Source organism: Papio anubis, chromosome 15 (genome assembly GCF_008728515.1).
Source record: "Papio anubis isolate 15944 chromosome 15, Panubis1.0, whole genome shotgun sequence".
Classification (NCBI taxonomy): Eukaryota; Metazoa; Chordata; class Mammalia; order Primates; family Cercopithecidae; genus Papio; species Papio anubis.
In genome coordinates, this window is record NC_044990.1 from 67,208,566 (window position 1) to 67,496,923 (window position 288,358).

Sequence of the window (288,358 nt, forward strand, 5' to 3'; positions counted from 1 at the left end):
GTGTGTCTATTGAGGGAGAGAAGAGGTAGAAGGGAGAGTTGCGCATCCTAGAACAAGTATCTTGGGATAGTGATTTTGGAGTTTTTATAATTCAGTGAAATCCTTTAAAAATCTAATTTGAGATTATCTGTGAGTTTCTGCAAGACCCACTTTCTAAGATATGTAAATATAGGTTGAGGAGCCCCAGTGTTCATCTGTAAACTAACATGTAGATCCAAATACGATGGACATAATGCCAATAGTGTTGTCATTCTTGGTTAACAGGAAATACGGCTAGGTCTACCCTAGTCTATCCAGCAAGTTAATAGAATAGCCCTGTAGACACCACTGTCTAAAAGGCTTCTCTGAGTGCTACCTTCTAAATTAGAGTTAGCAAGCTATTTCAATACATTTTTTCAGCTTTATCAGTTTATTTTGCAACAACTACTCACATCAGCCAATGTAGCATGGTAAACAGCCTTAGGCTGAAAATAACCTAATAGTCTTGGCCAGGTTTGTCCCATGCGGATTCCTAATCTAAAGGATCATTGAAAATGTCCATACTTTTTAATCTTCAAGCCAACATTATAAATTTTCATGAGTTTCAATTGTTTGTCTAGTGATGATCAAATTATTTTAGAATGTAGAGAACAATAAAATCACATTTACAGAAAATAGAAAATAAACTAAGCTTTATTCTATAATGTTTCTTTCCTTGACATTAATGTGACGGCTAATGCCAGAAATGAGGTCTCTAATTTGGATGAACATTTTGGAGGCAAAGAAAAAGAAAATGTATGAGCAAAATTGGCCAGAGATCAAAATTAACACAAAATATCTGAAGTTGTATCATAAAATATATTAATTTTAAAAGATATAAAAGAAAAACTGCCCCACTAAGAAGTATATTAGGTAATTACTAGCATTCATGAGGGAAAAAGGAAATCAGTGACTAGTGATTCCAGTCTTCTAATTTAGTTCATCTGGTATTTGAATACATTTTCTTATTCAAGCTAAAAATTACAAGATTGAATAAATATTTTATTTAATTTATACCAATGCACCTCATATTAGGTTTGTTTATATACATTGCTGAAAACAAAATTCATCTTCACTTGCCTGGCATTGAATTTTTTTTTTTTTTTTTTTTTTTTTTTTTTTCTCTGTCACCTAGCCTAGAGTGCATCAACTCACTGCAACCTCCACCTCCTGGGTTCAAGGGACTCTCCTGCCTCAGCCTCCAGAGTAGCTGGGATTACAGGCATGTGCCACCATGCCCAGCTAGTTTTGTATTTTAGTAGAGACGGTGTTTCACCATGTTGGCCAGGCTGGTCTTGAACTCTTGACCTCAAGTGATCTGCCCGCCTTGGCCTCCCAAAGTGCTCAGAATACATCAGCCACCACACCTTGCCTGACTTTTCAAATTTGAAGATGTTTTTCTAAAACTAACTTGAGGTCCTGGTTTGCTTTTCATTATTGTCTAATATTAACCTCCTGAACAACTTGTTCAAGGTTTTAAAGGGTTGAATAATTAAGAAAGAATGTGTAGTGGTTTATGTTTATACCCATGTAGTAACCATGCTACGTTTGACAGTCTTTTGGATTTACAAAGAACTTGAAAGATTATGTAGTACAAATTGCTCCATATTTTAGAAATTTCTTGTATATAATACAAATTTAAGAAACAGCTATATAAGTTTTATTTTAATAATTTAGATATAGAAAGTTTATTCTTTGCCCTACTCTACGGGTTAGAGATGGGGAGAGAGAGAATGAGCAAGAGAATTCACCTTTTTAATGTCATATTTGTGTGAGTTTATATTATTTCATCTTATTTCCTAAGTCTATTCTTTGAAATAACATGCTAATTTTATTATTTTTACATAACTATTAATCATCTATCACTGATCTATTTATCTATACATGTATTTATTTGTTTATCTCACTTATTATCTTTCAAACCATAATCTTCATCTATTACAATTCCAGTGGCCAGAAAACTTTTACACAATGATTTCTTTTTCTAATCCTGTCTTGTATCTTTTTTATAAAATTTTATGTCTTTGGAAATGAGCACTATTTTTTCTTTTGTTAATGGTAGTGTTCTGTATTGCTGTGATTTAAATATGGTTGATTCTCACCAAAACTCATGATGAGGCTGGTTCCCCAAGGTGGTGGTGTTTGGGGCTGGGGTCTTTAACAGGTCATTATGTCATTTAGATAAGATGATTGGGTCATTAAAAGAAATTAGTGCCTTACTCATGGAAATGAGTTTTCACTCCTGTGAGACTGGATGAATTAGAGTGAGTTGTAAAGAAAGACTGCCCTTCATGTTTGGTCTCTTGGCATGGGCCCATTTCCCCTTCTCCTTTTCCACCATGCTATTACTTTCAATGGCAAAAAACTGCAATTACTTTTGCACCAACCTAATACAATGAACCATACAATTCTTGCCGGAAGCTGACCTGATGCAGCCACCTGATCTTGGGCTTCTCAGCTTTCAGAATGGTGCGTTAAATAATCTTCTTCCCTCTGGAATTTACCCAGTCTCAGGTATTATGTTATGACAATAGAAAAAGAAACTGTGACATTATAGTTTTTCTTTTAAAAAAGTATTATTTTTTAATTGACAGATACAATTGTATATATTTGTGTACAACACAATTTGAAGTATATCTACACTGTGAATAAATGAATCTAGCTAATTAACATATTACTTGATATCATTGTCAGTTTGGGGGTGAAAACACTTAACATCCACTCTTACTATTTTTAAAGAATACAATATACTGTTATTAACTATAGTCATTATGTTATAAAATATATTGCTTAAATTTATTTCTCCAATCTAACTCAAATTTTTTATCGTTTATCCAACATCACTCCCACATGTCCCCCCACACCAAATACCCCAGCAGTTGGTCCCCGCCATTCTGCTCTCTAGCTCTATTAAATCAAGTTTTTACATTCCACACATGAGTGAGAGCATGCAGTATTTGTCTTCTGTGCCTGGCTTATTTTACCTAATATACTGTCCTCTGGGTTCATCCATGATGTCATAAATGGCAGAACATCGTTCTTTTTTGTGACTGAATAGTATTTTATTATGTAAATATGCAACAGTTTCTTTATTAGTTCATCCATTGATTAACTAGGTTAACTAATTATCTTGGCTACTCTGAGTAATGCTGCAATAAACATGGAAGTGCAGACATCTCTTTGACATTACGATTTTTGTTGTCTTTGGATATATACCCAGTAGTGGGATTACTGGATTATACGGTGGTTTTACTATCAGTTTTTTGAGGAATTGTCATACTGTTTTCCATAATGGCTGTGCTAATTTACATTCTCATCAATGATGTATAAGGTTTCTCTTTTCTTCACATCTGTGATACCATGTGTTATCTTTGTCTTTTTGATAATAGCCATTCTAACAGGTGTGAGGTGGTATCTCAGTGTGGTTTTAATTTACATTTCCCTGATGTTTCATGAAATTCATGATTAGCATATATACATACATACCTGTTAGCTATTTATATGTCTTCTTTTGTTAAATGTCTATTCATATTCTTTGTTTACTTTTAAATCAGGTTTTTTCTTCCTCTTAAGCTGTTTGAATTATTCACATATTTTAGATATTAATTCCTCATCAGATGAATAGTGTGTAAATGCTTTCCCCCATTCTGCAAGTTGTACCTTCACTCTCGATTATTTTCTTTGCTGTGCAGAGCATTTTGGTTTGATAGAATGCCATTTGTCTCTTTTTTACATTTGATGCCTGTGCCTTTAATGTCATATCAAAAATTATTTCCATGACCAATTTTATGGAGCTTTTCCCCTAATGTTTTCCTCTAGCAGTTTTATAGTTTCATGTCTTGCATTCATTTTGAGTTTATTTTTGTATATGGTTTGAGATAAATGTCTGTTTTCATTCTTCTGCAGATGGATATTCCGTTTTCTTTGCATCATTTATTGAAGAGACAATCCTTTTCCATTGTATGTTATTTTAAAAAGTGTTGTATTAGTACATAACATTTCTATGTATTTATGGTGTACTTTTGAGTATTTGTTGTATGCGTAGAATGTGTAATGATCAAGTCAGGGTATTTGGGGTATCCATCGCCCTGAGTAGTTATTATTTCAATTTGTTAGGAATATTTCAAGTCCTCTCTACTAGTAATTTTGAAATACATGTTAACAAAAAAAGAAAAGGTGACTGAGGCAAGTGTCTCAATCAGTAGAGGTTTATTGAGCCAAAGTTTGAAAATGTGCCAGCAAAAAACATAAGTCACAGCAGCATCTGTGACCTGTGCTTTCCAAATAGGGTTTTGGGAACTCAGTATTTAAGGGGAGATATCACACAGGAGAGAAAAACATGAGGGGTATGAGGCAAATGATTACATTCTTGTGAGGCTCTAATTAGCACTTAGTAAATCTATTATTTATATCACATAAAGTAAAAATGTAAAAAGAGGAAGTAGAGGAAAGAGCCAATCATGCAGCCATCTAAGGATGAGCAGAAAAGTGATTTATCTTATCTTATCCTTGTTGTGTATCTGGGAAGATAATCCTGTTACTGGCATTGTCAGTGTGATATTTAAAATAACTTAGTGTTAGGAGTTAAACTTAGGTTGCAGACCAAAGATTACATCTGGCAGGTGCTTGTTTTGTAGGGTGATGTATATCCTGAAAGATTTAGGGTGTAACAAGGAATTTCCTTGTGAGCAATTTCCTTTTGTTTTTGTGGAAATCTTGCATATGTATAATGCTATGACACAGGGTTGCAAAATTACAGCTCTCTGATTGGGGAATAAGAATGGCAGTATTGCATGATTCAATTCACAGGCTTAAGTTTCCCCTTTGCATGAAAATTGTGGGGGGTCCCCATATTTCCTTTTCTTTTTTCACTTGTACAGTTTGTTGTTGTTAACTGTAGGTCACCATACTCCACAATCAAATATTGAAACTTGTACTTTCTCTCTAATGGTATGTTTGTTTACCTTAGCCTAATTCTCTTCAAATCCTGCACAGACACACCTTTCCTAGCCTCTCGTAATTATCATTCTATTCTCTCCTTCTATTAGATGAATTATTTTAGCTCCCACATATGAGTGAAAACCTATTTGTCTTTCTGTGCCTGGTATATTTCACTTAATGTAATGACGTATAGTTCCATCCATGCTGCTGCAAATGACAGCACTTCATTTTTTTTATAGCTAAGTAGTATCCCATTGTATATATATAGTATCCCATTGTCTATATATAGACACACATGTATATGTATAATATATACACAAACATATATGCACACATATATATACACACACACATATATGTATGCACACCACATTTTTTAGTCTATTCCTTAATTGATGGAAACTTAGGTGATCTCATATCTTTGCTGTTATGAATAGTGCTACAATAAACAAGCAAGTGCATGTATTCCTTTTTTGTACTGATTTTCTCTCCTTTGGATAAATACCTAATAGTGGGTATATTAGTCCATTTTCACACTGCTGATAAAGACATAACAGAGCTTGGGGAAAAAAAGAGATTTAATGGATTTATGGTTCCACATAGCTAGAGAAGCCTCACAATCATGATGGAAGGCAAGGAGGAGGAAGTCACATCTTACATGGATAAAAGCAGGCAGAGAGAGAGAGTTTGTGCAGGGAAACTCTCCTTTTTAAAACCATCATAGCTTGTGAGACTTATAAACTATCATGAGAATAGCACGGAATAAAATAGGCCCCCATGATTTAATTGCCTCCCACTGAGTCCCTCCCACAACAATGGGAATTCTAGGAGATACAATTCAAGATGAGATTTGGGTGGGGATATAGCCGAACCATACCATCCACCCCTGGCCCCTCCAAAATCTCATGTCCTCACATTTCAAAACCAATCATGCCTTCCCAACAGTCCCCCAAAGTCTTAACTCATTTCAACATTAACTTAAAAGTCCACAGTCCAATGTCTCATCTGAGACAAGGCAGGTCCCTTCCACCTATGAGCCTGTAAAATCATAAGTCATAAGCAAGTTAGTTACTTACTAGATACAATGGGAATACAGGCATTGGGTTAATACAGCCATTCCACATTGGAGAAATTGGCCAAAATAAAGGGGTTACAAGCCCCATGCCAGTCCAAAATCCAGCAGAAAGTCAAATCTTAAAACTCCAAAATTACCTCCTTTGACTCCATGTTTCACATCCAGGTCATGGTGATGTAAGAGGTGGGTTCCCACAGTCTTGGGCACCCCCACTCCTGTGGTTTTGCAGGGTACCATCTCCTTCCCAGCTGCTTTCACAAGCTGGCATTGTCTGTGGCTTTTCCAGGTGCAGGGTACAAGCTGGTAGTGGATGTACCATTCTGGGGTCTTCTCACAGCTCCACTAGGCAGTGCTCCAGTAGGGCTCTATGTGGGAGCACACATTTCTCTTCTTCACTGCCTTAGCAGAGGTTCTCCCTGAGAGCAAACTGCAGGTTCTCCCTGAGAGCAAACTGCAGGTTTTTCCTGCAGCAAACTCCTGCCTGGACATCCAGGCATTTCCATACATCCCCTGAAATCTAGGTGGAGGTTCCCAAACCGCAATTCTTGACTCCTATGCAACCACAGGCTCAACACCATGTGGAAGCTTCCAATGCTTGAGGCTTGCACCCTTTGAAGCCACAACCTGAGCTGTACCTTGGAGTCCTTTAGTCATGGTTGCAGCAGTTAGGACACAGGGCACCAAGTCCCTAGGCTGCACACAGCAGCGGGGCTGTGGACCCAGCCCAGGAAACCGTGTTTTCCCTCAAGGCCTCTGGGCCTGTGATGGGAGGGTCTGCCATGAAGACCTCTGACATGTCCTAGAGACATTTTTCTCATCGTGTTGGGGATTAACATTTGGGTTCTTGTTACTTATGCAAATTTCTGCAGCTGGATTGAATTTCTCCTCAGAAAATGGGATTTTCTTTTTTATCACACTGTCAGGCTACAAATTTTCCAAACTTCTATGCTCTGCTTTTGTTATAAAATTGAATGCCTTTAACATCATCCCAGTCACCTTTTGAAGCAGCTTTGTTGCTTAGAAATTTCTTCTGCCAGATGCCCTAAATTGTCTCTCTCAGGTTCAAAGTTCCACAAATCTGTAGCGTAGGGGCAAAATGCTGCTAGTCTCTTTGCTAAAACATAACAAGAGTCACCTTGGCTCCAGTTCCCAAGAAGTTTCTCATTTCCATTTGAGACCACCTCAGCCTGGATTTTATTGTCCATATCACTATTAGCATTTTGGGCAAAGCTATTCAACAAGTCTCTAGGAAGTTTCAAACTTTCCCACATTTCCCTGTCTTCTTCTGAACCCTCCAAAAAGTTCTAACCTCTGCCTGTTACCCAGTTCCAAATTCATTTCCACATTTTGGGGTAACTTTTCAGCAACACCCCACTCTACTGGTATCAATTCACTGTATTAGTCTCTTTTCATGCTGCTGATAAAGACATACCTGAGACTGAGAAGAAAGAGTTTTAATGGACTTACTGCTCGACATGGCTGGGGAAGCCTCACAATCATGGCAGAAGGCAGGGAGTAGCAAGTCACGTCTTAGATGGATGGCAACAGGCAAAGAGAGAGAGTTTGTGCAGGGAAACTCCTTTTTTAAAACTATCATATCTCGTGAGACTTATACACTATTAGGAAAATAGCACAGAAAAGACCATCCCCCATGATTCAATTATCTTTTACTAGGTCCCTCACATGACATGTGCAAACTGTGGGAGATATAATTCAAGGTAAGATTGTGATGGAGACACAGTCAAATCATATCTGTGGGTTTAGTAAATTTTATGATAGTTGCAATTTTTAGTTTTTTGAAAAATCTTCGTACTGTTTTCCATAATGGCTGTACTAATTTATATTCTTACCCACAGCGTGTAAGAGTTTTGTTTTCTCCACCTCCTTGCCAGTATTGTTATTGTTTGTCTTTTTCATAGTAGCCTTTTCATCTGGGGTAAAATGTTATCTCATTGTGCATTGCATTTCTCGTATAATTTATGATATTGAGCATTTTTTTTTCATATACTTGTTGGCTATTTGCATGTTCCTTTGAAAAATGTCTATATATGTCCTCTGCCCACTTTTTAGTGGGATTATTAGTGATTTTGCTGTTGAGTTGTTTGAGTTCCTTATACATTCTGGATACTAGCCTCTTGTCTATGTGAACAGTTTGTAAATATTTTCTTCCACTTAACAGGTTGTCTCTTCACTCTGTTGATTGTTTTCTTTGTTATGCAGAAGCTTTCTAGTTGAAGAGAATCTCATATTTCTATTTTTATTTTGCTTTGGCTTCTGGTGTCTTAATGATAAAAACTTTGCCTAGATCAATATCCTGTAATATTTCCCCCATTGTTTTCTTTCTAGTAGTTTTATAGTTTCAGGTCTTATGTTTAGGTATTTTAGTTAATTTTTGTATCTATATAGAGTGAGGGGTGTAGTTTTATTATTTGGCATACGAATATCCAGTTTTCCCACACCATTTATTATAAAGGGTTCATTTATTTATATAAGTTCTTAATGCCTTTGTCAAAAATCAGATTTTACAATTGGCTGTAAATAAGTGAATTTATTCATGGGTTCTCTATTCTGTTCCATTGCTCTGTATTTCTGTTCTTATACCAATAACAAGCCAGTTTGATTACTATAGCCTCTAATATATTTTGAAGTCAGGTAGTGTGATGTCACATCATTTTTCTTTTTGCTCAGGATAACTTTGGTTATTCAGTCTTCTTTATGGTGCCATATAAGTATTAGGAGTTTTTTTTTTTTCTATATCTGTGAAAAAATGACATCAGTATTTTGATAGGAATTGCACTGAATTTGTAGATTTGTTTGTGTAGTATGGTCATTTTCACAATATTAATACTTCAGATCTATGAGCATAAGATGCTTTTCCATTTGTTTTTGTTTTTTTTTTTCCTCTCCAATTGTGTGATCTTAAGATCCTTCCAGAGAATTAGTTGGCTAAAGATACATGAATTTATTTCTGGGCTTTCTATTCTATTTCATTAATCTATATTTTTCCTTTGTTTTTATGTCAGTTCCTTGCTCTTTTGGCTGCTGTACCTTTGTAGTATATTTAGGAGTCAGATAGTGTGATGCCTGCAGCTTTGTTTTTATTTTTATTATTTTTTCTCAAGATTGTTTTTGTCATTTGGAGTTTTGTGGTTCCATATGAGTTTTAGGATTTTTTTTCTAGTTTTGTGAAGACTGTTGTTGGTAACTTGGTAGCGATTACATTGCATCTGTAGATCATTCTGAGTAGTATAAACATTTTAATAATGTTAATTACTCCAACTCATGAACATAGGATATCTTTCCATTTATTTTTATCTTTAATTTTTAAAAAATATTTTATAATTTTTATTGCAGAGATATCTCACTAAATTTATTTCTAAGTATTTCAATTTTTGTTAATAATATAAATGAAATTATTTTCTTAATTTATATTTTAGATAGTGTGCTCTTAGTGCATAGAAACATTGCTGATTTTTGTAAGTTGATTTTGTGTCCTACAATTGTACTGAATTTGTTTATTAGGTGAGTACATTTTCAGCGGTATCTTTAGGATTTTTTTCATAAATATGATATTGCTGTCTGCAAACAGGAAAAATTTAACTTACTGTTTTCCAACCTGGATGCCTTCTACTTCTTTTTCTTGCCTAATTGCTCTTGCTAGGACTTCTAGTACTATGTTGAACAGAAGTGGCAAGAGTAATGTTCTCTCTTTTAAGTCAGAGCTAAACAAAGGGTACACAGGGACATAAAGATGGAAACAATAGATACCAGGAACTCCAAAAAGGTGGAGGGTGGAAAGCACATGAGGGTTGAAAAATTACCTATTGGTATAACATTTCCTGTTTGGATGTTGGATACACTAGAAGTTCAATCTCCACCAATACACTATATGTCCATATGTCCATGTAAAAGACCTGCACATGTACTGCCTGATTTTTTAAGTGACAAGAGTAGAATCAATGTCTTATCTGGATCTTAGAGAAAAAGCTTTTAACTTTTTCCAATTGAACATTATTTTAGCTGTGGGTTTGTCATGTATAGCCCTTATTGTGTTCAGTTTATCCCTTCTGTACCTAATTTATTCAGTTGTTTAATCATCAAAGAATGTTTAATTTTGCCAAATATTTTTTCTTCTTTTACTGAAATTATTATATGGTTTTGTCCTTCATTTTGTTAATGTGATGTATTACATTTATTGATTTATGTTAAACCATCCTTGTAACAATAGAATGAATCCACTTGATCATGATGAATGATACTTTTAGTGTGCTGTTGAACCCAGGTTGCTAGTATTTTCTTGAGAATTTTTGAATCTAGCTTCATCAAGGATATCATCAGGGATACTAGCCTGTAGTTCTCTTTTTTACTGTGTCCTTATCTTTCTTTAGTATCAAGATAATGCTGGCTCCATAAAATGTGTTTGGAAGAATTCCTACCTCTTTAATTTTCTGTAAGAATTTGGGGGAAATGCCATTAGTTCTCTTTAAAATGAGGTCAGGAGATCAAAACCATCCTGGCTAACACGGTGAAACCCTGTCTCTACTAAAAATACAAAAAATAAGCCGGGTGTGATGGCGGGCGCCTGTAATTCCAGCCACTCCCGAGGCTGAGGCAGGAGAATGGCGTGAACCTGGGAGGCGGAGCTTGCAGTGAGAAATGTCAGGTAGAACTCAGTAGTAAAGCCATCAGGTCCTGAGCTTTTCTTTCATGGAAAACATTTTATTCAATTTCATTACCATTTATTGCTCTGTTAATATTTTCTCTTTCTTCATAAGTAAATCACAGTAGGTTGTATGTGTCTAGTAATTTGTCCATTTCATCTAGGTTACCCAATTTGTTGGTATATAATTGTTCACAATGGTCTCTTATAATCCTTTGTATTTCTATTGTTTGAATTGTAATGTCTCCTTTTTCATATCTGGTTTTGAATGTTCTCTTTTTCTTAGTATTAACTAAAGTTTTGCCAATTTTGTTTATCTTTTGAAAACCAGCTTTCAGTTTTACTGATCTTTTCGCTTGTTTTTCTTGTCTCCATTTCACTTATTTCTGCTCTGATATTTATTATTTCTTTCCTTCTACTGAATTTGGAATTAATTTATTCTTGTTTTTCTAGTTCCATCATTTGAGTTCTTTATTTGAGATTTTTCTTGTCTTTTGATGTGGTTGTTTATTGTTATAAACGTTTCCCTTTGAACTGTTTTAGTATATCCCATAAGTTTTGGTATGTTTCCATTCTTGTTTGCTAAAAAAACTTCTAAATTTTCCTTCAATTTCCTCACTGACCTATTGGCTTTGAAACTAATAAATATGTGTCTCTGATAAAGTTTGTAGATCTTAAAAATGTATGTTTTTCTATTTTTATATTCATTTTTGAATGCCAAAACAAGAACACATTGCTATTATTAATGTGTTGATGATAATATACAATGTTTTTATTCAGTATCCTTATTTATATTCATAAAATCTCAGTAACTTACTGAATGAAAACATAGTTCTATGTATGTGTCAATTTTCAGGCAAAGGTTTCAAATGTTTAAATTCTGATTTAAAATTATTCTTGTAATCTTTATATTTATCTTTTATTTTGTGTATTTTTTATATGAAATTGGTCTTAATAAACGTAGAGTTTTATTTTTTGTATCCCTAAAAGAATTTAACTCAGTCCTCAGAAATAGGGCGTTAAATCATAAATCTGTCAAAAACATTCCATTCCTGCTAGACATTCTTGAATGTAAAAAATTCTTCAGGGACTATCTTCCAACATTCAACATATTACTGAAGGGTAGCCTTCTGCCAAATAGTAAAATGAAGTCACATATCTTGGCAAACTCTGAAAGGAGGAAGAACTTCAAGTATTTTAAACACATTTTATTATTTGAGGATATTTGACACTTGTCATTTTTGTGGTATTTCTTTTCATGTAGAAAAGAAGAAATTCATAGGTGTTGTACAGCTTTCTCAAGGTCAATGGAGTAACCTTGAGAAAGGTCACTCCATTATATATATATACACATATAAAATATATATATATATTTTTTTTCTATAGTAGAACCTCACATACTTGTTTCCAAGAATGAAACAAAACCAATCCGAAGTTTTGTTAGGTCCACTACCTGGCCCCACTTCCCAGAGCTTCTTAACTTTGTTGCTCTTAAATTTATTTAGCAATAACAATAATGCCAGTAAACAAAACTGGAGTAAAGAGAATTGAGCACATCTTGGAGTTAGTGGAATTAACTCCAGAAGGAATTACAACGTAGAGAATGAGTCAAAGCATTTGGGTTGAGATCAAATTTTAAACCTTTAACACTTAAGGCCGGGATAAGGCCTCTACAAAATGGTCTGGACCTGGAGAGTTATAAAACAATGTATGAGATGGTGCTATAATGAAGTCCAGACTATGGATTTGAAGATATAAGGAGACAAGTTTGGAAGAAAGCGTAATTCACAAATTATTCTCAGGCCAGAGAGATACAGGACTCAAAACATACAAATATATGTGTATGGAATGTGGAATAAATATTATTTAATGTGCAATTTTGAAAGGCTTATTTTATGGCTTGACTTTAATTTAAATATATAAAAAGCGGTTGTATTAAAGTAAAGTAAGAATGCCATTAATCTATTTTTGGACTTACATTTGTATTACTCTTTAGTTATGATGAAATTAGGTTAATAGACTTCGTTCTATTCCCTCTCAAGTGACATTTCAGTAATACTGTAAGATCAAATGAGTAAAACTATGAAAATGATGAATATTTATGTTTCAAGGTATTTTTTCCACGATTACATTTTTCAAAAATATAACTTTCCTCAAATGGAATATTATTGTCACTCACTAAAGTTCTTGTGCTCCAAATCCTTTACATATTGAATAATTACCCCTATCTGGTACTTTGACACATCAAGGAATCTTCAATGGCCTCAAGATACATTCTCAAGTTATTAAAAAATGATGTATTTTAGTTGCTGTAAACACTAAATAAATGGCAGAAAAAATATTTTTGTAAGAGTAAAATGCAGAGAAATAGATGCAAAGATAAAGAGCAACCTAAAAATGATGATGGTATTTGGTTTGATACTTTGTTAGTTATATGGTTAGTTTATTTGGTTAGTTTATATGTGATTGTTATCTCATATGGTCTCTTAAAAGTTTATTAGTACAAATACCATAAAATTATAAATAATTATAGAAAGTTATAACAGTAGAAGCAGACATGTCAGGTATGGAATGATTGTAATTGCTTGCAAAGTTTGTGTTTAAGGACTTACCCAGCATTGTGTTGAAGCCTACTCAGACCATCTCAGTATTCATCTTTTCCATACTCGATGTTCAATAATGTCAGGATGGCAGCTTGGAAGAGGCCATCATGTGAGGATTTACACTGCAAAAATTGACAAATTTTTAAAAATCAAGATTGTTTATATTTAAAAAAAACCTTTTTGAGTGTGGTTATTAAATATTTATTAGTATACCAATTAGATTACCTGTTGAGATTAATGTTACATAAACAATTTAACTTTTTTTAGAACTAGTTAAATATTATTTTACTTTTGCTACATTTGGTATATATAAAGAATATAGGCTGGGCACGGTGGTTCAAGCCTGTAATCCCAGCACTTTGGGAGGCCAAGACAGGCGGATCACGAGGTCAGGAGATCGAGACTATCCTGGCTAACACGGTGAAACCTCGTCTCTACTAAAAAATACATAAAACTAGCCGGGCGAGGTGGCGGGTGCCTGTAGTCCCAGCTACTCAGGAGGCTGAGGCAGGAAAATGGCGTAAACCTGGGAGGCAGAGCTTTCAGTGAGCTGAGATCCAGCCACTGCGCTCCAGCCTGGGAGACAGAGCAAGACTCCATCCCCCCCCAAAAAAAGTATGTAAAGCAGCTTTCAATTAAGCGTGTAAAGCTATGTATTAAGAGTCAGTATGACACTAACTTATCTAAAGAGTAGTGTTAATAACACAAAATTTTTAAAGTACTACTTAAAATTCCTGATGCCAAGGTAATTATATACTTTATGAAAACAAATGTAAACATGTGTGAGCTGGTTTCTTCATAAATGTCTTTGAGAAAAGTAAGTCATCAAACCTCTGCTGAGTAATTCTGACTTAAGTGTTATTTAATGAAAATGTTGTCTCTGGATGTGTTCATGTTTTTTATAAGATATTCTATCAGACTCACAGGTGAATAAAGTCTTTAATGGTTTAATCTGCAATGGTGAAAGAATAAAAAGTGGGCTGAATCTTGAAGGGAGGCAAATTTGGAAAACCAGTCGAAGTATGATTCAATCTACATTATGCGTATTTTCCTCTCAATATTTTGTCACATATTGTTGAAAGAGTTCTGATGATTTTGTTTTGACACTTGAAATAGTTCCTTCTTTCAATCTTTGCTGGTTTTATTATTAAAATAATTTCCATTTTTAATTGTAGAAGTAGCATGTTTAATATATCCTACTTAAAAATTGTATTTTACACTCAATGTAAACACACAGGTCTAATTAAATGAAACTTATCTATTCAGTAATATATAGGTAACATGGAACTATGGAGTGTATTGTTTATTTTAAATATAAAGAGCTAGTCTGTGTTTTATACTTTATGCAGGAATTTTAGATCTTTCTAAACATTTATTATTATCATTAATTTGTTGCTAGTATTATGCTTGTGTATATATAACTCTATCCCATACAAATTCTGTGTTGAATTAAAAATTAGTACAAATGATTTAAATAAATAATGCACGTAATATCTTAAGTAGTGTTAAATTTTACTCATATATAGTAAACATAGACTCTATCAGTAAAAATCACTAAGCATACATCATGAAAAATCAATTAAAATCCTCAGAGTGAAGCACAGTCTTCACTGGCTAGGAAGAGGGGTAGAAACATGCTGAAAAAGAAAGCAGAACAAGTGTAGTGACTCAGCTGATGTTCTCCACTGAAAGAAATGGGTTTTAAGCTCAATTAAATGAAAGATCCAAAACCTTAATATATCTCTTACAGTGCGACTAGGATGCATCCCAATAGCATGCCTTTTAAAACTGCGGAACTTAAATAAGATGAAAAATGCTTATTAAGCTTTTTAGGTAGAATTCTAGATTTCTGGCCGGGCGCGGTGGCTCACGCCTGTAATCCCAGCACTTTGGGAGGCCGAAGTGGTCAGTTCACGAGGTCAGGAGATCGAGACCATCCTGGCTAACGCAGTGAAACCCCATCTCTACTAAAAATACAAAAAATTAGCTGGGCGTGGTGGTGGGCGCCTGTAGTCCCAGCTACTCGGGAGGCTGAGGCAGGAGAATGGCTTGAACCCGGGAGGCGGAGCTTGCAGTGAGCAGAGATGGGGCCACTGCACTCCAGCCTGAGCGACAGAGCAAGACTCCGTCTCAAAAAATAAAATAAAATAAAATAAATAAGTAAATAAATAAATTTCTAGATTTCCCAAATCCCCTGTAAAGCCATTACGAAGTGTCTCTTAAAGTGAGAGCTGTTTTAGAATTAAGGAGATAGAGCTTTTGCCTAACTGCATTGCAGCAAAATTAGCGATACTGGGAAGACAATAGTTGTCCCAGCAATCATCAGCTGTTTTCTTGATTTTCCCAGAATTTGCGATCTACAGGGTCTTTTTCACATGTATTCATTATTGTTGCTTTCTAAATGCTACATTAACAATACATTTCTCTTAGATTCTGCAAGCTAGAGTTAGACAAACTTTTAAGAAACCAGATAAGAAAGGTGTAATGGAGAATTCCTCTGCAGAACTTCTGGCTAATTTCCCTCAACCTTTGCTTTCTTTTTCTGGCCTCACAGTCAGCCCGTCCCCTCCCAGTTCAGCCCTGTAAATTAGAAACACTTTTATCTGAAGTTGTCAGCTCAGTCCTTCAAAGATAACTTCCAAACTATTCAGCCTTATCTATAGGGAGGGGCAGGGAGTGGCCTGGAGCACTAATATGTTTTTCAAAGATCACTCAGAACATGGTGAGAGTATTAGCCTGTGACAAGAGGAAGCGAGTCTTGTCAAATTTGCTCCAATTAAATGGTACAGACTTCTCCCAGAACAGCTTCTTTCTGTTGGGAATACAGTAATGTTTGGTGACTTTATTCCTCAGGCCAATGCTGGATTTTTCAGACACGCCAGAAGAAAGAAGATTTAAAAGAAGATATTCATTCCTGTCGTGTCAGGATTCAGAAATTCGCTGCCAACACAAGTCAGTTTGTGCTTAAGCAGGCTTTCTTAGTAAATGATCCTAAGAAAAGAGAAAGCTAAAGCTTTTGCATTAGCCTCAAGAGAACCAGTCATTACACTGATCCAGTCATCTTCTTTGACTCAATAGACCTCTTGCCAGGAAAGGACTGCAGTTAAATTTATTTAAAATTGATTCATTTTACTCTATTGAATTTAAAATATTTAAATATGCACAGACTTTCTAACTTTAAAAACAGTTGTTCCTTGAATGTATTACACTTCCAGAGAACTAAGTGAATCTTCACTGACATAAACTGTATTTTAAGCATGTGACCATAACTTCCCATTTGCTCAGGACTGCTAGGTGAAGGAAAGCTAGTATTGATCAAGCTTTTAAAGCTCTTCTTTTAATTTAGGCAACTGGACTCAACACTACTTATCAACTGCAAATTGTATTCATCTTAAAATACAGCTGAGGTAAAATATAATCTATTTTCTTAACTGTATGTAGTGGTAGTAATAGAAGTTGCAACAAAATTTTACTCCTAATTATATAATTCGATACTGAATTTATAAAGTCAAGAATTTGTAAGAATCGATAGTTCAGATAAGAAATATCAGTTCCAATCATAGGCTGGAACATTAAGAAAAAAGTTGGAAACACTTTAATTCATAATAGAATGCTTATAGAATATATTTTAATCTAACCTTATAAAATACCTAAAAATATACTCACCGTTTTTAAAATATCAGTTTGTTATTTACCATGTTATAATCATGTCCATGAAAGGAGACAAAATCTGTATTATAAGAGATTTATGCTGAGCCAAATATGAGTGACCATGGCCCATGACACAGTCCTCAGGGGGTCCTGAGAACATGTGCCCAAGGTCATTGGGGTACAGCTTGGTTTTATATATTTTAGGGGGGCATGAGACATCAATCAAATACATTTAAGAAATACATTGTTTGATTCAGAAAGGTGGGACAACTCAAAGCGGGGGCTTCAAGGTTATTGGCAAATTTAAACATTTTCTGGTTGACAGTTGGTTGAGTTTATCTGAAGACCTGGGATCAATGGAAAGGAATGTTCAGGTTAAGATAAAGGATTGTGGAGACCAAGTTTCACTGTGCAGAGGAATCTCTCCGATAGCAGACTTCAGAGAGAGCAGGTTGTAAAATGTTTATCATCAGGCCTAAAAGGGTGCCTGACTCTTAGTTGATTATCTCCTGGATCTGGAAAGAAAGGAAGGAAAACAAAGGGGGCAAGGGGCTTCTCTGTAGGATGTGGATTTTTCCCACAAGAGACTTTGCAGGGCAATTTCAAGGTATGACAAGGGAATATATTTTGGGGTTAAATATTTCTTCCTTGTCTCGTAATGTTATGCAAGAGTCAGATGGAAAAGTGAGTCACAATATATACAGTCAAATAAAACCCATCTGATTATAATTTATGGCTTGTAGGGCATGACTCCCTAGACCCCTTAGGTAGGAATTTGTGCACGATAAAAAAATCAGAGCTTAGTCTTCACGTACATCTTATTATACTAAAAATTTTACTAAAAATTGAAGGTGCTTAAAACAACAATCATTTATTTGCTCCTATTTCTGAAATTTTGGTGGTGCTCATTAGGAATGGCTTCTCTCTGTTCTGTATGGACTGACACTGGGGCTAGAGTTTTTAAGATGGCTTCTTTACTCATATGTCTCTGCCTCAGTTGAAATGACTAGAATAGCTCAGAACTGGTTGGGCATCCTCACTCTCTCTCTCTTTCTCTCTTTTCTTTCTCTCTCTCTCTCTGCATGACCTCTCCATGTGACTACCTTTGGGTTTCTCACAGCATGGTGGTTTTGCAACTTCTTACATGCTGCCATGATTACCCCAGAACACAAAGTTGGACACTATTAAGCTGTCTTAATGTTTGGTTTTAGAAGTCCCAGAATGCCATTTCCTTTGAGTTCTATGGGTCATAATAATCACAGGGACAGCACATTTTCAAAAAGAGATGAAATAGACTTCATCTCTTAATTGGGGAATGTCAAGGTCACATTGCAATAGGGCATGTGGAATGGGAGTTATTGTTGTGCCATTTTGGGAAACATATTCTGCCAAACTCTTTCAAGTCAACTTCTATGGAACATGAGAATTCACCCTAGAATAGCTGAGTGCTAGGGAGACAAACGTGACTTACTGACAAAGCCTGCATTGTTGGAAAATTCAGAGCACAGCATGGGGTTTATCATTAAGATTTGTCTAATATATATATATATATGTGTGTGTATATATATATATATGTCTACACTTCTAGACTTTGGGAAATATCAAGAGATTTGAAGGTAAATCAGGTTCCACCAAATAAAAATACCCCCAATCATACCTGAAAGGTCAAAGATAAGACAGTCAATCTTGCTACACTTTCATGTTCTCCCTGCTCATTTGTAGGAATAAAGTTATTGGGGAATTTGCAGAAGCTTCCCAGTCCACAATCACTGGCTTTGACAATGCTGAGAGTCATTTCAGGTTACAGAGGCAGTGTCTTCCTAATCCTCAGATCATACTGAACGATACTATGAAATTGATGTTAGGAGTCCCAGTGATAGCCTCCTAATTCCAACTTCCTCATCAGGAACTTCCCCTGAAGGTTAATTTCTTGGAGGTTTAGTCTGGAATCTACTTCTTTAGCCCTTCTAATAAGTTATTACAGTCTAATCTTTCAGTAGTAAATTTCTTTCTGCTTAAAATAGCTGAAGTGGTTTCTCCATCCTGTAGCCCCATCCTGCCTGAGACAGCCCATCTGTGATAGATGTCACCAGGGGAAGGAAGTTCTAGTAACAGGAAGGGCACTACCATGCAAAAGCAGCACAGTACCCACTAGGGCAGCTATCCTCATGGAGTAGAAGAAAAATACTCAAGACAAACGACAGAAGCCTGTGTGGGTAACTGACCACATTTAACTCTTTAGGCTCCTATGAGATGGGTCAAAGAGATTTCCACAAACATCTGTTAGGAGATTACACTGTTAGGAGACTACACATCAGTTAAATAAAGGTGTTGCCTTTCTTGAATAAGCTCTCTTGAATCCCATCTGAGAAGCCGAGAAGTGGGTGGAGGCTGTGACATTTTGGCTTTGTTCTATATATATTTTTAAATACCATCTTTTTAAAGTGTTATTGACATGGTAAACTGCATATACATAAAGAATACACTTTGGTAAATTTTTGCGTAAGTATGCATACCGAAACCATCAGTAGGATCAAAATAATGAATATATCCAAGCTTCCCAACAGCTATCTCATGGTTCTTTGGAATTTCTTTCTCATGTCCATCTCTGTCTTACTCCCTTTCTTCTACTCTAGTACCAGTAACAACTGATCTGCTTTCTGTCATTATAGATTAGATTGACATTTCCAGAGGTTGAGATATTTAGAAACGTATAGTACCTGCTCTTTTTTTCTCTGCTGCTTTCACTTGGCATAATTATTTTGAAATTTATCCTGCTGTTGCATATATCCATAGTTTATTCACTTTTATTGGTAAGTAGTATTCTTTCACATGGATTTAATATACTTAGCTTTTTTATTCACTTGTTGACAGCCATTTGGGTAATTTCCAGTATAGGACTATTATATATAACACTGCCATGAATATTCATGTAAAATCTTTGTATGTATATTCATTTCTCTTGGGTAATTATGTTCCAGTGGAATGACTGGATCATATAGCAGATATCTGCATTTCCACTCACAGTCTATGGGTTTTACATCCCCAGTAAAATTTTTTACTTTTACAGATACAAAAAGTGAAACCTAACTAATACTAATTTGACATATTTTCCATTTACATGTCATACACATACATACTACAGCCACACATATATATGTTTTTATAATTAATACTACATAAAATTTTACATGGATTTTACTAAATTGGCATACAGTTTATTTATGTTTGCATGTCAACAAAGAGAAAATAATTATAATCTACTTTCAGGATTTTTCATTGCGTAATCTCATCAAGCATTGAAAGATAAAGTATGCTGTTTTATATATAGTTGATTTATAATTTGAGATTCAGATATTTAATACACATTTAAAAATGATGATAACCAATGGCTTAGTGTTTAATGATGTGTGAAAATAAGGACTACGATGTCACTATGTTCACCTTATTAACATACCTATTTAGGTCCTCTCAATAGAACATGGCTTCAATGATGGAAAACATAATTTACTGGGAGCAAAATGGGAAGATATTTGTAAATAAGGGAAAGGCTAGGAAACTATAATTTTTTGGTACTATTTGTTTTAAAATGTAAGACCTGGAGGTATATTTCACATCCTCAATAAAAGAATCTTTTCCTTTTGTTGTTTTGTTTTGAGATAGGGTCTCACTCTGTCACCCAGGCTGGAGTTCTACAGTGTGAACATGGCTTACTGCAACCTCTGCCTCCCGGGCTCAAATGATCCTCCTCCCACCTCAGCCTCCTGAATTATTTGGACTACAAGTGTATGCCACTACTCCTGACTAATTTTTATTTATTTATTTATTTATTTATTTATTTATTTATTTATTTATGGAGGCAAGGTCTCACTTTGTTGCCCAGGCTGCTCTTGAACTCCTGGACTCAAGCCATCCTCCCACTTGACTTCTCAAAGTGGTGGGATTACAGTCAGGAGCCACTGCACCTAACCCTGTTCCCTTTTTTAACTCTACATTTTCACTGGTTCTTTTCTTCTCTTTGTTAATATTTTAAATGATTTTACTATTTCTTCAGATTAAAAAATAAAACAAGATTTCACACATACCTTTGTCATTTTCTCAAATATCTGAAATTTTTCACAAAATTTGATACTGCCTTTAGAGTGTTACTGTATTTCATTTTTAGTCCTTTTAGTTGCTGTTGCCATGTGGTTTGATTTTTTAAAAATTAGAAAATGACAAGGAATCAAGAATGGAGTAAAGTTTTTTAAAAATGGTAGTGTTACTCTTTATATATAAAATAGCCACATTGATACTTTCAGTGGAAAGTGTTTATTCAAATGCATAATAGAAGCAAAAGTATTTTAAAAATTCGGTTTTGTGAGTTGGTACTTTAACTCTGATCATACAGAAAGTATTGTGGCTTTCAACATGATTTCTCATCCTGAATTTGCTTACTAAATTCAAATTGATAGCATAAGAGTACATTTACTTTATTGATTAGTTGCCCCGTTATGCTAAAAGAATACGCATTCTGCATGTTAGAATCATTCTATTAAGATCTCCTTATTAAACCCCTGCAGAATGTGCCTAAATGCACAGTAGACTTGAAAAATTTGCTGTTCTGTAATATGCAGCAGACAGAGACCCCAAAACCTCTTCCCTTATTGTGTTTACAGAAGTAAGAATCTCTGAGGATTTGATCTTCGTTTCTGAAGTTCAGTTCTCTCAATCATACAAATAACAAGAATGCCTCCATTTGTCTACGTTACAAAGATAATCAGAATCAAATCACATGAAATCATTGAAGTAAAAGTGCTAATTTAACTTCAAATTACTATAAAATATGTTACAATTTAAGGACATTATTGGGGTTTATGTATGGTTTTCTGCTTCAGAAAAAGCTGGGGGAAGACTTCAATTCAATTTTTATAATTGAATTATGTGTACAGAGAGATACAGAATGGCATCCTCAGTACATCTCTCTTATTAGCTCTTTATTATAGTTGTCAGTTTTATCTTGATATCCAGTAATAAATGCAGTTTTTAAAAGAAATGCAATAGGAAGAACTCTTGTTATTATCAACAATTAGCCTTAACCATTTGACTAGCATTGCACTTGCTATAACTCTGATTTGGGGCTTTCAGTAATGCCATCTAAACACAAATACTCTAAATGCAAACAATGTAGCTTTATAAGAAGAATATTTCATTTTATGACAAATGCAAAGAACAGGAATATGTTGAAGCTAAATTATCAGGAAGGTGACAAAAAGAAGTTTATGGCTGGAATACCTTAAACATTAAGGAAAAAACACTAGCATTCACCTTTCATTCAGATTATGAAATTGAATAGGTATTTATTTACATATGAATAATCAGAGATGTGTGAAGTACATAATCCTAATAGGTTAGACAAAACTTATTGTTTCTAATAAGATGATGAACTAAATATCCTGAAAACCCTGAAAAAAAAAAAACTTTCAAATACTGATAAAATGTATTTTCAAAAATTGTCTGAAAACACTCAGAAGAAAGTAAGACACAGTCAGTATTGAGAGAGAGAGAGAGAAATAGAGACAGGGAAGGAAGGAAGGGCGGAAGGGAGGAAGGAAGGAAGGAAGGAAGGAAGGAGTGAAGAATGTGTTTTTTTCTTATCTTTAAAACAAAGATAAGGCTTTTCTTACCTATAAAATAAACAGGCTTTAGTAAATAGTTAAAACAGGAATAGAAAAAAAGGCCCTGTGGCCACATTATCTGGAAAGCACAACCTGGGATGCTTTTTAAATCCAAGGCTTTTAAAGAGTTTCAACTTTAATGAAATGACAAACTAGGAAAAACATTCAAATCCAAAGTCCTTTTAAATAACATTTCTTAAAATAAGGAAATTAAGCCTGGACTTAAAATCTAAGGTGTGAAAGACAATGGGAAGTATAGGAATAAGTGTGGAAAATGTAAATATTAACTATGCAAACAATATTAATGATTAATTTAGTGGGAAATCGTGTAAGTCTACTATTGGATATCAATTACATTTAAAATTCAAATGGGCAACTGAAGTTGATGACTCCAAAAATCTTTGAAACATCTATAAGCAGTGTAAAAATATGAATAATTTTTATTCTTTTAAATAAGTATAGCATTGAAGGGCAATAAATAAAATAAAAGTTGAATATAATTTCTAAAGCTGTAATGCAGAAAAAGTATGTTTAAAAATTAACTGGAACAAAAAAGATTGAGAGAAAAATTCATAGAAAAAAATCAAATAAATAGAGGGTACATAATAAACTAAAAATATTTTCAATTATATTATTAGCATAGTATTTTAATAATCTAGTTTCAAAAGGCTCTACAGTTAAAAGACTGATATGGTTTAACTCTATGTCCCCACCCAACTCTAATCTCGATTTGTAATTCCCATAATCCCTACATATTGAGGGAGGGCACTGGTGGGAGGTGATTGGATCATGGGGTTGGTTTCCCCATCTGTTTTTGTGATAGTGAGTTCTCATGAGAGCTGATGGTTTTATAAGGAGCTCTTCTGTTTCCCTTTCTTTCTCTCTCTCTGTCTCTCTCTCTCTTTCTCTCACCTGCTGCCATTTAAGACGTGCCTGCTTCCCCTTCCACCATTATTGTAAGTTTCTTGAGGTCTCCCCAGCCATATGGAACAGTGAGTCAACTAAACTTCTTTTCTTTGTAAATTACCCAGTCTTGGGTGGTATTTCTTTATACCAGTGTGAAAACAAACTAATACAAAGACCAAACTTGAAAGAGTAAATATTTTTTAAATGACTATAAGTTATTTACATAAGATCAAATTACAAAATAAGTTTCATGCAAATATGAAACAAAGGAAACCTACATAGTCATATGAATGTGACTAAAAAATAAAATTAGACTATAAATTAATATTGCAAATAGTGTGTAACATGAACATTTTTTTTTAATCTACCAGGAATATACAAGGATGCTAAATTATTTTCACCTATTATAAATTGCATTATATAAAACAAAAATAGATTTTTATAAGTGTAATAATTATGTTTTCTTAATACTTCACTTAGTAGAACTTGAACATATTAGGAAATTATAGAAACTATGCTTATTACATCAGTGTATGGGAGAATCTCTTAAACAGATGGAACATATATGACAGAAATGAATGCTAATAAAATTTAAAATTAGACTTTCTGTAAAGCAAAATCACCACATACAAGTTAAATTACAAATCACATTTAACAAAAGGTTAAATAGTAAATTTTTAAAAATCACAAACTTATAAACAGTGCTCAACCTTGTATCACAAAATCTATTCAATAATTTCATTAATATCTTATCACTGTAAGAAAAGTTACAGGAATACAATAAGAGACAATGAACTATCATTCTCAAATTTTATGTTAATTTACTTAGAAATACAAAGAGAATCTAAAGAAAGGTATCAAGTAAGAGAGTTTAGCAATGATAGTAAATATTAGATTAGTGCAAATTCAATTCTTTTAAATTGGTAACAAAATGCCACCAGTAATTGCAACAAAAGTCCCAGGCACCTACAAATAAATCTAATAAAACATGCATGACTTTTAATATAAAAAAGTGTTTTTAATTGAATGATTAAAATAGAACTGAGTAAAAGTGGAGATACAGGTTCCTGGAGAAAAAGAAGCAATGTGATTAATTATTTGATAAATTCAGTTTTTTTCATCAGAAATCCCAAATAATTTATCTGTCTGTGTGCACTAGTGGGGTGTGTGTGGTGTGTTGTTCATATTTGCATGTGAGTGAGAAACAAGTGGAATGTAGATACATTAAGGAACAAAGGGTTTGCAGCTGCTGTTTTAATCCAGTTCTTCAGAAGCAGCCTGAAAAATAAGCATTCCTGTGCTAGTGTTTTCAACCAAAATGTGACAAGAAGAAACTCCCTACCAAGGTGAGAGGAATGTGGCAAGAACAAAAGGGAACTTAGCAAGGCTGTGATTTCAGATAAATCACCATAACGAACAGATCTGGTCTGGTTTCATAGGAAAGTTCTGGAGTAAACTAACTGCTCGCAATTGTTTCCTTTCAAGATAGTGACTCTGGTCTTTCATATATCTACGTGTCCACAGTCATTGTTTAGGGGCTGCTGCTGTTTTCCTGTTTATAGACCCTGACTTCCAGTAATATTAAGATGCTTGGAACCAAGAGCACACCACGGGTAAGGGAGTATACAAAATGGTTTTAAATAAATCTTAAGATTGTCCTACCCTATTTGCCAAATCAATTTTTTAAAAAGGAAAAGGTAGGCTGGGCGCGGTGGCTCACGCCTATAATCCTAGCACTTTGGGAGGCCGAGACGGGCAGATCACGAGGTCAGGAGATGGAGACCATTCTGGTTAACACGATGAAACCCCGTTTCTACTAAAAATACAAAAAAATTAGCCGGACGCGGTGGCGGGCGCCTGTAGTACCAGCTACACGGGAGGCTGAGGCAGGAGAATGGGGGTGAACCAGGAAGGTGGAGCTTGCAGTGAGTCGAGATCGCGCCACTGCACTCCAGCCTGGGCGACAGAGCGAGAGTCCATCTCAAAAAAAAAAAAAAAAAAAAAAGGAAAAGATGGAGGGCACTATTTTTTATTTTTATTTTTGCCTTTTATCAATAATTGTAAAAGTAGAACAAGTAATACCATCCAATATTTGTGCACGAAGAGAAAAATAGACCTGAGCATGAGAAGCAAATCAATGAATATCTGAAAATTTGATATATGAGAAAGACGGTTTTGCAAAATCAGTGGGAACACAGTAGAATTTCAATTAAAAGGTGTTGAAACAAATGTTTTCCATATAAATTAAAATCAAATTAGATTTATCTTTCATATTGTATGCATAAGTCAATTCCAATTTAGTTAAATCATGAAATAGAAAATATAATATATAATTATTTTAGAAGAAAATATAGGAGAATAGATTTTGAAGACCTGAAATTAGAAAAATATTTCTTAAAAAAGACCCTAAAAGCAAAACCTTATGAAATTTTGATTAATTAAACTACATGACTTATTTGTAGTCTTCTCAGCCTAAATATATAATTAAGTAGTAAAATGACAGGCCAGAAAAGTGAAGACATGCTTTGGAATATAATTAAAGAGATATTAATTTTAATGTATTTTAAAGCTCTCACAATAAGAAAAATAAACCAAAAAGAAAATTAGCAAATAATATAAATAGAAAATTTATAGGAAAGAAAATCAAATAGCTAATAATCATAAGAAATAATACTTTATTGGTAGAAAGAAGCTACATCTCAAAAAAATTTATTTTAAAAGGTAAACAATTTTGAACTCATCATTTTGACAGATAATACCAAGAATTGGTGAAGATATGAAAATGAAACAGGTATTCTTATATGTGCTGGCGAAAATTTAAATTGAACACTTTTCAAGCAATTTAAAATAGTAAAGTTGAAGATAAATATACCTATTACCGTGGACTGAATGATTGTGTCCCCTCCAAATCCATATGATGAAACCCTAATCCCCAATAAAATAGTATTGAGAGATGCAGTCTTTGTGCGAAAATGAGATTATGAGGGTTAAGCCCTCATGAATGGGATTACTGCCCTTATAAGAAGAAACTGTAGAGCTAGTTCACTCTCCTTCTACCACATGAGAATACAAAAAGTCAGCAGTCTGCAGCCCTGAAGAGGGCTCTCACCAGAACCCAATATGCTGTTATCATGATCTCTGATTTCCAGCCCCCCGAACTGTGAAAAATGAATTGATGTTAAATCTCTACCTATGGTGATTTGTTTAGCAGCCCAAGTGACAAAGACATCTATTCCAGTGGTACCACTTCTAGTAGTATAGTACCTTTGTAGTGTAGTACTTAGTACTGTGTCATAGTCACTAGGCATGTGTGACTATTTAAATTTATACTTGTATTTATTAAAATTAAATAAAGGTAAATATTCAGTGCTTCAGCCACAGGAGTACAGTTCAAGTACACAGTACTACACATGGCTGGTGTCTACTGTTTGGGAAGCAAAATATTGGAAGCAAATACTATCAACAAGTAAATAAATCATTAATTATGGCACATCTATAAAATGAAATATATAGCAGTGAAAGTAAATATCTCAAACTACATATATCAGCATGGATAAAGCATATAGTTATTGACTGAAATAGGTTAGTTGTATAATGTAAACATCATTTCCCAGAAGGTAAAATATAAATTAAATTTAAAACACATGATTAAAGTTATATGCAAAAATACTATGTAGTGTTTAAGTATATAATTATGTGAAGTAAATGTTTAAAGACATGCATGTAAATGAAAAATATCCAATTTAGGAGATTGGCTAGCTCTCGTGAAGGTAGGTGTTTGAGTGAGGAATGAGCTCGTTTAGGTGCACACAAGGATACTTAATCCATATACTTGTAACTTGCTTAACCTAAGTAATGGCATAGGGTGGTTGTTATATTGCTCTCTTCCTTTTTATATTTCGAAATTTTACAATAAATTATAATTTGTTAACCTCTTATTTTGTGCCTTCTATTTTTAGGTTACATTTAAGATCAAATAAATTTAGGTAAGATCTATATACAGTTTTCTAATACCTGTCTTCTAATTTCTATGTTTAACATCCTGAATTCAACTGTTCTGGTTTATGTTTTGCATTTTTAATTATTGGACAATATATATAAATTACTGTGGTTTTTTCTCTGACCTTAAATGCAGAAGTTACAGATACATCATTACACACATTTTGTTGTTGTTGTTGTTCTTGTTGTTGTTGTTGTTTTCTATCCAAAATCTATTATTATCCTCTCAGAGGTTAATTGTTTGCACATTTGATGAGCTTCTTCAAAGACTAATAAAATTCTTGCAAAACATAGTGTCAATAAAAGATCAATTTTTCATGGTAACACTGATTCGTAATTTAGTATTCTATAGTTACAGTAATTATGAGGCTAGACGAAAGTATATATAATCTAATTCTTGTGTCATAATATGTCTATTATTATGAGAAACTTTACTACTTTTTACTTACAAAGAACATTTACAACTATTAATAAAATAATTTATCAATGCATAAAGTTTTTAAAGTTACTTTCTTTAAAAATATTATAACTGCCTACAGATCTCTGACCTCTGACTTGAAAAGTAAATACAATTTTTCTTTAGCTTGTGCATGATCAGTCATGCAGTTATGAAAAAGTGCTTTCCAATGAGACACTATTCAATTTCTTATCATTTCTAATTTGATTTTAATGACAAGTAATCATCTTAAAAATAAGGATCAGAGCATCAATCAGCCCTTCTTTAACTCTCAATTTGACAGTGTAATCTACTGAGACATAAAGGAGTTCAGGGATACTATGAAAGGGAAAACAATTTCTGACATCATTCATTATTATATGCTCTATATTATATAATGGTATATACTGTTTACCAAGCTTCAGAAAAAAAGATTTTTTTTTATATTAAAGCTTCGACTTTTCTTGAGATGGGTTCTTACTATGTTGCCTAGTTTGGACTAAAATTCTTAGGCTCAAGAGATCCTCCTGACTCATCCTCCCTGGTGGCTGGGATTACAGATTGATACTGCACCCGATTTAAAACCTCCATTTCTTAAAGCAGTCTTACTAGCAAGTCATTATTATCCCCTTTTTACCAATGAGCATATCGGGCAATAATAACCTAATGTTTACCAACTGTTTATTTAATGTCAGATGTTGTTATAATTGCTTAAACATGTCAATCCCTACAATAATAGAAGAGGTAGAAGCTAACAGCATTCCGTTATTACAGATGAAGGTATGAGGCAGAGGTACATTAGGAAACTTGCCCAGGCTGAGGTGGGAGGACTGCTTGAACCCAGGAGCTCAAGACCAGCCTGGATAACACAGGGAAACCTCCTCTCTACAAAAAAATAAAAGTTAGCTGGGTGTGGTGGCACACACCTGCAGTCCCAGCTACTTGGGAGGCTGAAGCGAGAAGATTGCTTGAGCCCAGGAGGTTGAGGCTGCAGTGAGCCATGACTGTGCCACTGCACTCCAGCCTGGGAAACAGAGTGAGACTTTGTGTCACAAAAAAATTAAAATAATAGTAAATAAATATAAAATAAAAAGAAACATCAAGTAAGGGACTCCCTATTGAATCCCAAAGCACTCTGGCTTCAATACTTATTCTCTTAAACACAACGCTAAAGCTGCTTCTACATAAGAGAGCCACGGCTCAATTTCACGATTCCCCGTTGTCAAACCCATTCTCTACATGTTGCACTGTATAGTAGTCCTGATACTGACAGGAGACAGGGAAATACTGGGTAGAAGTGGGTGGTTTACCAGGAAACCACCCCACCAACGCTCCTCTCAAGCCTTAAGCCTGAAGACCCGCGGCCCTAAATGAGGACAGGCATTCCTGTTTTTACACCCAAAAAATTGCCTTTTGGCCCGCCACGCCCCCTATCCTGCACCCATATAAACCGCGAATCCCAGGCTCCAGAAGCCCACCAGGAAGCCCGCAGGTCAGCAGATGTACGGCAGAACGATGCGGCAGAGAACCAAAGAGGAGGGACAGCTAAACGCGGAGAGGAGTTCCGCCAGGCGGTTAGAGAGGAGCCGGGTCACTGTGTGGCCCGACCCTAGGGGTAGATCACCTTCCCACTTCATCCCCCGCTTCTGGCTCCCCATCCAGGCTGCTGAGAGACACTCCGCCACTCAGTAAAAGCTCCTATTCATCCTTCAAGCCCGTGTGTGACCCGATGTTTCCAGGACGCTGGGCAAGAGTTCCGAATACAGAAAGCGGACACACTGACTCTGTCCTTGAGAAAAGGCAGAGGGGCCACTGAGCTGATTAACACTCAAGCCATCTGCAGACAGCAAAGCTGAAAGAGCTTTGTAACACGGGGGTGGCAGGCACCGTGACCCCTAGACACTTCGGTGGGGCAGGAGCCCACAGCGCTCCTCCTGGCCTCCGCGCTTGCCCCTCTGCATGCTCCCCGTCCTGTTGGGGGTTTGAGCAGCATGGGAACCGAACTGGCCAGCCACACCCCTGTCACAAGTCCTGCGAGGAGAATCAAGCAACTCTCCCGTTTCAGTTTCAGTCCCTTGGTATTCACAGAAGATTGGTTTCAGAACCCACCCCCGCCACCTGCCACCCCCCACTTGGATGCCAAAATCCATCAAGTCCCTTACATAAAATGGTGTTAGTATTTGCAAATAATCTAAGCATATTTTCCCATTCAAAACATCTATTATGTATAACACTTAATACAATGTAAATGCTACGTCAGTAATTGTTACAATGTATTTTTCAAATTTGTGGTGTTTTATATATTTTTTCCCAATATTCTTGATCAGGGGTTGGTTGAATCTACAGCTACATAACATGCAAATAGGAAGGGCTGACTTTTTTTTGCCAACAATCTGCTTCCTGTAATGGTGATTAGATTGATTTTGACCAGTACTTCCACTAGAGAGTATGAACAGGATGATTTTTAAAATCTATTCAGATGTTTTGGGATGTCACCAAGGTAGCAGGAAATTACAGGGCATATATCAGGAGAGAAGAAAACCCAAAACATCCAAGGACTTTGGGCCCTTCAACTTTTGAGGTATGTGCAGAATCAAAACTACGGGGGCTGAGAGGTTGGAGAAAACTTTTGGCAGAAATTGGAATGAGAGAAGCTGGAGTCCATTACTTTCAATGAGTCACATAAAGGCAAAACGTGGAAATAAAGGGTAACTAAGAAAAACCAGCTGTGAATTATCTCAATTTCTTACTGGATTCATGTTATCATCTAGCTGCTCGATAGAAGGAACTAAATGTTCTCTTAAGTAGCAGAAGCATAAGAAAACACAGGATGTGATAAAAGTTCTAACATATGTGTAGTTCAAAACCCAGATAAATAGGAAAGAGATCGTAAGAGGGAAGAAATAGTTAAAATGTTAAGAACTGAGAATTTTCCAAAACTAACTAAAGACGTGAAGATGAGGATTGAAGAAGATATGAAGACCCCAAACAGGATAAATTCAAATAAAACTATACTTAGGCCCATCATATAAAAACTAGTCAAAGACAGTGAAAATTTTAAAAATCAGCCTGAGGGCTTATTAAAAAAAAAAAACAAAACAAAACACATGCCTCCTTCAGTGGATTCAAAATAATACTAATAGTTGACTTGGTAACAGAAGTAATGGAATCCAAAAGGTATTTATCTTTAAAATGTTAAAAGTTAGTAAGTGCTATCCTAAAAGTCTTTATCCAATTAAAACATCATTTAATGAAGAAGCCTACTTAAGTCATTTTCAGACAAAAATAGATAATTCTTTAAACAGCAGACTCATATAAAACTAAGTATTATAGAATGCTGTTGAGGCACAAAGAGTATTCTTCCATGTAAATATTTGATATTTGGAAAATGTGAAACCTTAAGGTAAGGCAGCAAGAACATCAGCCTAGATGCATTTGTAAATCTGTTATCCCTACTTTCTCTCAGCCTTTGTATGCTCAGCATGTAAGTACCAATTCAAAATAAATAGTTCTTACCCTATAGTCCATCTATAGTCCATCCAGTTATGACCCTAAAATACAGAAGAGAGATGAGAGAAGAAAACCTGCTTATGGGCAGAAATTTCATTAGTACTGTTGTCATGCCTCCTTTTTTTTTAGTTCCAGAAAGAAGAACGACTCTAAATATGAATATTTGGAGTCATTAGTTTGGATTGGATGGTTAGGTGGTTAGAAATAAAATGATTAGTAGATAGAGAGAGGTTTAGTGTAGAGGCAGAGAGTGGAATCTTTAGGAATATACATTAGTGTGAACATCTTTGAATACTGTATGAATACCAAACAGAAAGCAGCCACCATTACCAATGAAGTAGATAAGACAACTTGAAAAGTTGATGTCAATAAACCTTCATCAGAATTGGCACAATAAGTTCACAAGTCCATCACTCATATAATGCACTATACCTTGAGAAAATAAGCCATCCAATTGTTACCAAGTTGATTCATGGAAGGGCAGTGATTCTTCTCGACTAGTTTGTAAACATTATCCAAGTATGGTTGCCTTTTCATCGGAGCCTCATGTAGAAGCATTATGTGAGGTTACAGTATTTGATTCACCAAAGCAGGTTACTTGTATTAGAATGAAGACATACATTTTAGCAAAGCAGGTGATGCGGTGGGCACATGACAAAGGGGCTCAGTGATCAGATCACATACAACAATAACCAGAAAACACTGACCCAAAGCTATACAATAGCACGTGAAGGAGCAGCACAAAATGAGGTCAGAGGAGGGAAGAAAAGATGGATTTCAGAACAGATGATTAGCTTTAGAAATTAAGAGAGCTATTTCCTCCATTCTGACAGTGGAAAAAACAAAAATGTGTGAATGAAATTGCAGGTATTATAGGTTTGTTAGGTATGATTTTATTGTATGTTTGAATTTACATAAATATTTTAATGTATTAATATTATAAAGAGTTTTAGTACTCTGTAGTGTTCCATAGTGTATAACAATATGAAACTTTAAAATCTCTGAAAATATTAATAAATTAGTAGAGTTTAATCCCAATTTGTAAATTCATTTTGAGACTGTATGACTGCATTATTTGTAATTTTAGAATTGCAATAGAGATTTATTGCTCTATAACATTGAAAGCTTCTTGAGCAATTGATTAACACTTGCTTGTCTTTCAGTAGTTTTCTTTCAAAATAGGTGATAATGATTTTTTAAGGGCCCTCTAATTTATTCCCTAATTTATTCATCTTTGTTTAATAAAGCAAAGTTCCTACCTTAATGGAACTGAAATATCAGTGGGAGAGATAGACAAGCAGATAAAAAATTTTTAAAAGGTAAAAATATAAACAAATAAATATAGCAAAAGTATAATTTCAGGTAAAGTTAGCTAAGGAGGGATTGAGTGGTGGCTGTTTTGCCTACTTGCTAGAGTACCAAGTGAAAATATTTTATCAAATAACTTCACAGTGAATATCCCATATTTCTCATATACTTAAAATATATTTTCATAAGTTCAAGATTCTAATATAAAGTTAACTAAATAAATTTTCAAAACAGTTAAAATGAAAATAAAAATTCCTCGGCAAGTATCCAGCTATTTTATTTTCTTGGAAATATAGAGGACATTTTGGTAATCTTAGATATTCGTTGTACTTCTTCATTGTTCAAAAGTATATACAAATGTCATTTTTCTTGGTTAAATAGTGTCTCCCCAAAATTTATGTCCACATGGAACCTATGAACGAGACCTTATTTATAAATAGAATTTTAGCAGATGTAATCAAGTTAAGACAAGGTCATACTAGATGAGAGTAGGCTGTAAATTTGATATATATGGTACATTTACAGGAAGGAGGAAATTAAGACACAGATACAAAAAGACAAGATGATCATGTGAAGATGGCGGGATAAATTAGAGGGATCCAGTCACACCTGGATCGTCAAGGTTTGCTTTGCTCCTGCCTGCCAGTGACAGACCACAAAGGGAACCCAAAGAAAGTCTATTCCTGGGAAACTGGGGAGTCCTTTAACAGCCCACTCAAGGCTCAGTGACTCCTGGAGCTTTTGTTAAACCCTCCTTAGACTTCGAAGCAGTCTACATGCTTCCACCCAACCTTGTCTTTCTTTCTCCTTCACTTATGGTCAAACTTGTATCACTGTCCTTGGATCTCTCAGCCTTTTCCAGATACATCACCATTTTCTTTGAGGCAGGTATTTTCCCTAATAAAATCTTTGTACATTTGATACCATCGGGCATCTGCCCTTTAGAGATTCAGGGTTAACACAGTCGGACAATTTGATATTCCCAAGTGATATGGTTTGGTTCTGAGTCCCCACCCAAATCTCATCGTGAATTGTACTCCCTTAATTCTCACGTGTTGTGGAAGAGAGCTGGTGGGAGATTATTTGAATCATCAAGGCAGTTTCCCCCATACTGTTCTTGTGGTAGTGAATAAGTCTCATGAGATCTCATGATTTTATCAGAGGTTTCCACTTTAGCAGCTCCCTCATCTTCTCTTGCCGCTGCCACGTAAGAAGTGCCTTTCACCTCTGGAGGCCTCCCCAGCAATGTGAAACTTACGTAAGTCCAATTAAACCTCCTTTCCTTCCCAGTCTCAGGTATGTTTCTATCAGCAGTGTGAAAACGGACCAATATAGTAAATTGGTACCAGTAGAGTGGGGTACTGCTGAAAATATACCCGAAAATGTGGAAGCGACTTTGGAACTGGGTAACAGGCAGAGGTCTGGAACTGTTTCAAGGGCTCAGAAGAAGACAGGAAAATGTGGGAAAGTTTGGAACTTCCTAGAGACTTGCTGAATGACTTTGACCAGAAGCCTGATAGCTATATGGACGATAAGATCGAGGCCGAGGTGGTCTCATATGGAGATGAACTTTTTGGGAACTGGAGCAAAGGTAACTCTTGCTATATGTTAGCAAAGAAACTGGTGACATTTTGCCCCTGCCCTAGAGATCTGTGGAACTTTTAACTTGAGATAGATGATTTAGGGTATCTGGTGGAAGAAATGTATAAGCAACAAAGCATTCAAGAGGTGACTCGGCTGCTTTAAAGGCACTCAGTTTTATAAGTGAAGCAGAGTATAAAAGTTTGGAAAATTTGCAGCCTGATAATGTGGTAGAACAGGAAAACCCATTTTCTGAGGAGAATGTCAAGCCAGCTGCAGAAATTTGCAAAGTAATGAGCTGAATGTTAATCCCCAGGACAATGGGAAAAAATGTCTCCAGGATATGTCAGAGGTCTTCCCAGCAGCCCCTACCATCACAGGCCCAGAGGCCTAGGAGAAAATGGTTTCATCAGCCAGGACCAGGGCCCTGTGCTTTGTGCAGCCTAGAGACTTGGTGCCCTGTGCCCCAGCTGCTCCAGCTGCTCCAGCTATGGCTTACAGGGGCCAATGTAGAGCTTGGGCTGGGGCCTCAGGGGGTGCAAGTCCCAAACCTTGGCAGCTTCCACATGGTGTTGAGCCTGCCAGTGCCCTGGCCCTGCAGGAAACATTGCCTGAGCATCCAGGCATTTCCATATATCTTCTGAAATCTAAGTGTAGCTTTTCAGACTCCCAAACTTTCCAACTGCAATGTAGGCAGAGGTTCCCAAACTGTTGGGAAGGCATGATTGATTTTGAAATGTGAGTACATGAGATTTGGAGGGGCTGGGGCAGAATGATATGGTCTGGCTCAGTGTCCCCACCAAAATCTCATCTTAAATTGTACTCTCATAATTGCCATGTGTTGTGGGAGGGACCTGGTGGGAGATAATTTGAATCATCAGGGCAGTTTCCCATATACTGTTCTTGTGGTAATGAATAAATCTCACGAGATCTTATGGTATTATCAGGGAATTCTGCTTTTGCATCTTCCTCATTTTCTCTTGCTGCTGCTATGTGAGAAGCACCTTTTGCTTCCTGCCATGATTCTGGGGCCTCCAGCCATATGGAAATGTAAGTCCAATTAAACCTCTTTTCCTTCCCAGTCTCTTCCCTTTAGCAGTGGCATGAAAATGTACTAATACACAAAGATCTGATTTTGGTGGCAGCTGTGGCTCATCTGGAGTGGCTGCTGCCCTGATGCCAGAGGCTGTTGGGGAGGCACAGCCGGGGCTGGACACTCCATGGAGCTGGTGTGACCTGGGAGCAGGTATAAGCACTTCCCTCTTCCATATTTGAGGGGTGGGAGCCCTGCCCTCCTGGGTGCAGCTCTGCCTTCCTGGGTGCAGCTGCAGCCACCAAACTGGGGCATCTCTGCACTCTCAGGGGCCTGGGAAGGCCTCTGCCCCTGCAAGCTCTGAAGTGCCCACTTCCACCGCCTGGCCTCTCCCCACTCCTGATGTCTACTCTGATTTTGTAGCAAAGTTGTGGCCTTGCCCAGGTGCTGTCATGACTAGGCCAGGTATGCATACACTTGGGGAAGCACTAATTGTGGTATGCCAGCCCTCTGCCATGTTGGGTCCCTCTGGAATATGGGTGCCAACTAGCACAGGAGACAGGCTGAGGGGGTGCTAAAGGCAGCTCAGCATGGGCCTCCAGGCACCCCTTGGCATGAACACCCCGGGCACTGTGGGCATTGTAGATGGCAGGTTAATACAGGCAGGAGCCAGACAGGCTCCTAAACAGAAAGGGGCAGTCCCTAGTGAAACCCCACCTTCAGGCCAGGGATAACCTGAGGCCTGGGCCCCAGGCTGCCATTTCTGTGGACTGGAGTGAAAACTTACGGTACTTTTTCCAGGTCCACCCATGGTCGCTCACAGACCAATCAGCACCCACTTCCTCCCCTCTGAGGCTCATAAAAATCCCAGACTCAGCCAGACTCAGGCAGACAAACGGAGGAGCTGTTTGTGGAGAGGAGCTACCTACTGTGGGTCTCCTCTCTGCTGAGAGCTAAGCAGATGGGACAACCTGCCTGCAGAGAGGAGCTACCCACTGTGAGTCTCCTCTCTGCTGAGAGCTGGACAGTCACATGAATGACTTGCCTATGCATAGGAGCTACCCACTGTGGGTCTCTTCTGAGATGTTCTGTCACTCAATAAACACCTCTTCGCCTTACTCACCCTCCACATGTCCACATATCTCATTCTTCCTGGATTCAGGATAAGAACTCAGGATCCACCAAATGGCAGGACTGAAACATGTCTCTTGCTTGCCACGTTGCAGGTGACAAGAAGGGGAGAGGGGAGAAGGAAAGAAGAGCTGCAGCCCTTTTGGGAGCTTAGACCTAGGAACTCCCTGAGCCAGGACTGTGACTCATTCTTTGGGGCTCTTCAGTTCCTGGTGTCTCTAAGCTTTCAAGTACCACCAGGTTCCCCAGTACCAGCCATGAAAGTTGTTTGTGGTATGCCTGCTCCAGCCACAGCCTCACAGAGAGCCGGTACACAGTGCCAGTGCCTGGAGCTGCCTGCCTTGCCACAGCTGGCATGCCTGGCTGTGGGCAGTGGCCAGATCCCATGCTTACACTCTCACACACCTCATGCTCCTCCACATCTGGCTTGCCCTTGGAAGGCATGGGATCCAGGCTGGGAGCATGAGCCAAGGGCAGCCTTCCAGGCCAAGTGGGCAGAACAAGCCCAATAGTCCAAGGCAAAACTAGGGCAAAGGTGCCACCAATCACAGAGGTTTCAGGCCAGAAAAGTAACACCCCAAGGACCCAGTGACAGTTTCTGGGTTACTCTGCCTTGAACATTGTCATCTCTTGCTTTATTTGGGATGGGGGTTTGTCACTTCTACTGTTCTTGTGCATTCTTATGAGAAAACTTTCTGTTGGTGTAAGTCTGGAGCCTGAGAAAGGAATCAAGTCTTTAACATTATCAATTTGGAATTTGAAATTTCTTTGACCATGTAGTTTTCTTAAATATTTAGTAGGTATATGACTTAGTTGTTTTAGATTCATGCATCTAAATGTATCTGTGAAGGTTTTTTTTTTTCCAATCTCTCATAGAAATTTAATTTTTACTTTGGGAGGCTAAGGAAGAAGGATTGCTTGAGGCCCCATATCTATCAGTCAATCAATCAATCAATCAATCAATAGCTGAGCATGGTGGGCATACTTAGGTGGCTGAAGTGGAAACTGAAGTGGAAAGATTGCTTGATACCTGAAGGTCAAGGCTGTGATGAGCTGTGATGCACCACAGCACTCCAGCCTGGGTGACGGAGTGAGATCCTGTCTCAAAAACAAAACAAAACAAAACAGAATACAATTTTGAAAAACTCAATTTAAAGTGAATTGCTAGAAAAATGAAAAGAAAAACACAGAGTATTAAATACTGAGGCAATATTACAGAAGTTTCTTGTTTAAGTTTCATTTTAATTTCAGGGGTACAAGTGCAGGTTTGTTACACAGGTAAACTTGTGTCATGGGAGCTTGTGGTACAGATTATTTTATCACCCAGGTATTAAGTCTAGTACCCACTATTTATTTGTTCTGATCCTCTCCCTCATTCCACCCTCTACCCTCTGAAAGACCCCAGTGTGTGTTGTTCCCCTCTAAGTGTCCTTGTGCTCTCATCATTTAGCTCTCACTTATAAGCGAGAAATGTGGTATTTGGTTTTCTGTTTCTGAGTTAGTTTGCTGGTGATAACGACCTCCAGCTCTAACCACATCCCTGCAAAGGACATTATCTCATCCTTTTTTATAGCTGCATAGTATTTAATAGTGTATATGCACCACATTTTCTTTATCCAGTCTATCATTGATGGGCATTTAGGTTGATTTCATGACTTTGCTATTGTGAATAGTGCTGCAATGAACATACACGTGCATGTGTTATTATAATAGAATGATTGACATTCCTTTGAGTATATATCCAGTAATGGGATTGCTGAGTCAAATGGTATTTCTGGTTCTAGGTCTTTGAGGAATTGCCACACTGTCTTCCCCAATGGTTGAACTAATTTACACTTCCCCGAACAGTATATAAGTGTTCCTTTTTTTTCTCCACAACCTCGCCAGTACCTGTTACTTTTTAAAAAAATAATAGACATTCTGACTAGTGTGAGATGGTATGTCATTGTGGTTCTGATTTGCTTTTCTCTAATGTTCAGTCATGTTGAGCTTTTTTTCATATGATTATTGGCTGCATGCATTTCTTCCTTTGAGAAATGTCTGTTCATGTCATTTACCCACTTTTTGAATGGGGTTGTTTTTTCTTGATAATTTTATTAAGTTCCTTATAGATGCTCGATATTAGACCTTTGTCAGGTGCATAAGTTGCAATTTTTTTCTCCCATCCTATAGGTTGTCTGTTTACTCTGTTGATAGTTTCTTTTGCTGAGCAGAAGCACTTTAGTTTAATTAGATCCCATTTGTCAATTTTTGCTTTTGTTGCAATTGCTTTTGGCATCTTCATTATGAAATTTTTGTCTGTGCCTATGTCCTGAATGGTATTGCCTAGATTGTCATCTAGTCATTCTCATTCTGTATTTATTTACAAGCAAATTGATTAAAAACATTTTAGGAGGCCTCACCACTCTGTGAACCATATTTTCATGAGCCTGCTGTTTAGATCCATTCTAGGAAATTAAAAACTAGAGTCTGAGAAATGTTCTAGAAATGAGTTTTTGACTCTTGAAATTCCTGTTTCTCCAACTTTATTAATGTTTTTGTGCTGATTTTAATAAAGTTCTTTTAATTCAGGTATTTGAAAGTATACCCTTGACTACTAGGGAGGCAGGTGCCCCCACTGACCTTCTAGGAGCATCTGAATAATAAGTATGTTTGCTGTACTTTTCCTGTAAAGAGAGTAACATACCGAGACTCAGGAGAAACCCAGATGATCCATGATGCTGTTTTTCTCTTAATGTAATTTTTAAATTTTTCTTACTTCTGTGTATATGCTGGTACACTCATTATTGGATAAGAAAATTTGTCTAGTTTTAAATCATATAGAGTGTCGGATATCATATTTACAACACATTTTAATTGTATTCTGTGAAACAGTCTTTTTAGGAATAACTACGCTTCCTCTATTCTCTGTCTTTAAGTCCCTTACACATAGTGACAAACTAAATGCCCTGAGAAATACCAAATGTAATGTTTTCATTTATTTGTTTGTTTGCTTGCTTGTTTGCTTATTGATTACCAGCAACAGGGATTATTGCCACTCCATCAGTAAATAAGAAACAGGCACCAGGCCATACATTACATACTACTTCCCCAACAGCACAAGTGCTGACATCTCCTAGGCTTGGAACAGTGAGGTCCTCACTATCCTCCCTCTGCCCTTTTTTTCATTCAGCCTGAGCAAGAGGCCTTACTGTTCCCCTTAGCCTAAATCTAGGCCCATCATCTCTCTTTTCTTTGAACAACCGTCATTGTAAATTATTTCTCCTATCCTTTGTGATATAAATCTTTAAAAAGTCTTTTTGCTAGTTTTACAATCCAGGAAAGTCTTTCTCAAGGACAGACAGCCATTTCTTATATCTATAATCATCAAGAAAGAGAGTTCCCTTATTCCCTTATCTCTTATTTTCTGTGAAAGAATAAGAACTTAACTTCTGTGGCCACCTTGTTCCAAGTTATAAACCTACTGCCTGGTATGAAAGTATTAAAAAGTTTACTTTTCCTTTGGATAAAGGCCAATTAGCAAACACAGATGGCCTATGAGTCTCCCATCCAGCTCTTAAAACCCTCCAGCCTTTTATCTCAGCAGAGTTGAGTTCAGGCTAAATTCTGTCCTCAATTCCCCATTACGATCTCCTTGAATAAAATTTCCCTTGCCTGTTTAACTTTGTGCTGTGCATTTCTTTTTGCTTTGACAAATCCATTCCATTGTATGTTCACGGCAATACCATTACTTCCTGGTCTCAAAATCTTTATCAGTAACAAAGTAACACTGAAATCAAAGTGGCACAAATGGTGAGAAAGTATATTCTCACTTATCATAAAGCCCAGAATAGGAAGAATATTCAGGCTGATCCAACAGTTTAATGATGTCATCAAAGCACACAGGTATTTCTGGGTCTCAATGTGAAATCCACAGTGTTTTATCAGTTCTATAGGTTCTATAATCTCTTGGTTGTAGGATGGCTGCAAAAAAACAAATTAGGCTAAATGCTTTTTGAAAGAAAAAAGAGGGAGGAAGGAAAGAGAGAGATGGGGAAGATTGAGGTTTCCTCATATCTGACGTGGAAGTTGGGAGCAATTAGCATCATGACTTTCAGCTAATTTCTTATGATACTTTTCGCTAATATTTAGCCATATTTGATCATACTTGTGAATCAAACATTAGCAGCTACATTGCCACTATGTTAAGAGTATTAGGTAAAATGACTCAACATTCAACAATAATATCCACTATTATATACCCTTATAGTTCCTGAATTATAAACTTTAATTTAGTTCAATGTTTAAATTTAAGTAAATTGAAGTACAAAATTGTAACTTTTTAAAAACCAAAAGTTGTTACATGCCAATCTTTTCCCCTGATGTTTTCATATTTTATTGTGAAACAACGTATCTTAGGTAATTACAGAATTAGGAAACGACAAAACAGTGTTTCAAAGTGTTGATTTCCAGCTTTGATATTTTTACCCTTGCATATATATCTATATCTATATACACATATTTGAAAATTTTATCCTTCTACCAATAGAAATTACAATCCAGTAAAATTGTTAGTATGATATAGAATAAACTAATTCATACAACACACAAATATTTACACATTGATATACTTCACTTGCTAATTGATAATCGCTGTTCTTTCCACAATTTATACATTTGTCTATTCCTGTACAATAAAATGTTTTGCAAGATTATTGGAATTCATTCCATGTTTTTTTGTTTGTTTGTTTGTTTTTTTTTTTTTTTTTTTTTTTTTGAGACAGAGTCTCGCTCTGTTGCCCAGGCTGGAGTGCAGTGGCGCGATCTTGGCTCACTGCAAGCTCCTCCTCCCGGGTTCACGCCATTCTCCTGCCTCAGCCTCCTGAGTAGCTGGGACTACAGGTGCCCGCCACCACACCCGGCTAATTTTTTGTAGTTTTAGTAGAGATGGGGTTTCACTGTATTAGCCAGGATGGTCTCGGTCTCCTGACCTCGTGATCCACCTGCCTTGGCCTCCCAAAGTGCTGGGATTACAGGTGTGAGCCACCACGCCTAGCCGGAATTCATTCCATTTATAAAAGAAGTGGTTGAGACAACATTGCCTATTACTGCTATCCAACCCACCCTCTTGCCAACAATTTGAAAAGAAACCATTTTTTAAAATCCTACAAAACATTTGTTTAACTTTGCATTCATTTAGCTAAATGGAAGCCTAAAACTTTAGTATTTGTGTGATTTCATAATTTTATTTTTCATCCAATTTTTCATGTAGGTTATTTATCTGTAATGATTTGAATTATAGTTAATCTCATAAAATATTTTCTCTCATATGACTTTAATATTTGATATAATTTAATATTTTAAATTTTGTTTTTAATATAGGGAAATTTAAATGTCTAAATTTCTTAATTTTATCAGTGACATATTCTCTCACATTAAACATTTATAGATTGTGTACCTATTTGCATATAATATGTAATAAAATTGCCTCTCATCTTTACTAAAATAATCTGTATATATTATCATAATTAAAACCAAATTGATAATAAAAAAGAACTTCACACACTTTGTTCAGGATATTTTAGTCTATTTTTCTGAGTCATTTATTTTTATTTCAGAACTATACTGCCTACAATGTATTTTTATGTTTAGAAGTTCACACTTTTCAGCATATATTTTTCAAAATTATGTTATCTATTTTCAAATATGTATTATGCAATGGATGCTAATGTATTTTTTGTGTTTCAAAGGTAAAAGAATCAGCAAGATACTACAACTAGTTTTAAGTGCATTTAAAGAGATAAGTATTTATAGGCCATGTAATAAAGATATCTTAGAAAAGGAATATTAGCTAAATATTCTTTTATTTAACTACAAACTGCTTAAATAACAACAGTGCAATAAATGATGACCTTTGGGATTATCTTTCCTGCTGGACAGAAATTATCTACATATGTAACAGACAAATATCTACTATGTTAACTTATCTTTCTACAGAACAGTAAGATGGATCAGTACATACAAAATCAATTAAAGAGGCAAGCCCAGTACATTATTGCAAGGAAAATCATCAGTTTCTTTAGCCTGCTCCCAGGTTCTGATAATTGTCCTGACAATCAAACCATGTATGGTCATAAATAATCTCCAAAGATTACTTATAATCGCAAAAGGGCCGTTCTCATTAAGTTTGGCCTATTTATTTCTATAGATTCACCAAGCGTATTAATTATGATAGAGACTATTTTTAAATATATGCTATTGAGAAAACTAAGACTAGATAATTAACTTCTACTTGTAAATTTTCACACAGACTCTTGGATTGAACTTTTAAAAGATCTACAATTATCCTTTCTATTTTGACACAAAGAAAATAAGCTCAAGTCATTCCCTCCATCGAATTTTACCTTCAGTTTCTATAAATATGGGTGAATACCTTTCTTATTGAGGTTTCAAAAATTTGCTAAGGTCTTTGGCCTGCCTGTCCAGAGAGACAGGATCCCTTCCAAGTAGCCACCAACCCGGTTTCCTTGAGAGAGTTGTGTGGGCATTGATTTAACCTATCAAGTGTTTGTGTTCCGTAATAGTGTCCTTGTGAGAACAAATTGTACAAGAACCATACTCAAATATGAAACCTTATATACAAAAAGGAAAAAAGAAAAAAAAGAAGCCGATTTGTATTTACTCTTAGAAGCTGAGAAAAGACATGTACGAGTTAAGCAGCCCATGAGGAACACTTCTGCAGCACACAGTTTATTGCCTTTATCAGGTGAGTTCTCATGTATGACTTGGCAATAAGTTAACTAAACTGTTGAAGTATAATTTTTACAAAGGTAAAATTATGACTTTAATGCAAATATAAAATAGACATATGTCAAAGATTGTATTAATGTCATTAAATCTTTTTCTTTCCTCTTGCAATCTCATCTTTGAACACCCTCAATCTGATTTTTCTTCTGTTTAGAGATTTCAGCTACTTCTCATAGAAAGGGGAAGAAATATATATGTTTTAATACCTTTGTCTTGCAAAGGCAGCTTTCTCAGACATTGACTAGGTACAAATGGAGCCTCTCTTGTATCTGCTTCTAGACTGAAAGGGAAAATGTTTGCTTTGGCTCATCTTTTATATCATAATGCCATTCATTACAGTCTCCAATGAATAAAAGAACTTTATTGATTTCCATGCTAGTAATTTAGAAATCAAATATACATTACAAATGTGAGGATTAACCTAATTTTTTATTATAATTACATTTATGACTACTTTTCTGGAGATAATCAATTCTAACATTTTATATATATACACACAAAAAGCACATTCTTCTCATTATTAAGAATCTTGTTACTGTTTCTAAAAACATAATAGCACTGACATTATAATGCTAAGACACATTTGACTCCTTTCACCTGACTTCCATTTAATTTGTCACCATGTTTACAGTGAATAATTCTGCCTTAGCCATACACTGTAGGTGATACCGGCCCTAGTTAAGTTTTTTTCTGATACTTCAAACTAGTCCCTGGGCAATCACCGTTAAGCCAATTTAGAGGAAAATAACATTGCTGCAGTAATAGGAGAGTTATAAAATGTCTCAATTCTCCTTAAGTTTACCGTTAGTTAGTACATTGAACATTCTGTATGATAAAGAGAAAAATCTCACAGGACTTTGTGGCTAGAAATAACAAGATATGTGAAAATTCTCTGCCAAATAGTTCATGTCCTGCATCATTTTTCAATGAATTATCCTTTGAGGCTTCATTTTAGGTTGCATTCTTCGCATTAGTTTCATTCTTCATCCTTAGAGGGGGAAAAAAATGGAGCGACAGAGTGTTCTCTGAAAAATTGTATACCCACAGCATATCTCTTGAACATAGGAGCAGGAAAAAAAAAATAACTCAAGGATTTCATTTGAATAAAAATGATTTATCTACTGAGTGCTGAAGGACATGAATATATTATGGGTATCTTTTGCATCTGACTTTTATTGCTTTCTTAGCAAGCAGATGGCTTCATAGAATGCTTAAAAATCAATTCTAAAATAATATGATTATTTCAATGACAAATTTTCTTCTAAAATATATTGAACTGTATATGAAATTTTAGACCACTCTATATGTTCAAATTGATCCTAATGTTATAATTGCCTTTGCATCTGAAAAATTCACTCTATGGTTCCATAAACTTTCATATGTTAACATACTTTTACATTTATAATTAATTGCTTTTAATGTTAAATTAATATTAACTCTAGTCATGAAATAGACATGGGCAGAGGTTCAGGAATTAACTTTTGAAAATGAATTTTCTTTCATTAACAAAACCACCATATATAATTACATAGAAAAATTGAAGTATTACTTTATATACTGTTTTTATGCTTGAGAAATTTTGCTTTGCTGTCCTTGTTCACACGTATAATTTTTTTATGTATATTGTATACAGTTTTTTGTATTTAAAATAACCAAATAATTTTCACATGTATGGTGATAAGATTTTGTTTTAGGTTATTTGATGGGGACTATGACATTTAACATAACACTTTTAACTGCCCTTTGTTTTTAATGCATTTTAGTATCTTAAGTACTAAATATTACTGAGGCCAGAGCTTGTGCAACTTAATATTTTCAGATCAATTCAGAGGAAAACCACTCTATATTATGTAGGATAAAATAATGTAATAATTAGAGAATAGAAAAGGGCCAGGGTGCTTATTTACTCTAATTTGAATTCTCGGCCGAATGATTTAAGAAGAGCAGATATTACCCAGCCATCTTTATTTTCCTAATACTTAGCACAGTCTTTGCCATACAGAAATCAGATTATTTATGATGCAGTGGGTTTTGAGAAAACAACTTACTATTTTCTGAATTGTAACGGAAGGAATGTAAATTTATGTATCAGTGATACTATTTATCATTCAGCAAAATAATATAAAAATGTAATTAGAGATTCTAGACAGATGAGTATATGGGAAGTCAGTTAAGTGACACTTTGAAAGTTAAACAGCCCAGGTGTGGTGCCTCACGCCTGTAATCTCAGCACTTTGGGAGGCCGAGGTGAATGGATCACCTGAGGTCAGGAGTTGGAGACCAGCCTGGCCAACATAGTGAAAACCCATCTCTACTAAAAATACAAAAAATTAGTCCAATGTGGTGGTGTGTGCCTGTAATCTCAGCTACTCTGGAGGCTGAGGCAAGAGAATTGCTTAGCACCTGGGAGGCAGAGGTTGCAGTGAGCCAAGATCACGCCACTGGACTCCAGCCTGGGAGAGAGAGGGAGGCTCTGTCTCTAAAATAAATAAATGAATAAATGTTAAACAAAGGCCACCATGTTGGCTCACATCTGGAATCTCAGCAGTTTGGGAGGCAGAGGCAGGAGGATCACTTAAGTCCAGGAGTTTGAGTCCAGCCTGGGCAACATAATGGGACCTCAGTTTCTACCAAATATTTTTTTTAAATAAAAATTTGGAAGTTAAGCAAAAACATGGGAAGACTAAATAAAATTTGTCTCCCTTAGCATGGTCAAGAGATTCCTCTTGGATGCAGTTGTAGCTTCAGAAACTGCAAATATCCCCCCACATTTATCCTATATTCAGCAATATTTGCCTTGTGCTCCATGAAAGCAAGGGACACATATTTTGCTCACGATTGTCAGATTTCCTGCACTTTGTATTTTTTCATAATACCGTTTTTCATCATGTTTCCTTCAACATCTTTTTCCAGTTCTAATATATCACTTACCTAATCAAATTTATAAAATGTTTTACATTGTGTCTCACATCAAATGGATGGAATGTGATTATCTGAAGCATTAGTCATGTTTCTTCATTGTTTTTATAGTGCCTAGTCTTGTCTCACATCATTTAGGAAATACTCACTACTTTTATGATCAGTGGATAATGGACTGCATTTACAACTACAGTGTGCACTCTACTTGACCAGCAGCAGTCACCTGAGGTTTGAATTAAAAATCAATTTATGAGACAAAATGGGCTTCACCCAATACCAAGTTTCTTTAGCCCGAGGAATGAATAAACATGAGTCAAAGTCACGGCATGTATGGCAATAGTAAAGTAGAGATCACTGCACTCACAGGCACACATTACAACTTCACGGTTTCTCTGCACTGGGATTCTGGGTATTCACAAGTGATAAGACTGCGTGGGTTTAGATGTTTCCAGTTCAGAGAAACCCTCAGAATCTCTTCTGAGTGTTCTCTTGCTAATTAAAAAGCTTCCTCAAGGTTACATGCCTAATGCCCATTTTCTGGTGTAGCTGCATCTGATTATTCATTATTCAATAAATAACCTCAACAGGAAGTAGAGTTGTTTGCTCTGGTACATGGGAATATGGCCAGGATGTCATTTTTCTTGGATCTAGTGGTATAAACTTATACATTTCTTGATCTAGTGTTACAAAGAGAATTTTATTTAAGGTCAAAACTTCAGGCCTATGTCAACCTAGAGAAACAGCAACAGAATCTAAGAATAACCTTTTTTGTATAACTACTAAATTAATTTAAAAACTACTAACCATTATTATTTGAATGTGACTGTTTAAATCAACATCTTTGAGAGACAGTCTGTTTTCAAATTTACTTTTTAAATATACCCTGTTAACTCTTGCAGCCTATTTTTAAAAACCTCTGACGTTATATTAATCTCATAAGTAGATATTTTAAATGGACATTTACATTTTTTTATTTTACCAAATTTCACATTCTCATTCATAGATTGTCCAAGAAAAAAGTTATTGTTTAAGATGCTTAAGGATCTTCCTCAAGAAATCATATGATTTTTCCAAAAAGATCAACATTTAAAAACAGATAAATCTATTGTGCTCCAATCAAATTTATGGAAGGAAATTGTTATAAATAATATATTGATAGATATATCTTAAATCACTATAATTATAATTATTGTTATAATGTTAGACATTACCATAGATGAATGTTTGAACTATAAGAAACACATGTGTCTAACATCTTAGTCTTACTTATTTTTTAATAAGCATTAATTTAATGTCAATTTCAATAGCACAGAGGATGGTTTTGCTTAACTTCCATATCTTTCTAACAACCCTTAAAAAAACAGGTGTTAGAAACATTTATACCTACCTATGTTTTCATGTATTTCACATATGACAATTAACTTTTTAAAGTTATATATGTCTACAATAGTTTTCATGAATCAGGTAAACACATATATTTCAAAAGTTCAAACATTGATTATTAAAAGCCTAAGATTAAAGAGTATTAATTGGGAATCCATATGTATACAGTTTCTTAAATATATTCAGGTAAAGTATAATAAATAATGAAATATAAATCCATCTGATTCAATTAACTCAATTAACATAACCCAAGATGTAATTAACAATTTCACTGAATGGTATTTGTGTTTGCTTTAATGTTCATAAGACAGTCTTATAGCAGCACACTACAGAAAACATTTCATTTAAACAGTTTATGACGATTTTTTAAAAAGCCACCAGACCCTGTGGCTCACACCTACAATCCCAGCTATTTGGAAGTTTGAGGCAGGAGGATAGCTTGGTACTAGGAGTTCAAGACCAGCCTGGGCAACATAGCAAGATCCCATTTCTAAAAGAAATCTGAAAATACAGCCCAGAGTTGTAGCACATGCCTGTATTCCAGCTACTAGGGAGACTGAGGCAGGAGGAATCCTTGAGTCTAGGCTGAAGTATAGTGGCATGATCATAGCTCATAACAGTCTACGACTCCTGGACTCAAGTGATTCTCCTGCCTAAGCCTCCTAAGTAACTAAGACTGTTGGCACATGCCACCACATCCAGCTAATTTTTGAATTTTTTTTTGTAGAGACAAGGTGACATTGTTTGGCTGTGTCCCCACTCACATCTCAACTTGAATTGTATCTCCCAGAATTCCTACATCTTGTGGGAGGGACCCAGGGGGAAGTAACTGAATCATGGGGGATGCTCTTTCCCTTGCTATTCTTGTGATAGTGAATAAGTCTCACAAGATCTGATGGGTTTATCAGGGATTTCTGCTTATTCTTCTTCCTCATTTTCTCTTGCCGTCACCATGTAAGAAGTGCCTTTTGCCTCCCACCATGATTCTGAGGCCTCCCCAATCATGTGGAACTGTAGGTCCAATTAAACCTTTTTATTTTTTTTCTTTTTTTTCCCAGTCTCAGGTATGTCTTTATCAGTAGTGTGAAAACAGACTAATACACAGGGTCTCACTGTATTTCCTAGGCTGGTCTTAAGAGAATATGTGGCTCAGGTTCCCGAGACATGCACTACAGTATCTTGCTGTATTTCCTTCCTTACATATCGGATGATGCATTTAATGCTCCCTAGAACCAGTTCACTAAATAAAATTTTAAAAAAAGAATAGAGTTTCAAATATTTTTTGCGGTGGGTTCTCATGAACCAGAAGTATACAGCTGAAACATCACAGTCCCCTAAAGGGCTCCACCCTAGGATTGTAGGGAGGAAAAATTCTGCTAATAGGCAAAACATCAAGAAGTACATTTGGTTGTTGACTTTGCCTCAATAGAGATACAGCAAGAGGAACAGGTTGATGCTGATTCATGAACAATGTAATTGAATAGAACCAAATAGCTATGTAGGACAATAAAAAAGAACATGCTTAGAAGCTTATTCAAAAGGAAGTTGAGAAAGATAAATATAATGACATGGAGTGTAAGGATATTAGTATCTACTATGAGTGCTCATCACAGGCATCCATTATAGAGAATGATCCATTACAGAGAATTTGTTAGTGACTCCAGTTGTAGCTGCTATTCAAGCTGTGATCTCTCTATTGGAACAAATTAACAGAGCAAAGCACTGAATATTCAGCTACTGATGTGGAGAGCTGGAAAATACTTTGTGCCTTCTTTTTTCCCCTTTATATCAACAAGCAAAGACCACCAGAAGTAGGTACTTTCAAATGTCCAGAACAGCAGTTCACATGCAGTATCTTAAATCAAAGTCTGTCGATATTCTGACTGTCTTCCCTAATTATCACTCATGGGCCTTGATTTTCTCAACAGCCCATAGAACATCATGCCCATCCACTTTGCTGCTGGCATGCTAATTAGAACTGGTGATCTGGATGCAGCAAGTATCCTAGATGCCTTTGTGAGACTTACGCATTGACAGAGAAAAAAAACACACTCCTGACCAAAAAGAAAACAGTCTCTATTCTCCTTATTTCAGACGGATAGACTTCTATGTGAGAAATTTGTCACAATGTTGCTGAAACTGCTAGGTCAGCAAAAAAAAAATTAGATGGCTTCAAGATATGCAAAAGCTTCTGGCCCTGATTCTAATAGTTGTTGCTTTCATGGCAGAAGTCAGTTTTTCTTCTGGTCCTCAGTGGGTAGAACAGAGTCAGGACAATTTCGGTGACTCTAGGCTAATTTGAGGTGGTGCATGTTAGGCAGAAAAGGAATTAAATGCAACATTATCTTCAGCTGCAGAGTGGGTGATGCCTTACATACTCTAGCCCACAGGTGTCTCCTTTCTATTTCTCTTGGCCCTGCCTCCTGCAAGAGTTTCTTTCTTTCCCTGCCCTATAGATTTTTTCTAATGATTTTGCAACAGATGTGCTGTTCCATACCCTCGATTGAAACATCTAGACTGCTTTCTGTTTTTATTTTTGCTCTAAACGTGGTGAAAACAATAATAATTAAAATACCTAGCCATTAATGGTATGTAACTTTAGTTAAGACTTATTAACTAGTGACCACATATCCTTGCTGTTTTCCTGCTTTGCACATGCACCGACATGACATGAGAAGCAACTTGGAGTTAAGCTCATCTTCAGCTGCCCTGCCCAGCTTATCAGGAGATCCATGCCTCAATATTAATTCTTACAATTTTTATTTAGTAACTATGTAAAAAACCTGGGTCAGATTTAGTTGGAAATACAGATATGCTAAATCTGATGGGAAATTAATATCCCCCAAAAGAAAAGGCTTTGCTTTAAAAGGTTACTTGAATTTGCAATATGTATTCTTCAGTGCTATTAGTTTCTTAGCTTCGCAGACATTGTCTGTAACTGAGACTGGTGGTCAGATTTACAGTCTAATTTAATACTGATTCACAAATATTTACCCTTTTCAATTTTGTCATCTTTTCTTTAAGCATAATTTGATAACTTAAAACTAATCAGGATGAAATGAGTATTTAATCTAGAATTTGAGTAGCCCTTGAATTACAATAAGCAATAAACCAAACATATAGGTTTCCATTTATGAAAGCAAGGGGAACACAGATGGCATACACACTTAGTAAGAAGATACTAGAAACTGCTACTGTAAGCACAGCTACAACCTTTATTTATGTAAAACAGACTAAGAGGTAAAGGATCTATTACCCTTGATAATATGCTCTCTGTCTCTATATATGTGTGTGTGTGTGTGTGTGTGTGTATGTGTGTGTGTATATACAAATTAACAAATTAACAGAGCAAAGCACTGAATATTCAGCTACTGATGTGGAGAGTTGGAAAATACACACACACACACACACACACACACACATAATATATCTTCTTCTCACTAATTTTATTACACATTCCTACCTTTGAGATTCCAACATGTGACAAGAAAACAAGGTGGAAATATATTCCAGAAGAACAGATGTTATTGATTTAGAATCATTTATTTGAAAATGTTAAATGTCAAGTTTTTAAAGTTTTTAATTAAATCTTATTGCCATTTGATTTTATAAGCATACAAACCAGGTTAGGTCAAAATTCAGTCACCTTGCCTGGCTAGTTTTTGTATTTTTAATAGAGACGGGGTTTCACCATGTTGGCCAGACTGGTCTCGAACTCTTGATCTGTTCAGTAAAATTGCTTCTCCAACTCTGCACAGGCCCACCACACATTTTTACGGAACCAGAAAGTACTGCAGGTTGGGTGTGAGAGATTTCTGGATGACAATTAAATTGGTTTGCCCTTCGTCCTAGTTACAGTGTTGGATTAAATTCCCCAGTCTCACTTACTTGTCTGTGAGGCCATATGATTAGGGAAAAGGATGTGGATGGGAGTATTATATACCCTTTTGAGTCCTGCTCAGTTTTCCCTATAAACATTCCCTTCCACACAGCCAGGAGATAGAAGTATCTTATATCTCTGAATCACCCTCTTCCAAATAGGGAAAATCATTTTAGATTAAATTAATGAGGAAAAATGTTTTGCAATGTTAAGCCACTAAGAGATTTATTTTTATTGATTATATATTTTTATTGATATTTTTACTGATTATTGATATGTTTGGTAATATCACTCTAAACAATGAAAAGTATCAGACAACTCATATTTTACCCATTTTTAAAATTAATTTGAAGTGCAAAAGTATAGCAAATGCTTGGGAATTTTCAAGTTTACTGTTCTTTTTGTTGTTGTTTGTTTGTTTGTTTGTTTTTGAGACAGAGTCTGGTTCTGTCACCCAGCCTGGAGTGCAGCAGCATGATCTTGGCTCACTGCAGCCTCTGCCTCCTGGGTTCAAATGATTCTTCTACCTCAGCCTCCTGTGTAACTGGGACTACAGGTGCCCACCACCTTGCCTGGCTAGTTTGTGTATTTTTAATAGAGACGAGGTTTCACCATGCTGGCCAGTCTGGTCTCGAACTCTTGATCTCAGGTGATCTGCCCTCCTCAGCCTCCCAAAGTGCTGGGATTACAGGCATGAGTTACTGTGCCCAGCCAAAAAGTTTAATATTCTTAGTTTAAAAGTTTTGCAAGTGATTTGAACCTCATGATACAAAGTGACCTGTTATTACTTGGTCATGAATTTGTTATGGACCGTCAAAGATGCTACGTAAGCTAAAGCCAGTGATTTGGCTTTTTGCTCAGCCCAGCTGTGCAGCCTACATTCTGCAACTCAGAACTGTTATTTTTGTTCTCAACTGATTTTTCCCTATCCATTAACGCTCAAGAAATGACAAAAATCTCATTTTCTACATTCAATTTATGACCCAGAAGGAAAATTTCCAATACTTTTTCTTTTATTTTATTTTCCTTTTGTTTCTTTTTTAATAAAGCTGACATTGTGAACATATCTCTTATTGTTAAAACAACTTTCAATTTAAGGAAAACATTTTTTTCATATTAATAAAATAGCTCCAAAGGGACTTTATGGAATCAGTATGAATGTAAAAAGCTTACCATATATTTCTGAAAAATTTTACTGTATTTCCTATTTTATGTTTTGTTCATTTTTTAAAATGTTATGAATATATAGGTGTAATGTACTTCATAATATTGACAAGACTTAAATGACACTAAAAAAGTTATGTTTTAAGGAGTTTCTCAAAGAGATCATGCTTTAAAATTAATGTTGCACAAATGCTTTGATAAACCAGAATGCACAAAAGTCCTGAAAACATTATTCATGACAGGGCTATTCACATACATTTTGATTATTCTGTGTAGAAGCTGAAAGATACAAACAACATGTGTGATCTAATCTTGTAGCTTCTCAGAACAAAACAAAACCTTTGACCTTAGATTCTGAAGCATAATATTTATTATAAGATCTTAGAGTAAACTGAATTTTATTTTATTGAATATATCTTATAATTTAATATTTTGTGTTTTACACTAAAATATATCAGCATATGATAACTGTGGGGAAATAAAAGCTGATATGACTTCAAATAGAAAGAAGAGACCACTGGGAACAGTTTTTGTAGAGGTCATGCACCATTTATCTATTTGCTTTAACTCAGAAATTTCAAGGTGTATGTTGAACAGATGCTGGAGAACTCGATATTAAATAAAGTTCTCAGAAACCAGCTCCGTGTGAAGTGTTAAAAGAGTTTTGACTTTCAATACTGCTTAGAATTTCAGTTTATCTCAGAATGTTAAAAAGGCAATGTTGAATCAAAACTACAAAAGAATTTGATTAAACCTGAGGTGAGATTCCCAACAGGTGAAGCGATGCCCGCTAAGGAAAAAGTCATTGTAAGAAGTGCAGAACAGGGATCATGTATGGGTTAATGAGCAAGAGGCTGCCAGAGCAATCATTTTGACTCCATGATTTGAATTAAACAAAATTATTATGTTAATATGCTGATTGTTTAATCAAATCCAATTATTTATTGTTATGTTTTATTATCACAGTCATGTTTTCTTAGACCTGCTCCTGAATTATCAAAGGTACAACTGGTTCCAAAGGAGAACTGGTAAAGGATATAAAAATCATATTTGAAGGCTCAAGACAAAGGTGATATTTTAATTTACTTATTTTTATGGTTCAGATAAAATGAAATAATTTTTCTAACACAAAATTATTAAAGTCTTTTTAACAGGTGTGATCTCATGAAAAATTTAGCCAAATATTCATACCCACAAATCATGGATGGTCTCCTAAGCATGTTTAAACCAACTAAATTTGGTCTAAGAATCTTGCTTATTATTAGAAAAAAGTGCATGAGCCAGAAATCAATAGAAATTAATTTAAAGAAGAAAAGCTATAGCTTATGTAAAGTTATCCTGCTGAAAGTATACTATTCTTAATTTCAAATGCCATCGGAATTTTAGAAACTATGTGATATGGTCTGGCTCAGTGTTCCCACCCAAATCTCATCTTGAATTTTAATCCAAACTGTAATTCCCTCTTGTTGAAGGTGGGACCTCGTGGGAGGTGATTGTATTATGGGGACGGTTACCCCCATGCTGTTCTTGTGATAGTGAGTGAGTTCTCACATGATCTGTTGGTTTTATAATGGGCACTTCTCCCTTCGCTCTGCACTTTTCTCTTCTGTCACCTGGTGAAGAAGGACGTGTTTGCTTCCTCTTCGGTCATGATTGTAAGATTCTTGACGCCTCCCCAGCCACATGGAACTGTGAGTCAATTAAATCTCTTTCCTTTATAAATTACCCAGTCTCAGGTACTTCTTTACAGCCATTTGAAAATGGACTAATGTACTATATAAGAAGAGAAAATATAAGCTATGTATTTCTTTTCCAGAATGAGAAATATGTCCAAGTAAAGAAGAAACACAAGATGACTACTCTCATCTTTATAAAGACATGAGAAAATGATTTTGTAAACATTTTTACTGTAAGTCAATTAAGAAAGTCATTTTTAAAATGATATCAGGGAAGTCATTACACAGAAGATTATGATATGATGAAGTATCCCATTTCTTTTTTAAAAAAATATAAATATGAAATATTTTCATTATTTTAAAACAAACATTTCAATAACCCTGCTTAGGTTCATAAAGTTTTTGTATGCAATAATGCATTCATAAAGTTGTAAATGCATGCATACATGTGTTTTATGTCATGATCTAACTGTAACATTTAGCATATTCCGAGAAGCTCTGTCAATGATAAAAATGTTTGGGAGAATGAACCAAAGAATCAATCATGCTGTATTTAATGTGCCATTCTGGCAAATCCACTCATAACCCTTTACAGTAATTCTGATACAATCTATAAACAATGTAACATAATTTGTTTAAACAATAAACGAGTGGGGCCTTTTCTATGGAATGACTATTACTTAGAGTATATGATAGAAAAGCCTTCAAGCGTTAGCAGGAAATATTCTGGTTTTTCTTGTTTCTGTCCAGACAGAATTACTGTTAGTACTTTCTAACAGTTTTTCTGCCTTATTTTATTTAAGTTGGTTTTAAATACGTCTGAACTTAAGTGTTGAGTCAGATATTAAAGCAACGATATCCTCTGATAATTCTAAAACATATATAAACTGGTAACAGGTTTTAAAAGGATGTCAGAAAATATTTTTTCCAAGGTCAATCAGAAATTCAGAATGATAAATTTCTAGTTTAAGATAGATGACTTAATTTTTTGTTCTTTAAAAACTTTTCATTATGAAAAACTTCAAACATATTCAAAGGTAGAAAAATAATATGACTTTGATCCCTCTAGACTTAAGCATCAACAAAGGTCAATTTATTTTGTTTCCTTGTTCTATTACTATTTTGTGTCAAATACCAACTTAAAAAATTATTACCACTCTATTAGCATAGTTCTTTTATATTATCATATATTTTGTCAGTTTCCACGTTTAGATTTAGGATTCAAATAAAGTCCATTTCACTGTATTCGATTGTCTCTTAAGTTGTAGGTTGTCACTATATTTCTTTTTATTCCTTGCTACATTTGATAATAGAAGAAATAGTTTTAGGGATGCCATGTTTTTAGATGTCTCCCAGGGAGATAGATGTTCCTTCCCTCACACACACAACATTAGCAGGTAATAAGAATATTTTCAGAATACTTGTGAATCACTGTAGAAAAGATACATTATCACTGATAGAAAGGAGAGGAGAAAAGAGGTTGAGTACCACCAACTCTGCCTACAATTTTAAACATCTGAAAATAAACAGAAGAAAAAGAAAATAGCTCGCATCTACTACCTGATATCATTCAGATATCGTAACATGTCAGAAATATTTTATTGATTCTAAGTTCAATCATTTAGTACCAATGAACTAGGCAGTCATAAAAACACCATGGTTTGAGATACTTTCAAGATTTTTTCCCACTGCCACTAAATATATTCCTATCCATGCAAGATGCAAGATAGGGGAATATTCAGAACAATAAGGGGATATTTTTGAATTGTGTTTACAGTGCGGCATATATGGTTAATAATGGCAAAACTGCAAGACAGAGAATATCGTAAAGCCACATGCATTGCCAAGTTTTTAAAAATAATCTTTAATAATTTAACACTACATTTGTAAATTATTTTTGTTCTAAGTTTAATAGGGTTAATTAACCCAATATTAGTAAAGACATTCTGATTTTTGTCCTTTTAATTTTTTAAAATTTAAAACAAAATGGCAAATTAGAATGTTATAAAATATCAATAAACACCTGCAATGATTGAGGGATGGTTGGTTAACAAAAAATTTAACTTTTTATTCTTTAAAAACTTTTCATTATAAAAAATTTTACACACATTCACAATTAGAAGAAATAATATGACTTTGATTTATCTAGATCTAAGGTTCAACAAAAGTCAGTTTTATTTTATTTAGTTCCCCACCTTACTTTGTATCAAATACCAACTTAAACAATTCTTACCACTTGATTAGCATAGTTCCTTTATATTATAATATATCCAATCAGTTTTCCCATTTTTTGTTTTATAAAAAAATGTTAAGTTTATTCCAACTATGTAATAGCTGCTTTAATGTCTAGTATGATTACCCCTTTAGTATCTCTCTTTAGAAATGAACTTACTCAAATTTACAAAGCTAGTAAATGGCTGGATCAGCATTTTAAACAGTTCAGCTTCAAAGTTTATATACTAACAATAATATAATGAGTCCTTTTTGCATTATTTGTTTTACATTTTGATACATAAATATAATTAAAACATTAAAATATTAGTCACCTATAAGCCACATTCTTAGTTTCATACAGCTGTCTTCAAAAGGAGCCATGAACATCAGTCTGATTTATACTTCAAGTCATTTTAACTCGGTTATATACATATCTGCATGAATAATCTGTAATATTGTCTTTGTGTAGGTATATTTTCATTGTCATGAAATACGTGCTCTAGGCTGGGCACAGTGGCTCACGCCTGTAATCCCAGCACTTTGGGAGGCCAGGGCGGGTGGATTACAAGGTCAGGAGTTTGAGACCAGCCTTGCCAACATGGTGAAACCCTGTCTCTACTAAAAATACAAAAATTAGCCGGGTGTGGTGGTGGATGCCTGTAGTCCCAGCTACTCGGGAGGCTGAAGCGGGAGAATTGCTTGAACCCGGGAGGCGAAGGTTGCAGTGAGCCACAATCACACCACTGCACTTCAGCCTGGGAGACAAAGCTAGACTCTGTCCCAAAAAGAAAAATAAATAAAGAAAAAAGAAAAGAAAAAAAAAAGAAATATGTACTCTATTAATTACTTTGGAGTTTTTTTATTAATTTTTTTTAATCTAAATCTACTTAGATTTAAATCATTCTCTTTGACAAACAGTTTTCCAGCCATTGAGTCTAACAGAATAATTGATTGATTTCTATTTTTCTCTGTCGCATAGAATGCTGCAACATTTATCCTTTGACATAGTTCCTTGCACATATGTGGGAAACTTACTCATGGCTATGTATCTGTGAAATGGTGTTACAGAAATGCAGTATACACATACCTTTAATTAGGCACTAAAAGCTATTCTCATAAATGCCTTCACATTTAGATAAGCGGAATCCTATGATGACCCAAGAGAGTCATGCCTCCTGCTATCCAGGCTTTGTGTTATTTCCCTTTGCCTGGGTGTGATCACAACCTGAAACTTTCTTCTAACCTGCAGAGTATGGCAAATGTGCTAGAATATCACTGCCAAGATGTAAGGTTATTGGGCAAAGATGAAGGTATTTTGTAGATGTAATTAGGCACCCAAACACTTGACTTGAATTTAATCAAAAAGGAAATAATTGTATCTGGAACTGAGCTAAACATTAACTTCTGTAGATAATCAGGGATTCTGAAGGGTAGAGAATTGAACCAGCAGAGACTCTGTTCATTGCTAGCCTTGAGGTAGCAACTTACTGTATATTCTACAGTCACATACTCACACACATAAAATGTTGCCAATAACCTATCCCTAATTATGCATCCATTGGAAAATGCAGCCCAGCTACCATCTTGATTTCAGCCGTGTGAGACCCTGAGCAGAAGACTCAATTGAGTGTTGGTATGCTTGGACTCTAAAACCACTGAAACCATGAGACAATAAATGTGTGGTCTTAAGTCAGTAAGTTTGTGAAAATTGACCAAATAGTAATAGAAAATTCATACACTAACTTACATTTCCACTGCAGGGTATAAACTTGCACATTTTCTCACATTCTTACCAACAGTTGATTTTGTTAGATTATTTTAAATTTTTCCCAAGCTTACAAGTAACTAATTACATCTTATTGCTTTCATTAGCATTACCCTGATTACTAAGGAGATTGACAATGTTTTAAAAATATTCATTGGTCATTTGTATTTCCCATTTTGTGAACTTTTAAAAATACAAGTGATTTTATTCATTGAATATTTTGTCCTGTTCTTACTGACTTACTGAAATTGTAGTCTGAAAAGACATAACTTGCTATATATAATTCACATGTCATCCCACAGTTTGTCACTTTGTTCATTTTATTTGTTTATTTGGATGTGAATGTGTGTGTGCACGTCCATATGATGTTCTTGTACATTTGTATCTGATATATATGTGTGTGTTTGTTCTTTAAGAACGCTTTTCATTTCCACATCCCAAAGTCATAAAGATATTGTCATACATACATGTTTGCAAGAGCTTTGATGTATTCAACTTTTTTTTCTTCTTCTTCTTCTTCTTTTTTTTTTTTTTTTTTCCAGATGGAGTTTTGCTCTGTCTCCTAGTTTGGAGTGCAGTGGCACTACCTCAGCTCATTGCAATCTCCATCTCCCTGGTTTAAGCAATTCTTCCTGCCTCACCCTCCTGAGTAGCTGGGATTACAGGTGCCTGACACCAAGCCTGGTAAATTTTTGTATTTTTAGTAGAGAAAGGGTTTAACCATGTTGGCCAGGCTGGTCTCAAACTCCTGACCTCAGATGATCTGCCCACCTTGGCTTCCCAAAGTGCTGCGATTACAGGTGTGAGTCACCGCACTTGGCCAGTTTTTGGTATTTTTAAATATTTTATATTTTAAACCCTCTTGGGATTTATTTTTCTGTATAGCATATGTTATTCATGTTATATACAATAAAAACCCGATATTTCTTAATACCTACTTTTAAATTATCTAGATATTTATCTTTGTTTTGGAATATCACCTGGAATTTATACCAATATTTCAAATGTACTTATTTTTTGTTGGATTTTAACTTTCTCTTAAATATATACTATACTTTTCATCTTGTAGTTTTTGTTGTCATCAGTATTATATAAAGTCACATGAAATTAAACTACATAGACCTTACAAGTGAGTATTAGGTAAGAGGATAACACAACTATGTGAAAACAATAAGATTAAAACTTAAAACTTTTTTTTAATAACTAGATGTACTGATTCGGTAAGTATACATTTATCATGTGTAACAAGTGTAACATATTGAGGAGATGTAAAATAAGTGTTAATTACCATGAGAGGGCTTGTCATCTTCTGGATAAGTTAAAAGAAAAAAGCATAGGGGGACCATATGTAATGGAAGCTTGTGTTACAAAATAGTTACTACCTTACACTTTGGAAAGCACATCAGTTTGAACCCCTGGTACTAGTATGCTATTAACGAACATCTTTGGTAACTGAACATATATGTAAACATTTTTGGTAAAAAATTATTTGATGTTACATGCATAAACAAGTTTCTAGTTCACAGAAAAGACTTAAATGCTAACTATTTTATAGTATGGCATTTAAAAATACGACAATAAGATTTTTTTTAAAAAAAACTTCTTCTGTATTGTAATTATTTTGGTATCAACTGATGGAGGCATTCTTCCTATTGAGAATTCTATATCAACAGAGCCCAGAATTGCAAAGACAGGAGGTAAACATTCTTCAGAAGAACTATAGTTTAATAGCGAGAGATGCTACACGAAATTATTATGCCACGTGATTGTTAGTCCAGGAACGATTGTTTTATCATAAATATTAGAAACATCTCTTCAACATACAGCACTTCAACTTCACGGTAGGTTATTCTACCATACAGAAAGACCAAATGCTTCTGGGCCATGGGCTGTATGATGAAACCAATGTAATGCATGGGCATGAGAATACTGCTGCACATCTTTTGTTGTGAAATAATATTCCTTCAAGAAAAATGTTGGATTTGGGTACCATGGTGCTGGATAAGGCATGCTGGAAGCCTACAGAGGATGGTGTTAACAGATTCATTTAAGAAAGGAAGGGAAATCCATATCCAGAATATGGGCAAATTGCAGTGAGAGTAGATGATTTTCCTCTTGAGAAAAGGATCCAATGCAAAGGATATATTGCTATCAAGTGAGTGGCTTTTTCACCTGGAGGAAGGATAATATACCAGGGGCTCAGAAATGGTCTCAGTTTTGGCAAGTTTGTCTGTTAGAAATTATAGTCTTCACATCAGCCTTAAACAAATATCCACATTGTTTAACTCAGGCTTAGCCTCCATCCTTGGTGTCATGACAACTTTGTACATAGACAATTATGGAAGCAAGAAAGTAAAGAGAATGTATGGAATACATAGAACATATAACCTTGTCTGCCTGATTACTAAGACATGACCCTGCTGTTGCTATTATTCTGTAAACATAAAAACATAATACAAGTATCTTCGTCACTGCACCCCTTCTGAGAAGTTCATCCGCACATTTCTTTTATGAACCTCTTAGTCACAAATCTTCCACTCCCATTGTTTCCAAGATTCTGCTCATCTGGTCAAACTTTTGACCGCTGTTGCCCTTGTGATTCTGTGCTATTTCAGTTAAAACAAGAAAACCAGATGTAGTACTCAAAGTTCAACTTAAAGAGATGATTCCTTTCACCAGTGTGTCAGGAACACTTTCAATTAGAATGTTAATGCTACACCAAATGTTTTCATTGATGCCAGCAAATTTATCTGTAACCAAACTTTATTTTTTCTTCTTCCTCTTCAAACCACTGGTGTTGAGAAACTTCCTACAGGTCCATTGCTGTGGAATTAAGCAAAAGAGGTAATGTAGAAAGTTCAGGTGCAGTGGGAGATTGAGCCACATGCCTCTGTAATTTATTTTTATCAGAAAGACATATTCAAATGTGGTCATGTATATGCTATTTCTACTTAATGATCATTTATACTTGTGCATAACAAATTTTATAACATGTTGAATCAAATGGAAGCCAATTTATAAACATAAGTTTACTGATTCTATGATCAATATTTATTTTCTGCCAAATTCTGGTAATAAGACAGAAATTGTTTCACAAAAATGGAGAAAAAGAGTCTGGCCTTTCTCCAATACTCTGGAAGTTCCTTTAGTGATTCTCCATTTAAGGCATTACGGTAGATCTATACAGTATTCTGTTCGTCAAGGATACTGAGATATTTAGATCTGCTTGGCTATGAAAGAAAAATATCAGAATAGCTTTTATAGTAGCCTAAAATTGGTGCAGGGTCTTCTCTTGTTCTGAGCCCAACTTGAAACCACAACTTTGTGGTTAACTCATTAATGAGCCACAGAAACATACATATATAATTTTTATTCCCTCTAAAGTTAAAAAAAAAAAAGTTCCATTAAAAGGAGACCGAGGCAGGTGGATCACGAGGTCAGGAGTTCAAGACCAGCATAGCGAAACCCCGTCTCTACTAAAAATACAAAAATTAGTCGGGTGTGGTGGTGTGTGCCTGTAGTCCCAGCTAGTCGGGAGGCTGAGGCAGGAGAGTTGCTTGAACCCAGGAGGCAGAGGTTGCAGTGAGCCGAGATCGCACCACTGCACTCCAGCCTGGGTGACAGAGTGACACTCCATCTCAAAAAAAAACAACAACAAAAAAAAACGTATTCCACTTTTTCAGTCATAGTCAATACATGATGTAATCAACTGGCTTTGACTTTGAAGGGTCTGTTTTTTCCAAGTCAAGACCACTGAACATAAATTTTACTAAGATGAATAGCTTTGTTTCCTATTAACCGGGATATATGTAACACCAAGGCATCTCATAGACTTGCTACTTTTTTTTCTTATTCAGTCCAATCAGCATAATGTCATGAATTCAATTGACCACTGTGATTGTCTGTGGCTAGCAATTAATATCTTGATGAACTTGATCAGTGGTATTCAAAGTATGATCTGTGGTCTGGCACTGATTCAAAAACTGCATATTTATTGGACTACAATAAGAGAAGTACACATTGAATGTAAGCTTTCACTTATCTTGTTACAGACTGACATAAGTCCAGAGACTAGATGTCAGATAGCACTGGAGGAGATTATGGATAAGAATATGAGAGCTGGCATAGCCCTGAGGCAAGACCATAAAATTGTCCCGTTGTCCCAGTCAGATGATAGCAAACAACTCAAGGTGTTGCATGTAATTCAGTGTACAGGAGAAGAGGCATTTGTCAAATCAATAGCTGTAAACCAAGTGTCAGGTGAAAATTGCTGTAGGTGATATAGCATGCCTGGAGAAGCATTTGCTTCTGAGTAAGATTATTATCATCCACACATTATTGTTAAGATTCATTGACTTTTGCACAAGAAAAACAGTCCAGTTACATGAGGATGTGAATAAGAATCCTCATCTCTGTATCTTCCAAGTCTTAATTGTGGCACTAATTTTTGCATTTCCTCAAGATATGTGCTATTATCATATATTTTCATTATCCTGATAAGAGTAATTTATAGTATTTTTCATACTATAATAGCTGGGGTGAACATTTAATTTATTATGCATACCCAAATACTTTTCTGAGTGAAAGGGAATGCAGTTACTCTATTTGGACAAGAAGATGAGAACTGGGTTTGGCAAAAATGTAGAGTAAATATAAGTGTTTCTCAATCCATAGGTTCAGGAGCTAATGTTTGTTAGGATTCTAAAAGCCATAGATTATGCTTATTTCAATTATTCATCTAAGAATTTCCAAAATAATTATAGGGTGTCCTTACAAGCCCCTTATACCATTGTGAGATGAACTTGTACCAAAACTCCATTCATCTTCAGGTGACTATAGGCAGAGTATTGCTTTTGATCCTTGGAAAATAGCATTAAATCAAAATTACATCTATTAAGCCTCAAATATTTTGAATAGTATCCATTTCTAGCTTGTGTCGCCTTTGTAAATGACCTCAGTTCCTTTACGAATAGCACTGGAGACAAAATTATAGCATATATTTGTCAGTGATAAGGGTCTTTCTATGAAGAAATCTAGCTTTACATTGAATCAAGTGATTACAGAACTTTGAATTAACTAAGGTCCATAGTTTATTGCAAGGTTATTACTCTCCATGTGGCAATACAAATACAGTTTTATTAAACCTAAAGATAATTTTCTAAAATATATGGGAAATAATAACTTAGTACATTGACCCCATATTTTATTGCTAGTAATCTGTCATTCATTGATCACTGCAAAGAAGCTGTAGATCAAAGCATTTCAGTTACTATCTTATTCTTCCTTTCTATAACTGTATTTAAGCTTACTTTGTCTCTAATTGCTGAGTACTAATATCTTGGTTCTGCTGTTCTGGATGTAATCACACTCATGGAAATCACTTTATTCATTTTAGGGATGTCTTTCCCAACATAATTTATGGTCTACACACTCACCACAGCAGAGTTTATGAGGATAATGTTGCTTGTCTCATTAATGCAGCTTAAGCTTAAGTGAAGTGAGTATGCTTTTGACCTGCAAGAGCATATATCAAGCAGGTGGTTGTGCCAGCAGCACATGAAAAATATACCCCAGCATTTCTATTTCCCTAAACCTTTTGAGTTTTCTCCTCTCCATTACTCTGGGACATTTTTAGTATCTCAACCTAACTGAATCTAAGCTAACACAATTTAAGTTCAAGTTTCAATCAATGTTTTAAACTGTTAAGAGTCATTGCCAACTATGTAAGCTAGCTTTTAAAATCCACAATCATTTAAATAGACCCAGATAAATAAAGTCAACTCATTCTAACAATATAGTAAATTATTCTTGGACTAACATTTTGAGAGTCCATTTATATGATATTTACCCAGGTTTCTGCTTATATGAATTAAAAAACATTCTTCAATTATTTGCTGCATGCTTTTCTGAAATGTGAGGTTGTTCCCTGTACCACACTGGAATTGACACTATCAAATAGAAGATATGGAGGGGAGATCTTAAAAAATAATTATCCCTTCTTTTAAAAAAATCTTTAGTACATTTTTGCCATATTTTTATTTATGCATTTTTCTTGATTCTCTTTTCCTTTTTGTTTCAGATTGGGTATTTCTATTAAAATATCATCAAATTAGTTCCATATTTCTTCTGCCAGCTCAAATCTTGTGTTGAGCTCTTTTAGTGATTTTTTTCCCTATTTCTTCTATTGTAATTTAAAAACCATAATTTCTATTTGATGCTTTTAAAAATCTCTGCCTCTTTATTGATACTCTACACTAATCTATACTAGTTGATTATTGTTGTAATATAACTTGATTTTCTAAGCATTTTTTTAGCTCTATGAATATATTTATGGTAGCTATTTTGGAGTCTTTGTTAGCTAAGTTTAACATCTTAGACTTACAGAGGCAGTTTTACTGATTGCTTTTTATCACTCTGTATGGGTCACTTGCCTGTTTCTTTGCCTATCTTGTAATTTTGCTGTTGTTGTTGAAAACTGGACATTTTAGATAATATGTTGAAGCAATCCAGAATGATGATGGCACTGAAAGTTGTTGATGGTGCTGCTATTTGTCTGACTGTTAATTTTTCCAGTGACTTTCATGGACTAATTCAATAGAGTCTCTTTCCTGTAGTCTGTGGCCAGTGATGTAAATGCTTGTCTTTTTTTTTTTTTTTTTTTTTAATTGTTTTTACTTTAAAACTTGGCTTCCTAAGGGTCAATCCTGGAACAGCATAATTCAGTGATTGGCTGATGATTGGTCGGAAGTTGTGCTCAAGCCTGTTGAGCCAGTTAAGACTTCCATTCTTTGTAATGGCTGTATCTGTGGTTTGGGGAATACATTCCAGTTCAGGCACTTTACAGTCTGCCTGTCCTTTTACTTTCTGCTCATGCAAGGCCCCATGTTCAGTGACTTGGATCCCTTTCGTATTTCTCCTGAACTTGTGCGTGCTACTTTACACATGTGCTCAGAATTTTGAAGCAATATAGATCTCTCTTTGGGAGCTTATCAAGGCCCACTGTGTCTGTCTCATTATAGATTTCCCTGTTCTCTTTCTGGCTTGCCAAATGTATGGTTTAACATTTTTACCTAATGAGTATCACAACTTCAGGCACCTGGGATGTTAGTCTTTCCTCATATTTACACTAGGATCTCTTATTTTTGACAATTCCAATGGGCATGGTGATTTTCTCTTCTTCTCTTAATCAGGTCAGCCACTTGAACAGCAAAACTGCGGTAGTCATGGCCTGCACAGCTCTGGAATCACTACTCTGCCATGAAACTCAGTGGGAGGAAGGCAGCAGATTTTAGCTAAAGTGTCATGTAATCTCACTGTTCTGATTGAGGTTCAGTAATGTTCCTTACATTAAAATTAACGAATTCTTTGTATGCCTTTATTCAACTGTTCTGATTGAGGTTCAGTAGTGTTCCTTAAATTAATATTAGCAAATTCTTTGTATGCCTTTATTCAATTTCTAGAGTGATGGAGTGGTTGCTTTTGACAGTTTTCTCCAGTTTAATTTCGCTTTTCAGGGGGAGGATATGCTGACATTCTGGAAGTCACGCTCATTGAGTGAATGTTTAGTCTTACATACCATAGATTTCATTATGAGAAGTTTGATTTAGCTCTTTCATATATCTTCTATATTTTGATGAAATATTTTGGCATATGAGATATAGCTATGATAAGTGATTTGTCATCCTCATCTGTTAATTTAAGTTTGGAATCAGATTTAATTGATTCACATTTCTCCTATTATATGTTGTTTTTCCTACTTCTTTGCATTCTTGATTATTTGTTTGTTTGTTTTTGGATGCCAAACTTTGTGACTATTACCTTCCTGTATGCAGGATAGTTCTCATTCTTATGCATATTCTTGAAAATTTTTCTGAAATTTAATAAAGTAACTTGGAAACATTTTTATATTTCTGTTCTTGCTTTTACTATTTGATAGTTATGGCTGGAACCATGTTCGGTTTGGGGGTATTTTTTACTCCTGAGGTAAGACAGTTCTCTGTCCACTATCCTACCATTCTATGAATCAGAGTTTATTTCTGGCAGTGTGTGAGCACAAGTCACTGTTAGCACTAGTGTCTGTGTGTGTGTGTAGGTGTGTGCACGTAGGCATGTATGCTTAAGTTTTCATCTTGATACCCCGCCTTACTCTCTTGGTCTCCCTAAACTCAGCTTTCACTTCTCATCTTGAGTCTGCCAGCATTGCATGGATTCCTCCAACCTGAACCATGAACTAGAAACTCTGTCAAGGTATTTAGCTGTAACACATGACTCAGCCTATGTGTTCTCAACTCATAGGGATCGTTGTCAGTTTTTGCTTCTGTCCATTCGTGTTTGGAAAATTATTATTTTATTTATTTTGTCAATTTTTGGCATATATTCAGAAGGAGGAAGAAATTCCTTAGATTATCTTTCAGATTCAATTAATTTTTGATAAGAAATCTAATGAACACATATATCATAACACAAAGAATAGTAAAACTGTGATAACTTAAAAATTTGACTTCTTATTGTTTTAAAGTAGCAGATAAAATAATCAACTTCATAGATACCTACATCTTCAGGGACAGCTTACCTATTAAGCACAGTGCCTATGGCCCCCAATAATTTTAGATGCCCACATGAATGTTTTAATTTCTATTAAAATCAGAAAAACAAATAAATAAGCTTTTAGGTGAAAATAAGTCCCAATATGTAATGTGCATATTCTTGTCTTTATATTGGTGCAGTTGTAAAATATATATATTTTTTTTAAAGGAGAAAGGAAATCGTAAAGACAAAAATGCTCAGGGCCCACAAAAGCCATAATGCAATTTCATACTAACCTGTTGTTCTTATTCATGATTGTAAACTTTGTACTTGATTCACTGTCTTCCTTTATATCAGAGACACTTCATTATTTATGATGATTTCTGTAGTCAAGTGGATGAAGTTTCAGTAGCCTGATCCAGTCATTTGCTTGAAATTTTCAACACTAGTCGTATTCAATGTCAACGTACTTCAGGCACTCACTCCCACAGTCTTAACCTACACCTTGCATTTATTTAGAAATGCTCTACTTTGAAACAGTAGCTTCAAATTCTTCATCCTTGCATTATAATTTCTCATTGTTACAGCAGTCTAATTTTGTTTCTTAGACTGTTCTTCAAACTCTAGCCCTCTGATCAGTCATTAATCTCAATTCAATCTCTGTATCTATCTTCATTTCTTTCCCTGAAGTATTTTTATGATCTTTAACTACATTTATGTCAAGATGCCCAAATTTTATATCTATTATATATAAGTAAAGAAATACCACCTCTGACTCACTGTACTTATTTGACTAATTTTGTTTTAAGGCTAAAGTCTCTGAGTGCTATTAGAGAAAATAACTCATACAGAATATTCCCAGTAAACACGGTGTCCAATTTTAACTGACACCACAAAGCTGTCCTAAAATCTCGAGGTTTCACTATTATCTTTTCACATTTACTCCATCAGGCATTAGAAAGTTTCTCCACTATCAAAACTACACCCCCATTATGCCTTTTTTCACATCAGCAAATGACCAAGGTGAATGAAACCGTTAACTAGGAAACTCTATCATATTTGATCGCATCTGCATTTGTACTAGCATTCGCATCTACATTTTCTTTCCTCTTACAAAATAAAAGTATCTTTTCTCCTAATCAAAACCAGTGCCTCCATGAGTGACCTCAATCAGGTTTTAAAGAACAACTGATAATAATCGTTATGAAACTTTAATTACCATACAAAATACTGGTGGATCTTGCCTAGCATATTGATTTAGGATAAGACCTCAAATTTTGTATTTCTAATGAGTTTTGGGAGGATGCTAATGCTTCTGGCTCATAGGACATGCTTTATGTAAAATGAATATATTTTACCATATTAAGCACCCTTTTTTCCTTATCTTTAACTTTTTTGTTCCTCCTTTATTTTTACATGTTTATTTAAACTTAAGTTGTCATCTTACATCTTAGAAAATATTTCTTAGGCCGGGCGCGGTGGCTCAAGCCTGTAATCCCAGCACTTTGGGAGGCCGAGACGGGCAGATCACGAGGTCAGGAGATCGAGACCATCCTGGCTAACACGGTGAAACCCCGTCTCTACTAAAAATACAAAAAAAAAAAAAAAAAAAAAAAGAAAATATTTCTTGACTTCATGACAATTCCACTTATTGTTATCTATTTCCTCCCTTCTACAAACTTCATGTGAATAGAATTTAAAATTTACGCTCAAATTTCTTTCTTCATAATTGTCAGTGTTATTACACTCTGGTGCCCACCCCCATGATTTTACTAAAACTGTTATTTACAGTTACCCAAAGAACTTTAACAAATTCTACTTTAACCAAAGACCTTTAAAAATGTAAACACATTTACCAAATTTAAACAAATTCACCAGAAAACTTTAATGAATTCTAACTGAATGAATATTTTTCTTCATCTCTTTTTTTTAAATTTATTTACGTTTCATTATTCTATGGTGATAATGCCATATACTTTTCCTTTCTGGATATTTTCCATGTTTCCTCTCTTTATATTTCAACTATATTATAATATTATTTCTCTTTTGTGTGCGTTTCTTTTTCCTGCAGATTTTTCTGTTTTTCTGCACATTTTCCTGTTTTTAGCCCTTAGCCCTCTTCTCGGAACATCCTTCATAACTGATGGTCGTATGCATTTCTTCAGTCATCATCTCTATGTTGATTTTCCTTGTATTTTTTTATTTTAATTTTAAACCTGTAGTCGATGTTTGTTTTCCTTAATCCTAAAGCCATAAATTAAACCGCCTACTCGAGAAAAACATGTTGACAGTTTCTCAGAATTTCCAACTTCAGTCCCAAACTGATCTTATCCTTCTCCCATGACATCCTTCAGATTATTTTAGTTTCTTGTGTTTCCTGTCTCAGGGAATGCCGACCTCTTCCACAGTTACACACACTAAAATCTGAAGCCTCATCAACCACACAGCTCCTTGTAGCATTACATAGAGAGCCCACAAATGAACAACTCCCACTGATTCAATCCCCTGATTATTGGTTAAATGCATCCACTTCTCTACATACCACCTGTATTTATTCATATGCATCACCATTACCATTTTTCAGTTTGATTCTCATATCCATTCTAAACTCTTCTTACTGTTGTTTTTCCTTTGTGCCACTATACATATTTCTTAGGGAAGACATAAAAATTGTTCTAAAATGCAAATATCTCCATTCCACTTGGCTACCTAATAGTACTTAAGAGCTTCCATTATCTTCAGTAAAAAGTTCAAACATTTTAGTGTGCCATGTATACATGTAAGTATTTCTTTATAAACTTAACCATGTTTATCTTTTCAGTCTTTTATAAACCACTATTACTTTGTGTTACAAATATAGTAACTGTCTTCTTACTTCCCAAATATGTCATTCTTTATCTTCCTTTCTTTATGTGTGCTAGTCTCTACCAATAACTCTCTTATTCTTTTATTTCTATTGCAAATTCCTCTCAACCTCAGAAGCCTCCGTGATATCAGTAGACACATTTGTTAGCTATTACCCCTCTGCTTCCTTACATTCCAAGGAATACGCCTATTACAGTGTGCTTTACCTGGCAATATTATTGTGTTTTACTTATTTGTAGTTCTTATCACTGTACATTTTTTGAGGGCAGGAATATTGCATATCATTGTTATCACAACTACAATAGAGCTAAATCCACAGCATGCACGGATTAAATGCCTTTTTCGGGGGGCTGGGCACAGTGGCTCCCACCTGTAATCCCAGCACTTTGGGAGGCTGAGGCGGGAAAATCACCTGAGGTCAGGAGTTCAAGACCAGCCTGACCAACATGGTGAAACCCTGTCTCTACTAAAAATACAAAAATTAGGCACGGTGGTGGGCACCTGTAATCCCAGCTATTCCGGAGACTGAAGCAGGAGTTCAATTCGGGAGATTGAACCCGGGAGGCAGAGGTTGCAGTGAACCAAGATTGTGCCATTGCACTGTAGCGTGGGCCCATCTCAAAAAAAAAAAAAAAAAGCCTTTTTTTAAAGAAAAGTTAAAGTTAAATAAAATATTATTTATAATTAGTATTTAAAGGCTGTTGTAATATCCATTTTGTCTGAAGCTGAATAAAAATTATTCAGCTTGAGTACCTAAATAGTGGTCAATAACTATTAACTCTAAAATGGATTAAGCCTTCTCTATATTTTGTTATGTTTTTCTTGTCAAAAATAGCTTCAGCTTAATCAGGTTACATTATAACATTTTCATCACAGTCCTTAAGAAAGTATATTCTAAGTATTTTTTTGATTGGGTATGTCATCATCAGTATAAAAATTAGTACAATTTTAGATCAGTCATATTATTAGTCATATCAGTCATAGTATTATATAAATATCTAAACTATATGAATTATATTGTTTAGAATTTATTTTCTATTAGTCAAAGGATATAATGGTTGAAATATAAAATTTATACAATGAAATGTATGTATATATTCTGATATTGAAAAAATAGAATATTGAAGGAAATCAAAGAATATTTGATGTAAGAGAAACAATGATTCTTCTTTCTTATGAAAAATATTAAATACCTGTAACACAAATAAACAACCTACATCAAAAATAATTTTAACCTATATTGAAAATAATTTCACAATGAAGCAAACATGAATCTTTGTCAGTATCTAATTATTTCTCTTGAAGCTTCAGCTTCACATTCCAAAATTGAATTTGGCTTCTCTACTTCATTTCTCAAGTCTCTTTCTCTTTCTGTGCTTATTATATCACTGTAATCATTTATAATTTCTAGAAGCCAGAAACCTGATCTTCGACAGATGATTCGTACTTCATTCTTACACTGACAAGCTAATAACTAATGAGACATTTTCAGTCTATCTCCTAAGTATTGTATAGATGAATCTACACATGGAGTATCCTGACATTCTACTTCATTAACATCAAAAAAAATATTTTTGACTTGTAATTACTTCAGATAAAGGAGTGTGCCATACCCCTATTAGGCTTATTTTAGCTATGATGGTAAACAGAAAAGCAAAGTAAAATACGGAAATTTGGAGTTAGTTACCAAGAGTCCAGTAGCAAGTAATTACTTCATGTTGACCCTCCCCAAGCCTGATGGGAAGCAGTAGAGTTTTTCAATTGATCTGAGCTTTTCTGTAGATTTATTTTTCTGTGCATCTGAACTGATCAACAAATTTAGGACTTCTTTTTTTTTTTTTTTTTTTTTTTTTTTGAGCAGCTAAAAAGTATTTGAACGCTGTACCCACTTATCTGCCCTAATCTGATGTTTGCATTGTTTATTTCTTGTTCAGTAGTAAAATGAAGGGAAATCATCCTCCACCCTAGCTCAAGTCATTGTTTTGACCAATCTTGCACATGGATTATACTTTTGCATTCTTTCCTAGTCACCAAGTCAGTAACTCAAAGGATAAGTGCTTGAGGGAATGGGTAGCCCATTCTCCAAGATTATGCTTATTTCGCATTGCATGCCTGTATCAAAACATCTCATGTACCCCATAAATATTTACACCTACTGTGTGCACATAAAAATAAAAAATAAATTAGAATTCATAAATTCAAATTCCTGCTTAAGGTTACGAATTAATTACTTATATTTCACCTACAGCACTAGGGTGTATTCAGTAAAAATGTGATCAAGGAATTTAAAAAATTGTAGTCTATAATTAAGATTAAAATAAATGTTTTTGCAGTAGAAATATTTTAAAAATGCAAAAAGAAATGTGTTATCTTGATTAATAATCATAAGTTCAGTACATCCATTTAACAGCACATTGAACACAGTTTATTTTTGACTCTTCTCTAACCTTATATAAATGAAAATATATAGACTATGGGTATTTTATGTTTGGCTTCTCTCATTAAATATTATGTTTATGAGATTTATTCAGTGGGTGTGGATATCAACTTTTTAATTTACTTTCATTACATAAAGTACTATTGTTAGCAGCGACCAGTCCATATGGGTCTGCAGCAACCTCAATTCTTGCTTCAGAAGAAAGAATTTGACAGAGGGGCAAAAGGCAGAGTGAGAGACCAAGGCAAGTTTTAGAGCGGGAGGGAAGGTTTGTTAAAAAGTTTTAGAGCAGGAATGAAAGGAAGTAAAGTACAGTTGGAAGAGGGCCAAGTGGGCAACTTGAAAGATCAAGTGCATGGTTTGAATTTTGATTTGGGATTTATATGTTGGCATGCTTCCAGGGGTTTTGTCCCTTCCCCTCTGATTCTTCCCTTGAGGTGGGCTGCCAGCACTTGGGAGGGGCTGCATGTGCAGTGTATTTACTGGAGTTGTAGGCATGCTCATTTCAGGGTTTCTCCCCTTACCAGTCAAATGATTCCTATAAAGTCATATACCAGTTAAACTCCACAATTTTGCCTCCTAGTGATCATGCTTGAGCCCAATCGCCCAGCTCCTGACATCTTATCAGGAAGTGGCTGATCACCAGCTTCAGATGTTTCCATCTATTGGGAGGTTGCCTTTCCCTGGCACTGGCTGTGAACAATTATTTTGGAGAGACAGTTAACAACCACCTGACCATTACCTGATGGTCACCTGGCATTTCCGGTTGGGGGTGTGATCTCCTGTCCTGCTCATATCTGACTAGCTACCTATGGTAACACTATACGGAATTCTATTCCATGATCATGTGACATCTTATTTAGCTACTCTACTGTTACTAAACATTGAGCTTTTGGGTTATTTCCCAGAGGTTCACTATAAAAATGTTTTATGAATATACTAGTATATGTGTTTTGGTGAATAATTTACATATTTTTAGGGGAGAAGTATATATAGGAGATGAAATTCTGAAACCTCCATTGCAAAATTATAACTGAGACAGTGAAAGAGATCTGAACTAACCAGCTCCATCTTGCTTCTAACCTCCACGCTGTCCTTGTTCCTTCCTCAGCGTATGCTGAACTAACTTTGGGAGGAATTTAGTTTATCATTTAAAGCAAAGATGATAACAACCTTTGTCCAAAGCAAACCTTCTTCTTGCCTGGGACCTAGTTGCTTAGGAGTCATGCAGCTGGAGGCTACAAGATTCTGACACTCCCTAAACTCCTCCTAAAATCAGTGCTTGATATATTTTGCAGACCCCGTGCTTGATGGATCAGCTGGCACCACCCAGACTGACAAACTGGTTCATCCAATATTGTGGTCCCCCCTACCCAGGAACTGACTTAGCACAAGAGCTTCAAGTCCTTATGATTTCATCTCTGATCCAACCAATCAGTGCTCTTGACTCACTGGCCTTCTCCCACCCGCCAAATTATCCTTAAAAACACTCATCTCCAAATGCTTGGGGGAGACTGATTTAAGTAATGATAAAATTCTGGTCTCCTGCACAGCTGGCTCTGTGTGAATTAATCTTTCTCTGTTGAAATTCCCCTGTCTTCATAAATCAGCTCTGTCTAGGCAGAGGGCAAAGTGAACCCATTGGGTGGTTAAAATTCTGGGTCACAGGGCATGGCATTTACCTTTGTAAAGGGGTATTTACCACCACCTTTTCACGTTCACAGTCTATAAGTGTCCATTGCTTTCAATTCTGAACATTTTTGATGATTTCAGTCTTTTTAATTACCTGGTAAGGGTGTAGTGGTAACAATTCGACAACCAAAATGAGTGACCAAGGCAGGTGTCCCAATCAATTGAGGTTTATTGAACCAGCTAGAAGGCTTGCCTGTGAAAAACACAAGTAACAGACACATCTGTGGCTATTGATTCCAAAGAGGTTCTCGAGAGGTTTTGTATTTATACATTTTCCTTGAAAAAAAAAAAAAGGAGGGACAGTGATACAAATGGTTATATGCATGTGAGACTTTAGTTAATGCCCAGTAAATCTACATTTTACACAATATAAGATGAACATATGAAGAAAACGAACATCTCAGGGAGGGGTAAAGGAATGATCAATCTCATCTTGTCTTTGTTCTGTACCTGGGAAGATAAGTCAGTAACAGATATTATCAGTGTGAGTCTTATAAAAGGGCTGGTTTCTGTTTAGCCTTTAGAGAAGAAAGCCTAATTGTGGTTACTGAGGGAGGGGGTTTAAGGAGGCCTGACTTCCCAGATAGCTATGGCTGGGAGCTCAGATTCCAAGGTTTCTCTGGGGTCTCCCCAGTCAAGAGTGGATCTGTTTAGTCAGTTGGGATCTTAGAATTTTATTTTTATTTCTGAAATTGTAGATTTATTATATATCTCCCTGATGGTTAATTAGATTACTAAGCATCTCACATGGTCATCATATTGGCCATTAGGATATCGTCTTCTGTGAAATGCTACGCAAGTCCCAGTTTCCCTGTTGAATGTCTTATCTTTTCTATACTGATTTACAGGAGATCTATATATTTGTTTATTAAGTCTTGGTTAATAAACTGTGTTGAATATCTTTTCTCCCCAAATCCTTAGTGATTACATCTTTTTGCCATCACTACAGTTTTTCATTTTCTAGAATGTTATATAATTGGAATTATACAATATGTATTCATTTTAGACTGACTTATTTAACTTGTCAATATGCATTTAAGGTTTATATGTCTTTACAGGACTCCGTAGCTTGTTTTTAAATCATTGAATAATAATCCATAGTATGAGTTTTGGTTGTATCTAGTTTTGAGTGATTATACATAAACCTGCTATAAAGATCGACATGCAAGCTGTTGTGTGGCCATAAGTTTTCAAATGGTTTGGGTAAATATCTAGGAGTGTGACTGCTGGGTCGTATGGTAATACTATGTTCAGCTTTGTAAGAAACTGCCATACTTTCTTTTAAAATGACTACAACATTTTGCATTCCCACTGGCAATAATTGAAAGCATGTGTTTCTCCACATCTTCAACAGTCAATGGTATTTTCAGTGTTGGGATTTTAAGCAATCTAATAAATGTGTGAAAATATTGTCAGAAGTATTATTTTTAATATTGTCTCCCATGTAGCAAACTTGTTAAATTCAATTTTCATTTTTTTAGATTTCTATTTTATATGTTAGAAATATCTATTTTTAACTATGTTATTTTAAAAACAAACATGAGGTTTCTGAATCTGGAGTTAGATTTATTCCTTGTAGTAGTGATTTAATCAGTGCTCCACGCACCATTCTCTCTCTTCAAAACAATCCAGTGAGAGTTTGATGGTTAGTACTAGGTATATGAAAACTGGGTTTCTTGTACTATCAGTGATATAAAAATACAAACCTGAGAGTTTATATAGAAATTCTGATACTTCTGCATATCTTTTCTTTTGCCAGAGGGGGAGAAATCTAATTTCCCAAACATAGTAAGTAAATCCTCTCTTGAAGAGAAAAGGAAGATCTCTAGTTTATAGCTCTTTAGAATGTAAATGAATTACTCTGTTTCATCTTCCTTTGAAGTGTAAACACATACCATTGGGTAGATAAATCTGTGTCTCTATTTAATAGTCTCTAATCACTCTTTAATTCCCCAATCTTGTCTTTTAAACCAGACTAGATTTCTTTGCTTAAAACATCTTAACTATGCAGAAACATGAAAAATATTTATATATTTTTTTTATACTATTAGTAGGTCAACTTTGTGTTTTCTATACACACAATTATATCATTATTTTATGTTTTTCTCCTACCCAAACGGACTGGCTAGGGCATCTAGTTCAATGTTGAATATATTTGGTGATAGTAAGCCATTACTAGATCTTTCTGTTTTCAGGTGAAAATCTTCAAATTTTTATTGTTAAGTAATGTAGTGTTAGAGGTGATATTTTTTCACAAAAATAATTTATCAGAAGTTTCTTTTGATTTCTAGTTTATTATGAGTTTTTCACTTAAATAGATGTTAAATACTACAAAATTCTTTTCTGTGTAGGAAATAACTTAGTTTTTGTCTTTAATGTAGTGCATTACGGGGGGGGCGGAGCAAGATGGCCGAATAGGAACAGCTCCAGTCTCCAACTCCCAGCGCGAGCGACACAGAAGACCGGTGATTTCTGCATTTTCAACTGAGGTACTGGGTTCATCTCACTTGGGAGTGCTGGACAATCGGTGCTGGTCAGCTGCTGCAGCCCGACCAGCGAGAGCTGAAGCAGGGCGAGGCATCGCCTCACCTGGGAAGTGCAAGGGGAAAGGGAATCCCTTTTCCTACCCAGGGGAACTGAGATTACCACAACACCTGGAAAATCGGGTAACTCCCACCCCAATATTGCGCTTTTAAGCAAACAGGCACACCAGGAGTCATATCACACCTGGCGGGAGGTCGCGCACCCGCGAGGCCTCCTCATTGCTAACACGAAAAAGTCTGTGATCTACCTGCAAGGCAGCTTAGCGAGGCTGGGGAGGCGCCCGCCATTGCTGAGGCTTAAGTAGGTAAATAAAGCTGCTGGAAGCTCAACTGGGTGGGCTCACAGCATCAAAAGCTTCCTCTTACTGTCTCTGTGGGCTCACCTCACCAGGGACAGGGCACAGCCTACACAACAACAACAACATTAAAAGCAGCTGAAACCTCTGCAGGCATAGCGACTCTGTCTGACAGCTTTGAAGAGCAGTGGATCTCCCCAGCACGGGTTGAGATCTGAGAAGGGACGAGACTGCCTGCTCAAGTGGGTCCCTGACCCTGGGTAGCCTAACTGGGAGACATCCCCACTAGGGCAGTCTGACACCCCCACACACCTCATAGGGTGGAGTACACCCCTGAGAGGGAAGCTTCAAAGCAAGAATCGAACAGGTACACTCGCTGTTCAGAAATATTCTATCTTCTGCAGCCTCTGCTCAACGATACCCAGGCAAGCAGGGTCTGGGTGGACCTCAAGCAATCTCCAACAGACCTACAGCTGAGGTCCTGACTGTTAAAAGAGAAACTTCATCAAACAGGAAGGACACCTACACCAAAACCCCATCAGTACATGTATCATCAAGACCAGAGGCAGATAAAACCACAAAGATGGGGAAAACGGGGCAGAAAAGCTGGAAATTCAAAAATAAAGAGCACATCTCGGCAAAGGAGGCAGCTCATGTATGGATCAAAGCTGAATGAGGAGAATGACTTTGGCGAGATGAGAGAAGGCACAGTCCATCAAATTTCTCAGAGCTAAAGGAGGAATTACGTACCCAAGCATAAAGAAACTAAAATCTTGAAAAAAGTGGAAGAGTGTGGCTAAGTAATTAATGCAGAGAAGGTCATAAGCAGGAAATGAAGAGATGAAAACCATGACACGAGAAATACGTGACAAAATGCACAAGCTTCGAAAGTAACGAGGCGATCAACTGGAAGAAAAGTATCAGCGATTGAGGATCAAATGAATGAAATAGGCGAGAGAAAGAAACCAAAAAGAAAAAAAGAAAGAAAAATGAACAAAGCCTGCAAGAGTATGGGATTATGTAAAAAGACCAAATCTACGTCTGATTGGGGTGCCTGAGAGAGTGAGGGGGAAAATGGAACCAAGTTGGAAAACACTCTTCAGGATATCATCCAGGAGAACCTTCCGCAACCCTAGTAGGGCAGGCCAACATTCAAATCCAGGAAATACAGAACACCACAAAGATACTCGGCAGGAAAGAGCAACTCAAGACACATAATTGCCAGATTCACCAAAGTTGGAAATGAAGGAAAAAATCTTAAAGGGTAGCCGAGAGAGAAGGTCAGGTTACCCACAAGAAGCCCATCAGACTCACAGCAGATGTCTCGGCCCAGAGAAACTCTACAAGCCAAGAAGAGAGTGGGGGCCAATATTCAACATTCTTAAAAGAAAGAATTTTAAACCAGAATTTCATATCCAGCCAAGCCAAGTTTCTTAAGTGAAGGAGAAAGCCAAATCCTTTACAGATGGCAAATGCTTTAGAGAGATTTTGTCTGCCAGGCCTGCCTTACAAGAGAGACCTGAAGGAAGCACTCAACATGGAAAGAACAACGGTGCCAGCCATTGCAAAACATGCCCGAAATGTAAAGACCATCGAGGCTAGGAAAGAAACTGCATCAACTAACAAGCAAAATAACCAGTTAATATCATAATGGCAGGATCAAGTTCACATAACAATCTTAACCTTAAATGTAAATGGACTAAATGCTCCAATTAAAAGACACAGACTGGCAAACTGGATAAGAAATTCAGACCATCAGTCTGCTGTATTAAGGAGACCCATCACACGCAAGAGAACATACATAGGCTCAAAATAAAAGGGATGGAGGAAAGATTTACCAAGCAAAAATGGAGAACAAAAAGCAGGGTTTACCGATCTAGTCTCTGATAAAACGAGAACTTCAAGCCGTAAAGATCAAAAAGAGACAAGAGAAGGCCATTACATAATGGTCAAGGGATCAATTCAACAGGAAGAACTAACTATCCTAAATATATGCTTGTACAGGAGCACTTGAGTTTACTTAAAAGCAGGGTCCTTGGGAGGCTTGCAGAACGAATACCACTGGCAGCAGAAGTAGCGTGGGAGACTTCAACCTCCACTGTCAACATTAGACGAGGTCAGCATAGAGGCAGAAAGTTAACAAGAGATATCCGGGAATTCAGACATGCTGCCGCAGCAAAGCAGACCTAATGAACATCCTATAGAACTCTCCACCCCAAATCAACAGAATATACATTCTTCTCAAGCTGCATGTTGCACTCAAAATTGACCATATAATTGGAGTAAAGCACTCCTCAGCAAATGTACAAGAACAGAAATTATAACAAACTGTCTCTCAGACCACAGTGCAATCAAACTAGAACTCAGGACTAAAACTCAGTCCAAAACCGCTCAACTACATGGAAACTGAACAACCTGCTCCTGAATGACTACTGGGTACATAACGAAATGAAAGGCAGAAATAAAGATGTTCTTTGAAACCAATGAGAACAAAGATACAACATACCAGAATCTCTGGGACACATTTAAAAGCAGTGTGTAGAGGAAATTTATAGCACTAAGTATACAAGAGAAGCAGGAAAGATACAAATTGACACTCTAACATGCAATTAAGAACTAGAGAAGCAAGAGCAAACACATTAGAAAGATAGCAGAGGCAAGAAATAACTAAGATCAGAGCAGAACTGAAGGGAGATAGAGACACAAAAGAACCACTCCAAAAATCAATAAAGATCCAGGAGTTGGTTTTAGAAAAGATCAACAAAAAAATTGACAGACTGCTAGCAAGACCCAACAAAAGAAAAGAAAAGAGAAAGAATCAAATCGGCATAATTAAAATGATAAAGGGGATATCACCACAAACTCCACAGAAATATAAACTACCATCAGAGAATACTATAAACACCTCTATGCAAATAAGAAGCTAGAAAATCACAAGAGAAATGGATAATTTTCTGGACACATACACTCTTCAAGACTAAACCAGGAAAGTTGAATCCCTAAGAATAGACCAATAGCAGGCTCTGAAATTGGAGGCAATAATTAATAGCCTACCAACCAAAAAAGTCCAGGACCAGATGGATTCACAGCTGGTCTACCAGAGGTACAGGAGGGAGCTGGTACCATGCCTTCTGAGAGCTATTCAATGAATAGAAAAAGAGGGAATCCTCCTAACTCATTTATGGGAGGCCAACATCATCCTGATACAAAGCCTGGCAGAGACACAACAAAAAGAGAATTTAGACCAATATCTGATGAACATCGATGCAAAATCCTCAATAAAATACTGGCAAACCAGTTCAGCAGCACATCAAAAGCTTATCCACCATGATCAAATTAGGCTTCATCCCTGGGCCTTAAGGCTGGTTCAACATTCGCCAAAATCAATAAGCATATCCAGCATATAAAACAGAGACAAAGACAAAGAGAACCACATGATTATCTCGAAATAGATGCAGAAAAGGCTTTGACAAGTAACAGCCCTTCATGCTAAAATTGCTCAATAAATTCGGTATTGATGGAACGCCTCCAAAATAATAAGAGCTATTTATGACAAACCCACAGCCAATATCATACTGAATGGGCAAAACTGGAAAAATTCCTTTGAAAACTGGCACAAGACAGGAATGCCCTCTCCACCACTCTATTCAACATAGTGTTGGAAGTTCTAGCTAGGGCAATCAGGCAGAGAAAGAAATCAAGGAGTATTCAGTTAGGAAGAAGTCAAATTGTCCCTATTTGCAGATGGCATGATTGTATATTTAGAAAACCCCATTGTCTCAGCCCAAAATCTCCTTAAGCTGATAGAAACTGTAAAGTCTCCAGGATACAAATTAATGTGCAAAAATCACAAGCATTCTTATACACAGTAACAGACAAACAGAGAGCTAAATCATGAAATGAACTTCCAGAACACAATTGCTTCAAAGAGAATAAAACACCTAGGAATCCAACTGACAAGGGATGTAAAGGACCTCTTCAAAAGGAGAACTACAAACCACTGCTCAGTGAAATAAAGGACACAAACAAATGGAGAACATACCGTAGCTCATGGATAGGAAGAGATAATATCGTGAAAATGGCCATACTGCCAAAGGTAATTTATAAGGTCAGTGCCATCCCCATCAAGAAGCTACCAATGAGTTTCTTCACAGAATTGGAAAAAACTGCTTTAAGTTCATATGGAACCAAAAAGAGCCCGCATCTCAAGACAATCCTAAGTCAAAAGAACAAAGCTGGAGGCATCACGCTACCTGACTTCAAAACTATACTACAAAGTACAGTAACAAAACAGCATGGTACTGTAGGTACCAAAACAAGAGATATAGACCAATGGAACAAGAACAGAGTCCTCAGAAATAATACTTTATCTACAACCATCAGTCTTTGAGAAGGCAAACCTAGAGAAACAAGAAATGGAAAGGATTCCTATTTAATAAATGGTGCTGGGAAAATTGGCTAGCCATAGAGTAGAAAGCTGAAACTGGATCCTTTCCTTACTCCTTATACGAAATTAATTCAAGATGGATTAGGGGGCTTAAAATGTTAGACCTAATACCATAAAAGCCCTAGAGGAAAACCTAGGTAGTACCATTCAGGACATAGGCATGGGCAAAAGACTTCACGTCTAAAACACAAAACAACGGCAGCAAAGCCAAAATTGACAAATGGGATCTAATTAAACTAAAAACATGCACAGTAAAAGGAAACTACCATCAGAATTGAACAGGCAGCCTATAGAATGGGAGAAAATTTTTTTTGCAATCTACTCATCTGACAAAGTAACATCAGAACCTACAAGAACTCAAACACATTTACAAAGAGAAAAAACAAAAACAACCCCCTCAAAAGTGGGCAAGGATATGAACAGACACTTCTCAAAGAAGACATGCATACAGCCAACAGACACATGAAAAAATGCTCATCATCACTGGCCATCAGAGAAATGCAAATCAAATACAATGAGACACCATCTCAACACCAGTTAGAATGGCAATCATTAAAAAGTCAGGAAACAACAGGTATGGAGAGGATGTGGAGAAATAGGAACACTTTTACACTGTTGGTGGGACTGTAACTGTTCAACATTATATATGGAAAACAGTATGGTGATTCCTCAAGGATCCTAGAACTAGATGTACCCATACTTGGTAGCCATCCCATTACTGAGGATATACCAAAAGGATTATAAATCTTGCTGCTATAAAGGAATACATGCACACGTATGTTCATTGAGGCACCATTCACAATAGCAAAGACTTGGAATCAACCCAAACGTCATCAGTGACGAACTGGATTAAAGAAAATGTGGCACATATACACCATGGAATACTATGCAGCCATAAAAGGATGAGTTTGTGTCCTTTGTAGGGACATGGATGCAGCTGGAAACCATCATTCTCAACAGAGCTATGCAAAGAACAGAAAACCAAAACACCGCATGTTCTCACTCATAGGTGAGAACTGAACAGATGAATCCTTGGACTGGAAGGGAACATCACACGGGGGCCTATCATGGGGAGGGGGGAAGGGGGTGGAATTGCATTGGGAGTTATACCTGATGTAAATGACAAGTTGTTGGGTGCTGACGAGTTGATGGGTGCAGCACAGCAACATGGCACAAGTATACATATGGAACAAACCTGCACGTTATGCACATGTACCCTAGAACTTAAAGTATAAAAAAAAAAAAAAAATTATAGTGCATTACTTTAACTGATTTTTCAAATATAGAATCACTTATTGACTGAACAACTGTTATCATAACTGTATTTGAATAATGTTAGAGATACAATATGCTAATATTTTGTTTAGAAGTATTCATCTGTGTTCATAAAAATGTCCTCTAATTTTTCATTTTTATGAAGTGTTTTTTCTGCTTGGTAACTTTACAAAATTTGGCAGCCTGGGATTTTTCTGTGAGTAAATATAAATCAATATTTTACTTACTAAAATAGAGACATAGAAATATTTGGCTTAAAAATTCTTCCATGTCAATTTTGTAATTTTTCTAGAGATTTATTGATTTCATCTAAATGATAATAGTTATTAACATACATTTTATAATATGCTCATACAGAGACTCAGTATTTGTAAAATGTATAGTAATGTGCAATTTACTATTTTTTTCCTGCTACTACGCTTCACTTATTCTTTCTTTTTTGGCTTTCCCTATTATTTGTAATGATAGCTTTCAGATTATATAGTTTTTGTTAAATATTGCCTTAGAGTTGTCATTCTTATTAGTCTTTTCAAATAGCCAAATTTGCCATTTTTCTATTTTCTATTTATTATTGTCTGCTGTTATAACATTTATTAATCTTTTAAATGTTTTGAGTTAAATTTGCTTTCATTCTGCTTCATTATTAGTTAATATTCAGCATTTTCCTAGTGAAGTCCCCTTATTATTTAGCAATGAGATGACTTTATATATTCCAGATAAAAGCTCTTTGTTGGATTTAAGTATTACAGTTTTTGCATTGCATTTTTATTTTTTTACATCATCTCTTTTTTTTGTATTTAAATCAGGTTTAATGAGATATAAATCACATAAATAACCATTTGTAAGTTTAATTAGTTTCAACAAACATATACAGTCATGTAGCTACCTCTTCAATCTAGACGCAGATTATTACCACTACAGCAGAAAGTTCCCTAAAGCCTCTTTGCTATGAAACACTTTCAGCATCCTGGTCCTGATCTTTTTCCTTATAATTTTACATTTTTAAAGAATGTTAATATTGGAAATTATAATTTATGTAGGCTTTCTTTCTTCTACCATTTTTAACTTAATATAATATTTATAATAATATGTATTCATAATTATAGTTTCATTTTCTTTTATTCAATAAAAAAATTCCAGTGTATTGACTTATCACAAATTATTTCACCACTCTTTAATTGATAGAAATTTTAGTTGCTTCTAATTTGAGGCTATTAAGCAGAAAGCTGCTATAGACACCATTTGATCCTAATATGCTTTACATTTCTTTCTGACAAGAAGTAGATTAGACATACTACCAATTTAGATCATTTTAATCTATTCAGAGATTAAAACATTTAAAAGCATAATTTCTGTCAGAATATGGTATTGTTTATTTCTTCCCATGGTGATATCTTAAATGTTTCAAGTGTTCACCAGGGCCCTACAAGTTTAGTAAATCTGAAATCCGTTATTACCCCTAGTTCTTTCATTCTGATAAAAAAGAAAAGTCTGATCAGTTTCTCTGCTTCTCAGTGGTTGGGAACATTAAATGACCCATAGGTCTGCTCATTTGATTTCTCTTCTCTTAGATATTTAACCATATAAATTCTTACTACCTTGTTAGCTGTGCAGTATTTATAGATTATTGTTAATATCAGCAGAAAGATTGATCTGAAACAGACTCACCAATAATTACCAGAAAGAGAATCTAAGAATATTTTAAAAACAAAACACAAGAAATAAAGGTATTTCTATAATTAGTAAAGGTATTATTTATAGTTTAATGTCACTATGAGGATATTCTAATTATAACAGTTTGCAAAATACAGCTTCAATTATTATTGTTCAAAAGTAATGTTTAGAACAATGAAAACTTATGTTACATTTATATACCAAATATCTGATTTTTACTTTTCTTTGAAATTTATATCATTAATTAGATAATGAAAAGGTGTGAATCAGAGGGAAGTAGATAATTAAATAATATATTAGAGGTAGAATTTCAAGTCATTTTGATACTACTGAAAAGATAATCAACTAATAAATTATTAATAATTTACTTCTGTTTATTTGTGATATTAGTTTCTTGAAACTACTGTAAGAAAGTTGATGGCTTCACACAACATAAATTTATTCTCTCACAGTCCTTGAGACTAGAGATCTAAAATCAATTTTATTGGATAAAGAATAAAGTGACACCAGGGCTGCATTCCTTCTGGAGGCTCTTGGGAGAATTATTTCCTACTTCTTTAAGCTTGTAGTTGCTACCATTATTCCTTGACTTGTGACCACATCATTCCAACATTTTCTTCTTGAATAAATTACATTTTATATGTGTCAAGTCTTTCTATGCCTCCATCTTCTAAAGGTACATGTGATTGCATTTAGGTACTACCAAGATGATCAAAGTCACTCTTCCTATTTGCCGATCTTTATTTTAAGCACATCTGCAAAACAAAAGCTAAAATTAATGGTAGGAACAAATATAAAAATTAGGGAAGACCTAATAAAATAGAGACTTTAAAAAAAATGAAAATAATCAGTGAAATGAAAGGATTATTTTCTGAAAAGATTAAAAAAAAGATAAACCTCTTGCTAGACTCATCAAGAAAAAAATGAGAGAAGACCCAAATAAATGAAATCAGAAATGAGAAGGGAGACATTACAACTAATACCACACACACAAAAAAATACAAAATATACTCAGAGACTATTAGGAACAACTGTACACACACACACACACACAGGAAAAACAGAGAAAATAAATTCCTGGACACATACAACCTATCAATATTGAATCAGAGAGAAATAGAAAACCTCAAGAGACCAATAACAAATAATGAGATTAATCAGTAATAATAAGTCTCTAAACAAAGAAAAGTTCAATACTGGATAGCTGTACTGGAGAATTCTACCAAACTTTCAAAGAACAAGCACCAATTCTCCTCAAATCATGCCAAAAAAATGTAAGGGAAGGAAATCCTCACTCTCTCATTCCAAGAGGCCAGCATTACTCTGATACAATACCAGACAAGAATGCAACAAAAACTAAAACTACAGCCAGATTTCCTTGATACAAATAGGCGTAAATATCCTCAAAAAAAAAAAAAAACAAAAAAAAACTAACAAACTGAATCCAATACCAAAATTATAAAACTACTAGATGAAAACATAGAAAAAGCACTTCATAGCATTGGTCTAGGAAAATATTTTATGGCCAAGGCATCAAAAGCACAGACAACAAAAATGAAAGTGGACAGATGGGACTACATTGCCCTAAAAGCTTTTGTACAGCTAAGGAAACAATCCACAGAGCAAAGAAACAAACTGCCTAATGGGAAAAAATATTTGTAACCGATTTACTTAACAAGAGGCTATTATTCAGAATATAGAAAGAACTCAAATAACTCAGTAGCATGTCACCAAGTTATTCTGTGATACCAAAGTACTTTATTCTAAAGTTTTTATAGAAAGACAAAAATCCAGAAGAGTCAAACACAATATTGAAGAAGAAGAGAACAACAAATTGTAATACCAACATTACCTAACATCAAGTCATGTTATAAAGCTACAATAATCAAGACAGTGATTTATTGGCAAAAGAGTGGACATAAGGATCAAAGGAACACAATAGAGAGCCCAGAAATAGCTTCATATAAATATACTCAAAATAGACTATGGAATTAAATGTAAAAGGCAAAACTATAAAACTCCTAAAAATACTATTGGAGAAAATAGTCTAAATTACTTGAGGCTTGGCAATGACTTTTTACATGCCACACAAAAGGCACCATCCATGAAAAAGTGACAGGTTGGAATTAATTAAAATTAAAAATTTCTGCTCTGTGAATTACACTGTCAAAACAATGAATAGACAAGACACAGATTGAAAGAAAATATTTGCAAAAGACATAGCTAATAAATGACTGTCATGTAAAATATACAAAGAACTTTTAAAACTCAACAATAAGAATACAAATAACTTGATTAAATGATGAACTACAGACCTTAGCAGATGCCTAAATAAAGAAGATATATGGGTGCGAAACAAGCAGGTGAAAAGATGCTCCACATTATGTCGTCAGGAAAACGCAAAGTAAAACAGCAATGAGATATAACTACACACCTATTAATTTTAAGTGACTTGTGAGAACCTGGTTTTATAATTAACACGCTAAAATTGATATTTAGTTGGAATTCCACCTAATGTTCTCAAATAGGTAGACAGAAATATAAGTTTGTGTTTAAGAGGAGAGAGCTGCTATGCAGACCCACATTTGTTAGATAGCATAACAGTTTGAAGTCTGGTTTCACCTCTTACTACATATATGTAAAACCTTGTGAAAATGACTCTATTTGAGTATAAATTTTCACTTTACAATAATAGATTATAAATGATATCTACTTCAAGTGTTTTTCATAAAGAATAAATATTTGCCATGTACACCAGGAACTTATTTAGAATTAAAGGGCAATAAATATTAGTTCTTTATGTCATGCTGATAATGATGTTGATAATTATAATGTACTACACGTTTCACTTTTACTAAGAATGAAAAATTTACATCAAAATTAGCAGTAAAGTTCCCATGAAAGGAACAAAGCCTTGTAATATTTGATATTTTCTAATTATATCAATAATATTGACATTATATCTATCTTATATGAATCTATAGCTACTCTATTGCTTGTAAAGCATTTTTGGATCACCAGGGAGGCAATTTTAATGTTAAAAGTGTAACTATTTGTAGTTATAAAATGCATTTTGTATATTACATTATTTTATTATTCATTTCTGTCCCTTATTTGTTTCTTCTTTTTTGTTGATATACAGGATCTTTTTATTTAAATCTGTTTTCTTCCTAATATGCATATATGCATATATAATATTTTAATATTATGAAAATATTTGGTCTTAGTTTCTATTAATAGTTGTTTTCCAGCTAAAGATATTCCATTTTACTTATTTCTACACAAAAATTTCACCAGAAATAACTGTTAATATTAAAAACATAGATTTTATCTATTTAGATGATCATCTTTAATTTCATAATGCATCAGTTACATTGAATTTTTCTAGTGTTGAAAATTTATTATACTCATTCTGCATTCTACTGAGGCTTGAGGTATCACTTATTTTTGTGTCTTCTTATTTTTGCATACATTTTTATGACATAATATTTTCTTTGTATAAATTTTGTCTAGAAATGGTGCCAATGTTGTTTGACTTTTTCCATCATTTAACATTTGTTTTGAGAAAGGCTTGTTTGATAATCTACCTTTACTTTGTAAATATATTTTCTTAGAAAATACATTTTGTGCAGAATATAACCTTTCTAATAAAATATGTCATAATATTCTCACATATTTTTAAAACATATTTTCTGCATCTGTGATTATATTCATCTTCTCATTCCTTATGGACTTCTCCACCTCCTCCTCAAGTCTCTTCTCTTCCTCTTCCCCTCTTCTTCCTCTTCTGATTCTCCTCTTCTTCCAACTTTTCCTTCTCCTGTTCCTCCCCTGCTCCTCTTTTCCACTTTTTCCTTCACTCTCCTTTCCCCTGCTCTTCCTTCTACTTCAACTCCTCCTCCTTGTTCTCTCCTTTTCCTCATCTCTTTTTCTTGCTGTTTTTCTACCACTTATTCTTCTAACTTCTCCTCTTTCTTCTCCTTCTCTGATTGCTTCTCTTCATCCTCCTTCTTAAATAAATAACTTCCCTTCATGTTTTAGGAAAATTTACTGTCCTTGCCGGGTCACCCCCTTCCACTCAGACCTCAATACCCAGTCCTTTTTTTCAGATATTTTATCAGAACTTCTACTTTGCTGGTCAGTATTCCTGATTTTCATTTGGAGGGCAGATGTTGGAGTTTATTGTTTCCAAAAAAATAGGCTTATGGTAGTTATTCTCCACTTAGTGGTTTACCCATGACTCCTTTAGTTCCCAGCATCTACTATTGTTTTATTGAAGGGAGTTATCATGTTTGAAAACACTGTGTGGTTTTTTTGTTTGTTTGTTTTTTGTTTGTTTTTTAATATGGTATTTGGCTATAGAGTAGACCATTCATTTGTTATTGGGTTTTGATGGTAGTCTCTCTTCCTCCACCTCTTTATTTAGTTTTCTGGAGATTTCTTATCATGCTGTCTGATAGTAGACTTCAGCCTAAATTTCAAGAGTTGCAATACATTTTTATTATACATCATTGTATCTATTTCCTATATTATTACAACTTGTTTTGTATGTGTCTTCCGTATTGAACCAGAATTTATAATTACTTTTATAAAATACTGAAAATGTTAAAATTATCCATGGATATTAAACATGTTATATTTAGTTAATACCTAATCAATACATATTCTCTCTCTATCATTATTTTACTCTAATTTTAAATTTACATAATATAATTGACTCTTTATCCAATAACAACTTTTACTGTATTTAATCAGGTATTTTACAAAATTCAAATATATAAAAGAATAAATGATGTGAGTCAATTTTCAGTAAATTCTAAAGATATAAATGTATCATGTTAGATAATTTGGAATTAAAATAACGTGTAATTTATTTATTTCACTTTGATTTGACAACAAATAACACATTTTAATAAATACTAAAATTAATTAATGATCTAACTATATTTGACTAATAAAAAGAGGTTGAAGGAATATTTAAGCACATATGGCAGATCATTAAGGACTAATACAATTAATTAAATAAGCTAGAGTGTTTGAATTTTATATATTCTCAAACAATAGAATTTTTACATTTAATTCTCTAAACATTTAGGGAAGCTCTGTATGTAAGTAAATAATTACTAGCAAAGATTAAATTCTTGCCCTGTGATTTGGGATATATTCAATTACATAAGATCAATAAGTACTGTAGAATATTTAAGCAAAAGGAAGTAGAACATTTAAGTGTAAAATAATAACATTTCACAGTCCATGCATACATACTATTTAACTCCCACTTAAAAGTGAGAACAAGCAGTATTTGTTTTTCTGTGACTCAGTTGTTTCACTTAACAGTTCCATCCATGCTGCTGCAAAGACATGATTTCATTCTTAATGCCTAAATAGTATTCCATTGTATGTATGTTATATCAGCCTGTTCTCATGCTGTGAATAAAGATATACCCAAGACTAGGTAGTTTATATAGGAATGAGGTTTAATTGACTCACAGTTCCACGTGGCTGGAGAGGCCTCACAATCATGATGGAAAGCAAAAGAGGAGTAAAGTCACATCTTACATGGCGGCAAGCAAGAGAGCATGTGCAGGGGAATTCCTCTTATAAAACAATCAGCTCTTGTGAGATGTATTCACTATTGTGAAAACAGCATAGGAAAGACCCACCCTTATGATTCAATTACCCCCCACCAGGTCCTTCCAAAGACACATGGGACTGAGGGTTTTCTCAGGTACTCAATGGCCATTTGGAGTGTCTCTGAGAAAATCTTCATCCAATAATTTTTTTCCAAAGGATAATCTGCATTTTCCTTACATAAACATATTCCTTTAATGTGATTCTATTAACTTTAATGCTTTTTCAGTTTACATTTTTCCTAATAAATGTAAAGGTTCAACTGTGAATATGGTATATCAGTCTGTTTTATGTTTTTTCCCATATAAAATGCAGTAACATTTGGTAAATAAACTGTCATTTCCAATAGCTTTTCCCTAAATCCTTTATCACTTATCAATTTATCAGAGAAATATGGGTTCATTTAAAGCATTCTGAATCTATTTCTAAATCAGTTCCATGCTATTCTATCTTATGATATTCTAATATTTTAAAATATCTGCTAGGCTCAGTTGCCTCTCTGTACATTTCTGTTTCAGAGTATAATTTGCTTGCATATATATACTGTACATTTCTGTTTCAGAGTATAATTTGCTTGCATATTTCTGTTTCAGAGTATAATTTGCTTGCATATATATACTGTCATGTAAATCACAGAATGAATTTATAGATTTCCTTAAAAATAAAACCAAAAAGTGAATATTTTGATTAGGATTTATTGAATTGGTAGACATTGGGTGCGGATTTAAATATTTTATATTATATTTTCCCATTGACAAAGATTGTAGATTTTGCTATTTATTCAAATATTGATTTATGTCATTACATGCATTCTACAATTTTACTTAAAGATTATATGAATTCTTTTAGTCTGATTACTATATTCTATAAACAATTTCTTTGAATAGTATTTTTCTATATTTAACTATTAAATTTACTGTTAATTTTTTAACATTTTATATCCACCAATCACATTAAATTCTATTAATTCTGAAAATGTGTTTATGTCTTTGACATTTCTATGTTGGTGGTCCTGTTATCTGCATATATTGGTATTTTGATTCCTTGTCTTCTAATTCCTCCATCATTTATTTAACTTATAGTATTATCTGGGGCATTTAAGCATATGTTTTCTTCAAGCTTCCCCTCTGATAAAATAAAACCTCAGCCAAATTAAATTTAAAATTGTTTAATTGAGCAATGAATGATTCGTGAATAGGGCAGCCTCTAGAGCCAAAGTATGCTCAGAGACTCCAATGCAGTGACATGGTGGAAGAAGATTTATGGACAGAAAAAGGAAAGTCACCAGGTGTGGTGGCTCACACCTGTAGTCCCAGCACTTTGGGAGGCCAAGGTGAGCGGATCACAAAGTCAAGAGATCAAGACAATCCTGGCCAACATGGTGAAACCCTATTTCTAATAAAAATACAAAAATTAGCTGGGCGTGGTGGCAGGCACCTGTAGTCCCAGCTAGCTGGGAGGCTGAGGCAGGAGAATCGCTTCAATGTGGGAGGCGGAGGTTGCAGTAAGTCAAGATCGTGCTACTGCACTCCTGTCTGGCAACAGAGCGAGACTCCGTCTCGAAAAAGAAGGAAGTGAGATACAGAAACAGCTGGAATGGTTATAGCTAAGTGTTTGCCTTATATGAACACTGTTTGTACAGTTGGCTAAATTGATTGTCCAAACTCAGTGATTGACAGTAGGCTAAGCTCTGTTTACATCTCCAGTTGTTACAATTCACAATACACAGAGAAACTTTTAGGCCAAATTTAAAATATGTAAGGAAGCAGCATTAGGCTAAACTTGATTAACATTTCTTACAAGTTTTCACAGAGAAAAATTATCCAGCATTCTGTCTAGAAAAATAAACATACAACAGACACAAGCAAACATGAATAACAGCTGGGATTATCAATTTTCAGTATATGTAATTACAGATAATTCCTCTATTCTCTGTAAGTGAGGACATCTGATACATCACTATTTAAACTATTATTGCTATTTTAATCTTTGGTTTACCCACCATCTCCTCTTCAGAGGTATTGGTTATCATCTAATTTCTGAGACATGTTTGAAGTTCTTTCAAGTATGTCATTTACTTCTTGACTTCCTTCATTGACAGTTAGGATTTTAGGTTTGGCTGGTTGTGGTGCCTCATGCCTGTAATCCCAGCACTTTGAGAGTCCTAGACAGATGGATCACTTGAGGTCAGGAGTTTGAGACCAGCCTGGCCAACATGGTGAAAACTTGTCTCTATAAAAATACAAAAACAGCCGGGCATGGTGGTGGGCACCTGTAATCCCAGCTACTTGGGAGGCTGAGGCAGGAGAAATCGCTTGAACCCAGAGGTGAAGGTTGCAGTGAGCCGAGATCGCATCACTGGACTCTAGCCTGGGTGACAGAGACCATGTATCCAAAAAAAAAAAAAAAAAGGCTTAATTGAAATGCTTAGATATTTGCTACTTGCCTTTCTGCTTAAAACTTCAAAACATGTTTACTATCTTCTTCTATTCCATTTTTTACCATTTAATCATTCGTAATATAATAAAGGTAACTTCTTTTCCATTCACTGTTTACAATATTTTATCCTACATGATTCTATCATTAATTAAGCAGACAAATGATCACAGAGACTCCACATATCACCTATGGAAATTATGGTGCAGCCCTTGAAGTGGAGATTGCATGTAATTACAGAGTAGCTCTTTTCAGTTTATAAACAAATTAAAGCTAAGGGTCAATAATACTATTTACTTTTGGATTATCAAAGCTCTATACCCCTAGCTTAGTGTTATTAAGAGGATCTCAAAATTCCCTCAAATTCTGACTAAAATAAAATACCCTAAAATTATTAGTTTTATAAAACATTGTTAGACCCTAAAATTATTATTGTTAGAAAACATTTTTAGAAGTGAATAAATAATCACCTTATTAATTACAAAAACACATTTGACTCTTTGTATTAGTGGATACAAAAAATGTGATTTCTAATTCAATGTTTATTCTTAAAACTTGTTATAATACTTTTAGGTATAAAAGTAACATGTTCACTTTAACAAATTAACAAAAGTAAAAATATATAATATGAATAATAAATTTCCTTCACATGTCACCTTGCCTTGACTAGCTAGCGTTTACGACATGTTGTGCTTTTTCACAGCCTTTTTTGTGCCATCTAAACATATGGAAATGTGTACTCTGAGCAAATATAAAAACAGATATAAGGCCCGGCGCGGTGGCTCGTGGCTGTAATCCCAGCACTTTGGTAGGCGAATTATTTGAGGTCAGGAGTTTGAGACCAGGCTGGCTGACATGGTGAAACCCTGTCTCTACTAAAAACACACAAAAAATGAGCTGGATATGGTGGTACGCGCATTAATCATAGGCACTCGGGAGACTGAAGCATGAGAATAGCCTGAACCCAGGAGGTGGAGGTTGCAGTGAGCTGAGATGGTGCCACTGCCCTCTAGCCTGGGTGACAGAGTGAGACCTTGTCTCCAAAAAAAACAAAAAGAAAAAGAAGATATAAAATATAATGTAAATATCTGTATATAAAATATAATGCAAATATTTCCTATGTGTACTTTGTTCATAAATACACAAAAATTTTTTAAAAAGCAGAAAGATGATAAATCATGTTGATGGAGACTGGCTTTGTAATTTAGTTGTGCTGTTCATTTTTTCTAATAATACTCAGAATGCCTCTTTTGATGCCTTTAAAACCAGTGTTTTAAAGCTGAGTTTGATCTAATGTAATATTCTTATGGAAAAATATATAGGCTTATAGACTACTAATTTGAAAATTAGGAAATAAACATCTTTACATAACTTTATATTTTTCATTTCTTTGAGAACTCTTTTTAAAATTGTTTTAACATTTTTAATTCATCTAATATGTCAGCTGAAATTTTACTTTATTGTCTTAAGTTTCCAGTTAGTAATATCTCCATACCACATGTCTTGCAATTGAGCAATTTGTTGTTTAACTCATATATTTAGGATTGAATAATTTGCTATAGTTGCTGATTAGAAGTGCCAGCCCTGCCTGAAATTTGTTTAAATTGGAATTATCTAATCTTTTGGGAATAGATGTGCTGTTTAGTTTTTCCTGCTTTGCTTAACAAATTTTATTTATGTGATTTTTTCCCTGTGACTTGCCATATACTTTACTGGAAAAAAATGCACAGAAACACTGGGAGGAAGTTTTCTGTAGTTTACTAAGAGATTCTGAAACTAATTTACACTGTCACCACTAGTCATTGGAACATATAAAAGAGTGACAATACAATTGTATATTTTAAAATAGCAAGCACCTCTTTAATACAAAGCAAATGCTTCTTTTATTCCCCAGAAAAAAATAAAGTATGTTTCTATCCAAGGTGATATAACAAATTACTGGCAACTATTGACATTAGTTTTGCAAACAAACAATTCAACTTTTATATAGTCTTCAAGTTAGAGTAGCATATTTAAGTGATATCATTAATAGGAGTTTGTACATTAAGCATATCTATCACAAAGAACAGTGCTCTCAATTATATATCTATTATGTTTTTAATGGAGATCTACTTCCTGAAATGGAAGTGGGTATCTAGGTTTATTTAATTTATTTTCTAAACACACAAAGATATTTCTTTTTTAAAATAAGATTAAAATTTGTTCCCAGAAAACAGCAGTCATGGTTTAGATTTGCCGATAAAGTGACTGAATCAAAGTTGACTTTATATGGAAAATATAACGATTTTAATGTTATTATTGCAGACGAAATTAATGGTTGATTGCCACTAATATTTCCTGTAATTTACTAGGTTATATCAAAGAGGAAATCACTTACCTGAGATAATTTCTACATAGAAGGTTTTGGGGAAAGACTTTACTCCCTGAAACTTAATAGCAGATATATAATAACAGCAACAAAATTATATGTAATAATATAGCCATTGAAAGACAATAGTAATTTGTTATTTAAGTTTAATATCCTGACTCTTTAACTTACTTGTATTGCTGTAGTAGTGTGGTTTTATATATAACAAGAATTTCTCAATTATTACAGAATACTTGATTTTGATTCAGAAGTAAAATATTCTGTGTGTTCTAATGAGACTTAAGGCATTTTACTATAGTCCATCTATTCAGAACAAATGAGCACATTTATACGAGAAAGTCATACTAAAAATTTATTAATGATAGTAGGTATAGATAGTAATGAGTATTATTTCTTCTGCAAACCTACTCAAGGAAGAGAATGCTGATGAAAACACATACAGGAAGAAATAATTACATGCTTGTATGTACATTTAGAGATGCTTAGAAAAAGGTGATTAAGGGATTATAAACAAAAACTCAGTAATACAGACCCTAGCTAACTCATAATAAAATTTATTTCCATCCAGAGTATTAGTGTCCTTGTTTGGTCACATTTCTAGCCATTCAGCTCATCATACCATTTTTTTTTTTTTCAGAGAGTTTTGTATAATTGATCCCAAAATCTCTTGTGCTCCCTCAAATTCAAAACATACAGGCTACTCTTGAAATCTGGAAAATACACACACATACACACACACTCTCTCTCTCCCTCTCTCTCTTTAGGTAGTGTAATCTATTGAGAGCAGACGAGTGCTAAAAAAAAAGCACTTCTATCTGAGGACTTCTAGGACTTGCATTGTTATGGCTAATTGAAATTACACTGTACATAATACAATTGAATACAAGTATGATTACCCCTAAAAAATATGTCCCCTCTGTTCTCACTATCCTGAATTCCGATTCTTTTTCATTTCATTCCCAATGATTGTATTTGATACTTGAAAACACTGCTACAATGTTAACAAAGCCTAATGACTTCCAAATATTCATGCAAACACTAACACAAACTGTTTTTTTCCAGAGAGAAAATGCTGACACTTCTTTTGTAATCTTAGTGCTGGGAGTTCTTCCTCTCAATGGTGTGAATCTGAGGCGGTCTCCTTATCCGCTGCACTTTTAAACCACTACTCTTCCACCTTCATGTAAAGCCATTACATCTTTAAGTAATTCAACTTTATCACCCTCTGTATATACATACTAACCCCTAGAAACTGCTTCCATCAAAATCTTTAATAACGGACTGAAAGTGTTATTTTCTAACTCCAAATCATTCCATTAATATAAAAGTATCAGTAAAGATGATAAGAGTTAAAAACTTGAATCTTTAATTTTTTTATTTTTACAGCAAGATCATTTATTACATAATTTCATTACCCTCTCCTGTGCCTTGTCAGCAGCAGGTAACTGCTTTATTGCCGAAATTACTTATTCAGTCATCCCACTTTTTAATAGCAGCTTTCTATATTTCGGCTTATTCTTGCAAGTACTGTCAACAATAATGAGACACAACAAATGCATACAGCATTTCTTAGATCATAGCCATTATTCTAAGTGTTTTATAATACTTATATTTAATTCTCAAATCATAATGATTAGATAAATCTTATTACAGACACTTTGAAGTCGAAGAAACTGAGGCCCAGGAGATTAATCACTTGTCCAAGGTTACCGTATTTATAAGGTATAGAGCTGAATTCCAATGAATGCAGCATAGCTGAGTATTTATGCTCTCTAGTACTATAATAATAAAAAATTCAAGTCTTTAACTATGTTTTTCACCTTCTCAATTCTTAATAATTATTTGACCATTATCTTTGCACTTATACTTGTACCAATATATTTCCATTAGAAATTTGGCAAAATTTGAACACAGGATTAATCAAACTGTTTTTTCTTTCCCAGCATGCACCCAGGTTGGAAGTGTTTCTTAGAAAAATTACAGAATCACACAACATTACACAACCAATATTTCCCTCAACATGTCACAGTAGTCCTCCTGTCTTCCTCACCATGCTCTTTCTCCTATTTTTCCAGAGTCTACATAAAGGAAACTCTACTCTCTTCATAACTTTTCTTTCTTTCCTTCTTTGTTCTCGTCTAATTTACTTATTTATTACTTGAAAGAAAATTTAGAAGGCATCTGTGAAGAGTTCTCTGAATTTCCTAAACTTCCCTATAAAAGTAAGTATATTTGCAACTCTTCTTTTGTCTTTTGCTCTTATTTCAACAAAATTTGAAATGATTTCTGTCTCTCATACTTTAAATATTTTAAAGATTTGATGGTGAGTTTAATTTTCTTTTTTGTTCATGACAGGAAAACAAACTAATTACCCGTCAGGTAACATACGCTAAAATCTATAAGATATTAGCAAAATATTATATTATGCTGATGCACTGATGCTGTAAACTATATAGAGACATAAAATTAGATTAACAAATGGTAGATAAGTATGCTTTATAATTTATTTAATATATTCAATTATAACTAAAGGGAACACATTAACATTTTGTTAATCACTTGATTGCCACAATTTTTATTTTATAAACAAATTGATTTTTCATGTTTTATAGACCTTTTCATATGTTAAGAATGGTTATCTTTATGCCACATATTTTGTAAGCATTTTTCCCCAGCTTGCCTATGGTTTATGATGGTGTAAATACATACTAGTTGAAATAATAGGTTTGTAACCTATTACTTTTATTCATAACTTCATCTTCACCAAGAGTGTGGTAATTCATCTACTTTTACTAATTTTCTAAAATGGAGTTTAATTTATGGCATTATGTGAAATGAAATTTTGTTTTAATATTCTCATATATATATCATTAATTAAAATGTTTATTTGTTGCTGTTTGTTTTCTTTTTAATTGAGATCACTTTCTATGTCCATGTAAAAACGATATTTCAAGCATATATATTCTATTCCATTAACCTGTTTATATATATATATATTTTCTTTTTTTTTCCAACATAGGGCAAGTTCTTCGTCATATATCTTTGTTTCTATTCAAATTTCAGCATAAGTAGTTTTTCAGAGTGGAGGCTACTGTAGATGAACTATGCAGGCCATAGCTGAGAAAGTTTTCTTCAAGCATAATGTTGCTATTTTCTCTTTAGTCATTAATTTCATGTCATGGGTACAAGAATATGAATACTAATGGCCAAGCTATGATGACACTAACTGAAGCACATTCCCAGAGCGGGAGCAGTATGTTACCACTTACTTTGTTATTCAATCTCTCTCTACAGGACCATGTTCTCTGTTGATCTTTGCCTTTGTTTCATGATGAAGCTGCCCTTAAATGTCTGGTTCTTTTTAACCTTCCATCATACATGAGATCAAGCATGATGGAGATGATTGAGAGCCTGCTAAAGATGCCTGGGGCTCTTGACTAGTAGGCTTAGCTCCAGGATAATTGCACTGGGAGACAGTCATTACTTTAAGTTCCCTAAATTACTGAGCTCCACAAAAGTTTCCTAGACACTTTGTATTTCTCTAAAGTGAATCTTCCAGTTTTAGGGTGGGGATAGATTGGGGAGATGGATATTGCCTGACAAAGATATTCTACGGTGCATGTAAAATTCTATATAGAGACATTTCCTTACCATCCACCTTTGCTGCTCTAGCTTATTTTTGATATATTCTGTTCTGTTACTTCTCTAGATAAATTATTCTCTGCTTTGCTTTATTGCATAATACCCATTTGTTTTTCCCCATAAAGATGTCACATTGTATATACAACATGTAGCTTTATATTTACAATTCATATATTTAAAATACATATGTATATATGAATACATTTTGGCTTATTTTCCACTGAAAATACTTTGCTAGTTGTCTTCATCATTATGATGTATATGCCTTGTCATTATGTATACTATAATGTATGGTAGTGATTAGACAGAAGCAAGAATAAATTTTACAGACAGTTTACAACCTTTAAATGAAGTATCATCCTTTATTAATTGCGTATTGGCTTTATTATCCCTGAACTCTGTATGTGTCTTATTTAAGTGACTGTTATTTATGAAAATCAAGAGAACAGTCAAAAGTTATATTTTTGTCATTGGTTGTTTGGGATTTTTGTAACCTATTTCTCTCAAAAAACATGCTCTCCTTCTAGGATCCTAGATCATAAGTAGAATGACCCACTGGAGAGAAAATGTATACTGTATAGAATGTTAACTATCCCTCCTCTTTTCTTAATAAATCTTTTCTGAGTAAACCACCTTCCATACATAGATCTCTTCAGTGCAAAGATGATTTCTTTATAATTACTTTTGTCTCACTACTTTGTGTGTCTGTGTATGTGTGTGTGTGTGTGTGTTCATTTGTTGTTTGTTTATAAATGTTTCCCTTAGTTTTCACAAAACTAGATTTTAAAAGTGTCCATCTCTTCATTGTGTGCTCAACTGGAGCATTATTTTAAATTTCGTGAGAAGAAGGCAGGATTTTGCAGAAGGCACAAGTATATCACATGGATTTGTAAACCTAATGGCAAGGGCTAGAGGTAAATATAGTTTAACAAGTGGTTTTGAGAAAAATAAATGATGGCATTGCAAGAGTAAAAATAATTTACAAGTCATGAGGATTTACTGCACACAACTTGGAGTAAACTTAAACTTTAACACATTGAAATAGTTTCCCAAATTATAAGCACTTTGTTGGAAGACAGTTAAAATTTCCTGAAATGATATGAAAGTTGTTAGTTTTAATGTGCTTAATTTGAAAACATGAATGCCCTATGGATTATATATTACAAATTTACCAAGTGTGAATATGTGTAGATATTAAATCAGAAAAAAGGGAAAATGGTTTATTCAGAGTGCTATTGTATTTACTAAAAGTTCATCTCACTTTTTGCTCTTTTATTTTTTTGAGAGGCATGTAATTTCTTTTTCTGCATCTGGTTATCCTATACAAATAAGAAAGCTAAAATCAAAATAAAAATACGTTAAAGAATATATGAAGTATTCCCTTTTTATTTCACATTTAAGCCAGGGCAGACCTAAATGATACATCTTTGCTTATGGTAAAGAGAGAGTAGCAGCTATAACTTAATTAGCTTGCCCTTCTCACTAGCAGTCTGAAGTAGGGCACCACTAATTAATGTAGTATTCTTCTAGAGGACTAAATAGAATTGTTCTAACATATTTAAATTTAAGTGGAAAGAATATGCCATGAACTCTAGAACTCTAATAACTTAAGAGGCTCAAATTTTCAAATTCAGCATCTTTTGAACATTCTAAATATATGTAAATGAAGATTTCCTAGTTTATGTAATACTCTATTTCCATAATAACTCAATTGTCTTCTTTAATGAATGAAATATATTCTCATTTATTGTAACTATTATACTATTTGTAGTTAGTATAGACTACAATATGTTGTATTAAAATATATAAATCTGTTAAGTAAACAAATTATAGTTCAAGGTAAACCCCAACTAAAATTGTATCTTAAAATGTATAGAGAAAATGCTAAAATATGTTCCAGGTATTATTTCTTAAGAAGAAACTTTATTTCTACATATTCTATATTTAAACATCTAACAGAAAAAGAAATAATTTAAGATCTATTAAACCATATACTCATTAGTGCCTGAAGTCACAGTGCCTGAAATCTCATCACGATGTGATGTTTATAGTAAGTAGAAAATGAACTTTACATGTTTATAGGCCATATCTAGTCTTAATAAGCCATCTAATATTATGCAGGACTGTTAAATTCCTGGCGCACAGAACCAATTTTGTTAATGTTTGTTGAATGACTAAATATGAATAATAAATATTATTTATAGCAGGCTTACTAGGAATGTGTGTGTGTGTATGTATACACACATATTCATATATAACACATGTTGTCATTCATAGATTATATGAACATCTATCTATTGGCTAATTTTAATATTTTTTATTGAAACACAATATTTGTACATATTTATGGAGTACATGTGATATTATGATACATGTATATAACATGTAATGATCAAATAAAAATGAAATCATTTGGAACATTTGTTTCTTTGTGTTGGGAACATTACAATTTTTCTTTACTAACCATATTGAAATGTACAAAATACTGTTGTTAACTATAGTCATGATACTATGCTGTTAAACACTAGAACTTATAATAATTACATGAAGAGGAATGAAATATCTTTTGTCTAATGCTATATTTTGTTATCTTTATTAATGAATTTGCTCCTGGTATTAGATTAAAGTTTATAGCTAAAACAATTATGATTATATGTGAATAAATAACATGTCTTATAAAATTCAGATAATTTTATTTCATTGCTCTTCTTAACCCCTCAAAGATGTCTGGCAAAGCATTATAAATTAAGCTCTCAAAAACCCAGATCAGCATTTGGGAATGTGTATATTATGTCTTCTCTTTTTAGGACAGTGCACAGAGTCCATGTTGTCCAGATTTTAACAAAGAATAATTGAAAAACTAAAAGAAAGTTCTTGAAAAGTGAGCAGGTTTTTATTAAATGTCAGCATAATTTTAAAGTTCTAGTTTTATCGTGTTGATAAAAATATTTATATTTCTCTACTTATTTGAGAGCATCTTTAATAATAAGATTCCCAAACTGATGAGGATGGGAATAAGCTTTTAATGAGTAAGGAATATAGACTTTGTAAAACTATTCTGTGTGGAGTTGCAGTAAACTGAAGTTGAATAACATAAACCACTTCCTACAATAAAAATGTAATCATATATTGGTTATACTATTTATTATATATTCATTACAGTATTATTTTTTAAAGTATCGCATTACTTTTATGTATGAGTACTTGCATACTTTTTGAAATACAAGTCCTTGCATATCTTTTGAAAGATCTGAATTTATCAAACAATAAAATGTCCACTCTCATAACTGAATAATAATTTAAGGAGATACGATATAATAAAATACGTTATGGTTGTTTTATTTATTTTTCCCAAATGTCCAATATTTGATTGAAAAAGATTGATTTTATAGGCCAAAAATCATATTAGAACTCACTCTTCAGTGATATGAAGAATATAAACTCAATAAAGTATGGAGGTAATTTGGGGAGACAAGAATTCTGGAAGGAAATAAGTGGAGAGTTCAGTGAAGAGGCTGTTTACATAGTGGTGATCTGGATTAAGGCAAATGAATAAGGGATAACTCCCTAGGATGAATCTCCCTTATGACTACCCCTAGACCTGAAGAGAACAGTACCAGAACGCGAAGTGACTTGTATTTATTCTAGCCAGCAGGTGAGCTGTCTGTTTTTTAGAGAAACACAACCGCTGTCAACCCACAACTCAGAATAGATACATTCAGATTTGTGGAGGGCAATGACTGAATTTCAATTGAAGACTGCGTTGTCTCATCATCATCTGCTGGTATTTTTTTGCGACTGAGCCCAGTTGAAAACCAGAGATCGAAGTGGACATTTTAAATAACCCATGGAGGTCTTGGAGCATAGTGTACTGTGGGGAAGGGTAGAATTTGGGGAAGATGGAGAATATTCCGACACAACCTGGCACCACCTGATTACTTTTAAAGTATTTACATTCTGTTCACCTTGAAATGTCAAAATCAAACATAAGTAGATATTAGTTGTTATATTATGAACCTTATTGCTCCATGTAGTATAGAGATTTACTTTTGAACATACGTATTTGGTCTTTATAGCCTCTGGGCTTGGACTGTCTACTCTGATTTCCATAATCCTTCAAGAAATTCAATTGGCAAGGCTTTTTGAAAAAAACAAAAGTTGTTCTTTCTGATTCTATGTCCCCTGTTGAATAGGATAAATTGTTTGTATTGGTACATTCTAGATATTAAAAATAATAAAACAGAAACCATAGATGTCAAATTTTTTTTTCTTCTTTGCTAGGCGAAATAATGAAGTATGATAATGTGTTGATATGTAACAAGTTGATATGTAACAATTTGTAACAAGTTTATAAAATATTTCACACAATTGATTGCAAAATGATAGTTCAGAAAAATACTGGTTGAATTTAGCAAAATAATTCATATTATTGATGCCTTTCAAAAAAATTTAATAAATAAAAAAAGAAAAAGTCATTACGTCATGCTCAGAGGCATCTACATGGCAAAGCAAATAATTAAAAGAATAGTTGCCAGTACAAGAAGATCCACATCACCAGCATTTTAGGAGGCCAAGGAAGGCAGATTACTTGAGGTCAGGAGTTCAAGACCAGCCTGGCCAATGTGATGAAACCAAGTCTCTACTAAAAATGCTTCAAAAGAAAGCAAGGGCAAAATTATGACTAATGTCAGGATGGTGATAAACTTGGTAGAACAAAAGTATGTTTTGATAGAATAGTTTATGTAAGGTTTTTCTAATGTGTTACTATTCTTGACACATGTATATTTTACAGCCTCTTAAATGTAATCAAGGTATTGCTCAAAATAAAAATGAGATTAAAAGGTGATAAAATGTGAGACAAAATGTTATTGTCAAATAGCTAGAAGATGAGGATTTATTTTCTATTGCTCCAGATGGCAAATATAACCACTGGGTGAAATTTAGAAGGAATCAGTGTTTTCTTTTAGAAGTAGGGATTCTGTGACAATCAAAGTCTTTGTCTGCTGGGAGCATTTCACAGCAACTGCACTGTATCACTTTTCTTTAAAAGCTGCAATTTGCAAACACATCCGCACATCCCAGAGTGTCTGGTCTGGACTACTGAAGAAACCTATCTGGTCTTGCTGCCACTATTCTTCCATATCTGATAGTCTTTTCTCCATTCAGCTCTTTAAGGAATTTTCTTACATTAGGCCCTATATCCACTGCTAACTGAATTTATGTTACTTTTGCAAACATAACTTTTAAATTTCTTACTATTGCCTAAAAAATTCACAAATAATTACTCTTTTCAGAGGGAGGAGAAAAGGAAGATATAAAACGAAAAAGAGGACAAGATGATAAAAAATTGAATGGGTAGGGAGAGTTGGGGAGAAAAAAGGACTCAGAAAAAGGTTTGTACTTTAATGAAGTTTTAAGATATTATGAGCATTATGTTTGTAAGCAGATAAATTGTATTGGTTTTTATTTTTACTGATTCCTGATTCCTAAGATGGTCAGGCCTTTTCAATGAACATGATTTCTATAGATTACGGTGCTGGATACCAAGGTTTGAATTTGAAACTAGTGGGAACATTTTTATGGCAGGCCTGAATATCCTTGGCCTGGCCTGGTCCCATTTGGCATCTGCAGACCAAGTCTGCACAGTGGAGGTATTCTAAGTATCTATATCTAAATAAACACTATCCCCAGCCCACCTCATTCTTCTATTTTCATCATCAATAATTTTTACTTGACTTTTATTTTTATGTCTTTCATGATTTAATTATATCTGTACAAATTATTGAAAATTCATCAAAAGTCTTTGGATGTAGCTTGGTATCCATTAGTTTTCATATTTTCAAATAACCTGATAAATGAAGGGCACAGCAAGAAAAGTGACAGTTGAAAATAAGGATGTAAAAACATATGGGGTATTTTCCTTGAAAAATGAGGCTATATTTGTATAAACACACTATGGATACCTATAAGAGTTAATTGAGTTTTGCTACATGGAACATCTCAGGGAAGCTGAATCAACATTTTCAGAGCTCTGTGGGTACATTAATTGAAATTTTGGCACATTTTATTTGGCACTCAAAATGACTTGATGGATTTTTTTCCCGAATGTCTAACTCATTTCTATGGAAATATGCAAGATCCTTTAAGGTGGGAACCAATTCTAATTCATCCTATCTGCTGTAAAATCTAGCACATTCATCTAGAATAATTTAATTCAGCATTCTAAAAATTATCATTATTAGCAAGAATGCAAATAAATCGGGTAAACTGAGCTCTACAATGTGCCAAACATATGATTTGCGTGGTTTAATTAATTTAACATTCATAGCAACTTTATTAAGTAGGTACTATTAGTAATCCAATTATACAAAGTGTGTTATGTAACGTGCTTAAGTCATATAGTTAAAAAACAGTCCGTAAATTGTATGCCTGTGTATTAAACTGTAAAAAAGAAAAAAAGAGAACTCTCTGTAATGTGAATTTCCAAAAAAGAGTCAGAAGCATTTTTGAACAATACTGAGTTGACTGAGCAAAAAATGGGAAAGGATGAGCTATCATTATCCCTTCATTAAACTAGGTCTATGGGACCTTGGCCAAAGTCAGCATAATGAGGTAGTAATAAAGAAAAGTTATTCTGACCTTTTTCTTTGTTATACTTTGTTCTGAAAGTTTGATATTATCCTTTCTGTAGGAGTATGTTTATAATTGAATAGAGTTTTTTTTCAAAACCAATGACAGTAATTCTTTTTTGCTGTATTTGTATGATGAACTATAATTTTATTTACCTTAAATGCTCAATCAGGTATCTTGATTTCCTCAGTATATAAGAGAACACAGAAATTTATGAGATTTCCAAAGAAATATGACAATGTTAGAAATGAGATGACAATTAATGCTCAGCCAGAAAATGTTTATCATCTTGAAAATATTAGAAGCTATGACGCATTTTTGGAAAAAGTCAATGTTGAAAAATAAAATATTAGTTTGATGTCACTTCATATGTAAGTTATCAAAAACAATTTGTATAATTACTGAATTACATATTAAATATTTGAAAATACTATTTTGCAATGATAGACTCAATCAAAAACAGAGATTTTTGTTGTTGTTTTATTTCATTTTGTTTTGTTTTCTTCAAATTAACTTCTCCAACTTTGGGTCATGTCTTCTATGTAACACAGAAAAAAATGTCTATTCTTAGCTATTTATAACAATTATGCGTTGTATTCATCTTATCACAAACAACTACTTAATTAAACTTACCTTAATTACCTTTGTTTAGGAGCTCTGACCTAGTCAATTTGAAAATATACAGGACCTGTTAATAGTTACTGAACTTCTAAGCCTTATTTCACATTAATCATTTGGCCTTGGGCAAGTTATTTACTATATTTGGGTGTCACTTCCTTCACATATAAAATTCAGGAATAACATTTCAAACCTTGAATAAAATACTTAGTTATCAATCACACAAATTATTGGGAATCTGTATTTTTTGGAAATGTATTAATCACTCACACACACCATACACATAGTCCCGCAGATAGATCATAGTTGGTTTCATAATGCTTTGAGAGTAGACATCTCTGGTATCGGTGACAGAGGCCTTAATAAGTCTCTGCGGCTTCATTATGTTCTCAGTTGATGTCAATCATGTCATAACATTGGTCTTAGAGTGCAGATCTATTTGTTAGTTGTTTTATCGGGCCAGGTTCATTATAGGGCTTAGTTTTTTTTCCAATACCAGATAACCATTCAATTAACCAATATTTGTTCTTACTCTTTAGGTAAATATTGATATTAATTTGGGGCGCTTCAAGTTAAATTTTTGTTGTTATGCTTTGACCCTTATGTTTGAAGGAAGGCCTTTTCAGTTCTGCAATTGCAATACAAATTACCCTTAAGGAATTACTTTGTAGAATTTTACTTAATTTTAGGAAAGATTTGGGTCAGCCTTTAACATGCACAGGTATCTATTAGTAGTTTGGATGCACAGAAATAATTGTAACCTACTTATTTACTTGTTTATTCAAATATCCATGTATACACACATTCTTATGTGTAGTTTGATAGTTGACATATTTCATATTTTTATAACATCTTGGTAACTGAAGTTTCATACAATTTTGAATCTATTCTATAATTCCTCCCCTCATTTTAGTAGTTTCTGTGATTTAAATTTTAGAACTATAAAAGCAAGAAACATGTTGCATAAAATTATTACAAATGAGATCTGATATATTTCTGAAAATGAAATGAAAATTAACCAAGTTAACTTGAAGGATAAATGTCATCATGCTTTCCAATGTGCTATATTGTTTTTTAAATATGTAAATGCAAATTATTTTAAGGTTGGTCTTCCTGCTTTCATCATTGCTCCATTTTAGTCTCTTCTCAACACTGCATTCTGAGTGATTTTACTAAAACCTTATTTCAGCTCATGTTACTCTTCTGTTTCAAATCCTCCAATCACTTCCCATGTCATTTCTTTTTGCAAAGGTCTTCAAGAGATTCAACATTTGTCTTCTTACTCCATTTTGATCCTAGTTTCTATTTTGTTCCATTATAAGGAACACTTTGTTCCTTATAATGTTTTCTTTTTTAAAAAAAGAAATGCCTAACTAGTTTCTGATACAGGGCATTTAAAAAATTTTTTTTTTAATTTTTGTCTGAGTACACAGTAGGTATATATATTTACGGGGTACATGAGATGCCTTGATACAGGCATGCAATGTGAAATAAGCACATTATGGAAAATAGGGTATCCATCCCCTCAAGCATTTATTCTTTGAATTACAAACAACCCAATTACACTCCATAAGTTATTTCAAAATATACAATTAAGTTATTATTGACTATAGCCACCCTGTCTGACTATTAAATAGTAGGTATTATTCATTCTATTTTTTTTGTACCTAATAACAATCCTTATCTCCCCAGCCCCCAGCCTTGCCCACACTCCCACTACCCTTCCCAGCCTCTGGTAACCATCCTTTTACTTTCTGTCTCCAAGAGTTTAATTTTATTTGTGATTCCACAGATAAATGAGAACATGTGGTGTTTGTCCTTCTGTTCCTGGCTTGTTTCACTTAATATAATGATCTCCAGTTCTGTCCATATTGTTGCAAATGACTGATTCTCATTCTTTTTTATGGATGAATAGTACTCCATTATGTGTATGTATGACATTTTCTTTATCCATTCATCTGTTGTTGGACACTTAGGTTGCTTCCAAATCTTAGATATTGTAAATAGTGCTGCCACAAATGTAGGAATACAGATATCTCTTTGATATATATATTTCTTTTGGGTGTATACCCAGGAGTGGGATTGCTGGATCATATGGTAGCTCAAGTTTTAGTTTTTTGAGGAACCTCCAAACTGTTCTCCATAGTGTTTGTAATAATTTACATTCCCATCAACCATCTACAAGGGCTCCATTTTTCCATATCACCACCAGTATTTGTCATAACCTGACTTTTTCATAAAAGCTGTTTAACTGGGGTGAGATGATATCTCACCATAGTTTTGATTTGCAGTTCTCTGATGCTCAAGGACATTGATAATCTTTTCATAGGCCCATTTGCCATTTGCTTGTCCTTTTTTGAGAAATGTCTATTCAAATCTTTTGCTCATTTTTTTTATTGGATTATTAGATTTTTTCCTGTAGACTTGTTTGAGCTCCTTATATAGTCTTGTTATTAATTTCTTCTCAGATGGGTAGTTTGAAAATATTTTTTCCCATTCTGTTGGTTATCTCTTCACTTTGTTGATTGTATCCTTTGCTGTACAGAAGCTTTTTAACTTGATGTGATCCCATTTGTCTATTTTTGCTCTGTTTGCCTGCGCTTGTGGGGTATTGCTCAAGGAATTTTTGCCCAGACCAATATCCTAGAGATTTTCCCCAATGTTTCCTTGTAGTAGTTTCATAGTTTTAGGTCTTAGTCTTTAATCCATTTTGATTTGATTTTTTTATATGACAAGAGATAGGGGTCTAGTTTTATTCCTCTGCATATAAATATCTGATTTTCCCAGCACCATTTATTGAAGAGATTGTCTTTTTCCAGTGCATGTTCTTGACACCTTTGTCGAAAATGAGTTCACTGTAGATGTGTGGATTTTTTCCCGAGTTCTCTATTTTGTCCCACTGGTCTATGTGTCAGTTTTTATGCCAGTAGCGTAGTGTTTGGTTACTATAACTTTCTAGTATAATTTGAAGTCAGGTAATGTGATTCCTCCAGTTTTGTTCCTTTTTTTAGGACATCTTTGGCTATTCTAAGTTTTTTTGTAGTTCTATATAAATTTCACAATGTTTTTATCCATTTCTATGAGGAATGGTATTTTGATAGGGATTGCATTGAATCTGTGGAATGTTTTGGGTAGTATAGACATTTTAACATGACTGATTCTTCTAATCCATACACATAAAATTTTTTTTTTCATTTTTGGTGTTCTCTTCAATTTCATTCATCAGTATTTTATACTTTTCATTGAAGAGCTCTTTCATTTATTTGATTAAGTTAATTCTAGGTATTCAATTTTATGTGTAGCTATTGTAAATGGGATTACTTTTTAATTTCTTTTTCACATTTCAATATTGGCATATAAAAATGCTACTGATTTTTGTCTGTTAATTTTGTATCATGAATTAACTGTATTCACCAGTTCTAATAGTTTTGTTGTGGAGCTTTTAGGTTTTCACAAATATTAAAATATTATGTTCTGCAAACAAGGATAGTTTGACTTCCTTCTTTCCAATTTGGATGCCCTTTATATCTTTCTCTTGTCCAATTGCTCTAGCTATGACTCACAGTACTATGCTGAATAATAGTGATGTCAGTGGGCATCCTTTTCATGTTCCATATCTTATTGGAAAGGCTGGCATTTGTTCTTCTTTCCCTTGTCTGGAATGTTCTTTCCTTCAGTTTGCTCATGGTTCACACCTTCATTTACTTCTGCTTTTTGCTTCCTTGTCGGCTTCTCAGTGAACAGTTTCTACACTCTAGATAACATCCCACTGACAGTTTAACACTTCCTATAGCCTTTATTACCTTATTTTTTTATTATAGCAATTACTCCCTCCTAAGGTACTACAGACAAGATTTTGTGGATATGTCTTGTATTTTTTTTTTCACTTATTGCCTTAGATTCCTAATTACTGTATCTTATGTGAGAGCTGAAAAATACAAAGCAAAAATTAAACCATCTGACTTGTCATCAACGTAGAAAAGGCAAAACTTTACCTCTACCCTCTTAGAGTCCCCAGCTGTTCCTGAAAATTAAATGGATGTAAGATAGATTAACAAATTTAACTTGTATATGAAATGGAGGCTCTTATGAGAAAATGAATACTAAAAGAAATGGAAAACCCCCAATTTTTTAATACTAAGTTGAACAAGACAGACAATTGTGGAAAAGTAACTAATTTTGTGGAGAGGTTAAAGGAAGATAAAAATTATTTTAACAAGGTCTGTGTGTACAGAATTATCTCACTATGACTCTCCAAAGAATATTTATTTTCTTTTGATACACCAAGGGCATCATTCACATGGGAGATTTCATCTCCTTTTTTTCAGAATGAAAGAGATTTAAATGCCCTTCTTGCATCTGCTGTTTTTCAAGTGTCTAGCTTAAAACAATCTTAATTTTAGTATAAGGACTCCACTTTAGTGTGGCATATTTTGGAGACATATTCCGCCATCTTTCACTAGTTATGGAAAACCAAAATATGTGAAAATACATTTGCATTTTTTATCAAATACTTATATAGAACAATCTTTCGTATGGCACATATTTTTCTCTTTGAACACTCATTCATTCATTCATTCATTTATTCGTTCATTCATTGTGTTTATGTGTGCCAATTTGACAAAGTTATAACTCTTTTCCTAAATTTTTTCTCAGTTAGAGAAGACATTCGAATTTTGTGAAACAAAACAATCATGTAAATAATTTCATATGTTCACAGGGAAATTTTGCCTTACTTTCTTTTTACATTAAGAGTAACTTTTTATTTAATAATTTAGACAAGATGCAAATTAGCATTTGCTTAAGCAAAAGTTTACTGAACCTGTCTTTCATATTAAAAATGGTTGCGAAAGTCAACCTTTTAATGTTCAGAATTTTAAAATTGTACATACTCTGGTGAAAATAGATTAATCAATAAATTAAAATTTTTTTCAACAATGTTGTTTTTGGAGTGTTTGTAATTGTTTTGCATAATTTCATGTTCTTTAGAGAAATAGGTTAGGTGAGACATACATTTTAAATTAGTAAGTAAAATTAGAATCTCTCGATTCTACTATTTTCTTTCTACCATAAGTTACAGCCACTTACAATTAAAATATATGTTTTTTCAATACATTACAAAATTAAAGAAAACAGAAAGCACCTATTTCTCAGGCAACTATCCTATTTACTTTAATTATAATTTTCTAAAATGCAAAATTTCTCATATTAGGAATCATAACTACATAGATATCTGCAAAAATTTAATTTTGTATTTTAATTTTAGCATTTTAAAAAAATAAAAATTATAATTATTTTAAAAGAAAAATGTAACTATTGAATAAACTATTGAGTCATTCTGCCTTTAAGACAAATTATTACTGGGAATTTTTCTAGTAAACTTAAGGTCTTTAGTAGAACATTTAAGTCAATTAAAAATCCTTATCTGAAAGTATTTATATTTTTCATAAAAGTAAGGAAGGTTATATTCACTTTTTATATAAATAATTATTTACAGAACTTAAAATATAATAATAATAATTATATGTTTATATATAATATATATTTATGTATTTTTATATATATATTCAGCTTAGTGTTTAGATTCTGATCATGGCAAGATATTGTGAAAAGGCATGGATAGCTTAATCTACTCATCTGACAAAGGGCTAATATCCAGAACCTACAAGGAACTTAAACAAATTTACAAGAAAAAAACAAACAACCCCATTAAAAAGTGGGCAAAGGATATGAACAGACATTTCTCAAAAGAAGACATGCATACAGCCAACAGACACATGAAAAAATGCTCGTCATCACTGGCCATCAGAGAAATGCAAATGAAAACCACAATGAGATACCATCTCACACCAGTTAGAATTGCAATCATTAAAAAGTCAGGAAACAACAAGTGCTGAAGAGAATGTGGAGAAATAGGAACACTTTTACGCTGTTGGTGGGATTGTAAACTAGTTCAACCATCATGGAAAACAGTATGGCGATTCCTCAAGGATCTAGAACTAGAAGTACCATATGACCCAGCCATCCCATTACTGGGTATATACCCAAAGGATTATAAATCATGCTGCTATAAAGACACATGCAAATGTATGTTCATTGCAGCACTATTCACAATAGCAAAGACTTGGAATCAACCCAAATGTCCATCAGTGACAGACTGGATTAAGAAAATGTGGCACGTATACACCATGGAATACTATGCAGCCATAAAAAAAGATGAGTTTGTGTCCTTTGTAGGGACATGGATGCAACTGGAAACCATCATTCTCAGCAAACTATCACAAGAACAGAAAACCAAACACCGCATGTTCTCACTCATAGGTGGGAACTGAACAATGAAATCACTTGGACTCGGGAAGGGGAACATCACACACTGGGGCCTATTATGGGGAGGGGAGAGGGATTGCATTGGGAGTTATACCTGATGTAAAGGACGAGTTGATGGGTGCCGACGAGTTGATGGGTGCAGCACACCAACATGGCACAAGTATACATGTGTAACAAACCTGCACGTTATGCACATGTACCCTAGAACTTAAAAGTATAATAATTAAAAAAAAAAAGAAAGAAAAGGCATGGATAAATTTGTATGACAAAATTTGCTTTAAACCACTTTTGAACAGCGAAACTTTCAAATTGTATTAAAGGGCTGATTATCCCCTTGAATATTCTGAATGGTTCTAAACAGTGAAGGGAAAAACACATATTTTGATTTCAGTTACACCTCTAACTAAATATGACTATAGCTCTGTTTTTCATAGCTATATTGAAACTGTCCCTATTAACTTTATAAAATGAATCACAGAAGAAAGAAGGGGAAAAAATGAAAACGAAGCAAGCTTGCAGTACATTCAGCATTAATCATTAGGTCAGCTTGCTCTCTGATCTGCTTCCTCATAGTTTTTACTACCTATTGTCCCAGAATCATGTAGATCCTGTCAAAATATTATAGTTCCCCTTAAGTTCTTTGTGGATAATGACTAAATCATTGTGAAATCTTGTTTTCCTTTTGAGGTATTCCTTCAGGTCCTGCATACCAGTAAAACTACTGATACTAGCTGTCGCATAGGACCCCATGAGAAGCTGACTCAACAAAGAAGGCAGTTTCCAGATCCTGATGATTTCATCCCCCTAACACTGACCAATCAACAACCCCAATTTTCTGGACCTATGCCTTTCACAACTCTTTTACAAAATGCAGCCCATAACTTCTTTGGGAGACAGACTTGTGGGTCCTTTCTGTCCCCTTACTTAGCTGTCATATGATCAATAAATGTTTTTCCTGCTGCAAACACTGCTGTCTCAGTGCATTGGTCTGTTACTGCACAGCAGGCATACAAATTTGTTAATCCTCCAACAGTATCATTGTGCTGAATATAATTCAGTTTCATACTCAAGAAATTATTAAACAACATTTTAAAAAGCCTTCCTAAATATTTTAGCAGCTTACTTAAATTATTGAATGGATAATAAAAAATAGTCTATAAAATTTTATCAAAGAAACATATGAAATAAAATTCCTCATTTTTAAAAGATAGTAAATTGTAACATAGAATGGAACCTATTTTATTTGTGGTTCACATATATAATATATATACATATATATGTAATACGTGTGTGTAAATGATTGTTTACTTGCTTTACAGACAAATCATAATCTTCAAAACTCAGACACTTAAAAACATTTGTTATTATATAATTATAATATTGATGACTTCCAATTAGTTGTAACATGAAAAATAAATTAACATGAGTAGCTAGGGCAACTAATATTTTTAGAGCAATATAAATACGCTGTGTAATAACATAATGGTAGATATATGCCATTATAATTACTACATTTGTCCAAACCCATAATGTACAACAATAAGAGCAACCCTAATGTAAACTATGGATATAATATATATATGTCAATGAGCCTAATGTAAAATATCATTAATAATTATAACAAATATACCACACTTGTACAGAATGTTGATAATGGGTAGGCTACACATGTGTGGGGGAAGAGAGTATGTGGAAAATCTTTGTACCTTCTGCTCAATTGCTCAGTTTTGCTGTGAACCTAAACTGCTCTAAAAAATAAAATTTATAAAAGAAAAGAAAAAATTACTGTTACAGAATTATAATGTTGACAAGTTCCAATCAGCTTTAACACAATAAAAAATTAGCATGTTTTTCCATTTAATTTAAATGGAGAGCATTATTCTGCTATCATTAAATCATAATTAAATTATAATTATAAACTATAATTGAAGTAATTAAATGAGGTCAATTTTAATTTTCACTACTTTGTTTCCAGTTATTTCTCCTTGTAACTGAATTGTTATCTCAATTGCTTTTAATTTCTCATCAAGTGAAAAATAAAGAAATGAATTAAATATGTTATTTGATGTGATGAAGCCTGCTTTTCTTGAAGAAGTGGCAAAACAAAAGTTTTGAGCTTGATTGAATACCATCCTTTCCACTATAATCTTGATTTGCATTTAAAAAATAAACATTGGAATATGTTGTTAATAAAAATAATCAAGATTTTTCAAAAATATTGATAACCTTAAAAAATAAACACTACCACCTTACATTCATATATGCATCTCTTTTCTTTGTGTGTGCATGGATTATGGTCACAACTGACATTTTGCTTTACATACAATTAAAAGCTAGAGAACATGATTTTAAGGACTTAACATAAAGTGAAGAGGTAGCAAAATCTTTTCCATTGTACTCTGGGTGATTTCATTATAAGGTGCTATATGAAAATATAGAAAGTGGGGCACGGAATCCAGACTTCATTGAATATTTAATAATTGGGGAAACCTGGAGAAGCAAATGCCATCTTAAGTGGAAGAGATAAATTCTCTACTTACAAGATACCACTCTCTAAAGGACTGGTAAGAGATACACTGAAAGAGCTAAGGACGATAAAATCATGAACTGTAAGTATAGTTATAAAAAATGTATAAAATACTAAAGTCAACTTTAAGAGTAAAAATAGTGTAATAGGTACAAGAGACAAATACATTTGCATTTTAGGGATTTGAAAAATTGGAAGCGGTTTTACTGGAAAATAAATGGAAGTTAATGATATTAGACCATCTGAGGATACCTGCTTTTTCCAAACCATGTACTCAATTCCACAAGATTGCTTAACTCCTCACTACACACTTATACTCACTGGGATGTAAATTATGAGAAAAAAACAGAAAGCATACATCAATATTATCTGTCTACTGTTGCTTAAACCTAATCATTCAGTCTAAACATGAAGTCTATTTGCCTGGTTTACAATGGCCTAGTGCTGGGATATTCAATGATCCCTTCTTAGTTGCAACACAGATGAGTCCTGTGCTCATGCAGGTCTCATTCTAAAAAATCTTTATTTTTATTTAATTTTCAGATAAGACTTCATCAGTTTGTTTCCCATTCTTGCAGGGACCTTGGTGTATGTGAGTACAATCATTCGTATAGTTAAAATAAACAATGATTGTGTACCTAAAATATGCCAGGCCACATGGTAAATGAAAGGATGGAAATATTTCCTGTACACTAGCAGATTCTAGGACTGCTGCTTGTCTCTAAATATCTCCCAAAGGTACCAGCTCCTTTCAAATAAACTACGATACAAAGGCTAATTTTGGATATAATACTAACAACCACTTTTGAAATTCAGACTGTTACTCTTTCAAAAACATACCTTCACAGACATATTATTTATGTCCAAACAGATAGCAAGGACAACATTTCTTTCCTATTAAACTGGAGGTTCCTGTCTGTTCTCAGTCTGCTTCTTGTCCATTAATGGTCCAAAGCTATCACAATAAAGTACAAAAATTGTGGTGTAAACTATGTTCTGACTGATTATACATGCTTCTTTTTTTGTAATTATAAATGAATTTCAAATATTTTAAATTTAGAATTGTGTAAACCAAAAAATAAAAAAGAAAGCAAGCTAGCTAGATAGCAAAAAATGGCTTACTTTAAGTTCAAATAAGATGACAGAAGACACAAAGACTGAAAACCAAAACGTATTGTACACATATTAAATAATGAATATTTATGTGTGAGGTCATAATACAGAACGATAGAAAGTATAAAGGAAATAATTCATTTATTTAGTAATTTGATTATTAATCACATACCATGTACAATGTATTCATTTAGGGCCTGAGATATATCAATAAAAAAACAAAAAAACAAACAAACAAAAAAAGATCCTTGCCCATTAAGGGCATACCAAGCAAGAGAAGATAAACATCAAACTTTAAACCTAGGTAATAAACAAATTACTTGGTATGTAAGAAGGCAATGAGTTTTACAGAAAAAATAAAACACAACAGTAAACCAGGTACAGATGATCTGGAGTGTTAAGTGTGTGTGTGTGTGTGTGTGTGTGTGTGTATGTGTGATGGCGGTGGCATAGTTTGTTTTATTAAATTGTATGTTTGGGCTTTATTGAAAAGAAAAGATTTTTTAAAACTTACGGAGTAGGTAGAAGATGAATATGGCTAGGAACAGTTTGATCCGAATCCTACAATGCAAGTATACTTGTATTCAAGAAAGTTAATGCAACTAGAGCTGAAAGAATAAAAATGAAAATAGCAATAGATGACTCAGAACGTCAGTGATAAATCATATGGAATTTTACAGGCCATTGTAAAGACATAGAGAGGTATTGTAAAATGAAATTGGGAGATATTATAGGGTTTGGGCAGAGAAGTAATATCATTTGACATATTTTGGAAAGTAATCTGTGACTGAGGATTGAAGCAGAGAGTAACGTTGGAGACTCTTATAGGCAAGAGAGGTTAGAGGCGATGAGATTTTTGAGAAAAGAACAAGTCAAGTTGTGTAGCATGAGCAAAAGAAGGAGAATAGGAGCCATCAACTAAGATAGGAAGCTTGCTTGAGAAGGATGTTTGGTGGAATTCATGGTTTTTGCAGGAAGACTTTACCTTGACTGTTAGAGATTCCTTGAAAGTATTAAGTAAGTACAAGGAGCAGAAGTTTAAAAGATATATTTGAGTAGGAAGTATAAACATAAGAGTCATGGTTATAGTTACATGTAGTCAGTATTATAGCCTTAGGACTGTATCAAGTGACTGAAAGAGTTGGTATAGTTGATGTGTAAAAGAAGACAAGGACTGAGAATTAGAGCATTTCAACTTTTTGAGAATAGGGAGAAAACATGAATCATCAAAGGAGAAGATGAGAAAGCAGCACAATAAGAAACAAACAAACAAACAAACAAAGCCTCAAGAAAGTATAGTACAGGAAACCAATCTAAGAAGGTACATCGTGGAGAAGAAAATGCTTATTGTGTCAAGAACCCTTGGTAAGTCATGTAGTCATTAAATATCTGTGTGCATTCCCCGCTGGTTAATAATCTAATATTGGGTAAATATGTCGTTTGTCTCCAATGTTTACTTAGAGAAATTGTGAAAAAAATTTCTAAACGTTCATTCATTAATGTATCAAATATGTATTGATCATATTTGGTGTTCCCAGGTAAGTTCTAGACACAGGGAACAAAGCCCATAAAGTGAGGAATAAAATCTACATTTTTGCTTACAAAAACTTACATAAACAAAAAAACAAGCAGATAAACATGTCGAAGTTGACAGGTTTTCAAACAAAAATCAACTGAAGTGATGAAAGGCCTGCTCCATACCTTATTTATTCATAAATACTTCTCTGATAAGGTGTTACTTGTACAGAGATTTGAACATGATGAAGAAATGACCCATGAGGATATCTGCAAGATAATTTTCCAAGGAGAGAAAAAAGTAAGGGCAGAGCAGAGGGGTAGGTGTAATGGGATCACTTACTACAGGATCGGAAAGGAAATCGATATGGCAGAAGCCATATGGTTCAGGCAAAGTGATAGGAAACACAGGAAGCTAGAGACCAGATAATGTATACTTCTTTTGACATGACAAAAACTATGTAATTTGTTCTAAGGTGAGATGGTAAAATTTGTATAATTTTAAATAGTGATGTGACATTATGTGACTTAATACATAATTAATTGGAGTACTCAGTGTTATTAATGAACAAGGGAAAAGGGGGATTGCAGTTATAGGTTAATGGGATGTTATTTGAGGCACAACACTAAAGTCAGAATTGTACAAGGTTGAAAACAGAATAAATTTAACATACCTATATTAACATTTCAAACCTCCCAACAACTGACTCTAATTTCAACGAGACTTTTAAGTTTCCCTCACATAAAAAGAGTTATCACATATTTTAAGTGAATTGAAATGGTAAAAATAAATTGCAGTGTAAAGGGCACTGAAGGCTATGTAATATTCCACTTCACTTACAAATCACATTTTTTTCAAATTCTTTACTTTCAAGAATGTATGTTTTTTATAATCACTATCAAAGATAACTCTTTAATAAACAATCTTGTCCACAAATATTTGTTCTTTCACCTTATTACAAAATATTACAATACAATTTTAAGTACTGGTACAAAGGCTTTATTATTTATGAGAATTTTGAATGTATTTCAAAATTCTTCTACAGAGAAGTGTAAAGTATAATATACTCAATAGCATTAAATATGAAAGTCTGTATTTCCAAAGACATTTACAAGTATTTGCATATTTTCTTCATGAATATTCATGGCATAAATTATCTCATAGTTTTGTTTTATATGCATTTATTAAGAATGAGATTGATAATTTATTATCTGGTGATAAGTAATTTGTGTTTGTTATTTTATGTACTGCCTCTTCATGATATTTATATAATTTTATATTTCCGTCTCGTTTTTCATTTATTTGAAAAAGTTATTTATACAGTGGTGGTATTAAAGTTTAAAAAAGAAATTTTTCATTTTCTTTTGAAGTAATAATTTACATATTTTTAATAAAATGTATTTATGCAAATTCATCAGCATGTCCTTTTATATTAAACACATTTTCTGTATTATTGGGAACAAGGCAAGGATGTCCATCTTCAACAATTTTATTAAACAGTATTCTGAGCAATACAAATAACATTTAATTGAAAGTCCAGTTAGAAACAAAGAATAGAAACTGTCTTGACTTGCAGATCTCATAATCGTAGAAAATTTTAAGAATCAACCAACAAATTAAGAATAAAATCATAATCTTGCTGACATCATTCTCCCAGATATTGCTAAAATTGTATTCTTAATTTGTTGGTTGATTCAAACACAGAATTAACAACAATATACAGACCAAAATACCTTTATGCGTGGCCTAGATTCCAATAATGAAGTTGCAATACCTTAGACGTAAACAAAACTGTGACCAATCACATTGAAATTGGTAAAATCAGCAATTTCACTTTACTGGTATCAGCACCTCCCCAAAACCTGTACAGCTCAGTACTGACAGAGATTGTTCTCTCCAGTAAATTCTCACTTTATGGAATGAGAGGAAAGAGAATGTATGCAAGTTCCAGCCTTTCAGTGTGCTCTAGGAACCAGTTTCTGTCTTGGGTCACATGGAATGTTGTTGCAACTGGCATAGTTCAAATTTCTGGGCAAAGCTGAAAACAAAAAAAAGAGGTGCCACCTACTATAACAGGCACAATTCTGTGAGATTGAGAAAAGGTGCACAACAACGTGATTTTTTTTTTCCCCAGGATGAAGGGAGAGGTTGAATATGCAGTCTATGTTTGGCATTTCAGTGATCTGTCCTGGGGAAATGGGATGGACAGCTAAATGCAGCTAGTGTAGCTCTGTGACACGTAGAAGATATACAACACCAAGACTGACTCCAGAATGAAGAAGAGAAGTGCATCATGCATACTCATATGGTTTGGGTCTGTGTCCTCACCAAATCTCATGTCCAATTTTAGTTCCCAGAGTTGGAGGTGGGTGGGAGGTGGTTGGATCTTGGGGGTGGATTTCTCATGAATGGTTCAGCACCATTCTGTCAGTGCTATTCTTGTTAAAGTGATTAAGTTATGAAATATGGCTGTTTGAAAGTGTGTATCACCCCCTTCCTCCATCTCTTGTTTCTGGATCCTGTCATGTAAGATGACTGCTCCCTTTTTGCCTTGTGACATGATTGTAAGTTTTCTGAGGCATCCCCAGAAGCTAATCAGATGCCAGCATTATGCTTCCTGTACAGCCCAAGAAACTGTGAGCCAATTAAATCTCTTGCTCTCTCTCCCCATTTTTTGTAAATAACCCAGTCTCAAGTATTTCTTTATAGCAGTGCAAGAATGGACTAACTCAGAAAATTGGTACCAAGGAGTGGAGTATTGCTATAGAGGTACCTGAAAATATCAGATTGGCTTTGGAACTGGGTAACTGGCAGGGATTGAAAATCTTTGTGGGGCTCAGAAGAAGACAGGAAGATGAGGGTAAACTTGAAACTTCCTAGATACTTATTGAACGGTTGTGACCGAAATGCTAATAGTGATATGGACACAGATGGCCAGGCTGATAAGGTCTCAAGTGAAGATGAGAAACTTATTAGGAACTGAAACAAAGGTCACTTTTGTCATGCCTTAGCAAAAAGGTTGGCTGCATTGTGCCCCTGTCGTAGGGATCTGTGGAACTTTAAACTTGAGAGTTATGTATTAAGGTATCTGGCAGAAATTTCAAAGCAGCAAAACATTCAAGATGTGGCATGGTTGCTTCTAACAACCTATGCTCATATGCATGAGCAAATAAATGATATGAAACTGAAATTCATATTTAAAGGGGAAGCAAAGTGTAACAGTTTGGACAATTTGCAGCCTGGCCATGTAGTAGAAAAGAAAAGCCCATTTTTAGAGGAGGAATTTAAGCAGGCTGCAGAAATTTGCATAAGTCAAAAGGAGTCAAGTGTTAATAGCCAAGACAACGGGGAAAAGGCCTCAAAGGCATTTCAGAGACATTTGTGCCAGTTTCTCCCTTCACAGGCCCAGACACCTGGGAAAGAAAGAATGGTTTTGTGGGTCAGGCCCAGGGTCCCCCAGCTTGTGCAACCTCAGATCACTGCTCCCTGCCTCACGGTCACTTGAGTTCCAGCCATGGCTCATAGGGGCCAACGTACAGCTTGGGCTGCTGCATCAGAAGGCACAAGTCATAAGCTTTGGTGGCTTCCGTGTGGTGTTAAGCCTACAGGTGCACAGAATACAAGAGTTGAGGCTTGGGAGTCTCCACCTAGATTTCAGAAGATGTATGGAAAAGCCAGGATGTCCAGGGAGAAGCTGAATGTAGAGGCAAAGTCCTCATGGAGAACCTCTACTAGGGCAGTGCAAAGGGGACATAAACGTGAGGTTGAAACCCATACACAGATTCTACACTGGGGAATTGCCTAGTGGAACTGTGAGAAGAAGGCCACTATCCTTTAGACCCAAGAATTGTAGATCCACTGGCAGCTTGCACCCTCAGTCTGAAAAACCACAGGCACTCAATGACAGCCTCTCAGAGCAGTGATGGGGGCTGAACCCTACAAAGTCACATGGGTGGAGCTGTCCAAAGCTTGGGGAGCCCAGTCTTCACACCAATGTACACTGGATGTGGGATATGGAGTCAAAGGAGATTATGTTGGAGCTTTAAAATTTAATGACTTCCCTGCTGGGTTTCAGACTTGTGTGGGAGTTGTAGGCCCTTTCTTTAGGCTGATTTTTCCCTTTTGGAATGATAGTATTTACCCAATGTCTATATCTTCATTGTATTTTGGGAGTAATAACTTGTTTTTGATTTTACAGGCTCATAGACTGAAGAGACTAGCCTTGTTTCACATGAGATTTTGGACTTTGGACATTTGAGTTAATGATGACATACATTAAAACTTTGGGCATCTGTAGGGAAGGCATCATTTATTTTGCAATGTGAGAAAAACGTAGTATTTGAGGTATGGGGCAGAATGACATGGTTTGGATCTATGTCCCTACCAAATCTTATGTCAAATTGTAGTCACTGATGCTAGAGGTGGGAGCTGGTGGGAGGTGTTGGGTCCTGGGACTAGATTTCTCATAAATAGTTTAGCACCATTCTCTTGGTTCTGTTCTCATGATACTGAGTGAGTTCTTAGAAGATCTGGTTGTTTAAAAGTGTGTAGCACCTCCCCAACCTTTACTCCTGGCTCCTGTCATGTAAGATGACTGCTTTCCTTTTGTCTTGCTCCATGATTGTAAGTTTCTGAGGCCTCCCTAGAAGCTGAGCTGATGCCAACCTCATGCTTCCTGTATAGCCTGTGAAACTATAAGCCAATTAAACGTTTTTTTTTTTTTTTTAATAAATTACCCAGTCTCAGGTATTTCTTTATAGCAATGTGAGAATGCACTAATACAATATCTATAAAAAAAAGTGTTCAGTGGCTCACAAATCTTTAGCTGTGCTGATGGGTACAGATCTTCTCTGTCAAAATCAGTCTGTAATAATTGAGAGAGGTGGCTATTTCTTCAAATGCCCAAACAACACAAAGTTATAAGAAATAATGAATAATCATGAAATATAACACAACCAAATAAACAAAATTAATATCCAGTAACCGGCCCTAAGCAAATGGAGATCTGTAAATTGCCTGTTAAAATATTTAAAATAATATTCTTGAAAAACCTCACTAAGTTAAAAGAGAACACAAATAGAAAGTAATATAAAGAAAAGAATTCATGAGAAAAATGGAAATACCAACAGAGAAAAATCATTAAGAAAATTCTATAACTGGAGAATGAAATAACTTAACTGAAAAGCTTAATAGAGTACATTAATAGGAGACTTGATCAGGCAGAAGAAGTCATAGGAACCTAAAAAAAAAAGTAATAAAAAATAGTAAAACAAAACAAAACAAAACACTAAGGCACGTATGAGACGTTATCAAGCCAATTTATATATTTATTATGAAATCTCAGAGAGTCAGAAAGGCAGAAAAGAACAAACTTAAGCAGCTAATGGCTAAAACTTTCTGAATCTAGGGAGGGAAATAGATGTCCAGATTCATGTAGTCCAAAAAAATTCAAATATATTGAACATAAAGAGGTCTTTGCCAAGACACAATACAGGATGAGTATTCTTTACCCCAAACAGTTAGAACCAGAAGTGCTTCAGATCTGGATTTTCTTCAGATTTTGGAATATTTACATTATACTTACTGGTTGAGCTTTCCTAATATGGAATTTGAAATCTGAAATACTCAAATGAGCATTTTCTTTGAGCCTCAGGTTGGTACCCAAAATGTTTTGGATTTTGAAGCATTTCAAATTTTGGATTTTCAGATTCGGGATATTCAAACCATGTAATTAAATTATTAAAAGTCAACTGGAAAAAAATTTTTGAAAACAGCAACAAAAAGTGATTCATCACATGCAAAAAAATCTCCATAAGACTGTCAGTGGATTTTCAGCCAAAACCCTGTAGGCCAGTAAAGAGTAGGTTAGTATTTCCAAAGCCCCGGATGAACAACAACAAGGAAAATGCATAAAATCAAGAATGCTATACCTACTAAAACTGTCAGTCAGAAGTGAGGGACAGATAAACAATTTTCTGAACAAACCAAAGCTGACAGAGTTCATCATCACTAGACTTCCTCTACAAAAATTGTAAAGGGAGTTCTTCAAGTTGAAGCTATAGGATGCAAGACAGCAACATGAAAGCATAAAAAAGTATAAAATTCAAAGTTAAATATACAGACAAATGCCATACTACTGTAATGGTGGCATGTGACTCATTTTTAACTTTTAGCATTATAGTTTAAAAAAGTGTTAAGAATAACTATAGCTACTTTTTAAAATGAATATACAATCAAAAGATGTGTTTTAAAAAAGAAAGTTAAATAAAATTGACAAACCCTTAGCAAGACCTAATTAAAAGAGAGAAGACTCCTTCAGAAATAACATAGAAAAAACTTACAACTGGTGCCACAGAAAAAGAATCATAAAAGACTACTATGAACAATATATAATACATGGAATAACTAGAAAAATGGATACATTCTTAGAAATATGCAATCTTCTAACATTGAATCATAAAGATAGAAAACCTTAAAAGACCAATAATGAATTATGAGATTGAGTAAATAATAAAATTTCTTCTAATAGGGAAAAATCCATGACCAGAATGCTCACTGGTAAAACATTTAAAGAATTACAATTAGTCTTCTTAAATTAGTTTAAATTTTTCGAAGAGGATGGAACACATCCAAACTCATTGTATGAGTTAAGCATTGCCCCTGTGAACCCAAAAGTATTGGACACAGGTCTCCATCAATTTAGAAAGTTTATTTTGTCAAAGTTAAGAATGTGTGCCCATGACACAGTCCCATGAGGTCTTAACAACATGTGCCCAAGGTGGTTGGGTTACAGCTTGCTTTTGTACATTTTAGGAAAACATAATACATCAATCAACACATGTAAGATGTACACTGGTTCTATATGGAAGGGCATGACACTTTAGGAGGTTAAAGTGGAAGAATCCCCTGATACTGGAGATCAAGGCTGCAGTGAGCTGTAATCGTACCACTTCACTCCAGCCTGGGTGACAGAGTAAGACCTTTTCTCAAAAATAAACATAATAATAATAAAATAAAATAAATAAATAAAACAATCTATGATTTCAATGCTCTCCCCATCAAAGTTCTAATGGCATTTTTACAAAAATAGGGAAAACAAAACCCCTCATAAAGAACAACAAATGATGCCAAATAGTCAAAGCAATTTTGAGAAAGAACAAAGGTGTAAGCATCACACTTTCTGATTCAAAGTATATTACAAAGCTATTGTAATCAAAATCGTATGGTACCGGCATAAAAATAGGCACATAGATAAATGAAGAAGAATAAAGATCCTAGACAGAAACCCATATATACATTTTCAAATAATCTGTTACAAGAATATGAAGAACACACACTGAAGGAAGCATAGTTCCTTCAATAAATGGCATTGGGAAACTGGATGTTCACATGCAAAAAAATAAAATAAAAATGAACCCATATCTTACATCACTTAATCAACTAGAATAGATTAAAGACATAAACATAAAACTTGAAGTCATTAACTTCCTGTAAGAAAACAAAGGGACAAAGCCCCATGACATTGGTCTTGGCAATAATTTTTTGGGATATGAGACCAAAAGCACATGGAACAAAGGCAAAAATAAATAAGCAAGACTGCAAAAATAAACAAACAAGACTGCTTCAAACTAAAAACCTGCACATCAAATAAAACAATCAATAGAGTGAAAAGGAAACCTTTGTTTTAATTGAAGATATCAGCAAACCGTATACCTAATAAAGGAGATTAATATCCAAAATACATAAGGAAATCCTACAGTTTAATAACAAAAAACAAACAATCTGTTTAAAATATGGGCAAAAACTTGAAAAGGCACTCTCTGAAGAATACATACAAATAGACATCAACTACATAAAAATGTGATCAGCATTACCAATAAGGAGGGAAAAGTATATCAAAACCACTAGAAGATACTATCCTCCACCTGTTAGAATAGCTCTCATAAGAAAGAAGAGAAAAAAGTCAGTGAGTATGTGGAAAAATATGAGCTCTACACATTGTTAGTGGTATTGTAAAATTGTACAGCTTCTATGGAAAGCAGCATGGAAATTCTTCAAAAGGTTAAAAATAGAATGACAATATGATTCAGTAATTCCACTTCTGGGTATATACTCAAAAATATTGAAATCAGGGTATTGAAGCATTATTCACATATTAATTGTAGCATTTATTCACAACACTCAAGATAAGAAACAACTTAAATGTCTATTGATGGATGAAAATATTTTTAAAATTTGGTGTATACACAAAATGAAATATTATTCAGCCTGAAAAATCGAAGAAAATCTTGCCATGAGTGACAATGTTAATGAGCCTGGAGACGTTATGCTAAGTAAAATAAGTAAGTCACAGAAAAACAAATACTGCATGATTCCACTTACATGAGGTATTTAAATAGTCAAACACATAAAAATAAAGAGGAAAATGGTGGTCATCAAGAGATGAGAAAATGGAAAAATGAAGAATATTTTTTCATTGGGTATGAAGTTTCAGCTATATGAGATAACTAAGTTTTAGAGATATGTTTAACATATGCTTACACTTAGCAATATGTTATCTTGCATTTAAAATGTTTACTAAGAAAGTTGGTCTAATGTTAAGTATAAATTTCTAGGAAAATCTGGCACTAAACGTTAGAAACAAGAAAACATGAAAAACACAAAGAAGCATGAGAAACTTCTGAAGTGATAAATATTTCCTTGATTGCGTTGATGGTTTTATGAATATACACATATATCAAAAGTCATCAGATTGTATACATTAAAAATGTGCACTTTTTGTATATTAATTATATTTCAATAAAGTTATTAAAAAGAATTTGACAAGAATATGGTATAAAATATCACTAAACAAAAATAATATGTAATAAAAAGTATTTCTATAAACAAACAGCAACTAATTGGAAATATTTAAAATTCCATTATGTGTAAAATACTTACGGATGATCCGAACCAAATGGATGCAATACCTCTACATTGAAAACTATGAAACAATCCAGTGAGAAATTAAGCAAATCTTAAATATATGCAGAGATATACTGTGTTCATGAATAGAAAAACTAAATATTTTAAAGTATTTTTATTTCTTAAATTATTAATTCAATACAATCCCAATTATGATTGCAGAGGCTTTTTTTTTTCCCTAGAAATTGACAAACATGCCTGACAATATTAATGAAAATACAGAGGATTCAGGAGTAATAAAAATAATCTTGCAAAGCACACTTTTGAAGTAAATACACTACCTGATTTTGGCATTCACTTTAACGATATGTTATTTAAGTAAACACAGTTATAGCATAAGGATAGATATGGTTGAATAAAACGGAGAATTCAGGAAGAGACCCACACTTATAGATTAAAGTTACTTATATAAAAGCAATCAAAAAGTAATGAGAAAAAGTAATATTTTCCAGAAATGTTATTATAACAACAGTTTACTTACTTTTCTTTTTTTAAAAAAAATCTTTGATTTACCCTTCCAGATAATTTCTGCCTTTCAACTTTTTTAGATTTAGACATTTTTTCTCCTCAATTTCCCTCACATTTTCTTCAATGCTGGGGAATTCTATTTTATTCCTGATTACAACAAGTGACATAAAATCAAAAGAAAACAAACAAATAAAAAATAGAGTGCAATGGTTAATGTCAGTGGAATTATTTCAAGAGGATGGCACGGCCAGAAAAATTAAGACTGAAAAACAACTTTGGGTGCGCAGCTTCATAACACTTGAAAAAGAGTTGCTTCATAACACCTGAAAACAAAACACATGTTTTTACTGTTCTAGCTTCTATTGTCATTGCTCTTATTTTATTTCACTTTGGTACTTACTGTTTTCTGAAATTGTAAATGCATAACATAATAGCAGAATGTCTCATGTTAAGGTGCTGGTGAAGGCTAGAAAACCAGCCCCTACAAAGACCACTTAGTAAGGCTCTAGGAAACACATACAGAAAGTAATACTTCTGTCTACATACATCTTCATGTATGACAAGCCAACCTCTGATCAGGGGGCAGGAATAAAGAAGCAAATAGGAATCTTCCTGAAGTTCTCGGATGTTATTTTGTAGATCTATATATAGGAAAGTAAACAATTTACACCTAGTCAGTGAGAGGAAAGGTGATAGATTAAAACTCAGAAACCATGGCAGACAAAGAACAACTAACTCATGGGAGGGGTGGGAATGGATTATAAAGTCTATTATATGCTATGCTAAAATGTCCAGTGTAAAAGGAAGACTTCTGAATGTAAATAGCCTTAAATTGATTCTTTAAGAAAAGTGACCTGTGGCCAAGTGTTGAAAGAATTAAGGAGTATCTACTATATTTCAGGCAGTCAACAAGCTAATATATGTAAGCTGGTGTACGTATATTGTATATAGTCCTCTAACTCTTGCAGCAAATATGTAAGGTAATTGCTATTTAACTGAAGCCTAGAGAAGTTAAGTAATTTACCCAAGATGTATGCGTAGCAAAATAGGAATTTAAAATATAGGTATAAATAACACTAAGTACTGGTTTCTTTCCATTACATCAGTGATTTTTAACTGTGGATAGTTTTGTCCCCATTCCACCCCCGCAACACCAGTACATTTGGCAATGTCTGGAGACATTTTTGATTATCTCTAAAACTGGACTGGGACAGGGGCACAATGACACAAATGACATCTCATAGAAAGAGGCAAGGGATGCCACTAAACATTCAACAATGTACAGGCCATTGCCCTCAGCAAAGAATTATGCAATACTAAATGCCAACAGTGCCAAGGCTGAAAACTCTGCACTCTGTAGAGTTTCACCATGCCAACTAGACAAGCCAAAAGTATTTTATTAAGACAGAAGAAAGGATATTCTAAAGAGATGTGACAGTACATACGTTTGACTAGCTACATTTGAATGCAATGACAAAGAATCCAAATTTTATCTTAACACCAATATGGTCTTGAAGCAAATGTCAACAATGCATTATGCTTTTCTTTTAAATTCATTCATTCATCTACGAATCTATAGTGTTTTCATGGTGTTACTCTAAAATGATTCTCATACTCTCATCAATAAAAAATAAAAAATTATAGACATACCCCATCACATATAAGACATAGACATAAAAATAAATATAATCTAAAAGTAAATTCTGAAACTAATTTATATATATAATATATAACATAATACAAGTTTAATATAATTTATGACAAGAGTATTAAATGTTTGGTAAAAAGGAAAAAAAAAACCTGTTAGTATATTTATTGTCAGCATACAATATGTCAAGTCCTATTCATCTAATACAAAATCCTGGAAGCAATTCCACTTACAGAAAATGCCCTGGATTTCCCCCCAAGGTGGAATTTATAGAAGGACAGCGATCTGAGAAGACTGCCAATTCATTTCAGTTCTACCATTACATAGAGAAGATGGGAAAGAAGGGAGAACAAACAAATGAGGAAAATAAAGATGGTAAAAAGCTCATTCTGTTATAGATTGAATCCAAAAAAAAAAGCCAAAGAGTGAGCTCTGATGGTACACACACAGATCTTTAATAGGCTGTGAACTTCAACACATCACCATAAAGAAAGCTAAGGTTAAGTCAGTTTGGGATTTGGTAAGCAAAAAGAAAGTGAGTAAAAATCATGTATTTCTATAAATATAATTAGCAATTATTTTTCCATAGACAACTATTAATGGTCCCATAATGAGTATTCTACTTGTTATCCTTATCTACTGTGATGATAATGGCTATTATAATATCATACAGTTATTCACATAATAGTTTTTTTTTTTTTTTCTGATTTAACCCTTGGGAATATAGTTCTTAGCTTAAAGCATAAGTCTGTAATCACAAAGACTGATATTTTAAGATATCTTAAATATGAAATATGGGTTGGAGGCAGACAGATGAATAGGCAAAGCACAGAGCACGGAAGATTTTTAGGACAATGAAAATACTCTGTATGATGCTATGATGATGGTTACATATCATTATACATTTTCCCAGATAATACAGGAGGCTATGCATGTGCTGTAGCTAGCAGGCAGTAATAGGGGATTTCAATAAATTTTGTGGAAAATACGATTAAAAGAAAACAAACATAAGCTTTTTGTCTTAACAGAAGCTCCATCAATGTTTAGAAATTGTTGTTAGTGATGACACCAGTCATTTAGTTCATTCATAAAGAACTGAGTGAGGGTGCTGGGAATTTAACTGCCAATGCAGTTGTTTTTATATCATTAACTGAAGAAACATAAAAATCCTTTATAAATCTTTTAAGATTAGGAGACAAAAAGAAGTCAGAAGAAACAAAATCAGGGTTGCAGACTGTAAGGTGGATGTTTAATGGTCTGCCATAGAAAGTCACAAAATTGCTCTGGTTTCATGACGACAATACTGAGCAGAAGTATCTCTGATGAAGCATCCTGGGGATTTTTCTGCCAGAGATTTGGTTAACATTCTCAAAACACTCGCATAATAACTGGATGTCATATTTCTTTGGCCCTCCAGAAAGTCAATGAGCAAAATATTTCAGAACCCCCTAAAATTGTTGCCATGATCGTTCCTCTTGACCAGTCCACTTTTGCTTTGACAGAACCACTTCCACATTTTGGTAGCCGTTGCTTTGATTGTGCTTTGTCTTCAGAATTGTGCTGGTGAAGCCATGTATTATCTCCGATTATAATTCTTCAAGGATATGTTTCAGGATCTTGATTTCACTTTTTGAAAACTTCCATGGAAAGCTCTGCCTTTGTCTACTGCTGACCTTGGCACAACGGTTTTGCCACTTATTGAGTGAAAAGTTCGCTCAACTTTAATTTTTTAGTCAGTATTGTATAAGCTGGACTTTGAGATGCCTATGGTGTTGACCATTGTTTCTGCTGTGAAATTGTTAGTCCTTTTCAATTAGGGCAAGAACAGATTAATTTTTTTCTCATAAATTGTTGTAGTTGGTTGACCAATGTGAGCTTCATCTCTAACAATGTCAACATTGTCTCGTTACTTCTCAATACAAGTTATCTGTTTGATTTATGTGGGGTATTATTCCCATAAAATTTTTATAAAGCATCAATGATTTCACTATTTTTCTATGCAACCTTCACCATAAATTTGATGTTTGCTCTTGCTTAAATTTTAGTAAAATTTAAGTTACTCTAATAGGGTCTCTTTTCAGACTGATGTCTGATCCTTCTTAGTGATTCAGACTTTGAGTCTATTCAAACTTGTTACTACAGGTTAGTATAAAGTTATTTTGGCAAAAAAAAAATCTTGAAATCCATGCATAGTTTTTTCATAGTATTCACATTCTATGACATTTTAAGTCCCTTTCTGTATGAAAAATATTTATACCTTCCTCCCTATTTTTCTATGAAACTAAAACTTCTCTAAAATATCAAGTGTTTAAAAATGGGTTAATTACCCTACTAACCAACTAATGACATCTTTTTCTCTCTTTCGCTGTTTCTCTCCCTCTCTCTCTCTGTTTCTCCCTGTGTCTCTTCTCTTTCTCACTTGGATAAGCTATTGGTGATTAAACACAAATTAATAGAAATTGAGATACTATCCACCAACAATTTCATTCATTCATTTTAAGGAAGATATATATTAATACCTCCAGAAAAAAATGCATATCTTTTCTTTATTTCCATTTGGAATTTTAATGGATCCATACCCAAAGATGTAAATTCTTAGTCGTATAATTTGCTTTTCTGCAAATTCTTGAAATAGTCCTTCCAAGAAATGTTTGAGTAAGAGAATTTATATTCATATACCCTGTAATTTTTCCCACTATAAACATTTCCCTTAGGCACTTTATTTCTGCATTACATATGTTGCATAAGCATTGTTTCATTAATTTTTATTTAAATATTATGGTGAACTCTGACCAACACACACAAACAAAATGTCAGACTTATTGCTTTTTACACTAGATTGTTTCTCAAGGATGTTATATCATTGTATAGAACAAATAGAGAATTTTTATTCTAACAGTAATCTAATGGATTCTTTACTATACTACATACAAGTTTCAAGAATAAAAATCCCTCTAAAACATAAAATACAATAAACTCTGATATATAAACCAGGTATAAAAGTGTGTTTTTTACCTTAATATTATAATAAAATTAAACTTCTGAACTAAATAGAAAGGTAAGAGGTACTAAAATAAAATGTTAACTATTAGTGGAGTTACCAGGTAAAGAATAGTGTTAATATTTATTTACTTTGGGCAGTAAAAGTTTGGGGTTTTTAACACTTGTGAAAATACATTACACCTGGGAAAGGGAGCTTGAGAAAGCAAAGCAAAACTGTCTGAGCTCAAAATTACAACTGGGGAATCCTCCCTGACACAGCAACACCCCAAATATACAATGATGAATGCTGGCGTAAGGCCTGGGTTTAATTAGAAAACTAACTCTTCAGCTGTCATCAATCACAGTGGAGACATCAGCAAGTGATAGAACAAGATGGAGAGAAACTACTACTGAGATTCAATGCAAAGAGAAAATCTAAAGCAAAGGGAAGAGCAGACACTGAGAAAAGTTTCTGGCAAACAAAATGACCCTCAACACAACGTAATGTAAAAAGAATTTAAAACCTGTTGTGCACTGAGGGCAGAAATAGCAAAAACAAGCTCAAACTGGGTTAAAAAAAATATAAAGTGGTATATCTGTGACCTTTTTGTAGCAATCTGATTAATTCTTATAATTCATTGTATTTACCTCCTTTTGTTCACCACTCCCAAATCGTTTTATCTTTTCTCAAGGTAGTGTGCTGCCCTTGACAGTCCACTAGGTGTCAGTCTATGTGCCATGAGAAGCTCATTCACAAGGTAACCTTTGGATTCAATCTATAATCATCAGCATGTACCTTTGAGCCCCTTCCTTTTCCTTCTTTTTCTCTCATCTCCTTGGTGTATACCGATAATGATGAAATGAATTGATAGTCTTTACCTTGCATTATTCATACTTCTTCTCCCCAGGAATTCCACCTACAATAGACTTCCAGGCCTTTTTCTTTTTCTTTTGGTCCAGAACACTTCTAGGATTTTCAAAATGAAGTTCTCCAATTTTTATCTTCTTACTTTTTCAAAAGACATTCTAATATGAATTTCTTCAGGACTTGGATTTCTTATCTGCAATTTATTTCTGAGTGGGCTTAATAAATTCTATAATTTTAAACACAAATACAATAATAGCTATTCTCTTTACCAAATTTCTGGTTTATATTTATCTTTTGATCTCACGTACCTTGCTGGCTATTTGGAATATTTTCTTTGATTTTTATAGGCATCCCAAATATAACATGGCTAGGAGAAATAATCTGAATGTTTCCTACCACATTTGGCACTATCTCAAAAATGATACTGAATCTTCCCCAATTTTCAAGTCAATTAGTTAGTGGAAATGTCCATGTTATCAATTTCTTAGCAAAGATCTAATTTATTCTACTCCCAAAGGTAAAGTTAATGGTTCTGCCATATTTCTCAACCTCCACTTCCACCATACCAATTATGGCTATCATCCTCTTTCTCTGAACTACTGTTAGCTTCTTTAACCAGAGTCCCTGCTTATATAATTGCCTACCTAAAATGTGTTTTTAAAAATATGTCTTTATATTGTTAAAACCCAACTAAATCTTTCCTATTTCAACTACAATAAAACCCAATTTCATGACCACAAGTGTCTTTTAATTTTTTTTTAATTTTTTTTTTGACAGAGTTTCTCTCTTGTTGCCCAGGATGGAGTGCAATGGCACTATCTCGGCTCACTGCAACCTCTGCCTCCCGTGTTCAAGAGATTCTCCTGCCTCAGCCTCCTGAGTACCTCGGATTACAGGTGTGTGCCATCATGCCCGGCTAATTTTTGTATTTTTACTAGACGTGGGGGTTTCACCACGTTGGCCAGACTGGTCTCAAACTCCTGACCTCATGATCCACTTGCTTCGGCCTCCCAAAAGTGCTGGGATTTCAGTCTTTCAAATTTTTATATGCACATCTGGCACCTCTTGTTATGCTCCAATGTAGTCTAGGCACCTTGGTATTGAACGGAATCTGTACCCATGTCTATATTATTTTCCCTACAGCTTTTTCATACGACTGATTTTCACCCTGCTCTTTACATTTCAATGGAAACCTTACTTCTTTAGAAAGGACACTTCTGACTTACCTATATAAATACATATTCTCTATTACTTTCTCTCACACATACCTGAACATTTCCTTAACATAATCTGCAGTATTATATGTGTGTGTCTGTGTGTGTGACTGTGTATATGACTCTGTGTGTGTGTGTTAAGGATGCATTGTTTCTCTTTTCTATTTAAAAGTAAATTCCATGAAGGAAAGAACCATTTTTGTATTATACGTGCCTTTCCTCAATGTTGAGAACAATGCCTGTTACTCAATTAATATGCGTTGACTGGACTAGCAGTTACTTCCAATAATGATATAAAGATAAACACAGTTTGCCTCAGATATATATTTAGTTTTTATTCTCTATAAAATTTCTAAAATAAAATTTAATAAAAAATATTAAAGTGAAATATGAAAGGCAGGATTGTTTACTTGCACAAGATCATTTAAGCATACAAAAGTTCAAAAAACATTTCATAATTAATTAATAGGGTACTTTTCTTAGTCTGTTTGGATTGTCATAATAAAATGTATCAGACTGTATAATTTATAAGCTACAGATGTTAATCACTCATAGTTCTGGAGGCTGGGAAGTCACAGATCATTGTGCCAGCAGATCAGTAAAGATCAGTATCTGGTGAGCGCTTGTTCTTGTTTTCCAAGATGGCAACTTCTTGCTGTGTCCCCACATGGTTGAAGGAGCAAACAAGCTCCCTTGAGTCTCTTTAATGAGGGCGTTAATTACAGTCACAAGTGTTCACCCTCATGACTTGATTACCCTCAAAAGGCTCCATCTCTTAATACTATTGCAGTGGGGATTAGGTTACAACGTATTAATTTGAGGGGAACACAAATATTCTAACCATAGCATTCTCTTGCAAGATATATCTGTGGACTTATGATGCTAAAATACAATATCGCTTATTCCCTACTTCAAAATGAATGACTATCCACTTAGGAAACCATGGTATTATGCTAATAGCCAGTGGCTAATAGAATTTATTATATCTAGTGTTGAATACATTGTCTTTCCTGTGTGCTGGAAAAATTGTATTCAGTAAGTACATACTTAATGTTTAACTCAGTTATGTTGGGCCTCCTTTGTGAGCACATCTATCAATCATATAACAACAATATCAATAACAAAAAGTACTGAAGATAAAATAATGAGGAGGAGAAGCAGCTTTGAAAGTGGGGAGGGAGAAGTTTGAATCTCTAAGTGCCGGTCTTCTTAGCTTAGAGACTGAAAAATAGTGCTGTTAAATATATGCCATATTCAACTGAAGTCACAAAAAGTAAGAAAGGAAGGAGGGAAAGATAAAGAAAATAAGGTGGAAGCAAAACATTGGTAAAGTAGACACAAGCATAATGAAACATAAAAATAATTTTAATGGAAAAAGGAATTGAAAATACAACCAGTCAACGGAAAAATGCAGTATGTGATTTATTCTTTATATTATAAACCCCTCAAGGACTTTTGAATTTTTCTTTGTCCACCTTAGTACATTAAATATATTTTCCTTTTGAAAATAATTTGTTCAAAATCTTCAAGCAACAGAAATATTTCTAAATACTTTTTAATTATATAAAATAGCTACAGGAAGTTGTATCTTTTTTTGGAATATCGATAAAAGAGCATAATTTATGTTATCACGTTTTTGTGATTTTGATGAAACTCATAAACATATTAAATCCTGGATACACATTTTTTCCAAAGCTGAATTGTACTTTGGATAAGTTCAATTAGTGTTTTTAACTACCATTAGTTAGTCAAAAGATTTCTAGATTGGAGTATATCTTTCATCTTCCCTGACTTGTAAAAAAATGAATCAATAAAAGAGCTTTTGTACCTGCACAAATTGGAATTATTGCAAAAACTAATTTTTTTCTCCATTATTTCTGCTGCTACTGTGACAGGAACTGCTGATGACTGGCTAAGCCACATTTTCAGAAGGGCGACTCACCAACCCTTCTTTTCCCTCATGCTGGAGCTGAGAAAAATAAATGTATCAAGATCCCTTTCTTTGACACAATTTCAAATATTTAGACAGATTTACCAGTTTTTGTTCTTATAAATGAAGACACCAAGAGCCTCTCACACATACACACTGTTGATGCTATTATAAAATTTATTCTTTACAAAAATGCCTAAAATCCCTGGAATTCTTGTGAAGTCTCCCAGCATGACTTGCAATGAGAATTGGAAGGGATTTTAGTAACTTTTTAGACTTTTGCTCAGTGCTAATATTTCTTATTACAATCCTACAGTTATAGTGGAATTACCCTACCTGTACACACAGACTCAAACACACACTCATGCACGTATGTTAATCCTTTCTACAACATTGCTCAATATAGAATTTGGCTCGAATATAATTTGAAGTAGTTCTGAGAAAAAAATCATGAGGAAATCTTCATCTTAGAGATATATTTAAATAAGATATATCAGTATCACTAGAATTTATTTATTTATCACCATAGATATTAAGGCTGTTACTTAGTTTTTGAAAGAAAGACATTTTTCAAAATAAGACATACATGTGGCCAACAATCATATGAAAGAAAAAATGCTCAACGTCACTGATCATTAGAGGAACGCAAATCAAAACCATAACGAGATACCATTTCACACCAATCTGAATAGCTATCATTAAAAAGTCAAAAAATAATGGATGCTTGTGAGGTTGCAAAGAAAAAGGAACACTTATACACTATTGGTGAGAGTGTAAACTTTTTCAAGCATTGTGGAATACAGTGTGGCAATTCCTCAAAGACCTAAAAACAGAAATACCATTCATCCCAGGAACCCCATTGCTGAGTATATAACCAAAGAAATATAAATTGTTCTATTATAAAGACACATGCATGTGTATATTCATTGCAGCACCATTCACAGTAGCAAAGTCATGGAATCAACCTAAATGTCCATCAATGATAGACTGGATAAAGAAAATGTGGTACATGTACACCACCATGGAATACTATGCAGCCACAAAAAGGAAGAAGATCATGACTTTTATAGGGCATGAATGGAGCTGGAAGCCATTACCCTTAGCAAAATAATGCAGGAATGGAAAATCAAATATCACATTTCCTCACTTATAAGTGGGAGCTAATTGATGACAACACATGGACACATAGCAGGAAACAACATACACTGGGGCCTATTGGAAGATGGAGGATGGGAAGAGAAAGGGGATCAGGAAAAATAACTAATGATACTAGGCTTAATACCTGGGTGATGAAATGATCCGTACAACACACCCCCCACGGCACAAGTTTACCTATATAACAAACATGCTCATGTACCTCTGAACTTAAAAGTTAAACAACAAAAAGAAATCATGCTAAATTTATTGAGACAATAATACTTGTGTTTCTGCTTATAAATTAAATGGATAGAAGACACCAATATTCTGGTTCTTGATAGAAGAGATTGGGTTACGCAGACTAAATACTGACTAAATAACTTTCGTTCTAAGAGTGAAATTGAGTTGAAATAAAATGTAAAAATGATTCAAAATGTGTTTTTCCTGCATACATACAACTTTGACATACAGGTTATTTTAACTGTAATTCTATGTGATTTAATATCCTACGTGTAGATTAAAAAGTAAAGACATCCTTTAGGAGAGTGTTAGTGTTAATATTTGAACAAGATTTTGTCAATGATAGTTTATTTAAAATAATATATTAATAGCCATTATTGACACAGGTTAAAAATAACACTTTTATTACTTAAGTACTACTTAGATATCATATAGATATATGATATCTATATGATATCCAAGATTTTGTGTTTTTTTCAGTATTTAATGTATCCTAAATATCAGGAAAGCCTTAAAGTCCCAGAAAAAGCAAAAATGATAAAATGATCTTGCTATAAATAATTGATAGGTATTCCAATCTTAGAGGAAATCACAGCTAATGTTAAATATAAAGAATAATAAAGTCAAAAAGGATGTGAGATTTTCCTGAAATTTTCAAGTTTCTTACCAATATATATTTGAATAGTCCAAGATGTAATTGGATGTATTATCTACCAAAATTAACAAAATTTTTTAAATTGTCTTTAGCAAACTTCAAGATAAGTCTTGCTCCCCATTAATTTCAATATCCCAGCAATAATTTTCAGTAGACTGCAGTGCAGTAAGTGCAATATAACTAAGTAGTGAAGGAGAGCCATTTACTCAGCTTACTGCATGCTTTATATTAAAAATGCACACTTGACATACATCATCTCATAGTAACTCTATCAAGTAGTGCAGCAGTCTGAGTTCTGCGTGTATTATCTTCACCGTTTTCCAACTACCTTGATAATGTACTTTGAAATATTTCTAGCATGCAAATATGTAAGAAATTAAAAACGCTCTTTAGAAATGAAGTCTTTTTTTAAAAAATATAAAATTTGTTCTCACATTTTGTGAATTAGAATCTCTCTCTTTAAAGTTGTGTCTGATACATACATATATACTGGCTAAAATAGCTCATATAGAGGAAATTAAAATCTTTAGGTTTCCTAAGCATTTTCTTCCATTGCACTAATTTGTATTTCTTTTGTAGCAAAAAATGAAATTATTTTAAATAATATATTGATACATGCTTTTATTTTTCTAAAAATGTTTCTTTTTAAGAACACAGATATGAAAATTTATAATAAGGAAGTAGTGGTTGCAGACACAGGTACACTAACCTACAGAAAGTGAGTTTCACTTGTTTGAGGAAATATTGAGACCAGGTTTACCTAGTAGCTACTGGGTAAACAAACATATAGATGTGTGAAAGCATGCAGAGCAAATGGTAGCAGTCTCGAACAGGTTCCACTTTCTAGAAGGAGTCAATGTGGAAGAGACAGGCAGTTTCTGGAAGTAGTGGTGAAGGAATTAAAGCAAACAGGAGAAATCAAGAGTCCAAGAGAAACCAAAGAGAATTCCTAATCAGATGGCCCTTAAGTGCTTCCCAACAGAGTCCATCATTTCTTCTTCCATAAGTTCACATATAACTGGAGAACAAGGCAAAAATGGGATATTTTGAAATAAAAATGAAATGCTAGGCAACATTGAAGCAGGGCTATGAAATAAAACAATAAATGAAAATTAATATATTTCATTTTGAGGTTGAATAAGTAATTCCAAACCTATGTGCATCTTGTGTTTTGGATAATAATATAAAGTCCTCATCTGAAATGCTTCTCCAATTCATTCTTCAAAGAGCATGTGAAACTGCCAATACGATAATACCACATGGATATTTTTGCTTTGGTTTATTATTTATTTATTTAAATAAATGTTATAATAAGCATTTTCCTGCATTTATAAAACCAGTGTCTTTTTTAGTATCTTATTTACATGTATTTGATTGAATTATTATATCTTTATTGATTTGTAACTATTAATTACATAAATTATTATTTAATATAACAATTATCAATTTGTTAACATGTGCTGTAACTTTTTGGCATATGTAGTTTATGTTTTGAACATTTATGGCATTTTTCTATTGTATCTTAATTATTTTATATTAAATGTGTATTTTTTATGTAAAGCAATACTTGTATCCTAAACATCAGCAAAGCCTTAAAGTCCCAGAAAAAGCAAAAATAATAAAATGATCTTGCAATGATAAAATGATCTTGCCATAAATAATTGATAGGTACTCTAATCTTAGAAGAAATTACACCTAATGTTAAATATAAAGAATAATAAAGTCAAAAAGGATGTGAGATTTTCCTGAAATTTTCAAGTTTCTTACCAATATATGTTTGAATAATCCAAAATGTAATTAAGCATGTATTTTCTCCTAGCAATTTTATGGTTTTTGACATGCTTAAATATTCATTCACATGACATTTATTTTGTTGATGAATATGAAAAAGGAAGCCAGCTTTATTGTTTACATCTTATCAAGGACTTGTCCTAACAACATTCTTCTGCGTTACACAAAGACACTATGACACAGGCTCTCAGGGACATCGTGGTAATGAAAAGCTTATAAAACTCACTTTTGTTTTTATTACAATAATAAAAATGTTTTCTTCAAATGAATTCAGGAGGAAAATGGCTCAAGGCTTAGTAATTGATTAATTTTTATCTTATGTATACTACAATTAATGTAAGTTATTTATTTTTTAAATTTTATCTTATGCACACTATAATTAAAGTATTTTATTTTTGATAACTGATTAAAAAAACAAAACAAACAAACAAAACCCATAGAGCTAAAATGGTGACTGTTTTCTTTTAGGATTCCAATGTCTCAACATATATCTTTTGTAGTAATGACATCTATGACTTTATTTTGCGTGTATTATCTTCACCTTTTTCCAAGTACCTTGATAATGTACTTTGAAATATTTCTAGCATGCATATATGTAAGAAATTAAAAATGCTGTTTAGAAATGAAATCTTTTTAGAAAAAATATATAATTTGCTCTCACGTTTTGTGAATTAGAATATCTCTTTAAAGTTGTGTATGATACGTACATATATACTGGCTAAAATAGCTCATATAGAGGAAACTAAAATCTTTAGGTTTCCTAAGAATCTTTTTCCATTGCACTAAGTTTTATTTCCTTTGTAGCAAAAACTGAAATTATTTTAAAATAATTAAGTAACAATATTTAAGTTATTGAGTTTTCAGTTATTTCTCATCAAATGTCAGCTCATACATATATTATTCCAAGTAGCTTCAAAGATTTTATAAGCATATGTGTATAGAAAGCTGAAGAAATCTTTCTGAGTTTTTTCTAATTAACATTCATACAGAGATAAATTTTTGTTTCTGTTTCCTCTTTTGATGAAATCCTGTTTATAAATATGTAATTATGATTATTCCCCAATAAAATGTGGTTTCTAAATGTTGTTTCACTTTTGGTTTTTGTGTTATGGTACTGCTTATCGGCTAGGATGTATGAATACAGAAGTCCCTTGATATTCCAATATACACAAAACAATTTATAATTTTCCAGTGGCATACATAGTAAGCTATGGAGCTAAAGCTGAAATGAGACATTAATTCATTTGTTTTTTCACCTGGTATTCATTTATGTTTTGGCATTATACTAGTCACTAAACATAGTCAATAAAACAAACTCAATTTCTGGATTCATTACAGTTTTCTAATTTATAATCTTTGCACTTTTAATAGCAACATGTAGTTTCTCATAAACTCAGAAAAAATTTAAATTATGAGAGAATGCAGCCATATGTAAACTACTATATGGTGCCAAAAGAAGACGGAGCTGAACAAAGACACAACATAAAGTCTCCCAATGAGACTGTCAATAGCACTATACAGCTAGTTTAAGCGGGGAAATGGCATCAGGAGAGGGCAAGCAAAAGAGGTAGAGAAAACTAAAATCATGAAATGAGTTTTGTGTTACAGATAAATTTGAATGTGATTATATATGCAATTTGTTGCTATTGAATACCTTTTTAAGGAGAAAATATAAACATAATTGTATTTTAGGAAAAAACAGGAAAGTTGGTTGAAACAGTTTGGGACCAAAGCAGACAAAATATTTGACACTAGCAATCATTATGGTAACATTAAGAGTCTAGTGCAGAGCAGAGAGAGAAAAGGAGATGGGTATGGTAGTCTAAGAAGAAAAAAATCAGTTGGCCTTGCTTTTAGAATAAGGGATAAATATTTGCCCAGCTTTAGAGGCTGGGAGCACGATGCAGTCATAACTTCTGCTATTACTTAGTGAGAAATGGAAGGTTTCGGAGAAGAAAAGATAAATTCAATGCTGAAATGTTGTAGTTTTAGAGTGTGTGGTTTCATAAACATGTAAGTTTTCAGCTCAAAAGGGCCAGCTAGTTTGTAAATAGTGATTTGGAATGACTTTATAGAGAGAATAATATAATCCATATAAACAGATTAAATGGCATATCAACAACAAGTAATCTGAGAAGCAAATTAGTTAAGAGAGAACCAGTTTTTAGGTCACAGTAGAAGAAGTGGAAGAGGAGACAACAAATAACAAGAACAACATAAAGAACTAAAACCAATACCTCAGCAGAGATTTGCAGTAAGGAAGAAGGAATTAGCCAAGAGTACCCAATAACAAAATTAGGTCAAGTAAGATGAAGACTGAAATAACCCATTTTCATGATCAATTCATTAATTTGTGAATATTGCTGGACAAATTTTGATGGTGTAAAGAGTAGAAATCAGACTTAAGTAGGTTGGGGAGAGATTAAGAGGCATAAAAAATGTGCAGATAAATTTTATAATGATTTTCGAGGATTCTGAGTATAATGACAGAAAGATTGGAACTAAGGTTGAAGGGAAGTTTTCTGGATGTTATTATTGCATTTATAAAATGGGGAATATTAACATTATTTACATAAGTTGAAAAATAAGTGTCAGTGTATTACAAAATACGCAAAGATTCCAAAATTTATCTAAAATAAAAGGCTTCCATTTTTTCACTATATATATATATTTCTAAATTTAGCTGCCAAATATCGTGCTCAATGCTATGATGTACCAATGAACTCACTCCTACATGTGTATTAATATAAACACACATATATGCACACACATATATGTGTGTACGTTATGTATGTATATGTATGTATATTATGTATGTATACACATATACATGTATGTGTATATCTCTAAGTCCTAGTGTGATTCGGAGAGAGAGAGTAATTGAGGCAGGGGCAGAAGATTGGAGGAAGACAAGAAGGATGGGTTTTCTAATGACTATATTTAAGATTAACATGAGATATTCTGCTGAATTATATCTTTGTTTTAACATTTAAAATAACTGCTAGCTAGAAATTTAGAAAAGAGTTCTCCAAAATAATTTTTGAGAAACTGAAGAATGAGAAAAAATAAAAAATAAAGTTAAACATTAATAAACGTTTACTATACTGACTAAATCCAACCATTTGCAAATATCTTCCTATTTTCTATTTATCTAAAAGCAGATTAACTTAATCAGTAATTATTACCAAGTTCTTACTCGGTGACTTGTTCTTAGATTACAATGATGATGAAGTAAATAGACATGATGCCTGCCCTTACCAAGCATATATCCTAGTTAGAGAGAAAGAAATAGACAAAACATACAAATAAACTATAATAATTTGGTAGAAGGTTAATAAAAATAATTTGAAGAAAATATGGAGAATAAAGGGAAATATTTATCTAAGAGAAAATTTTAGTTCTTTTTTAGGTGCTAAGACTTAGGCTGAGACCAAACAGAAATGCATGTTTCAATTGTCATTGTTGTTGTCTATTAATACTTTTTCATATTAGTTTGCCTCCTACAGTTGCCCCGAAAAATAATTTTTAAACTAACTTTTCTCTACTTTTTTAATAACTTTAGGACATTAACCTTAAAATTGCTTATATAAAAATTAACCAAATTACCAAAAAATTCTTAAACATCTCCCTTTTTTATGAATGTCCTAAATAGTATAATCATCATTATCTGAGGATTTGTTTAAAATGTAGATTCTTAGGACCTTGGCCAGACCTAAGAAATCAGAAACTGCATTTTCACAATATCACTCTATGAATTGTAAGGACATTAACATATGAGAAGTATTGATTTAGGAAACATGGGAAATCATAATTTGTTTGCTGCTCCTAAGACAAATTAGCATCTTTAGAACAATGGCATCTAATAAAAATATAATTTGAGAAACAGGTAAATATACATTTTCTAGCAGCCACATTACCAATATTAAAAGTGGTAAATTTTGTTTTAATATTATATTTAACCCACTTAAAAACACGTTAGTCTCTAAATGTGCAATCAATATAAACTTATTCATAAAATATTTATCTTTATAGTACTAAGCCTTTTCATTGCAGGGTATATTTTACATTTATAGAACATCTCATGTAGAATATTAAATGTTCCTCAGCACTATTAAACCTGTATTTTATACTGCTTCAGTTATTTAATTTAAATTATTTAATATTATAAATTTTAAATGTAATTCTTCAGTTATTCTGGCAACATTTGAAGTGGTCAATAGTTACGTCATGTTATAGTTGGCTACCTTTCCCATCAGCAGGTTAAATAAAAAAGTCATATGATCATGTCAACAGATGCAGAAAAACTATTTTACAAAATCCAAAAATATTTATACTTTTAAAAATCTCATCATGCTAAGAATACAAAGGAATTTACCCAACTTATAAACAATAAGTACAAAAGTCTTCCAGCTAACATTATACTTAATTTTGAGAAATTAGAAGCTTCCTGTCTTAAGAACAAGGTAAAGACTTCCCCTTTCAGTGTGTCAATTCAACATCATACTGGAAGTCCTAGCTAATCCAAAATGATAAAACAAAACAAACAACAACAACAACAACAAAACAGAAAAAGGATATATGGATTGAGAAGGAAGAAATACCACTGCCTTTTTTTGTGTGTGTGTGTGTAGATGGAATGCTTGTTTATGTAGAATATCCCACAGAAACAATAACAACAGAATTCCTACAATAATGAGTAATTATAGCAAGACTACAGGATAAAAGTTTAGTAAACCAGAAGGCAATTCATTTCCTTTATATCTATTTTGAACAAAAAATTTTGATATTAAAACACACAGCATCATTTACATTAGCATCAAAAATGAAACACCTTGGTATAAATCTAGCAAAATATGCACAAGATGTTTATGAGAAAACTACTAATACTCTGATGACAGATATCATAGAAGATCTAAATAGATTTAGAGATATTTCACATTTATGGTTGGGAAGACTCAATGCTATTAAGTGGTTTTTCCCAACATGACCTATAGATTTAATCAAACACAAGTAAAAAATCCAAGTAACTTACTTTTGGGTTATTATCAAATAAAAGTACACAAATCAGTAACACTGCTATACACCAACGACCAAGCTGAGGCCAAGTGTGGTGGCTCACTGCCTGTAGTCCCAATCTTTTGGGAGGCTGAGGCAGGTGGATGGCTTGAGCCCTGGAACTCAAGACCAGCCTGGGCAACATGGTGAAACTCTGTCTCTACAAAAATAATTAATAATAATAATAATTTAAAAAACTAGCTAGGTGTGATGGCACACACTTGTAGCCCTAGCTACTCAGGAGGCTGAAATCAGAGAATTGCTTGAGCCTTGGAGGCAGAAGCTGATGTGAGTCATGATGACACCATTTTACTCCAGCCGGGCTGACAGAGCGAGACCCTATCTAAAAAAGAAAAAAGAGTAAAAGAACAGACAAATTGGCTGGGCGCAGTGGCTCATGCCTGTAGTCCTACCACTTTGGGAGGCCGAGCTGGGTGGATCATGAGGTCAGGAGTTCAAGGCCAGCCTGGCCAACATAATGAAAGCCCATCTCTACTAAAAGTACAAAAATTAGCCGGGTATGGTGGCACGTGCCTGTAGTCCCAGCTACTCAGGAGGCTGAGGCAGGAGAATCACTTGAACCCGGGAGGTGGAGGTTGCATTGACCTGAGATCAAGCCACTGCACTCCAGCTTGGGCAACAGAGTGAGGCTTCATCTCAAAAAAAACCAAAAAAAACAAAAAAAAAAACACAAAACAAAGAATAGACAAATGGATCAATTGACAAGAATAGAGAGCTGAGAAAGAGATCTACACAAATAAGGTCAAGTAAATTTTGAAAAATAACAAGGCAAATCAATGGAGAAAAATATGTTTCTCAATAAATGTTGGAACAACTGGAAATCCAAGAAGGAAAAAAAAAGTATCTAAACACGCAATATGCAACTGCATATTTAAACAGTAACTGTTTATAGAATATGAAAAAAGTGTATTTAGACACTGACCTTACCTCTCTCACACAAAATAACCTAAAATGTATCATAAAACTAAATTGTAAAAAATGACACTATAAAATTTCTGAAAGATAATTTGGAGAACATTTGGTGCCCTTGGCTTTAGTGATGACTTTTCAGATACATCACTGAAAACAGGATCCATGAAAGTCAAAATTAGTAAGATGTAATTCATTAAATTCAAAAACTTTTGCTCTGTAAAAGGCACTGTTAAGAGGAAAAAAAGAAGCCACAAATGAAGAGAGATATTTGTAAAACACATACCTGAAAAAGGACATGCATGTGTAACACATAAAGAATATTTAAAGCTCAAGCATCCATTAACAGATAAATGGACAAAGAAAATATGATATACATATACCTTGAAATACTAGTCAGTCTTAAAAAGGAAGAAAATTCTGTCAAAACATAAAATTTGTGACAACATGGATGAACTTGGAGGATGTTGTGCTCAGTGAGTAAGCCAAACACAGAAAGACAAGCAGCAAATGCTCTCACGTATATATGAAATCTAAAATAATCAAACTTATAGAAGAAGAGAGTAAAATGATGGGTAGCAGAGGCTGAGGAGTTGGAAGAATGGAAAGATGTTGGTCAAAGGATACAAAGTGTCAATTATACATGAGAAATAAGAGTTTTTTGAGATCTATTGCACAGAATGGTGAATATAGTTAATAAAAATGTATTGCGGATTTCAAAATTGCTGAGCACATTTTGAATGTTCTGACCACAAAAAAATAAATATATGAGGTGATGGTTGTTTTAATTGGCTTGATTTAATCATCGCATATTGTGTTCATAAATTATAATATCACTTTGTACCCCATAAATATATACAATTATTATTTGTCAATTTACAATAAAACAAAAGATATTTTTATAAAACCTCAATGGTAAGAAAATTTAAAAATCTGGACAGACATTTTAGCAAAGAAGATACACAGATGGCAAACAGTATATAAGTAGATGCTTAACAATATATTAGAAAATGGTGAACAAAACAATGAGATTCTACTATACACCTATTAGAATGCCTTAAATCCAAAACATGGGCAACAGCAATAGTTAGGAAGCATGAGAAGAAACAGGAAATCTCATTCATTGCTTGTGATACAGCCACTTCGGTAGACAGCTTGACAGTTCCTGACAAAACTAAACATTGTCATACAATAAAATTAACAATTGTGCTCCTAGATATTTATCTAAATGAGTTGGAAACATCTATCTATCCAAAAACTTCACATGAATGCTTATAGTAAACATTTTGTCCATAATACCCCAAAGTAGGAAGCATCCAAATGCCTATTAATAGGTGAATGGATAAATCAACCATGTTACATCTATACAATGAAATATTATTCAGCACACACTCACAAAAATGAGGTATCAAGCCATGAAAAGACATGGAGAAAACTTTATTGCATATTAATAATTTAAACAAGGCAGTCTATAAAGGCTACATATTGTGTGATTCCAACTATATGACATTCTAGCATTGGTGGTTCAGTAGAATTCTTGCCTGCCAACTATATGACATTCTGGAAATCGCAAACTATAGAAATCAGTATTTTCCAGGGGTTCAGGGGGAGGGAGAGAGAGAGAGGGATAAATAGGATAAATACATTATTTTGTATGATACTGCAAGGTGGATAGGTGACTTTATGCATTTGTCAAACTCCATAATTGACGACATTCTAGTAACGCATGACGTTAATAATGAAGCAAACCATGGGGAGTGGGGGGCACAGGAGGTGGTTTATGGGAAATCTCTGTACTTTCTGGTTAATTCTCTGTAAACCTAATAATGCTCTAAATGTGGTTTATTAATTAAAAAGTATCCTACCACAATTTAGACATAATCACTGTCAGTTGGCTTTCTGAATCTGAATATTGAAAATTAGTATGTTATTCAACTGTAAAGGCTGATTTAAATGTATTATATAAATGTTAAAATGGTTTCATATCCACTTGCTTCAACAAATAGCTTGCTTCAGACATTCCATAATAAACACACTTATCAATGACTAATTTAGATATAAGAGAGAAAAAGAAAATTTTATAATTAAAAACCCAATTTTCTCTGTCCCCATTAAAATAATTATTTGAGGATTATTGGTTTGAATTTTTGCGATCTTTGAGTCTGTCCAGGAGTCCATATTCCTAGGTCTAATTCACCCTGAATTTTGAGGTATAGATTCTTTTATAACTCAGAGAAACACAAAAGTCAACCTGATTTTTCATCTTCCATGACAGAGAACGGATAGAACAGTATGATGAGCAGCCTTCATTCCATATGTTATCTTTAAATCTTGCCAATTTCAATGCTGTGAAAAATGCAAATAAAATAAAATAACTATTTTGTATTCTCGATGATTCTGGAATAAAGGAAAATTACTTTGACATTTGGTAGCCAATAAAAAAGGTGTAATAAAAAGTTTGAAGTGAGTCTTAAATAATATTATTTGCAAAACAGGCAAAAAGGGAGCACAGAACTCATGGCAGATGCAAAGAGTTTGGTGAAGGCAAACCAAGACAATTGTTAGAAAATGATCCTGTGGAAAATTTATAGATTGATCATTCTACAGAATGGTGAATTATTTAGGTTGAGTAAAGTTATATATAAGGAAAACTGTTGTTAAGTTTCTCTTAAAAATGAGAAATTCAAAGAAGATCATGTTATCCTATGCATGCTGGAGCAAAAATAAAAAGAACATATAAATGAGAAAGGTGAGGTGCAATTACAACATATAAGACACTATCATTGGAGGAGTTGTTAGTTTGGGTCTTTTAGGTGAGAATTAATATGCACTTTTAAAAATAAATTCCATTTGAGGTGACTGCAAGAGAACAAAGTAGAAATGCCCAGCAGTTAGTGGATTGCAGGAATCAAAAGAAATGCCAGATTGCTGATAAAATTTGGAGATTTTTAAAGTGTTATATTTCAGTGTTTTGAAATGAGATCACCAGGTGTCGTACTGGATTAAACAATGGCTAAAAGCTGATACAATGAGAATGAGATTGCAGTTATTTCTCCTACTTGGGGATATAAAATTAAACATGGTTTATGTACCTCTATCAGTTTGATGTAGCATACCTGAAGCCCTGAATAACAAATACTATTGTTCTGAAAAATCTGGTTAGGCTGTAGCTTCACAAGGAATGGCACAGTCCCTCTTTTTCTTAAACTCTTAAATCTTACCTTCTTATTTAATATGTTTTATTATTCCCCTTGAACATATGAAATATTAATATATATGGTTTTATTGAGGGATGTGTTACATAGATAATAAGATATATGAGTTAGATCATGATCAGAATTACAACAGAAAATTAATTTATATGTATTTCTGATTCAGCTTGTAACAGATTGCTTCAAGTTATTATTAGTTTATAAAAATTTACTATTAAAAAACATTGCTTTTTCCCCTTGTTTGCTTACAATCTTTTGAGATCCTCTTTAACATCTCCGAAGAAATAATTCCAAAAGTTTAGCACACAATTATATCTCTAGTTAAGCAGTCTTTCAAGTACATATATCTGTAAAATATATTAATGTTTCCAAAACAACTTATTTAATTAAACCAAAAAATTTCTCAATCGTGGCATTTTCATTACTTCTTTAGGTTCTTTAAATATACTTTTTTAAAGAGCAGCATTTTTCAATCTGGTCATATCAATTAAGACATCAATTAAGGCACAGATACAACTAAGAGCCTCAAGGGTTTGTTTTGTTTCTCCGATTCGGCTTCGTCTGGCAGCTGCAATTTGTACATCACAAAATCTGTGATGAATATTTGAACCAGTTCAAGTGAGATAAATCCAAAGTGCACTTGCATAGTTATGACCACTGAATAACTTGGTAATTTTTTTATCTTAAATTGCTGTAAATTGTTATTTGTAAGTATATCCAGAAAATGATGTATGTGTATACACAGACACAGAGACACACACACATACACATACTATAAATCATATATTATATGTTGCATATTACTTATATGTATGTCAGGCAAGTTAACATTTCCATCCAGACTTTATAGCTCTAATGCTTAATTTACACTTGTTTACCTTTGATAGTAAAATGTTTGTACACGGCAATGTTAAGGTCCAATGTGATGGCTCATGTTTGCAATCCAAGCACTTTGGAGGCCAAGAGGGAGGGTCTGCTTGAGAACAGGAGTTGGAGACCAGCCTGGGAAACATAGGGAGGCATCATCTCTACAATTTTTTTTTTTTTTTAATTAGCCTGCTGTGGGGTGGCACATGCCTGTAGCAGCTACTCTGGAGGCTGAGGTGGGAGATCACTTGAGCCCAGCAGGTAGAGGCTGTAGTGAGCCCTGATTGTAGAGCTGCACTCCAGCCTGAACAACAGACAGAAACCTGTCAAAAAATCAATAGTAGTAAATTTACATAATAAATTTCACTCACTATATTCTATATTTTATTATTTCTCATATAACGCAAATATCTTTTCTCAAACATAATCTAGTCAATGAAATTTACTTTGACCACCCTATTTAAATGCATTCCTCATATCCCCACCCATAAGCTCCATACAATACTCTGTTTTAATGCAGCTGCTATCTTCAATTATCCTATGTAATTTATTTAACATAATCTTTCATTTTATATTCATAATGTCAGGAGAACAGATTCTTTTTTGTCTATCTTACTTAAGTCTAAGAGCTTAAAAGGTTCTTGACACATAAAACATACACACATACAAATGTTTGAATGAATGAACACTTAAACCAAATTTGCTGTTTCTCAAATTTTATAACAAATATTGATGCCTATAGCAATTCCTGAATACAATAAATAAGTTATATTCCCTTAAAAACCTTGATATCATTTAAGAGTTAAAATAGATCAAATAATTATTACACCTTAATTAATGTGAGAAAATAAATGGTAAATAGTGTTAAATTAATACTTGTGAAAACGAAGGAGCATCCTGGGCCAGGCGCGGTGGCTTACGCCTGTAATCCCAGCACTTTGGGAGGCCAAGATAGGCAGATCACGAGGTCAAGAGATCGAGACCATCCTGGCCAACATGGTGAGACCCCATCTCTACTAAAAATGCAAAAATTAGCCACGCATGGTGGTGCATGCCTGTAGTCCCAGCTGCTCAGGAGGCGGAGGCAGGAGAATCACTTGAACCTGGGAGGCAGAGGTTGAAATGACCCAAGATTCTGCCACTGCACTCCAGCCTGGGCAACAGAGCGAGACTCCATCTCAAAAATACAAAAAATGGAGCATCTTAATTGGTTGTAGATATAATTGGAGGTGATCTCTGTTGTTAAGGTTGCTGCCACATTTACAAAGAGAAGAAATCAGCCACTCACCTGAGGGCTTGCAGCTCTCCCCTGTAATTGAAGTTGAGTCTCCTGACTTTGCCTTTGCTGATGGGGCTAAGTAGAAACGCCGGTCTAAAAGTTTTCTGTTTTGGTAAGTTGCTCTTTTCCTAGTTGTTAAGCTAGGAAGAACAGGCTTCCCTTAGTCTATTTTGCCTGTCCATTGACATTTCCATGTGTTGGTTTCTTCAGTTTCAAGTTAAGCAAATATAAAATGGTTACAAAATGCAGAAAACCACCACCCAGTCATTCCTTGGATCCGGAAGTCTCTAGACAATCAAGTCCTTAGCTAGTATGCCATTTTTTCTTTCCAAATTTCAGAGCATTTAGAGTTTATTTAGTGCTTATCATATTTAGTGTATATTGTAGGATGTCCAGAGTTATCAGTTTTATTTAGCAGGAGGAATATACAGAAAAACATTTTTACTCTACCTTTTTGGAAACTGAGCTAAATTAATTTTTAAAACCTTGATTTCCCATTATAAAGTATTACAAACTTATCCAGAAAAGCCCCACAATTGAAATTGAAATTTTTATTTTTTGTCCTACCATGCTTAAGGAAATTTTCCTGTCTAAATCAGCAAATATGATTTTTAACATGTAAATTCTCTTTCTTAAGCTAAGACCAGAGTACAAATAATATATAAAAATAAATAAATAAAGGTAAGATATTTCTTTATACAAGAAACGTGCTTTAAAATATTAAAATAAAATTTTATTGCAAACTTACTCTATATTATCAAAGTATCTAAAATTTTCACTAAATGAAGTGAGCAAAATCCCAGCTAAATGATTTTCCTTGTGTTTCTCCAATTTATCTCTCTATTTTAGCTGTTTTTTGAAGGGGTAGCCTGCCCCTCCACACCTGTGGGTGTTTCTCCTTAGGTGGAACGAGAGACTTGAGAAAAGAAATGAGACACAGAGACAAAGTATAGAGAAAGAAAAAGTAAGCCCAGGGGACCAGCGCTCAGCTTACAGAGGACCCACGCCAGCCCGGTCTCTGAGTTCCCTTAGTATTTATTGATAATTATCTTTACCATCTTAAAGATAAGGGAGTGGCAGGACAATAGGATCATTGTAGGGAGGAAATCGGCAGTAAGACATATGAACAAAAACCTCTGTGACATGAATAAGTTTAAAGGAAAATGCTGTGCCTTGAGATGCATATGCAAACATCTCCATAAACCTTTTAGCAGCATTGTTTCAGCGTATCACATGGGGAGAAACCTTGGACAATACCTAGCTTTCCTAGGCAGAGGTCCCTGTGACCTTTGGCCGCGTACGTGTCCCTGGGTAGTTGAAATTAAGAGAATGGTGATGACTTTTAACCAGCAAGCTGCCTTCAGGCACTTGTTTAACAAAGACACACCCTGCACAGCCCAAAATCCATTAAACCTTGAGTCACCATAGCACATGTCTCTTGCAAGGACAAGGTTGGGGGTAGGGTCACAGATTAACAGCATCTCAAATACAGAACAAAATGGAGTCTCTTATGTCTACTTCTTTCTATATAGACACAGTAACAGGTTGATCTCTCTTTCTTTTCCCCACATTTTTAATAGTTAAAGTGGTAGTAGTAATTATGGCAGTTTTATTCCTATTCAGTAAGCTTAAACTCTTTAAAAACAATATAATTACATTATAAGCAACATAGACATTTTGAAATTTTAAATATTTTATGTATGCCCACATATATTTCTCTATTAAAGCTATCATAACAGAATTGGACACTATTAAACATTTAGGTAGATGTTCTTAAATTTTATTGCAGTTTGTGTATATAGGTGTATGATAAAACTTAGCTATTATTACTTTAAATATTTCTTCTTCTCTAACAAATCATTTGTAACAAGTACATTCTAACAAGTGCTTTCACTATTTGACTGCTTCTGGTATGCTCTTTGGTTTGCTTTATTGTTATTACTTGTATCTGTAAACTGTAAAAAGGGAGATATTGAGATCTACTTTCTTAACCTATGTCTTCTTCTAGTTTGACATAGATACACAGTGATCAATTTTCTCATCCTCACATTCTTGATATCTCAGAGTTTTCACAACTTAATTTGTTAATATTTAATTATTCATAATAAATTATAATTTCAATTTTCTATTGTCTTAATGCTGAGAACAATTAAGTCTATTTAAAAATTAAATACCACTGTTTATACTTATCCATGAACACGTGTGTACATTTTCCCAACACCCCCATTACTGTCTTATTGTTTTCAATACAGTATGAATATCCTCACTTTCTCATCAAATAATATAAACTTTGTGATTTTCTTTTTTTCTTATACATTAAATGTGTAATAAAGACTTCTAAAAGTTGTAAATACAAAATAGATTAAAAACCAATGAGAGTTGCAAATAAACAATATCTTATTGTAAGTGCACTGTTTTTGCTATTTAATTTTTTTCATTAGTTATTTTTGTTTAAATGTTCTGGAAGTTTCTAGAAAATATGTGTGATAAGATGTTTCAGACAAACAAAAAAATGCCACCTCAAAGACATTCACAGCCTAATCCCCTGAAACTGTGCATTATATGACAAGGGGAATTAGAGTTGCTAAACACTGATGTCGAGATAAAAAAAATAATCTTTCATTATCCAGGTGAGAACAGTGTAATCACGGGGGTCCTTATAATTTAAAGAAGGTGACAGAAAAAGGCAAACCAACAAGATGGCAATGTGAGAAAAATTTAACTGGTTAGTATTGGCTATGAAGAAAAAGAAAGGAATGAAGCATTAAAATATGAGGAAGCCTTTAAAAGTCAGAAAAGGGAAGAAACAGACACTCCCACATAGTCTCTAGAAAGTAATACAAACCTGTTGACACCTTGTATTAATCTGCTTTGTGCTACTCTAAAGGAATACCTGAGACCAGGTAAAGAAAAGAGGATTATTGCGTTCATGGTTCTGTGGGTTGTACGAGTATGGCACCAGCATCTGCTCTGCTTCTGGTGAGGCCTCAGAAAGTTTTTACTCCTTATGGAAGATGAAAAGGGTGTGTCATATGATGAGAGAGGGAGCAACAGAGACAGGGGAGAAGCTGCCAGGCTCCTTTAACTGCCGTCTTATATGAACAAACAGCCAGAACTCATTCATTACTGAAGGAAAGCACCAAGCCATTCATGAGGAAGCTGCCTCCATGAACCAAATACCTCTCAGTAGGTCTCATTTCCAAAACTGGGGATGAAATTTCAACGTGAGATCTGGAAGGGACAAAAATCTAAACTATATCACACTTTGATTTTAGCCTAGGGATACCTATCTTGAATGTCTGACCTCAAGAACTGCAAGATAATCATTTGTGTTGTTTTAAGCCCACTAAAACTGAAATTATTTTTACAGCAGCAATAGAAAACTAATACATATGAGTATTATTTGCATTTTTGCAGTTTATCGTGTTATTTAGACAAGATTTTTATTTGCATATGTTAATACTATCTACATGAAAGCAGAATTTTATGTGACCATTTTAAACTCGAGAAGCATTACTCTCCCATTAATTTTCCCCTTAAATTAATTGGTGATAATTACATTAATACTGTTAATATTCAATAGTATTTCAGTTTTTTTGATTTCTAGCATACATATGCCTGATTTATAGTTATATATTACTCTTTTTCTAATTTTTAGCTGGCATTTTGTTTTAGGTATAGCTTTTTAAACATCACATGGCTGCTATTTTTGTGAAAATTAAGCTCACTGATTTTTGCTATGGTAAATATATATGTTTATATTTATTCTTTCTTGACATTTCGTTTTACATATTCTATTTATCATGCTGTTCTTTTTTGTATAAATGTGTTCCTTGTTTTTGTTTGCATAGTAAATTACATTGTTCAAAGTAAAAATTAAATGTTAATTTTCTGTAGTCAACATTGATTAGTAATTAAATTTGATATTTTGAAAACACAGTAACAAACATGAAAACAAAAAGCAAGAAAGATTTTCTGCAAACCTATTTTCTGCCTTATTAATCTTCATCTGATAATCAAATTTAAAACACGCAATTAATCTCCTCAACTAGAGTATAGGCAACTTGAAAGTAAAAATTCAGAAGGAATCGTCAGTAGATTACATGTTATTTACAAACTGTTTACTTGGGACAGTAATAAATAGAAGGATTTTCCAGGTTCAAAAAATTATACAGCAATTTACTTACTTGAAAGATGTATCCATTGTTATTTTCACATATCTTAATATTTTTTCAGAAAAACAACACTTTTTCTTCTTTTCTCTCTTTGTTTTAAATGTGACAGAGGCTAGCCTCTATGTTTGCCAAAATTGCATTAACATTCTCATAAAATGAATTTTAGATCAGTATAATGGAAAATTCATAGCAATTAGACAAAAGGGTATGCTCATTAAATGGTGCTTTTGGTATCTACATCATTGGATTTTTTTTCTTTTTTAGAAATTCATTTTTACATTCTTCAACAATGCATGTAGTAGAGAGACATCAGGGAGATATTGGAAGGAAGTTTCAGCCCATGTTCCCCAACAGAAATACCAAGTTCAAGATGATATATAGAATACAATGCCTTATGAAAAGTCCAAAATCCACTTAAAAGGTTGCAGTATCCCACATGAGCACAATCAAAAAAACTGCCAAATTGAAATGTTTAAAAACCACAATTGAATATATCAGCCTTTTCCTAGCAGACATAGCTCAGTATTAATACTGAACTTTCACCTTATGACTTCTTCCTTGGGGAAAAGATAGTGGAGTAATCTTCCAGTATTCCTTGCCTTTGGGTGCCTTGCTAAAAGAACTGATTTCTGTCTTGCCTCACCTGGGGTGCTGACAGACCTGGCATAGTCCAGATGCCTGGGACATCTAAGAACAAAATAAAAATAGATGAGAGGTTTCTGCAGCCAGTACAGTTCTGCAAGTTGAGAGGAGGTGCAGAACCTGAGGCTTCTTTCACAGAAGCAAGTGAGTGGAATGGAGCATGACACAAATCTATCAGCCTTTTAATGTGCTGCCCAAGGGCCCAGATTCTGTCTTGCCTCACCCAAAGTGCTGATGAGACTGGCATAATTTGGTAGAGGCAACTAAAAACAAATAAAAGGGTGAGTAGTTTCCTCTTTGAAAGACCCCTGGAGTCTCTAGCCATACTAATCAGCAAACGATTTTGCCTATCAAATCCCATCTGTAAAGATTGACAGAGATGGATGTTTTTTCAAATGCACAGACCACAATTCAAGACTGAAGGAAAATGAAGAATCAGAGGAACACAACACAACAGAATCAAAGGAAAAAATTAGATCTCCAGTAGCTGACTCTAAAGAAGTAGAGATCCATACATTTTCTGTTAGAGAAATCAGAGGCTGGGTGTGGTGGTGGTTTATGCTCAACACAAAAGTGTAATCCCATCACTTTGAGGATGGCTTGGAGTCAGGAGTTTGCAACTGCCCTGGACAACACAGCAAGATCTCATATCTACAAAAATAAAAATATTAGTTGGCTGTGGTAGTATGTGCCTGTAATCTCAGCCATGGGGAGCCTGAGGCTGGAAGATCACTTGAGCCCAAAGGTTCAAGGCTGCAGCAAGCTATGATCATACCACTGCACTCCTGCCTGGACAACCTCGTCTCAAAAAATCAGTGAGTTGCAAATGAACACAGATATACAACTAAATAAAATCAAGAAAATGAGCCATGAATAAAATGAAAATATTAATAAATAGAAACCATTGAAAAGAACCAGCAGATATTCTGGAGCTGAAGTATACAATAACAAAACTGAAAAATTCACAAGGGGGTTCAATAACATCTGTAATCAAGAAGAAGAAAGAATCGCTGAAGTTAATTTTTCATTTGAAATTATCTAGGCAGACCAGAAGAGAAAAATACTTTTAAAAAGTGAATAAAGACTACAGGAATTATGGAACACCATCAAGTGCACCAATATATGCCTCATGGAAGTATCAGAAGGAGTCAAGAAATAGAGAAAGATAGATAGATAGATAGAGAAAAGGAGGGGTGTGGTTAGCTTATTTTAAGAAATAATGCCTGAAAATTTCCCAAATCTGAAAAGAACAATAGACATTCAGATTCTTGAACCATGAAGACCTCAAATAAGACAAATTTAAAGAAATATACACTGGGACATATTATAATAAAACTGTCAAAGTCAAGACATAAAGGTAGAATGTTGAAAGCACCAAGAGAAAAGTAATTGGTTATGTAAGTGGGGAATTGAACAGCAACACAAGAACCTATGAGAGTATAAAAGTCAAAGATAATTTATTGAAAGATATAAAATACTCTAATACTTTAACGGTGGTCTGTGAATCACTTAATTTTAGTAGAAGACAAAGGTATAAAAAAAATTGTAGCTACAAAAGTGTAAATAGATACACAATACAAAATATGTAAATTGTGAAATGTAACATAAAATTTTGAGGGTGGAGAAGTAAAATGTAACATTTTTTATGCAGTTGAATTTAAGTTATTATTATTATTATATTTTATATACTCCAATTTAAAACTTTTAATTAAAAGGTAAACTTTAATGTTGAAAATGCAAACTTGGGGAAGACAGAAATGATCACACGCAAGGCTGTCACTTCACACTTGGAAGGTTGCACAGTGGCTGGGCAGAGGCGCTCCTCACTTCCCAGACAGGGCGGCAGCCGGGCTGGCTCACTTCCCTGTGTGGGAAGTTGTTACTATTATAAAAGACTATTACAATTATAAGATGTATTATGTAAGTTCATGATAACCACAAAGAAAATGCTTTTATGCACAAAAGAAGGTACTCAAAGTACAAGAGAAAGGACTCAAAGCATAATACTGAAAATTTAATGTGATATAAAGACAGAAGGAAAGGAAAACAAGGGAAAAGAATAGACAGAAAATAACAATGTAATAATCTTTCCTATCAATAATTATTTTAAACAAAAAGAGATTAAACTCACCAGTGAGAAATACAGATTGGCTGAAAGAATATTTAAGACCCTACTATATGCCATCTACAAGAGACTTATGTATATACCTACATACTGTCTATAAGAGACTTATGTATACACTTACATACTGTCTGTAAGAGACTTATTTTATATTTAAGTGTACATAAAAGCAGAAAGTGAAAGGATAGGGGAAAGAAAGTCTCTGCAACAGATAAAAGAGAGAAGAGGTGGATATACCTTTATCAGACAAAATAGACGTCAAGTCAAAAATTATCATGAGTCAAAAAATGTCATTATATAATGATGAAAGAATCAATATATCAGGAAAGCATAACAATTATAATTATATATGCATTCATAATTAGATAACCCAAATATAAAAAGCAACCATTGATGGGTCTGAGGGGAGAAACAGATAATTTAATAAGAATGAGAGACTTCAATAGATTACTTTTACTAATGGATAGAACAATCAAACATAAATTCAATAAAAAGGTGGGCTTGAACTATACTACTAGAACAAATGGACCTAGAAGGCATATACAGAACATTCCATACAATAGCAGAAGAATACATATTCTCTCTATTATACAAATACAGGAAATGCACATGACATGATGCAAAATTCTTTCATAATAAAAACTGTCAACAACCTAAAATTAGAACAATAAAGATTATCTGTAAAAAGACCACAACTAACATGATACTAAATGGTGAAAAATATTTGTTATTATTATTATTTTAAGGATCAGGAACAGGCAAAGAAACCCCATTCTTGCTGCTACTATTAAACATAGTACTGGAAGCACTAGCCAGAGCAATTAAGTAAGAAAATAACTAACAGGCATCCAAACTGAAAAGGAAGAAGTATAATTATCTCTGCTTATATATGACATAATCTTGTATATACAGAACCCTAAAGATTTGCCCCCCTACACACACATACACAAAACTGTCAGCACAAATAAATTACATAAAGTGTTAAGATACAAAATCAACAAATAAAAATCAATTTTGTCTACATACATTAATAATTATTTAAAATAAAATGAAGAAAACAACCCCATTTAAAATAAGATATATGCTGAATGTTTCTATCCGCCTTTCTCTAGTTGGTATGTTGAAACTTTAATTCTCAATGTGAGGTATTAGGAGATGAGATTTTGAGAGGATCAAAGGTCACAAGGGTAAAGCTGTATGATGGGATTTGTTGTTTTATGAGAAGAGGCAGGAGGTAGCTTATTTCATCTCTCTCATTCTCAGCCATATCAGGACAGAGTAACACAAAGGCCATTTGAAAATCAGAAGGAAAGTTCTCACCAGACACCAGATTTGCCAGCACGGTGGTATTTGACTCCCCAGACTCCACAACTGTAAGAAATAAACTTTTGTTTTTTAAGCCACCTAGTCACTGATATTTTGGTTATAGCATCCTGAACTACGACAGAAACTGGTACTGATAAGTTAGGTATTGCTGTAATAAATAACCTAAACATGAGGAAATAACCTTAGAACTTGATAATGTATAGCAATGGAAGAATTTTGAAGTACATGGTAGAAAAATACCATCATTGTCATAAAGGAACTTTAAAGGGATTCTGGTGAAGCCTCACAAGGAAAATACGACAGCAGTAGAAAAAGCTTCCATTTTCTTAGAAAATGCCTAAATAATCATGTGTGGAATGTTGGTAGAAATATGAACATAAATGAAAATTCTAATGAGATCTGACAGAATAAGGAACACATTATTGGACAAAGTAGGAGTGATGGGCCTTGTTATAACGTAACAAAAAGTTGACTGAATTGTGTGCATGTTCTAGGGTTTTGTGGAAGATAAACTTGCATATAATAAAACTAGATATTTAGCTGAGGATATTCTGAAACAATGTTGAAGGAGAAAACTGGTTTCTCCTAACTGCTTATAGTAAAACAAGAGAAGAGAGACATGAAGTGAAGAAGTAATTTTTGAGCAAAAAGGAAACAGAGTTTAAAGATTTTGAAAAGTATCAGCTTGTCTGTATTGCAAAAAAACAAGCAAGAATATTCTGCAGAAAGCATTAGAGGTGTGCATGAGCAAAAGTTTGATAAGAATAAAACCTATAGAATTAATCAGCCACCCCAGCAGAAACATCATCACTTTGAACTGAAGGGAAAGGAAATATGATAGAATGCTAGATTTCTTCGATTCTACAAGACAGGATGACAAAGCTATTCAGCTGAGAACTTCAGCTATTATTTAAGACAATGGAAGAATGGCCCTGATTCAGAGATTATAAAATCACCATGCAGGTTTTAACAGCACAGATAGTCTTCAACAGAAGCCGTGGGTTTGAGACCACTGCGGAGAGCCATGGGTGTACATCACGCTGCTGAGTTGTAAGAACTATCTTCCCACCCTAGTGAGCCTGGAGAGCAGAGCATTATGCCAAAGCAGATAATTTTTGTACTTTATGATTTCATGAATTTGCCTTGCTGGATTTTGAACTTGCTTGAGACACATCACTCCTTTCTACTTTCCTATTTCTTTCTGTTGGAAAAGAAATGTCTCTCCTATGTCTGCTTCACCATTGCATTTTGAAAACACAGAACTTGTTTGCTTTCATTGTTCACAGCTAGAGAGGGATTTTGCTCCAGAATCGTATCTTGAATATCACATAAACAATATTTAGATGATATTTGGTAGAGCTCTAGACTTAGATTTTATATTGAAGCCTGGAATGGGTAAGACTTGGAGGACCTTTGGTATTGATGAATGTATTTGGCATATGAGAAGACATTAAATTTGAGGATTGGGCAGCGGTGGAGTGCTGTGAACTAAATATTTACATTCCTCCACAATTCATATACTGAAACCCTAATATCCAATTTGATGGAATTTGGAGATGAGGCTGTTGGGATGTAATCATACAATGAGGGTGGAGCCCTGTAATGGGCTAAGTTGCCTTATAACAAAGAAAGATAGGAGACAATTGTCTTCCTTTCTCTTATTCTTAGCCATGTGAGGTCACAGAAAGAAGAGTCCTGCCCACAAAACAGGAAGACCTCACCAGAAACTAAAGCTACTGGCACTTTGGTATTGAACATGCAAGCAACTAAAATTGTGAGTAATTAATGCTTTTTTTTTTTTTCTTTTTGAGATGGAGTCTTGCTCTGTCATCCAAGCTGGAGTGCCATGGTGCAATCATGGCTCACTGCAGCCTCAACCTCCTCGGCTCAAGTGATCCTCCTACCTCAGCTTCTCAAATAGCTGGGACTACCAGCACAAACCATCATGATCAGCTAAATTATTTTTTATTTTTTACTTTTTATTTTTTGAAGAGACAGGTCTCACTTTGTTACCCAGGCTAGTCTTGAACTCCTGGCCTCAAGCAATCTTCTTGCCTTGGCCTCTCAAAGTGCTAGAATTACTAGCATAAGCCACCAAGCCTGGCCTGAGGCTTTTTGTCTTGCTTTGTTTGTTTTGTTTTAAGGCACCAGTATGTGGTATTTTTGTTAGAGTAGTCCAAACTGACTGTGACACAATGGTTTCAAAAGTGATTAAATATTTAGGAATAGACTTAATCAAATGGTAAAAGACTTGTGTACTTAGAACATTAGAAATTATGAAAAATTGATGAAGAATATGAAGGAAGACATAAATAAATTGAAGACACTTATCTTCATGGATTGGAGGACTTAATGTTGGTAAAATGACCATGCTATCTGAAGAAATACACAAATTAAACGAAATCCCTGTCAAAACCCCAATGTCATTTTTACAGAGATAGAAAGAAGAGTTTTGAAATGTATATGGATCCACAAATGTTGCTCCAAAGCCAAAGAAATTTGGGGAAAAAGGAATAAACCTAGAGACATCACACTTTCTGATTTTAAAATATATTACACAGCTATGGTAATAAACACAATGTGGTTCTGGCATACAAAAGGACATATAGACCAACAGAACTGACTAGAGAACCCAAAGATATATGGTCAACTGATTCTTTACAAGGGTGCCAAAATACACAATGGGTAAGAATAGCCTTTCATTAAATGATGTTGGAAAATTTAAATATTCACATGTAAAATAATAAAATTGAACCCATATCTATCATACACAAAAATTAACTAAAAAATGATTAAAGACTTAAATGCAGTACCTGAAACTATAAAAGTCCTAGAAGAAAATAGAGAATAAAAGCTTCATGGCATTGGTCTTGGAGATGGTTTCTTGAATATGACACCAAAAGCACAAGCAACAAGTGCAAAAAATAGATAAGTAAAACTATGTCAAACTAAAATTATTCTTCAAAGTAAATAAGACAATCAATAAAGTGAAAAAGCAGCTTTGAAATGGCTTAAAATATCTGATAAAAAATTAATATATGAAATATAGAAGAAAATACAATTCAATAGCAAAATGATAATAATTATGAATAATTCTAATTTAAAAATGGGAAAAGACTTGAATAGCCATTTCTCCAAAGAAGACATAAAAAATGGACGTGAAGTATATAAAAAGTTTCTCAATATTCTTAATCATCAGGAAATGCAAATCAAAACCATGATGAAATATCACCTTACACATGTTAAGATGGCTATTATAAAAACAAACAAAACAGAATCACAAAGACATAAAGCACTGGCAATAATGTGATGAAATTACAACGTTTGTAGTCTATTGTTGAGAATGTCAAATGGAGCAACCACTATAGAAAAAGTATAGAGTTCCCTCAGAAAACTAAAAATAGAGCCACCATATGTCTCAGTAATCCCACATTTGAATGCCTGTCTGAAAGAATTGAAATCAGAATCTCAAAGAGATATCTGTGTTCCCAGTTTGATTCCAGCATTGGTTACAATAGCCAAGATATGGAACAACGTAAATGTCCATTGACAGATGAATGCATAAAGAAAATGTGTTACATGTGTGTAATGAAATATTATTCAACTTTAAAATAGAAGAAAATTATTCCATATATGACAATGTGGATGAACACGGAGGACAATATACTAAGTGAAATAAGCCAGTCACAGAAAAATAAATATTGCATGATTTCACTTATATGAGGCATCTAAAATAGACTCATCGAAGCAGTGGGCAGAATGGTGGTTTCCAGGGGCTGGGGAAAAGTGAAAATAGAGAGTTACCACTGATGGGATATTAATATTCAGACATACAAGACAAATAAGTTCTACTGATCTGTACAAATGTTGTGCTGGTAGTTAACAGTACATACCATTTTGTCTCTATCTGGAAGCTATTTTCTCTGTGAGCATGTACATTAATTAGAGGTGGCAGAAGGCATATATGATGTTCTTATGGTACTGAGATGCTGGTAATAGGAACAAAAAACATAATGAGCATTAGCAGTGGTATGATGTTGACCTTTGGGAAACATCAATCCACAACATTCACTTGGATTTCTCTCTCTAGCCACAATAGCCATCCTTGAGGCACAGATCTGTATCCGAATTACACTCACTGACTCGTGGAAGCTTAGTTTTGTAACCCTAATGCATTGTTATATTGGCTTAGAAAGCTAATTTTTTACCTACAATGAGTCCTTGGAGCTCTCTGATTTTTTTGCTCTGCATAGACCATTTGGTATATGAATATGCACATACCAAGAAACTGACACAATAATCCAGGCTTGCAGCACCCCCCAGATTATTCCTTTGGACTCATGATGCGAAGCAGCATATGGCCAAGATTTTAACTGTCTTTCCAAAAATGCTATACTCCAATAAGGAATTCCTTGTGTTCTCTTTTGCAGCTAACAACACACTCATTGATTAAAGCTATAATTTCCTGATTAAGTTGAAATAGAGTGCAGTACTTAAGGTGTTCTTGTCATTTATCACCATTTCAATGTGTTAAAAATGTAGGGTATTTCTTACATGAAGAAACCCAGCAAAGCATACACGGGCTTTTCATTCGTTATTCCCTTTGAAATCATTTTTGCTTTTTCTGAAAGAATGATCAAAAGGCCATTCCAAAAAAGACCTCTTCCTACTTAAAACACTTTGTACATATCAGACTTACCAGATTGTATCTTTCTCATTATTTTTTTCTATATACTCTACTAGCCTCAAGGACAGGGTCTAGATCTTACTTATCCTGTAAAGAGGTTGCCAGATACATTTTACAAATCTGTTGTTTATGCAACCTCAAGTGAAATCTTGAAGATAACATCTGTTGAATTACTAATATCCACATAAAAACCATATAAAAGCAACCTATAGACTTCTAAATTTTAAAATTAGCATACTTTTCTTCTTATACTATGCTAAGTGTTAGAATCCATTTTAAGGGACAAAGAAAAGATCCATTTTATTTTTTGACAGAATCATAGTTTTGAAAATATTGACATCTAACCAAATTATCCAAAAGAACCCCATACTACTCAGCTTTTAACTGCTTGAAGAATGAATTAATCATACAGAAATGCTGTGGAAAAAATGATTTCATAGTGCAAAAAGATAGAATCCTGCCATAGGCATCTATTTATAGAGGCTGCTCTGCATATATCTATAGATGCTGGGGTTTTTTTTTTCTGTCTCTGCATACACATATGAAAACCTTTATAGGGATGAAAAACACACTTTAAAACTTCCTGTTACAAAAATCTGTAAGTTTTATAATGTAACTCTTCCTACACTCACTTTTGACAGTTGACTTTACATACAACAAAAATCCTCTACTTCTGAACAAACATATTTTAAAAGGATATGAGAAAAGGATATTGAAAACAAGATTCTATTGAAGGTAATACTTATCTGTGAGTATATTCATCACATGAGAATTAGCAGCAGTATAATGTTGGCCTTTGGAAAACAACAGCACTACCCTTTCACTTGGCTTTCTCTCTTTAGTGGAGTGTCAAGTCTATGCTAAAAGTAGGCTAAAAAGTGATGGTCTGAAGATGTGTAAGGTGTTTGTATGCTACTAGCTGCAAATTTACAGAATCTAGTCAGGGAGTCATAAAAATACCCTTGAATTAAAACAATATATGTTAAGTGTAAATTTTACTGCAGTTTCTGTGGATCCGAAATTCCAGAAAGGCTTAATGGACCCATTTTGGCTCAGGGTCTTGTATGGGATTGCAGACAGTGGCTCCAGCTGAAATGCTCAGGGCTGCACAACATCTCTTTCTCTATCTATGTAGCTTCAGGAATTCCCTGTGCTATTTCTACATGGGCTAGTTTATGCTTTCTCACCACATGGTGGCTTTAGGCCAGGAGTTCCTACTTGGCCCTTTGGAACACCATTCAGTGGGTGTGTTGTTGCAATTTGTTCCAGCATCACAAAGATGAAAGTCTAGGTTCCCACTCAATTTTTGCTGAGATAGCCTGGGGTGCAACCACAGTCTTGACTGTGGTCTTGAGATAGAGTATAGCAACTTACTGTCTAAATGTTTTTGGTCTCGTGAGGCTACCCCATATTTGGTCCTTTGGCTATGGAGAGCAGACTTTATATGGTGTTTTTTACTCTATGTCTATTTGTGTTTCCATACTGCCAAACTCTTCAGCTCCAAGTGTTGGATATGTGAGAGAAAAAGAAAACAAGGGAATTTCCACAATGCTGTTCCTTGGGTTCCGAGATCCCTGACTAGTCTGCCGTTTTCAATTTTTTCTAATTCATCTTCCTGGAAAAGTAATTCTTTTATTCTCATTTTGAGATTTTAGAAACAAACCAAAAAAGACTGGCCAATATGATTCTCTACAAACACTACATTTTCTTTGTTGTCTAAGGCAGATGGAATAATTTACCATAACCTTTGGTGTTGTAACTCCTCTGATAATTAGACCCAAACAGGAAATCAATTTGCTATTAATATATTTATTGAACAAAGACGAAAAGATGCCACTGTTTCAACCTGAACCCAACTTTTCCAGAAATACACACAATATGTTTCCAGACAAAACAGTATAAGGCTTTCAACAATTTTGGGCAAGTTTAGATAATGTTATATGCTGAAGGTATGATCACCATTATAGTTCACCGAAAGAGCCTCAGGGATAATTTTTTCCTTTCAGTTTATAACAAAGCATTTGTCTTAGTCTGCTTTGTGTTGCTATAACAGAATACCACAGACTGGGTAATTTATAAAGAACAGAGATTTATTTCTTACAGTTCTGGAGGCTAGAAAGTTCAAGGTCAAGGTACCCATTCTGGCAAGGGCCTCTTGCTTTGTCATCCAATGGCAGAAAGGGGAAAGGCGAGAGAACATGCACTAGAAAGAGCAATAGATTGAACTCACAGCCTCAAGCCATTTTATAAAAATCAGCATTAATCCATTCATGAGGCTAGAGCCATATTTACATGCTATAAATATATTAACAGCAAATCAATTCTCTTTTGGTCTCATTATCAGAGAAGTGGCAACACAAATGGTTTTGATAATTTATTCCATTTGCCTTTTACAACAAAGAAAAAGTGGTACTAATAGAAAGGATATAAACCAGCATTTTGGTTTGCTTCTAAAATGGTAAAATAGCAGTGACAGAATTACATTTTTAGGAAGATGTATTTGAAAACTTTGAAAAAGGCGTACTAACTAGGGACCTCAGGACCCAATGACCAGTATGCTGGTATATTCCCTGGTTTTCTTCCTCTGTTTCAATTCTAAGACTTAAAGCTGAAGAAGCTGACAATGTGGAGACACAGCTAGACATAGACATAAACACTTCCTATTAGACCCTAACTGTAAACACTTTTGCATTGAGGATTAAGTTTCCAGATGCTTTTTCAGGGATATAGTCAAACCATAGCAGCATCACTTTAGGTTACTGGAGTTATACTTCTTGTGTGGGTGTACTTGCTTTAGATCTAAAAAAGTTATTATAATACATTTAGCTAGAAATCATTTGGATTTGCATTTTCTTCAAGAGGCCCATAAAATAAAGTACCCCAAATTGAGCAAATTCATTTATTTCTTACATATCCTTGAAAGCCTGAGTTGAGGCTATGTTGCTGTACTTAGTTTTTCTTTACTGAATACAGTTCAATTAAATACATTTTCAAACTTGCAAAGATGGTATCCTAATGCTCTTTTTAAAACCACTTTATTGAGGTATAACTGATATACAATGAACTGTACAGTTTTAATGTGTGCAGTGTGAAGAGTCTGGACTTGTGCTAACACCCATGTTGTCATCACCATAGTCAAGGTAAATATGCAGCACCTCACCGAGTTTTCTTGTGTTCCCTTGCTTACTTGTTTGCTTGCTTGTTTTTGTGGCAAGAACACTTAACATGCAATCTACTCTCTTAGCAAATTTTAAAGTGCATAATGCCATATTGTTAACTGTAAGTACAGCAGATCTCTCGAATTTATTATCTGGCATAACAAACTTTATACCCAATAAACAACAATTTATATTTCCTCCACTGTCCAGACCCTGGCAACCACTACTGTATTGTCTGTTTCTATGTATTTAACTATTCTAGATACCTCTTCTAAGTGGAATCATGCAGTGTTTGTCCTTCTGTGACTGGCTTATTTCACTTAGTATAATGTTCTCTAAGATTATCCATGTTGCTGGAAAAAAGGCATCTTTGTGCTTTTAAACACTTATCACAATTAGACATTTTTTTTTTCCCATTCTGCTATAACGTGTCATTTTCTTAAGATCACTGAGGCAGAATAAATCTATTTAGGAAAGAGTTCCGGCTTTGCTGGTCTCCCAGTTACTTCATTTTAAAGATAGCCTGGGATCAAACTCAAATGTATTATTTCCTTGTAGGTACTTGCATTTTCATCCCAAAACTCTACATACAAATCTATACTTTTAGTGCACTAGGCAAAGTCAAAGGCAAAACATTCATACTATGATATTGGTAAGATAATGAAATTATTAAAAAGATAATAGTTCATATGTAATAGTTATTTATTCACCAGATATTGATTGAGCATCTTTTCTTTGCAAAGCCCTTATCATCAGATTTTAATATGTATGTTCAGTTTTATAAACAATACATTATTTTAACTATGAAATATAGTTAACTCTCATATATTTATATAAGTAGTCTTTTTTATCAATAGCTAAGTAATAGATTAATATGTTTACACAGTCATATACATGCACAGGTATATATCAACACATAAAAATGAACATTTATGTTTTTACAATAATTATATTTTATATGTGGAAAATAATGTTATGAGCATTTCAATAAAGCTAACTATATATGCATAATTTTATTGATTTCATAATGGCTTATAAATCAAGTTGCCCAGATCTATCCCTTTTTCAGATTTTTATATCCCAAATTATCAATAATATTATACATTTGTAATTTATTTGAGTTTCTGTAGTTTTGATTTTGAAAGAAAATGAGAAAGTATTTTAAATGGAAATAAACGATATGCATTTAAAGCATTCAGATTTCATGCATCTTTTATTTGCCAAAAGAAAGACTACAACTCACTGGAATGTGAGAAACCCATCAAAACAAGTTAAGTGCCAACATATGTGGAACAAAATTGTTCCCTTTAGACTTTCTATGTAGAGACACATTTCAGCTACTGTATCTGGGTTTTGCTCCTAGTCAAGACATAGAAGTCCTACAAGGTTTCAGTGCTAAAAACTTGGAGACACAAATTTCTTCCAAATGTGATATATACCACTGACATTTCAGATCATAGGAAACAGAACAGTTTGCAACAAGGTGAGAACTATATATTCAATAAATACGTTAAGCTCTTTCACTATACTTTCTATGATAACTTATTTTTGTTACCATAAATTAATAATATTAAAATTTTGCTACACTTGCTGCTTAATATATGTGTGCCCCAATATATCTGGTTCTCATTTGGAGAAGTGTAACACTTTCAATTTAAGTGTCTAATATAATGCTGAGCTTCTCATTTGAGGTGACCCTTTAAAAGTACTAGATAAAAGTGACATGTGACAAAGAGCGTGTGACATCCACTATTTTATTTCAATAATTAGAAAGTGTTATCTGGTTTTTTGTTTGTTTGTTCTTGTTTTCTGTATGGTATGTGTACTTCTAAGAATTTTCCTAGAAGAAATAATACAATATAAAAATGTATTTTTGAAGAAGGTTATAGGATTTGATTTTCTCTTTTACATATTGAGCAGTTTCTTTAAAAACCACCAATTTAGTAGAGCTGCTAATCCACTAATTCAAGTCTTCCTTCCCTTTACAATGATGTTAAATTGAATATTAAAATAATTTGAACTTGCTATAATAATGATTTTAAGACTCTGTAACATTTTCCTTTTCTATATGGCATGCATTTTATTTTTATGGATATATTCCAAGATAACAAAATTAACCTTAATTTGGTTAAATATTGCTTCTGATGCCTTTTAATTTAGAAACAAATGCATCGTTTAATTTCTATTTGTAAATAATCAATTTATGTATTACCCTATTAGTGGTACAATTAAAAAGAACAATGGCCCATATTATTTAAAAATTCCCTATTTAGCCTATTTTCTTCTTAACGATGGTTCTGCATCATTCTATATTGAATATTCTTGTCTTCAGAGCATGACATTAGGGATATGTCCCTTTTCTGCATGTGTTATGTGTTTAATGAAAACGAACGCAATCGAATATGTACAGGTAACACTTGTTGACAGGTTTGGGGGAAGACATTATTAATTTCCTTCAGCATGCAGCTATATAAATCACATTAAGTCCCTCTAAATAAATACTGTGCACAATGTTAGGCACTGTGTTCTGTATTAAGAGTATAATGGTAAACAAAATTATATACAGTCTCTTAGGACTGACAACATATTATTCAGATAATTCGATACATACAGTAAACTTGTGAGTAATGCTAAGCCATTTATAAAGCATCATGCTTTACCGGCAAGTCACAGTTGAAATTTGAAGCATATGTGATATTTGTGGGTAAACAGCATGATTCAGAGAGAGAGCACAGAACACCCAATGTCCTTGCTGTTAGAAAGAAAAAGTGCATGCAAGTTGCTGGAAGTCCTGTCTTACTGAAGCCCACAGAGTGAGACCAACGGTGAGGTTGGTTTGAACTAATGATGGATGGAGTATCAGAGATTATATCACATCCTTTAGGATACTGTTTTCTAAACTTGGAGAGCAATAATGAAGCAGGTTTAAAATATGTTACAAAAATGTATTTGAAAATAAATAATCATATTGATTAATAAAGAGTAGAGTGGATGTTGAAAGCCCAGTTAAGAGCTACTGCAATAGTCCAGAGAAGTGACCATTCTGAGCGAGAGGAGGCACATTTTTAATGGAGCTGGAGAAACCGTATGTACCAATCATGGACTAGAATCTGTATATAAGTAGCGAGTGATGAAGACGAGGAAGGAGAAAAGGATAAATATTATTTTTCTGGAATAGTAACTTTCCTGGATAGTACTGCATTGAATTGAAAGGCTTCCAATTTTATAAGATAGCGATAAATAGAAAAACATATGTTTGTTCTTGTTATATTGATTTTAGGCCTCTTCGACATAGAGTAGAGGTTTTTTTTGTTTGTTTGTTTATTTGTTTGTTTGTTTTTTGATGTAGTCTCCCTCTGTTACCCAGGCTGGAGTGCAGTGTGGCGCCATCTCGCCTCTGGATTCAAGCGATTCTCCCACTTCAGCCTCCTGAGTAACTGGGATTACAGGCATGTGCCACTACGCCTGGCTAATTTTTGTATATTTAGTAGAGACACCGTTTCACCATGTTGTCCAGGCTGGTCTCGAACTCCTGATCTCAAGTGATCCACCACCTCAGCCTCCCAAAGAGTTGGGACTACAGTCGTGAGCCACTGCTCCAGGCCAAGAGTAGAGTTTTTAACCAGGTTTTTATTGTATGTATCTAGACAACAGAGGAAAGGTCTGAACAGCAGATAGAAGAGTAGGAATCTCTGGATATAAATAGCATTCAATGACATGTTTGTGGATGAGATTCCTTAAAGAGAATGTTCAATGGAAAGTGGTAAGTGAATACAAATGTAGTCTTGAAAAAGTTAAAAATTTATGAATTGAATAAGGAGAATAAGCCTGAAAAGAAATAAAGGATATGTACCAAAAAAAAAAAAAAAAGCAAAAAACCCTGGAGAATCGGGTCCACAGAAATTAGTGTAAGAAAGTATTTCAGGAAGAGTTGAAAACAGTGATGAAAGCTGATGGTAGGTAATATAAAATAAGAAATTAACAAATTCCATAGAACTTAATCATTTGCAAGTTTTGGGTGACACTAGCAAAGCATTTCAATGGGGCATGAAATTGTGGACAATCCCCTTCTAATTGCTCATACCAAGAACATTCTTGTCATTTTTCTTTTCATAACTCACATGCAAGTCAACAAAAACTTTTGTTTACTTTCCAGATCAATCCAGAATCTAACTAACCTTATTTCTCTACTGCTACTACTCTGGTCCAAGCACCATCATCTCTTATTTCCTCCCAGTTTCCTCTTGTAATGTGCCCCAAACAAACTAATAGGAGTAATCATTTAAAATTATAAATTAGGTTACATTGTTTCCTCTCCTCAAGATGTTGAAATGACTTTTTTTTATTCAAAATAAAATGAAAATTGTTTACATCTTACAAGGCTCTTTATGAATTGAGCTTATTACCTCCTTGACACCTTGTTCTTCTCCTTCCACTCCCATTTCCTGTGCTCCAGCCACACTAACCTGTTACTCTTTGCTCAATAACATCCATAGCAGGTTACTTCGGCTCTTATCTCAGGGGTCCAGGATAATGGAACAGTTCCTTTTGGAACCATAGTGGAATTGATGAAGAGGGAAATGAGTGATGACTGATCAAAATGTCCCATGGCCAATGACGACATCAAACAGATGGTGACAGAGGCATCTTGGGAGGGAGGGACATATAATGTACTGAAAAATAATATAATCTAATCTTAATATCATCTCAGGGTCTTAATATGCCAATATTCTCTAGATATCCAATATTCATTTTGGTATTAGGCCCCTTAAACATTATTATTATTTTATTTAAATGTTAGTGTGTGCTTACATTTCTTTACTTTTAATTCTGGCCAGTTATTTTACTAAATTTTTTTTCTCTTTTACATTTCTAGTTTTTTCTATTTACATTTTTGTTGCTTTTTCTCATACTCAGCTGTACTGAAGTGTAATTTGTATTTTTCCGTTTAACTCCACAGCTATGATTTAATTAACAAAATCCCATAAATTTATTCCTGTGTTTGCTCTGGAGAGCAAAACATCATTGGATAAAGTGATGCAAACTCACAAACTTGAGCTCATTAATAAAGTATAGATTCATCAGCCACATTGACTTTTCCTTTTCTAAATGGTAGACAGCTGGAGTAGGATTATATTTCTCATTGGTGCCAGAAAAACCAAACCCAAAAGAAAAGAAGAGTGGAAGGAGCATATATACTAAAACCTTGATATATATTGTTAATTTAGTGTAGTAGGTCATGTTTGAAAATTTAATTATTGAACACGTAAGAGTGAAGGATACATTTTATAAAAACTGAAAAACAAAAGGTATAATTGATTTTACATGAACAAGGACTATTTCTGTGAACCAGAGATATAACAAAAATACAAAGGTTGAGCTGGGTTGAAATCTTAGCTCTCAGTTTTCCAAGTCCATAATAGCCAGTGTGACTGGGATTGTGGTTCCTGAGGTATAAATGAAATTAACCCACATTTTAAAACACAACAGAACATGTTTTAGTAGTCCAAGGAAGTGTTTTTAAGATAGACATCTGAAAGGATTCATGAAAGATTGGAAATGAAGGATAGAATCTGTTTACATTTTAAAGACATCACTTTGGAATTTGGGGGAAAGGAAGAAGGAGATAAGAGCACAGTATGGTTTTCCAGGACTGAGTTATAGACCCACTGAATTTATAATGAGATCTGCACAGTTTCAACGTCACTTCTGTGAAATAATGCTGAAGGAAGATTTCAAACCTGGTGCTCTTGTGTGGGCCCAGAAATAGTGACAGAAATACAAATCATTAGACAGTGAGAGTTTTACACAGAGAAAAAGAGAAAAACAGGAAACAAGCAGCCCCATCCCCCAACCTCTCAAAGAAAAAGCTTCACATCAAAATAAACCTCTAAACCAAAATGACAAAGCTCATGAAGAAATTCAGCACTAAAATCCAGCCAACATAATCAACAATAAGAAAAGTAATTTCTGATCTTTGTTGAGGAAATTATATAAATCTGACCAAGAATTTTAAATAAATATGCTAATCATTTTTATATGCTCGTCTTCTTTTCTAAGCTGTTATTTCTATTTACTTTTCGGAATTCCTGAATAATTTCAAATTTTATTATTTTCAGATTTAACAGCTGCATTTGGTGGGTGAGAGAAAGATGACTGTGTTTACTCCATTTTACTTGAAACCGGAACCCTGGTAGTATTCTCGTAACTTAACATACAAATAGGATTGACAAATACAGTTTCAGGTCATCAAGATATATGCAAAGAAGAGGAATAAAGAAGAAAGGGCATTATATTAGGCATTGTTGCAATTCAACATGTATTTGTTTAGTTTTAAAAACACATGGAGTGCTTCTTAGAATGTAGATTACCAGGACAAAAATCTGAATTACAAAATCTGAATCTCTGAGAAATGGGTGTCAGAATTTCCATTGCATAGATGATGCTTATATTTCTTGAAGTTTGTAGACTGGAGAATTAATTTGGAAATAAGAAAGATGATAATCCAAATTCAAACTCAACCCATTTGCCCAGCCTTTCATAAATAACATAATTTCTTTGGTTTTACCTGCAAAATTAAATTTCATAAAATATTTATTACTGTTGATATGGTTTGGCTCTATGGTCTCACCAAAATCTCATGTTGAATTGTAATCCTCAGTGTTGGGGAAGGGGCCTGGTGGGAAGTGATTAGATCATGGCAGTGTTTTATAAGGATTTAGAAGCATCCCTCTAGGGTTGTCTCATGAAAGAGTTCTCATGAGATCTGGTTGTTTAAAAGTGCATAGCACCACCCCCTTCATTCTCTTCCTCCTGTGCCAGGCATGTAAGACATGCCTCCTTCCACTTGGCCTCCTACCATGATTGATTTTGTTTCCTGAGGCCTCTCTAGCCATGCTTCCTGTACATCCTGCAGAATCTGGAGCTAATTAAACTTCTTTTTAAAATAAATTACTCAGTCTCAGATATGTCTTCATAGCAGTGCTACAATGAACTAATACAGAAAAATGGTACCAGGAGTGGGATATTGCTATGTCATTACAAAATGGGTCTTTTAAACAAATTGACAGTATCTTCTGCTTATAGTTCACTAAGTGTATACTTAAGCATGTTGCATGTAAACATAACAAACCACTATATAGCCATCAATATTGTAAAACTCATTGCAAATTTCTTTAAATAAACACTAAATTAGCAATGTGTAATCTGTGCAACCTAAATAGAATTTTCTCTAGGAAATTCTTAACAAAAGTATACTAAGTGTAATGTATCATAATATTTCTATCTATATATGAGAAATAATTCCAGGGCATCATTAACATTATGGACATGTAGAATATATTTGAAAATATAATATGGCCAGTATTTAAATCCAGACAAATTTGCTATTAGTATAAATGAGGATGAATCCAACAGCATTTAAAATTAAGTATAATAATTTTATAGTCAAATGATAATAGACAAATATTTTCAAATATTTATCAGCATATTACTATCATTCAATTATAATTATATAAGGTCAGTGAGGCCTATAGCTTTTTTCAATTTAGTTTGACATTTTTTTCAATACTGAGAATTATTTTGAGACTATTTAGTGGCAGGGTGTAAATAAAGTAGGACTAAAAACACAGTAAATATGTTGTCATATTTAAGTATTAAGGATAGGTTATAAACTCTTTTTCTTGAAGCATCTATAGAAAAATAAAAAAGAACAATCACAGATAACATGAGACTATTCTCCAGTCAAGTAAAGGATCCCAGATCATCTCTTTTCATCTTTAAATTCATTAAATGAGTTATGATCATTTCAAATATGGCTGGTCAAGGTTCTCTAAATAATAAATATGAAGTTGAATATCCCATAATACCAAATTATTAATTTAAGAATGATTTATTAAGCTATTTTGCCAATGTAAGAGAAATATTGAACTTAAGCAAAAAGATATTTGAAGTTGAAGAATTTTACAATATTTTAACATCAGACTCTATTACTCTTCTTGATATATACAATTGTAAGTGCTGTAAAATAACAATCTTGTTCCAACAAATCTCCATCTGTGTCAAAGCAATTTAAATCTTAGAAATTGTACTCCAACTTGAATATTGTTTTTATTACAGTAATAACTAACACTGTTTTTATGCCTTCAAACATAGACAGATATATATTCAAAAATATCATAAATTAAATTAGACCAATATGTATTCAACAGTGAAAGAATTTTCCAAGGATCTTGAGACCATGCAAATGTAACAGTAAAGCTACCTATATGTAACTACATATATTTTACTGACATGTCTTTAAATTGGGTGGGAAATCTGTTGTTGATATTGCAAATGCAGAAAAATTTACTGTCTGAGAAAACTATTTTGCCTTTATTTTATTTTTCCTTTGTGTCAGACTACAAAAATGTGATCAGTGGCTTGCTATTATGAGTTTTACCAGGAAACATATTGACACTATATCCAATACATGTGAATGACTTATTTGTAAATATTTTAAACTATAGCAAGCTAATTAGCATTTTTCCTTTTCACTTGGATTATAATTAGTCTTGGGACAGCAAAGAGATTTGAGGAAAATTCCTCAATAATTTTTTGTTTGATTTCAGTTGTTAAAAACATGCTTGTTGTCCAGTACCTTTTTTTCATAAAATAGATATTTAATTCATTGTTTAACGATTGAATAGGTGTTTTATCCTCATAATCTCTTTTTAATCAGCTCCTTTGTCTTTGACAGTAAAGATTTTTAAATTATGTGGTGTGAACCTTGAAAATTTGAGACAGGTCTCAGTTAATTTAGAAAGTTTATTTTGCCAAGGTTGAGGACACGTACCCGTGACACAGCCTCAGGAGGTCCTGATGACATGTGCCCGAGGTTGGCAGAGCACAGTTGGTTTCATGCATTTTAGGGAGACATGAGACATCAATCAACATGTGTAAGATGAACATTGCTTCCTTCTGGAAAGGTGGGACAACTGGAAGTGTGAGGGAGCTTCCAGGTCCTAGGTGGATAAGAGACAATGGTTGCATGCATTTGGGTTTCTGATTTGCCTTTCCAAAGGAGGCTTTCAGATATGCATTTATCTCAGTGAATAGAGGGGTGTCTTTGAGTAGAAAGAAAGGCAGGTTTTCCCTAAGCAGCTCCCAGCTTGACTTTTCCCTTTAGCTTAGTAATTTTCGTGGCCCAAGATATTTTCCTTTCACAGTGGAAAGAAATTCATTTTCTTTAAGCAATAGTATAGTTAATGGACAAATTGTTTTGTAATAAGACTTTAAAGTAAAGATTCACCTAACACTGAGGAAAACCTTTTATTCTGAAGATTTGAATTATTCTCCAAGTGCCAAGATATATGATATATTCTTTTTATAGTGTGTTCTCAGCAATACAATACAAACATTAAACATGGATTGCTTTCCCTCTAGAGAAACACATGCATGCGCGTGTGCACACACACATATACACACACATACACACATGGGTGAGGGCAAATGCAAATTAAAAATAAGTAGCATAATTCTGCCTGTTGAAAATAAAGGAAGAAACATCCCCCTTATTTCACAGCAATTACTTGAAAAAACTTGTTATTGTAAATTATTTCACTGTTTCTTTGAAATGCATGTAAATATTTTTAAAAGTGAAATAAGGCTCTTGTCAGCTTTATGACCTAGGAATGTTTTTCTCAAGGCCTGGTAACTATCTCTATGAATGTTTTCATCAAGGAAGATAGCCCTGTATCTCCCAGTTTCTATTAACTAAGTAGAGCCTAACTTCTTGCTCTAAAACTACCTCCTGTCACACAGATATGGGAAATTTATTTCTCCTTTGGATAAAGTGAATTAACTAACACAGATGGTCACCACAAATACAAAGAGAATTTAGGATGAACTGTGTGTGACAAATAGTGCTGTCACATCCTCTTACTTGAGAGCAAGTTACTGTTTATCTTGGAGAACATGTATGTGTTGGGTTGTATCTGCTTGGCTCTATAAAAGTTTGAGACATCTTTCTCCCTTTGCAAATGCCTTAGCAATTGTCTTTGATGTGCATCACATTGTGGTTTAATGCTTATTTGAAAATATAATGGTGTTTCTATCTCTTCTACTTTTGTGGTTTGGAATGAGATTTTGTTTTTAATTATATTATCTAAATAATTAACATACAAATATACACACTTGCATATATATATACACACACACACACATATATGAAAGAGATTTTGTTTTTAATTACATTCTCTAAACAATTCACATACAAATACACACACTTGCATGTGTATGTACATATATACATACCACCATGACAATGCTCATATCTTTTTATAGGCTTGAGCATCTAGGGAAGTCATAAACTGATATATTTGTCAATCAGTTTTTTAAAATTCATTTATTGCAAGGTTGATATATGCTTCTTATTTTGGATATAGAAACGAAAGTTGTCTCTTTCATTGAGACACTTGATTCTGGTGGATAGAAGTTAGAAACAGAAAATTCAGGAGTGTAAGGGAAAATTTTGTTGTCTTTTCTTTCCAGTACATAAATGTCTTTCTGGGAAGTCAGAAACTTGTCATTGGTAAATGGTCTTGAATCCACATATTTAACTGGACTAAGGGTGTGCTTTAGTTCTTTGTTGTTTTCAGACATTTATTCTACCACTTCATGAAGCTGACTGAGCACATTCTTCTTATATTCCCTGAAATATGTGTGTCTCCAAAACGCTTCCCTTTCTGCTTGAGTCAGTGAGTTCATCATCTTTTCTTACAATAAAGTGATTTCTGCATAAATTGAATAAAATATGTCTACTATAAGTTGGATCTAAAATGTAAAGTGGGACAGTAGAATGAGAATTAGAATCAGATGTGATATATCTGGAGGATGTAAGCTGTTGGGGGGTAGAGGTAGGAGACACCAGGTGAGCGAGAATTCAGGAAGAACAAACCTTATATATCCTTCATTAAAGCAATTACATTAGAGGAAATTTAATAGAGTAGGGCCAAAGATTTTTGTTTGTTGTTAAATACATAAATAGATGCATTATGTTCATATTCTTACATCACTTTGGATTTTTACTTGGATATTTGCCTCCCTTAACGTTATCTTTTAATCCTCAGCTCCAAGGATTTTTATATGATTACTACCATTATGCCTTTCTCCAAAAATACTCTTTGTACCACTGTAGCAGGACGGGCCACAGACAAAACCTCTCAGACACCAAGTTGTAGAAGGAAAGGCTTTATTCAGCTGGGAGCATCGGCAAGCTACCATCTTAAAATCCGAGCTCCCCGAATGCACAATTTCTGTGCCTTTTAAGGGCTCACAACACTAAAGATTTTACATGAAAGGGTCCTGATTGAGCAATCTAGGGGATACGTGACAGGGGTTTTATGCACTGGTGGTCAGAGTGAAACAGAACAGAACAGGGAGTTTCAAAATATTCTTCTATGCAATGTAGTTGATTTTTAACTACTAGGTTTTGGCCAGGCAGGCCCAGTCCTGGTTTTGGGCCTGGCGCCGGGCTGCCTGTCTTTGGTTTCACTTCCTTGGTTTTTTTCTTAAAACAGTTACTGAGTATAAAACAATATAAAACAATGTGAGAGGGTCTCTCTCTTCCCTCATTTCACCCCTTTGAGACTTTCACTCATTTTATTAGTGGGAGCTCTCACCTTTATTTTCACTATTTATGTTTTTCTTTGCAATAGATTGATAGTGATGTATATAGTATGCTTGTGCTGAAGCATTCTGGTGGACTAAGGTATCGACGAAGCTTTTTATCATTTGGAAAAGTACAGGTAGCAAACAAGGGAGCAGTAAGCAGATTTCTATTACTATTATTACTGCTATTATAAGAGTTTTAAATCCTCCTATTGCTGGGAACCAATTTTCAAACATGGCTCCCAGATTAAATCCATGCCACACTTGGACGGCCCATGTACCAGTTTTGTTATATCTTTAACTATATCTTTAACTACTTGCTCCTGATCATCTATGTGTAGACAACAATTAGTAAGGTTAAATTTTCCACAGACTCTTCCTTTAGCTGCTAGCAAGTAGTCAAGAGCTAGTCTATTTTGATAGATTGCATTTCTCATCAGAGTCTCTTGCCAGGCAAAAACAGTCAAGGCTTGACCGGTTTTACTAGTAATAATTTTTAAAACAGCTCGTAACCATATGAGCATGTAGATGGGGGTCCAATATCCCCACAAGCCATCTTCTGCACAAGTGGCGGGTCCATAGTATTGTATGATTTTTTTAGGGGGCCATTTATCACCTTTCCAATCACCTATGGCTATGCTTTCTTTTTTGCGGGAAACAGACTAAGAAGGCCAGAAGTTTGCCTGTTTTTTATGGGCAGTAAGAAGAAAGATTGTTTAATGGTGCCAATTACACAACTACCTGTCCACTGATCAAGCAGCTTAGCATAAGCTCTATGTCCACACATCCAGTATAACCCAGTGGGGGCAGTCCAGTCCTGGTGGAATTCTGGGTGGGCCCAAACAGTCTGCAACTTTGGAAATTTACTGAATGGATTTCTTTCTGTGTAATTGGAACTCCGCTATGTAACTGTTTTTGCAGTACTATTACACAGCTTTTGCCCAAGACAACTAAGCCGCCCTACAGGATGAGTGAATCTTTTTCCTTCTCTAGCTATGCAATACTGTCTAATAAATTGAGACTTTTAGAACCTAAAAATTGTCAGGGTGGTTCTTTTGGGCTGGGAATTCATCAGGAACTGAGTCTGTAGGAACTAACTCTTGGGCTTCCCAAGGCCATTGATCTCCTATTATGGTTTATTATGGTTCCTCCACAAACATAACATGAAGTGACTTTTAGAGACTGGGCTACATGTTCAGCTCATTGCAAAAACAAATTTTTAGTTTTTCCTGGAATCTCAGGTACTGGCACATTTAGTTCATCATAGAAAGTCTGAAATACTGGTTCTGGAGAGCGTCTGTGCACCTATCCTTTTATTAGGAGGCTTACGCTAGGATCTAGTCCTTTTTCATCAATGTCTAATGATACGTATTTTTTTAATTTCATTTTGGGTCTGAGGGGTTTTTGATTACCAATTTTAAAGGATTGCAGCTTCCACTCATGCAGGAGGGGCTGACTTTTCCTTTTTGGAGCCAAACAGGATCTTTTTCATCTTTTTTTCAAGTAACCCAAGTGACACAAGACCAGTTTGGACACATCCTACATAAATATGATTCTTGACAGATATACTTCTTTTTGGCTGTGTTACTTTTTTCCCAATCTAGAGAACTGCATCCTATTCCATGCTGCTTACTATTAATAGTGGCACAAGCATCAAATTTTAAGGTTACATTTTTGGGTACCCCTCTTTCTTCTGTTCTAGCGATTACCTTACTTGTGTCACCTGGAAAAGGACCAGTCCTTAGTCTTACTTCAAAGACTGTGATCATGGGGGGTTCAGAGGGGTCATAGCACACATCGGGCTGGTCACTTCCTGGATTACATACTTTGTACTGAGTGTTATTGTACAAACAGGTTCCCTCTGGAGTTCCTAGGCATTCATAATAATTGTAAAATAAAAAAAAAATTGTCTTACCTTGTTGTTCTACCTCAGTGATCTGATGTATGCACTGAAGACAGTCCTCTGTGTGGGAAGAAGCAGTGGAAGCTTTAACACACGAGTCCATGTTATAAGGAAAATAAGTCCCACGATGATTTTCCTCATGCTTCCCCCGTGCGTAGAACAGTCAGCTTCTGGGTGTGACTAGAGCAAGACTTGCTTTTTCCTCAGGGTCACTTTACAGGGATTGTCCCGGTTTGGTTTGGCTGTCCAGGTCTCAGCAGCCGCAGGCTTCACGCCGCTGTGGTGAATCCAGGCGTCACCGGCTGTGGTGAATCCAGGCTTCACGCGGCTGTGGTGAATCCAGGCATCACCGGCTGTGGTGAATCCAGGCGTCACCGGCTGTGGTGAATCCAGGCTGGGATTCCTTCCCCGTTTACAGCTGTGGGAGTGGTCAGGGTAACGGTCTGGTGTCCCCTCCACCGTGGCGGCAATGGAGCCACATTCCAGTCCTTGATCCACACACGGTCACCTGGAGAAAAAGGGTGAATGGGGGAGAATAAGCTGACTGGGCACCTCTCATTTACCCAAGTTGAGGTTGTCTGGGTAATTTTCCCCAAGGCCTGTAGCTGCCGCTGTAATTCAATCTCACCTCACTCTTGGGTAGTACCCGGAAGTGCTTGCAGTATAGGAGGAGGCTATGATACAAAATTTCATAGGGGGAGGGAGTATCCTGTTTTCTTAGAGGGGGTACATCTAATTTTAAACAATACTATAGGAAAGGCTTGTATCCATTTTAATCCTGTCTCCTGACATACTTTCCCTAAACTATTTTTGAGAGTTCGATTCATCCGCCCCACCTTTCCGGAACTCTGAGGTCAGTAAGCGGCAAGTAACTTCCGTGAGATTCCTAATTCCTTTGCCGTCTTCTGTTGCCAAGCCAACCACAAATGCCGGCCCATTATATGAGCCAACTCTTAGAGGCAGTCCAAACCCAGGGATGAGATGTCGAAGAAGCACACGGGTTACTTCACGAGGTTTTTCAGTTCGTGTTGGATAAGCCTCCACCCACCCAGAGTAAGTACACACTAGAACCAGTAAATACTCGTTACCTCCGCATTTAGGCATTTCTGTGGAGTCCACCAGAAGATATTTAAAAGGAGCCGCTCCATAGGCTTGTATGCCAGGAGGCGCAGAGGGGCCTTGCTTTGCATTGTGCTGTGGACAGGTAACGCATCGCTGAGCTGCTGTTTTAGCAAAAGCTGGCAAGTGTGAGATGTAGAAATACCGGCCTAACAACTTTTCAAGTGATTCTTAGCCTAAATGGGTAGTTTCTGTACAGCCAGCACGACTGCGGCTCCTAGCAGCTGTGGCACAGCTATTTTTCCATCTGGTAACTTTATCCAGCTTGCCTTTATTGTTTGCCCTCCCTCTGCCTGAAGAAATCTTTTTTCTCTTTTGAATAAGTAGGCACCAGATCAAGCGTTTGAGGGAGTAGTGGGGCTGTGACTGATGCCTGGTAAGGAGTAGATGCTGCTTTTCGTGCCTCTGTGTCTGCTCGGGAGTTTTCTTGGCTCACCGAGGGAGAAACTTGCTGGGGTCCCCTACAATGCATGACTGCCACCTTTTGGGGTTTCCATACTGCTTCTAATAATTGTAGAATTTCTCGTTGATATTTTATGTCCTTTCCCCCAGAATTTAACAGGCCTTTTTCTTTATATAATGCTCCATGTACTTGAAGGGTTAGAAAGGCATATCGAGAATCAGTATAGATGTTTACAGTGTTACCTTCACTGAGTTCCAGAGCCTGAGTTAGAGCCATTAGTTCTGCTTTTGGGGCCGAAGTTCCCTGGGGCAATGGCTTAGCTTCAACAACATCCTACAGGGTTACTACTGCATATCCTGTGCACCTTTCTCCTTGTGAGTTGAAGCTGCTCCCGTCCACGTATAATTCCCAGTCTACGGATGCCCATGGCTGGTCTCGAAGATCTGGTCTGCTAGAATAGACAGAGTCCAACACCTCTACACAGCTATGTTCAACGGGACTGTCAGATACTGGGAGCAAGGTGGCAGGATTTAAAGTGTTACAGACTTAAATGGTTATGCGGGGGTTTTCACATAACAAGCCTTGGTACTTAGTTAATCTAGCATTTGTTAGTCAATGGTGTCCTTTGGTATTCATCAGAGTTACCACTGCATGGCGGGCTTTTATATTTAGGTTTTGTCCAAGGGTTAGCTTATCTGCTTCTTGTGCTAACAGGGCCGTTGCTGCCAAGGCTCTCGGACACAGAGGCCAGTCTTTAGAAACCCCATCTAGTTGTTTTGAGGGGTAGGCCACTGGTCTTGGCCAGGGCCCCACAGTTTGAGTTAAAACTCCTACTGCCATTTTTTCTCTTTCTGACACATAGAGAGTGAAGGGCTTTGTGAAATCTGGTAGCCTATGTAGTCTGGGGCTGACATAAGTTTTCTTTTAACTTACAAAAGTCTTGCTGTTGTAGAGGCCACCATTCAAAGGGCTCTCGTCGCCCCCCTTTGTAACCTCATACAACGGTTTGGCTAGCACCGCAAAGTTTGGAATCCATAATCTGCAAAACCCCACAGCTCCTACAAATTCTCTTACTTGGCTTCTGGTTTTAGGTTCTGGTAGGCTGCAGATGACCTGCTTTCTTTCTGACCCTAGGCTGCACTCCCCTTTTGGAATAGTGACTCCCAGGTGGCGTACTTGCTGTCTGCAGATCTGAGCTTTTTTCTTGGACACCTTATACCCACAGTCCTCCAGGTGCCGAAGCAGGATATCTGTCCTTTTCGCACACTCAACTGCCGTGGAGTGTCCCAGCAGAAGGTGGTTCAACTATAGGAGCAAGACGCAGCCTAGGTCTTTAGCAGGAAACTTCTGGAGGTCTCGAGCCAATGCCTCCCCAAAGATGGTGGGGGAGTTTTTGAACCCTTGGGGAAGCCGAGTGAGTCCAAGTGTACTGAATGGTGACACCTGACCCCAGATCTTCCCACTGAAAGGCAAACAGCTTTTGGCTCTCAGGAGGTAGTCTGATGCTAAAGAAGGCATCTTTCAAGTCTAGGCAAGTAAACCAGCCGTCCTCAGCTGGCAGCAATCCTAACAGTGTGTAAGGGTTGGGAACTGTTGGGTGCAGAGTCACTGTAGCTTGGTTTACCATGCATAAGTCCTGTACAGGTCGGTAGTCTTTGGTCCTTGGCTTAGGAACAGGTAGTAGGCGAGTGTTCCATGGAGACTGGCAAGGAACTATAATGCCAAATGCTTTTAAGCGTCTAAGTTAAGTCTGTATTCCTTTAAGGGCTTCCCTGGGAAGCGGACACTGCTTTTGTCTGATTGGCTTGGCCCCAGGCTTAATGAATATGGGGGCTTGATTGATTGCCAGCCCCAGAGGATTGTCCTCTGCCCATGCTTGGGGCCATCGCCTCCCTAGAGCTGGTTTTATTTTCTGGCCTGGCTCATTTAGAAAAAGTCTGCATTTTTCTTCCTGGGGAACTGTAAGGGCCATGATGACTCCTGTTTCTGGTAACTTCAGCTGTAAAGAACCCTGTTTTGTAAGAAAAATGGTGACTCTCAGCTTCCTAAGCAAGTTTCTTCCTGACAAAGGCAAGGGGCAGTCAGGCATATACAGAAATTGATGAGTCAGTTTATGTCCTCCCACCGAGCAGGTCCGTGGTAGGCAGAAAGCCTGCTTGGCAGAGACTCCTGTCGCTCCAATTATATCAATGGTCTTTTTAAATAAGGGGGCCACCAGGGCGGTTACTACTGAGTGTTCAGCTCCGGTATTGACCAAAAACTTAATGTCTTTGCCCCCTATTTTCATCCTGACCATGGGCTCTTTGGGGGCGTTTGAGCCCAGTCCCTTTCAGCCTAGTAGCCCTTCAGCCGGATTGAGCAAAGTCCCTTCGTCTTTGTCTGAGATATTTTGTTCTGCATCACCCTGCTTTTCCTTTAGTTGGGGACATTTATCTTTCCGATGTCGTATTTCTTTATAGTAGGCACGATGGTTATGCTGCAGATGTGAGTGATTGGACTGGGCATTCCTCCCAGAACCTCCCATTTTTGCCCTTTCAGGGGCATTCCTCTAATTGCCGCAGCCTGCAAATCAGCGTTTCGCCTGGCCTGGCGTTCGCCCTCCTTACTGCTTTCTTGGCGGCTTGTTGCATCTCTATTTACAAATATTTGATTAGCTATCTCCGGTAACTGTGAGGTATTCATTCCTGCAAACCCAGCCTGTTTTTGCAATTTTCTCTGGATATTTTCTGCACTCTGACTAACTAAGGTCATATTAATCGTACACTGATTTTCAGGACTATCCGGATCGAAAGGAGTGTACTACATACGATAGGCCTCACACAGTCTTTCATAGAACGGGACTGGGCTTTCCTCCTTTCCTTGGATGACTTCAGAAACTTTATTTACATTGGTGGTCTTTTGAGCCCCTTTTTTTTAAACCTTCAATTAATGCCTCTCGGTACCGTCTTAGCCTCTCCATAGCTGGTCCTTCTTTTGGATCCCACTGAGGATCCGCTCCTGGCAGCTGAATTCTTATGTATTCCTGGGGATTTTGGTAATCGGTGAGGATGTGCTCCTTTAGCCATTTAGTTGCTGCCTGGAGCACCCTTCGCTTTTTATCTGTGTTAAAGAGGTACATGAGTAGCTGGTGGCAATCAGCCCAAGTAGGATTAGAAGTCTGGATAATTGTTTGGAGCAAGTCAATTAGAGCTTGAGGCTTTTCAGTGTAAGATGGAGTGTTGTTTTTCCAATTGAGGAGGTCAGCAGAGGTGAAAGGGTGATACACAAAGGCATGCCTTTCCACCATGTGTCTGTCCTCATCTAGCCCAGTACATCGCTACTCTCTCAGGGGCATTTGGAGTCCAGTCTTGGGCCGTAAACAGGCCGCCAAGGGAGGAGTTTTTCCTGCGGCTTCACTTCCTTTCTTGTCTACTCTGGGTGGTCTAGGGGCTGTGGGCTCAGGAGAAGGGGGCATCTCCACCTGATAAGGGAGGGGCACTGTTGGTGCCATCTCCTGCCATGAGTCTTCAGGCTCTGGGTCAGACAGAACTTTAGGTGCTGGCTTCCCTTGGCTGGTGGAGCAAGAACCTTCCTTAACTAACTGTCCCTCTGCTACTAGTACTGCTGCTGCCTGTCCCCTTAACCGCTGTGGGGGATCTAAAACTAGCTGTAACCAGGAATCTATATATGGGAATTGATCTGGGTGTCCTGGCTTGCCAGTTACTTTGTCATACCTTTGAAACTAGAGACCTGTCTAGGCTTTCTTCTGATGGCCAACCTAGATCGAATGCTGGCCAGTCTATTTCACACAAAGTTGTAAGTTTTCCTGGAGTCATAGTGACTCCATAGTCTCCACTGAATCCTTTCTTGAAATTTTTTAGCATAGTTCCCAATGGATGGGCTTACTTTGCACCTGACCCATGCTTTCTCAAGACAAAATACCACACTCACACCACACACACTCACCACAAACCAAAGAATGGGTAAAGAGGGCACACACACACTTTTATCATTTATACCAAACCAAAGTCAGAATACCAAGGAATTTAAAATCAGAATACCAAGAAATTCACGTCAAGTTAAAACCAAAACCAAAGTATCCGGCAATTCAACTCAAGTCAAAACCAAAACAAAAGTGCCGATACAGGCACACCATGGGTGATCAGGGCACGCTTCCACTCAAATGGAGTGGGCAAGTTTCAAAGACTAGTCTTTCCACGTTTCAGATATCCGGACTCCAAGTGCCAGTTCCTTCCGGGTGTTCAGTCACTGTGTTAATCCTCCGTGGGGGCCTGCTATGCGCTGCTCTGGCGAGCTGTTTCACCGGGGCAATTGCCTACCCAGGAGCGCTCTTTGGATGGTGTCACGCAGGCTGGCCGGAGTCCACCGCAGGCATGCTTCACAGGGCAGGCCTAAGCTTCCTAAGGGGCTACCTTGACCATCCATCAGCCACTTCATTTCCCAGTCAGGGAACCAAGAAATGTAGCAGGACAGGCCACAGACAAAACCTCTCAGACACCAAGTTGTAGAAGGAAAGGTTTTATTCAGCTGGGAGCATTGGCAAGCTACCATTTTAAAATCTGAGCTCCCCGAATGCACAATTTCTGTCCCTTTTAAGGGCTCACAACACTAAAGATTTTACATGAAAGGGTCGTGATTGATTGAGCAATCTAGGGGATACATGACAGGGGTTTCATGAACTGGTAGTCAGAAAGAAACAGAACAGAACAGCAAGTTTCACAATGTTCTTCTATACAATGTAGTTGATTTTTAACTACTAGGTTTTGGCCAGGCAGGCCCAGTCCTGGTTTTGGGCCTGGCGCCAGGCTGCCTGTCTTTGGTTTCACTTTCTTGGTTTTTTTCTTAAAACAGTTACTGAGTACAAAACAATACAAAACAATGTGAGAGGGTCTCTCTCTTCCCTCACTACTAACTTTCTGTATCACTTTAAAAATTTTTTAAAACTTTTTCCTTGCAACAGCCTCCTCTGGAAAAATAATTTTTCATTCACTAAAACATTAGTAGGACTTTCTCAGATGTGAACTGCCTCACAGAAGTTTCAGCTCTCCACATTAATGGGGGAACCCAAGTAGGTTACAACAGTAATCCATTATTATTAATTTGCTTATTGATGCTATTGAATTTGCCTACATTTTATGGTAACGTTAGTGCCCAAGAACTTTAAAAGGTCTAAATAATAGGCCTCCCTAGCCTTAATGTTTACATATAGCTTGGTAGATTTGTAGTTCTACAATCTTCCTTCAGCTTAAGCATAGGACATCCATTTCTTTGTGCTTCCACTTTTTCATAAGTAATTGAAAAGAAACTTTCCTCATCTGAGTACTCTGTTATTTCGGGTGTGAAACTATAAATTTTACTTTTTAGGATTTCATGTTATCGGACATAACAGAATAACAAAGTCAAAGTTATACATTTTTAATATTGTCCTTAGAAAGTTTGTACTTTGGAGCTTTTGTCATTAAATATTCAATAGTAACCATATATAAAATTATAAAAGCACTGAAACCTAGATTATGTTTTTCACAATACAGTCACTCAATACAAGCTAGCAAGAATGTTAAACAAAAGGTTCAGGATTTAATAACCATCTTGTTTATGTTTCACTAACAATAAAGAAGATATTTCACTTTTGGAACAAACATTTCTGTTGTCTAAAGACAATATTTTGACTTTGTAAGCTACTTTTATTGAGACTTACTAACATAATGTAAGTATTAAAATAAAAGAATATCATGGTTTGCAATAATGTTAACGTGTCTAAGAAATAGTCTTTTCCAATTTACTTATTTATAATAAGGAAACCAACATTTATATGAAACAATATTATAAATAGGCAAAATTTATATTTAAGCATTTTTTTAGAAATTTTATTTTATCACTGACTTTTTTACAAACAAATGTAAAATTATACAATCATTAGAATTTCAACTTGAAGAGCATGTTGTCTAGTATTAAGGCTCAAACTTTTTTTTACTGGTATGTAAATTCAAATATATTGGACTTAAATGACTTGGTTAATGTTGTATAGCCAGTAAGCAACAGAGTCAACATTAAAATTATGATTTTAAATTTATGTCACAACTCTGTAATGGCTCTATATATCTTTTTATATTTTAATTATATTTAAAGTGGCAAATTTTAAACTGTGTTGTATATAAAGTAGCAACAAGCATAATGACGTATTTTATTAAAAAAAAAGTCAGCTGTAGAATTATAGTACCTGGATACATAGCATACATGGTCCACATATTTGAGCTGTGTGATTTTTGGCATTGACCCTTTAAGTTTTAATTTTCCTATCAGTAATTTGTTCTAATAACTCTATTGTTCTCAAAATGCTTCTTGTGAGAAGTAAAAGAGAAAATGCTTATCAAATGAACATGGTGTCTAATAAATATTTGTAATTGTTTTTAATTAATAAAAGTAAAAATGAAGCAGATCAATATTCTCTTATTTCAATATCTTCCCTATTTTTAATTATTGTTTAAAAATATTTTTGTACGCCTGACACTATTTCCAATAAAGTGATAGATTCTATAACCAATGTTATTATATAATCAAGAGGGTTAACATTTTACTATGGAGGGCACTCGGAAAATATTGACTCCCTTCTCACAGATGAGACAAAAGCAACGATTCTAGGCATGTGCTTTGATGCACTGTTACAAACAGCTTGAGCCTGATACTAAAGGCAGGTGGTATAGGATAGCCAGCTGATGTGAAGAGGAACAAAAGAGAAACATGATGTGAAGAAACAACTTGGAGGAAAGGATAATCTAACTTTACTGTCGAAGAAAAGGGCTTAAATAAAATAGATATGTCAGGTACAAGGAAAACAGCAACCCCACTGAGGTTTGACGATCACTTCCAAAGAAATGATTCCTATTAAACATCAGAATAAAAATAATGGCTTCTAATATTTATTAATTACAACTAAAAATCCAGCTGTTTATTTCCCTTTGGTACTGTATCTGTCTTATATGATCTGCTTGTACATCATTATGTCATTTGCTCTCTTGTGTTAAGATTATGAGATCTATACATTTGGAAAAGAGAGCTTTATTTCCTAAGAAGGATTGCAGGTTTCCCACCAGACATCCTGACAGGCTGGGAACTGTAGCCTCTGTTAGAGGCCTAAAGTAGGCACTTCAAGGGAGAGAAAGATGGAACAGAATTGTATACCAAGCAGGTTGGTTAGTTATACATATTTAATAGGCTATGGGAGGAGCTATGAATATTCATGAAGTGGTGTAGGCACATATGTGTAGTAAGCAAACATGCATGCTTTTTCAGTTTGCGGTGGAGACTTAATATTTACAGGTACTCTAATTAGGCCGTATACATCAAAAGGTGAAGCAGAGGATACAAAGGCACTCAGTGAACAATCTTGATACCTGCCAAAACCGTTCCATGGTCAGTGCTCTTTTATCTGGAGAAAGCTACTGAGGTCAGTCTCTTGTCCAGTCGAAGGTGCCTTTATGACTTGTAGGATGTGATGGGTTGCATGGGGTGAGTTAGTCAGTGTCTGGTGGAAAGTGAGCCACAATTGTTGCAATATTACTTATCTCAAGGCCCATGCCTGCTCAGCTGCTAGAGAAACTGAGAAACCTTGTGGCAGTTAGAACATAGTTTGTTCTTTTAAGTGCAGGGGTGCATGATTTAATCCTTCACTGATGTGGCTGTAGGTCTTATTTATAATTTGGTATCTTATTGCCACAAAAAGTTCTTTTTGTCAGTCTTATGATCCTTATTTTAGTGCTTTTGGCAATAAGTTATAGCTGGAAGCTGAGATGCTACAGGGCAAAGAAAAGGCCGAAAACCAACAGCAATGAGAAAGAAGCAAGACATTGAAAATTGTATTTTTACTGGGGCCCCCTGAGGGTTGAAGATCACTTAGAGGAATAAGACATAGTGAGAGAAGTACTCAACCTAAATGGTAGCTATAGCCAACTCCAGTTCAGATTCTAATTTGACACTGAAGTTAATGATGCCCAAACACAGTGGAAAAAATAGCTATATGTTCAGGGCTTGGTAAGGCAACAGATTAAAGAAAAATTGCGAGCACATTTTTAACATTAGATGATTAAATTATTAATTACATGTGTAAAATGGAAAAACAAATCATCTTAGAAATTTTACTGTACATAAATGTAAATGCAGGAAATGTATAACAATGTGCTCTATTCAAGGTAGTGAGAGTTTCATAAACATTATTAGCTTAAAAACACAATGTACCTTGAATGGCTTTAAAGATAGAGGGAGTTTGAAAATGTGAGTGTTGTGTTTTTCTATGCAAACTGGAACTTTCATAAATGATCTTTTCTTATTTTTCAGGCTTGTTAAAGTTTTCAAGCAGTTGCTAGAAATGGTAAAACAAAAATTCATATGGGAAAGAAAATAAATACTTTTTATGTCAATAGGAAAATACATGTGTACTATATTTTGAGAAATTATGTTTGAGGTAATTTTTGTGTTAATACATTTAAAATGAAAACTGTATTTGGAAATAAAATTCATTTCTATTCATAAAATTTTAAGGGGCTATATTTCACAGTTTAGGAAAATTTATCTACTTGATCCTTTTAATCTGGTGGTGGTAAAATAATTATTGCTGTAGTAACACAAAGACATAATATTTGTACTGATACTAAATGTAAATATTGAAAAATATTAAAGAGTTACCATTTTAATTCTGTAATATTTACAATGATATTCCTTTGGGGTTCTCTGTCTCTCAGTCTTTCTCTCACTCTCTCTCTCTCTCTCTCCCTCTCTGAAAATATTTTGGAAATTTTATAAGTGGTAGTAGGGTATTAGCTGATATCTTATTGGGATAAACATGAATGTCACACTGTAGCTCTGATCTGTTTATTTATTTATTTATTTATTTTTATTTAAAATTACCCTAAACTCAGTAGCTTAAAACAACACACATTTTGCATCTTACGGTTCTGTGGGGCAGAATTCTGACACAGGTCTCACTGCTTTAAGCCAGTATGTCAGCACAGGTGCATTCCTCTCTGAGGCTTTAGGAAAGAATTTGTCTCCCTGCCTTTTTCAGCTTCTAAGAGGCTGCCCTTATACCTTAGCTTGTGTTCCTCTTCTTCCATCTTCCAAGACAGCAACATCTCATATCTCTGATTTGTCTTCCTTCATCACATTTCTTTCTAGCCCAGCCATGAATAATTCTCCTCTTTTAAGTACTCACGAGATTACATTTCACCCGCCCAAATAAAACAGGGCATTCATCCCATCTCAAGGTCCATACCCTTAATCACATCTACCCAGTTCCTTTTCCATGCAAAGTAACACTTTTGCAGGCTTTGGAGATCAGGTCACAAGCACCTCTGAGGGGCATTATTCTGTCTACCACAATCCTGTAAATTTTTTTTCAGCTAATCTATTAGATAATTAATAATATCTCAACTGTAGTTTTTAAAATGTATCTCCTGAAGGGTTAATGCTGTTGAACATATTTTCATGTGCTTATTTCACATCTGTATATTTTCTGTGGTAAAATTGCTGTTCACATTCTTTGCTTATTTTGTCTTTGAATTATTCATTTCTATACTGTTGAGATTTGAGAGTTCTTTACATATTTTGGGTTTATCTTTGTCAAATATTCGGTTTGCAGATGTTTTCTTCTAGTCAGTCAGTAGCCTGTCATTTTATTCTACCAATGGACAATTCACAGTGCTATTTTAAAACATTTTTCAATAGGTCATAATTTGTTTGTTTTGGTTTGTGCATATGGTGTCCTATGTAAGATGTCTTTGCTTATTCATAGATTCTAAAGGTATTATCCTATGTCTTTTTCCAAAAGTTTTATTTTTCTATATTTTCCAATTAAATTTATAATTCATTTTTCAAGTAAATTTGCATAGCATTGAGTTTAAGATAAAGTTTCCTTTTTTCCATTTTTAAGCTACAGGCATCCAGTTGTTCTAGCATCATTTACTGGAAAGATTATCCTTCCTCCAATGTATTGCTTTGGCTCATTTTTCAAAAATTAGTCGGGTAATTTTGTACAGCTCTATTTTCGGGTTCTCCATGCCACTTATCTATATGTCTACCCATCTACCAGTGAAACATTATGATAAACTGTACACTACCCATCTACCAGTTACTATACCTATACATTCAACCTTAATACTGAGGAAGATGAATTTTTTCTACTTTCTTTTTTCAATTTATTTGGCTGATAATGTTTTTCAGTTCTTCTATCATCTTAGTTGATAAATTGTTGATGATATTGATAAAGGGGTATTGAAGTCCCTAAGAGTAATTGTTGATTTCCCCTTTTAGTTCTATTTGTTAGTGCTTTTTTTTTTTTTTTTGACAGAGTCTCACTCTGTCACCAAGGCTGGAGTGCAGTGGTACTACGTCGGCTCACTACAACCTCCATCTCCTGGGTTCAAGCAATTCTCCTGCCTCAGTCTCCCGAGTAGCTGGGATTACACGTGCTCACCACCATGCCCGGCTAGTTTTTTTTTTTGTTCTATTAGTAGAGACGGGGTTTTACCATGTTGACCAGGCTGGTCTTGAACTCCTGACCTCAGGTGATCCACCCGCCTTGGTCTCCCAAAGTGCTGGGAGCCACCATGCCCGGCCTTTGTTAGTGCTTTTTACATTTTGAAGTTACTTCATTTTCCTTATTCATCATCGCTACTATGTAATGTCCTGCTCTTATAATTTCTTATAATTTTAATTTCTAAGACCGGACGCGGTGGCTGAAGCCTGTAATCCCAGCACTTTGGGAGGCCGAGATGGGCGGATCACGAGGTCAGGAGATCGAGATCATCCTGGCTAAAATGGTGAAACCCCGTCTCTACTAAAAAATACAAAAAACTAGCTGGGCGAGGTGGCGGGCGTCTGTAGTTCCAGCTACTCGGGAGGCTGAGGCAGGAGAATGGCGTAAACCCAGGAGGCGGAGCTTGCAGTGAGCTGAGATCCGGCCACTGCACTCCAGCCTGGGCGACAGAGCGAGACTCCGTCTCAAAAAAAAAAAAAAAAAAAAAAAATTTAATTTATTTTAATTCTTATACTTTTATTTGTTTTGTGGTCTGCTTTATGTGACATCAATTTAGCCACTCCTACTTTTAAAACGATGATGTTTATATGCTATATATTTTTTCATCTTTTTATCTTGAATCTGCCTATACTACTATATTTCAAGTGAGTTTCAGTTAAAGACAACATAAAGTTGGGTCATAGTTTTGGTTTATTTTCCTTTATGAATTCTGCCAGTCTCACTCTTTTGAATGATACATTCTATTTACATAAAGTAATTATTGATACGTTTAGGCTTAAGATGGATGATATTTGTTTTTGCTTCCACTTGTATTTTGTTTCTATTTTTTCTTGCCTTTCTGTAAGCTGCTTGATGATATTTAGATATACCTTTTGATGTGTCTACAGTGCTTTTAAGTACATGTGCATTTTTAAAACTTTTTTAATTTTTGTGGTTACATAGCATGTATTTATATTTCTGGGATATAAGAGATATTTCAATACAGGCATGCAATGCGTAAAAATCACATCATGGAAGTCCGGGTGTGTTGGCTCATGCCTGTAATCCCAGCACTTTGGGAGGCCTAGGCAGGCAGATCACGAGGTCAGGAGATCGAGACCATCCTGGCTAACATGGTGAAACCCTTTCTCTACTAAAATTACAAAAAATTAGCCAGGCGTGGTGGCAGGTGACTGTAGTCCTAACTCTTCATGAGGCTGAGGCAGGAGAATGGCATGAACCCAGGAGGCCGAGCTTGCAGCAAGCCGAGATTGTGCCACTGCACTCCAGCCTGGGCGACAGAGCAAGACTCCGTCTCAAAAAAAAAAACAAAAAACAAAAACACACATCATGGAAAATGAGGGTTTCCATCCCCTCAAGCATTTACCCTTTGAGTTATAAACAATCTATTACACTCTGTTAGTTATTTTATTTATTTATTTATTTATTTATTTATTTATTTGACAGGATGTCACTCTGTCGTTCAGGCTGGAGTGGAGTAGTGCAATCTCAACTCACTGCAACCTCTGCCTCCCAGGTTCAAGCAATTCTCCCAACTCAGCTTCCTAAGTAGCTGGGACTACAGGTGTCTGCCACCACATCTGACTAATTTTTGTAATTTTTTATAGAGATAGGGTTTCACCACGTTGGCCAGGCTGGTCTTGAACTCCTGACCTCAAGTGATCTGCCTGCCTCATCCTCCCAAAGAGCTAGAAATACAGGCATGAGCCACCACACCTGGCCTAGTTGTTTTAATATGTACAATTACATTATTTATCCACTATAGTCTCTGTGTTGTGCAATCAAATATGAGGTCTAGTTCATCCTTTCTAAAAATTTTTATAATACCCATTAACCATCCCCACACCTCCACTATCCCTCACTATCATTCCCAGTCTCTGGTAACCATTTTTCTACTTTCTATTGTGGCCAATTGTTTTGATTTTTACATCCCACAAATAAGTGAGACTATGTGATGTTTGTCTTTCTGTGCTTGGCTTATTTCACTTGATGTAATAATGATCTCCCGTTCCACCCATGTTGTTACAAATGACAGGATATCATTCTTTTTTATGGCTGAGTAGTATTCCATTATGTATACGTACCACATTTTCTTTATTTATTCATCCGTTGATGGACACTTGGGTTGCTTCCAAATCTTAGCTATTGTGAATAGTGCTGCAATGAACATGGTAGCACAGATACCTCTTTGATAGTCTGATTTCCCTTCTTTGGGGTATATACTCGGCAGTGGAATTGCTGAATCACATGGTAGCTTCATTTTCAGTTCTTCTAGGAACTGCTGAACTGTTCTCCCTAGTGACTATACTAATTTACACTCCCACCAACACTGTACAAGGACTCTCTTTTCTCCTCCCCAGCATGTGTCATTGTCTGTCTTTTGGAAAAAGAAAAAAAAAATTTAAATAGGGTGAGATTATATCTCATTGTAGTTTTGATTTGCATTTCCCTGATGATCTATGGTGTTGAGCACCTTTTTATATGCCTATTTGCCATATGTGTGTCTTCTTTTGAGAAATGTCTATTCAGATCTCTTGCTTAATTATTGATCATATTGTTAGATATTTTCCTATAGAGTTGTATGAGCTCCTTTTATAGTCTGGTTATTAATCTCTTGTCAGATGAGTAGTTTGCAAATGTTTTCTCCTATTCTGTTGGTTGTCTCTCTACTTTATTGGTTGTTTCCATTGCTGTGCAGAATCTTTTTAACTTGATGTGATCCCATTTATTCATTTTTTGTTTTGATTGACTGTGCTTGCAGAGTGTTGCTCAAGAAATTTTTGTCCAAATGAATGTCCTGGAGAGTTCCTCCAAAGTTTTCTTGTAGTGGTTTCATGGTTTGAGGTCTTAGATATAAGTCTTTAATCAATTTTCATTTAATTTTTGTATGTGATGTGAAATAGGGGTCTAGTTTTGTTCCTCTGCATTTGGATACCCAGTTTTTCCAGAATCATTTATTGAAGAGACTGTCTTTTCCCTAGTGTATGTTGTTGGCACCTTTGTTGAAGATGAGTTCACTATACACGTGTGGATTTGTTTATCTTTCTCTACTCTGTTTTATTGGTCTATGTGTCCATTTTAATGCCAGTACCATGCTGCTTTAGTTACTGTAGTTCTGCAGTATAATTTGAAGTCAGGTAATGTGATTCCTCCAGTTTTGTTCTTTTGTCTTAGGATAAGCTATTCTGCGTCTTTTGTGGTTCCATATACATTTTAAGATTACATTTTCTCTTTTTATGAATAATGTCAATTGATATTTTGATAGGGATTGCATTGAATATGTAGATTGCTTTGAGAAGTATGAACATTTTCACAGTCTTGATTCTTCCAACTTATGAACATAGAATTTCTTTCCATTTTTTTGTGTGTGCGTCCTCTTCAATTTTTTAACGTTTTGTAATTTTCATTACGCATGCTAAGAATACATTAATCTACAGTTTGCCAAATTATCTAACACAAAGTCTATTTTATAATTAACTGTTGAATATTTCATGTACCACATTGAATGCTGTACTGAAAGTAAAAAAACAGAATGGTGGTTTGGGTACTCAAAGTATGGTTTCTACTGAATCTGTACTGCCTTCATATTATTGTAAAGTCAAAAATTTGCAAGTCTAATCATCCTAACATCAGCACCATCTGTATCTGTAGCATAAAATTTTGGGTTGGCAGTTCTTTTTGTGTGTGTGTGTGAACTTGTAAACAATATATGTCACTTTCTTTTGGCCTGCATGCTTTCAGATGAGAAATTTTATCAAACGAATCATTCCTGTTTCATATGTAATGCATCTTTTATCTCTTAATGAGATCATATTTTCTTTTTCTTTTTTTTTCCCCAATATTTACCACTTTTGTTAGGATGTGTCTCTGTGTGGATGCCTTTGAATTTATTCTGTTTAGGTTTACTCTCTTTTTTGTCTGCTCATGCTTTTCACAAAATTTGTAAATTTTTAGCTATTACTTTGTTGAAAAATTTTAAGCCCTTTACTTTTTCTCTTTTTCTCCTAAAACTCTGAAGACATAAATAATAGGTATTTCGTATTATCTCAAAATCATGAGATCATATTTTTCCTTCTATTTTCTTCTTCTTGATCAGGTTGAGTAATTTTTATTGATCTGTTTTTGTTCTTTGAATATTTACTAAGTTGTTTCCAATATACTATTGAGTCTATACAATGAGTTTTTAATTGTTTATTTTATTTTTAGTTCTATGATTTTATTTGGTTTTTATATCTACTATTTTTTGTTGAATGTTTAAATAGTTATTATTTATTTCAAAAGTGTGTGTAATTGCTTGCTAAAGCATAAATAGTGTGGCTCATTTGAAATAGCCATTCTGAATATCAAAGTCATTTGAAATCTAAATGCTCCACATATCAATTGATTAAAATATATGCTGTTAAAATGTATTTTTATTTGCTCTTTGGGTATTGTTACTCATGTAATGGGATAAAAATTATAGCTTCCTATATAGCATTATTGGGCATAATTATGTTGTAAAGCTTTACATTTATAAATTGAAATATTCTAGTGTGCAAGTTTAAGAAATCACTCAAAATTGGTAAAATAAGAAAAGCAAATAGGTGTGTTTCTCCTTCTCTACTGAGAAACTTCTTTCCTTTTTCATATACCATTATATAATTGCATGTTCAAATTTTTTTAAGGTGTTGTTAATTACTGTAGGAAATATATTGTTAATGCTTATATAATAAGTAAAATGTGTTTTAGGCACAAGCCTTACAGTGATGCAAAAATTTAAATTGGCTTAACATTTATGATTTTTTATGTAACAGTAATAACCATTTTCTAATGCATTAGCTTAGGATTTGTCTTTAAATATATATTTTACAAATTAGCACATTAATAATACATTGACAACTTTGTACATTTTAAATAAATTTATCTATTCATGAAATTCTTATATATTTTCTCTTTAATAAGTAATTATATTCTCTTATGTGGAAGTATTTGCTTTTAACTTTTAGTTATAGTTAATAGGAGAACAATTGTAAAGACCTTGTCCAAGTAAAGTATTATTCCTGTTGACTCTTTAAAATTATTTTCCTCTTTTTCATGATTCAAATAGTGTTTATGTTTACATTTTATGCAAAAAAGGAGGTGCATCTTTTCACATAAGTGTAAAAATTCCTAAATATTTACAGATTAAGACTTTTACTCAATAAGTAACTTTGCAAGCATTATTTTTTCCATTTCATTGTGACTGTCAGGCAGTTGGCCAGATGTGAAAGTAAAAATAAATAATGCAGAAAAAAGGTCAGGTGTTAATTTGGTTGAATTTCATTCATTAGTAGCAGCTAGCTTCCAGCTACAAGTAACCATTAAACTTAAATTAAAGAGGACAAAGCTGGCAAGTATTTTGCCTTGAGCATGTAAGGTTCAAAATAAAATGGCCATCAGTTCACTGCTGATGACAAGATATTTCACTACAGTTACTAGGCATGCTAAAGCTTTTGCAAATGCTTGAATGTATTTTATTGCTACTTTGAGATGAAATACTTATGTTGTTATGTAGATCATAGCATATGTTCTATTATTAGTTCCAACTCAATATTTGGATGTTATGATTACAAATTTTTCTAAATATGTCTGCAAATATATGTTTATAGCATAATTATAGGACCACACACTCTTCAATATTTTTTCAATTTAAAAAATGCTCATATATGTAAAATACTTATAGTAAGAATAATTTTAGAAGTTTTAAAGCCCTAGTAACAAATAGATTTTTACAGTGCCAATCTTTCTTTTTTCTCTCAAATTGATTTTGAAGTTACATCTTTCATAAACTTCTTACTATACTGGAATTTTATTTTACCAGATAGACAAATTCACTGTGTGTTTTCCCCCTGACTTCCCTCTTTCTTAGTATGGTTGCATCACTCACATTTACATATCTCTGAGTTTTTCTCAGCCTCTGTTTCTTTCTTTGCCTTTCTTGCTCTATAGTAAACAAATTATATTTCTAGATATTTAGGGATAAATTTACCCTAGTCTTAAAGTAAATTAATTTTTATGATGCATTGCAATTTTCAGCAAGGATTTCTGTATGACTTTGCATTCATAAAGTAAATGACATTTGCTATTAAATAGAACTAATCTGTAAAATACACATCAAAATTTGCATGATAATGAATACTCATGAGTAAATGCTTTCAAATAAGAAGTTTTGCTAGTCTCCCAGTTTTAGTACATGTCATAATATTTTTTAAAAACACGTTTTCTAAGGCTATAGCTGACATAGATTGTTATTCCTCTGACGAATCTGAGCAAAATAAACTGAAAACCCTTGGAAAAAATTAATCATTCTAAAAGAGTCAGAAGGCAGAGAAAGCCTAGGCAGACCCGGGTAGATCCTCAGTGAAACCCCATCTTCAAGCCAAAAGCAGCCTGAAACTCACAGCTCAGAGTGAGGACTTCTATTCTTGTTTGGCTTCTCTTTCCTTATTGGGTCTTTCTGAATAATGCCCTTTAACCAATCAAATATTGCCTTTTCCAATACTACTTACAGCTCCCCTTTCCTCCATACTGATCCTATAAAAACGCCAGACTCAGCCACACTGACAGAAACAATCTGACTTCAGGGAGAGATAATCTGACTTCAGGGTAGACGACCTGACCTTCCTATCTCCTCTTCAACTGGCTCTCTGCTGAGAGCTGTTTTTGTTGCTCCATGAAATTGTTTCTTCATCCATCCTCATAGTGTAGCTCCCACGTATCAGTGAGAACATATGATGTTTGATTTTCCATTCCTGATTTATGAACATCATCATACATATCTTGGAGGAACATGTTAAGGAAGTATATTTTTAGTAGTGTTTCTGATTGTAAAGTAAAAGCCAACTGACATCTACTAGAGAACGGAACGGTTTCCTTAATGCAGTTGTATCAGTGTATACTCCATTTCTAATTTGTGAAGCAGAATTTTGTAAGCAATCTTAACAAAAGTTGTAATTGATAATTTTAAAAAATCTTACCAACATGGTGACTCTAAAGTTATATATTGAGTAATCTTCATTTATATTTTTCTGGTTTATCAAAGGTTGAGTACATTTTCATATGTATTGTAGCCACATATGTTATCTTTTAAATTGGTTACCTTTTTATCGATTTCTTGATCACCGCTTGAAGATTAAATTATAAATATCTTCTCAAGTTTTTGATTTACCTTTTGATTTCATGGTATATTTTTATTTATAAGCCAAAGTTCTCAGTTTTAATGAGTTCAATTTTAATGATATTTTCTATATGATTTTTGTCCTTTGTATCACAAAGGAACTGTAGTCTAGAATGGCATATCCAGAAAATACATGGCCAAAAAAAAGCCATTTCACCTTAATAAAGCCTGATTATCATTCACTAGTGACAGAACTTCATTAAAGAGTTTTTAAAGATCTACTTCAGAAATAAGGCCTATAGGTCTGTAAAAACAGTGCACTAAGAGCATATGAACCACACAGATAAGGCAAATTATTAGTGACTTTTCAAAATTCTTATAACAATCCATATGTAGTATGTTCTATTGGAACATATGGTAAATCTGGATATGCAAATTGAGAGGTAGACGATCTTCACTAAAACATTTTCAGTTTATTTTATTGTTCAGAAAGAGAACAAAGATTATGACATATCTTATACTTTCCTATTTTAAACATGAAAGCTAAACTGTTCAGTGTAATCACTGAAGTACAGAAACATTCCAAATTTGTGGAATAAAAATAATAATAATTAGAAAAACTTCCCTGCCCAAAGAAGAAAACACAGAAGGAGGTAAATATGTACTGTAATTAGGGCAAATATGTAATGCAAAGGTAGATAGAATAGGTAAATCTAAGTAACTATATACATGCAAAGGTAATTATTTGAATTTCATAAATTAAAACTCAAACTTTCAGGAACTCTTTATTGATCATTAAGCTCTGAGAAAGAAGTCATTGGATCCAATTCAGTGGCAAGTCATTAAATAATTCTAATTCTAATAATAATAATAGTAAACCAGCATCACAGTGTTCAGTGACTACTTCACATCCCTCAACAGAGCTATCAAGGACTGAATGAATATTAAAACTGAATAACGCAGTAACTCCTAGAATTGGCCCCTTAGGTTTATAGTTGACTGAGCTTTAAATTGCCTACGTTCTATTGACCATTTAATTCTCTCAGTCAATTGATAAATAAAATACTTTAGTCATCAGAGCTGTTAATGCACTTTCATGACACTTGCTTTTCACCAAACATTAGATTAGCTCTTTTTGTTTTTTGAATTTAAGATTCAGTTCAAGTCAAATTGGGTTTATGTCGTTACAAATTGTCAGGCATGACTTCTCCTGGGAAATCTGAGGATTTTCATGGAATAAACAGCACTTTCTAAAATCAACAGAGAACAATATGATTTGTGTCAGCATAGTGAAATGGTTATATATTTCTTGCGGAATATAATTGTATCAAAACAAAATATTTGAAAGATGTTATTTTATAACTATCAGTAATTAATTGAATTTGTTCTGACTGGGCTGCATCTTTCTAGTAACCACAGATCATTGTATCTATGTCATATTTATATCTAATATAAATTATTTAATTTTTGTAATATATGTAAGTGGATTTTTTAGTTTATACGTTTTCTTTATTTCCCTCCCCCACAGTAATTTAACATGAAATAATCTATAAATCAAAATGAAAAATAGACATAATATAGTTTAAGTTTTTATGCTGTTTGCTTGTGATGTTTATATACAATAAACATAATATATAAACCATACAAATTTAAGAAATAGAGAATATACAGAAACAAAATTACACATAATCACATAATCACAGCATCCAAATAACACATAACCCCAGTTCCAGATGGCCCTTCCTGATGGCCTGCTGTGTGGATTTAGGATTTGCTTTGCCGTCTACCACAATCACATAAGACAATTATTTGCAATAAATCTTAAATACTTATCTCCTACATGTTCTGTTTCTCTTGTAGAATCCTGAGACATCAATTACACCTCTTTACAATGGTTGCCCTAGAGAATAAAATGTACTAATGGCAGTTGCAGCCCATTTTGGAGTGGGCTGCCATGATGCCGGCTGCAATGTGAGAGTCAGGGCCAGTGCTGCCCACTCCACGGAGGAAAGTTGGAGGGGGACCCAGAAACAAGAAGAAGCCCCGCCCCCATGCAAACCCAGCTCCCTTCCAAGCCCTACCCTCCCAGGCACAGCTGCAGCTGCCCAGCCACAGGGGTATCTCTGCACTCTCAGGCCCAGGAAGCACTCTGTCCCCATAGGCTCAGAAATATCTGCTCCTGCTGCCTGGCCACTCCCTGCTCCCAGTTCTTGCTCTGATTTCAGAGCAAAGATGAAGCCAAGCTTGGGTGTTGTCACAACCTAGCTAGGTGTGCATGCACTTGGAACAGTGCTGATACTCCAGCCCCATACCACCTCAGCCCTCTCTGGGTTTTGGGAGCCCATAAGCATGGGATGGAGGCCAAGGCAGGGCTGAGGGCAGCTCATCATGGACCTGCAGGCATCCCTCACCATGAATAGCCTGGGCATTGGGGATGGCAGGTTGATATCCATGGGAGACAGACAAACTCCTGGGCAGAAAGGGGTGGATCCCAGTGAAGGCCCACCTTCAGACCAGGGATGGTCTGGAGCATGGGGGCTGGGCTGTCAGTTCTGAGTTCTGTGGACTGGAGTGAGAACTTATAGTGCTTTTTCTGGGCCTGCTTGTAAGTGCCTGTGGACCAATCAGCACACACTTCATCCCCTCTGAAGCCCATAAGAACTCTGGACTCAGCCAGACTCAGGCAGACATCGGGAGGACCGGCCTGCAGAGAGGAGCTACCCACTGTGGGTCTCCTGTCAGCTGAGAGCTGGGCAGACGTTGGGATGATATGCCTGCACATAGGAACTACCCACTCTGGATCTCCTCTCTGCTCAGACCTACATTTGTTGGGATGACCTCTCTGTGGAAAGGAGCTACCTACTTCGAGTCTCCTGAGAGCTGTACTATCACTCAACAAAGCACCTCTTTACCCTACTCACCCTTCAGTTGTCCATATACCCTCATTCTTCCTGGTTGTGAGACAAGTACTCAGGATCCACTGTGGGACTGAAAGAATTGTAACACAAACAGTGATGAAACATGCCCGTCATTCATGTTGTGGGTGACAAGAAGGAGAAAAGAGAGGAGGAAAGAAAAGCTGTGGCACTTCAGGGACCCCAGAGAGGAGCTCCCCAACCCAGGGTGGTGATACCAGCCTTGGGCCTCTGTGGTTCCTGGTATCTCCAAGTTTCTGGACACTACTGTGTTTCCTGGTGCCTGAAGTGGAAGCTGCCTGGTCCAGCCATAGCCTCACAGGGAGCTGGCACCCATGCTGGTGCCTGGAGCTGCCTGCCCTGCCACAACTGGTGTGCGTGGCTATGCACAGTGGCAGGACTGTGTGCTTGCTCGCTCACTCACCCTTCTCCACTCTGTACCTGACTCACCCTTAGCAGTTGTGGGATCTGGGCTGGTAGCAAGAGCTAAGTGCAGCTTGCCAGGCCAAATGGGTGGAATAAGGCCAATGGGCCCAAGCAAAACTCAGGCAAAGGCACCACTGGCCACACAGACTTCTGACTGGTGAAGGGGCACCACAAGGAACCTGTGACAGTATGTTTTTACCTAATCTATATTCACCTTCTAATAAGAGTATTCCACTCTAGGTACCTTGTATAATAGAATTCCAGTTCTTTTTTCCCATTACTTATGACATTGCTATCACTCATCACATGTTTAAATGCTACACTCACTCAGTGGAGTGGTGTTGTTATAACATTAGTATCTCCTTAGAGAAGCCTTGTCTTAACAGTTCTTTCCACTGTAATCCACTGTTATATTAGAGTCCTGTTGTAGTGCAAAGTTATAAGGGAAAAATGGTTTTATATTTTTATTGTCAAACCTTGGTCTTCTAATGGGCTTGTTTCTCTGGGCTGTGAACTTTCCAAGTGTTTATCAGCCATTTTTTCCCTGCATGTTAGACATGAATGCCAGAGTACACTGTAGTAGGAAAAACACTTTTTGTTTTTGTTTTTCACGCTCCAATAAGACTCTGCAAAGTCTTTTCCACTGGAATATAAAGCTTTGTTTTAAAGAAAGTTCTAGGTGTATTTAACAATGATCCAGTTTTCTCCCCTGCTTCTGCCAGAGTGAGCTCTGAGGAACATTTCACTGTGAGAATACAATGGAGTTCTTGATAAATCCCACAAAATTGTGTGGCTTCCTCGCAAAACTGCAGGGCCAGGGAGTTTCTTATTCTCATCCTAGTTCAAACTCTACCTGCAGAAGTTCTTCAAATTTTCCGTTTTAGGTTTCTGTTCAATCCACAGTTTCTTCTCCAGGTAAACAGATCTCAGTTGTGACTCTCTTTGATCCTCCTGTTTCTCCAGTTTTAGGGGTGATGGTTTACTGGGCATTCTCATTTCTCTGATGGGCTCAAAAATAACCCGTTTGTTTTTTGTTTTTCTTAGGTTTTTCTTGCTGAAAGAATGGAATGACTTAGAAAAATTGTTACACATGGACCTGAAACTGCAAGTCTCATATTATCTTTTCTTATGGCTTCAGGATATTTTGTAGTACCCCATTTCATTCCTGATATTATTGATTGAAATATTTGTTTTAATCTTTATCTAACTTGCTACAAGTTTATCAATTTCACTGATATTATTGAAGAGAAAACTTTTTGTCATTGATTTCTCTATTGCTTTCCTGATTCCAACATCATTGATTTCTGTTCTTTATTATTTTCTATGTTTGACTTGATTGGTGTTTATTTTGCTCTTCTTTTTCTAGTTTCTTGAAGTAGAAACATAGATGATTGATTTTATAACTTTCTATTTAACCATTAATTGCTACAAATTTTCCTCAACATAGCCTTTTGTATCCCACAATCTTTGTGTGTTTTTATTTTTGTTTTTCTGTGTATTTTTTAATGTTCCTTAAAATTTCCTCATTGATTCCTGCATTATTTAAAAGAATGTTGTTGAATTTCCAAGTGTTTACAGCTTTCCTGTTGTCTTTCTGATACTGATTTCCAATTAGATTCAATTGTCAGAGATTTAAATGAAAATACATTATACACTTTAAATTATGTAAAACTGATCAGAATTTTTTTGTGACTCAGGATGAGATCTATCTTGGTCAATATTTATTCCACAGATACTTGAATGTGTGTTCTGTTATTGTTGGGTAGAGTGTTCTATGAAGGTTAATTTAATTATGTTGATTGATGATACTGTTCATTTCAACCATGTCTTTACTGAATGTCTCTCAGTATTTCTAGCCTTTGTGGAAATTCCCAAAAATAATTTTGGCTTTGTCTATTTTTCCTTTCACCTTTATTATTATTTTTCCTAATTTGTTCTGAAAGTCTGTTTTTAGTGTATATAGGCTTAGAATTGCTACCTGTTTTTGGTGGATTAATTATTTTATAAATGTTTAATATTCCTCTTTTTTCCTGGTAATTTTCTTTTTAAGTCTAATATTTTATATTTATTTTTAGTCATATTTTATCTAATATTAATTTGCATAATATAGCCATTTTCCATTATTTTACTTTCAAGCCACATGTCATTATGTTTAACATAAGCTTCTTGTAAGTAGCAGAGACTTCATTCATCTTTAAAAATCTGCTCTACCAATTTGTACTTTAATGGATGTACTTATTTACATTTAAATCTATTATTTTTAATCTAGTCTACCATTTCATAACTTTTTTCTGCTTCTTTCACCTATTGTCCATTACTCTGTTTCGTTATTCTCACATTTCTTTGAAATACTTAAAAACATTTTAGTTTCGTTTTATTAATTTATTTCTATCGTTTGATATATTTGGCTTAGTGGTTGCTGTTTATATGGTCATATACAGGTTTAACTTATTACAGCGTACTGGTGTTAATGTTTTACTTTATTCAAGTGAAGTGTTGAAATCTTTTCAATTTTGTTCGTTTCTCTTTCCCATTAAAAAAACAATTCGCAAGTCTTTCTGCAACACACATCTAGTACACATCAGTTAGCATCATAGCTTTTGTCTCAACTCTAACATACGATTTTTAAATCTCAGGAGGAGAGTAGTCTGTTATATTTACTGTCTCTACCTATTTTATTATTCTTTCATTTCTGAAGCTTTCAGCCTTATTCTATTTTCTTTTTATTTCTGTTTCTTGAGCTTCCTATTGCCATTTTAAGGATAGTTTTGCTAGCAACAAATTCTCTTTTTTTCCTGCTGTCTGATAATATCTTTATTTATTAATTTTTTCATTGATAAAGCATAGTTTCACTGGATGTAGGATTTTGAGTTGACAGTTCTTTAATTGCAGCACTAAAATACATTATGTCCTTTCCTTCTGATCTCCTTTGTTTTAGATGACAAATCAGCTGTAGTTCAATTTGGTATTCCTTTTAAAGCAATGACTTATTTCTTATTCTCTTTATAAAAAGTATTTTTCTGTGTTTGCAGATATTACCTTATAATGTGATTTATTCTGCTTTTCTTTGGGTTTATTCTTGATGCAAACATAATCAGTTATGAAATTTACTCAGTTTCCTGTATTTATAAATGTATATCTTTCCCTAAATTTAGGAAGTTTTCAGCCATTATTTCATTAAATACCTTTTCGGCCTTGTGCTTTTTCTCTTTCCTTCTAAGAATAATGATGATAAGAATGTTAGAATTTTTTTTTTTATTTTCCCAGAGATCCCTGAGATCAGCTCATGAGTTGTCTGTAAAATTTATTTTCTGTATTTTCTCAGATGGAGTGAATTCTATTAATTTGTCATCAAGCATAGAAATTCTACCTTTGTTATTTCTATTCAACCATTCAACTGTCGGGGCTACACAACAAGATTTTTCTTTTTACTGATTATTGTTAATTTAAATTTCATATTTTCAGGTAGTGCTTTAATTTTAAATCAAACTGTTTATGCTGAGACAATTACAGATTCACATGCACTTGTCAGAAATAGTACAAAGACATTTTATAGACCATTTTCCCAGTATTCTACAATATTTGTACATTGCAAAACAGGTACACTATCACAGCCAGAAAGTTGACATTGATTGGCCAAAGTACAAACATTTCAATTACCAAACCGATTTTTAGATTGCCCTTTTATATGTGTCCAATTCCTTCACACTCCCACTCCCTCTTTAAACTTCTTCGAGCATTCATTTTTATAATTTCATGATTTCTATTTGTGATTTTGTCATTCACTGTGTGACCTTTTAAAGCTGGTGATTATACTCAGCATAATTCACTAGAAATTTGTTTTGTTTTTGCTTTGCTAATTCTAGGTTGTTGCATAGATTAGTCCTTGTTTCCTTTTTATTGATGAGAAATATTCCATGTTTTTTATGTACCAGAGTTAGTTTAACAGTTCATTCACTGAAAGACCTCCGAGTTGTTTATAGTTTTTGGCTTTTGTTAATAAAGCTAGTATAGACATTTGTTTATGGGATATTTGTAAACATAAATTTTGATTTTTCTAGGATAAATGCCCAGAAAAGCATTTACTGTGATGTAAGGTAAAGTCATATTTAACTTTTTAAGAAGCTGCTAAAATGTCTTGTAGATTATCAGTGCAATTTTATATTCCTAGTAGCAACGTATGAGGTATCCTACTAATTTTCACCAACATTTGATGTCATCACTTTTTAAAGCTATTCTGACAAGCATGTACTGATATCTTGTTATAATTTTATTTCCATGGTCTTAAGTGCTACTGATATTGGACATATTTTCATGTGTTTATTTACCATATGTGTGTATATGTATATTTTCCCTTCTTTGCTGTAATGTCTTTTTTTTTGCCTATTTTCTTTGTATTGTTTCCTTTTTTTCCTTAGTTATTGTGTTTTGAGTATTCTTTTTATGTTCCAGCTTCTATTCCTTTGGATATGTGGTTTGCAAATATTTTCTCCCAATGCAAAGTTTGTCCTTTTATATTCTCAGTACACTCTTTTGCAGAGCAAAAATAATTAATTTTAATGGAATATGCCATTTTTTAATTGTATGGATTGTTATTTTGGGCACCAAGTGTAAGAACTCTTAGCCAGCACAAGATTCTAAAAATTTCCCTATATTTTCTTTTAAAGTGCTATGTTTTACATTTAATATATGTAATTTTTGACCTTATTCTTGTATGATAAGTTAGGCTCAAATAATAAGCTATTCTTATATAATGAGTTTGCCTATGGATGTTGAATTGCTATGGAACTACTTGAGGAAACTTGTATTTAAAAATAAATAATTATTATTTTTATAAATGTGACAGTTAATATTTTATGGTTTTATTATGTACAACATGATATTTTGAAGTACATATTGTGGAATGGTTAAATTTAGCCAACCAACAAATGTATTGATTCACATATTTATTATTTTTGTGGTAAAAAGCATGTAACATCCACTCTCTTTACATTTTTCACAAATATAATGTTTTCATTAACTATAGTCACTTTGCTGTACAATAGATTTCTTGAAAAGCATTTCTCCCCTCTAACTGTAAGTATGTATCATTTAACTAAAATCTTCCCATCTCCCTCTCCCTTTTAACCACCCCAGCTTCCGGTAACCACCATTCTACACTCTACTTAGACATGACCAACTTTTGTGATTTTACATATGAATGAGATTACATGTAATTTGTCTTATGTGACTGGTCTACTTTACTTAACATAATGACCTCCAGGCTCATCCATGTTGGGGCAACTGACAGGATTTCATTCTATTTGTCGCTGAATAGTATTCCGTTGTGCATGTTTACCACATTCTATTTATCCATCTCTTGAGGAACACTTAGGTTAATTCCATTTCTTTGCTATTATTAATAGTGCTGCAATAAACATGAGAGGGCAAATATGTCTTCAACATACTGATTTCAATTCTTTCTTATATATACCTAGTAGTGGAATTGCTGTGTCATATGGTAGTTCTATTTTTAAATTTTTTGAGACAACTCCATACTGTTTTCCGTAATGTCTGCACTAATTTACATTCCCACCAACAGTGTGTAAGGATTCCCTTCTCTTCACATCCTCACTTCAACTTGTTATCTTTTGCGTATTTGATAATGACCATTTTAATTGGGGTGAGAAAAGATCTGACTGTGATTTTAATTTGCATCTCTCTGATGACTAGTGATGTTGAACATTTTTCATATACTTTTGGCCAGTTGTATGTCTTCTTTTACATAAGGTCACTTCGGTGTTTTTCCTATTTTTTTAGTGGGATTTTTTTTGCTATTGAGTTGTTTTGAGTTTCTTATATATTTTGGACATTAGTCCCTGGTCAGATGTAGAGTTTGTAAACATCTTCTCCCATTTAGTAGGTTGTCTTTTAACTCTGTTGATTGTATCTTATGCTGTGTTGAAGGTTGTTAGTTTGATGTAATGTCATTTGTCTATTTTTGCTTTTGTTGCCAATGCTATTGAGGTGTTATCTAAAAACTTCTTACCCAGACCAATGTTATGAAACATTTTCACTATGCTTGCTTCGAGTAATTGCATAGTTCCGGGTCTTACACTTAAGTCTTTAATCCACTTAGAGTGGATTTTTGTATATGGTGAGAAATAGGGGTTTATTTCATTCTTCTGCATGTCGATGCCTGTAGCTTTCTCAACATCAGTTATTGAAGAGACTGTCCTTTCTCCAAGCTGTGCTCTTGGCACATTTGTTGAGTACAAGTTGGCTGTAAATTGGGGATTAATTTCTGGACTCTCTTGTGTTCCATTGGTCTTGTGTTTATTTATATGCCAGGGCCATTCTGTTTCAGTTATTATAGTTTTTTAGAACACTTTGAGGTCAGGTAGAGTGATGCTTCCAGCTTTGCTCTTTGCTCAAGATTGATTTAGATACTCAGGTGTTCTGTGGTTCCACAAACATTTTAAGACTGTTTTTTCCATTTCTGTGAAAAATGTCATTGGTATTTAGATAGGGATTTCATTGAATTTGTAGATTGCTTTGAGTTTTCATGGGCTTTTTAATGATATTAATTTTTCCAATCCATAAATGTGGCATGTCATTCTATTTATTTGTGCCATCTTCAATTTCTTTCATGAATGTTTTATATTGCATAGTTTTTGTTATAGAGATATTTTACCTCATTGGTTAAATGTATTCTTACGTATTTCTTTTGGAGCTAGTGCAAATGAGATTATTTTTTATTTTTTTGTTCAGATAGATCTCCATTAATCTATAGAAATTCTATTGATTTCTGCATTTTAGTTTCATAACTCACAAGTTAATTGAACTTGTTTATTAGTTCTAACAGCTTTTCAGTGACATGTTTAGGGTTGTCTATATGTAAGATCATATTGTTAGCAAACAAACATTTTAACCTTCTACTTTCCAATTTGGATGCCTTTTATTTCCTTTTCTTGTCTAATTGCTCTGGCTGAGATCTCCAGTACTATGCTAAATTGGAGTGGTAAAAGTGAGTATTCTTATCTTGTTCTAGATCTTAGAGGAAAAGCTTTAACTTTCCACATTCAGTATTATATTAGCTGTGAGTTTGTATATGTGGCCTTAATTATGTTTAGGTACAGTCCTTCTACAACTAATTTGTTGAGAGTTTCTATGTGAAGGAATATTGAATTTTATTAAATGCTTTTTCTGTGTCTATTGAAATAATCATATAGACTTTGTCCTTTACTGTTAATATGATGTATCACATTTATTACTTTGTGTATATTGAATAATTCTTGCATTTTTGTGATAAATCTTCATCGTTCCCAATAACCTTTTTAATGTGCTGTTGAATTTGATTTACCAGTTTGTTGTTGTTGTTCTTGTTATGTTCACCAGGGATATTAACCTGTAGTTTTCTTTTTCTTGTGTCCTTGTCCTTCTTGTGTTTTGGAATCAGAGTAACATTTTTCTTGTAGGATGAGTTAGAAAGAAATCCCTCCTTTTCTATTTTTTTATATAGTTTTAAAAGAAGTGATATTAGCTATTCTGTAAATGTTTGATAGAATTCAGCAGTGAAACCATCAGTTCCTGGACTTTTCTTTAATAGTAGAATTGTTATTACTGATTCAATCCCCGTACTCATTGGTCTATTCAGATTTTCTTTCTTCATAATTCAATCTTGGTAGCTTATATGTGTCCAGGAATTTACCTATTTTTTTGAAGTTTTCCAATTTATTGGTGTATAATAGGTCATAATAGTCTCTTACAATCCTTCATATTCCTGTGGTGTCAGTTGTAATACCCCCCCCTTTTTATCTCAGATTTTATTCATTCAAGATCTCTTTTTTGCTTGTTTGTTTCTTAGTTTAGCAATAGGTTTTTCAGTTTTGGTTTTCTTTTCAAAAAAATCGCTCAGCCTTTGCTGATATAGACAGAGGTAGAGCTACATTTTTATTATAGGGTGTTTGGTTGTTTTTTTCTAACTACTTTCTTTCTAAGCTGGCTTTTTCCTGTTTTTGTTTGTTTGTTGTTTGTCTATTGTCGTTTGTTGTTGTTATTGTTATTGTTTTTCACTACAGAGGGCTGGCTTTGGTTAGGGCATTTGCTATTTACATATATGGGCATTTCATTTTGCTGGATACTTCAGGACCTATTTTTGGAAACATGAAGCAATAAGAAAACTCTGAAACTCACCACCATGTTGTTTTCAGGTCACACAGGCCTTACCCAGTCTGACCGTTCTCTCCAATGTTCAGTTTTCATATGTCAGTTTTATATATAATGTCCAAGTTCATTGTACTTAGGGAGAAATAAAAATAGTACTAATATTTCATTTTCTTGGAAGTGGAAGTCCCCTGTTTGTTTCTATCTTATAACATGTTTTCCTTTTTCTTTGGTGCAATTTTTTACTTTGTGTTCGGTTTAAGGGAGTGTGGGATTGATTACTGAAGGATTTTTTAGGATGTCTGATGTAAAATCCTTATCAAATAATATCTGCATCATGTTCTTACTATTGGTGTTTATTGTCTTTCTCATTCAAATTGAGGTGTTTCTAATTTTTCATATAACAAGCGACTGATTTTCACTTGTGCTTTGAACATTTTGGTGATTATGTTAGGAGAATCTTGATCTTATTTCAATTATTTATTTTAGTAGACAGTCCCCCGTTTTGTAGCCAGTTTTGTTGCTGTTTCACCGATTGTTTCATTTTCTTCCCCTAGCAAAACTATTCTGCTCTGCTTCATTTGTTTCGAGCTCCAGGGTGTCCTGTCCAATCCCTGTTGGTGCCACCTGCAGAGACAGAAAGAACTTAAATGAGCTGCCTGTCGACAGTGGGAAATCTTTGGAGGGAAGTGGTCATAAGCCACTGGGCCTGGGTCTCTTCATAGAGAGCAGGAAGATGCAGGGCTTTGCAGCTGCTGCAGCTGTTGAGGGACTGGTCTGGTTACTGGTAACCTAGCTGTAGGATGGGGACCAGGACAAACCGTGAACCCTTGGCCACTACAGCTGCTTATCCATTCATCCACTCACCAGGTCTGGGTTATGAAGCTTGGCCTGGGATGGTCAGGGCATCACTGTGATTTTTGTCAGATTCATCAGTGGTTTCCTGGATATTGCGTAGAGACAAGGATGAATTCAGCATTTATTGTTACTTCCTATACTAATGAATAAGATCATCAACATTGACCAAATTTTTACCTGACACTGACTGAGGTTTCCAGTTGAATCAGAACTGGAATTCTCTGCTAGGTCTCTGTTGGGTTTCTGCTTTCTAGATCCTTTATAAAGCCAGAAAGAATAGACTATTCTTATTTGAGTTTTTTGTTGTTGTTTATTTCATTGTTGTTCGTTTGCTTAGGACTGTCAGTGATTTGGTGTTGCACTTTCCAGTCCTGGGATATTCAAAAAGAAAAACGAAACCCAGAGAATTCACCACATTGTACTTCTTCAAGTCCTGAGATCTGAGACAATCTGCTGGCTTTCAGAGTTTTTAAAAGAAATCCATTTAATAATTTCCTTCGTATTCAGTTGTTTAGAAAACATGAGTAGAAAAATAATAAGTCTATATCCTCGTGAGTAACAGAAGTGACCAAAACATATTTTGATATATCTTTGTGGGCAATATACTTCTCACTCTTGTAATATATTTGTGTTAATCTTGTGACAAAGCTATTTTCTCCTAGACCTGCTACTTATTTTTTTTCTCTTCTTTTTCTCTATAGATCTAATCCTTAGGGTTTGAAGTTGATATGAAGAGCATTCATTTCTTTTATTGTTTGAAAAGCCATCTCCCGTAGGGTTGAATTGTGTCCTGTGGTGAGATGAGGGCCTCTTCCATTTTTCAGTCATGTGTTTTAGAGGCCGGGCTTTGTGGCTCATCCCTGAAATCCCAGTCCTTTGGGAGGCTGATGCAGGCAGATCACTTGAGCAAAAGAGTTTGAGACCAGTCAGGACAACATGGCCAAAGCCCATCTCTACAAAAAAATGCAAAAAATTAGCTGAGCATGTTAATGCGCACCTGTAGTCCCAGCTACTGGGGAGGTCAAGGTGGCAGGATGGCTTGAGCACAAAGGCAGAGGTTGTAATGAGCCAAGATCATGCCACTGCGCTCCAGTCTGGAGTTTGTTGAGCCAGACCCTGTCTCAATAAATAAATAAATAAATAAAATCCCAAATTTTAGACATAGAATAACTACATTTGTAAAAAGACAACAAAAGGTAAATAACAATTCTAATTTATTTAACAGTTTGTCTTACTCTTCTCAGGCTTAAACAATACAGTTTTATTTCCTATCCTTTTGGAAGCTGAGAAATCTGAGATCAGGTAGATCAGGTTGCCAGCATGATTGACTTCCTGGTTAGGTCTCTCTTTCTAGCTTGCAGATATCTCTTTTCTTGCTGTATCCTTACATGGAAAAGAGAGAGAGAAACAGAGAAAGAGAGAGAGAGAGAGATCTTTCTCTTGTAAGGACACCAGTTCCATCGCCGAGGCCACCTTTAAGAATTGATTATCTCCAGAAGGCCTTATCTCCAAATACCATCACATTGAGGTTTAAGGCTTCAACATATAAATTTTGACGGACATAATTTAGCCCATAGCATGGATAAACACGTGCTTTTCTCTATGCAAGCTTCCCTTTTTCAGTAAATTGTTGATTATCGCAGTTATCATCTTCACTCATTGAAAAATGAGATTAGAGAAAGAAAAGCAGAGATTTTGATTGGCCAGGAGTTAATGTTTGACCAAGTATCACCTCTTCTTCTGTGGTAGCCACCTCTGTTCCAAGATAAATAAATCTGTTGTATCTTGGCAATGCAAGCCCTTTGTTATTTATCTTCCTTCAAACTAGACATTGTGAGACCCTTTGAGATTTTCTCCAATTAGCCCTATTAGTAATGCAGTGTTATCCCAAACTAGGAAACATTTTTAAGCCCCTGGTGTTCTTTTTGTTTGTTAGCTTTATGGCAGTATAAATTATCTCCTGTAATTTTGTGTGTTTAGACTATTTATTTATTTAAAACTTTTTTCCTTTCCTGTAGATACAGATTTTCAATTTTGCATGGTTTCTGTTTCTTTTATTAGGTGTCAGGAAAATGCTCATTTTGTGAACCTGTGTAAATAATGCAATATTGCATTATATACTCACTTTACAGTCATTTATTGAGCACCTTTGGTCTCATCATTAATCTATTGTATTAGAGCGATAAAAATAAAAAAATTCTTTAGGAAAGGCACACAATGACTAAGCAATTAAAATGCTTGTTATAATACCAGGTACTCCTAAAGAATATTTAGGATAGGATAATAAATTATAATAGAGGAAAATACCTGCTTTTATGAGCATTAACTGGAAATACCTCTCTGGAGAGGGGATGACTGAGTAGAAAGTATGTAATGATTTTATGAAGACTTGGAGAGAAGGATTGCAGTTAGTTGTTACAGTATATGCAAAGTCTCTGTGTTAGGAAAGAACATGGCCAGTGCCAGGGTCAGCCTGAGTTTCAGTAGGGAGTAAACCAGTAGAGTAGTAAAGGGGGATACAATCTTAAAAGTGGCCAGGAATAGAGCATATAGGGCCACAAAGATTTATTTTATGTAAAATCCTAATATGCTTATTTTTGTGTATTTTTATTTTGTAGCTTATTATACAGGTTGCATTAAAATATATCCTGAGAAAAGGCGGAACTTTAAAAATAGCTAAAGCACTAGTTAAGTCACTATCTAAAACATATAATGAGTCCATATTCCCTTTATTATATTTACATTCACATGGGTAGGTCTTTCTCACCTGATTGACGTATCCATAAAGACAGTTACATTGTATTACAGAGAAGCATGCTAGCTATGTACATGGTCATTTCAGTTAAACTAAGGTGACTTGAATATCAATAAAATAATAATCAAAAATTAATTACATCTTTATTATTAGATGTCATGGTAGATGAAATCAGAAAAACGTATGTTTTAATCTGTACAAAAACTGGCACAATATGTTAGACATAGTATTCTTGTGTCTCACAGTATGGTTCCAATAGCTGTTGAAAACAAATAAAAATGCAAATGATGTATTAAGAAATAACTTTTTAAATGCATCTATGAACTAGCAAAATAAAGTAAGGAGCATCAAGGCCAGAATCTAAGAGAAAGCTATAACTCAGAGATATAAAACAAGTCATGTAGTTGACATTCACCTTGGAAGTATTTGTCAAATTTAGTGAAATCATGAGTAGTTTTTCATAATGTCTCAAGTCTTGGAGGTTGGCAGACAAAGCCTAGGTCCCATGCACAGTGGCGAAACTAATAAAAAACGTTGACAGTCTGGTGCCCAAAGACTACTTCCTTATAAATTTGTATTAACACTGTCCATAAGCCCTTTGTCTCCACTCCCCTAACCATCACTGGATTACTAGAATTCCATCTTTGGCACTGACTGTGAAATTCAAAAATAAATGGAAAAACATCTCTTATAAGAAATCTTCAACATAAACCAGTGATAAAAAGTGTTGTTACACTAAATTCATGTAATATATGTTGTCTAGAAAAACAGCCTAAACATGTGGTTTATTATAATCCCAGGTGGCTGACCTTAAATTTCTGACAGAAACAAATATAAATAATTTTTGGAAGAATTTATTCTTAAACCAGCCTTTTTTAAAAAAGAGAATGAATACAAATCTAAATACACAAACCTAAAGAATTCCTATATGAATAGTAATTTGCACAAGAAAAATAATTATAGCTAAAAGCTTAGTCTTATTTTATACATAAAATCATAGACCAATTGATCATCAAAATGAAACATCTGATATTTCTTAGTAGTCAATTCAACCTAATTCAAACAACAGCAATAACAAAAACCTACAGGCATATAGCAAATTTGATAAATGGAATTAAAGTTTTTAAATTTTTAATATCTTACCTATGTACGAGTCTGAAAGCAACAGTTATAGAAAAACATATGACATGCTTGTGAAAATTACTTGTGCAATACTTAGAATTTATGTTATGGAACACACTTATTTCTTACAATATAAAGCAGTTGTGTGTCAAAAATATAATTAAAATAGTGTACACAGTATGGATGATCCTTTTCATCAACCATAAATCAAACAGAAAATAAAAAATTAAATAGAAATAATGAATCAAATAGAATGGAAATTAGAAAAAATTTACAACTAACTCAAAATCATGACAATATCATGTATTGCAATTTTAGAGAAATAGCAAAATAATCTAATATATGTAGCCTTAAATGCTTGTATTAAAGAAAGGTCAAAAAATAGCGAAATATTCATCTCAAGAAGACAGTAGAGGAATCAGTAAAATAATTGTCTTAGGTAAAAAAGAAAAAAAAAATCAGTTTTGTGGCATTTGATTCTGATTAGATATTCCTGGTTGCAATGAGGCCCCCTGCCAGACAGTGACTCCAGAATTCCTTTAATCCAGTTACCTGAGTCCAGCCAGTGGAAGGGTAAAGAAAGCACAGAGAAAGCAGGCCCCTTTTTAAATCACTTTGGCCTTAAACCAGGGCAGAAACCCTTGCTCACATGTTTCTGGCAAGAACTAGTCACATGTTGTTTCTGCCTGGACAGCTGCTTACAAGTGTTGTCTGTATTTTGGCGATTTTTCGCCAGCTCTGCCAAATTCTGTGAATGCAAGATTTGTTTCTCATTACAAAATAAATTAAGAGAAAGCAAATACATACAGATTACAGATGTTTCTATTATAAACTCCAGGTTACTATAGCAATAATTTAAACATTTAGAGAGAGGAGGTGTTTGCCGTAGACCCATCTCACGTGGCAGGTGCTTCTCCAGACAGGCCACTGTGCTGAGTTTGAACAGTCACATCTGCTTTACCCAAACACCAAATTACAGAAGATTCTGGTAGTTGATTAACTAAGTATTGAAATGGGAAAATAATGTAGCAATCATTTGTTAAAATTTATAAGTTTATAAATATTTAAGGTACTTCTGAAAAAGAAAACCAACTTACCAATTTACACTCCTGGATACTGGAACTTGTAACAAAGCTAAGGTTAGTGTAATATTGACTTCAAAAGGGACAAGGAGGAAAAATGGAATACAATAGAGTTCAACCAGACCCATGCATTTGAAGACATTGGGTTTTTAACAAAGATGGACTACAAAGCAAAAAGAAAAAATAAAATTTTCAGTGAATGGTATGAAATCAGTTGAACATCTCTATGAGTGAAAACAAACAAACATCAGCAATAATAAAAAATAACCTTGACTCTTATTTCACTCTATATGCAAATAATAAATTTTAGCAGGACTGAAAACGGAACAAGAAAAGTAAAACGATTAATCTTTTAGTAGATAATTTTGAATATTATTACTCTTCATGACCTCAGAGTAAGCAAAGATTACTTACAAGGACGTAAAAAGACTAATACTTAAATGATGTTAGATTTCTCTTAAAAACTATGAAAACCGTTGTTCATGGAAAAACTTTAAAATAGTAAGAAATAGACATACAAAGCCATGTGAAGGTAATATATCTGTGTTGTATACAATAATATCCACTAACATGGTTGGGCACGGTGGCTCACGCCTATAATCCCAGCAATTTGGGAGGCCAAGGTGGGTGAATCACCTCAGGTCAGGAGTTTGAGAGCAGCCTGACCAACATGGTGAAACCTCGTCTCTACTAAAAATACAAAATTAGCCAGGCCTAGTGGCACATTCCTGTAATCCCAGCTACTTGGGATGCTGAGTCAGGAGAATCACTTGAACCTGGGAGGCAGAGGTTACAGTGAGCTGAGATTGCACGATTGCACTCCAGCCTGAGGGACAGAGCGAGACACCATCTCAAAAAAACAAAAACAAAAACAATCTACTGCCGGATGGACAATAATATCCACCGAATGGATAAATTGGTGTGTAACAACCAGAAAAGGTACACTCTATAGCAATGTAAATGAATGAATTACTACATCATGTAGAAACTTTCATAAACATAATTTTAAGGGACAGAAGCTAGAAATTAATGCAGACCGTATATGTGTGTGTGTGTGTATACACGCACATACAGTTCAAATTCAGGAAAAATGTAGTACATTGGTTTTCTCTGCATAAGCGGTAAAAAATAGTGATTGACAAGGAGCATCAGTGAGTGTGTTTGAGGGTGCTGATAATATTGTGTTTCTTCACCTGAATAGTATTTTCATGGGTGATAATTTATTGTGCCATACATTTATGTTTTACACACTTTGGTTCATGTGTATCTTAATTAAATATGTGGTTGATTTGCTTTATGCAATCGAAGATTAGGTCAGATCTTGCTGTAGGCAATATTTGATTATTGAATCACCAGTGTTAAGAAGGACCATGTTTCTTTTCATTTCTAATCTTCATATATCGATTACTGCTTTATCCTAAGAATCCATGGCTCCAATATTTCCTTTAGCATCTCACAGAAGTACATTTGTACAGAAGTACATTTGTCTTGCTTCTTGTTTGACAAAATGAGAGTATCTTTCTCCTGGCTTACACAAAATATATCCTGAGATTCAGAGTGATTGATCTGTGTCGCATGCTCATCTCTGAACCAAATGGGGAGACAAAGGGAGAAAATAAAATGACTGGCATCACATAGCTCTAGGTCTGGCTGTGAAATCAGACTCAACGCCATCACTTGATGCCTTGATATGAATAGAGGGATGCTGGCAATGGATGATGGGAAGAAAAGTTGTTAGAATTCAACTAACAAGTGTTCCGTTTAGAAATTATAGGTAAGAAAATAAATGGACTCTAGATATTTTAAGTTCCAAGTGGATTTGGCCACTATGTTGTCAAATTCAGATTGGATCAAATAATGACATTTGATGTATTTAATACTATGATCTCATTAATTTAAAAAATGAGATTTTAAGAGATTATAAAATGTAAAATGAAGTAAATTAATGTATGTTAGAAATAATTTCATTATGCTCGTAAATGACTCTTAGAAAATACATTATAGTATTTATCCGTGCTTAATTCCATTAAATGGGAAATATTGCTGTAGAAGAATTAAATGTGAGGTTAACAAATCTAATTCACATAGGAAACATTTAGATTCTATACCAAATTAATGTGACATTCAACACTTGGTGTAAAGAGTGACCACATTAGTGGCATTAATGAACTGTGTGTAACTAAGGTCTCTTTTCACACTAGAAAGTGCTCCTAATTTATTGAGATCTTCAGGAATTAACCAGGAGTCACATTCTGAGTAAATTGGCCAGAAAAAAACTGGTCATGCTATTAAGTTTCAGAATCCAGCTACTTTGAATCATTTTTTGGTTTCTACCTTATGAAAAGACTAATCACAAATAATAAAATCAAATAGGCTTTTAAGAAAATGTGTGTGATACCTGTTTAAATACATTTGTGATATTTAAATACATTTCAAAATAACAAATAAGTACAGAATCAATGTATAATTTCTTTGTAACTGAGGGATCTATGTGCTTCATAGAACAATGTTTTTTACCCCACTTTTACTGAGGTATAATTAAGAAAATAGTGTACATATTTAACATGTACAACTTGATGATTCAATATACTGATATGTGTACACATTGTGAAATGATAACGACAGTAAAGTTAATTAACACATTTATCACCTTGTACAGTAACTTTACTTTTCCTTTTTGTTTCCTTTTTTTGGTGAGACTCCTTAAAATCTACTTACTGTATTAGCAATTTTCAAGGACATAATACAGAATTATGAATTATAGCCACCATATTGTCCATTAGATACTCAGGATTTATTCATCTTAAAACTGAAAGTTCAAACCCTTTAACAACTCCCCATTTCCCCTGCCCCACTCCCTGGCAACCACCATTTTATTCTATATTGTTATAAGTTTGATTTTTTTTCTTTGCAGATTCCATATAGAAGTAAAATGGTGCAGTATTTGTCTTTTTGTGTCTGGCTTATTTCACTTAGGATAATGGCCTCAACTTTCACCCACATTGTTTCAAATGGCAGAATTTCCTTCATTTTTAAGGTTGAAAAATATTCTATTGAGCACATGAAATATATATATAAAATTGCTTCATCCTTTCATCTGTCAATGAACACATACATTATTCCCAAATCTTGGCTTTTGTGAATAATGCTGCAATAAATATGAGAGTTCGAATATCTCTTTGAGATATTTTATTTCCTTTGGAAGTATACCCAGAAGTGGGATTTATAGATTATATGGTAGTTCTATTTTAATTTTTTTACAAAACTCTCTAGTTTTTTACACAATGACTATGTCAGTCTACATTCTGCTCAACGGTGTCCAAGTGTGTTTTTTTCTTTACATACTCTCCAAAATTTGTTATCTCTTGCCTTTTTGATAATAGCAATCTTAATAGGTGTAAGGTTATATCTCATTGTGGTTTTGATGTGCATTTATCTGCTTATTAGTGAGGCTAAACATCTTTTCATATACCTGTTCTCCATTTTTATGTCTATTTTAATTAGAAAATATATCAAGTTTTTTTACTTTATCCATTTAAAACTTTTTTTTGTTTATTTGCTATTGAGTTGTATGAGTTTCTTATGTATTTGGATATTAACACTTTATGAAATATATGGCTTTTAAATATTTTCCAGCGATATCCTTTGCTGACAAAACACACACACACACACACACACACACACACACACACTTTACAAATCTTGTATAGAATGAATGTACCTCAACATGAAAAGGTCACATATGACAAGCCTAGAGCTAAAATTATATTTAACATTAAAAAGCTGAAAGCTTTTCCTCTAAGATCAGAAACAAGATGACCATACCTACTCTTTCCACTTCTATTTAGTATGGTACTGGAAGTTTTAGTGAGAACAATTAAGCAGGAAAAACAAAGACATGCAAAGTGAAAACAAAAATAAATAAAATTGTCTCTGTTTACAGAAGACACAATCCTATGTATAGAAAACCCCAAGAACTCCATTGAAAAATTGTTAGAACTAATAAACAACAAAGTTAGAGGATACAAAAGCAATACTAAAATGTTAGTCATTTCTCTACGCTAACAGTAATCTATTTGAAAAAGAACTTATGAAAGCAAGCTCATTTATAATATCATCAAAAAATTTATATACTCAGAAAAGAGTTTATGGAAACGAAGTATCTGTACACTGAAAACTATAAAAGATTTGTGAAAGGAATGGAAGAAGACACAAATTTATAGGAAGATATTTATTAGATTGGAAAAGTCAATATTGTTAAAATGTCCATACTACACAAAGTAACCTACAGATTCAGTGCAACCCCTATTAAAATTTCAAAGGCATTTTTCATTAGAAATTTTTTAAAACCATAAAATTTGTATGGATCCACAAGCTATCTCAAATATCTAAAGACATCTGTTTAAAAATAACAAAGCTGAAGGAATTATACTTCTTGATTTCTAATTACATTACAAAGCTATAGTAACCAAAACAGTATGGTCCAGCATGAAAACAGACATATACATCAATGAAACAATAAAGAGCCCAGAAATAAACCCATGTATATATGGTTAACTAATCTTTGACAAGGGCACTAAGTAGTCACAATGGAAATAGAATAGTCTTTTCAACAAATTATGTTGGTATAAGTGGGTATCTACCTGCAGAAAAGGAAAAAAAAAAAGAAAAAGAAAAAGAAAACTGACCATACCTTTTACCAGTTACAAAAGTTAAGAATTAAAATGCATTAAAGACTCCATGTAAGACCTGAAACTCAAACAATTCTAGAAAAAATCACAGGGACAAATCTTCTTGACACTGGCTTTGGATATGACATCGAAAACACAGGCAACAAAAACAAAAATAAACAAATGAGACTACATAAGACTAAAAAGCTTCTGTGAAGCAGAGAAAACAATCAAAAAAATAGGAAGTCAAACTGTGGAATGCTTCTTGAGCCAGAAAGTCTTTTCTTCTTTCTTACCTTTTATCTTAAGAAAAAACTACTTAAGAAATAACTACAGCTGTAGTTATTAATATCATTAATAATCAATGCTATCATTAACCAGCATATTGAAAATAAAAATTTTAAACAAGTTAACATTTTATGACTAATTTTCTAATAGCTTTTTGACTAAAGCTTTGGTCCTGAGATGAGGAAAACAAATTTATCATAATTAAATCTGTAATAAAACGTGATTACAAGAACTAAAGTGTAATCTTATTTTTTCAGAGAACTATGGAGATTAAATCCATTGTCTTCTTATTTAACACTTTCACTTTATTTTGCTTTTCTTTATTTCAGATATTTGTTCCTGTGTTAAGGCACTCTGTTACAATACTACTTTCTTCTTAAATATCACTTGGAGGGTAGTATTTCTTATATTTAATTAATTATATAGCTGTTTGAATATGGTTTTAATAAATACGATGAGGAAAATAAAGACTATTCTAATGAAAGTATATTCCTAACAATGTGAGCAAACTCATATGGAATAATTCTCCAACTGAAAACAATTGAATATACTGTATTAAACAATTGAAGAATTTAAACCATAATGAGAAATTATCAGGTTAGCATATTCTCATATTCTAAAATCCGATATAAGAAAATTGGGTCCCATCACACACACACACACATATATATACACACACAAATTCATACATATATGTGCACATACATAAGACAGAAGGAACAACACCGCAAATTTGGTTGAAAGTCAGAAAAAATATTTAGTCTTATTTAAAAGTATGACCTTTTCAAACTATTCTCAAAACTTTCATAAAACATGTTTAAACAGTTATATTTTTAACCAAAGAAAAACAAAACACCCTACTTTTAATATGTCTCTTTATTGAAGTTAATATACTCCAAGAAAGATTATCTATTAGATAATATTTTACTTATTTGAGTAGGAAAAAATGATATAGTGAGTTTACAGACTGTTTTACAATGTTTATAAAGGTGGTGAAAATAGATACCCAGAACTGCTAGTCTAGAGGAAGGAGATCAAGAGAGGGGCAAAGGCTGAATAATTAACTGTTGGTTACTATACTCAGTACCCGGGTAACAGGATCAGTCACGCCCCGAACCTCTGCATAGTGCACTATAACCATGTAACACAGCTGCACATGTACCTCCAAATCTAAAATAGAAGTTGAAATTATTTTAAAACTATATTTAGATGTTTAAATGCAATAATAATAATGTCTTCAAAATGTAGAAAAAATATATAGACACATTTGGTTCTTCATATCCACAGGTTCTGCATCCATGGATTCAACCAAGTGTGGTTTGAAAATAGTCACATAAAAAAAGATGGTTACTTCTGTACTGAACATTCACATATTTTTTTCTTGTCACTATTTCCTAAATAATATAGTATAACAACTAAAGGCATACCTTCAAAATATTGCAGTTTCTGTTCCATAGCACAATAAACTGTGTATTTCAGTAAAGTGAGTCACAAAATTTTGGTTTAACAGTGCATATGTAAAGTTATGTTTACACTGTAATATACAGTCTATTAAGTGTGCAATAGCATTATGTCTAAAAATTGTAATGTTACATATTTTATTGCTAAAAGATACTAATGATTTTCTGGGTCTTCATCAAGGTGTAATATTTTCGATGGCGGAGGGTCTTGCCTTTACGTTGATGGCTGCTGACTGATCAATATAGTGGTTGCTGAAGGTTGAGGTTGCTGTAAAAATTTCTTAAAGTTAGGCAACAATGAAGTTTGCCACATTGATCGACTTTACATTTCATGAAATACTTTTCTGTAGTATGTGATCCTGTTTGATAAATATTGCCCACAGAACTATTTTTCAAAATTACAGTCAATTTTCAAAAACTGCTGCAACTTTATCAGCTTTGTTTGTATAATATTCTCAATCCTTTTTTGTCATTTCTATAAGTAATAACCCTTTTTTGTCATTTCACAGTGTCTTTGCTAAGAGTCAATTCCATCTCAAGAAAAACCTTTCTTTGCTTACCCAAAAAGGGCAACTCCTCATCCATTCCAGTTTAATCAGGAGATTTCAGCAATTCAGCCACATCTTCAGTCTCCACTTTTAATTCTAGGAATTTTGCTAACTCCACTATGTCTGCAATTACTTCCTCCACTGAAGTCTTGGACTCCTCAAAGTCGTCCTTAACACTGGGATCTACTTCTTCCAAACACCTTTAATGTTGATATTTTGGCCTCCTGCCATAATTAATGGATGGGATGTTCTTAATGGCAGCTAGAATGATGAGTTCTTTTCAGAAGGTTTTCAAGTTATTTTGCCCAGATCCATCACTATGGCAGCTATAGCCTTAACGAATATATTTCTCAAATAATAAGACTTAATAGTCAAAATTGCTCCTCGATTCGTGGGCTGCATGCTGTGTTATTAGGCATGAAAACAACATTGATCTCCTTGGCATCTCTACCAGAGTTTTAGGGTGACTAGGAGAATTGTCAATGAGCAGTAACATTTTGAATGGAATCTTTTTCTTTTCTTTTTTTTTTTTTTTTTTTCTGAGTGATAGGTCAGGGTTTAAATATTCAGGAATCCATACTGTAAATAGATGTACTGTCATCAGTCTTTTTTAGTTCTGCTTATACAGCACAGGCAGAGTAGATTTAGCATAATTCTTAAGGGCCTTGTATTTTCAGCATGGTAAATAAGCACTGGCATCAATTTACTTTCATTGGTTTTATTAACCTCTAACAAGAATCAACTTGTCTTTTGAAGCTTTGAGGCCAGTCATTGACTTCTCCTCTATATCGATGATGTCCTAAATAACGTCTTCTTCCAATAGAAGGCTGTTTCATCTACATCAAAAATCTACTGTTTGGTGTAACTACTTTCATTAATTATCTTAGCTCAACCTTGTGGATTAATTACTGCAACTATTAATTAAACTCCTGTTTCGTCACCTCGCACTAAGACATCTTTCTTTATACCTCATGAACCAACCTCCACTAGCTTCAAACTTTTCTTCTGCAGCTTTATCATCTCTCTTGGCTTTCACAGATTTGAAGATACTTAGGCTTTGCCCTGGATTAGGTGTTGGCTTAAGAAAATGTTGTGGTGGGTTTGATCTTCCAGCCAGGTAACAAAAACTTTCTCCATATCAGCAATAAGGCCATTTCACTTTCTTTCCATTTGTATGTTTACTGAAGTAGCACTTTAATTTCCTTTAAGAACCATTTTTAAAAATTTTTAAAATTCACAGCTTGGCCAACTGGCACAAGAGGCCTAGATTTTAGTTTATCTCAGCTTTTGACATGAGTTCCTAAGTTAAATCATTTCTAGCTTTTTATTTAAAGTAAGAAACAGTTAGCTTTTCCTTTCACTTAAATACTTAGAGGCCATTTCAAGGTGAAATCATTAGCCTAATTTTAATAATTTTGTGTTCCATGGAACAGGGAATCTAAGGAGAGAGGGAGAAATGTGAAAATGGGTGGTCAGTGGAGCAATCAAAGACATTCATTTATCATCTAATATTTGTGTAGTCAGTGGTACCCCAAAACAATCACAATAGTAATACCAAAGATAATTGACCACAGATTGCCATAAAATATATCATAATAATGAAAATAATATTTCAAATATTGTGAAAATTAATAAATTGTGACACAGAGACATGAAGTGAGCATATACTATTGGATAAATGGAGCTGATAGACTTCCTTGGTGCAGGATTGCCACAAACCTTCAATTTGTGAAGAGTGCAATATCTGAGAAGTGTCATAAAGTAAAACAGAATACAATGAAAGATGTGTGTATTTAAATGTATTTGTAAACTTACTTTATTATAAGAAATCTAGAGATTATTTGAAGTAAACGAAAGAATGTGCCTAGGTTACATGCAAGTGCTATGCCATTTTATATTAAGTACTTGAGCATCCATAGATTTTGGTATTCCTAGGAAGTCTTGGAACCAATCTTTCAGGGATACCAATGGACAACTTTATGTGTGTTTGTGAGTGTGTGTGTATATATTATTTTATAATTTCTAAATGATACAATAATGTAAATCTCGGAAGGGAGATTGAGATTATATAGAGTTCAAATATTCTAAAAGTCTTTATATGGGAATAGCATCAAGCTCTACCTGAAGTCAGCATTGAAACATTTCCTCTCCCAATATCTCCTATTAGATTAAACTTTCAAAACTTACTGATATGGCTAGACTTTGTGTCCCCACCCAAATCTCATCTTGAATTGTAATCCCCATAATCCTTCTAATCCCCACATGTTAAGGGAGATACCAGGTGGAGGTAGTTGAATCATTGGGGTGGTTTCCCCAATGCTGTTCTCCTGAATAGTGAGTGAGTTCTCATGATATCTGATGGTTTTATAAGGAGCTCTTCCCATTTTATTTGGACTTCTTCCTGTTGCCTTGTGAAGAAGGTGCCTTGCTTCCCCTTCCGCCATGTTTCTAAGTTTGCTGAGGCCTGCCCAGCCATGCTGAACTGTGAGTCAATTAAACCTCTTTCTTTTGTAAATTACCTAGTCTCAGGTATGTTTTATAGCAGTGTGAATGGATGAGCACATCTATCATACTAGTTACTATCTGTAGAGCTCTCCTTGATATTTTTCACTTTCTTATGCAGTGCAATTTCACTCTGCCTGTTTTTTCATGGTCTGACCCTATCACTTATATTAAATAAATAGTTTCATTGTGTTTCCTACAGTACTATCTAGAATATGAGGCTAAGTCTCCTGTGATATCACATTTAACTGTAAATATTGGGAGGATTCTGGAGTGCAAATCCTATTTGGAATAACAGGAAGCTCATGTTCCTCTTACAAGAATTTTCCCTTTTTAGCATCCAGGCCTCTCCCACCTCATCCAATGTATCTTCTTTTTGATGTTCTACTCTAGGACTAGATGTGAAATTCCTGCCTGACTGGGCCTCTCTGAGATGGATATTCCTAGAGCTTCAAATGAAATCTGAAAATTAGCCACCCTAGCAGTAACAAGCAACCCCATTTCATGGGGTAAGAATTACAAGGCTATACTGGAGTTCCACTGTAGAAGTAAGGGAGAAAAGTGGTCCATCCACCCAATCTGGCTGTATGTTCTCCCAAGAAATGCTTGATCAGTAGTTATTCTCTTCTTCTATTATGGAAACAGTCTGGGTGTGGCTGTTCTGAAAATGTTTGACCAAAAATCAAGGAAGTTACATATGCTAAGTAGATACGATAAAAATAGATCACCACATCCAGCAACTGCATGGTGCAGTAACTACCTCTATTTCCTGTGTGTAGATGTGGTGGGGGGAAGGGTTAAAATTAGGGTGTTTGGCAGAGAGGATAGAAAGTTGAAAGAAGTAACGGAATAAGTAATTTATGTTCTCGCCTGAGACAGGCTGCTGGATAGCAGCAATTCATGGCGAGAGTTCATTGTCTTAGTCTGTTCGTGCTGCTATAACTAAATACCTTAGTCTGCGTAGTATATAAACAATAGAAATTTATTGCTCACAGTTCTGGAGGCTGAGAAGTCTAAGATTAAGGCATAAGCTTATGCAGTGTCTGGTGAAGGCTTGATCTCTGCTTCAAAACAGCATCCTCATGTTGAGTTCTCACATGGTGGAAGGGGTAAACCAGCTCCCTTCCTACTTTATAAGGGCACTAATACCATTATGAGAGTTGAGCCTTCATAATCTAATCATCCCTAAGTCTCTTTCTCTTAATAATATTGGATTGAGGATTAGCTTTCAACATGGGAATTCGGGAGGGGAGACACAAACTTTTAGGCCATAGCATTAGTCTTTATTACCTATGTGTATGTGTTGTATTAACTTTAGGTTCAAGACCTGTGCTAAACATGGCATACAACACTATCACCATGTATATTTATAAGATTCCATTCTTACTTGTTTCTTTCTCTTTTTCAGCCCTAATATTAGCTTGGACTCCTCAGCACCACAGTAACTCATGAAATATATTTGATATATAGAGTTGAAATGTATATATCCTTGTAAATTATGAAGTCCTGTTTTCTGAGTCAAGGTGTCATTAGTTTACATGCATGGAATATGCTATTACTTATTTAAAAAATCCTACCTTTTAAATCTATTCACATACTCTTATATATTCACAAATTCAGTCAAAATTACCTTTGCAAAGCAAGAATCTGACATTGTAAGTTGTTGTTGGAGTCTCAATAACTGAAATCTGCAAGTCCTACTCTTTTAAATAATGAAATGTTTAAAAAGTTAATAAAGTTATATATATAAATTAATATATATAATAAACTATGTCCGTTACCATCATGCTCTACCTCTACTATTTTTACAAAAATCATCAATAACTTTATTTTTTAATATTATGTGAACTTTTATTTGTCTTTGTTTCCCAGCCTGTCATTGATATTTGACCATGTTGATAGTTACTGAAGAGAATGCTAAAATTGCAATTCTGTTTAATAACCTAAGATGATTTGATACAAATTCATGTTGCCAGAGAGAAATGCAGATGTTCAAATATTGTATCAACTCATCAGCCTTAGAGTTTTTATGACTTTACCACTAATATGTAACTAAAAGGGGCTGGATAGTTGGAGAGCGGGAGAGAGAGGAATTACTGAGGAGAATTTCTTTAGCACAAGCTCTTCTGTAAGTTCTACCCGTATCTTCCCCATGGGACATATAGGGATTGTCTACTTATACTACTCAAGTGTAAGTTTAAAAGGGTTGGTTTTAACAGAATCATTCAAAGAATGTTATTTATCCTGCAGAGTCTGGGGTCTGACCTCTACCCCAGGAAACCTGGAAAGTAGCCCTCGATGGCCTAATGAGATTCTTGGGAGTTAGAGTTAAGATGAGATGCTACAGTATTTCATAGGTGGTCAAAGAATGCAATATGAGTTTCCTCTGAACAAGGAGTCAGGGAGGAGTTGGTGATAGCCATGTCAAATTCTGTTCAGAAATGCAATAGAACTCAAACATTTAATAATCTGAGAAGTGGCCTGCTGGAGATCCAGGAGTCAAGGATAAAGTGAACTCTTTATCCAATAGTCGCTTTACCCAACTATTATTTGTAGCAATTTTCAAATTATCTTTAATACTCTCATACTTATAATTAGTTTAAAAATTTTTGAAACTGTCTCTTGGCAATGGCTTAAGAAAGCCTATCATTTTTATTTCTTCTTGACGATGTTAAACTCACTTTCTCTTGTCTGAATTGGTTCTTTTGTCTCACAGCAGGTCCTTTTCATTTCACTGTACATCGTGCAAATTTTTACTAAAATAATCTACTTTGAAAAATGAGTTGCCACTTGCATTTTAAAAACATAAAACAAGTTATATTTATACCACTTATTTCCATGCATGCACCCAATATTATTTTTAACTTTTCACTTTGCATTCTACTTGGTGATGAATTGAGATCGATTATGTAGAACAGAGTTCTGCTGTCGGGAATGTTATATGCTACAAGGTGATTTGGTGAACATTTTGGTTGCTAAGGTTGTTAGATGTTATGCACACAATGCAGAATTGTCTCAAACACTGCCTAAATTTCCAGTGTTCCAATAATCAATCATATGGCTGGAATCCACATTTAGCATTATTTAACCTTCCAGCCTAACTCAATTGTATACTCAAGTGAAACCCTTTTAACATATTTTTACTATACTTCAAATTCCCAGAAAAGAAACTATGTGTAAACTGAGGGAAGGTTTATTTTTACTTCATAGTATAAGTTCATGTTAATAAATCTTCAGTATAATAAAAAGATTATATTATGAAAATGTACTAAATAATTTTATGTGTCATTTTTGATAGGTTAATTTAATAAAAATGCTGTTATTATTTAAAATGCAACATATTTGAAATGCAATTTTGATTTTTAAATGAGCAATCATAACTTTTTAGAACCTTATTATGTGTTATGTGTTGATAAAAGTAGCATGTTTTGCTTTAAGTGTAACACAATTTAATTATTGAAAAATAGGCCAGGCGCAGTGGCTCACGCGTGTAATCCCACCACTTTGGGAGGCCGAGGCAGGTGCATCACGAGGTCAGGAGATCGAGACCATCCTGGCTAATATGGTGAAACCCCGTCTCTACTAAAAATACAAAAAAAAAAAAAATTAGTCAGGCATGGTGGCGGTCGCTTGTAGTCCCAGCTACTTGGGAGGCTGAGGCAGGAGAATGGCGTGAGCCCGGGAGGCGGAGCTTGCAGTGAGCCTAGATTGCGCCACTGCACTCCAGCCTGGGCAACAGAGAAAGACTTCATCTCAAAAAGTAAAATAAAATAAAATAAAAAAGGGAGGCAGCATGCCTTATTGGTAAAGCTCTGAAATCTTGGAGTCAGACTGATGTAAACTGTTTTTGCTTTTCCCATCATACTTTCATAAATGGCATAAAATCTGATAATTTAATACAATTTTTAAATAAATGAGGCAAACATTATAGACATTTGAGGAAAATATTTGGTATAAAACAAAGAAAAACAACTAAGAATAAACATAATTTGGGGAAGATAGAGACAAGCAAGGAATGAGAAAACATACAACGTATACAATAATATTCCTGAGAGAAAGGATAATAATATAATATCTATAACATAGGAATAACATGATGTAACAAATGACCTTAAAAAGAGTAACAGGCCGGGCACTGTGGATCACACCTGTAATCCCAGCACTTTGGGAGGCCAAGGCAGGTGGATCACCTGAGGTCAGAAGTTCGAGACCAACCTAGCTAACATGATGAAACCACGTTCCTACTAAAAATGCAAAAATTAGCTGGGTGGGGTGGCAGCCGCCTGTAATCCCTGCTACTGGGGGGACTGAGGCAAAAGAATCACTTGACCCCAAGAGGCGAGGTTGAAGTGAGCTGACATAGTGATTGCCTTTGCACTCCAGCCTGGGTGACAAGAACGAAATTCTGTCAAAAAAAAAAAAGGAATAACAATGAGATTCAGAAAATTAAATTATGCTAGTGAATAAAAAAAAGAAAACAGATAAACTGTAACTTAAAGCTAAATAACATCAGAGAAACTTGGGGGGGATGAAGTTATAAAAAGTTTAAATTAACTAGAGTAAAATTTTCAAAAGATAAAAATGGAGAAATAAACTAATCAAGAAAAAGGAAGATAATTATTCAGGAAAAACAAAATGATGAATATGAAATTAAGTGTTGTAATAGAACTCTACATGGCTCAGCTGTCTGCAACTTCAATATTTATATAAATATAAACTCAAAATTTTGATTTAAGTAAAAATTATTTTAAAAATACATTAATTGTGTAAGATGGGGAAATTTACAATATTCTTGCAGTCAATAACGATAAATCAAAAGGCATGCCTAAAACTGAAAATGTATAAATATATATACGTATATAGGTAGCTCTATAAAAGTGTTACTCAGAAAAAAATGGTAGTAAATTCTCAATAATAACTAAATTATTTGAAATGAGATTCTTTTGAGGATGAAAAAATGATAGAGTAAAGGCTATTATTTTGTATACAAATTATGGAGAAATGTTTAAAATTTAATCTGTTTGTAATATTATAAAAGTATTTATTTTCTATTGCTGCATTTTATTTTAAAAAACAAAAGAACTTAACATTGCTTAAAATCTTGCACATAGTTATTAGTAAGATTTCTAAAGTATTTACATATTATTTGGATATATATAATACAAATATATAATGTAAATGTAATGTATATATAATGCACATTATATATATATAAAATGACACCAACACATTGTAGGCCATAAAGACTTTGATTACTTTGTGTCTTGGTTAAAATTATGGTTATGCTTTACACTATACTTACCAATTACATCTAAGAAATCTTTTGAACGTTGGATGACATACAAAAGAAATTTGGAAAACAGGATTTACTAGGTGAACAAGAACAGTGTGGTTTCAAAGATAAGAGAGGAATTAGATACTATTTGTTATCAATAAATAAAATTTATATAAAATCTAAATTTTCACTGTCATTTAAATAAAAGCTACTTCTGTGTGCCTATTTAAAAAATGCTAAACATTATCTTACATGTTTCAGAAGTGGTATAATTTTTCTTCTGTTACTTTTTTAAAAACATTATTTAGTGCTCATGAGTATAACTAGAAAAGCTGACATTATAGATTGGGGATTGGGGATGGTTATCTGAATGCATTGGAGAACTATCAATGTAAGCAACACATTTGGGGGTGAGATTTATGACAGAAGAGAGGCAGCAAACGGCCTGACATTCAACACTAATTTTCCAGGTATTTACCGATTTGCAAGAATCAACTAAAAGTTCAAAACTGATCAGAACTTTGAGAAGCCCTAAGATACATTTAGGAAATAAAAATAGCATTTGGGGGTTCATTACAATGGAAAGGACTTTGGTAATATTTCTGAATTTTAGTGTGGATTGTTCAGTGTAGTAGTCAGTACGTTAAAACTACAAATGTAACTGCACTTACAGAGCCTAGAAATAAGATAATCTGGTCAATGTCTTATATTTTTGTGTTCTTCCCCTAGTTTAATCGCATACTGAAACTAAAGTTTATCTTCTCTGGAGGAAAGCAGTGTTATATCAAATTAATCTTGTCAACCAGGAAAGATGAACTAATCGTGTGTACCAGGTTGTCTTTGTGGATATGTGGGTAGTGATTGGGACTGCCAAGAGGCTTCTCTTGTTGGTGTAGTTCTAGCTTACATCCTGTTGATCATTCCATTGCTTGTATTTGTTTTCTGAATATTCATCAGGCTATGCACTTATGATTTTGCACTTTTCATATGTGTACAGTATTTTAATAACAGTTTTAAAAGAAATGCAATTTAAAATTTCAAGACATTTTTATTTTATGTCTTCCAAAGTGTGTATTTTTGTATGTTTCTAACAGGAAGCTACATTTGTTAGGATATTGATCAGAAATGTATTTTTGATTTAATTTTTTGTCATATGAAGAATAATTTGATTTTTAACCATTTACCCTGATGTATTTATACCTAGTAGGGTATAAGACTTGTATTTTTTAGAGCTAAAAGAGTCTTTATATTCTTTATGCAATTAAGAAAATTTTACAGGTTAATTTTAAAACAAAAAGGACAAAATGTTATTTTCACTATGCATTTTAATTTACACATTTTGTTACAGGATCTTTAGGAGGTCACTTCAACAACTGGAAACCTCTGTGGCTGGTGGCGCGTCTGCTTGGGATTTTCTCGCTCCGGCCCCAGACTCCACTCTGAGCTGGCAGCCTGGCCCCTAGGCCTCAGGTGGTCCCTGGCTTGAAGGTGGGGCTTCACTGGACCCACTCTTTTCTGCCCAGGAACCTGTTTGCCTCCTACCAGCAACATGCTGTCCACAGTGCCCAGGCTATTTGTGCAGAAAGGTGCCTGGAGGCCTGCACTGAGCTACCCTTAGCAGCCCAGGCCTCCCTCCCATGCTCACTGGTGCCCAAAGTCTGGAGAAGACTGAGGTGGCAGGGGCTACTGTGTCAGCGCTGCCACAAGAGCATATGCACCCAGCCAGGTCACAACAGTGCCCAGACTTGGCCACAACTTTGCTCCAAAATCAGAATGGAGCCAAGAGTGGGGAGAGGGAGCCAGAGTAGACACTTTCAGGCCTGCAGGGGCTGGGCCGGGTAGGGGGACAGTTCCTGGGCCCCCAAGAATGCAGGGACGGCAGGGTGTGGAGTTGCAGCTGGGGGGCTCTAGCTGTGCCCAGGGGCACAGGGCTTTCACCCCGCCAACTCAGTAGAGACTGGGGCTCCTGCCTGTTCTTGGTCCCTGCTGGCTCTGCGGAGCACACAGCCCTGGCTATGCCTCCCCTGCTGCAGCTGGTGTCTTCACAACGCCTGTTCCAGATGGGCTGCCACAGCCATCAACTTGAAACTATTTGTATCTTTAAAAAATATATTGAATAACCTCCATTATGCTTCAAGATTTCCTTTGTCAAAGCAAAAAGCTAAACAGGCAAGGAAGACTTTGTTTAAGACTATTTTAATAAAGATAGAGTCTAACAAATAAGTTTGCTCAATATTCCTTCAGGAGGACTCTACCAGTGTCCTATGTATTATGAAGGTTTCCGTCTGTGGCTACTTGCAAACATTTACTATTTCTAGTTGTTTTTAAAAACACTTTTCCACTGCTTTCTGATGGTCTTCTCTCTACCACTGGGTATTTCCTCTTATACAAGTAAATTTCAGTATTCTCCCAAACACCTAAAGGCACCATTTGCTCTCTTCCATTGTACTTCTACCTTCTCTGTTCTTATGCCCCACAAATTCTAGCTTCATTGGTCTCCAATAACTTTTCAACTTGTCAATGTTCCTGGGCTCTGTTTGTGTTTTCCTTTTCTTTACTGCTCTGTAGAAATTAGCTACAGGTACTAAGTCGAAGCAATCATCAGGTTCCTCTCATTTGTTTCTGTTGCCTCAGGGTTCACAGGAGTGTGCTGCCTATTATCCAAAGCCCCCAAATCGTTAATATATTATTTATGATTATTGTATTTGTTTTTTTCACTATGAAGAAAAACATCTGATAAGTTTTTTCCCTCTTAATTATTTTTAACTACAATTAAAAGCTCATGATAAATGGAATGCAAAGAGGATTATTTATTACAGTGAGAATGTTTTGGCATTATACAGTATTACATTTTTCAGTGAGTTTTTATTATTTGTAAACCATATTAAATAATGTAGTATTAATTCTGTGACATGTCTAGTGATTATAATACCTTAACGATAATGATGAGTACATCTAATGTTGTGCTTAATAGTAATAGAACAAAAAACAAAACATCTAATATTTGTTTCTTTAGATACCAAGTTTATATTTGCATGTTTGGATTCAATCTCCCAGAAGAGGCGATGCAAATGATAGACTCTTGGTTGACCTTCAAACTGGCCTCTCTGTGTTATAAAATGTAAACTCTTATTGGAGTACCTTACAGCTTTTCCTTCAACAGTAGTTGAATGCTATTAGAGCAATGTTTAAAAAATTTCTGTCCCTTTAAAATATAATATTTAAATTTAAATACTTCAGATAGCTTTTTGTGACATATATCATCATATATTGCTGCATTTAAATTGGAAATCATGATATATATGCATGTTCTTGAAGTTTTATGTTTACCATATTAAAAACTGTATGAAAAACCAAACCAGTATTTTTTGAAAATCTTATATAACAGGTACAAAAATTACCTGTTCTGAATCTGTTCTATTTGATGCAAAAAAAAAAAAAAACCCTGAAGTTAGAAGTTTAGCAAATTTAAAATATAATAAAATAAAATAAAAATTATAATTATTTAAAAATTTGTAAAATTGTTGATGCATTAGTAATTGAATTAATGTATAGTGAAGTAATCTATTTACTTGAGAAAGAAAGACTTTAAAAAGATAAACAAGCAGGTATTTCAACTGTCAATCATCATTTTATAATGAAGAGATTATCTACCTTCAAAAAAATACCCAGTTACAATTCTGTTGTCAAATAATCTGCAAACTATCAACTCACTTATTGAGTACTTATAAGTAACTGCCTCCTTTCTTTAGCCAACACATATGGAGTTGAAGATTTTTCAAACAAAATATTTCTTAGGTATATTTATGTGTGGGGGAGCACGGTGGTGTTAAAGATTGCAAAGAGAATTTGTGTTCAGTTTGTATGCATTGTTTCTAAAGGACTTCAAAGCCTCAGTCATTTTTGATTATTTATATTTTACCCATTACTTCCTAATTTATCTTTCCTATTTTTCTTTCTTTGCTACCCCATTAATCTGTCCTCTTAGATAATACTCATTTTTCACTTAAAGCATTATCAGGATGTTCCTTTTTCCTCTATTCAAGTAGTAGTACTTCTACAAAGTATTCCTAAGGCCTTCTGCTTACTATAGACTAAGCTGTCTCAGGGTTCTCTATGTTCCCAACTTACTAGCATAATTTTCCAACATTACAGATTGCAGCACTTTGAAAACAGAGAAAACACAATGACATTAACTGTTACTTGAGAAAATCCAAGTGTCCGAAGTGGAAATGCATTACAAAAATGACCTTAGCTACAGACTATTATCCTGACCCCAGTAAACCAGAATAGACTTAAAGTCAGTTTATGAAGCCATTGCTCCTTTGGGCAGATTTTTAAAGTCATTACACTAAAACAACTATATAAATTAATAAATAGATTGAAATAAGGTATTTATTTAAATTAATACGTATGCATATAAGTGAATGGGAAATGTATGTTACCTGCTCAGGCATCCTTTCTATGAATTCAGATCTATATAGCAAATAAAACTACGTAAGTGATCACATAGTAGTTCTCCCCATCCATGGTTTCGTTTTCTGTGGTTTCACTTACGAATAGTCAATGAGAAGGGTGAGGTCACTAGAATAAGACATTTTGAGAGAGAAACAGAGAGAGAGTGATATCATATTCATGTAACTTTTACTGCAGGATATTGTTAGAATTGTTCTATTTTATTATTAGATATTGTTAATTTCTAACTGTACCTAATCTATAAATTAGACTTTTTCATAGCTATGTATGTATAGTAGTTCCTCTTTATCCACATTTTGATTTCTGTGGTTTTAGCTACTCATGGTCAACTGCAGCTCCAAAATATTAAATGAAAATTATCAGATATAAAAAATTTCTAGGTTTTAAATTGTGTGACATTCTGAGCAGAGTGATGAAATCTCACTCTGCAAAAGGGAATCCACACTGTCTACGCTACCTGCTTGTTTTTCACTTAGCAGCTGCCTCAGTTATAAGATCAAAAAATACGGGATATATAGTTTCAGTACTAAATGTAGTATATATAAATACCGAGTGATGATTGTAGTTTTTTCACTTTTAAGGTGTGGAGTACTGGTGCTCATTAACAGCCTATGTACTACAGTGAGCACTTTTATTATTGTGTTTAAGGCATATTTAAATATCTTAACAGAGCTAATGTTAATATTAACTTACATTATAAGTTATATCACTTACATTTGCCAGAAAATAATTAGTGTACATGTAATTTATTCATATAATATTTGTAAAAATTACTTGAGGTAAATCACCATTATTACTTTCGTTGCACAAATAAGAATATTTAAGTATGTATTATTTAAAATTTAGTTTTATCTCTTGACATTTTGAGTTATTTTTTTTCTCTAAGAATGTTCTTTCCAGTATGGTAACCACAAGGTACTTTAGCTCTTGAGGACTTAAAATGTGACTGACTAAATCAAGATTTTCTCCAAATGTAAAAAGCAGAGCAGATTTCAAAGATTTAGTATTAAAAGTCTAATTTTTACATCAGCCACATATTTAAATGAAAATTTGAATATATTTCCTATAACAAATATGCATTTTAATAAAATATTATTACAATTTATTTAACTTTTTTTACTTATTGTTAAAATGTGGACTTAGATTTAAAATTGCATATCTGACTTGCCTTTCTGGCTTGTATTATATTTCTACTGGAAAATAAAGCTATCGGTATTTCAAAATACATTTTTAGTGTATCAGAACATATGACAAAATAATTCATTTCCCTTTTTCATCACACTTCTGTGTTCCATTTACTTTCTACCTATGCTACAAATTTACTTAATTGCATTCATATATTTACCATCAGTAGGGGCTGTGCTATATACTGTCATTACCTTATTACCCTGCCTGACCCCTGCTTTTAGAAGCTGAAAACCCTGAGGCACTGGCACACATTCCTCTGAGCTCTCTTGTCTTTTGCATTTGGCAGCTGAGACCCCAGCATCCTTTCAGTGGTTTCTCCAGGTTCTCTCTCAGCTGACTCTTCTGTTGAATGCCTTTGGAATACTTACCTGGGAAATTCAGTGGTGATCTGCGAGAACCTCAACCTCCTCTTTCACTGGCATGAGGAATTCAATGAAATCTGGCTGGTTTCTCCTTTCTATCATCTGTATAAGGGACTCATTTTCATCCCACCATCTCACCATGTAAAGACAAATGCAATTCAAATATTTTCTGTGGAGAGGGTTTTTCTTATCCTGGCATTTAGTTCATTACGATTTATTTGTTTTTCAGCTTTCAAATAGGTTTTCAAACCTGCTATTTTGTAGCTTTTCTGGCTTTTGAAAATTTTGTTTTTAATTAGCATAAGATTGGCGATCTCATGCTGCTTTCTATATCCTGACCGGTAACAAATGTTCACCTGTTTATAATTGTGTAGGATGTATATCAATTTGGCCTAAGCATTTTAATTGATTTTTTTGGGGGGATTGTAATAAAGAATATACTGTATCTTGGACAGTAGTATTTTAAATGTTAGCCTTACATCCCAGAAAAAATGGCATAACTTGATGTCAAATCAAAGTGATAACATGAGTTTTAGATACACACATGGTTGAGTCAGACAGAGCTGGATCTAAAGTACCAATCAGCTTATTTCTGTTAATGAAACCCAGAAATTGAGATCTAAGTATTGCAGGCCTTACTTTCCTTATCTTAATGTTGACTCATAGGGTGATTAGGAAACACAAAAATAATTAATGTAAAGCTCTTATAAAATTATTAATTGCATATATAAAATTTTACATAGACACAACCAACACACATGAATACACACATGTAAAGAGTAACAATGTTTGATTACATAAATTCTAAAAAATAGGAATTCTGAATTGCATTTGTTATATAGTACTGCACCTAGAAGAAGAAATGAATCCACATAAGCTGCTATGTGCAAGGATTTGAAGTTGAAGGCAGAAAGGTACTCAGCTGTGATAGACTGAGGTCTAGTTTATTCAGGACTCCAAAGGTATTTAATTTGTTATGATGGTGATGTGGGTGAGTGGTGATGGATGGTGATGGGTAAGCTTCCTTAAAGGAGCATGTAAAAGTGAGAGGTAGTATGTATGGTTTAAAATCTTATATTTAATATCAAAATATAATTTTTCATTTTGAAAATAAAGCATAGATCTATTCATATTTTATAATGAAATGTAGAAAATTAGACTCCCCTAATTATTTTATGTAGTGGAGGTTATCATAGAAACATTCTTTATTTGGAAATTCGAGTAGCAAATCTGTGAAATTTGGTATGGGTTGCAGCTATCAGAATTTCCTTGATGTTAAACACTTTAATAGTTATTAGTGTGTGGCATAATATTAAAGAATTGAGAAAATTCAATCATGGGACTGTTATTAATTTTTTTATTGTATTGAAAAAAATCACATGTAAAATTTAGATGACCAGAATATAAGAATAAGAATTATTCTAGGGGGGTGGGGGCAGAAATTCCTATTCCTACAAAGACTTGGATTTCTCTCTTGTGACAAAAAAATTATTTCAGCTGTTCCTGATTAATATACTTGAATCACTTACAGAGTCACATAATGAAAAGAACTCACACAATGGCTCACGGTATTCTTATTTGAGGCTCCTATACAGTTGAAGAATATGGTACAACAGGAAAATGAAAATGAAAGCTAACAATGAGAACACGAGAGCAATTCAGTAGCAGCTGTCTAATGTTTTCTCAGCTGCATGGCGTATACTTCAGCTTTGAGTTAATTTCTGACAAACTTTACAGAAGTGTTTTTGAGGTTTGCACTGGCCATATAGTTGAACTAGACTGCATAGTGGGTTAAACCAGGAATGAGCCATTAATTTTACTCCATACATCCCTCAAAAAGTTAACAAGCTATACTCAGTTATGTTCAGACTTCAGGCTTTAAACAAAATATTATCAACTATGATGTCCATGATATATATCCTGGCCAAGTGTCATTACCAGACTTCTAGATGTCTGGAGACAAACACAGAGCTATACCAGTCCATCTGTAAGACAATTCTATCTTACACAAAATTAGACTATGTTTTCAGGTGATTCACAAACATACTTTAGGTCATCTGTTCTTTAGTAAAACATGGCTCTCTTCTGAACCTACTCTTTATCTTGCAGTCCTTTAAAGGAGAAATATTTTGAGACACAGAATTCCTGAAACTTCATGATCAAGATACGGGTGTCACTGTCTCAGTGGCCTTGCATATGCAATCTTAACATTTGGAAAAACCATCCTTCGATCATAAATACTGATCTTTTAAATATTATCTCTACTTTAGGACCTCCAAATCATAAGTAGGATTGATGTCACAAGCACATTTCTTATCAAGAAGATAGTGTACCTATGGGACATTGCCTAATTTATACTGAAGAGAAAAAAGCACATGAGCTCAAACATGTTCCTCATTACAAGAGAAAGAAAATGGAAAGAGATGAAGAAGATGCCAATTCAAATTATTAAAAACAAAATACGTAATTTAGATAAAAAGGAAGTAGTATATAAGAATGGAAATAAAGAAAACTAAAAAACTAAAAGTATTAATAACAAGTAAAAAAAAAAAGAAATGTGTAGTAGATAATTAAAAAGCCACATGTTTGGTAGATGACTTTGGGTAAAACTCATATAAACTAAGCATATTTTCCTCAAATAATTCATAAAACAAGCGAAACTATCAAATATTCTGGGAAAATTATACTATATCTCCCCTGGAAAAGTAATTATGGGAAAATGCTCAAAACAATATTGAAAAAGAGGTATAATATACAATGGGGGAGTCTTGTCATGGCACATATGAAAACATTTTGTGATGTTTTAATATTGAAAGCATTTTGGATTTGTACAAAAGGCATATAGATTTAGGAAAGATAACACTTTTGCAAGGACACTATTCTATATCTACCAATACTTAAAAAATGCAAATTTACAATAACTCCACAGTTTCACTCTTATAAATACTAGGAAAACTGGTGATCGAATGGAGAGGATCCTGTGAATGCTTTGGAATTTTTTTTTTTTTTTTTTTTTTAAGTGTGTGCATGAGAAGCCCAGGCAAGGATCCTCTCAAGTGAATTTGTTATGTTTTCGTTATATGTGAAGCCATTCTGACTCTTGAGTGAGTTGCTTAGGTCATAAATGTATATTAGTGGGAAAAAAGCACTGAAACAATTTAAAAATCCTACAATAGAACAACATTCACAGAATATTAATCTTTATACAAAATATACATGAAGTTCTAGGACGGGTCGCATCCTACTATACCATTCAAGTAAAAGTGAATTGAATATATACATCAACACAATTAACCAAGCCAAGTGAATATTGAGTTACTCTTCAAATACAGTAATTTTCACAGGAACTATATTATTTTGGTGTAATATGCTAGAATAGATGATGATCATCTCAGTTACACTATTTTAATTGTAGAGGTCTTTAAAGTTGTTTAGTTGAATTAATAATTTTTTTAAAAGATATTGAGCCAAACCATTGCCTAAGCTATATAATTGGTAGGGCAAATAGCTGATGTCATGTCATTGGACTTACATCAAATGTGAGATTTTATCCCAATTCCTCCAAGAGCAAAATCTATGAATACCTTATTTTCTTCCTTTTATGAAAATATTGATGTCAGCTGAAAATGTGCATTGATCTATAATATCACAAATATTTTTGGAGCAAACTCAACAACAAAACTGCAGCCAATCTTTTTTTTTTTTTAAATCAAGTGCTTGAGTTGGATAACATTTAGGCAATTTGGAAAGCTGCATTAAGTGTTTTAGCTTTTATGGATCCCACAGTAATGCTGTAACATGTCAAATAGCATTTCTGTAACCTGGAATAACTGATCAGACTGTCCAAATTGAGATATATACCTCACAGGCCCAGAAGAAGATGTTTTAAGGTGTTCTAAAATTTCACTCTTTTTAAGTATGTAGAAATTTTCTGCATCGTTTTCTATTTTTGGTAGAGACAGATATGAAGACAGTTTAGTAGTGATAGTAGTAAAAGTATTAGTATTTAGTAAGAAGAAGCAGAATTTTTGTTTCAAGTTATTACATTATCAATATAATAATGTAGTTTCCATTTTCTTATAGAAGTCACTTGTAAATAGTATATTTTACATATAGTTGACTCTTAGTGTTCTCCCTGGAAATCAATAATACCTTCATTAATGCATAAAATTTTTATTCTCATTTATATTGATTCTACCCTAATATATAGTCATCTGTTTTATATATAAGATTTTAAAAATATACATATTGCATATAAATTTGAAGCCCAAACTTTATGATTAAGATATACTTTGCTTATACATTTAATTTTATGCATATATTTATATAATTATACAAAAAGTTGCATATTTATATCTATATCTATAAATCCCTGCTAATTAAAGATCCAAATTTGTTACATTATTGTTATTTGAGTAACATATTATGTTTAGTTGTTTTTACATGACAACTCTTTATTCAATCACTTAACATCATTTATGCTGCACAGTACATTAAATAAATATTAAGTGGATAGGTAACACAAAATTGTAATAGTCTATTATATGTTTCAGAAATACCCACTTCCATAACTTCATTACCATCAGTTTCATACATAGCTTGTATTATAGAAAATTATTATCTTTCTGAAAATAACTCTTGCCTGTCCCAAATTTCAAAAACATTAAGATCAGGGTTTCAGCATGAACAGGGATGATGTGTGTGTATTATTAATTGTGATGCCTGTGAATAACTTAATAAAATTGTGTTAAATGGGAAGTGTATAACTACTAACCAAAAGAACGTAAAGGATTCTTGAGTGCTGAAAGCTAATAGGGTTGGATAAACATAATTTGCATAACGTAGCCCAAGTAATTCACAGAAAAAACTGTGGGGGTGCTGCACAGCAGGGTCCTACACAGGCAAACACTAGGGAACCTGACCAGCAACAGGCTACCCAAGTTATCTAGACCCATCACTCAGCTTTCCCCAAAAAACTAAAGGCCTTATTGGACTCTGCACATGAGAGGAAACCTATCAAGCTAACTGAATGAATCAATTTAATGTTTCATTCAAACTGAATGAATGAAATCAAAATATAAATCACATCAAAGTTTTAACTTTTAAAAATGCAGTAATTTATGTTCAATTTTTTATTTATGTAGATTTGAAGCATCTGGACTATCATTTAGGTAAATAAATATTAGCTGTACAAGTGAACCAACAAAATACTGAGCAACTAATATTGTAGACATAGTACTAATTCAGAAATTAGAGGAAAATATTTAAATTAATAGATTTGGCAATACTAAGAAAATGCACACATAATAAAGGTTTTTTGAAATCTAAAAATATGTTAGCTACAATAAAAATGGAAGTGTTTAGCAAGAGAATTAAAATGGCTAAAAGACGAATTAACAATAAGAAGGGAAGTTGAAGCCTTTTTCTGATATATATACATATGACTTTTATAATATGTAAGAATAAACTGGTGAAAGAGATCCAGCACCACTATTTTTAAGGTCATCTAAATTCCACTTAACATCAATAATGAGTTCTTCATGGCTAAGAGAACCATTCTGAGTTGCATCTCCATATTCTCATATTAGAGTCTGATACCAAAAATATTGGTTTCCTGGGAAATAGACACTTAGAATAAAATGCATACAAAAAACTGACTGAGGCATGTCCTTAAAATACACAAGATTAGGCAGATGAAAAAAAATGATCTGAAACTTGGTGGCAAATGAACACTTGTATGATCCACTGGGGACAATCGAGATAAGATGACTATTTCAAGTTGCATCAAAATGAGGTAGTATTCCCATGCTACATTGCCCAGGGTCTATGCCAAGTGGTATATTGTTAAACTATATATTCAGAAACAAAAAGAACTAAAAGAAAAAAAAATAGCCGTGATTTGCATGGTTGATTTAAAGCTATCATCAGGTTAGCAACTGGTTAGCAAAATTTCTCAATATTTAAGAACTTAGTATTCTTGGTCATCAGGAGCTAGATCCAGCATACCACTGGGCCTAATCTTCAGGAAGGTAGACCCTTTTGGCCTGGGGCAAATCCCAGTAAGGGTTGCAGTTGCCAGCCATCTGTCTGCAGTATTCTTAGCAGCTGGCAGCAGTCTCAGCATTGAGGATGAAATCAGATTTTGTAGGCCTAGTCTCCACTACTTTCTCAATTGCTAATCTGTCTAACAATTAGACAGTCATGAACTCTTTTAATATTTACATTGATTTTGTAAGCTTTATTATCTCTCTCTGTTGAAAAGGAAACCATATGCAGACTTCACACCAAGCAGAATTCTATGTAATAATTATGGAAAATAACATAAACAATAAATCTTAGACAACCAAACCTTTGTAAGCCATAAAAAGATAATATTAAAGTAGGTAAGCTTATAAGTATATTTCTGCCATTACTGGAAGTTTTCAAGTAGTGACTGATTTGCAATTTTATGGAATATTTTAATGGGTATTTGTGTACAGAGTAGATAATTTCTAGGGTAACTACTGTGAAGCAAAGAAACACTACAATAATAAACAAATGCTAGTTCTTTTTCATGTCAATCATTCTACAAGGATAGAAGAAAGGAAGGAAGGAAGGAAAGAAGGGAGGGAGGGAAGGGGGAAAATGTGCCCATTAGTCCCATAGACAGTTGTTTTTAGATAAACATATAAATCGATCCACCTGCTGTTAAAGCTTGATATTTGTATTTGTTTTATCCGAGCTCCTTCCTCAGAAAAGGACCTTCACACCTCTCCCAAAAGTATTAAAGAATTGAAACTCACCTGATCACCACACCAGATGCCTCCTTGCTCCTCCCTAGTTCCTGTTTTCTTACACATTTTTCCATTTCTTCCCTGCCATATAAATCCCTAGTTTTATTCAGTCAAGGAGATAGATTTGAGACTCAGCTCCCATCTCCTCTGCTGAAGCACCCGATTAAAGCCTTCTTCCTGGCAATCCTTGCCATCTCAATGATTGGCATTCCGTGTGGTGAGCAGCAGAACCTAAACTAAAACCCTGGTTTTTCAGAAGCAGAAAGAAGGAAGGAAGGGAAGGAGGGAGGGAGAGAGGAAAGGAGGAAAGAAGAAAGGAAGAAAAAGATAAAGAAATAAAGAGAAAAATAAAAAAACAACGTTATTTGTACTTAATTTAGCTGGATGGTAAGTGTAAGACAAATGTTAAAACCTGATTCTTCTGTAATAAGCCAAACATTGGTTTTGTGGGAAAATCTGATTGGTTTGTACTTTCCACTTTCTTAGAACGCGATTATTATTTAGGATTATAGTGCTTTTATGATCAAATTATATATGTAAATATTTAGTACGCTTATGATTTACTTCAAGGGAACTCAAGTTTATCTAATTTATTTCTCAAAATCATGAGACCAATTAAAAATTGGTAAATGGATCTTGAATCTGAAGGAGTCTTTAAATATTATGTGCATGGTAAAAGTGTTAGAAATATTTATTATATATCCTAGACAAATTTCTACTATAAATTTTTCAAATGTTCTTTTCTCCATAAAAACTTTAAATTTACACATAATGTATGTGTTATTTGTCAAATGTTATTTAGTATGAAACATAATTTTGTGATGAGAAAATAAATTTTAATTAAAATGTATAATGCAATAATTATGTGTATAAATATGAGATTGTTTATTAAAAATAATAATGGGAGGTATACAGCTAATTATTTGCTAATAAATGGCTCTGCATTTATTGGCAATAAGCACCATGATAATAACAGCAAAGCAACTAAGCAAATTACTCACTATTGTTATTAAAGTGTTTAAAAAATTACAGATATTAAATTACAAATACACTTGTTGATAGGCAAACAAATGCTTCAGAGAAGAAATTGTAAAAATGATCAAGAATCTATACAGGTGTAACCCTATCAATAATCAGTGAGAAAAATAACAAAAATAAACAAATTAGCAAATAATTATCTATTTATATATTTATTAACAAATAAAAGATGAATTAACCAATTTATGATACTTTAAAATACAAACAAAAATAAATCTTAAAAAATCATTATCTTGCAATCATAATTGTGTTAGCCATTTTTAAATAATTTTTTCAGAGATTTCAATAATAAAATATAAATATTACCTCCTTCTAAAGCAAATTTAAAAAACACCTTTAATGATATATAGCATAAATATATTTACTTAAATGCAATGAATATTAAGGCTAATCAGGTAAATCTAATCAATAAAGCTATTTGTTATTCTATACATTTTGAGAAATTTCTCCAGTTGCAATTGAAAATCACATATGATGAATGTTCTCTGACTGTGGATAGGATCTAGCTGATCCTCAAAGTATGCAATTACTCACTATCTCTGAGAAATATATTTCCATAATATGTTTGCTTGCCTTTTATTTATATAATTCTTATAGCCAGGAACAACAATTTTGTGAGAATGAGAACCTTTATTATTTTCTGAATTATAGAGAAACTTTCTTTTGTTGTTTTCCTGTAGCCATAGAACACCTTTTAATTTAATGTAAGCATTTCCTCTAGAAAGAATTGTAAAAAAAATAAAGCTTCTACAAATTGTCATAATGAGTTTAATAAATAAGAACAAATTTTGCCTGCAGTTATATTTTTCTTCTAAAATTGAATTAAGACATTGGTTAAGAGCATAAATACGGATTTTTCTTTTTATTAGCACTTTATGATTACTATGTCTCTTCTGTCAAAAAGAAACACATCGTGTTGCTTATTACACACAAATCTATTCTGCAATATATGCTTCACCTTAGAAATCATTATTATAAACTGATAAATATAAATTTTGAGTTGCTAATCTATATTAAGATAATTAGTAAAATATTGTAAGAAAGGGTAACAATAGGATGTAAGTATACTCTACGGTTTTCTATTTATTTTGTGTGGAATCACAATAGAGTTAGGTCATTTGAAATTATCAACTTTAACCAATTATCGGGACGTTAAACAACAAATAAAAGGTCACAGATTTTGGTAAACGAAGGAAAATGATAAGGTTACTCTCTCTTCAGTAAACATGTTTTACACAGGCAAATTGAAGTAGAAAGCAAAAGAATCACATGCCAAATGTGATCAATACAGGTCATAAATCTCTGTAATTATAGCACAGCATCAAACATTGCCAAATATTGGGGTATTCCCTTTTTTCTTGAGTTGTATAATAACTGCTTAATCTCTTCAATTTAATTTGTCTCCTTAGAAATACTAAGTGTACCCTACAATGCATTTATTCACCACCAATCAATATATTGTACTTAAAATACTCCTCCATTGTTAAAAACTGTAGTTAAACATTCCCCCCCCACACACACACACAGAATATATAAATATTGAGGCTTTTTTTTTTTTTTTATGAGATGGAATTTCGCTCTTGTTGCTCAGGCTGGAGTGCAATAGCACGATCTCAGCTCACAGCAAAGTCGACCTCCTGGGTTCAAGCCATTCTCCTGCCTCAACCTCCGTAGTAGCTGGGGTTACAGGCATGTGCCACCATGCCAGGCTAATTTTGTATTTTTAGTAGAGACGGAGTTTCTCCACGTTGGTCACGCTAGTCTCAAACTCCTGACCTCAGATGATCCACCCACCGTGGCCTCCCAAAGCGCTGGGATTACAGGCATGAGCCACTGCGCCCTGCCTAAATATTGAGTTTTTAAAGTATATTACAGTAGAGGCATATGCTTACTGCCAAGCAACTGCAGAATTTTAATTAAAATATTTTCATTAATTTAAAACATTCTTTATTCATCTAAACTAACTGGCAGTGTACACATGTTATTCCAAATATTAAAGATGATAAACTTATTTCTGAGTATGGCAGTGAAGATCAAGAACTTAGTAAATACTTAGATTTTTTAATTTAGTAGTTTTTTTTTGTCTGTTTTAATTTCCTCTTCTCAGGAACTAGAGGATTGAGATATTATTACCTCAAAGATTTTTCAGTATTGCTCATAATGGAGAAAAATGTAATCAACTTATTGCTATATTGCATATAATGGGTATAATTTAGGGTATAATATACTGGTTACAGGAAGAACAGACATTTTAAGGATGGGCACAGATTAATGAAAAGAGAAAAATTGAGATAAAAGTAGTCCTAGAAGTGGCATTCAGTGTTTCAATTATTCTGTTTCATGTTGATAATAAACTATGTAGATGTTTATATGTAAATCATTTAGACATAACAAATATGTATTTACTTGCTGTGAAGTGACTGTATTAATCAAAATTAAAATTCACTCTAGTGCTAATGTATTTTCAATTTCACATATATTAGTATAATGTAAAATGTTGATATTTTTAGGAGAAAGTTGGGATTTCTTTTGGTATACCTCTACTTTCTAAAACAGACTAATGCAAGGTTCAGTTTGGTAATAAATATTTTATAATACTTGATGGGTGGGAAAAGAACATGCCATACAAAGTAATTATGAAGCTTTATGTTAAACTGCCTAAATGAGAACTAACTGTAAATTTTCCTAGACACTTATGGTAAAAAGTAAGAAACAGATATTTTATTCCATGGAAAGCTTAAATGAGTTTAAATGCTGATTTGTCAACTATTTTTAATGATTTTTAAGATTTAAGTCAACTGATTTATGCCAACTCCTTGACTCACTCCAGTGTCGCAGGATTTGATCTAGTCCACAGACATTTCCAAAACCTATGTATCATTTTCAGAATATCCCCAGGTTTCTAAAGACTAGAAAGAAGCCAGGTTTTTTCACTCCTCAGTCTTCATGAAATATTAATGGATTTTACACCTGCTTCCCTGAGTGAAAACCTAAAGGTGTGTAGGTTTTCCTTGAAATGAGACCTAGTCCTCTAGGGAAGGAAAGGAGAACAAAAATGTTTATTTTCTAATTATGGTACCAGTCACTTTTACTTTCCTTGGGGAGGAATCTTTTGAATTGAAGGTAAAAAGAATAAATGTATTTCTGTACAGAACGTGTGTATCTCCCTGTTAGGTTATCCTTGTTCCTTTTTAATTTTTTTTGGATCGTTCTAAACTCTCTGAAAAATACACATTAAATATTTTATACAGTATTATACTAATGCACTAACACACACACACACATGCACAAAGACATAGTCAGCCACTGTATCTATAAGAATTGAATCTAAATCTTTATAACACTCTTGACCTAGATTCTTATTTCTCAGAGATAAGCAATCTTAATTGTTTTGTGTTTCATTTTCTTCTGGGAATTCATGAATCACTTTTTGTTTGCATTTATAATTTATACCTCCACAATATTTAGGATATCTCTTGTTAAAGATAAATTGCACCAGACACTAGTTAAAAACGGCAAGAGAGATTTAATTTGAGCAGCTGTAGTAGGAGGGATAGACCTCAACACAGAATTGAGCTTAACTGAATACTGCAAAAGGAGGTAGAAATGCAGAGCCAAAGGACAGAGAAAAAATTACTAAGAGAAACATGATTAAACATCAAGGGTTGGAAGAAGAAGAAATTGATTAGATATCAAGTGGGAGGGGAAGGAGATGGATTAGATGTCACAAATGGAGAGATTCTCACTAAACTAGACTCAACAGGCCAACGATGAGACCTAGGAGGGAAGGGGGTTCAAAGGAACCTGACTCAAGTATGCTCAAGTAGGGAACCTTTGTAACTTACTCCCCTTGTTCAAGGAAAGAAGATTAATAGATCTCCTTCTCATTAAATTTGTTCATGAAGGATCTACTGACTCCTTTGTTACTAATTGGTGATGGTTGTTGAACTGTGTGAGCAAGACATTTAATGAGAAGGATAACTATAAAGATAAACACAAAGACAAAACTTAGTGGCTAATTAATTCATATGCCCAACTTCATAGGCCTAACAGGGCCCAAGAAAAGTCCTAGAACCTCTCTTCTTTCCTCAGTGGTGGTGTCAATATGACAGCGGTGATGAGATGAATTTCTTCATCTCTCAAATATTTCGTTGTTTTTTTTTTTTTTTTTTTTTTTTCCCCGAGGTGGAGTCTTACTCTTGTTGCCCAGGCTGGATTACAATGGTGCGATCTCGGCTCGCTGCAACCTCTGCCTCCCAGTTCAAATGATTTTTCTGCCTCAGCCACTCGAGTAGCTGGGATTACAGGTGCACGACATCACACCCAGCTAATTTTTGTATTTTTAGTAGAGATGGGGTTTCACCACGTTGGCCATGCTGGTCTCAAACTCCTGACCTCATGATTCGCCCTCCTTGGCCTCCCAAAGTGCTGGGATTACAGGCGTGAGCCACTGTGCCCGGCCAAGTGTTTCTTATTGTGACAAAAATGTCACTTAGATTGATGTGGAAAATAGTGCAGTGGTCGCTTCAGATTACTGTGCACCTTCTCCTTCTACAGAAAGGATCATACGTAACCTAACAGTAGCGTGACACCTGCCCCACTTTTGGTGACATTAAATTGAACCATACGTCCAGATGTTGAGATCCTGATTTCTCCACTGCTAATTTTCTATGAAATTTTCATTTCCTTGATTCATGAAATTTTTATTTCATTGGGAGTTGTAGAATTGTGATTTTTCTTTCAGTCTTCCTTCCACAATTATTATGTAAACTTTTCCTTTAAACTATTTTTCTATTTACTGAGGCTATTTCATATCCAGGAAATACTTACTCTACTGCAAAGACAGACCTGAAGCTTTTTCATTTTCTTTAGCTGCCAGCATGAGACTAGGAAAATTGTATCAGTTTATTTCCAATAGCTTCCATGACACTTTTTGTTTTGACTTAAAAAAAATTTTCACGCCTGTAATCCCAGCACTTTGGGAGGCCGAGGCTGGCAGATCACGAGGTCAGGAGTTCGAGACCAGCCTGGCCAATATGGCAAAACCCTGTCTTTACTGAAAATACAAAAATTAGCCGGGCATGGTGGCACATACCTGTAGTCCCAGCTACTCAGGAGGTTGAGGCAGAATAATCGCTTGAACCCAGAAGGCAGAGGTTGCAGTGAACCAAGATTGCACAACTGTACTCCAGCCTGGGTGACACAGCGAGACTCTAAAAAAAAAAAAAAAAGTCAAATATTTGGATATTTTTGTTCTCCATGTGTGTATCAGCATAAACCTGTGAAGTTTGTGCAGTTAATATGTTTTAGTAATTTACCTTCAACTTGACTCTTGGATGTTAAAATTTTCATGTCTGTTGCCTGGGAAATCTTGATATTTTAGTTCCTGTATCTATTTGAAATTATCAGTTCACCTTTGATTATTTTCTGTGACTCTTCAGATGTACCAATCTCATATTTGCATTTCTTGTTGAATACGTGGAATCTGTAAATCTTCTAAGAAATTCTGTTAGATTTGATTGAAAAATTGTATCTAGAGATCCATGCCTTTTCATTGAATGATTATTGCTATTGAGTTACAATTGTTTATTTAATGTGGATTGCTTTAGATTAATACATTAACTTAAGAATCAGCCTCATCATGATATTGTTCTCCTATTCCAGAATGTAGTATTTTTTCATTGCTTCAAGTCAACATATTTACTATATCAGATTTAGTCATCACAGTCCTGTTTAGGTATTTTGTTTTATATACCTTAGACCTTGTTATTCTTATGCCTAGGTGTTTTAATCATTTTTGTTGCTACTGTAAATTGTATCATCTTTTTTATCGTATCTTTTAACTTGTGTGTGTATAAAATTTCCCTTACTATTTGTGTGTGTGCATGCACATGCATAAACACACACAACAAATGAAGGTTATGTCAGTACACAAACGATAAGATTTTTCATTAATTACTATTTTTCTTGCAAATAAAGCTGTTAGTATTTACTTCTACTTCTAGAATTCACTGGTATTTTATTTGGACTAGTATGTGGTTAATTTTTATAATCTTTTATGTAAAATTGAATCAAATAGATACTATGTATGATAAAAATATCAAGTTTAATTCATAAAGGCTGTCATTATTGATTATACTATTTACTACACTTTCTTTTCCTTTATCTCTCTAGAGAAGTGCATTAAAATTGTTTGTTATTTGTTATTTTATTTCTGCTTTCTTTTGCTCCTGTTTATGTCTTATAAAAATTACTGCATTAGCTGGGCATGGTGGCACCTGCATATGGTCCCAGCTACTCGGAAGGCCGAGGTGAGAGGATCGCTCGAGCCCAGGAGGCAGAGGTTGCAGTGAGCAGAGATCGTGCCACAGCACTCCAGCCTGGATAACAGAGTGAGATCCTGTCTCAATAAATAAATAAATAAATATTACTGCTTTTTTAGTTCAATGATATTAATATTTTTGTATTTTAATTTTTATTGTTAGCTTCACTATCACATGCCCTGTTTGTCCAACATCATATTTTTATAAATTCCACTTTGTTTAATGTCAATATATGACATTTCTTTTTGTTTGCATTTGTCTGCTACACATTGCTTATCCTTTTATGTTTAAACTTTTTGAATCACATTGTTTTAAGTGTCTTCTGTATGCAGCTTGAGGGGCTGGATTCTGCTTCGTTCACTACTGAAATCTTTTAAAAAGTCAATATCTTAAACTAATTTGTATTTACTGATATGGAATTTTGATCTCATTTGTCATATTGTGATATGCTGTATTTTTATATAGATATACATTCTTTAGTATTTCTTTAATATAGACATTTACAAGAAGCAGATGCCAGTGTCACACTTCTTGGACTTTCTAGCCAACAGAATAGTGAGCCAAACAAATCTCTTTTCTTTCTAAATTACCCAGCCTCGAGTCTTCTCTTATAGTAACACTAAATGGGGTAAGACATATAATAAGCAAAACAAGTATTTAGACGTAGCCACAGTTACCAATTCTTATGCTCTTCATTCTTTTAAAGACGGATATTTCTCTAGGTTGTCATTTTTCTTCTACTTTAAAGACTTTTAATGTAGTTGTGCTTGTGGTAAAATTTTCCAATTGTATATTCCAAAGAAGTCTTTGATTTTTGAAAGATATGTTCCCTGAGTATAGAATTCTAAGTTTTGTCTTGTATTATTTATTTTCAGTACTTTAAGATGTTGGTTGTCTTTTTGTTTGCATTCCTCTGGACAGAAAATCGAGTGTAATTCTATTCCTCCTTCTTCTGTATGAAATATGTCTTTTTCTGACTTCTTTTAAAATTTCTCTTTGTCACCAGGTTCAAAGTATTTCACTGCCACATGCCTTAAGGTAGACATTTTACATGTCTGTTTTGGGGGTGACGGGTTGGAGTTTCTTGATCTTGTATTTGTCATTAAATTGCCAAATTTTTCAGCCTTTATTTTTCTAAACTCTTAAATTTTCTCCACCTCTTATTTTATGCAACATATTTTAGACAGTTATCTTGTTAAAGATCACTGTTATTTTTGTTTGTCTTTTTCTTTATGTGTTCCATTGTAAAGTTTAAAAAGCATAACTTTTTTTTGTTTTGAGATGGAGTCTCGCTCTGTCGCCCAGCCTGGAGTGCAGTGGCCGGATCTCAGCTCACTGCAAGCTCCGCTTCCCGGGTTCACGCCATTCTCCTGCCTCAGCCTCCCGAGTAGCTGGGACTACAGGTGCCCACCACCTCGCCCAGCTAATTTTTTGTATTTTTAGTAGAGACGGGGTTTCACTGTCTTAGCCAGGATGGTCTCGATCTCCTGACCTCGTGATCCGCCTGTCTCGGACTCCCAAAGTGCTGGGATTACAGGCATGAGCCACGCGCCCAGCCGAAAAACTTTTATTGCTATATTTTTAACTTCACTAGTCTTTCAGCTACAATATCTAATATGCCATTAAGGTCATCCTAAAATGTTTACATCCTTAGACATTGTAGTTTTTATATCTGCTCTCATATATATAACATATTTACACATTACATATCTTATATCTCCACATAGCTACTAAAAATTCAATTTTTTCTCTGGGTTCATGAGCATAACATATACAATATTAATAACTGTTTTAATGTTAAACCATGCAATGGGTCAAAAGGTAAACTGAAGCACTGTGAAGTTTTAATGTGTTTAAGCAAAAACAATTCACAAATTTGACAACTCTAAAGCAGAAATGGTTCAGGAGCTCCACAGAGTTAACACAAAGGGAAGGCTTTTACAGAATGACAAGTAGTAAAGGAAAGAGAATATTTGATTCATTACAGTTATATAGTTGCAAATACAAAGATATGCGTTTTATCTTGTTGGGAAGTCCTCTAGTTACATAGTTTTAAGTTTGTTAGCCCCTACTGATTGGTTGAGCTTAAATTGTTTTCTTTAATCTAGACTTTTACAAGAAATAGCTCCAGTTCAGTTTCACTTAAGTTTGCAAACCAAGCAAAGTTAATGTTGCTTAAGAGGCCTGCGTGGCTTTGTCTTTTGCGGAATTCCTCAGGCCTGGCCTTCATTTAATTTACTTTAACAATGTCCTTGTTTATTAATTACCTCATCTCATCTACATCATTTCTATATTAATTCTGACTAATTTCATTTTTTCTTTATTATGTTTTTTTTCTGCTTTAGATGCCTGGTAACTTTCAATGCAGAGTATTTGTCCCTTTAGTTATTACTGCACATATCCATTAAAGTTTTTATATTTAATGTCAGTTATTGTAACTTTTGCCTTGTTTGTTTTTTGACATTTTTGGATACACACAAATGTTCATGAGGTTTGTTCTGTATACAGTCAGATAACCTGTAAACAGTGGGATCCTTTCAATATTTGCTTTCGTGCTTTGATATCTGGATCCAGAACATTCTTTCTTCTAGTTCTAACTTCTTCCTAACTATTAGGCATTATCTTTTTGAGCGCTTAACCCAATGCTTCTCAGTGATGGGGTTTTCTGCTCTAGCTGATGGGATCCCGAATTATTTACAGGCTTGTGTGATCTCAGAAGACTTTTCCCTCTAATCCTTTGGGGTGGGCATTTCCTCACATACATGTATTCATCAGCTAAAGACTGGAAATGGACTCTGTAGTTCGAAATTCTTCCCTTCTCTTACTTTGCTGTAGTGAGATCCTCTACTTTTATGCTGCCTTGACATTTGTTTTGAACATAAGTTAAACTTTCTCATACTAGAAGCGAGACTTAGTTAACTCTGATACAGTTTCCAGTTCTCAAATTCCTCCCAGTTTCTTAATGCGGTCGATCCAGATATCTGCCTTATGCAACCACCTCCTGGTGGCAAACTCCCTAGGGGACAGCTATGTGCAACCTAATTGACTTGCCCTACTGACCCTCACACCAGCAAGGACTGTGGAGATTCGCTACAGTGACTACTTCTCAGTCACAGAGTGACTCCACAGAAACTTGTGCCTACTTGCTCTAAATCCACCAAACTCCAAGTGGAAATCTGCTTGGGCAACACCCTGGACCCCAATAAAGGCTTCAACCCACAAGTCCCTCAGTCTTTCTTTCCTGCTCCCTACCTGCTGATTGAGCAGGCTTGTCTCAGACAGCTCCCCACTTCCCACTGGTGCTGAAAACCACAATATCCTCTTCTCTCTGGAGCTGTAGTAATAATATGCATCTAATAATACTGCTTCTACTTTCTACGTATTTGTTGTATTGCCTCCTCACCGTGTCTCACCTGACCAATCCCAGCCACCATCTGAACCATCTTTCCTCCCAGTGAGAGCTGTTCAAGAGAGTGGCTATTTTTGACTTAGGGCTACCCTCAACAAACAGATCTTAAGATCAAATAAAAAATAAACCATTAACAAGAAAAATTACACCTTTCTTGTAAATGTTATGTGTCTTGGTTCCTTGTCCTACCAGCTTGAATTCAGGGAAGAAACTTAGCTCAACTTAGGCTTACCCTTCCCGAAACACAGCCTGGAAATTTTCCCATGGCAGTAACTTAGTAGAACTGTATGGTTTCTTTGTTTCTCAGGTCATAGGGATCACTCTCTTTGCTTGCTTGATGTTCAATGTCTTTAAAACTGATGCGTTATTTTGTCTTGTCTTTTGGTTTTTAGATAGGAGTGGAAGTCTGACTCTGATTATTTTGCCACTTCCAGAAATGGAATCTTTATTGTTTGACTCATTTGCTCTGCCTTGCTAAATTTTTTGGTTGATTTCTTTTGATAATACCTCACATGAGCTTTTGATATTCTTTACAGGTTATTTGGTTGAATACAGATGATCTTCAGCTTATGATTTGGTTACATCTCAATACACCCATTAGAAGTTGAAAATGTTTTTAATACACCTAACCTTCTGAACAAAATAGCTTACCCTAGACTACCTTAAATGTACTCAGAACACTTACATTAGCCTATAGTTGGGCAACATTATCTAATGAAAAGCATATTTTACAATAGTGTTCAGTAGCTCATGTAATTTTTTGAATAATGCACTAAAATATTCAAGTGAAGGAAAAAAAAAGAATGGTTGTATGGGTGATCAAAGTAAGGTTTCTACTGAATGTGGCACCATTTTAAAGTCAAGAAATCAGAAGTCAGGAACCATATAAATTTCTGAGATTCTTGATGTCCATACCACTAGCACACATTTTAATTCATCCCAATATTCGTCTGTTTTGTGGTCCTTGCGTCCCAGTTTGGAGGGACCAATGAGACTTTTTCCATGTTCCCCAAGATTTTCTTTACAAATTATTTCATCTTTTTTCCCAATAAATGTATTATCCTCTCTTTTGGAAGACCTTACAATTTGTTAGTAATAATTTTAGTTTTTGAGGATTACACTAGTCATCACTAATCTCATTTTATTTCCTGTTATTCTACTCTTTCTGCTAACCCATCCTATTTCTGCCAGATGGATTGGCATTTCATGAGGATGCCCTGTCATTTAGATTACAGATAACATCATTTGAGAACTGTGTTTCTTTTGCTATGTGGATTGTTCTGTTTGCTCATAAGAATAACTTAAGGAAGGCCAGGTGCGGGGGCTCATGCCTGTAATCCCAGCACTTTGGGACACCGAGGCAGGCAGATTGCCTGAGGTCAGGAGTTCGAGACCAGGCTGGCCAACATGGTGAAACCCTGCCTCTACTAAAAATACAAAAATTAACCGGGCATGGTGGCAGCTGCCTGTAATCCCAGCTACTCAGGAGACTGAGGCAAGAGAATTGTTTGAACCAAGGAGGCAGAAGTTGCAGTGAGCCGAGATCGTGCCATTGCACTCTGCCTGGGCGACAGAGTGAGACCCCATCTCAGTAAATTAATTAATTAATTAATTAATTAAGAAATATTTTGTAAAAGCCTCTGGAAATGTAATTGTAGCACCTAAGATATCCTCGAAGTGAAGTTAAACCGTAAAATAGAAGAATAATGTGATAAATGACATAAAGCACAATAAGTATTCAAATTTATCAAAGAGGTTTAAAATATAATTAAATAATCTATTTACCTTTAATTTTATATCTGGAAGTAGGAGGCAAACTTTGTATTTCTTACTTTTTCACTTTGGAAGAGAAAGCTCACCTAGTGTATACTAAACTGTCTGTCTTCTGCTTAGCTGTATTTGATTAAATGTATGCTATATGTGTACTGAATATTGAATCATATCTCTTGAATATGATTTTTCAATAAGAACAAATCTGTTGACTAATTACCATGACATGTTTAATATATACACCATGAAAATATAATACAAAAATTATTCCCTTATGTTACATATATTTTGGAAGGTCAACTACCTTACAGTCTAGATAATGTACCATAGTACTGAGCCATAATAAAATTTTTAAACTAGTTATCCTGCAGAATGTAGTTAACCTAGCTCATACAGCATTACTTGTTTCCTAAATGCTATAAAAAGGCAATATGCTTTTTATGCGATCTTTGCTTCTATATGCTTTAACAGAACACGAAAACAGACCAGATAAAAGGTGGGCTATATACCTGGACAATTTGCTTTATCGTTCTCCTTTTTATTTTCTTTTCATTACTTTTGGCATCCTTGGAGATTATTTTCAACTGGTCATTTGTGAGAAGTAACTGAGCAGCATTTAAAGATATATTCATGTATCTGGGTGTTTTATTAGAATAATATTTTCACATACAAAAATATGTTTAATTATATTTTATACCTGTGCTTCAGTAGCTAAACCTACAAATTGGCCACATGCTGTTATACATAGGTTGTGAAAATATATCTTTTCAATTAGGAGTATGCAATTTTTGTTAGTGATTTCCTTCATGACATTTGTTGCCTAAGATTTAAAATGTCATCATTCTGAATTAATAATTTAAACAGAGCATACAGATGTTTGTCCACGTCATTTTTTCAGTCCAATATTTCTTGGGCAAATACTATGTTTCAGAGAGTGTGCTAGATGCTGATTATGTAATATAGTGAGAATAACATCTGACATGATCTCTATGGAGGTTATGGTCTGGTTGGGGACTTTATTAGTCTGCGTAATAATTGATACAGAAAAACTGAACCTTCATACTCAGTGGATTAAGGATTTAGCTCTTAAATTATTGCAGAAAATTTTGATTAGGCTCTTATTTTGCATGCTGTCCCTCAGATGCTAAACCAGGGATTAGATCTCTTGAAAGCAGCCTGAGAAAATAATATGAAATACAGAGGCAGGCTACATACAAACGAACAAAAATTCAAGGTGAGACAGAGGGCTGAACATAACAGACTCCATGACTGGAAAAACCACGAAAGCCAGAAGACAATAGAATTACACCTATAAAGTGTTAAAAAATAAAAATTTAAACATCTGCATGTTAGCAAAATTCTATAGCCAAATGAAATATCTTCCAAAATTGAAAGAGAAGTGATAACTTTCTCAGACAAAACAGCAACTTTAGAAATTAATCATAACATATCTACTTTGTAAAAAATTAAGAAAAATTTCTTCAGGATAAAACAAAATGTCAGAATTTGTATATATAAAATGAAACTAATATCAATGGAAATGGAATGATGATGGTAGAATTCATTTGAATCAAAAACATTCATTTTTACTCATTTACAATTGATCCCCAGAAAAGACTACTGATAATATTGCAGTACCACATTGTGTGTTTAGGGCAGATGGAAAGAAGTATTTGGGAATATACAGTTGGAATTGTGTAATAATATTTGAAAGTAGACACTGATTAATTAAAGACATATATTGTAAACACTAGGGCATGATCAAAAAATAATAACAAGAATAACAAAAAGAACTAGACATAATAAGTCACTAAAAGTGATAGTGTAGAATCCTTAAAAATGTTTGATTAACATAACTGAGAAAAGAAAAGATAAAATAAAGAGAAAAGGTGGCAAACAGAAAAGATATGGAAAGGTGGTAGATTTTAACTCAACCATTTCAATGCTAACATTTAATGTGAATGATCTGAGCATATGGGACAGATACTGTCATATTTAATCAAAAAGAGTCAACTATAGCTAAGTAATAATTTAGTTTCTATATGAAATAAAAATGCATGCCGTTTCTATAAAAGTGTTATGTATAAGGGTAAGATCAATTTTTCTTCATATTTCAGTTAGAATTGTAGAATATTAAATGTTTGGTATTAACATGCATGTCCAGTCAATATGACTTTTTCTGAGTTGTCAACACATAACATTAAAAATAAAACATAATATGACTTTAAAAATAAATTTAACCCAACCTATGTATTTAAATTTCAAATAACAACAACAACAAAAAAATCGTGTGTATACACACACACTGTAAGTGGTAGAGTATACAGCTAAACACAAAGAATTGGAAAAACAAGCAGATAATCAAATGTGTTATTAGAGAAAAGTCAAGTAAAATCAATGAAGCAGTTTGTGGCTTAAATATTTCAAATCATTTTTAACGTAAATTTTTATTTTACAAAATTTAGATATCCCTCCACCAAATTAAAATAGTCATTGCATATATAGACCAAAACTTAAATGTATAGGGGGAAAACACTTAATTCTATGGAAATAAAAAAAACAAAAAGTAGGATTACTCTAATACCAGCCCTGTACTGAGCGCCTAGCAATTGCTGCTTCTAGACACCCCCAATATCCAGTTTTTTGAAATGCATAAGGCTCAAGATTAGTGGGTGGCATAAGTGTAGGCACATAAAAGATCACATTTCATTGTTTTAGTCATCATGAGTTCCAATTTTTATGACACTCACTAAATTGTATTACTGATACTCCCTTCAGAAACACTCTGTGTGGGAATGTTCTCTTATATTAATTAGCTTCACCAGTTCATTGGCAGAGCAATGTTTGGGAGCCTTTATAGAACCAATCCATATTGTTTTATACTCCGTTGAAACCCAAAATTTGATGAGAACTATTTTCACACATAGTACTCACTTATTTTATAAAGCTTGCTTTGGGCCAGGCACAGTGGCTCACGCCTGTAATCCTAGCAGTTTGGGAGGCCCAGGTGGGTGGATCAACTGAGGTCAGGAGTTCAAGACCAGCCTGGCCAACATAGTGAAATCCTGTCTTTACTAAAGATACAAAAACTAGACGGGCATGGTGGCGGGTGCCTGTAATCCCAGCTACTTGGGAGGCTGAAGCAGAATTGCTTAAACTCGTGAGACGGAGGTCGCAGTGAGCCAAGATTGTGCCATTGCATTACAGCCTGGGTGACAAGTGTGAAACTCCACCTCAAAAAAAAAAAAAAAGATAAAAAGTTTTTTTTTTTTTGACAATATTTATTGGAAAGTCTATTGAAAACTAGATAAGCTATCCTTACACCAAAATCTCACTGTTTGGTTCATGTCATTTACATTGTTTCACTGTAGGAGAAAAGTAGAATTTTCTAGCATGCCATGAGGTAAAAACAAACCAAAAATAGTCTTTTGCTAAAAACTCATCAAATATGTATACGCTCTTTAAAAAAGAAAAGATCTTAATTGTTTAACAGAAAAAAAGAAATAACTGAAGCAAAGGGTAAAATAAATAGGATATATTCTATTAGTGAATACTATACTATACATTATGGTTATATAGATTTCGAAGTGTTTTATTTTTCTATTGCCATGTTCCTTCATAAGGAATAGGATGTTGAAAACTTATTTTCTTGAATTTTGGCAGCATATTCTCCTTTACCAAAATATTCACCTTTACCTAAATTTTTGTTCCCTATAATTGTGTCACCAGTCATTCAGAAAACAATTATGGATTAACCAATGGCAGGGGACACAAAACCAACTGTATCTTTATGGAGATGAACCATAACACAAAATTAGAGGCCTTCCAGAATGCAAATATATGTAGAGAAAAGTAGAGACACATGGGAGGTCCAGAAGAAACATTTGCGTGTTTTAGAAACTGTCAGGTATCGAGGCCATTAATGTGAAATGATTTCCATAAGTTATAGATTGATTTGTTTTTATTCACTGTATTTGTGATTACAAGTGCTATCACCCTTCCTTGAATTATTATATTCAATACCAAAATGCCTTGTAAATTTCCTATCTTGCCCCTCAAACTGAATTTCCACACAGTATGCACAATTCATTTAAAAGTCTAGCAATGTGTGACTTCTTTTCACTTCGTTCTTCAACATTGCAGCACAAGGGACTTTGCATCACATGTAACAAAAAATGAGAGTCCCCCTGTGGTTTTCCATTATCGTACTTCCGAAAGGAACCTCACACAATCTCCTAACCTCTTCTTTCTCATTTTGGACCAGTCTCCTTAGCCTCCCTCCTATGCCTAAGCACACTGCCCTGTGGCCTTTGATGTCTCCTCTTCCAGGAATGCTTCTTGATATATGCCATGGACTCTCTTTTCTTCAAGTTAGTTCTGAAATACTATTGTCCGGAGAGATGTTTTCTGTTCTGTCTAAAATAATATTACCTCTGTAACTCTCTAATTAGGTGCATTGCTTTATTTTTCCTCACAGCTTTCTTCATTATCTGATTTCATGTCAAGTGTCAATGCTTAGATCTTATAACCTGTCAAAGTGTAAAGACTAGGAGTACAGATACTCTGTTCAGTTTGTTCACTATGAGTATCTTCTGCAAATAGAAACACGTCTTATAACCCTCTATGGAATTTTGTTGAATATGTAAATGAGTGAATTTTTAAAATATTGAGAATGTATTGCCATTTTCATTATTGTGGTAAGCAATGCTGAGAATCAATGACCATGCCATTGGACAATGGCTTCCCCTGGATTGTTGGATTGTGGGTGGGACCTGTCACCTCCTTCTAGACAGAATAAGGCAACAGAATATGGGAAAGAGGATGGGATGTTACTCTCGAGATTATGCTTCATTATTTGACAAGGTGAAGATATTTTGCAGACTTTATTTAGATCTCTCATCCGATAATAGGGAAATTATTCTGGATAGGCATTACATAATCAGATGATCCCTTTTGAAAGAGGGTCTATTGACTGGAGACTCTTTCTAGTAGTGATGGATCCCACCACCATGATTTCTGCAGCTAAAGAAAAAATGAGTTCTACTAACAACCACATGAGCTTTTAGAGGATCCCTGGACTTCAGATGAAACCATGGCCTGAGTCAAGATAATGATTGCAATGACTGGGAGACCCTTAATAAAGGACCCAGTTTAGCTGTGTTAAGAGTCCTGACCCAAAGACTATAAGATCATAAATATGTGTTGTTTTAAACTTCTAAGTGTGTAGTGATTTATTATGTAGAAATGTAAAAATAATATAATAATTGATATCTAGAGGTAAATCAAAATCTCTAATTTGGCATTTTTTACCTTAATAACTAGCTCAATGCTCCCCACAAAGAAAACAAACAGACAAACCAGAAAAAAAAAAAAAAAAAAAAAAGGCACTCCTTTGGCATAGTTTGGTACAAAGCTATTTTCAAGTATTATCAATTGTGGACTTCTCGTGAGTAGTGAAGTTCATTTTTTGCCTGCGCCCTTTACATGCACTCCTTTTCCCTCTTCACCCAGCTTTATCCAGGTAACTCTCGTTCATCTTTCAGAAATTGTTGTATGATTATTTCTGCAATATAGCCTTCATTTGCCACAACTCCTTATGTAGATAATAATCGCATCCTCGACCCCCACATGCATAGATGTTTCTCTGGTGACATTCAACAAATTAACTATTTTAAATTCATATTTGCTTTCTTGAACCCATGCCTTAAAGAGAAACATTTGGGACTGGGCATAGTGGCTGTAATCCTAGCAATTTGGGAGGCCGAGGCCAGCAGATCACTTGAGGTCAGGAGTTGGCAACCAGCCTGGCCGACATGGTGAAAACCCATCTTTACTAAAACTACAAAAAATGATGTTGATCAGTAATTTTGTAGTTGAGGATAGTAATTTTTGCTTAACTATGCAACAATTAATTGCTATTTGAATAAACTGCAATTTGCAAAGACCTAAACATAATCATACTAAAGGATTAAATAATGTAAGAATACTTACAAGACAGTATGTGGTCTATCTTACAGTCCTAGTATATCTTACCTATAATTCAAGTAATAAAAATTGGTATATTTGTAACATATTTGTCAACTTGCATTCAGGTACAAATGGAGAATGACAAATCATAAAACGTTCTCTAGACCTGTGAAAAAATTTCCCATTTAGCTAAAGTATTTATATTTGTGGAAAGCAGCATTTATAATTTTAGAAAAGAGAAATTGGGAAATAAGTCCATTTGTGTATTTCAAATTAAAATGCATTATTAATTTTATCACATAAGCAGATTAATTTGCTTGGAGGACAAATCTTCTTTCTTCAGAATTACATTACTTTTTATTTGCCCTTAGGAGAAAAGCATTAGAAACAGTTATACTTACAAATATATTTTAAAACCAAATCAGAGCAGGGTAAGTTAGAAGTTAAATAAACTTCATATTTATTTAGAAAGGGAAAACTATTGCATTAAAAATTTTTTTCCAGCAAAATAAATCAGGAGTATGTTGATGATGAGATTGTTTGGATTAGATTTTATTTCTATTTTTAAATGCCTTTAATGAGAAATAATTTCTTGACTGAAACTCACTTATATTAGTATTCCATTTGCTTGTTAAAACCTCATTTGGAGCTTAGTCATATATTTTATGAATATGTTTAATTTTTCCATTTAATTTTATGTTCTCTTTAAAGAATGAATTATGTTTAATTCCCCATATATTGTAGACTATAGTAGTAGAGGTGTTTCAACTAAAATATTATAAATTCAGTAAACAGTAAATATAATATAAAAATTCCAATACATTATATTTTTAGTCATATCCAGGTATTCGCAATTAGTCATATTTTAACATATTTTTCCTTGATCAGTGAAAATGTAAATTATAATAAATGTGTAAGTCATTCAATCTCTTTTATATCCCCTTTAGAAATAAATAATATTCATTTAAATTATTAAATATTTTGTTAAATAATAAAGTTATCCAAAGTGCAGAATGATTTCTTCACCAAATTCAAAGTTTTCACATTGGAAAAAATTCTCAAAATATCTGTGAATTTATTTAGGATTTTATGGCATGACCATCTCATGCCTCATTGACTTAGTAAGTGTAATAATAATACTATATTTTAGTTGGATTGAAAGTAATAATTTTGCTATACATATATATGTGCACACACACATATATATGCAATTTGAAGATATCTACATCTATCATCTATCTATCTATTATCTATCTATCTATCTATCTATCTATCTATCTATCTATCTATCTATCTATTTATCTATCTATCTATCTATCTCCCTGTCTAGATATCTGACAAAATTCTCAAGAGAAATTGGGGCTTCTATTTTTCTTAGAAGACTTACACTCTTTTCTGCATAAAATCTGCTCAGTTGCTGTTTATGAAATCCTACAACTATTTCTTTTTATCATTCCTTTGATGTTAAATATCTGCTTTGTAAAACTACCTTAATATTTTATATTTATTTGTGTGGTATTGTCTTCCAAGGTCAAAAGGCTATGCTTATAGATACAATTAAGAATTACTTTAAAGACATTCGCAAAATGGTAGAGTAAGGAGCTTTAAACTCATTCTGTTACAGACAAAATGAAAGTTAACCAGAAATTATCATAACTAAATTGTTAAAACTTTGGAAAACAGTAAACATTGGCAGCATCGAAGAAAACACCAAATAGAGAAAGAGACAACTTTGACATGGTAGGAAAGATTTTTGACATTTTTATGTTGCCTTGAAAAGTTCCTTTGTATTGCAATGGCAGACTTGAAGCAGCAGCAGTCTGTATTTCCAGTATGAGACCTTAGTTCCTGGTTCTAAAGAGACCAGAACACTCTTAGTCACAAATTATTAGATATGTCTGTTTTCTTTCCTATTTAAAAAAAGATGTATTATATGTATTATAGATGGACAACATAGTGTTTTTATATACATATAGTGAACCTATCTATATACAAGTAAATTGACATAGCCATCATCCCACATAGTTAGCCACTTTTTGTGTGCATCAGGAATACCTAAAATCTATTCTTTTGGAAAAATCCCAAATATAACACACAATATTATTAACTGTAGTCCTCTTGTTGTACATTACAACTCTGAACTTACTTATCCTACCTATCTACAACTTTGTACACTTTTACCTACATTTTCTCATTTTCTCCCATCCCCTACCCCTGGTAAACACATTTTTTTTTTTTTTTTTTTGAGATTTCACAAATAAGTGAGATCAGGCAATATTTGTCTTTCTGATTTTTGGTTTATTTCAATTAGGGTAAGGTCCTGTAGGTTCATCCATATTGTCACAAATGAAAGTACTTCTGCATTTATAAAGGCTGAGTAATTTTCCATTGTGTGTGCGTGTGTGTGTATTCATGTATATGTATATGATATTTTCCTTATCCATTCTTTTATTGATGGAAACAGGTTATTTTCATATCTTGGCTATTGTGAAGAATTCTCTAATGAACATGGGAATGGAGATATTTCTTGGAGATATTGATTTCATGTCTTTTGATTATATTCCCAGAAGGGGATTGCTGAATAATATGGCAATTCTATTTTTAAGTTTTTAGGAACCCCCATATTGTTTTCCTAAATGGCTCTACTAAATTATTAGGTTGGTGCAAAAGTAATTGCAGTTTTTGATAGTAATTGGCAAAAGCTACCTTGAGTTGATTTTTGCATATGGTGTGATTATTGTATAAGGTTCAAATTTTATTTTTCTGCATGTGGATATCCAGTTTTCCCAACATCATATATTAAAGACACTATTTGTTTTCCCACTCTGTGTTCTTGGCCCTTTTGTAGAGGATGAATTTACCATACATGTACGGATTTATTTCTGGGCTCTCTATTCTGTTTCTTTGTTCTATGTGTCTGTTTTTATGCCAGTACTATACTATTTTGGTTACTACAGCTTTTGAGTATATTTTAAGATTAGGTAGTGTGATCCTTTCAGCTTCATTCTTCTTGGCTATTTGTGTTTTGGTGTGGTTCTGTATTAATTTTTTGATTTTTTTTTTGGTTTACTTTTGTGAAAAAAACTATTGTAATTTTATAGGTTTTTTATTGGATTTATAGATTACTTTGGGTAGTATGGACATTTTAGCAATACCTGTATTAATTCTGCCAATCCACAAACACAGGATATCTTTTCATTTATTTGTGTCTTCTTTAAGATTTTAATCAATGTTTTAGTTTTCAGTGTACAGATCTTTCACCACCTTTGTTAAATTTACTCTTAATGGTGTGTGTGTGTGTGTGTGTTTGTGTGTGTGTGTTTGTGCATGTTGATGCTATTGTGATGTGATTATTTTCTTGATTTATATTTTGGATATGTTATTATTGATTTAGAGAAATGGGAATGATATTTGTATAATGATTTTCTAGCCTGCATCTTTACTAAATTCACCAATTAGGTCAAATAGTTTTTGGTGGAGCCTTTAGTGTTTTTATATATAAGATTATGTCATCTGCAAACAGAGACAATTTTATTTCTTCCTTTACTAATTAGGTTCCTTTTATTTCTTTTTTTTTAAACCTAATTTTTCTGCCAGGGACTCCCAATAGTATGTTGAACAGAAGTGATGAGAATGGACATCTTTGTCTCGTGCTTAATCTTAAAGGAAAAATCTTAGCATTTTACTGTTCAATATGAAGTTGTATGTGGGCTTGTAATATGTGACTTTTATTATGTTGAGGTATATTTCTTCTACACTTAATTTATTCAGTGTTTTTGTTACGAAATTATGTTGAAATTTTAAATGCTCTATTTGCATCTATTGAGATGATCACATTGTTTTGTCCTCTATTCTGTTAATGTGGTATGTCACATTTATGTATTTTCATATATTGAACCATCCTTGCATCTCTGGGATAAATAACACTTGATCATGATTTACAATCCTGCTAATGTGTTGCTTTTAGCTAGTATTTTGCTGAACATTTTTGTATTTATTTTCTTTAAGGATGTTGGTCTATAGTGTTATTTTTGTAGTGTCTTTGACTTTCAGAGTAATGTTGTACTCATAAAATTTTTTTGGAAGTATTCTCTTGTCTTCAATTTTTTGGTTTCATGTGAGAAAGATTGTAGTTAATCCTCTAAAGGTTTGGCAGAATTCAGCAGGGTCTGGGCTCTTTTTTGATAAAATACTTTTGATTACAGATTTAATCTCCTTACTCTTTATTAGTCTGTTCATATATTCTATTTGTTCATTATGCAATCTATCTAGATTGTCTGGGTCCTGGAATGCATTTATTTCTTCTAGTTATCCAAATTGTTAGTGTATAATTATTTATTGTAATCTCATATGATCCTTTGTATTTCTGTAGTAACTGTTATAATGTTTCATTTTTCTTTCTGATTTTAGTTGAGTCTTCTCTCTTTTTTTCCACTTTGTTTAAAGGTTTGTTCATTTTGTTTATCTTTTCAAAAAAGCTAACTCTTATTTTATTGATAGTTTACATTGTTTTTCTAGTCTCTGTTTCATTTTATTCTGCTCTGATCTTTGTTATTTCCTTCCTTCCGTTAACTTTAGGCTTACACTTTTTTTTTTAAGTTCATTGAGGTTTAAAGGTCAGTTGTATATTTGAGATATTTCTTTTCTTGTTTTAGGCTTTGCTTGATATCAAATTTAATATTACAATGACTTTTTATGCACCCAGTAAGTTTTGATATGTTATCTTTCGGTTTTTGATTGTATGAAAAAGTTAATTTTTTAAATTTTTTTTCTTTGACCCATTAGTCTTCCAGGAATATGTTATTTAATATCCTCATGTTTTTGAATTTTTGAATTTTCCCTTTCATATTAGCTTCTGGTCAGTGATATGCCTTCTTTAAGAGATTCACTTAGGTCCAGAGAAACAAATAATTATAACAGGACAGAATAAAACAAATATTCCATATGAATGGTAACTAAAAGTTAGCCTGATGTCTGTACTAATATAATAATAGTCCATATTAATAAACAAGTTAATATAGACAATTATAGACAAGAATAGTCTATAATAGCAGAGAAAGTAAACTTTTTTATTTTTATTTTTATTTTATTTTATTTTATTATTATTATTATTATTATACTAGAAAACTATTACAAGAGATCAAAAAGGAACTGGTATATTGATAAAAGGTTCCATTCATTAGAAAGGTGAAACAATTATATACATGCATGTAACTAGCATCATAGCCCACAAAATTATAAAACAAACAGCAAAATATAAAAATCAAACATTGACAGAATTGAAGGGAGAAGAAAACAGTTCTACAATAAAAGTGGGAACTTCAATATTACACTTTTAAGAAGGGATACACACTGACAGAGTAGATCAAAGAGAAAACAGAGGACCTGAACAACACTATAAAACCAATAGAGATATATAGGACACTTCAACCAACAACTGCAGGGAATTCCTTCTTCTCACTTGCACATAGAGCATTCTCCAGGACAAACCATTTCTTAGTCCACAAAACAAATTTAAATAAATAGTTTTTAAAGATCCAATCATATAAAGTATGTTCTTCAATAACAATGGGATGAAGTTATAAATTAATAAAGAATGAAAACTGGGGGCCGGGCGCGGTGGCTCAAGCCTGTAATCCCAGCACTTTGGGAGGCCGAGACGGGCGGATCACGAGGTCAGGAGATCGAGACCATCCTGGCTAACACGGTGAAACCCTGTCTCTACTAAAAAATACAAAAAAAAAAAAAAAAAACTAGCCGGGCGAGGTGGCGGGCGCCTGTTGTTCCAGCTACTCGGGAGGCTGAGGCAGGAGAATGGCGGGAACCCGGAGGCGGAGCTTGCAGTGAGCTGAGATCCGACCACTGCACTCCAGCCTGGGCGACAGAGCCAGACTCCGTCTCAAAAAAAAAAAAAAAAAAAAAAATGAAAACTGGATAACTCATAAACATGTAAAAGTTAAACAAAACATTCTTAAATGACTATGGGTCAATGAAAAAAATCACAAGAGAAGCCAGAAAATAGAGAGGAATGACAACAAATTCACAGCCTACCAAAACTTACTGGATGCAGTGATGGCAGCGTTCAGGGGAAAATTTGTAACTATAATACTAACATTTTAAAATACTCAAACCAATAACTTAATTTAATAGTTTGAGGGGATAAAAATGAAGTGAAAAATAACTCAAAGCTAGGTTAAGGACAAAAAGAGTAAAGATTAAATTCAAAATAATAGATTCAAAGTAAAATCAAAAGATTGTTATTCGAACAAATAGCAAAATTGACAAATCTTTAGCTAGAGTGCCAAATAAAGAGCAAAGACACAAAATAATATCAGAACTGAAAGTGGGAATATTATTACTGGCTTTAAATAAATAAAACAAGTATAATATAATACTAGAATAATTGAACACCAAAAAACTAGGTAACCTAGATGATTGGACAGATTCCTAGAAACAGACACGAAATGATTCAGGAAGAAATAAAAATACTGAACATACCTATAACAAGTAAAGACATTGAATTAGTAATCACAGCACCTCCCATAAAAGAAAACTCCAGGAACAGATGGTTTTACTCATGAATTCTACCAAACGTTTAATGAAGATTTAGCACCAGTTCTGAAACTCTTCCAAAACATAAACGGAGAGGAAATATTCCATAAGTCATTGTATGAAGCCATAGTTATCCTGATAACAAAGCCAGATAAAGATATGGGAAAAAATCTAAAGACCAAATATCCATTATTAATATTAGTGTAAAAGTTCTTAGTAAAGTCTTAGCAAACTGAATCCAGCAACATATACACAAGGATTATATGCTATGATCAAGTGAGACTAATATGAGGAATACAAATGTGATTCAACATTAGAAAGGTCTTTTATTTAATGCATCATATTAGTCAAACAAAACAATAAACACTCATCATTATCTCAGTTGTTACAATAAAGATATTTGACAACACTAAATACCTTTTCATGATAAAATAATTCCAAAAACCAAGATTACAAGGGAACTTCAACAACATGAATAGGGGCATTTATCCAATCCAAGCTAACTTCATATTCATTGTTGTAAGACTGAAAGTATTACCTGTAAGATCATAAATGTCCACTTTCACCACTGTTGTTCAATATTGTACTAGAAGATATGCTCAAAGCAATTAGACAAGTAAAAAGTAATAAAAGGCATCTAAATTAGAAATGAAGACTTAAAACTATCTGTCTTTGCAAATTATACAATAAAAAAGCTACAATAAATCAAATAGGCCTAATTAACAAGTTCAACAAAGTTTGTCACTCTCCACAGGATGTGTATTAGAAACAATTTTGTCTGTAATAAATTTAGAAATATAATATGGTGTGTAAGAGCAGGTAAGAGTTGTACATGATCAGTTAGATAGACAGATTTATATGTGGGAATGGGGCCAATAAAACAAAAGAACATGGCCCTAGTATAAACAGGATACATTCATAAATGAAGAAAATGATGGCAAACCAAAAAACTCTGTTCAGTGATATATTCTTATGATATATTCTCAATCTCCCCCAATGAGGCTACATAATATAGTGTCTATAATATATCAGACTGTGAATGCATATTAAAATATCTGTAATTAAATCAAATTACACTAAATTCAGGTAATTTCAATCACTGAGAGAGAGTAGAAGGCCTTAATCACAAGAAAAAGATTAAATGGGTATAATAAAATAGGTAACACGGCAGAGAAAATCTTTCATTTGGAAATAGCAAATACTTGAATATCACTTGAGTACTCATGCCAATGTATCTGTGGTTGTAAAGGAGAGAGAAGTAAAATGGCCTAGGTTGCTGAACATTTGAAAAACAAGCACAAAATTCAGTGCATTAATAGAATAACAAGAAAATCATGTGATACTCTCTCCAACCCTTTTTTTTTTTTTTTTTTTTTTGAGATGGAGTCACTCTGTGACCAAGGCTGGAGGGCAGTGCATAACAAGGCTGGAGGGCAGTGCATAACAAGGCTGGAGGGCAGTGCATAACGCTCAAGGAATCCACCCGCTTCAACCTCCCAAGTAGCTGGACCACAGCTGCCCACCACTACGCCTAGCTAAGTTTTTGTATTTTTGGTAGAGACGCGGGCGTTTCACCATTTTGCCCAGGCTGCTGTCAAACTCCTCTGCTCAAGCGCTCCGCCCACCTTAACCTCCCAAAGGGCTGGATTACAGGCGTGAGTCATCGCGCCCAGCCATGTGATACTCTTAATATTGTAGAAAGTCATTTGAAACATTTAACAAGAATTCAGGTGAAAAAAGAAAAGTTCAAAGAAAACTGGAAATAATAGAGAAGTTCAATCTTATAAAAACAAGTGCAGTAACACAATATTAGCAGTTAACACAATATTTACTGGAAAAAAGACTTTTTTGTTTCTCTGGCATGAATAGCAAGGTGACAATATTCTCTATTCTGAAAGTTTAGCTAGAGCAGTAATGCAAGATAAGTGAATTTAAGGGATAAGGATTAAATTACAAAAGGTAAATCCGTCTCTATTCACAGTACAAATGATTGAATATTTTAAAGAATTATTTTAGAAAATACTTAAAATACAGGATTCGTATAAAATTTTGATATTATTTTTACATACAGTCAACAAACAACTGGAAAAGAAACAAAAATTCTATTCTATTTAAAATATAGACTAAAATACAAGGAAGTGCAAACATTCTAAAAACAGCAAATATTGCTAACAGCACATTTTAATTGACATGAAAAAATGAAAAGGCATTCTATGTTCATGGATTGGAAGACTCAATACTGTTTTTACTCCAATTAATATATAGATGCAATACAATTTCAACTATATTCACAGCAGGTATATTTACATAAATTGACAGGGATTGAGCAAAGAAAAATTGATAAATTTAGGATATCCAGTTGCGCCAGAAATTAAAAGCATATTGACACAATAAAGCAACTTGTATCAAAAAGACTCAGAAACGGGATTGGAAAATTTCTCACTCCATTAATCTAGAAAAATTTGATTGTAAAATAATTGAGGCTGAGCACGGTGCCTCATGCCTGTAATCCCAGAACTTTGGGGGGCTGAGGCGGGTGGATTACCCGAGGTCAGAAGTTCAAGACCAGCCCGGCCAACACGATGAAACCCCATTTCTAATAAAAATACAAAAATTAGCCAGGCGTGGTGGCAGGCACCTGTAATCCCAGCTACTCAGGAGGCAGAGGCAGGAGAATCGCTTGATTCCCAGGAGGCAGAGGTTGCAGTGAGTTGAGATTGTGCCACTGCACTCCAGCCTGGGCGACAGAGCGAGACTCTGTCTCAAATATAAATCAATCAATCAATCAATCAACAATTGTATTATTCGTTTATAACATTTTGCATATTTTAAATATCTGTGAGTTCACTGTGATATTCATCAATCAAGCAATTCAAAATTAGTTAAAGAGAAATTTATTTCATAAGCTAAAATTCCAACTAATAATAATAGGCAAATGGTGGAATTAAGAACCATAAATAAATGCTAAACTGAACAAGTTAGATTTTGATAAGAAATAGATTATTTGCTTAATTTCAATGTATCTTCAAACAGATGCCAAATTAATCAGAAAACACAACTAACTTTATAGAAGAGAAATCTAGTAGTCATTAACATAACAATACTGCCAACTTTGAGACTAACCTACAACATGTGCATAGTGATATGATGCATCAGACAAAGGCAAATTGCTTATGTATTAATCATGGAAAAATAAATGCTATTATCTGAATGTTTATGTCCTCCAACATTCATATGTTGAAGCCTCATCACCAATGTGACGATATTAGGAGATGGGAGTCTTTGGGAGGTGATTAGATTATGAGGGTGGAGCTCATGAAGAGAATTAGTGCCCTTATGAAAGAGGCTACAACAAACGGCCTTGTCTCTTCCCCCATGCGGGGAGGGAATTACCAGGTGCCTATAAACCAGAGAATGAACCTTCACGATTCAACAAATCTGCTGGGACTTTGATCTTGGATTTCCCAGATTCCAGAACTGTGAGAAATAAATTCTTGTTGTTTATATGCTACTCAGCCTCTGGCATTTTGTTATGCAGTATGAACAAATTGCATCAATGCATAGTCTGAATTTAAATGAAGAAACATTAGACAAAAACAAATTAGAAACCTGTTATAAAATAACTGAAGTATACACTATTGTATATGTTATACTGTTGAATAATGCAAAGGTGACAAAAGATACTACAGCCAATACAATGAATAAATGTACTGGGATTTGATACTGCACTAGAGGAAAAGATATAAAGGAATAAATGCGACAAATGAAAAAAAACCAAATGTCAAATTCTGATAAAATACTACTCTGTCAATATTTCCTAAATTTAAATAACATTCTTGCTCATCAGAGAATACACACTGAATTTCATTTTTTTGCTAAAAGGTATATTTCAAGCTTAGAATCAAGTGGTTAAAAATTAGGAACTCACAGACAAACAAATGTGACAAAATCTAAACAACTGATGTGTATAAAGATTTCTTTTTTTCTTTTTTGAGACTAGGTCTCCTTCTGTTGCCCAGGTTAGAGTTCAGTGGCACCATCATGCTCACTGTAGCCTTGAAATCCTGGGCTCAAGCTATTCTCCTACTTCTAGCCTCCCTAGTAGCTGGGACCACAGGCACACTCTACCATGTCCAGCTAAAGGTTTCATTCAAAGTTTATTTTACTATTGTTTCATTTCTTAAAGTTTAAATATATATGAAATTTTCAAAATATAAAAGTAAAATGTCTAAAACCAAGAGTCACATAAATAAACTTCTCATTCAAGTTTATTACAATTATTTCTTATGTTATTATCTACTCATTGTTTTATGTGAAGTGCTGTTTTAACAAAACAGTTTTGGTTTTTCTTTTTTTTTTTTTCGTCTTTTAAAATTTGCTATTGGTGTATTGATGTAAATAGTTTTACATAGTTTTGGGGCAGATGTGGTAATTTTTTTTTGTGTGTGAGAAGGAGTTTTGCTCTTGTCACCCAGGCTGGAGTGCAACGGCAGGATCTTGGCTCACTGCAACCTCCGCCTCCTAGGTTCAAGCAATTCTCCTGCCTCAACCTCCCAAGTAGCTGGGATTATAGGCATGTGCCACCACACCCGGCTAATTTTGTGTTTTTAGCAGAGATGAGATTTCACTATGTTGGTCAGGCTGATTTTGAACTCTTGACCTCAAGTGATCCACCTGTCTTGGCCTCCCAAAGTGCTGGAATTACAGGCATGAGCCACCACACCGGCCTCACAAACAGTAATTTAATGCATTCATATAATTTGTAAAGATCAATCAGTGTATTTGGGATATCCCTCACCTTAAATATTCGTCTTTTCTTTATGCTGGGAAAATTAGACTTACTCTGTTCTAGCTATTTTGACATGTACAATAGATTAATGTGAACTATAACCCATCCTACTGATCTATTGAACACCAGGTGTTATTTCTTCTAGATATCTGTACATTTACCTCTCTTTATCCTCCCCACTTCCCAACCTCTGACAACTGCAATCTACTCTGAAACCATTATTTTAATGCTTTATTTATTTATTTATTTATTTTCTACAGCTAGATAGAGAAACTATCCACAAAGTAAACAGACAATCCACAGAATGGGAGAAGATAATTCACAAACTATGCATCCGACAGAGGTCTAATATCCAGAATTCATAAAGAACTCAATTCAACAAGTTAAAAAAAAAAAAAAAAAAATTACCCCATTTAAATGTGGTCAAAGGACTTGGACAGACACTTTTCAAAAGAAGACATACAAGCAGCCAACAAACATCTGAAAAATGCTCAACATCACTAATCATTAGGTAAATGCGAATCAAAACCACGTTGAACATCTCATGCCAGCCAGAATGGCTATTACTAAAAAGACAAAAAATAACAGATGTTGGTGAGGTTGCAGAGAAAAGAGAACACTTACACCCTGTTGGTTAGGATGCAAATTAGGTCAACCTCTATGAAAAGCAGTTTGGAGATTTTCTCAAAGAACTTCAAACAGAGCTACCATTAGACCCAGGAATCCCATTACCAGAAGAAAATAAGTCTATCCAGAAGAAAATAAATCATTCCACCAAAAGCATTCCTGCACTTGTATGTTCGTGGCAGCATTACTCATAATAGCAAAGACGTGGAATCAACCTAGATGCCCATAAGTGGTGAACTAGATAAAGAAAAGTTTGTATATAAATGCCATGAAATACTATGTCGCCGTGAAAAACAATGAGGTCATGTCATTTGCAGCAATGTGGATGCAGCTAGAGGCCATTATCCTAAGCAAATTAACACAGGAAGAGAAAACCAAATATCCCATAACCGGGCTTATAAGTGGGAGTAAAAAACTGAGTATACAAGGACACAAATATAAGAATAATAGACACTGGAGACTACTACAGGGGAGGGGGACCAGGAACAAGAGTCAAAAACTATCGGATACTATATTCAATAGTCAGGTGTTGGGATCATTCATATTCCAAATCCCAGTGACATGCAATTTACTCGTGTAGCAAACATGCACATGTATCCCCTGAACTTAAAAGAAAAATTTTTTTTTTTTTTTTTAAAGATGAGTTTGGATGCAATGAACACTGAGAGTGGAGAAACTTAAAGGTCATTGTGAGCATTTCTCTCTTTATTCTAAGATTAGTTTACCATTTTATTTTGTCAGTAATTTTAAAATATTGATTTGTGTTGTTCAGTCTCTGTGCATATTGGATTTTCCATAAGCCATGTTGCAAAACAATACGCAGAATAAATATTTCTGACAAGAGCACTTTAAACATTAAAATAAAAATGTCAAGTTATTTTAGTACAAACTAGGACCTAAGAATGTATACAAATATATATATATATTTAATTTTTTAATTTGAAGGTCTAATGACAAGAGCATTTATAAAGCTTACTGCACAAATATTAAAAGAATAATAATACAGAAAAACATAAATTTCCTGTGTGATATCTGCTAACACAATCTTCAATATAGAAGAGCAGTTTTTAAAATAAACAAGCATAATTCTATGTTATCAATCCTCTCAAATCATATAATGAAAATAATACTCTGAAATATGAAACAAATATCCTTGTTAACTTAAAAAAAAGTTCTATATAAACTTTTACTAGACATACCAAACATCCCTTCAGGTTGTGATCTTCATATATAATCACTTTTTAATGTATGTTGTAACCTAACATAAGCATAGTAACTTAGCAATATATTTTATATAACTTTAAGAGCTTCAAAGTCAGGTATAAATGCAACCTGGAAGATAGTTGATGAAAAAGTACTGTAATTTGTTATGGGAAGCACGTTAACATCCTCATTAATTGAATTTTTACTAAATCCTCATATATGGAATGCAGCATTTTATTTTTGGGGTGATTTATTCACTGAAGAGTACTATTGGCATAAAATATTTTCAAAAACGTAAATAATAAGCTTTCTGAGTCATGTTTTGGTTTAGGAAGTAATCCTTAGGATTTTTGAGGTATATGATTATGTCATCAGTGAACAGAGATCTTGTGACTTCCTCTTTTCTAGTTTGGATGCCTTTGATTTCTTTCTCTTGCTCTGGCTAGGACTTTCAGTGGTGTGTTAAATAGGAGTGGTGAGAATGGTTATCCTTGGCTTGTTCCAGTTCTTAAGGGGAATACTTTCAACTTTTCTCCTATTAGTAAGATGTTGGCTGTGGGTTTCTCATACATGACTTTTATTATTTTGAGAGTTTGTTATTTTATATTTTTGAGAGTTTGTTGAGCGTCTTTATTATGAAGGGATGTTAGATTTTATCAAGCACTTTTCTGTATCTATTGTAATGATCACATGTTTTTTGTTTTTAATTATGTTTATCTGGTGAATCATATTTATTGATTTACATATTTTGAACTATCCTTGCATCCCTGGAATAAAACCCACTTAATCATGATATATTATCTTTTTGATGTGCAATTGGATTCAGTTTGCTGGTATTTTGTTGAGTGTTTTTGGATCTATAATCATCAGGGAAAAAATAAATAGCTATATGCAGAAGAATGAAGCTGAACCATATTTATCATTATCTAAAAGATTAACTCAAGGTGCATTAAAGAATAAATGTAAGACCTGAGGCTATAAAAGTCCCCCCAAAAAACCTAGGAAAATTACTTCTGGACATTTTTGCCTAGGCAAGGTATTTATAACTAAGTCTTCAAAAGCAATTGCAACAGAAACACAAAGAAAACAAATGGCTCTTAATTAAGATGCTTCTTCACAGCAAAAGTAACCTTCAACAGAGTAAACAGACAATTAACAGAATGTGAGAAAATATTTGTAAACTATGCCTCTAACAAAGATCTAATATTCAGGATCTATAAGTAACTTAAACAGTTCAACAAGCAAAAAACTAAATAATCCCATTTTTAAAAATGGGGAAAACGACATGAACAGATACTTCTCACGTGATACATGCAGCCAACAAATATACGAAAGAATACTCAACATCACTAATCATTAGAGAAATGCAAAACAAAACCACAGTTAGTTACTATCTCCCACCAGTCAGAACGTCTGTTATTAAAAGGCTAAAAGAAAACAGATGCTGGCCAAGTTCTAGACAAAAGGAAGAGCTTATACATTGTTGGTGGAGATGTAACTTAGTTCAGCCACTGTGGAAAGCAGTTTGGGCATTTCTCAAGGAACTTAAAACAAACCTACCATTTAACCAAACAATCCCATGGGTAGCTTCCGAAAGGAAAATACAGTGTTCCAAAAAGACACATGCATTTGCAGGTTCATCACAGCACTATTCACAGTAGGGAAGACATTGAATCAAACTAAGTATCCACCAGCAGTTGATTGGAAACATAAAATGTAATATGTATGCATAATGTATGTAGAACTCCCCCCTCCCCGCCCCAAACACTCCCCCCACAGATGAAATCATGTCCCTTGCAGTAAACATGGATGCAGCTGGAGACCATTATTCTAAGTGAAATAACACTAACAAACAGAAAGTCAAATACTGCATATTCTTACTTATAAGTGGGAGTGAAACAATGGGTACACACATACATATGAAAATAATAAACACTGGAGACTCTGAAATCGGGGAGGCTGGGAGAGAGCTGAGAGTTCAGAAATTGCCAGTTGGACATACTGTTCACTATTTTGGTGTTGAGTACACTAGAAGCCTAAACTTCACTGTTATGCAACATATCCATGTACCAAACCTGTACATGTACCCAGTAATTCTATAAAACTAAATTTTTAAAAAGTAATCTTGCTATTTTTTTCACATTATTTTCTATATATAAATGGAAGCTAAACAACTACACTAAAAATATACAGAAGAAATGGCTGACAAAAAAGTCATATTTCTTCAGTCCTTCCTTTTGTTGACCTAACATTATATTTCTCTCTTGTGAAAAATGGAAACAGGACACTGAATTAGTTAATGTTCCTCCATCTTTAGACATTTTACTAGTAAAATAGTGTGATATCTAGAGACCAGAGAGCAAAATTAGCGAAAAATACTAATTGTAATGCACACAGGTATTTGATTTAGACTAAACAGAGCTGAAGCCTTTGTACTCTTATTACCAACTGTGTAATCTGGGCCATTTGCCTAAACTTGCAAAGTTTAGTTTACTTGTCAAAAATGTTATAAGAAAGATATTGTCTTCATATAGTCATTTGTGATAACCAATTCAGAGTCTCAGTACTGTGTCTGCTACCTAGTAAATGCTAAATATAAAATAATAAAATTGACCATTGCTTTATTTTAACTGGATATAGGCTAACATGACATATAGAAAGGCAAATTAAAAATAATAGGTGTTTTACTCATGAGAGAAAAGTCAGACCAACATAGATGTGACTCTAGTGAAGCAAAGACATTTAAAATTTCAAAATATATGCATATGTGTCTACATTCATAAATGTTCATATAATTGTAAAATGTTTTAAATAAGTAAATATTTAACTTTATAAACTAGAATAGATTCATGTGAGTCATTGGCCAAAGAAAAACCATAACTTTACAAAATGCAGCAACTCGGTGGTTGAGGAATACCATTGATTGCTCTTTTTATTTCCCCGCTGCTAATATGAAACCTACAACTCGAAACACAGGTCTTTGAGCCAACTTCTTCCAAACCTTATAATTGTATTCCAGTGTATTTAAATAATTCTTTGATCACTAGTTAATTTGTTTACTTGATAACTGAGATGCATCCTTACATATTTATGACTATTATTGCCACTGTTAAGCACATATTATGTATCAGCCATTGAGAGAAAATGGGGATAAAATGGTTACTCCTAGACTGCCTTCATGAACCTAATTTCTAGTGGAAGAGGCAGAGTGAAAACAAACAAAAAGATAAAATAATGCAGGTTATAAATTATATTATATGCATGTATATAAACACACAATATTTATATATTTAATATATTAATATATAATATGATATATAAATAAATATATCTTAGTGAATATTATATAATATTAAATATATAATAATAAATATTATATATTTATATCCTAATATGTAAAGTGTGTCCCAGTACAAAGTAAAAAGTGTGATGGGTGGGAGATCTGTAAACTACAGAAAAGAGGAGAGGAAGGTTTGAATGTTTTGACCTTCAAATTTGTTGTCTTTTAGGTGAGGTTGGTGAGGAATGGTCTGAAAATGAGAAGAAAGGTTAACATCTATTCCATCTTCAGGCTTTTTAAGGGGTGTGTCAAACACTCACCATAAAGGCATTTGTATGGCCTATACAGAAAGAGGTTTTCAAGGCCTCTGCATCATAGAGTTAGGATGCAAGACAGTAAAGGAAAGAGAATCCAAACAGTGATGGATTACATGGGGGACTTGGACTTTTGACAGTAACTACAGTAAATCAAGATTTAAAGCAAAGCAGGATTGGCCCTAGATTCTCTTTGAGGAGGGCATTCATTCTTCACATGCTGTCTAACCAGCTCATTTGAAAGTAACAAATTGCTGGAATGCAGTGTGTCACACACACACATATGCACACACACTGGCCTGTGCCAAAATATTCAGTCTTAAAATAATTAACACCTTTTGTTTACATATTATTTGATTATCAGGTGAGAGGTTTTTTTTTTTTAATCTTTAGGCTAGCTAGTTCCACCAATTAGAGAAATGTATCACAGTTCCACCTTAGTTGTATTTTAAGCGAAAATACTATCTAGGTTTAGCTCAAGGAATACATAAAATATTGTAAATAAAAGTATATGCTTTTTAAAAGATATTGGTGCCAATAAGTATTGGGATAGTATCACAAGAGTCAATTATGTTTTTAACCAAAAAAAGAGACTTAATAAATATAAAGAAAATAATGTATCATTAAATTATTTTGCTTTTTAACCATTTGTTGATGCCTTAAAATGATTCAGACATTTCATTAAATGTTAGGAATTAAAGTGATTGGTTAGATTTTCATGGTCTTTATTTCATATTACAATCAACTAGGGGAGTTACGAAGAAAGCTAAACCAAATAGTACTAATACAAATGTGTAGAAATATCTGTAGGGGAGACACTTAACTGAACCACAGGAAATTAGGTATCTGGGGATTTTTTTTAAATGATAGGAGATAATGCCTGATATGAATATTGAACAATGAGGAGGATTTAATTACAAGAATATAAGTAGATTATACCAGGCTGAGTGACCACCATGAACAATGATCTGAAGATGCAAAAGTATATTTCATTTGGAGAAATTAAATTAGGTAAATTAAAAGGTAGCTGATGTTTAATGAAAAGAGGCGAGATATAGTTTTGGAAGTAGGTTCAGTACACAGATGGGAAGACATGGATTTAATTTCAAAGAAGATGGAAGATAAAAGGGACACACTAGAAAACTAGTGTAATATGAATTTAACTTACATTTTATTTTAAAATATTTAATTGACATATATTATACAGATTCCAGGTAAATTTAAACAACAAAATAAAATAACTTGTGGATAGAAGTTTCATGATGTACTAAACACATATAACCATTTAAATTGATGCTAAAAAGTCATTTGATAAAATTCAACATCCCTTCATGACAAAACCCTTAAAAAATCTGAGCAAAAAAGAAACATACTTCAACACAATAAAAGCCATGTATGATAGACCCACAGCTAGTATTTTACTAAACATGGAAAACCTGAAAGCCTTGCCTCTAAGATCTGGAACTAGACAAGTATGCCCATTTTCACCACTGTTATTCAACATAGTACTAGAAGTACCAACTAGAGCAATCAGACAAGCAAAAGAAATAAAGACATCCAAATTTGCAAGGAAAAAGTCAAATATCCTTGTTTGCAGACAATATAATCTTAGATTTTGAAAAACCTAAATATTCCATCAAATAAACCATTAGAACTGATAAACAAATATAGTGAAGTTGCAGGATATGAAATCAACATACAAAAATCAGTAGTATTTCTATATGCCAACAGTGAACAATTTGAAAAAGGAATCAAGAAAGCAATCCTATTTACAATAGCTACAAATAAAATAAAGTACTTAGAAGTAAACTTAAGAAAAACGTGAAAGAGCTCTAATTAAAACTATAAAGCATTGATGCAAGAAAATAAAAATGATGCACAAAAATGGAAATATATTCCATGCTCATAGATTGGAAGAATCAATATTGTTAAAATGATTATACTACCTAAGGCAACCTACATATTCAATGAAATACCAAACAAACAATCAATGGCACTATTCACAGAAACAAAAAATAATCTTAAAATTTTTATTGAACCAGAAAAGCCCCAGAATAGCTAAAGCTATCCTGAGCAATAAGATCAAAACTGGAGGAATCACATTACCTGACTTCAAATTATACTACTGGTGTATAGTAATCAAAAGAGCAGGATATTAGCATAAAAACAGACACAGAGATCAACAGAACAAAATAGAGAACGCAGAAACAAATCCACATACCTACAATGGACTCATTTTGACAAAGATGCTAAGAACACGCATTCAGAAAAGGACAGTCACTTCACTAAATGGTGCTGGGAAAACTGGATATCTATACACAGAAAAATAAAACTAGATTCCTATCTTTCACCATATACAAAAATTAAATGAAAAAGAATTAGACTTAAATTGAAGTTCTGAAACAATGAAACTACTACAATAAAACTTTGGGGAAACTCTCCAGGACATTGGTCTGGGCAAAGCTTTCTTGAGTGATCTCCCTCAAGTATAGGTACCCAAAGCAAAAATGGACAAACAGAATCACATCAACTTAAAAATCCTATGCACAATAAATGAAACAATTCACAAAGTAAAGAGACATCCCACAGAATGGGAGAAAATATTTGCAAACTCTCCATCAGACAAGGGATTAATAACCAGAATATATAAAGAGCTTAATTCATAGGGGAAAAAACCCAATAATTCTATTAAAATATTGACATAGATCTGAATAGACATTTCTCAAAGGAAGATATGCAAGTGGCAAAGAAGCATATGAAAAGGTGCTCAACATCATTGATCATGAGAGATATGCAAGTCAAAACTACAAAGAGATATTCCCTCACCCCAGTTAAAATGACTTTTATCCAAAAGACAGGTGATAATAAATGTTGGCAACAATGTGGAGAAAAGTGAACCCTCATACACTGTTGGTGGGAATGTACATTAGTACAACTACTATAGAGAACAGTATGGAGGTTCCTCAAAAAACTAAAAATAGAACTATCATGTGATCCAGCAATCCCACTGCCAGATATATACGCCCCCCCAAAAAAGGAAATCACTATATCAAAGAGCTCTATACTCCCATGTTATTGCAGAACTATTCACAATAGCCAAGGTTTGGAAGCAACCTCAGTGTCAATCGGAAGGTGAATGCATAAAGAACATGTAGTACGTATACACAATGGAGTATAGAATAGTAATTTAGACATAAAAACAATGAGATCCTGTCATTTACAACAACGTGGATGGAACTGGAGAACATTATGTTAAATGAAATAAGCCAGTCACAGAAAGACAAACCTTCCATGTTCTTATTCATCTGTGTGGGCTGAAAATTAAAACAATTGAATTGTGTATGTGAATGAGAAGGTTGAATATACATTGTAATAATATGTGTGTATGTGTGTGTGTGTGTGTATCGTTCTCATACATATATAAAATCTTCCTTATAGAGTTGTTGAGAATTTTGGAACTATGTCTTATATATTTTATGCAATTAATGGCAACAATAATGATAATAAAGTGCTAAACTTTAAACATTTTCTCAAGGCATCTTAACACACTAATATATTTCAGTATGGTTTAACAGCTATATTGCAGTGCATTATGTGAGTGTATAAAATATTTAACAATCTCTAACTGATGGACACCTTGGTTATGTCCCAAGTTTTATTATTGTATGCAAAACTGTCTTAAATATTACACTGCATAAGTCTGAATAATTTCGTCTGCACTTTAGTTATTTTTAAATTGAAGTTCCTGCATCAAGAAAATAAAATTTGAAAATTTGAAAAATATTGCCATATTTTCTTTGGAACATTTGGTCCAAATATTCCAATCCATATTTGTATATGCTGTGTTTTATTTTATTACTTTTTATTTTTTTTTAGATAGAGTCTCGCTCTGTCCCCCAAGCTGAAGTGCAGCGGTGCGATCTCAGCTCCACTGCAACTTCCGCCTCCTGGGTTCAAGCGATTCTCCTGCCTCAGCCTCCCGCGTAGGTGGGATTACCGGCGACTGCCACCATAACGGACTAATTTTTTTTGTATTTTAGTAGAGACAGGGGTTCACCATGTTGGCCAGGCTGGTTTCGAACTCCTGACCTCATAAGTAATCCACCCGCCTCAGCCTCCCAAAGTGCTAGGATTATAGGTGCGAGCCACCATGCCCGGTCATGCTGTATTTTAAAGGAGTATAGGTGCGAGCCACCATGCCCGGTCATGCTGTATTTTAAAGGAGTATAGGTGCGAGCCACCATGCCCGGTCATGCTGTAGTTTAAAGGAGAGTCACAGTCACCTATGGACCAGAAAATAGAATGCAATTTCCAGATGCTATTAAGTTCCCACTGAAATTGTTCTCTTTTCTGCTCTCTGTACTTTGGCTGTTGTGGTCTAGTTATCTCTGATACTGACTTCTGGTGTTTTATTAACTTGCTTGCTTCTGCATCTTGATCTTTGGGTTCTGTTTTATAATATGATTGAATGATATTTAGATTTTTTAGTCATATTTTAAAAATAAAACCTTAGCAAATAATGCAAATAATTTTTACCAGTGACTCATTTATTATTTGGCAATACTTATTGGCTTCTATATTTTCATTATAATTATATTTTACTGTATACATAAGATTAGACTTTGAAAATGAAAATAATACTGCTAATTTTACAATTTTGTACTTACGTATTTTTAAATCCCACTTTTGTCTTCAAGTATTTCCTTTTAATTGCATTAATATCAGTTAGTATGTCAGTTCAAGCAAACTAAAAACATATGTCCATACAAAGATTTTTATGTGAATGTTCATAGCAGCAATTTTCATAATAGCAAAATACTGAAAATAATCCAAATATCTCCCAACTGTTTAGTGTGCATACAATATGTAGAATATCTGTACAATGAAATACTACTCAACATTGAAAATAACTTCAAAATCATTATAAGTCAAATAGAACATACACAGGAGATGGCATATTTTGATTCCATTGATATAAAATGTCTAGGTGAGGCAAACTTAGATAAAAAGAAAGCAAGCCAATGTTTGCTTGGGGCCTGCAGAAGGAGTGAAGATTGTCTGCAAATATTGATTAGAGAAACTTCTGGGTTAGTAGAAGTGTTCTATTACTGAACTATAGAGGTGGTGACACAATTACCTAAATTTAAAACTCATCCATTATTAACATAGTTTAATTCTATGTTATGTAAGCTATATTTCAATAAAGCTGCCAAATAATGTCAATGAGTTCTCTCATGCTTGTGTCACAGAGTAAGAGTACATACACTTAGTATTGATGGTATTATTTTGTGATTGTTTGGTGAAGTGCTTTTCAATTTATTTTTATTTATTTATTTTATTTTTGAGACTGAATCTTGCTCTGTCACCCAGACTGGAATGCAGTGGCACGATCTCGGCTCACTGGAACCTCTGCCTCACAGGTTCAAGGGATTCTTGTGCCTCAGCCTCCCAGGTAGCTGGCATTACAGACGTGGGCCACCACTCCTGGTTAATTTGTTTGTGTGTATTTTTTGTAGAGACAGTGTTTCACCATATTGGCCAGGCTGGTCTCGAACTCCTGACAAGTGATCCACCCGCCTTGGCATCCCAAAGTGCTGGGATTACAAGCATGAGCCCCTGCACCTGGCCTCAGTGTATTTTTGTTATTTATCTATGTACCTTTTTTACTTCCTTTTGTTCCACATTTCTATATGTAAAAATGGAGCTTTAATTTCATTTACGTTTTTGATATAAATTTTATGAAGTTTTAATGTGTGAAAGGAAATTAAATTTTGAGACTCCGCACTCATTTAACCGAAGGGAAAAGTCAAGCTGGGAAGTGTGTCACGCAAAACTACCTACCCCTTTTTGGTTCGTAAATAAGATGAATACCAATGAAAAGCAACACGCCTCCCTCACATTTTGCCCCAGGGAAATTCCTAGTGAGCTGTTGCAATTTCACCACAGCAATGCAGATTGATACCTTATCTTTACAGGTCCAGGCCCCCCTTCCCTGCCGCACCAGACATAAATGGATATCTGATTGTTCTCCTGTCCTGTTTTGTCTGTGTTATCTTATGTAAAACGCAAATTCCTCGCATTTTTTTCTCTGAGGCTTTTGTTTATGTCATCTTCTGTAAAAAATGCAGATTCACTGAGCCAGACGTGAATGACTATTTTTTCTTACTTCCCTCTTACATGAAAATTGTGTACTTCTCACTATCACACCCTTTCCCCTTTAAATTTGGAGCCCTCAAAATCGTCCTGGAGAACGGCATAGATCTCTCTCCCAGGCGTGTCCTCAACTTTGGCAAATAAATCTCTTAAAACGATTGAGACTTGTTATTTTTCTCAATTGACAAATGTAAAGATTATTAAAGTGTTAATATCAGTTATTCAAGAGGGATTATTTATAGCCATAGGCACACTTTAAAGAGTAATTAATAAAGTGAATGTTCATAAACATTATTTACCAATTTGCAAGTAGAACATTACTATTGCCTTTAAGTACATATATATATATGTCCCTCTCAGTTGTATCAAAATCACTCATTTCATCCCTAGAGGTAACCTATATGGTATATTTATATATTTATTTCTGCACTATGCTTTATCAGTTTACTATATATATAAGGTCTGTGCATTAACTAGTTTAATCATTTGCTTGATTTCGAAATTTATATAAATGTAAACATCTTATTTATATTAGTTCATGACTTGCTTATTTTTGTCAACATTATGTTTTATAGATTCATTCAACTTGGGTTGTAAAAGTGCTACTTATTAATTTCATTGTTATATTGTATATCACCACTTGATTATAATATATATTATGTATCCAAGTAACATTTCATCAGCATTTTATTGCTTTTCTTTTCTGGTATTATGAGATATGAATATTCATATACATGTTTAATATTGCACATACCTCAGAGATCATTAAGATATGTACTAATCAGTAGAATTTTATTATCATATGCATGTGTATTTTTGACCTTAGTGAATAATATGGACTTTTAATAAAATGGTACATTAACTACATTAGCTCCTACTTCTTGCTATTATCACACTTTTAACTTTTTCCCAAACTATGGGTGTAAAATGGTAACTCATTGTGGGATTGTGTAATTAACATATTTTCAGACACATTGCATAGTTATCAAAAAGTACAAAAGTGAAAAGCATACAGCTAAATTAGTTCTAACAAATGAAACTCACCTGGGAAACCAACAACAATATTAATAAAATGATAGCAAACCTTTAAAAATTTCCTCCTGTCTGCCTCTGCTTAGCATATGCTGGCTAGGAATCTCGACTAACATAATTTCTGACACAGCATATTAATATTGCTTATATATTTTAACTTTTTATGAATGAACTAGTACATATTTATACTTTTATATCTATCTTATTTCATTCAATGTTTTGCTTGTGAAAGATATACATAATTTAACAACTCTGCTTTTTTTTCTCCTGTTTTTTCTTCTTTTTTTTTCTCTTTCTGTCCAGAAGTTCTGTGTGGCCCTTGTGACATTTAAATTTTTTTTTTTCCTCTATAAAATAGTGTATATCCTTAATAATGACTAGTCAGTAATCACCCCAGAAGGCACGCGTTTCTTTTTAACTTTTTGCTACCTTATTTGATAACTTTTTGCTACCTTATTTGATAAGGTAGTAAAAAGTGACAACCCTTTGGAAGACCTTCTCTAGAGTGACCTTCTGGTCCACAGGTTCTGATTCTTCAGAAATGCACTCTGTAGTTTTCTCCAAAATATGGAGCACCTCCACCAGGATCTTACAGAAACTCTGGATTCCAAATATCTTGGAGTCTCACACACATCTCTGGGTTCGCCTCGTTACGTTTTCACAGTCAGCTACAGCTCTCTGGTATCTCATCATTAAATCCTGGACTTCCTTCTCCAGTTTAACAGCTTTTACCCTTAAGGCCCATTCAGCAAGAGAGCACCCACGCTCAGCAGGAGAGTCCTCAGAACTGCAGTCCTCACCAGCAGTTCTTCGGATGGCAGTGCTGAAGGGAAGTAATCGTCCCTTACCCTCCCACTCGGCACTCGAGGCCCGTAGGGGCTGCATCCGCCACAGCGACTGCACGGCCAAGTTCAAAATGTTTACAACCTTATTTGATAGGTACATTCTCTTACCACCTTATGCAATAGGTACATCCAAACACTTAAGCTGGAAATATCTGACCACTACAGAGAGCTTTCACCTCCCTCATTAATCCATTATTCTAAATGGTTTATTCTTGTGTCTTTTCACAAATTTTCAACAGCTGTGCCATTGCTTCTAAATTCGGAGTGGGTTTTTGTTGTTTATTTTAACGTTTTTGTCCGATTGGCTATTTCTGAGATGAATGTCAAATTACCTTGATTCCATTGTATATCAATTAATACTATAATATCTATAATACAATGTTGACAATGATAAATTAAAGATTCTTGCACCACTGGGTAGGTATCTAAACAACCTTTAGTTGCAGAAGCTGCTGACGGATTTAATGGCCTTTTAAATTATAATTGTACACTGTCCTTGAAATGAGTGCCAAACTATTTCTTATATACTGCTTCACTCTTATTGCTCCTCTTAGAATTCTACTCTGGAAGAGATGCTTTGTGATCGATTACATTTGCTCATTGGTCCCTTTAATCTTTATGTAGCATCTGACTGAGATAAGTCAGCGCTTGCCACATGGATAAGTCTTAAGTCTTCTATACGCTCATTACAATCTCACACAAACACTCCAGTAATTCTACAATGACTACAATAATAAATGTCCATGGCAGTCCAGAAATTATGAAGTAGATGGATCTAAGGGTCCAACGTTAACAAAAACTCCAAGGATGAAAATCAGATAACTTCTAAATTGCAGTGCACACTAGGAAATAAAATAGGAGAATGTTGGACACACCCTAGGGCATGCGATGTACTTACTCTTATTTAGTAAAGAAAGATGTGGATTCCTTAAATTCCTGGTCCCAGTTCTTCTCCTTTCGCCATGAACTTTACCCTGTGACTTTGCAAGCTGTCTCACTAAAGAGAGGCAGTGTTTGTTTTTCCAATGCTTAAATATGAAGACTTTGAATTCAGGCAGTGGGCTTGTTTTTGCAATATTATAAAAGCCAATTTCATCTAAGTAGGGGATTTTGCTTCGACTTTTGAAGCTATGTTACTGCCAGATAACATGCCTGTACCCACATCTAAAGAGTGAGAAACACAAGTGAGAGTGAGAAACACAATAATCATCCTGTCACACAATCTGACAGAAAACTGGCTGCTGGACAGCTGTGAGAGTGAG

The 288,358-nt window shown here is 34.2% G+C and overlaps 2 long non-coding RNA genes and 1 pseudogene across 2 annotated transcripts; all 3 read right to left on the minus strand.

The window, feature by feature from the left end:
* Window positions 1-12,085: 12,085 nt before the first annotated feature.
* On the minus strand, window positions 12,086-180,476 carry LOC108582937. Its single transcript, XR_001897017.3, has 3 exons — window positions 180,390-180,476; window positions 179,774-180,269; window positions 12,086-13,419 (listed from the first exon to the last, which is right to left on the minus strand). It is a non-coding gene; the product is annotated as an uncharacterized LOC108582937 (long non-coding RNA).
* LOC110741722 lies at window positions 146,838-148,959 on the minus strand. Its single transcript, XR_002518457.1, has 2 exons — window positions 148,832-148,959; window positions 146,838-147,087 (listed from the first exon to the last, which is right to left on the minus strand). It is a non-coding gene; the product is annotated as an uncharacterized LOC110741722 (long non-coding RNA).
* A 105,410-nt stretch (window positions 180,477-285,886) lies between the features above and the next one.
* LOC103879379 lies at window positions 285,887-288,249 on the minus strand (annotated as a pseudogene).
* Window positions 288,250-288,358: the final 109 nt, after the last annotated feature.